The sequence below is a fragment of the Onychostoma macrolepis genome, chromosome 05, assembly GCF_012432095.1.
Source record: "Onychostoma macrolepis isolate SWU-2019 chromosome 05, ASM1243209v1, whole genome shotgun sequence".
NCBI classification, from domain to species: domain Eukaryota; kingdom Metazoa; phylum Chordata; class Actinopteri; order Cypriniformes; family Cyprinidae; genus Onychostoma; species Onychostoma macrolepis.
The window spans coordinates 20,598,710-20,842,502 of NC_081159.1; the positions used below are offsets into that span (position 1 = coordinate 20,598,710).

General features: G+C 37.1%; 14 protein-coding genes across 29 annotated transcripts in view; 4 read left to right on the forward strand and 10 right to left on the reverse strand.

The window, feature by feature from the left end:
- LOC131540336 (uncharacterized) overlaps positions 1 to 28,599 on the reverse strand; it is an 86,462-nt gene extending 57,863 nt beyond the window's left edge. For 2 of the 5 annotated variants that reach the window (XR_009271253.1, XR_009271249.1), the window contains exons 1-5: positions 28,392 to 28,599; positions 22,364 to 22,451; positions 21,620 to 21,645; positions 20,847 to 20,913; positions 10,541 to 10,586 (exon numbers count right to left, since the gene is read on the reverse strand). The gene's annotated coding sequence lies outside the window, so the exon portion shown is untranslated. The remainder of the gene's footprint in view (positions 1 to 10,540; positions 10,587 to 20,846; positions 20,914 to 21,619; positions 21,646 to 22,363; positions 22,452 to 28,391) is intronic. The other 3 variants (XR_009271251.1, XR_009271252.1, XR_009271250.1) reach the window with 3 other exon arrangements.
- A 352-nt stretch (positions 28,600 to 28,951) lies between these two features.
- On the reverse strand, positions 28,952 to 58,312 carry ubash3ba (ubiquitin associated and SH3 domain containing Ba). Its single transcript, XM_058776522.1, has 14 exons — positions 57,783 to 58,312; positions 39,691 to 39,744; positions 39,104 to 39,290; positions 36,588 to 36,786; positions 36,205 to 36,374; positions 35,566 to 35,774; positions 34,707 to 34,857; positions 34,491 to 34,608; positions 34,096 to 34,218; positions 33,647 to 33,739; positions 33,370 to 33,514; positions 33,085 to 33,191; positions 32,854 to 32,963; positions 28,952 to 32,399 (listed from the first exon to the last, which is right to left on the reverse strand). The coding sequence occupies exons 1-14, from the start codon at positions 57,908 to 57,910 to the stop codon at positions 32,262 to 32,264; spliced, it is 1,932 nt and encodes a 643-aa protein (XP_058632505.1). The 5' UTR covers positions 57,911 to 58,312; the 3' UTR covers positions 28,952 to 32,261.
- A 926-nt stretch (positions 58,313 to 59,238) lies between these two features.
- Positions 59,239 to 68,956, reverse strand: f11r.1 (F11 receptor, tandem duplicate 1). Its single transcript, XM_058777631.1, has 10 exons — positions 68,718 to 68,956; positions 65,713 to 65,775; positions 64,041 to 64,157; positions 63,770 to 63,916; positions 63,272 to 63,474; positions 62,563 to 62,665; positions 60,515 to 60,622; positions 60,375 to 60,387; positions 60,209 to 60,269; positions 59,239 to 60,043 (listed from the first exon to the last, which is right to left on the reverse strand). Exons 1-10 carry the CDS (start codon positions 68,758 to 68,760, stop codon positions 60,008 to 60,010), a joined length of 894 nt encoding a protein of 297 aa, XP_058633614.1. The 5' UTR covers positions 68,761 to 68,956; the 3' UTR covers positions 59,239 to 60,007.
- Positions 68,957 to 75,676: 6,720 nt separating this feature from the next.
- f11r.2 (F11 receptor, tandem duplicate 2) lies at positions 75,677 to 90,013 on the reverse strand. Its single transcript, XM_058774454.1, has 7 exons — positions 89,778 to 90,013; positions 86,381 to 86,443; positions 86,187 to 86,303; positions 85,907 to 86,047; positions 85,596 to 85,798; positions 80,325 to 80,427; positions 75,677 to 79,950 (listed from the first exon to the last, which is right to left on the reverse strand). The coding sequence occupies exons 1-7, from the start codon at positions 89,854 to 89,856 to the stop codon at positions 79,736 to 79,738; spliced, it is 921 nt and encodes a 306-aa protein (XP_058630437.1). The 5' UTR covers positions 89,857 to 90,013; the 3' UTR covers positions 75,677 to 79,735.
- A 2,553-nt stretch (positions 90,014 to 92,566) lies between these two features.
- usf1l (upstream transcription factor 1, like) lies at positions 92,567 to 97,397 on the reverse strand. The gene is made up of 11 exons (XM_058777358.1): positions 97,307 to 97,397; positions 96,753 to 96,810; positions 96,424 to 96,470; positions 95,587 to 95,705; positions 95,384 to 95,509; positions 95,130 to 95,277; positions 94,433 to 94,487; positions 94,280 to 94,338; positions 94,044 to 94,138; positions 93,664 to 93,792; positions 92,567 to 93,378 (listed from the first exon to the last, which is right to left on the reverse strand). Exons 2-11 carry the CDS (start codon positions 96,755 to 96,757, stop codon positions 93,292 to 93,294), a joined length of 870 nt encoding a protein of 289 aa, XP_058633341.1. The 5' UTR covers positions 96,758 to 96,810; positions 97,307 to 97,397; the 3' UTR covers positions 92,567 to 93,291.
- A 123-nt stretch (positions 97,398 to 97,520) lies between these two features.
- Positions 97,521 to 100,197, reverse strand: thy1 (Thy-1 cell surface antigen). Its single transcript, XM_058777359.1, has 4 exons — positions 99,614 to 100,197; positions 98,747 to 98,811; positions 98,171 to 98,494; positions 97,521 to 97,917 (listed from the first exon to the last, which is right to left on the reverse strand). Exons 1-4 carry the CDS (start codon positions 99,751 to 99,753, stop codon positions 97,817 to 97,819), a joined length of 630 nt encoding a protein of 209 aa, XP_058633342.1. The 5' UTR covers positions 99,754 to 100,197; the 3' UTR covers positions 97,521 to 97,816.
- Positions 100,198 to 114,993: 14,796 nt separating this feature from the next.
- On the reverse strand, positions 114,994 to 120,125 carry si:ch211-215c18.3 (uncharacterized). Of its 2 annotated transcripts, none has more exons than XM_058776845.1 (4): positions 119,645 to 120,125; positions 119,173 to 119,253; positions 117,224 to 117,643; positions 114,994 to 117,019 (listed from the first exon to the last, which is right to left on the reverse strand). In XM_058776845.1, exons 2-4 carry the CDS (start codon positions 119,210 to 119,212, stop codon positions 116,913 to 116,915), a joined length of 567 nt encoding a protein of 188 aa, XP_058632828.1. In that variant the 5' UTR covers positions 119,213 to 119,253; positions 119,645 to 120,125; the 3' UTR covers positions 114,994 to 116,912. The 2 variants fall into 2 exon arrangements, with proteins under 2 accessions (XP_058632828.1, XP_058632829.1); XM_058776846.1 differs by having other exon boundaries at positions 117,224 to 117,640; positions 119,645 to 120,122.
- Positions 120,126 to 121,811: 1,686 nt separating this feature from the next.
- Positions 121,812 to 141,814, forward strand: cfap77 (cilia and flagella associated protein 77). The gene is made up of 8 exons (XM_058774719.1): positions 121,812 to 121,837; positions 121,943 to 121,985; positions 122,155 to 122,235; positions 133,226 to 133,325; positions 134,621 to 134,849; positions 138,744 to 138,849; positions 138,944 to 139,045; positions 141,592 to 141,814. The coding sequence occupies exons 3-8, from the start codon at positions 122,173 to 122,175 to the stop codon at positions 141,712 to 141,714; spliced, it is 723 nt and encodes a 240-aa protein (XP_058630702.1). The 5' UTR covers positions 121,812 to 121,837; positions 121,943 to 121,985; positions 122,155 to 122,172; the 3' UTR covers positions 141,715 to 141,814.
- A 296-nt stretch (positions 141,815 to 142,110) lies between these two features.
- Positions 142,111 to 147,035, forward strand: barhl1a (BarH-like homeobox 1a). Its single transcript, XM_058776726.1, has 3 exons — positions 142,111 to 143,209; positions 144,117 to 144,339; positions 145,433 to 147,035. Exons 1-3 carry the CDS (start codon positions 142,813 to 142,815, stop codon positions 145,710 to 145,712), a joined length of 900 nt encoding a protein of 299 aa, XP_058632709.1. The 5' UTR covers positions 142,111 to 142,812; the 3' UTR covers positions 145,713 to 147,035.
- A 101-nt stretch (positions 147,036 to 147,136) lies between these two features.
- Positions 147,137 to 166,813, reverse strand: ddx31 (DEAD (Asp-Glu-Ala-Asp) box polypeptide 31). Its single transcript, XM_058776725.1, has 20 exons — positions 166,469 to 166,813; positions 166,027 to 166,343; positions 165,858 to 165,933; positions 165,721 to 165,764; positions 165,580 to 165,650; positions 165,347 to 165,411; positions 165,008 to 165,052; positions 164,845 to 164,886; positions 164,678 to 164,742; positions 163,324 to 163,443; positions 159,883 to 159,989; positions 159,289 to 159,503; positions 158,342 to 158,509; positions 156,579 to 156,638; positions 155,162 to 155,212; positions 154,878 to 155,017; positions 154,327 to 154,411; positions 153,688 to 153,799; positions 153,115 to 153,310; positions 147,137 to 147,662 (listed from the first exon to the last, which is right to left on the reverse strand). Exons 1-20 carry the CDS (start codon positions 166,568 to 166,570, stop codon positions 147,515 to 147,517), a joined length of 2,229 nt encoding a protein of 742 aa, XP_058632708.1. The 5' UTR covers positions 166,571 to 166,813; the 3' UTR covers positions 147,137 to 147,514.
- Positions 166,814 to 168,265: 1,452 nt separating this feature from the next.
- On the reverse strand, positions 168,266 to 198,886 carry ak8 (adenylate kinase 8). Of its 4 annotated transcripts, none has more exons than XM_058774733.1 (14): positions 198,787 to 198,886; positions 198,312 to 198,451; positions 198,155 to 198,236; positions 197,858 to 197,907; positions 197,360 to 197,470; positions 196,272 to 196,340; positions 192,427 to 192,508; positions 192,191 to 192,262; positions 191,561 to 191,764; positions 188,889 to 188,945; positions 188,416 to 188,505; positions 177,750 to 177,891; positions 169,427 to 169,507; positions 168,266 to 169,318 (listed from the first exon to the last, which is right to left on the reverse strand). In XM_058774733.1, exons 2-14 carry the CDS (start codon positions 198,393 to 198,395, stop codon positions 169,078 to 169,080), a joined length of 1,365 nt encoding a protein of 454 aa, XP_058630716.1. In that variant the 5' UTR covers positions 198,396 to 198,451; positions 198,787 to 198,886; the 3' UTR covers positions 168,266 to 169,077. The 4 variants fall into 4 exon arrangements, with proteins under 4 accessions (XP_058630716.1, XP_058630713.1, XP_058630715.1 ...); XM_058774730.1 differs by having other exon boundaries at positions 188,889 to 189,020; positions 198,787 to 198,882; XM_058774732.1 differs by having other exon boundaries at positions 188,889 to 189,020; positions 198,312 to 198,441; positions 198,787 to 198,837.
- On the forward strand, positions 198,878 to 200,553 carry spaca9 (sperm acrosome associated 9). The gene is made up of 4 exons (XM_058774734.1): positions 198,878 to 199,008; positions 199,139 to 199,301; positions 199,879 to 200,081; positions 200,244 to 200,553. Exons 2-4 carry the CDS (start codon positions 199,158 to 199,160, stop codon positions 200,539 to 200,541), a joined length of 645 nt encoding a protein of 214 aa, XP_058630717.1. The 5' UTR covers positions 198,878 to 199,008; positions 199,139 to 199,157; the 3' UTR covers positions 200,542 to 200,553.
- A 91-nt stretch (positions 200,554 to 200,644) lies between these two features.
- Positions 200,645 to 218,981, reverse strand: tsc1a (TSC complex subunit 1a). Of its 4 annotated transcripts, XM_058774723.1 has the most exons (23): positions 212,370 to 212,509; positions 210,886 to 211,083; positions 210,615 to 210,718; positions 210,333 to 210,485; positions 209,390 to 209,534; positions 209,089 to 209,243; positions 208,899 to 208,972; positions 208,650 to 208,810; positions 208,091 to 208,203; positions 207,604 to 207,766; positions 207,400 to 207,512; positions 207,235 to 207,292; positions 207,062 to 207,145; positions 206,738 to 206,959; positions 206,491 to 206,662; positions 205,752 to 205,822; positions 205,279 to 205,451; positions 204,689 to 204,871; positions 204,420 to 204,530; positions 204,151 to 204,273; positions 203,778 to 203,965; positions 203,026 to 203,190; positions 200,645 to 202,860 (listed from the first exon to the last, which is right to left on the reverse strand). In XM_058774723.1, exons 2-23 carry the CDS (start codon positions 210,992 to 210,994, stop codon positions 202,365 to 202,367), a joined length of 3,336 nt encoding a protein of 1,111 aa, XP_058630706.1. In that variant the 5' UTR covers positions 210,995 to 211,083; positions 212,370 to 212,509; the 3' UTR covers positions 200,645 to 202,364. The 4 variants fall into 4 exon arrangements, with proteins under 4 accessions (XP_058630706.1, XP_058630704.1, XP_058630705.1 ...); XM_058774721.1 differs by lacking the exon at positions 212,370 to 212,509 and adding an exon at positions 218,962 to 218,981 and having other exon boundaries at positions 206,491 to 206,959; XM_058774722.1 differs by having other exon boundaries at positions 205,779 to 205,822; positions 206,491 to 206,959.
- grin1b (glutamate receptor, ionotropic, N-methyl D-aspartate 1b) lies at positions 216,600 to 241,976 on the forward strand. 5 transcript variants are annotated; one of them, XM_058774728.1, is made up of 20 exons: positions 216,602 to 217,326; positions 220,860 to 220,994; positions 221,489 to 221,665; positions 224,154 to 224,251; positions 225,396 to 225,517; positions 226,244 to 226,418; positions 226,943 to 227,087; positions 227,583 to 227,669; positions 227,763 to 227,898; positions 227,985 to 228,112; positions 228,309 to 228,473; positions 229,100 to 229,218; positions 229,690 to 229,802; positions 229,938 to 230,086; positions 230,650 to 230,807; positions 231,860 to 232,021; positions 232,194 to 232,303; positions 232,676 to 232,821; positions 237,106 to 237,216; positions 239,743 to 241,976. In XM_058774728.1, exons 1-20 carry the CDS (start codon positions 217,078 to 217,080, stop codon positions 239,806 to 239,808), a joined length of 2,751 nt encoding a protein of 916 aa, XP_058630711.1. In that variant the 5' UTR covers positions 216,602 to 217,077; the 3' UTR covers positions 239,809 to 241,976. The 5 variants fall into 5 exon arrangements, with proteins under 5 accessions (XP_058630710.1, XP_058630709.1, XP_058630711.1 ...); XM_058774724.1 differs by lacking the exon at positions 237,106 to 237,216 and adding an exon at positions 223,339 to 223,401 and having other exon boundaries at positions 216,606 to 217,326; XM_058774725.1 differs by lacking the exon at positions 237,106 to 237,216 and having other exon boundaries at positions 216,607 to 217,326.
- Positions 241,977 to 243,793: the final 1,817 nt, after the last annotated feature.

The following is a 243,793-nucleotide window of genomic DNA, read 5'->3' on the forward strand; positions in this document are numbered from 1 at the left end:
CTATTTATGCATTATTGCATTATCGTAAATGTTATCCCTAACACTTTAATAAACACCAAAAGGACAAGGAAACACATTTTGGATATACATGATTGGGCATTTGAATATTATGCATGCGCACACACACACAGACACACAAAGAATGAGTCATGCAGTGATGAAAAGGCAGTCTTTTCAGCATGAACCCTCTGACCCATTCTTCATGTCCAGGAGCCCATTCTCTTTTATCAGGCTCTGACAGATTTCCTTTTCAATAAAACCCATTTAGACACCCAGCAATGGCCCAACGTCCACTATTACAATACAGCAAACTTCTTAAGCGAAACTGCCTCTTTTGCGATGATCCTAGACCAGATGCCTCAACGCAAAACTTAGCCTCAACCTTCAAGATAGGTATATAAAACAAAAAGCTTAAATAAAAAAGATTAAAGGGAAACAAAACAGTGAGAGGAGAGGCTACAAAAGAAGTTGCTGCAGCAACCATAACTTTAATGACAGAGTAATGCAAGCTCTTGTGGCCTGATTGATAAATGACAAGTTATGATTGACAAGCAGAGATGTTAGTCCCAAAACAAAATAGTCGACTGATTATGTGCATGTTTCGAAATGAATGGGCGCTTAAATGGAGAGAAAAGGGTTTCAGAGAAAAGCCAATCATTTCAATGCACCTCAAACCCCAGAATAGTAAACAAACTTTGACCCATTTCCAGAGAGTTTTCTCACTCGTGATCAACTGGCTGAAAGGACATGTGTGAAAATACTTCAGATCTATTTACAGCATCCAACAATGTAAATTAAATAATTTACACTTTGTTTTCCCTTTGGCAGTCCCAAACTCACAAACTGTATGTTACGGTCCCTGCCAGATATTGACAAATCTCTTTCAAATTTCTCTCCAGAAAAGGAAAAAAATAAAGAAAAGTACAAACGGAAATATGGAGTAAATGAATGGACAAATTGGAACATCTCCCAACATCTTAACAAACACCAGAACAAGAGGGACTGTTGAAGTGCTGGAGAAAATGACCAACGCTCTCAAACATCTTAAAGGAGTCTTTCATCCAAAATGAAAATTCTGTCATTATTTACTCATCCTCATGTCATTCCAAACCCATATGCTGTTTTTTCCATGGAGGATACAAAAGAAAAATTTGAGGGCAATTCATCAAGGCCACAATTGTCAAGGTTTAGCGAAAAAAATAAATAAAAAAACACAACAAATGCAACATACAATTTGCCTATGACTCATACACCATCTTTCTCAAGACATATGATAACATCATAGACAGATTAGACGAAATTTAGGCTACTGTTCGACCACTGATGGTCTTCCCCTTCACCAATGTTCTCAAATCTTGCGTTCAATAAAGGAAGCATTGATGCACTGCATGGACCACTTGTATACTTTCATGACGTTTGATTTACCTTTCTGGATCTTGACAAGCATTGTTACTGTGAATTGCTGTAGTATGGAAAGGAGCTATGTGAAGACTCTTTAAAAATTTTCCTTTGGTGTTCCACTGAAGAACAAATGTTAAAATGTTATTGTGGAATAACAGAATTGCCATTTTGGGGTGAACTATCCCTTTGAAGCAGCCCTTAACATTGGGCACTACTCACAAGTGAGAGGACTTTACATACTGAGAGGCTCTGCATTTACCACGGTACATGTTTTCGTGGCTGTAACTAAGAACAACTACGGAAAAGAACAAAACAGGATGACAAGCGAGTTTTGAAGTGACACTGTAGTGCACTACAAAGAGCTTCAGTGAAAATAGAGGTCAGTGACACACCATTTCCCAACACTTTGGAATACATTAAGAAACCTATATTTGTAAACACATTTAACATTTCTGGGACGGTGATTAAATCACCAGTGCGGTCAGTGTTTACAGCACCACTCTGAGATCTTAGAGAGTAGGGGTGTTGACCAGAGAGAAGAGTCAACCTTAGAGTGTGTTTACACAGGCTAAAGAGCTGTAATGTTTCAGCTGAGAGGGAGCAGAAGAGCCTGCCGTCCCCCTAACGGGCCTCAGAATAATATCAGACAGAAAGGGCCTAATTATGACAAGACCACGATCCCTCAGCAACAGAAGAGGAGAGGAAGAGAGACAAAGCGGGACAAGATAAAGGGAAAAAAGAACGAAAGAGAGAACAAAAAGAATGAAGGATCGAAAGAAACAAAGAAAGAAATGCTTCTGCTTTTCTTATTTTATGTAAAACTTTTAATTATCACTTTGTGTGAAACATGTTTTGCTATACAACAAACTTGACTTAAAACCTAAAAGTAGACAGAAAGAAAGACAGAAAGTTGGTTAGATGTCATGTATTCAAATAATCATTTCTGAAGTCACGATTTCAAAAATGTAAAAACTGAATAAAAGAGCACAAAATTACACACTGATGAAATAATAATAAAAAAGGCTCTTGGCTTCATTTTCGCTTTTGCATTGTATGGTACAGTCTGAAAAACTAATGAACTCCACTAGCTGATTTGATTTGGGGGTGTCACACCTTCCACAGTTTTTGCTGAATTCTCACTCTCTTCTTCCAGGTCTGGCACATTCACCAATTAAGTATGGAGGAGGGGTGACAGACTAAACAGCTGCACTAAATTGATTTACATTTTGGCAGCAAATCAACTTGAAGTGACAATAGACAAAATTAGTTGCAATTCATGAGCAATTTTACAGCATAAAACTGAGTCACCAAGGGTAATGTTCTCAAACAGGTTTCCTGAATGCTCCCCACCCCCCATCTTAAATTGGCTTGACAAACAGATAGTCCTGCCTAAAACTCAAGCCACTGGCTGAGCTGTGTTGAGTCGGTCAACAAAATCACACTGTTTATACTCTTCAGTGGAACCAACCCTCTGCATACTGTACTGTGAAAAGAAACAGTATGCTCCTCAGCTTTAATTAAAGGTTTCCACACTCTTTTACTAATGATTTTCCATGACTTTTCTAACCCTGGAAAGCGCAATTTTAAAATGCTCTGTTATTTTCATGACCATGGGGGAAAAAATAATCACCATCTTTGAAAGTATTAATAAATGTAGAAAAATCCAAGATCATTTAGAGAGAGACATTCCACCACTTCACAGATGGCCTGTGCTGTTTTAATCTTATCTTGGCATGAATCTCATGTTTAAAAGCCACTTTTGTTTCTGTTTTCAAGAGAAGTAGTCAAGAAATGTGGTAAGGTTTTACATTTTGGCACATTTTGGTACCTCCACAAAACACTAATCCAGCCAAGAGTACTATACTATTTAAACATTATCACACATTACTATAAGGATTTATATCACACCTGTTTAATGTCAGCTGCAGAATCCTTTTATATAACTGTCTGAACAATGTTAGTTTCCAAAAAAAAAGCAAATAATTAATTTAAAAAAAGCAAATGAACCCTTCATTACTGTACTTATTGACAGTAATACAGTAACATGTAAAATTCTTGGCCAAATCAGAAAATTTTGAACTCATGGGTTTGAAACCCAATAGCAAAAATATTCCTTTTTAATTAGTCTTTGAATAAATAGCAATCATATTCAATTTAAATATATAGTTACTCGCTTGATCTGTGTTTTTTTTTTTTTTTTAAAGGTAAAAATAAAACTGTTTACATAAATGAACAATCATATAAAAAAAAAAAAACACAGTGTACCAGCAGTTATGGATGTGTCAAATATTGACTAGTTAAATACAACTGCAATTTCAAGTCCATCTGTTCCCTCCACGTATTACACACAATTTTGGTTAATCTCTGCATATACAGTAACACAGAGAAGACAAGTGCATGCTAAAATCTGTGCGAGAATGGGAAGTACTTTTTTTTTTTTTATCAGCTCTTTTTTAATCTCTGAATAATGCTAATGTTATTTGCATTATATTTAAGCATTTGAATTGTCACACTTTGTGTGCACAATGAGGCAACGCAAACGTAAAATAAATTTGCAATCATGTCTGAATTTCGACAATATGCTAATACCTTTAGTCTTCAGACTCAGTGCTTGTTGACCATCTGAATTTCTCTGCGCATCTCATCTCACACATAGAGTCTCATCAACTGTAAATGCATGCTCTTTCTGGCAAGATATCACAAAATATGATTAAACCTAATATTAAATTAAATTTTGCATGCATGATTTTCCCCAAATTTCTGTTATCAGATATGTTTTCTATTTGGATGTTCAATCTCTTCTCTTGTGAGTGAAAATGCTCTTTTATGGCTACATTTTGGTACATATTTAAATTGTCAAGCCTGCCAAGTAGTTATTAAACAACATCGTCAGCTAATAGTTTACTGAAAACCCCTGCTTATCAGGGCTGGGTTTTGACACAAATGTCACGATTCGATTCAGATTCACAAGTTTGCGATTCGATATTGATTATTTTGGATATATATCAGGTACAGTACATGCCAAATTTTCTCATGGAAAAAATCTCTCTCAACTAATGCTGAATCATTACTATAATATTGAAGGTTAAAATTAAATGATTTGTATACAAACGCTTAAATAACACTCAGTTGTACTAAAGTTACAATTACATAATTATATTTCTAATCCAATTGGTTTTTTGAAATATAAACATTTAAATGGTGGCTGTCATAAACACTTTACAGATATATTCAAACATAAATTAAACACTCCAGAACAGCAAAAATTATAATGAATGCTTTATATGGTGCATTTTGCAAAATGCTCCTCTCAAGTTAATTTTTCTAGCTGACTAATGGAGTTTATCGTCACCGAATATGTTTTTTTTTTAGGCTAAATGTGACATTACGTGATTAAGCTGTTATACTGACGTCTTTGCTCGGTTGAAACACTGATTGAGCAATTACATAAGACAGGATATGGATTTTAGCAAGTTGTACTCTTTGTTTTAAAGGGGTCATGGACTTGACATATAAGAGGTCATTGTACTATCAAAAAATCCGGTAAGTTTCAGAGCTCAAAACTTTGTTGTTAATCTAAAAACAGCTTATATTTAAGGCAGTCTGCCAAAACGACAGCTTTTGGAATGTTCTACTCTATGATGTAATAGTGTTGATAGGCACCGCCTCCGCAGAAGAATATCGACATCGCTGCCCGTTTAGCCCCGCCCAACATTCGCGCATGTAGTGTTTATAAGAGAGGTGAACGCGCAGGTCTACGCAGAAACCAATAAAGATGGCTCTGAAGACAACAAGACACTGTTCAGTGCCAAGTTGCGGAAAAAAACAGTCCTTGTATTGCCTTCCTTCTGATCCCAACATTAGGAAAGATTGGATGAAGTTTATTTTTAACGAAGATCCAGACCACGTCAGTAAGAACTCGGTCCTTTGTTCACTTCATTTTACAGCGGATTCGTTTACAAACAAGGCACAATGACTCTAGATTTTCAAAAAGACTGAAACTAAAATACAATGCTGTGCCGACTATATTGGATCTGATAGTAATGTCGCAACACAAGTGTGAGTAACTGTTTTCATTACATGGTCACTATTGCTTTGTCTCTTCTTACAGATTGCATGATACAGTATGTATTGAGTTATTTATGCATTTTTATGCATATTTATGCGCCAATTCAAACAGAGAGTTCTGGTGAGGGGGGTTAAAAACATGACATAAAATAGCTTAATACTTCTAAATTATGAACAAAGCACAAAGTTTATTGCGATTTATTGAATGGGAGGTGCGCTACAATGTTCTGTTCATTAACTGAAAACAGCCTAGACTAATCGATTCTTGGAATTTAAGAATCAATATTGTTTCGTAAAAATGAGAACCGATTAAAATTGATTAAAAATACTGTTTATACACCTTGAGATCATTAAACTAAATTCAACTCAAGTTTACTTTAATGTGAATGAAATTTCATAGTCAGAATTATGTTATGAATATATTACCATCTAATACTGATGGAATAAAAGGGCTGTTTTAAATCATAATGAGATTTGGGTGAGGTCTCAGAGTTCACTGAAATAATTATATAAAACACTTCAGCACTGACCACAACACTAGGAAATGTATATATACAGCCAAAATGTTTTCATTAGTTTGTTACAACATTTTGCGTAAGTTACATATGAGTAGGTTTATGTTAGCATCTTTTGGGAATGAGTGGACATTAACTTCAAATAACTCATTTCACAGATGAAAGAAACCATTTAGAAAAACAAACAATCACGTTAGGCTTTTTCCCTCTGAATTATCTCATGTTTATAGCAAATTATCTCGCGTTCAGTGAATGACGGCCCTTGGGGTTATATTGTTTGCGTGTGTGTGTGTGTGGTTTCATCCTGCCTTTCTGTATGAGTCACAGAGCACTTTCACTGCTGGCTCAGACTACTGAACAATGCGATTACTCCAGTTGTCATTAGATCGAGCGATTTACACTGAACACCCAATGCATGTCTCCTGAGTCACATCCTCTATTCGAACCCGCACAAATACCTCATGCCTGCTCATATCCAACACTGAGTCATACCTGCAACGCACACATTTTTACAAGAACACACCCATACAATCTGAACCACACACACACATCGGTTAAAGAGTAATTCGCTATTCACTTACACACTTTTGCAGAATCATACCAACGGATCAAATCAGCACACACCTGTTCATCACTTAAATCTCCTATCTTCCCACTCACATATGCTTGGATTTACAGTACTGTCTCTTTCTCTCAATTTTAATCGCCACTTTTCCTTCGTATTCAGTGAAAAAGAGACGGCAGAAAGTCAGTCAGAGGGATATAGCTGGGTGGAGGGTGAGGGATGTACTGCATTCTTCAGCAGGCATTTTTCAGTGGGATAATGTGTTGGTATGAGCAGTATGTGGCGATCTGCCCGATCTTCCAGTGCTGCCTTAAAGAATCATAAAGTAATAATAAAAACGCTGATACAGATAAGAACAAAGACATGAGTATATAGACACTCAGAACTATCCAAACAAACACATATGTGCCTAGTCCAACAGTAAATACTGTGTGCTTTACTACTCTGAATTATTGTGCATCGCGTGATAACAGTAAAACAGTGCCTGGCATATAGAAGCATGACATTATGGTCATACAAGCGGAAACATTAAAATATCATCAAAGGCAGTGGTTCTCAACTTGAGTGCCTCAGCAAACTTCCACAGGATGACTTAAAATGTATTTTATTATTAAAAATGTATATACTACAGCAAAAAAATTGAGACGTAAACAAAATAACATCCTTGTTTTTTTCTTTTGAGGAAAATACAAAATCAGAATCTTTTATTTTAACAGAAACTTCAGGGGAATTATATTACATTTCTTCACATTTTAAGACCTTTTTTGTTACCTTAAGGCTGTAAATATGTAAACTATAAGTAGGTTATAGCTTTGCAAGCTACCATTTCAAGGTGGCATCCCAACAGATATAATGAGAGTTGCACTGAGCAAAACTAAATCAATCAATCAAATATTGAAAAACAGTTACTATCAAAAAAAATGGCATGTTCCTGGATGTGTATTTCTGCATGCTGCCAAGTACTTTTATTCCAACTCAGTCTAATGTAATGTAATGACCATGTACAGATCTTGTAACTACACTTGACTATTTAAAGTGGTACAAAATGGTAGGCAAACAAGAACTTTGAAAAGATTCAACATGTCATGAACTTTGACTGGAAGTTTCTGGATTTGCCAAAGTTCTTAAAACCCAGTAAAACATAACTTTGTTTCCTGGCAAGCCTAAAATAATTGGTGCATCACGATGGAAATAGCATGAGCAGAGTCAATCAAACTGGAATCTGTGAATGTATGAAAGCCTTTGCCACGAAGACGATGGTCACTAAAGACAGTCAAACAAATATTTTTAGTGTTTTATCACATGTCCATCTTGAGATCTTCTTTAACATAGACAAGATAAAAACTGCATATGTATTGCAAAGTGCACCAAAGTGCAACGCAATGAGAAATATCAAAGTCTATATACACAAAGGATATAATGCAATGACAGAAATTCGGGCAAGATTGGGTTTCTCAAGAGGACCCCAGAGTTGGCTGAAAAATATTAGGCACACTGTACCTTTAGGGGTGCAAAAGCTTGTCACTGGGATGATAACCTCAAAGGTTCTTTATCCACTTCTAAATGGTGCATATCAGTACCTTAAATTTTGCATATTACTAAGGTACCAATATGCACCAGGCATAGAAAAGAAACAAAGGTGTATCCTTGACAGTACAGCTCCAGAGACAAGCTAAAGGTGCAATTCTTAATCTGTGAAACACTAGTTTACCTGACCTTCTGCTTTGTGTAATGTTGCACCAATGGATGTTTGTACATTTTAAGTCTGTGTTCCTGAATGTGTTTTGTTTGTGTGGTGTCTGAGAGGACTCTTGAGAAGATAAAATAGTAGGCAGAGAATGCAAGGAGGACAGAAGCCGTCGTGAAGCAGAATGCAAAGCATTGCAGCTGAACTCATTCAATCACCCTTTCGCTTCCTCTATGGAAACAGACAGAAGGATAGATAGACTCTCAGTGTGTGTGGGAGCTCTAATCTCTGCCCATTCCTCCATCACCTCCGCTCTGCCAGGGTCATCCGTCTATTGATGGCTGGAAAAGGATGAGCGATATGAAACGGAGGAGTCGGTCTGCTACACTAACCAATTTCTCACTGGTGAGTGAACTTGGAGAATCTTGGCAGGAAGATGCATTGAGTGTGTCTGTCTCCTGCCCTGAGGTCCAGAAATCATAATGTAGGTGTTACTATTCAAAGAACAGTTACGATTGTTACAAAAATTGTATGTCTCCACAGCGTTTGAGTGAATCAGATAAACGCCTCTGTGATTGTGCCGGACAAACAGCGTTTGAGAGCGATCAATAAGTGCAGCAACAGTCAATACTCGTTGCTTCCTGTCCGACAAACTACATGTTCCTTTATCCTCTGTCTACCTCGATTTCTATTTTTCTCCCTCGTGCCAAGTCAATCCCGCTATCTTCCGTTTCTTTTGTCTTTTGCCTTGTCTCTCTCTTTTCCACCCCCCCACCTGCTTGCTCTACTGCAGTGTGCTCTGATTGGATGAAAGCTCGTCTCGAACCACTTTAACTTTGTCCGAGTTGGTTATACCATTGGCTATCTCAACCAGGCCTGGGCGAGAGAAAAAGGGAGGGCAGGGGGCATTCCCCTCGGTCCCGTACCCACTGCGGGGAGGGCGCAGTGGGCATGACTTCGCAAGCTAGGCCCAGGCAGACTGGCGGCCTGCCTGGATAGGACTGGATGGAGCCAGACCAGCCTGTTTGGCCTGGAGGCCTTTAGAGATTAAGGTTTATTTGATCGGGCACATCCATGGACAGCTATCCCACAACAAAGATGGGCCCTAAGAGGGTGCCAGGAGAATGCTGAGTCATGTTTTCTTTCTCTCGCTTCATGCACAGATGTGCCGAATCCTAACACGATTACTGTTGTTTCAGAAAGCAAATACTTTGGCAGGTTTATTAAACTCTCAATATTTTATATAAGCCTGTTTTCTCCTCAAAGTAAACTGAAACTTTATTCTCATAAGTGCAACTTTTTATTTCAAAATGTGCCTGCAAAATTTACTATTGACTTTTTTATCCCACTCTATTGCACAATTGTAAGTTTGTTTCTCGTAACAGCAACTTTATTTCTACCAAATTGCAATTTTACAGTTGTGACTTTGTGTCTTGTAATTGCAACTTTATTTTTCAAAATATTACTGAATACTTTGCAAATGCAACTTTATTTTTTTACCAAATTGTGACTTGATATCACAATATACTAAGTTGCATCTTGGTTTCCAATAATTGCAACTTTGCATTTCAAAATATATCTTTATTTCTACCAATTGTGACGTTATATCACATAATGTTGCAACTGCAACTTTCTAATAATTGCGACATTACATTTTGTAAAGTTTATAATTTGACCATATCTCACAATTTGCTATATCTTGCATTTCTCATTATCGCAACTTTATTGCAATGTGATTCTCCCAGTGTGATGTCATTTGACATAACTCACAATTGCGACTTTGAGAACTCAAGAGAAAAAGAAAGTCGGAGTTACAAGATATATTGTCATATTGTGACATTTTACGCTATCTTGCTATCTGACTATATCTTATTTTAAACTTTCTCACAATTATTTTTTTCTTTTTTGGAAACAAGCTTCCATAATATTTAGCTCATTTTTTGTACAGTAACTAAATGCGCTTCCATGCTGTCCACAGTAAGAGCTGGACAGCACACATAAAAGAAAGGCTATAGTATGTGGAAGGCTTTTCCAACTATAGAATCACACAGGACACTCAGAAATGAACAGCCGCTGTTCTTCTACCCAAATTATGATGATGATATCTGGTTGATTCATGGATTGTGACTACAGAGGGGCGGTGCCACCAACCACTCCCTTTTATAACACTGTTCTGCTGGGTCATGTTTTGAAGACTGTTGAACAGACAGCTACAGCAGGACGCTGGTGTGACAGTCTGCCACCTGCAGGTTCACTACAGTACTGCAACCATACATATGCATGGACATATCACATCACTCTTACCTCTATGTGCGAAATATTCAATTCAGTTTTGAACTTGCAGATTCATCTGTAAGGGAAATACAAAAACATACCTTAGTCAATATTACAGTCAAACCTTAAAAGAAATGTAAAAGAAGTAACGTTTTAAGCAGCTTGTCTCATGTCTGAATGCCTTCAGCTAATGTAAGCAAGTCATGATCTTTACTCTACCCCTTCCCCCCATCTCTTACTCTGCAATAATCTATCTCTATCCCTTCATTTATTTCTCTGTGTACTGTGGAATTATTCTTTTCTCTTGTTCTAAATCTACCTTAGTCCCTCCCCCTGCTTTTCTCCCTCCCACATTGTCCTCAGATGCCCCGGCCTGGCGCCCTGTTTAGCTCATGCTGGTGCTTTTCCTGTCTGTCTGTCTGTCTGTCTGTCTGACTGACTGTCTGTCTTTGTGTGTGTGTGTCTTAATGTTTCAATGTTTCATTAAGCTTCATTGAATGGCAAATATTTACACATTTTATAGAAAAAGAAAAAGTGGGTAAGGCAATCATTATTATTCCAGAAAACATATAAAAGATAGAAAATAATAAAGTAATATTTTTCCCTGCTTGTAAAATGAAGGAACAAGTTTTAGTTTAATTATGTTGGACTTCTTTTCACGTACTTCGTTCAACTTGTAGCAAACAGAAGAAATCCGGATTCGTCTCATTTCCGTTGTGTTTGCATTGTAGGCAAAATCTAACCTTTTATCTTGTAGAAGCCATGCTTTTCTCCCCCACTCTCCGGTTATTCCCTGCTTCCATTTTAATTAACGTTCTATCGCTCTCTCTCTCTATCTGATGAGGAAGGGGGTGGGAATTGGGGTGGATATCCGCATTGGTTGCCATGGCACCAGACAGCTCCATTTCTACCAATGCACATGAGTAAAGTGTGCGTGTGTGTGTGTGTGTGTGTGTGTGTGTGTTTGTGACTGTGAGACGCTGTGCAAATTGTGAATGTCTGTGTCTTAGTCTGTCATTCAGCTCAGCTGTACTGTGACTAATTCATGAGCTACATTTAGTTTTTTGTTTCCTAAAACAATCAAAAGTTCAGTGACAGACACAAAGAGGCAATCAAAAATGGCCTGTGCATTGCAAGTGTGCAGAAGAGGGTGGGGATGATCTCAATTTCGTGTTACTTTCCTGAAGATGGATTTAACCTATTTGGATTTCACTATTTTGGTTGGGTGCGTTTCACTTCCATTAGAGGCTATTATAAGAGCACATCTGTTGCAAAGCTTTCTATTCCTCTTAGAGCAGCGTCTCTGATCTGTTGCTGGCCTTTTCTGCTATTTTTTCTCCCCTCTCTTTCCAGAAGAGGGCAGTGTTGTTTCGCAGACTCCCCTCACCCAGAAATCTGAACTATGACCATGGATCTTGAGGTCTTCAGGTTCAGCGTTATTGATCATGTGGTTCGTGTCACTGCGAGCTGAGAGTGATTATTACAGTGAAAAATTAAAAGGGTTTTTGGTTACTGAAATGTGTGTTCAAGTCCTGTGCAAGAAAACAAGCAGAAATAGTTTTTCGGTCTTTTGGGAAGAAGCAAAAAACTACGAAAAACTCTTCATGGGATCCATATTTAGCATAAATTTAACATAAAGGTGGGCCATAAAACTGTGAAAAATACATTAGTCATGTTTCCATGCATTTTTGTAAATTTAGGGACACTACATAAAAAAAAAAAATTGTTTGGAAATACCAAAATGCACAAAGATTAATAAATATGCTTGCTTCATGGTTAAAGTATTTTTTCAGTGAGAAGATCAAATATGATTTCAAATATGATGAAAACACATGTACCAAAAACAAGTCCTAGAAGCGTCGCAAAAATCGCGTGTCTTTGTGTCAACAAATCTGTGTAACTGAATAATTTGCTCAGAGAACAAAAATAATTTATATCTGATCATATTTATATCTGGACCACTATCTGGTCATTCTGAAATGTTGGAGCCAATGGCTGTGTCAGAAAATGATTGCCAAAGAGTTCTGAAAGGAAGCAGCCAATTTCCACAGAAGTGATGACTTTTTTTTCTCTTGAACATGAGGGTGGACACGTCTTTTTTCCCACAAAATGTTTTTGCCACATTCCATTTTTCCGCCTAAATTAATTTCGCAACTTGCATGTAAACAGCTAATAACTGTAATAACTGAGCAGAGCCACTTCACTGCTTGCTGTTTCCTTGGAGTGTAGGCACTGAACAAACTTGCAGAGACACACAGTAACATTCACACACACACACACACACAGTCTCTTACAAGCACACACACTGACTACACCACAGTGTAAACCTACAGTACTGTTGAAGGCCTTCATTTTGAGGATGATCCTCTTCATTAAGTTAAACAAAAGGGCCTCTCCAGCAGTCTGTAAGACAAACACTCTTCCTAGAGAAAACACTGACACAGTTACACTGTAACCCATAATGCGTAAGAGGACGCCTGCGTATGCACACACACAGCAGTGCAAAGGCCCCACAGAGAGGTACAACTATGCGGATGTCTTGAGCCCAGTGCAAAATAAAGACAATAGAGCCTTTGACAGTTCAACTGTTTCTGTATTTCACTACAGTCAAAATTTTTCGACTGTAGTCCTTTGTTTTTCTCTTTGGTCTCAAATTTTCAAATTACTTATGTTTTATAAAAGTTATTTTATACTCCATCAATTTTCAGAAAAATATGCATTGTGTAATAATTAGATTTCAGTTCAAAAAGTTTCAAAAAGTCAAAAGGTTCAAAATCATTGGACATATTTATGAGTACCTGAGAATTTTATTGATCCATTTGTTCGATCCTTCCATTTTTGGCTTTAATATAGACAGGTTAGAACGTTTGCTACAGGCCGGTTTTAAGGTATATTCCGTGCTCGGTAGTTAAGCTCAATCAACAGAAATTATAGCATAATTGATTATCACACACACACAAAAAAAATCCACATTGAAATACTTTCAATAGTACAACCACAAAACATAAGCAATGGGTGTTATCATTTCAGTTTGAAAAAAAAAAATGTATCTTCCATCACAACATAAAAAACCTAAAAGGATAAGTAAAGCTCGAATAATACATGGTATCAACTAAAGAATTGCTTTTATCAAATTAAGCATCACCTTTTGTGCTTTTAAAATCTCAAAAATTGACCCCATTTACTTCTATTGTAAGTTTCTAAATGTAGAAGTGGAACAAAAAAAGTTGACTTTTTTTATGTGGAATTTAATTAATCATTGTTAGACAAACACTGTATTGAACCCAGAATATTCTTTTAACTGGCCGACACAAGGAATCAAACCGCACAAAACAGCCGCGGGTTGGTTTCCACCCTAAGAGGCCTCTCTGGGTAGGTGAGTGTGTTAATGTAGGTCTCTCTCAATGTATGTGCATGAGCACTGTAAACATACAGTGCCGCTCTGAAAACGCTGCACCCTGTGACCCTGGAAACTGCAGTGCAACAAGTTCGTTCATATACATGTGTACACACATACACTCAGCAGAGGCCTCTCTGGGAGGAAACACACATGCCTTCTCTATCTGACACCGCCAGCAAACACACACATGCACATGTTTGGCTCCTTCCTTTCTTTAGCGGCAGATAAATGCAGGGAAAACACTGACCCCCTGCTAATTATTGTGCTTGTAAACACATCATTTCTGTCCATTAGGATGAAGTCGCATGTCCATTAACACTGATCATGCTGTACATGGACTACATCTGAATTTAGAACAAACACACAAAATCATCTCAAAGCCATTAAGGAGCAGATCTAAATGAAAATGCATAAACAGTCCCAGACACTGTTTGTACTCAACAATATTCATTTGGTCAAATAAGAGACATTCTGTGGTTCTAGATGACCAGTGAACAGCAAAAAAGGAATGAAGAAAAATCCCCCTCAACGAGTTGCTCAATGAATCTGAGTTTGGACTGTGGCCAGAAGTTCTGAAACTGTATCAACATACATGTTGCCTGTCAAGCTACATTCCAGACCTGTTCTTTCTCTTTCTGGCTTGAGAACGGACACCTCAGTCATTAAGGGAACTCATAGCTCTTTCATTGTTACTGGTATTCTGGCTTCTCAGTTTCCACTGAAATGGATGTCATAAGGGGAGTTGGGTTTCCAGTCTCACATTTGTCTTATTTTCTGACAAAGATACAAGCCATTCCAAGATTTCTCTTTAACCAGATGCATTAAAGGTCTAAATCTGGACAGAATAGCATTTAAAGTCAATCGAAATGTATTCTATTTTGTGTTTTATTGCATGCTCATGGTCTTATGATCAGTTTATCAGCACGTTTTTCAAAAAAAAAAAAAAAATTGAACCAAAATACAGAACAACTTTCTTTCCTTCTAAAACAACTTTCCACAACTCCCTTTCCGCAGATGTCACTAAGGCCTAGCGGGTAATGTTAATAAACAACTTATGCAAGTTAACTTAGGCATTGTTTTAGCAAAATGAACTGACTTAACTTTGGTTTGTAACACCCACTTTTCATCATCCAATCAATTTCCAACAAACAAAAATGTCCACTCCACATTTTTCTGATTGAGTATTATGTGTTTCCTGAACTGTTAAAATAAACCTGAATTTGTATATCTCATAATAGAAGTAACATGTTGTGAACAGCACTTCATGTTGACTTTAACTGTTGAGTACAGTGTGTGTTTTGTGTGAGCACCGGCCCATGATTTAGCACATGCTTCTCTGGACTTCTACATAAGAATGTATAATAAACACAGCAGTCACTTAGCTTTCTTCAACTGCCCTGGCTGACTTTCATACACACAGTCTCATTCTGTCATTTGCAATGTACACAGAGAGGCACTCTCATGTTTTCCTAAGACATGCTGGAAGTCTAATGATGTGTTAGGAGACAATTCTGCTGGATAAAGTGAACAAACACAAGGTGACCGTTTCAGATCTGCAGCATAAGTCTGCATAACAAAGGGAGCACGAAAGACTTACACAAGAATGTTATAAACAGATGTTTCTGAAAAACATTAGACTGAGCTCTGACATTTAAGAGAGAGTTTAATTCACGGAAATGAATCTGTGAATTAACACTGGAATGTGATTTCTCTCTGCGGTTGGATTTACTACTCAAAAATGCATGGAACGTGTTCTGTGGCGCCTCCCTAAAGCAGTGCTGCAGGAAGCTGAAAGAAACCGGGAGTGTGCTATTTCCAATACGGTTTGCTGCTCTCATTTTGCGTTTTTAAGAAAAAATTAAATTAGATCTCTTTATTATGTACGTACACAGAACAGTGTATTATATACCAGTGTATGTACAATATTATATAGCAATATAACAGATGTTTCTATGAGACAGCAATGAGATTACATTTTGTTTGCTTAAGTTTTCTCTGATTTTACTCCTTTGAAAATACACTAGTAATCTCATATAAGTTTCAGAAAATAGTTACACACTGCAAATATTTGTCAAAACGCTAGGAGTCAGTCATTTCAGTGATTATGAACCATTCCCATGATATATTCCAAGGCCTAATTATCAAATTATCTTCAAAGGAATCTTTATTTTTCACGGAGAAATACACATGCACAGTGTAGTTCTTAAATGTAAAACATCAGATATTACAAATCTGTCCGATATGATAATAATCCTCGTTATGGACAATATTTTTTTTTTGTCTAAATAAATTAGAAACAAACTAAAAACTACAATCAATATTTTTGAATGCTACATGTTCATTTAGACATCAAAATATTATAATGCGAAGTCTAAAAAATTATATTAATTTTAAGATTTATATTTAATAGTGTTTTTAAGGACAACTTTAACTGTGTTATATGACAGCACAGCTAATGCTAATGTAAAAATATGGGAAACGAGCGTATATGATAAAATGATTTTTTTTTTAAAGTTAATAATTTACAATAGTACATATAGTACCAATTGTTGTGTCATTGAGTATTGAAAGGGGAAAAAAACCTACACATAATGGGGAACATTTTACAATACAAAATACTAATTTGCGTGACTGTCAGACTGTATTTTCATATGTGAGAATTTGCATCACTAACACTTATAAAGCAAAAGCAGTAGAGCAGAACTTTGTGTCCTTGTCACACCATTTGTCAAATGTCCCTCAAGAATCTGTGTGAACCAGTACAAGCTGCTCAGATTCTACTCCTCCAGTCTCTAGTCACACATACAGTTGACCCTGACTGACCCCTGCAACCGTGGAAACCCACTTCCTGTCATTCTTCGGACTATTCTGGGATGCACGTGGATGCACTACTCCAATCCCTTTTTGTGCAATCATAAACTAGAATAATTGTTGCAGGGGCACATCTTTTTGTCCTCCTAGCAGCCCTCCTCTCAATACCCATATAATCTAATAAAAAACCCAGCCAAACCTATAAGAACACTGTCAGGACTCTATAGCTTAATTTACAGCACACTACTTCTGATCTATTTCTGGATGGAGAATTGTGTCCCTGTTTTGGTTAGAGGCACAGGGAGATAAACAGTATCTTTAGTAGACGAGAGTGTGTGTGAGTGTATGAAGAAATAGATGGTATTTTTACACAGCTGGGTCAGACTTAGCCCTAGGCATCTCTGTCTCACTCTCTCTTTCTTCTTCTACCACACTGCTAACCGTGTCAGATTCGAATTCAGAGTCTCTCTCGCTGTTTATCTGTCCTGTTTTCTTCCGAATTCTCCTCTGATCTTACAGCCCTTACATCTGTCAGCTCCTTGCATCATTAATTTTAGTGTTTAGCCAGTTATAATGAGGTCTACTTCTGTTTAGTGCGTCAAATGCAAACAGAGTCTGGAGAAATCTTTCAAAATTTTCCATACTTATATTTAACATTACATTCTGATGGTATGTGGTACTTAATATACTGTGCCATTTTAGCTTTTGTTATAAGAATACTATCTTAGATTACCAGTGCTAATTTAAGATACGCTACCATTCAAAAGTTCAGAGGCAGTATGATTTTTTATATTTGCATGATTTCCATTTCATGCTGTTCTTTTGAACAGTTTCCACAAAAATCTTAAGCTTTCAGCTGATTTCAACACTCATAATAAGAAAAAAATGTTCATATTAGAATGATTTCTGAAGGATTATGTAACACAGAAGACCGGAGTAATGGCTGCTGAAAACTCTTTGCCATCACAGGAATAAAATACATTTTAAAAGATACTAAAAAGAAGTGTTATTTTAAATTGCAACAATATTTCACAATACTACGGTTATATTTTTTAATTAAATAAGTCACTTCTTCAACCCCAACTTTTGAATGGTAGTGTTTATACGAACATTTAGAAGCTGAACACATCTGAGATCATTCATATTGGCAAATCGAAAACCAGATAGTCCTCAATATATTTCCTGCATCGCTGCTGTTCTAGCCACCACACACTATATTTAAATACAGACTGTCAGACTTATTCTAGCTCAAACAATCTTATATGCTCCCTTGCATATATCAACAGAGAACTGAATTTTAATGCTTAGGACAGTCAACTTTACACATGCGGTTAGCTGAGCTTCAGTCGGCACATTCTTCTCTTCTGAATTTAGCATGCAAAATGCAAAGCACTTGCTAATTATGGATCGAGCAACTTGATGCTTGTTTTTCTTCATTAAAGAAAGTGCTTAAGCGCTGCTTAGTATTCTATTACTCACATAAAAGCAATTACGATAAGCAATTATAACATTTGCTACTGGTATTATCTAAATAATAATGTAGCCTAATTCTACTTTCATACTACTAAACAAGTTAAGAATACAGATCCTCAAGGGACTATATTAGTGAATGACAACATTAAATTGAGCTGACAATAACAAAAAACAATATGTATATTGTTTGTTTAATCAAAGCAATTACAACTGGGAATACATGTGCCCACACAAAAGAGCTTTGTCCACAGGTGCAATTCTTTTCTTTCTCTTCCTATGAACAACAGAAAAAAGCAGAAAAAGAGTAAGAGAATACGAGTAAGAGTGAGAGAGGGAGGTGGGAAAAGGCACTTTCGGTCAGTTCATATGAGGCATGACGGTTTTGGCAGTTGCTCTGGGCAACATGCCATTGTTTACATGTGGGAGGGATTATAGCAGTTCTGAGCGACGCCATTGGCCAAGGTCAAGTTACACTCTATCAACAATGATTTTGAAATCTTGTGGTGAACCCAGCAGTGCTTCCAATTCACCTCACAGAGCCTGCAATGTAAATTAAATAACTTTACTAAATGAACGCTAGGGCCATGAAATGACCAGAGTGTTGGAAAAAACATAAACAAGTTCATACACCTCATGTATCGCTATTAAGATAGCAGCAGTTCATATATGCACCTTAGATGATTTCTCATTAATTATACACAAACACTGTGGTTTAAATAATTTATTCTTTTCGAGGTGGAGTGTGAAAACTTCAGACATTGCGCAACAGCGCAGGAAGACAAAAGTGGAGCAAAGGTAAGAAGGGGAGGAGAATACTTACAAAAATCCCACGGACATTGACAACAAATAAAACACACTTTCTACAACATCTGCGAACACACATCACTTATTCATCAAAAACAAATTGCAGGACATTCACAGATCTGCAAGAAATACCCACAGTAATTCTAATCTAATCTGATGGGTTCTCCAGTTGTCATCTAATTCAGTTTACCCACCAAGAGCACAGCCTGCCCGTAATCTGAACTTTGACCTCTGAAAGACCAAAGTCCCTCATGACCTCATCGTCTCCTTTGACACACACAATGGGAGTCATCATGACCCCTCGCTCCTCGGTTTGAGCCAGCTGAGCCAGCAGAGCAAAGATGTGAGAACTAATCAGATTAAAAAGAGAAGGAAAGGGAGGAGATCAGACTGAATCAGACACAACAAGAAACACTTATTCATCGCAGATGCCTCCTCTTTGATTTTGGTCCATTTTTTCGCATTTTCTCTATGTGGAACCGAATGAAGCTATGGACTCTTTAAGTTGGTGGTTTCATCAAGTGCTGACAGACAGGTTTGTAAGTGACAAGTGTTGAAAGTCCACTATATGACCAGTGGTGTGTGTGTGTGTGTGTGTCATGAGCGGTCAGCATGAGGGGAGGATGATGACTGGATGACCTTCACATGTGCCTGTTGTTATTTTCCATAGGGGTCAGCCACTAAGAATTCACGGCATGCAAAGACCGCATGAGTCTATTTTCCTAGTAAGCCCTTTTCTCTCCCTCATTCTCAATCTATATCACCACCTCCCTTTTCTTTCCCTCGTTTATCAGTTTCTCTGCCACGGATTCTTTCATTCTCCATAACCACAAAACTTGTGATAAGAGACTGAAACCAAGTTCCAAAAGTGTGGCTATTTTAGTTGGTTTCCCCTCAGGATATCCTTTTGGACATGCTGTATATTTTCAAACTCTTGTGCAGATTACCACCCAACCACTGCCGAACCTGCGCACGCTTGTTCAGAAAGTTACCCGGCAACTTCTGCAGGCTGTGCACACATGACGCTAATGCAGCATGAGCATAAACAATTCAAAGCCCTTTAGCAAGTAACTGATGAGCGACTATATGGATTAGGAGCGAGAAGAACAAATCTTGCATCGCTTGGCTTATCAAGCAACCGGCAGCACATGCAGACAGCTGTGAGGAACTGCTTTGATGCCGTCTGAAACTGTCTCTCTGTGTGTGTGCCCCCTCAAAACACCAGGGAGAGAAAGAGAGAGAGAAAGTCTCTATTTCTGGATGCAGTAGATGTCTGGATGTCTGAACAAAGGAGACACAGACGAGACAGAGGAGAAACACAGCAGCTGAGTCCATCATACACTGCAGCAGTGAGCAGACCCTACGTCAGGATTAATACAAATCCACTAACACACATACGAACACTCCAGATGAGTATCCTGGCACACACGCACACATGCACACACACACACACACACACACACACACGCATGCACAGAATATTATACATTCAGATATTCGTACAAATATGTAGTAACACCACTGTAAATGGGACATTACAATTTTACAGCAGACATAATGTCAACAATACTTTTATCAAATATGTATGTGCAAATCGAACATAACTGCACAAACATGGTCCTCTAAACAGATTCTAAGCCCCGCAAAGTAGAATATTGTTACATTTTTCCAGATAAACGTTTAAATAACCATGTGTTTACATGAAGAAAACCTGTGTGCTAACTTTAGACCCTCCCATGTAGTGAAAAACTGTACTGAAAAAAAAACATGCTTATGGTACCCAAACTTAACCTCACAAACACACTCTCACACACACAGCATGCAGCCAGACTCCAGAAATCTACTTACCTACAACTCCACAACTTCATCTGTTCGTTCCATGCAGTGACCATTCTTTATATTCATACGGAGATATCTAAAAAAAACATATACAACACATGCTCTGCTATGGTACTCTATTCCACGTTACTTTCTTTCTTTAAGCGTCAGTTAAATCCAGTTTCAACCTCCACCCTAAGCAACAATGAGAGCGAGAGAGAAAGAGAGAGAGAGTGGTAAATGCTAGTGAACGCTCCAGACACGAACGCTCAGTGAAAAGACCACTGCCACTTTTCTGCATACTCTTCCACCCCCCACCCTCCTCTGCTCCGCTCCGCTCTCCTGCCCTCCCCTCTCAGAGACTCAGTCCTGTAGCAGAGCAGAAGCCATCTGGTACAGTCCAAAGTCCACTGCAACTCCAGCGAGTGTGCGAGTGTGAAACAGAGGAAGAAATAAAAGTTACTGTTTGCACTGTATTGAGTTTGCATCCCCGCAGTGTGTGGAGTTATGTGAGTATATGTCTGATATGTCTGTGTTTTTTTGAGAAAGGAATAATGGCGTCCTGGCGAGAAAATAAATTGGGGAAGAAGAAGAAATAAAACCCTTTTTAACAACTTAGTACTATATACAATATGAGTCAGTTCAGTGGTACAGCACAGCTTTCATTTAATGTGCATGGGGCATGATAATTCTGCATTTATTTGTTAATCTTCTTACATGTTACATTACGTACATATTACATGTTAATCTTCTTTTTAGGTACAACTGACAGTCATAAAGTATAAAAATAGCATGAAACTCACCATTCAAGCAAAGCACAGCATAAGATCTGAAAAAAGGGAAAATCTGAGCTTTATTCAAATGAGCTTTATTCCAGAAAGACAGTTTATTGGTTTATTCCACAAAAATAGATCATATACAGTATACATCAGTATACAGTATATAGTACATTATATACTTCAAAAGATCATAATCATGTTCTGACCATGCTCTGATTGAAAGGATTAGATTAAACTTTCATTTAAAACTCAAAAAAATCATTTGAATCTGATGATCTGAATCTGAGACTGAAATTTTTCAACTTTCATATATTCACAAGGAACACAGCGCCAATAAAGAGAACTTACCAACAAAATATTTTGAAAATTTCCTCTTGAACATTTTGGCCCATGCAGGTCACAAATGTAAATGTCACAAATGTCTCTGTGTTGCACTTTTTGCTATATGTACGTAAAGGTAAATGTGTCAAAACGCTTGCTTGTTTTTTTTTTTTGCTCTTATCAAAGAATTTCCCTTTTCAATACAGATTTCAGATCATTATTTTAAAGACTCAGTCAAGATAACAGTCAAACAGAACCTATGAACCTGAATATGAGTATGACAGAACCTATGAACCTGCATATGAGTATGACAGAACCTATGAACCTGCATATGAGTATGACAGAACCTATGAACCTGAATATGAGTATGACAGAACCTATGAACCTGAATATGAGTATGACAGAACCTATGAACCTGCATATTTAAGTGAGAGATTTCATACTCACCCCAATCAATCAGGGTCCATCTTTGTCTTCAAATAGCATTATCATCTTCCCATCACATCCTATCAGATCCAAATTATAATAGCTATGCCTAAAAAAGAAAAATAGTCAATAGTCTGTGTTGCTAAACTTCTAAATTAGTGAGACACACATGGCTGAATCTTCAACAACTTTTTTTTTCCACCTCAAAAAAAAAAAAAAAAAAGTCCAGAATATGTGGAAACTCCCTTGAATGCAGTGAAAAATGCATCCCAGGAGGTACCTCATGAAACTGGTTTAGTGAATGAATGTCCAGATTGCTCAAAACTTTAATTTATGCAAATTGTAGCTACTTTTAAGCAGCAAAATCATGAGATAGTTTTGATCTGTTCAACATTTTTGGTCACTACATAATTCCCATTCTTCATTTGTGTTATTTTAAAGTTTTGAAGACTATATTATTTTTCTAAAATGTAGAGCTAATCAGTAGCTATGTTTCTCTATCCATCTATTTTTATGCACATGTTGGAATATCGCAAAAAAAACAACAAAAAAAAACATGTGCTTAAATTCTAAAAATGGGCATAAAAAATGCACAAATAAGTAGGATAAACCTTTTATCCGATAAGAAAAAACATGCATGAACTATGATGGAAAAACATTTACCAAATAAATTCCACCTTGTGCGTCAAAAAAGTCATGTGACTTTGCACAATGGGACGGGATAGCTTGACCAATCAGCAGACCGATCTCGTTGCACAGCATCTGAAATGTGGTTTTGGTTGTTCTGAAATGCCTGAGCAAAGTCTGTCATCAAAGTAGTCAATTTCTGTATAACTTGAACTACTGCGTTCCCAAACAGCAGGAATCCACCTACGAAAGCATTAACCACATTTACTGTGTTTCGTCTGCTCGCAAGTAATTCATCATATATTAAATTTGTATATTAAGTGGCTTCTCCTACTTTTCTTAGTTATATATAGTGCCAGTTTATCAGGAAGTGATGATTTTGTTCTCGTTGACACACTGGATGGAAATGGTGCTCTACTCACAAATGTTTTATGCGATATTCCAGTTTTGCTCATAAGTTCAATTCGATTATTTGGATGGAAACATAGCTAGTGTGACTAACATTTTAACTAATACTGCATATTACTAAACTGCACCTGCACTATTGTCAGGACAAAGCATCATTACACAAGTGTGTTGCATATGGAGAATGAATGAGGACATCCTGAACTGTGTGTGTGTGTAGTTGAGGGCAATCTGAATGTTCTCTGGTGTCTGTCCTAGAAATCCCTCAATCTAATATATCCCACAGCACTGACACCAAGAGCGGATCTGTCTGCACATAATCTCCTCTTTTTTTCCTGACCCACATTTAAACATTTACATACTGTGCGAGTCTATATATACACATATATAGCATACAGGCTAACTATATGACAGCATATAAGGCACATAACATCCCACAGTCAAACACAGCAAACATGGTCACACCCAGAGCTTATGTCAAGACCATCTCTGAACACAGTGCTGCCATTCACCGTTCTTTTGATCTGATAGGGTCTTTCATCTGGGCTGAATGGGTCATGTTTGCTGCATGCATAAAGCATCAGAATCCAGCACACAATAGAAATATTACAGCAATCTAGGATCTAAGATTTCATGCATCCCAAGACTGGCCAGCACTTCTGTATTTATAGACATATACGGAGCCATCATAGCTTTCACACATGAATGTATAGGAGCCATGGCTCAGTGAGCCTCACTCAGAGAGGCACAGCTGTCCCCAGAGGCAGGCCGCCCTTAAAAACCTTGTATGTGTGTATGTGTGGCAGAAAGAAAACTACAGAGTGCTATCTGGAAATAGCTCCAGTAATCCAGCGAGCAGACAGAACATTCTGTCTGTGTTTTGTACTATGCTCTGCTGGCTTTGCTGATTCATAGCAATGAGCCGAACACTGAGGACAGCTGGATGACACTCCATGGGTAATGCTAAAATATGGTCTAAAATATAGTCGGCCGGACAAGCGGAGTCCAATGTGATGATCTGGGTATATAGAGATGATATATGGGTATGTATATGTCCATATGAACAGAATACACATTGCTGCTCAAACGTTTGGGGTCAGTAAGTTCAGTTCAAGTCTCTTAAGTTCAGCAAAGCATTTACATGATTAAAATACAGTAAAAACAGTAATATTGTATTATTACAATTTAAAATAACTGTTTTCTATTTATTTTACAAAGTCATTTATTCCTGTCATTTTTAAACAGCCATTACTCCAGTCTTCAGTGTCACATGATCCTTCAAATCATTCTATCACGCAGATTCGGAACTCAAGTAACAAATCATGATATTAGTAATGTTGAAAACAGTTGGAAAAAGTAATACATTTCTATTCAGTATTCTTTCAAAATAACAGCACTTTTTTGAAATAGAAATATTTAGTAACATTATGAATGCCTTTACTGTCACTTTCGATAAAATGAACGCATTAACGTTAAATTTCATTATATTGATCCAGAAATAAACATAATACTGCATCGCCATGTCCATGTTGATTCCCACCCTCAGACAGCAGAGCCCATTTATTTTATTTTCTCATACATAACGAGGGAATATGAGGTTCATATAAGTATAGTGAAGGAAAAAGAAATTCTGTCACTCTGGAAAGCACTTGCTTGCTGATGTTTGCAGCCAGACAAGGTCGGATAGATCCAGGTCAGTAAGATCCTCACTTGAGGATAGTCTGTCTGCAACGTAAACCGCAGCCCACGCAGTTCCAGCTCACTAAAATGTTACTTTAATTTAAATTACAGATACTTTCATTTCTTTCCCAACAAAACATTTCCTCAGTTGCTGAATTGTTCAGAATCGTGTTTCATTTTCAGACAACACAGGAAAAAGAAGATTAGTGTCAATAATTCTTTCAGAGAGTTTGCTATCTGTTCTTGCTATTTCTCTAGTACTTTGTCAGGGTTTGTGCTTGCGAATAAGAGACACACACAGTAGGGAACACCTCTTAGACCCCAATGGGCACCCGACTGATGCCTAAGGTCAAAGGTCATGAGAAACATACAGAACAAAAGAGCTCTTGTGCGCAGTATGAGAGAAGCGAGTGCTCTGAGTGTGTAAGTCTGTGTGTGTGGTACTAGAGATGGAGGATTGACAGAGTTTGTGCACACAGACATGGACTTAGACACGTTCCCTTCAGAAGAAAAGCTGAACTAATGAAAGGTGGCAAAGAAGGACTAAGGTAAGAAACTATTTTCTGAAGGTAACACTATCCTGCCTCCCTAAGGCCATTGACCTACAAAGAAATCACCATTTAATCATTTCCAACCCAAAAAGTGGCTGATGGAAAAAAAATGCTTGCGCTATATGAATAGAGATGGTCCTAGAAATTGGTCATTTCTGATTAAACATCAGGACGCATACATAGACTTTCGCAGCTGCAGTCAGAGTCCCCACACTTTTTCACCAATACATTTCCAAGAATCTTCCATGCATTTATGATTACTAACTGACAAATTGGTCTGAATGACCAATTATTTCATTAGCAAATGAATCTAAAGTTGAATGTATTTACTATTTACTATAGTTACTGAATTAATTATTAGCTAATCATTTAGAATTTTAATGATTTTTTCAATTCACTAATTAATAATTCAAGCTCATCTGTGAATCAGTTCAAAATGATTTTTTAAATTAATTTAAATTCAGATCGATATATGAATTATTAGACTGATTTGTGAATTATTTAAAAATCATTTAAATTTAAGACTCGAAAGATCAACTTTTTTATTCATTCAAAAATCAGACATCACATTTGACTTGCAAGCAAACTTTACAGTAACACTTTACAATAAGGTTCATTAGCTAATGTTAATTAATGCATTAACTAATATTAACTAACAATAAGCAATACATTTGTTACAGTATTTATTAATATTTGATGCTATTTAAATAAAAGTACAACTATTCATTGTTCATGTTAGCTCAGGTCCATTAATTAATATTAGTCAGATAAAACTTTGGATTTTAATATTGTATTAGCAAATGCTGAAATTAATATAAACCAAGATTAAATGAATAAATGTTAACAAATGGAACCTTATTGTAAAGTGTTACCAGCTTTACTATACACAGCAGCAATTTTAGCCAATTAAATATTTTAGAGCAAATAAAAACTAGAAAAACGCATATTCATAATAAAAATTCAATCATTTTCATTAGCTTTTAATAATCTCCATAATTCTTTGTGTCTGGAAAACACACATTTAAAATCTCCGGACATATCCGTATTTTGTAGAAACCCTGTGCAACAGAACAAAGCAGACAGTGTAGGTGTGGTGAACATGAAACCTACAAGACATACAGTATAATGAGTGAAGAAGACCAGAACAACAATAAAATGGACAGCCAAAGCATTTTCCTTCCAGTCGTATGATTCTACCACACATTCATACAGCTTGAGAACGGAGGCGTACTCTACAGCACTCTCAGCGCGGCATGTTGACCCTGAGATGTCTCGAGGCAGCGGGGCCACTTGAGCAATTGAGAGAAGTTCACCTTTGATTGCCTAAGCTACACATAAACACAGGCAACTGTCACTATGTCATTTACTCAGTGTTACCTGATGCGCTTGTATTGTTGAGATTTGTGTTAAGTACCTAAGTGAAAGGAATCAAGTACGTCAGCCCTCTGAACCACCCCATCACCTTCCCCAACTCTTATAAAGCTAACCATAAGAGCTTTTGTCCTATAGCTGACCTGTATTACAGAACAACTCAACTTCCTGATGATAAAACACAGAGTACATATACTATAAGCTATCAATGAGATGGTCCAGAACATCTGAAATATACATAAACGCACATGAACATGGACTAAAACAAGTTCTAGTAAATATAAATTTTATCAATACCTCTCTATATTGAATGGCTTATAAGTAGCTGAATTTTTCTAAATTTTTCTAGCTTTATCAATCATCTTGGATTTGTTTTAATGAGCTTGAATCAATGCATGGAATTACAGAATTAAACTGGGGTATTTTGTAGCATGCTAACTAATAAAAGATCATCACAGGGCTAAATTTCCATCTTTGCCACTGCTTTTTGAAAAAGTTTTTAATTAGAAAGTGTCTTAGAAAGGTGCTATATCAAATAAACTTCACCGGAAACTGTTATTACTAGAGACTTGTATCATATGAATATAATCTTATTGTAATCATAATTATTTAAAAAAAATTATGGAGTGCAATTTTGAACAAAACAAAAAAAACCTTGCAGAGGAAAACACATCTGACTGGTACATTCAGGCAGCACAGAAACCGGAGTCACAGCATGCCATCTAGTGGCTACTAGGAGTATTTCATGCATCTGCTGTTTATAAAACATAAATAGAAAATAGAAAATATCGCCAAAATATCTGCCATTCTTTAAAAACCTTTTATGTATTTATTCATGCATTTATATTCTATGTAAAACAAATAAAAATATTTAAAGAATTTTCACGCAGCTTGTTCGATACAACCGCGTGTGTCAAGGTGCAAAAACGACAAGAAAGCACCCACAAAAAACACACAAAAGTATAATAAAAGTACCGTTAGTCCATAAGACCCCTGTGTATGGCAAGATATTTAATTTTGGGTGAACTATACCTTTCAATGACCCTTGAAGCACATTAGTCCAAATTTTGAGAAATCTCACAGACATCCAACAACCCGCTGGCCGTTTTTCTTAGTTAAAGTACAAAAGTATGACTGACAGATAAAGTAGCACAGTTCAGCTCAGCCTCAGTGAAAATGACAAGGTGTACATACATAATGGGTGACGTTAGCAAGCAATATATTTCAACATTAATGCATTTCATATTCATAACAGCTTGCTTGCTTTATTCTGAAGCGGAACTGATATTGCTGATTGTATTATACAATTATGTTTTGTGCTTATATTTCTAAAGACTTGACACAACGGCATCATTCAATGGGTTCATTATATTTCTGTGTATATTGTAGCACATTATGTGAAAAGTAGGATTTACCTGTTTGATGGTAGAAATGAATATTCAGATGCTATCCGTGTGTCAGTCGATGGCAAAGCGAGAAAACGTTTCAACAATTTGCACTAATAAACTCCGAAATTGTCAGTGTTATGGATTACAGCGATGGACTCGTTTTAAAAGTTCACTTTCTTGTTATGTTTGGATTTCTTTGACAAATTTTGCATTGCAAGCGTTGCTGATTCCAGAGGCTAACATTGCGATTACTTCACAAATGCGCGCACGCACACAAACAGTTAACAGCCAATCGCGTGTTAGAGTGTTTGATTTTTTTTTTTCTGAAAATCAAAAAATCATTATGGGATAAAAATATGAAAAAATGTAAACAAATTTAAATATGAAAATATCATTTATTTTAAAAATCATATAAGCTTTAGATTCAAAATGACTATGCCTACAAAGGGTCCTACTCGCCCTTAAGAGCGAGCACCCTTTAAAGGGATAGTTCACCCAAAAAATGAAAATTTGATGTTTATCTGCTTACCCCACCTTACAATATTGCAGTGAAATGTAAAATGTAACACAAAGACAGAACTCCTTAATGCAGGATGACAAAATATTTATTTGCAAACATGCTTTACAAACATTGCGCATTAAAACAAGTCTTAAAATAAAAATCAACAATCAAACTTAAAAAGGTAGCTCTGTGGCAGAATGTCACACATGATTTTGGAATCTCGGTTCAAATTTTTGAGCACTGAACTATAACGTATGTTTTGTGCAGTCATTTCATGTACAACTGTTCACTATGGAGGTGTTGCATTTGCATTTTCTTCTTGGGCATGCAAGGATAATTTTTAAGTTGCTAAAACGCCCCCAAGGTAAAACTTGAATAACTTTAAATATATTAGATGACCTGAATGAAAGCATAAAGTCCTATATAAACTAAACATGACTCATTTCAGGGAGGACCAAACAACAATTAAAATAACAACAGCTAAAATAGCAATCTGTAATACACTTGTTTTATATTTCTTGCTATTTTGTTTTTAGATTTTGTATGTTTATTGATTTCCCCAGTCACTGATCAGAAGGGTATATAAAACATCTCATGAGTCTCAAGAGCATCAGGACAAACACAAAACCTCATCATGGCCAAAATGGTAACTGTTGGTCAGAATATGCTTAAAGTATACGCATTAAAAATGATTTATTCTGGCTCTGAAAAAAAAAAATCAATGAAGCACTTTGGCTCATATTCATTTTCAAACAATCCCCCTTCATTTTCAAACAATCAGAAGAAGTTGCACACATAGCATGCTTCTGAAAACATACAGTGACAATATTACCTCTCGGTGAATCAACCGCAGTTATGAATCAGCTTTTGTCAAGCTGTACTCATTCAACCCTCTGTGGTAATACACACTGATACACATGATGCTTGTGTGTTGCCATATTTGGAAGAACAAGGATCTATTCACGGTAGACATGTTGTAATAGCAGAAGAGGATGATTTAATAAGGTAATTATTTTTTATGGTAGAACAGAATTTTCATCTTCTAGCACATGAACAAACACTCGACCACACCCACACACACGTACACTAGCTCGGCTAATTAGAAATCTCCACAAAGTCATATGTGCGGTCTCGTTTAAATTCATGAGTAGGAAGCATATAGAAGGCTATATTACTGTTGAGCTGGAAAATGCCAAATTAATGAAGACAGATTTGTCTTTGACTCCCTGTAATCTGAAACGTTTGAAAGGGATAGTACACCCAAAACTGAAAATTGCTCACACCAATGTTGGTCCAAACCATGGAACGCAAAAGCAGAAAGCAATTATAATGAATAGTGACTTATAAAATAAGCTTGTGTATTATTTCAACATGATGGATTTGTGTGTTCCTTCCCTTTGTGTGGGCTGTTAACTATAAATGCAGCTGGATCTTTAAGTTGAGGTCATTTCTATGAACCTTTGTGATTTATTGAAACTATCTAAAAATAAAAAAAGTATAGTAGTCATACGCAGGCACACAAAGTTCTCATTTGCGTTCAGTATATATTGTGGCCTGAATATATACAAAATAGGTTTATACCATGGCTATGGATACAAAGCCTCATCAAAATTGTGAACTATGAACACACAACTTAACATGGCTAAACCAGCAAGAGAAAAATTCTCTTCTTTCACTATATTAGACTGAATAAAAAAAATGCAAAAAAATCTGACAACTGATCTGGTGTATCTGTTGCTTTACTTTTACTTATTTATTCATATTGATAGTTTCATTGTCTGTTTTTTCTATGTTTGAAATGCAATAAACAATTTTGGAAAATCATTTTGGGTAAAACTATCCCTTTCATCCCCTGACAGGAACCATTTAGGCAAGAGATCAACTCTTAAACTCAATAAAAAAGCAAAAAAGTAAAAACATAACATCTACGTTTATCTTTAAGTAAATGCACTACATGAGCACAGACTGAAAACTATAGCAAAAACAGACAGCCCATAAACCTCTTTTGCTTGTGCAGTGCATTGCACATCTCATTATGCATGCCTCCTCCTTATCATCATTAAATGTCAAACCATAGGTGGGCTAAAATAGTTATGAAGTTCAGGGAACACAGATGGCATATTACAGTAATCGTAACAGATATGCTTATGTAAGTGCAGGGAGTGGAGAGAAACACTGCATTATATAGTGATTTATATCATCATTTGCTATGGCTTGATTTCTCTATTCCAAAAACAGGAAATAACAAACAAAAAACAAACCTGAAGCACCAACATATTCTCTTTACAACTATCTTATGAATACATAAATAAATGCAATTATATTTTTTCCATTTAAAGGTGAAACACATCAAATGGATTTTACTATGTTACTTAGTATATACAGACACATTATGCATTAATGTACAATTCTTTACATTGTTGAAGCATTCTTTCCTGTTTGGTTCGATTTTTCAAGTGCTCAGAAAGTAAAGCTCGCCGTTCAGCGTAACAGCTGCACATAACATTATTTAAGCTGCTGCTTAAGAAGTTAAAACCATTTGTGGCACTGCCTTTGATGACGTCCTCACTGGGTTTATCATCTCCCTCTTTTAAAATTGACCCTACATGCGAAAAGCGTGACAGTACATCTTTAAATACCGTCTCCAAATAAGCCCTAACTAACAGTCCTCCCAAAGTGTCCTATAGTTGCAATGTGTTTAACAGTAGCAGCATGACAGCAAGGCACAGGACGAATGTGCTGTCCACCAAATCCATTTCTAAACTACTTTAAAGCTGCTTGGTCTCAGTCTATCTGATTGCCAGATTATATTCTTGTGCTTTCAGGAGGTTGGTGAGTGGGCTTGTAGCAGGTGTAATTGGGAAATCTTGATGCGATAGGTTGTGCATGTCTATTTGATTCACAGTGTAATAGGGAGAATCTCATTCCCCTACAGAGTCTAGGAAAATGGAGTTTACAAAGGGTTCAGAGACCCAGCTCGAGTCCAGCGGCATCCGTTTTGGAAGTGTTGGATGATGACTCATCAACTTTGCGCACTATTTCCTCCTCACTGAGGCAGGAAACCTGAGTTTATCGCTGTGCACGTGTGGCTTTGAAGCGCTCAGATTTTTAGTTTTTCCTGGGCTACAGTTGAATGCAAGGGTTCTGCTGCAGCTTGTCTATAGGCCGGAAAATGGTGTTTGAGCACGTTATGGAAATCTATCGCAAATATTACTGCTCTTATGCTTTATATATTAAGACAGGGTCAATGAGGTGTATTGCAGAAGTGCAAGAACGTGGCTATGGAAGCATGAGCCGTTTATAGTGCTATAATGCAGATCTGTGATGGTGTGACTGTAAGCACGTCTCTGTTGCCTTTGGAGGAAGAGCAGTGAGGGTAAAAGTTGCAGAACCTCTCAGTCTTGCAGCAGTGTTTCTCTCCAGTTAAAGCTGTGATTGGGCCCATGGGTGAGGGGTAGGATGGGTGGATCCACAAGCTGCCAAACGCCTGTCTCACCCATCTCCTCACAAGCACAAAAGCCTAAGTAAGGTATCTGTGGGAGAGACAGGAAAAAATGGTTCCAAAAAAGTTCCAAAATAAATACATCAGTGTCACATGATCATTCAGAAAGCATTCTAATATGCTGATTTGCTGCTCAAGAAAATGTCTTAATGTTGAAAAAGTTTGTGCTACTTGATATTTTGTTAGATTTGTGTTACATTTGACAAATAAAAATTTCAAAAGAACAGTACTTATTTGAAATAGACATCTTTTATAACAATGTAAACATTTTTTAATGATTATTTACAAATTTCATTTCTGTATAAATTAAATATCATTTGTAATTTACATACATACCTTTTTATAAGAATGTACAGTATATATGTACAGTATGTACATAGAGATTACATTAGTCAATATTCACATCCCAAACATATTAATAAAAAAAGAAAAATTTAAAAAGAGAGAGAAAAAAATATTTGGAAAAGATGCACAAGAGATCTGACCTTTCTGACCACTTGCACAAAGTCTTTAGAGTTCTGTGGGGTCAGTCCCTGTATCTGCCTCGTACAAGCCTCCAGAGAGGAAGCATGGGCCACAATCAGCACTGTATTTCCTGTTGGACACCACATGGAAAGATGGTAAACATAAAATGTCTTAAAGCATAAACCTTTGAATCAGAATTGATTTAGACCAAATATAAAAATAAAAATGTACCAGCACTCATGATGACCTACCCAGATTATTGCACTCTGACAGTATTTCACGCGTCACTTGGAAGCTGCGACTGATGTATGTTTCATAGGACTCGGACACGGCCAGTTTACTGACAGGAATATGAGGTCTAGAGGGGAACAAGATGACTTAATAATAATAATAATAATAATTCGTTTCACTGCAAGAAGACATTTGTGAAATCAAAAGGAAACATAATCAATAACATAAACAACAAATAATTCTAGCATTCAGCCAAAAAGTGCATCAAAAAGCATGTACAGTTCATTGAATGCCTAATAAAATACCTGTACGTTGTATCCACACTAAGGTTTGCAGCCGCCAGGTCTGCAGGAGGAATCCAGGCAGGTAATGAGGTTCCCGACACCCATTTAGTCCACTCAAACAAACCCGGCTCAACTCTGATCTTAGTCTTCCCATCCTTTTGAAGACCTGAGACATACAGAGAAAGAGACACAAGGAAGAAATTGATTTAGGGGTGTAAATGGGCATGGCTAATGCAGTAAAAACTAATTTGTGAATGAACGGAAGAAAGATGAAAGCGCAGAGGAGGTGCTGTTTTACCTTTGAGGATATTATGAGCTGTTTGCACGCAGCGCAGAGATGGAGAACAGTATACAAAGTCTACCACTGTATGACTTTCCAGGAGAGCCTCCCCTGTAAAACAAATTACACTTACAGTAAACACATGCTAGTGCCAATAGCAAAGCAGAAATGACACACTTCATATTAAATGTAATTAATATGTAAAACCAAGAGGAATTAATGTGATCTTGCTGTCAAAGGGATAGTTCTCCCAAAAATGAACCTTTAGTCGTCTTTTACTCACCCTCGAATTGACTTTCGTAGAATGGAAAAAAAATTACTAGGGAAGTCAATGGTTACCAACATTCTTCAAAATATCGTCTTTTGTGTTCCACAAATGATGAGTAAAATTAGTAAATGATGACAGAATTTTCATTTTTAGGTGAACTATCCCTTTAATGTGGATTTAACAGTGGTGAGGGACTGACCGACTAGACGAGCCTGTGTGGATCCGAACACAGTGATAGAACAGTCCTTATCATAGTCCCTGTACCCCCCACTCCTCGCTGGGAGACTCGTTGGCATATTCAGGTTTGACCGCACATACCGACCTGTTAAAGACAGAGCAAATATACACAAATGAACACACACCAGGAAATTAAACATCAACACAGTTCTCACACATTTGGGCCAATAAGTTCCCACGACTTTCTTTGATTTACTGGATACAGTTACTTCATTTTTGGATTTATAGCTGATGAAATATTTTAGAGCTTAATATAACAGTTCAATTTTGAAACTTGCTGATGAATCCAGATTTGTCCCGGTCATGGGAACAACTACAAAGAGGTTAAAGAACTGATTTGGAAAGTTGAGCTCAGACCTTTGGCATCAAAGCACTGAGTGATCCAGTGTTTCCCAAACACTACATCCATTCTCTCACCATGGCGACACACAAACAACGTTCTCTTAGGCAAATGAGACTGATTGGGTCGTAGGATCTAAAACAAATCATAAATATTTGAATGTTAAAAAATTATACATAAAAAGCTTTTACATTCTGTTACATCAACACAAGATTCCCTCTCTATAGTTTTACCTGCATAGGTTGACATAAAACGCTCAGACTGTGGGGATCCACTGGCATGGGGTCATCAAGGAGACGACCGTCCAAGTGTGGGTCAAGAAAAATCCCACCCATTGCACCCCTGATATTGGTTGGGGGGGTTCCATTAAGGAAAGAGAAAGACCTAGAATAAGAGGTAAAGAGATGAGGAGATCTAAATATGTTACTTACTGCTTTTAGTTCTAACATACTGTCACCACAGACACATAAGAGACTCCACACTACCATTAAAAATAAAAACAGTAATAGTGTGATAAATGATTACAATTTAAAATAACTGTTCTCTACGGCCAAGTATGGTGACCATACATACGGCCAAGTATGGTGACCCATACTCGGAATTTAACCCATCCAACGTGCACACACACAGCAGTGAACACACACAGCAGTGAACACACACCCGGAGCAGTGGGCAGCCATTTATGCTGCGGCGCCCGGGGAGCAGTTGGGGGTTCGGTGCCTTGCTCAAGGGCACCTCAGACTTCCCCCATGTGATGGCAAATCTAAATTACTTTGCAGCTATTCAGCAGCCATTACTCCAGTCTTCAGTGTCACATGGTCCTTCAGATAGCAATTTAATAAGCTGATTTGGTGTTTCACGAACATTTCTTGTTATTTCAATATTAAAAACTGCCATGCTGTGCAATATTTTTGTGGAAAGCGTGATAGATTATTCAGGATTTTTTGCTAAATAGAAATGTAAAAATAACAGTTTATTTGAACTGCTTACAAATGTCTCTTATTGTCACTTTTGATCAGTTTAATGCATCCTGAATAAAAGGATTAATTTCTTAAAAAATAGCAGCTTTATTCACTTCATGACCCATCTTACCCATGAAATACCCAAGTGTCACACTCGTCTGCCCTGTTGACGTAGTTTTCTGGCAGTAGCCCAGATAACCCTGTGCTCATCGAGGTCCCGTAGACCCAGCCCTCACTGGCAGTGGTCTGTTCTATAGACGACATGAAGATGAAGTCACTGGGCACCAGCTCCAGTTCATCATCATTCTGAGGCACATAAGGGTACATCACCCGCAGGGTCTTAAAACAGAGAGACAAAGTTAATAAGCCACCAAAGCCAAAAAGTCAGTATATAAGAAAACTTATTAGTAATCTTTCAGCATTACTGAAAAGGGCATTTTAATTAAATACATTCAGTGATCCATAGAAGATCCCATAGGTTAATACTTCTAAGTGTATTAATAAATTCTAAGTGTATCCATCTTAATTATAATCTTAATCATTTTAATAATTTGGAAATTATTGAAATTATTGTACAGATACAGATGAATCAATGTAGTGAAACATTGGTGTATTTTATTTAGACTTTAGATAGCAAATATTTGGTATCAGCAATGGTAAATTCTATACTAAATTATGATAAATTATATGAGAATAATTACTTAAAACAAAACATTATAATATTTAGGATGTTAGCTGAAGAACCAATTGATAACAACAATTTGACTACCTCATGATTGGCAAATCGGATGTCCCGTGACAAGAGTACAGCCTGCCAATCACAGCCCAGGGTTATGTCTACACCTTTGGCAAGTTTTTCTAATGATGCAAGATGATTGGTTTGGAAGTGGTAGGCCAGAGTTACATGAAGCTGCTTCTTATGGGGCTCCACATGAACATCTGGAGAGAGAGAGAAAAAAAAAAAATTATTTTACATTTAATGAGCCATTTTGGCAATACAAATGCCTGTTTTCTTCAATGCCAGTAGAGCACACTAAAATGTAATTGAAAGAGGTAGGAAGGCAGCTCCAAAGACAGAAAATTAGGACTATTGCTCCACTGTGTCATCATCAGGTATAGACAGGCATGTCAATAACAAACACACACACACACCTGCTTTGGAAGCTGCCTCAGTGGCAAAGTCTGCTGCAAAGCTCTTGATCACCTCAGCCACCTTCTCTTCCACAAAGAGGCCGATGAAGTTTGAGGAGGAGTAGAATTCTAGGGGGAGTGGGGAGGGGAAACGACCTCTCCACTGACCCACCACTGCTTGCAGAGCTTCACAGAGGGCATCTACCTTGCTATCTGCACACTACAGTGACAGAGCGAGAGATACAGTCTTACAGAGAGACAGTCCTATATACACAACCATTCAAAAATTCATAAACATTTCAAAAACGTTTTTTCTAAAAGATTCTTGAAAAAAAGTAGCACGATTTCCACAAAAACATTACGTAGAACAACTGTTTTTAACACTGTTAATAATAAGAAATGTTTTTATAGTGTGTACGGTGGCCCAGTAGTGCACAACACAACAAAATCGCCAAAACACAATGCATAAGACTAATTTCATTGTGTTGAGCTAATATCGCTGTGTTGCAACGTTTGCGTTGTGTTGTGGCTTGTTTCCGTTGTGTTGTGCTAATTTTGATGTGTTGCGGCTTGTTTCCGTTGTGTTGCAACTTGTTCCTGTTGTGTTGCGGCTTGTTTCCATTGTGTTGTGGCTTGTTTCCGTTGTGTTGCTGCTTGTTTCCGTTGTGTTATGGCTTGTTTCCATTGTGTTGTGGCTTGTTTCCGTTGTGTTGTGGCTTGTTTTCGTTGTTTCCGTTGTGTTGCAGCTTGTTTCCATTGTTTTGTGGCTTGTTTCCATTGTGTTGCAGCTTGTTTCCATTGTTTTGTGGCTTGTTTCCATTGTGTTGTGGCTTGTTTCCATTGTGTTGTGGCTTGTTTCCATTGTGTTGTGGCTTGCTTCCATTGTTTCCATTGTGTTGCAGCTTGTTTCCATTGTGTTGCAGCTTGTTTCCATTGTGTTGCAGCTTGTTTCCGTTGTGTTGCAGCTTGTTTCCATTGTGTTTGGCTTGTTTCCATTGTTTTGTGGCTTGTTTCCATTGTGTTGTGGCTTGCTTCCATTGTTTCCATTGTGTTGCAGCTTGTTTCCGTTGTGTTGCGGCTTGTTTCCGTTGTGTTGCGGCTTGTTTTCATTGTTTTGTGGCTTGTTTCCATTGTGTTGTGGCTTGTTTCCATTGTGTTGTGGCTTGTTTCCATTGTGTTGTGGCTTGCTTCCATTGTTTCCATTGTGTTGCAGCTTGTTTCCATTGTGTTGCAGCTTGTTTCCATTGTGTTGCAGCTTGTTTCCGTTGTGTTGCAGCTTGTTTCCATTGTGTTTGGCTTGTTTCCATTGTTTTGTGGCTTGTTTCCATTGTGTTGTGGCTTGCTTCCATTGTTTCCATTGTGTTGCAGCTTGTTTCCGTTGTGTTGCGGCTTGTTTCCGTTGTGTTGCGGCTTGTTTTCATTGTTTCCGTTGTGTTGCAGCTTGTTTCCATTGTGTTGTTTCCATTGTGTTGTGGCTTGTTTCCATTGTGTTGCGGCTTGTTTCCGTTGTGTTGCGGCTTGTTTCCATTGTTTTGTGGCTTGTTTCCATTGTGTTGTGGCTTGCTTCCATTGTGTTGCGGCTTGTTTCCGTTGTGTTTGGCTTGTTTCCATCGCGTTTGGCTCGTTTCCGTTGTGTTGCGGCTTGTTTCCATTGTGTTGCAGCTTGTTTCCGTTGTGTTATAGCTTGTTTCCGTTGTGTTATGGCTTGTTTCCGTTGTGTTATGGCTTGTTTCCGTTGTTTCTGTTGTGTTGCGGCTTGTTTCCATTGTGTTGCAGCTTGTTTCCGTTGTGTTATGGCTTGTTTCCGTTGTGTTATGGCTTGTTTCCGTTGTGTTATGGCTTGTTTCCGTTGTTTCTGTTGTGTTGCAGCTTGTTTCCGTTGTGTTGCGGCTTGTTTCTATTGTTTCCGTTGTGTTATGGCTTGTTTCCGTTGTTTCTGTTGTGTTGCGGCTTGTTTCCATTGTGTTGCAGCTTGTTTCCGTTGTGTTGCAGCTTGTTTCCGTTGTGTTGCAGCTTGTTTCCGTTGTGTTATGGCTTGTTTCCGTTGTTTCTGTTGTGTTGCAGCTTGTTTCCGTTGTGTTATGGCTGTTTACGTTTCTGTTGTGTTGCGGCTTGTTTTCGTTGTGTTGCGGCTTGTTTCTATTGTTTCCGTTGTGTTATGGCTTGTTTCCGTTGTTTCTGTTGTGTTGCGGTTTGTTTCCGTTGTGTTATGGTTTGTTGTGTTATGGTTTGTTTCCGTTGTTTCTGTTGTGTTGCAGCCCGTTTCCGTTGTGTTGTGGCTTGTTTTCGTTGTTTCTGTTGTGTTGCTGATTGTTTCTGTTCTGTTGCTGATTGTTTCTGTTGTGTTGCGTTGCTGATTGTTTTCGTTGTTTCTGTTGTGTTGCGGCTTGTTTCCGTTGTGTTCCGGCTTGTTTCTGTTGTGTTCCGGCTTGTTTGTGTTGTGTCGTGGATATTTTGTTGTGTTGTGTACTTCTGGGTCACCGTAACCATGTAAAAAACAAAAAACATTAAAGATATGATTGGATAAGTGCTCTAACCATGAAGAACTGGCAGAGGGTTACGTGAGGGAAGATGTTGTGGGCTTTGTTCTTGCCACATGTGATGCGACTCTGCTGCCAGAAGTTGGAAAGCTGGTTGAGGAGAGGACCGCTGGGTTTCAGGTACAACACATACTCCCTGGGTAAAGGATCATCCAGGAACGGGTCATCCACATGAGAGAACAACCTACAAAATAGATATTTGTGTCATGTTTGATAAGACATTATGAACAGGTGAGCAGTTTTCACACTTGTTTAGGATTGAAATTAAGGATAAGTTTAATTTAATTTTTTTTAAAAGTCAGAACATATCAATGATAAAATACTTCTGACTCCCTGCCAGCAGAGGGCAGCAGTAAACCATTACAGGTGAAGTGCACATGAAGCTGAGTTCACGATTATATATGAGCCCACCTGATGGTGTAATGTTTCTTTCAGTGTGTGTTTGCGCGTGAGTTAAAATGCAACATTATCATTTCAAAGCTTAAAGAGTGTCTGTGGCTCAGCACGGTTCAAATGAAATGAACGGCTGTCAAAAATGACATGGGTCATGGCGCATGTGTGTGGGTGTGGGTTTGCTCACTCACCAGTCACAGGCTGCTTGTACATTTCTGCCCCCAGTCGAAACCAGAGCTTTTAGCCTGTAACAGAAAGGACAGAGAGAGAGAGAGAGAGAGAGAGAGAGAGAGAGAGAGAGAGAGAGAGAGAGAGACACATCAGCTCAATTGCTTTACTGGTCACAAAATCAATGGCCTCCTTTCCGGAGGATGTTTATCAGTACATTAGCGCTGAGGAGTTTTCACAGAGATCTAGATTTGATATCACAAAGATGTTCCTATATTATTTCTATCTCTGCATGTGAAACATATCGTTTATCGTGCATGAAATCACACGCAGGCTAAACAAACTCAGTGATAACGCTCTAAAACCATGCCTTGTTCCCCAGAGCAACACTGGGTAAGCTGGATAATCACTTGTTTACTGACATTTATGAATATTGAGGAGGCTTAATTCTCCGGATTAGTTTAAAGAGGGTCATGTGTGCCAAAGCCACCTACAAGAAGTGCCGAAACACATGCAGTGAGGCACAAAAGACAACACAAAGAATTGAAGGTTCTGCACTATTTATAGGTCACTAATTAAATAAGCAAATTTGTGTCATTTATTATGTGACTTAATCTAAGATCCAATTTCACTAACTTGTGGAGTTCTAGAAGCAAGAGTGCTGCTCTCGTTAAAACAAATACTTTAAATATCAAATATTAATTAATATGACATTTTTTTCTCAAAATACAAAAGACAATTATACAGACATTCTTAACAGTGGTCTCAGACTTTTGGACCCGACTTTATCTATATGCAAATAATAACAAGTGATATATAATATACAATTAAGTGGAATACTTGATTCTAACCGGTCAAATATTTTTTGCATAAACACGAAACTATATAAGGTGTCATTTGTGTTTCTCCCATCACTCTGCAGTCTCTTTCTTCTCAGATACTAAAAATAATTTGTTAAATTGTTACATACAGGTTCATCTCAATAAATTAGAATGTCGTGGAAAAGTTCATTTATTTCAATAATTCAACTCAAATTGTGAAACTTGTGTATTAAATAAATTCAATGCACACAGACTGAAGTAGTTTAAGTCTTTGGTTCTTTTAATTGTGATGATTTTGGCTCACATTTAACAAAAACCCACCAATTCACTATCTCAACAAATTAGAGTATGGTGACATGCCAATCAGCTAATCAACTCAAAACACCTGCAAAGGTTTCCTGAGCCTTCAAAATGGTCTCTCAGTTTGGTTCACTAGGCTACACAATCATGGGGAAGACTGCTGATCTGACAGTTGTCCAGAAGACAATCACTGACACCCTTCACAAGGAGGGTAAGCCACAAACATTCATTGCCAAAGAAGCTGGCTGTTCACAGAGTGCTGTATCCAAGCATGTTAACAGAAAGTTGAGTGGAAGGAAAAAGTGTGGAAGAAAAAGATGCACAACCAACCGCAGCCTTATGAGGATTGTCAAGCAAAATGGATTCAAGAATTTGGGTGAACTTCACAAGGAATGGACTGAGGCTGGGGTCAAGGCATCAAGAGCCACCACACACAGATGTGTCAAGGAATTTGGCTACAGTTGTCGTATTCCTCTTGTTAAGCCACTCCTGAACCACAGACAACATCAGAGGCATCTTACCTGGGCTAAGGAGAAGAAGATCTGGACTGTTGCCCAGTGGTACCAAAGTCCTCTTTTCAGATGAGAGCAAGTTTTGTAGTTAATTTGGAAACCAAGGTCCTAGAGTCTGGAGGAAGGGTGGAGAAGCTCATAGCCCAAGTTACTTGAAGTCCAGTGTTAAGTTTCCACAGTCTGTGATGATTTGGGGTGCAATGTCATCTGCTGGTGTTGGTCCATTGTGTTTTTTGAAAACCAAAGTCACTGCACCCGTTTACCAAGAAATTTTGGAGCACTTCATGCTTCCTTCTGCTGACCAGCTTTTTAAAGATGCTGATTTCATTTTCCAGCAGGATTTGGCACCTGCCCACACTGCCAAAAGCACCAAAAGTTGGTTAAATGACCATGGTGTTGGTGTGCTTGACTGGCCAGCAAACTCACCAGACCTGAACCCCATAGAGAATGTATGGGGTATTGTCAAGAAGAAAATGAGAAACAAGGGACCAAAAAATGCAGATGAGCTGAAGGCCACTGTCAAAGAAACCTGGGCTTCCATACCACCTCAGCAGTGCCACAAACTGATCACCTCCATGCCACGCCGAATTGAGGCAGTAATAAAAGCAAAAGGAGCCCCTACCAAGTATTGAGTACATATACAGTAAATGAACATACTTTCCAGAAGGCCAACAATTCACTAAAAATGTTTTTTTTTTTTAATGGTCTTATGAAGTATTCTAATTTGTTGAGATAATGAATTGGTGGGTTTTTGTTAAATGTGAGCCAAAATCATCACAATTAAAAGAACCAAAGACTTAAACTACTTCAGTCTGTGTGCAATGAATTTAATACACGAGTTTCACAATTTGAGTTGAATTACCGAAATAAATGAACTTTTCCACGACATTCTAATTTATTGAGATGCACCTGTATATACATACACACACACATATATATATATATATATATATATGTGTGTGTGTGTGTGTGTGTAGTGTGTATATATATATTTTATATATGCATTCAATTGATGAAAAGTGACAGCAAAGAATTACATAGTTACAAAAATTCTAATTTATACTGTTATTTGAACCATCTATTCAAAGAATCCTGAAAAATGTATAATGATTTCCACAAACAAAATATATATATATTATGCAGGACTGTTTACAAGACTGTTTTCAACATTGACAATAAGAAATGTTTCTTGAGCAGCAAATCAGCATATTAAATTGATTTCTGAAGAATCATGTGACACTGAAGACTGGAGTAATGGCTGCTGAAATTTCCGCTTTTCCATCATAGAAATAATTTATATTTAGAAATATATTTAAAATGTTGTGATTAAAAAAATGCAGCTCCAAGGAAAACACTTCAAGTAAAACCTTTTTGTTTTTTTGTTTCTTCTTACAAACGGTAGTGCATATTTTTAAAGATTTGTTTTGCATGCATAAAGAGCAACCCCTGAATTTATCAACATGCTAAACATCTCACAAATGCGCTGTCTGACTCATTTAGCAGGTGTCTGGCTTAAAAAGATCATAGTGGAAAATAATATCACTTGGTCTGTGGTTTAAACAACTGTGATGAAAAAGGAAATGTGTGCTATCTCTCTGAGTTCATAAAACACTCGCCACAGCCTCCTCTCTGCCTCTAGTTCTCTTTTATTCTCGCTTTTTATCATATAGAACTAAAAGGTGTAATTATAAGCTATCTTACACTTGGTACAATAATTTAAGGTCATAGACCCACTTATTTGTACAAGGCCATTTCTAATACAGGCACACACATTCACAGTTAGAGCAAGTACATTACTTGGTACAGATAATTGCACATAATCTTCTCATGTGTAGGATGATATTTCCTCAGCTCGCATCTATACCATAAAACGACACATAATCCAATCTAAGGTCACGCTAAACTCACTATGTCATTTCCTCATGTGTCAGCTGACATCTCAAAGGCTTTTTTCCTGAGCCGATTAAATTATCTTCTAAATCTAATTAGTGTCTTTTTATAAAAGCTCTAAAAATCACACTCTGTCTAACTCTCAGGGGGGAAATGGGGTGTTGTACAGCGTGAATCTGTTTGAAACCTCAGAGTAAAACTGAAAACGCAGTCTGAGGTTTGAACAAAGCAGAAAGAAAAATTGACTAAAAGACAACAGAAAGGGCACAGACATTCTATTTTCCACTAACTTAGAATCAGTAAAAATTACTCAGCGAGGGATTCATGAAACGATACCAATAAACCAGAGCAAGTGTATAGAGACATGCTTCCCTTACACCTCACAAGAAAAACCATGACAAGACACAAGAACAGAGCAGTCACGCGTCACAGATGAGGGAAATTATGCAGATTATGCAGACTGTTCAAAGTGCAGGAAGCCTTTGGTGATCGGCTCTCCACAATGCATATCTAACAATGCGTATCAGCGCATTATAAGCAAACTAACAACAAACATTTATATTTATGTTCATTGCAGATGCAGCAAAGTAGAGATCCTCCACCATTTGCGACAACAAAGTATAAAGTAAAAACAATAATATCGTGAAATATTATTACAAATCAAAAGTTTTCTATTTGAATATATTTTAAGATTGAATTCATTCCTCTGAAGGCAAAGCTGAATTTATAAGCAGCCACTATGCCGGTTCCCAGTGTCAAATTATCCTTCAGAAATCATTTTAAATTGGTTGGCAAGCTGGTTCTCTCCAAAGCCCCATCACAAAAAAAATCACTCATTTGCTCCCTCATTTAAAAATACAATATTTGATGACTGGGTTGGAAAAGGAATTCATAATTTTATAGATACATTTATTGATAAAGTATTTCCATCATTTGAGCAGCTACAAAATAAACATAATATACCTCGGTCACATTTTTTAAAATATTTGCAGGTATGAAACTTTGTTAAACAAAATAATTCATTATATCCCAACTCTCCAATGATAATTTTGCATGACCCTAATGAGAAAGGAGGCGTTTCATTAATATATATACATACATATATGAAATGCTCTTCCAGCTGACAAATACATCAACTCTAGAACACTTAAAGTCTTCCTGGGAGGAAGATTTGGGTGTTGAAATTACAGACGAACAATGGGAGATTGCCCTTAAACAGATTCAAAGATCATCGATATGTGCAAGGCATGGCCTCATACAATTTAAAGTCATTCACCGTTTACACTGGTCTAAGCAAAAACTTAGTAAGATATTTCCAGATGTAGACCCTTCATGTGATCGTTGTAGGCAGGTACCGGCATCATTGGCTCATATTTTGGAGCTGCCCAAAATTATCATCCTATTGGAAAAATGTTTTTCTGACATTTTCAAGAATATTGCAAAGGCCTATAGATCTAGATCCCCTCATGGCAGTTCTAGGTATTGCCGATTTTGAGATAGTTAGAAGCAGTTCGGAACAAAACAGTTTCATTTGTCAGTCTACTAGCATGAAGATTAATATTATTAAACTGGAAACAGAAAGCTGCTCCTACATATATAAACCTAATGAGGGATGTAATGAAGCAATTGGAGCTAGAGAAAATCAGATTCTCTTTAAAAAAGTTCTATAAAATTTGGCAACCTTTCATAGATTATTTTAAGGAGATAAATTATACTGGAAATAGTTCAATTGAAGATGATTAGACTAATACTTGAGGTATTTATTAGTCTAATTCTGTTAGATTTGGAAATGTTTAAATATTCAGACCATAAGGTAAATTCAACCAGGAGTAAGTTCTTGAAGAAAAGACAGTGAAACAATTTTGAACACGGAAGGTTTACTTTAGGTTTTTTTTTTTTTAAATGTGCGTTATTGTTAGCTGTTGTGTAATTGTTTGTTGGACAATTATTTGTGAGTGAATGTGTTGAAAAAATCGAATAAATAAAGTTATAAAAAAAATAAATCATTTTAAATTGCTGATGTATGCAATGTTGAAAACTTTGATGAATGGACAGCTGAAAAGAACAGCATTTATTTGTAACAAAACTTATAACAATATAAATGTGCTGCCACATTTGATTAATGTAATTAGAAAAAATAATTTATAAATAACTTTTAAAATATTAAAAATGTTTATACACAAATATGTTTATTTGATGTATTTATTTTCCTCAGTTACATTTAAATTTAAAGATTATTATCACTAGTGTTTGCATTTTTTGTATGTGGTATTTGGTAATCTAATTCACAGTCTATGCACAGTGCTCAATTACTCTATATTTAGTTGGCTTCCCAGAGAAAATGGTCATCATGCCAACTAACCCTCAGGGCCCAAAACCACAATGCATGCTGGGATGGGGAAGCCCATGATGCACGGCCATATGTCCATTAGTGTATAAACATATATGCACAATTACTCCAAAAAACATTGCAAATATGTATGCATGTATACATTCCCCAGCTAAACACACATTAAGAAATGCAATCATGTATGTAGTGCCAAATTATTCAAAGTGTGCATATTCATAGACACACAAACAAACTCCGGACACGACACACTCACCATATGGCATGGTTTATGACATCCAAGCATGGTGAGACACATACTCAGACATGATCAAGTTCAGATGCCTGTTCAGTCACACATACACAAATGTGTCGTTATTGGTGAGCTATTCTGTCATGAATGGAAATAAAACAAAGACAGTTCCTTAAAAAGTAAAAAAAAAAACCTACCCAAGGACGAGTTTTACAGTTAATGACAAAAGCCCTGTTGTATAAAAATGCACAAGCGGGTGTCACTGTACAAGGTGTTTATTGTTGGAGCATAGAAATCCCTATCCGAATTGCAGAAGCACCACAATGAGACTTCAACCATCTGGTTTGTTTTGAAGTTAATATGTAAAAGAACTATAACAGAAGCTTTTGTAGCGAAAATATTTTCCCAAGCCACTCAACGTTGGCCTGAAGTTGCAGAATAGGGTGAACCAGCAGTCACATATAAACCTGCATTAATCAAAGGGATTTACAGAGGTTTCCAAGCAGCATTTGAACAAACTCCACAGTTGCACTTTGAAGACTTCTTCACACCCCAAATCTAACATTCCACCCACACACAAACTTTCATCACACATACATCCAAAAAAACACACATGTGAGGCCACACACACACACACACACACACACACACACACGACTCCTATAGAGCCTGTAAGTTAAACAACAGGGATATTTAGTCTACCTAATTCACATGTGAAATCAGAAGTGAAAATCATTCCGCATCCGGGATATCTCACACACACTCTTACTTTACTTGTTTGATTATCCATCAACTTCTATATATGTGTGTGTCTGTATTGTGTTACAGGCCATCTCCTCCTCCCTTCCCCTCTGGTCAGTGCTCCAGGCAGGAACTCAATGATTTATTTATAACCTGTATTTCCTGTGCAGCATTTGAGAGGGATGAAGAAGCTGGTCCAGGGAGTACATTTGTCTGGGTGTGCTTTTGTGTGTGGGTTTGGTTGAATATGACTATTCATACATGAAAAAATATGCACTCTCATCTAGTTTTTTTTTTGTATTTTTTTTATTTTTTATATCTTTCTGCCTGTTATTAATCAGCCCTTGTAACATTTTCTTGAGAGGTGGAGTTTAAAATGTTTAACATATGTACTGAGAATTCGTTCTAAGTCAGTGTTTGTGCATATTTGCACCATCTTTTTTTGCTGCTTTGGCCCAATCTCCAAACTCTATGGGGAAATAGTCACTTCCTGTTTACAGAGGAGTAAGTTAACATGTATTCACATTCACACAACGCAACACCCACCCACACATACACACACAAAAGCACAGATATAAAAGGGTGTCCTCAGTACAAATCAGCTTGTGAAACATCAGTGATATTAATAATGAGGGGATTTCATCAGACAATGATGCCCATTTCAGTTCCTGGACACTTCTGTGTTAAATTTCATCACATCACACAAACCAGTTGTGAAAGTTGTGAAAAACTGAAACACTTAAGGCAGCCCACTTAACATTACATAATAGTGATGTAAACTTTATTTGGTCTAACTTGTTTTTCAGTTTGTTTTGAATTATATAGTTATGTACCTGTAGAGTTACTATACACAAAAAAAACAAATTGTGCAGCATCGTCTTTTAGTTTAATCTTTCTGAAGATCCTGTGTCGAATTGTGCCTTGTTTGTAAACGAATCTGCGCCAAATGAAGTAAACAAAGGACAGCGTTCTTAATGACGCGGTCTGGAACTTCATTAAAAATAAAGTTCATCCACTCTTTCCCAACACTGTTTTTCCACAACTTGGCACAGCACAGCGTCTTGTTGTCTTTGGAGACATCTTTATCGTTTGGTTTCTGCGTAGACCTGCGCGTTCGCCTCTCTCATAAACACCACATGCGCGAATGGTGGGCGGGGCTAAACAGGCAGTGATGTTGATCTTCTTCTGCGGAGGCGGTGCTTATCTTCACTATTACATCATAGAGTAGAACATTCCACACGTAGTCGTTTTGGCAGAAGGTTTTGAGTTCTGAAACTTACAGGATGTTTTTATAGTACAATGACCTCTTACATGTGAAAAGATCGAGGGGATTTTGGTTTCTCAGTTCGTGACCCCTTTAAACAAGTTTAACAGCAAGAACTTACAATTTTAAGTTGCTCATACTAAATGGCCTATTACATTTTTAAGTAATGTCAATGTTTTCTACATTCGATTAAAACAGTTTGCCTGACAAAATGGAAGTTGCATTTGGTAGGGAGGTAAATTTTCCACTGAGGTAAAAGTTATACACATCACGTACTTAAATGCATCGATTTAAACCATGCATTTTATTACGGTTCCAAATTAGTTATCGGCCAACTGGCGAGCAACTCCATTTCACTTGCCAGAACCAATTTGTACTCACATTTGGCGCTTGAAGGGTGTTAATTTTGGATCTTACTATTACACCATCTCTCTTTCTCTTCCATTCTTTTTAGTTCTCCTCCATCCCACAAAGAGAAAATGAGAGGAAAGAATAACAAATGCAGCATGTGATGTCTCTAATTGTTCTGCTCTCTCCCTCCATGCACATATCCTCATGCACAATTGTTATCCTCTGACAATAAGCCCTTCTGCCTCTGTAAGTAACAGGGCTGGCTGGCCGTGAAGATCTTTTCACGCTCGTCTCGTGTTCTCAGCCTCGCTAGTTAACAGCTTATTATGTTAAAACTACAGGGAAGACACACAGCTTTTGTGAGTGTTCTCTCGCTTGGTTAGGGTGCAAGAGACGGGGCAGATGGTGACACTGTTCCTGTAGACAGACACAGAAAGGACCAACAGGGCATAAAAGGAGGAAGAATCACAAGATTCATAAAGTGGGAATGAAAAATTATATATGAATTATTCATGTAACTCAGGCAGTAACAAAAAACAGCTTCTTATATCAGTGAATTACTGTTGAACAAGTAAGCAAATCGAATTGACTGAAACCTATAAAACTGTAGTTGAGCCAGAAACCCTTTGAGATAAAGTGTGTGTCTATGGTGTTTAGGTGTGACCATGGGTTTGAACATGCGTGTGCATGACTAAAACATGATTCATTCTGACTGAACAATTAACACCAATTTCTGCCATTTAGAAATGTCACGACAGACAGAACGAGATGTGTGAAGGTCTAGATTCCACAGGCACAATCAGAATCACACTGCTGCTTCTTCCATTACAGCTCATCATCCGGAAACTTTGAGCTTGACCCTGTAGGGTTTCGGTCTCATATTCTCAGATTCAGTGTTCGGTTCGTATTAACTATAATCAGCACAAGGGTTTTACCAGAAGAGATGTAACTCTAACTATAAAAACAATTCAAAATGCTTATCTCTGTGCAGTGTGAAGGAAGACTGACACTGACCAAATAAAAAAAAAAAAAAAAAAAAAGTACTCTGGTAAGGTCATGGTACTGAATTACCATGCAAATTCTGTGGTATATTTATCAAGTACTAAATGTATCAAAGTACCATGGTATTCCTGTCTGATATATCATGACTCTACCATGGAACTTGTACAATATATTTTTTTGTAAGGGGTTCAATACAGAAACCACGCATTACACTGTAAAAAAATAAAAAAGACACACCTGTTAACTGCAAGTTACCTTACCATATATGATTAAAAACTGTAAATAGTTTAACATTGCATTATACATAATTTTCTGCCAAATGTTTTTGCAAATAAAATCTATAAATTACCTTCAAATTTACAGTGAAAAAATTAAAAAGGACATTCCCAGAAGCTCCAGTGTGATATATCACATATATTATATTTTATTTAAACAGTTTTTCTGTTTTTACTATCAGTAATGTACATTATTTATTGCATTATTTTAGAGTCAAATGTGTTACCCTGATGGGGTTTTGTCTAGATTTTGGTACTTCAAATAGATTGGTATATTACAAGTATATCGCTTAAAGAAATAGAAGTTGTTAAATACATCTTTTCTTCAGTCAATTTTACAGTGTAGTTACAGTTACACAGCACAAATTTCTGATAATTATGCAAAATTAACTACAGCTAATACACAAGTTAAAAGTAGTTATGGCAGCTCTGGTTTCTGCCAAAGTACCACAGTTACTTTTTCTATAACAGAACTGAATAAATACAGAGAGTTTTAGAAGCTACAGTACATTATGTCCCAAACATTTTTGATTATTCAAAATGATTTATTCATGTCTGCTCTGTGATTTATTCAGCATTAGTTTATTCATAGCCAGAAGAGACAGTGTAAATGAGAAGAGAAACATCTTTTCACAGAACTGAAAAAATGTAAATGTTAATTTTAACATTCACTAATACATCATTAAAATCAAAAATTGCATCTGTTAATATTATTTAATTGACCTGAGCTGACATGAACTAATAAGGAGCAGCCTATTTTTTTTAACTATTGTTAAATGTATAAATACTGTTGATGCATTAAATAATGGGACCGTATTGTCAAGTGTTTTCTGTAGCAACTATGGTATTTTGATGGAAAATCACAGTTAGCATGGTAAATTTAAATGTCTATTTAAGTTCACTATATGGAAATGAATTTGAATTGAAGAATAAATGCGAGGACAGAATATCAAGGCAATACAGAGATGTATTTTTGCCTGTTTGTTCTTTCAATGCACAGTACACCTTCAGTCCAATATATGGTTATACATACATCGGTTCATATTTGCTGCGACTACAAGAGGAGGCTGTGTACACATCTCTCACGTATCTCTTTTGATTAAGTTTCTGTGAACTTTTGCCATGGTATTTTAGAATATGCACATATGTCTATGCATGTACCTCAATACATTTGAAGCTTTGAGCGTGCATGTGTCTTTCCACCCCCACGTCTCTGTGTCTCAGCACATATGGGTTCCTTTATGTCCCAGCAGCCACGGCGCTCTCTAAAGGTCACAAACCACTTCCTGAAATGGGGCACTTCCTCTTAGCGGACAAACTTTTGCTTTGAGTTTTGTGAGTTTACAAGGAGTCTGCAAGCGTAGGAGTACTGTTCATAAACATGAAATTGTAATTTTGAAATCATCCTATGAATTGAAAATTAATTAAATTATTTAAAATACAACTTCAAAAACTCTACTTACAGTGAGAACTGAGTGTTTTTATTCAGCTAAATAGTAAAAAAGTAAGTCCATTTAACTAAATCAATAACAAAGTTACCAAGTAACCTTGGTAATCCTTCTAAAACCTGTGCTGAGGAAAGAGAGATCTGGAGCTGTGATTTCATGCCCAGGTGAAAAACAAGTACACTTCCATAATGTACTTAAATTGCTCTATTTTCGCCCACCAATTTTGTACTTAATATACTAAAAATTGTTCTTTAATACTTCTTAAGATAAACTTAAGATCATCTAAGTGTACTCAACTGTGATTTTTTTGAGACACCATGAATATGAACTAAAATGCACTTTTAACATACTATCTCTGCATTTAAAAAATGTATTTAGTTACCACTTGTAGCACACTTGAACCCATTTTTCATACACTAGTCCACTCAAGTGTACTACAAGTGGTAACTAAATACATTTTTTAAACGCAGAGATAGTATGTTAAAAGTGCAATTATTGTAGTACCGTGATACATTTTTTCATGATTTTTATGATATGTTCACTTTTCATTTCTGATTAATTGACACTTCATTCTGACACTTTTAATCAATTTTTACTAATAACAATAACAATTTCTTTCAAAAAATCTTTTGAACAGCATAGTCAGTATAGATATATATATAGAGACAGAGAAAGAGAGACTGATGATATAGATACAGACATAGATAAAGATTTAGCTATGCAAAAGAGGAACATCAAAGCGAAGCTAAAATACACACATACATACATATATACATAGACACACACACACAGACACACACACACACACAAGTCTGATAAGCAACAGACTTCAGAAAAAGATTCCATTTGCTCTTCATTTAATCTCACTGGTGTATAGGAAACTAATGAGAGTGACCTTGTTTGCGATTTTTCCGTTCTATAGTCAAGCACAAACATTAGCCTTCATGTAAAAAAGTCTGTACAGTTACAGACATCTTCATTCAGGTTTAGCAGACATAAATACTTTACATCAGTGATAAACAGACTGTATTTTTTAAGCCGAATAAAGCTAAACATTACTTTTTGAAACTTTTTTCTTTTTTGGACATCCAACTGCCAGTTGTGTGCAATAATTTGGTGGGACAGTAAAGGTTGACTGTTTTCTGTTGATCTCAAGCCTCTAGATACCGCACTGCCATGGCCATGCCATACTTCCCATATTTCCTCTGAAAGAAGCTCATCATGTGATGACTCCACACACACAAAGCAGAGGCTTTGTTGTCATTAAGAGACATTTAGTCATAGATTATTACTGAATATCCGAGAATGGACAAATATGATCATGTACTGCAATATAATGAAGATCAGACAGCTTTGTTGAGTCGACGCAACAGAATCAAAAAATGAGAGCAGATGCAAATCTACACACCCCACAGGTGATGGACAGCCAGAACACATGACTCACGTACAAATACGTGCACGCCAACACACGGCCAAACCCAGAACGTGTCTTACATTCTTCCACAAAACACAAAAGCAGAAATTCTCTTCATCATGTATTTACAAAGAAAGAACAATAAAACTTTAATCGCGCTCCATAAAAATGGTCCATTTGACATGTGTGCATTATTCCAAATCTTTTAAAGCCGTATGATAGTTTTGTTTGAGATACATAATCAGTATTGTTATCTACAAACATTTCAAAGTCAGGTCTCATTGGTGAGTTCATGAGAGGAGTAGTGATATTTGATTTGTAAATGATCTTTTTTTTTTAATCAGATCATTTCAATGAATCAGCTGATTTGTTTCACCAAAAAAGGTCTGAATGATTTGTTTGAGAATTTGACACATTTGCTTCTTGAGTGGGGCACAATCTTCACCAGAGGATCATCATCATATGGGTTTGGAATGACATGAAGTTGAGCAAATAGCCTAAAGACAGAATTTTCATTTTTGGGTAAACTGTCCTTTTAAACATGATTTTCTTAATCTTCAGTATCACCAACATTAAATACCACCATCTGCTTTTTGAAACCCTTGCCTGGCACAATAACTGAACTTTTTCAAATACAAAGCAGCTTTGAATTTGGTCACAATGCTGTGTTCTTTGAACTAAATGTTTCCACCTCAAGACAGACTCACACTCTCCTTTAAAAACTCATTGCATACCCCCGCTCTGTTCTCCTTCTGCCTTTCTCTAGCGGAAAATTTGTGCAACTCCTGCATCATCAGGCGAAACTGGAAAGAGTCCCTAAGCAGCCGGGACACAGAAACATCAGTGTTTCCACCCAATGTATGAGAGCTTCCCACTCTAACTGACCTTAACACACACACACACACACACACACACACACTGACAGCCTGCTGACAAGTTTGGCCTTCACAGACTCACACTGAAACCTCCAAAAAGAAAAAAAAACTTGTTTCAAAACTTGCACACATTTGGTTACAACACAGTTGTGGCAAAATACAAAAAGACCTAGATAGTAACATACAAATCTGCATCATTCTCACAGAAAACTGTATATTTCTGACTGGCAAAAAATACAGTCCAAATGTTTGAGATCACACTGAAAATGTGGGATTTTTTTGGAAACAAAAAGAAAATTACATACATATAATACATGTAAGCTAATAATTATTTTCAGTTTATTACGAATAATCTATAAACATTAGCATTCTATACTGTTGATAACATTTTAAAAAAAATGTAAAATCAAACAAAGTTAATGTAAACAGCGTTATAATGTGCAGTATGAAAACTGACATTTATTCTGAAATTTATTTCATTTAAAATGCAACAGTGTTATTCAATTTGAACTGTTTTAAAGAATAACTTTAAGTGAGTGTTAGATTATAAAAAAGTAATATAAATGTGAAAACAGTGGAAATGAGCATGGACAATTACGGTCCGATATAAATTCAATCTGCGTGTGTATATATGCTTTGGACCCCACTGTATTATATATGTATTATATTATATTATATATATATATAGAGAGAGAGAGAGAGAGAGAGAGAGAGATGAAATGTTAGAAGATTAAATTATCACATTTTTAAGTGTAGAAATGTAACAGGTCTTGCTCTAACTAAAGGTAAAACCAGTTACCCACAGAATCTTACCTTACTGTTTTAGCTGATGCTATAAAGAGTGTGAGCGGTGAGGGAGATGTCTTATTTCGTCTCAGAGCTTTAATTTACATGCTGGTGTCTTAACACATTTCATTTCACAGAAACCTCCAGCCCAATTGTTGCACATCACTGGACACTAAACATCAATGTCACATCCGAGTCTCTTGTCCGGAACAAATATTAAAATATAGAGCTAGTGCTTGTAAAACAACGCTTAAAGGGCTTCAAAGTACACTTCAAAGAGCACACTGCAGTACAATTTATATTCTTATGATCTGACAGATTATTCATATGATGTAAAATACAGAATACTCAGTGTTGAAACATCATGTAAAGGTAAAACTAACTAACTACTTATTTAGATAAAACAAATGTAACAAATGGAATGTAACAGCGACAGAAAAAATGTTCTAATAAAACAGCTATTCATTGAAACATTTCACTTATCTCCCCACTGAAAACAAAGTCTTCCGCCCATCTATCTCAATGACAATTCCAGCTGGTCTACTTATGTCCAGCAAGACTGATGGGGTCTCCTGGCATGTGTAGCCATGTTTAGGCTATTACGTATCAGAACAGGGAAAGTATGATGCAAATGTCAAATATCTGAATTCTCAGTTTGTCCTTTCAAGAGCCATCAATGCTGAAACTGTCATAATCTGTTATATTCGACCTACTCAAAATAAGAGGTCCCAGTTGACTTCGTTCTATTCAGAGACAAACTCAGTAATTGTTAAATCACTACCTTTACCAGATTACCGGTGTTAATACTTTTTCAATGTGGGTTACAATTACATGTGGGTCGGCAATTAAGCATAAAAAGTGAGAAACGGTGAAAAAAAAAGAAAAAAAGAAAAAGAAAAAACTAAACAAACAAGGCATGAATATCATATAAAGAACTGCTTTTTATATTATGATTTAATTTTGGCCCAACGGTTATATTGCATGGAAGATGATGTATAAAAATGTAAAAAGGACACAATTCCTGAAATAAATATAACACATATGCTAATGTATTCTTTTTTTCTTTTTCTTTTTTTGGTCTACAGAAATCAAACCTTTAATTGGTAATATTAATTAGTGTTTAACAAACTTAACTAAATTTCAACTATCTGAACTACAGAGCTTCTTTTTCCTTTGATCACCACATCATTTTCAAATCACAAATTTTTAACGTCAAAAACCATATTATTAATTTTGACGTCAGACTAAATGATTCTGCCACCCCAGAGGATACATCAGAATAATGCAGTTACAAATATGATATGCAAAAACAAAAAACAGAAATGCAATGAAATATCCTGACTAAAATAATAATGTCAACATTAAAAACAATACATGATTATCCAAATGTAAAGGAGAACCATTAAATGTGCTTGATTAAAGTACTATCGTATATGTATCATTCAATTTACAGCACATAAATAATACAAATTCTCTTTACTTTATTTACTTTCTCCTTCTCCTCTTAAAGCCATGGTTAACTGCTTTCCGTTTATCCAAATCTATACACTATGGCTAATCACTATCTATCTATTATATATATATATATATATATATAAATGACACTCATCACATTTAAAAGCATGTTATGCCAACCATCCATGTACATACTACTTGATATCTAACACTTAAGCAAACTCTTATACGCTGTCAGAAGCAGACGGACTAACCATAGGAGGCCAGAAAACTAGCATACCACTGCTTCCAATGTCAGCAAATGACAAATATTGCTAAATTTTTAGAGTTCTCATGTTAAGTGCAATGACCAGCTTAATCCACTGACCGCATACATTCACAATCATCATCAACAGTATCCACAGGGACAAAGATTTGGTCTGCATCGAAGCTGAGATTCATCCACAACACACAATAAAGACATCTTGTCCCATTCACCTTTGTTCCCTCTCCTTGGATTAAACATGATCGCAACATTTGGCCAGTACAATCCCAATCTCAATCTCGACACAAAACCGTAATAACACAGAGGCAAGGAGGATTCCGCACAGATTATGGAAACGGCAGGATTAAGCCCAAGCTAAAAGTAAATACATGAGTGAGGGACCAAGAGAGGACAGGAGAGAGAAAATGTCTGTGGTTAAAAGAGGAAGAGATGAACTGCAATTTTGATGAATGAGAACCTAGCTCCTCACTGACAGCAACCTAATGCAGCCTTCATGGTTGGTTGAAGATACTTTACTCCAACCATCCTCCTCAGTGTAATACAGTGATAGAAAGCACAGATGTTCGGCTTTGTCAACTTCCATATCAAGACACTCACTGTATCGAGAAGAGGTATGGTGCCACATGGTATGACATCACTTTTGTAAAGAGCTGAATTGTATTCATTGTATTGATCTCTTTCCGAACCACTTCCATTAACAAAATATTACTGGAGCACAATGACTTGCAAACAGTGCATTCTTATGCCAATAGTGTACTGAAATGCCAAAAATGTCTCTGTAAGTGTTTCCTGCATCACTATTCTGTGGCTCTGCAATGCCTACCATATCAACACAAACACAGCACAACAATTTCCCGAACAAATGACTGGTTCTTTTTACATTCACATATGAATCAGTCAGAGTGGTTACTGAATTGATTTGACTCAATTAAACTGAACCATGAACTGTTACTATTATGCTGTGTATAAAAGTTCATTCAGTTTGTTTTTCTGTTTACATGTAGGCAGCTTGTTCTTGAGCAGCTAATAAATAAATGTAGTAACACAAAGGTTCACTTAAGGTCCAATAAGGTTCCATTTGTGGTTAATTAACTATATTAGTTAACATGAACTAACAATGAAATTTTTTTTAAAGCACTTATTAAACTTAGTTCATTTCTACATTTACATATTTTAATTCCTTTATATGTAAAGCACTTTGAAATACACTTATGTATGAAATGTGCTATATAAATAAAATTGCCTAAAATTACTAATACGTGATTACAATGAAAAGTTGTATATTTTAATATTGTTTATTATACCTGAACTAACAATCAACAGCTGTATTTTTTTCTCTCTTTTTTTTTTTTAATAAAGTTTAATGTAACAAATTAATTGCTCATTGTTAGTTCATTTTAGTTGTTGACTAACGGGCCTTGTTGTAAAGTGTCACCATATGTTATTTTAAGTTTTGCTTGCTTAGAAATGTTATATAACAGTTAGGACCAATTATTAGATCGCATGTGTGCCAAACAAGAGCTCTGTGAAAAAGCAATTAAAAGTCTGTGCAAACACACCATCTGCTAGAACTGCACTACGTTTATTTCTGATTTGCTAAAGGGACTGAGAAATCGTTCATAGAATCGGAATTGTTAGATTCCTTGCGAATGCATGTTCAAGTGCCACGATGCCAGGAAAATAACGGTTTAAAAAAATAAATAAAAAAAGATAACAGGCAGCAATTATGGGTGCGCTGACACAACGCCAATACGACGGACAGCGGTGCTGTGACCTCAAGCTCTGCAAACCTCATCCTCTCGAGGAAGCGCTGGTAGCAGAACATGTCCTGTCTGGACAGATGCAGCCCAGAACATGCAAGACGAGTTTATAAGAACGGCTTAATGAGGCAACAGGAAAATAACTTTACGCTCAGTAACCCATTGGCGATTGAGCCCATTTCGTCATGTTAATCAATAGCACAACCAGACCGACGCCATTACAAAAGCAACTTGCACTACATGTTTTAAATATCTGCCGTATTTCCAAGGGGGTTGGCAGTGCTCTTATCACATGCGATTGCGCTCTTAACGTTTACTGCTGTGCTTGCAGCTGCGTGATGCCTGAGATCTGGGAGAGATGAAACTCTGGTACTTACGCCCTGGTTTTAGGGAAGCCCATTGACAGCAAAACATCCAGACTATTTCCATGTTTGACAGTTCCTGGCCGGTTCTGCCGCTGCATCCGCGGAGCGACTTTGGCATATAGGTCCTCTTTTGCTGCCATGGTTCAGCTTTCCATTTGGCTTCAGAACAGCGATTTGCTTACTTTTGATGCGTCCAAATGGACGGACACGACACACATTTAAAACATCGGATCGAGCGCTACAGTATCTGCGTTAAAGGCCGGTTCAAAAACGCTCCATTATTCCCCACAGTCGGACAGACACAAGTCTCGGCGGACGCGCTACAATGTTTCTAAACACAAAATGATTTGAGCTTCCTGCTGGAGCGCTCATGTCATTACAGTTTGAGAAAGGGGTCACCAGTCGGAAGTCAGTCACATTTGCTCCGCGTGTCGACAAACACCGCTGTCGCTGTCCGCCGCGGGAAGAAATATAATTCGCCGTATAGTTAGAAATGTTGTAGCGGGCGCGTCGCGAGTGAAATCTATCAATACTTGTTACATTGGTTCCTCCTAGACATGACTTATTTATGAATGGGGCTTGACTGAAAGCGGAAGCAGCCTATCAGCAGACGGAGTACGCCAGGCCCCGCCCCCTTCCCTTAAAGTCGCAGTTTTGAAAGGTGACGTTGAGCAGATGCGCTCTAATGGCAGAAGCATCATCATCGTCATTGACGTTTGCTCACATTCAGCCGAACGCTCTTATGTAACCGCGCGCAGGTACAACGCAGCATGTGGAGGATAAAAAGAGCAAAGTCAAATCTTGAAAAATCATATATTCTGTAAATTGGTGAATGAACTGTAATCAAAGCTGCCTTGTGCAAATAATGTATTAAGTAGCCTACAGCTGACATGCTCTTTAATTTCTGATAGTTACTGCATTATTTTACTGTATTAAACATTTTTCTGTATAATATTTTTGTTGCAATACTACTATCTTTCTATATTAATACTGGGACAAGTAATTTTGAGCCAAAGAGCATGTTTTTCCCGACCCAGTGGCACTGGAATTATACACTTCAAATGTAATTATTTAAATCTTTTATGGGGAAAAAATTAATAAATTCAACCTCTTAAAATCATCAATGGAATCAAAACAATTTATTTTCTTTTATGACAATTTCAAGTTGATTTCAACAATATTGAAAGCTGTGCTAAATGTATTGTCCTACACTGCCTCCTAGCGGTCGTATTCAGAACATTGTAGATCGCCTCAGATTATTTAGACAAATTTAGAAATAATGTGAAATAAATACAGTAATTCCAAATGTCATCCTACGTGATAGAGAATTGATATTTCCCAGAATCAGAGTCATATTGTTCAGCTGAGACAACCACAAATAACATTGCTTAATTTAACATTCACCGTCGGTTTTCTGCATGAAAGACAGAAAACCAGAGGAATGTCAACATCTTATATATTCCTTAAATCATATTCAGTAAATTTCATTTATTAGAAGAATGGGATCAAGACACATTAAAATTTCAATCAAACAAAAGGGAAAAAAGGGGTTAGTAATTTGTTCCCAGATGAATAATTCAGAGAGGTCAATGAAGCATGATTTCAAATCTTTAAAAAATCCAATAAAAAGACAGAAAGATCTATTTACATTTCAAAAACTATAAACGCATAACAACACACAAGGTACGCTATCATAAAAATGCCAGTGAAGTAAACAAACAACATATCAATGACAATAATGTACAGCAAATGTTTATATAAAAGAGAGGGGACATTATTTCCTGAATGGGGAACATTCATAGTACCTTCTTTTCCCCCAAGAAGTTTCCATCTCATAGTGCAGAGTCGTGTAAAAATAGCATTGGACATCTTAATGCACACATAACTAAACAACTACTTATAATCAGAGCAATTCTATTAATAGAGAACTGATCTTAAACCCTTTAGGTATGTGTTCCACTCACAGATTAATTATAGTTCAATAAATTATGTTTCTGTTCATTTCTACAAAACAGAGACCGGTTTAGAAATTACTAAATCTAAATCTGCAATCTGCACATTTACGATGGCTGCTTCAAAGCTTTTGGATATTTCGATGGACAACCAGCATGGTAAGCTAAGTAGGAAGGCATTTCTCATCACATACACACTGATCCTGATTTGTATGAACTTCTTAAACAGAAAAGAAAAATTGATCTAGGCACTGAATCTCCACGTTTCATGCAGAGTAGCACAGACTACACAACAAAAGATGATTTCTGTCTGAATTCCCCCTGAAACAGACACACAAAACGGTGTAAGTATAATTATTTTATTATTACAACTAGTCTGTTGGTAGAAAAGGGCACAATTAGAAAAGGACATTCAATATCAACTATTGAAAAGAGAAATCCTGATTAATATCATTTACACAACTGAGCAAGATATGTTGTACTTACATCCCCATCATCCATATCATCTGTTCTGGGCTGTGTATAAACAGCTTGTTGTTTTGACTTGCTGCAAGAGATCATTTATATATATTTATTACATTATAGAACATTTTTAATAGTACATATCAGAAATGAGGTTATATGTGCCACAAATAAGAAAAACAACTCTTACCTTTCTGCTTTTTCTGTGGGAAAAAAACACATTAGCAAACAAGTCAATCATTTTGAATTTCTAATTATTATAGTTAACCTATCTCTCTCTCTCTCGCTCTCTCTCTCTCAAACACACACACTTATGCAGTGAGAACTTACTTGGCAGATATCCCTTTTTACTGGCAAACCAGAGACCAAAGAGGAGCAATCCAACTGCCAGCAAAGCCACAATAACCCCCGCAACAATGCCACCAACATTTAGATCATCTATAACAAAGAAAAACATGCTTTTTGAATAATTGAGAATTTTCAAGACAAGCCAAAGAGAGGGATTTAAGGCTTGTTTGCGTCAAGTCTAAAGATAATTACATCAGCATTCATACAAGTGTACAATAATGTTGTTTATTGTAAGCAGCATGCACTGCAGTTATGTTGTCTGCTGCTTTAAATGCTTGAGTGATTTTTATTGGCTGTCAATGAGCTTATCGTTCCTCACCTGGAAAAAAAAATCTTGAAGTGATTTCTGTCATGTGTATTTTCATAGAATTAGAATGATTATTAAAACTTCATATAGTTTTTGTCCTTGGTGTGAACGCAGGGTATTCTGCAGGATTTTTAAAATCCAATTTTAGGCTTTTTCCAACCTTTTTTAAGACACCATATGAGTGAGATAGGGCACTATCTATGGTAACATATGTAACCAAACAATGACTGTAAAAATATGATTTACACTTCAAATACAGGTTTTCACAAAAACTAATAAAAAAAAAAAATGGGACGAGTCAAAAGTATCTATTATATTTAAAAGATGTAATTATATCTTACTGTCTTACTTGTTTAGATTTTTAAAAAGCCATGTTAGCTTGTTGTCAATCCACCGGTTCACATTTACAACTGAGTGACTGCTGCGTAAAAATATTGGTTGATTATTGCATTAGTCTAAACTAAAAGAGCAGATGGCTTTATTGAAAATGCAAATTCAGTAGGTGGCAATTTTGGAACGCAGAAATAAAGCACTTTCCCCTGTAACCGCTGCGCTCATGAACACTTTCAGGCATTACAGACAAGATTAAATTTAAAATGAAGACAGCAATCGGATCCCTTCATCCATCCATATCGTGATTCTTGTGCGTTCCTAAATTTAAGTCCTCTTGAAATTATGAGTAAGACTTTTATTCTACCATTTAAGACTTGTTATGGCCTTAAATTTGATGCAACTAAATTTAAGTCTTTTTAAGGTCCCGTGGAAACCCTGGAACAAGCCTTTATTTTAGCACCCTACTAATCAATAACTTATCATTTCCAAGAAAGAAAATAACTTGAGACCAAATCTACAGCATCAAGAATTATTCATTGAGTTTCTTGTGTGCTGTCAGACAGATTTCTACTGTATGGGATTACCATCTCTGCCTTGAGAAAGGTGAAGATAGCAACGTTACTGAATTTCAAAATCTAGTAAAAAAACTTCAAGGACTCCCCAAAACATGGGGGATTCCTCTATATAAACTTCTGTAAATAGGTCTGTTGACCTGCAAATAATTTTTATTTGTTAACTGAACTGTATTTTAAAAACTTGAGTAGGTACACCTGATCAAATGTGACAATGTCGAAGAAGCCTTGTAAAGTTTTATAATGCAGTGAACAAAGTACAGTTATTATTTGAAAGCAATGACAATGCTACATACCAGGGAAACATATTATCCATTTCAAAATTCCGCACCTTTCCAGACATCACTGTAGATTTTTCAGACCATATTTCATAATTAAAAACAAATTAAATTAAGGGTGTAATGATTAAAGGTTAAATTTATAATACTGAATTCACAATTTGATACTCTCACAATACTACAAACTTGTCAGAGTAACAAAATTTCAGTAATCGGTACCAACACCAGTAAAATTTCTTGGTTCTTAGTACCGTAGCGCTGAATAAAAACTCCAGAACTTCAAACAACATTGAGTGGATTCTCTCTAACTACACATCTGATTGGACACTGTGTTCACACACTCAACAGAGATGTCTGTGATTTGCTACAATGCTCAATGCTTCAAAAACATGTTGCAAACTGAAACTGTCAATGCCCTTCACAGAATATTTAAGACAGTAGAATAGGGGCAGTAGTCTGGTAACACAAACATTTTTCCATACTCTGTTTTCTTTTTCCCATACATATCAAATTGCATACTGTGTAAGAACCCTGACTTACGGACTTCCAAGCGCACTTCATCTCCACGCTGAGGGACTCCTTCTCCATTACTGGCCTCACAGAAATATGAACCGATATCCATCTTAGACACACTCGCGAACTCCTGATCACACAAAGACATAGATTTTACAAATATAATCTATAATCTTCCAAAACAATACCAAACTAATGACAAGTTCAAACTGACATTTAAATTCTAGAAATATATAGTTCTGAATTTTTGAAACGTTTCAGTCATTTGTTGTGAAAATATATTATGGAAGCCTGTTTCTACCACAGTATATAAAAATAAAAAAGGGTAATTGAGAATTTTCTCTGAATTGCGATATGAACTCAAAATTCAGAAATTTTTTTTTCCTATTTCGAGCTTTTTTTTTTCCAGTTCTGAGTCCATTGCTAAAGTCAGAATTCCAAGACAAAGTAAAAAAATTCAAGAATGTATTGACATTAATTCTCACAATTCCGATTTCGAATTCCAAGTTTATATCTTGTAATTGTGAGTTTATATCAGAATTTTGAGGGGGAAAAAAAGATATTTGTGAGATATAAATTCTGAAATGCAAGAAAAATGTCTGATTTGTGAGATAAATATTCTCATTTATCCTTTTTTATCCTTTGGCAAAAACAAACTTCCATAATTTATACACACACATTCATATTATATATGCTTGCTATTCTGTATTTTCTAATATTGTAGATGAACACTCACCAGGTTACCATTGAAAACGTTCATCTTGTAGGTGAGGTTCTTAAAATTGGGGAACTTGGTTGGATCCTCAGGGAGGGGAGTGTTGTCTTTGTACCACTTATAGGTGGATGGAGGGGAGCCATCTGCGTCGAAGCAGGTCAAGCGGACGTTACTGCCTGTTGTGACCGATGAAGGAATTCTGGATACAGGCTTGGAAGGAGGCACTGTAGTGGAGGGAATTACAGTGGCAATGACAAAGCTGTTTTATGTGTTACATTATTCATCAAAGCAATATTCTATGCTATCCATTGTTAAATATAAACAACGCCAAACCCCACTGACTTTCATAATATGTATCATTTTTTTCAAAAAATCTTGTGTTCCACAGAAAAATAAATGCATACAAGTTTGCAACAACATGAGGATGAGACAAGTTTTTGTTGTTTACAAGCTAGGGTTGTGATTTATGAAGACGTATATCAGTGACAGTTCTCATGTATATCACACAACATGATTTACCAAGGACTGTGAGTTTGATGGTGTTCTCGTTGTATCCACCATTGCCAGACACCTCACAGTCATAGTCTCCGGTATCTGCTCGTGTCACCTTGTTAAATCTTAAATTTTGTCCTCCATTATACACAGTGATACGGCCTGCATACTTACCTAATGAAAGAAAAAATAATGCACTATATATTTTTCTCCATTCACATTTCACACGTCAACAAATAAGAGAATGCTGCAAGGACATAACAATAAACTGGATTGTCAGTAAAGTTTTTATCCATACCAGTTGGCTGGCTATCAAAGTAGACCAATGTTTGAGAGCCCTTGAGATCCTTGAACTTCCATTCTATTCTGGGTGTTGGCCCAAAGTCAGCAGTGTAGGAACATTTCAAGTCAACTCCTAAAAAAAGTAATACTTTTAAGTAATAAAGTGCATAAATGTTTTTTACATCAAAAACTGAATGCTTAAAACAGGATCACCCAAAACTGGCAGACCTGTCCTTAGGCCATCCAGCAGAGAGAGGCTCCCCAGTAAATTGTAACACCTCACAAATTCTTCTTCTTCAATTACTATTCAAACCTATGTAGGCACTACATTTGATTTTCTTTATTATTTATATCTGGCTGCCTGCTGATTGAAATAATGGTTGCACTTTATTTTACAGTATGTGTACTTACATATACTTAAAATGTACCTACCTAAGAAAGTACTGGTAATATAAAGGTAACTACATGGGGTAGGGGTAGGGGTAGGTTCAGGGTAAGTACCTAGGTTTTACCTAGTTATTGTAATTGGGTCATTCTACAGAAACGTCCACTTTTCTGTCCCTAGACTTTAAAGAAACATTACAATTGAAATACACATTAGGGTTACATTTGTTTTATATTTTAAAATGAAACAATATGTTATTTGAACAATTACACCTTCCTGAGCCATCAATGTGGCATTATTTTTTTTAAATGAATTATATAGAATTCCAAGTACCACAAAACTGCTCATCCCCACAGCCATGTACAGCAGGAAAGTGCTTTATTTTGAGGTCAAAAACAGGATTTTCTACCATTTAAAATACAAAAGTCTATTCATAACTATCAAATATATGATATAAATGGCTTAAAACAAAATGGCAAAAACAATTATAAAATATATAATGAAAATAGTGGTCCCCTGGAGTTGTGTCACTGGTGTTACCACTTAACAAAAGTCTTTTATTTTGGAATACATTTTTTTTTTTTTAAATCACACTGATGACATCACTCGACTTCCACCTTCCTATTTTCTAAACATCTATGAAAAAAGGCCCATGTTTAGTCCACTGTTTCTTTTCAGTTATGATAAATTTTCTCATTTATCTCATGATTTCATATGAAGCTTTTAGTTGATGTCACTGGTGTGACCTATTTATTGTTAGGGAAATGTAAAAAAAACTATAATACAAATGGATTAAACTACTTAATTTAGTGAGTATACCAGTTACTGTGTTACTGTACTGTTTTTGTCTGTCACATTAAATAAATAAAACATCATTTCCTTATTTCTTGCATTTTCATTATTTTTCTGTAACTCTTGACTACATGTGCTGAAATTTTTTAAAAACTTTTAATATTGCTAAAGGTAACACCAGTGACAAAAAATTATACATGTGGTCTTGAAATAATTGCACAAAAAAGCTAAAAAAAATTTTTTTTATTAAGCTGTCATTTATATGTATTTATAAAGTCAAAAGGTACTCTAATAATGTGGTCTAAGTTTAAATGTAAAAATAAAAATAAAAATAAAATGTAAAAAAAATTAAAACATTTTTCCATACCAAAAGTGGACGTTTCTGTAGAATGGCCCAATTACTAAAATAAGAACATAGTATCTCTAGGAGTAATAGGACTGTAAAATAAAGTGCTAACGAAATAATTATAATTTAAAGACAAACAAACAGAAAAAGCAAAATGAAACTTACCCTCATTCTCTTTCACTTTTACTGAGGGATTATCAACAGTAACTGTAAAAGCGGCATGCAGGCCTGTAGACAGAAAGAATTCTTAAAGCCACATTAAACACATTATAAGTTGCATTAACAGCTGTATCCAGAGTGGAATGATGCTCAGACTTCATCTTCATCTCGGCCGGCCACTTATTTTTATATCTAACAGAAACATCAGGACAAAGACAGTCAAACCAATGCAACATGTGACCTAGAACCCTGTTCATTTAGAGAGCTCAGAAAAAGAAAAGTAATTCGCGAAACTATGCAAATGATGAAAATTTCAAAAGTAGGTTTACACACATCTCATGTAGGGGTGTGCGATATATATCGTCTGCGATAATATCGTAATTGTTGTTTTAACGATGTGCGATTTGACATTAGCGAGCATTTTGCAAAACCCATTCAAAACACACCCTCAGAGTGCACGAATAACGTTACATTTTGAAATCTAGACGTGCTCATACGCATTTAGAGTGCGTTCTTTCACTGCATGATTCAGTCTATTAAAATGCATTTAGAATGATCACAAATTCAAGACATGGGGGCAGAAAATGTATATATTTTTACCACTTCATATGGTTAATCAGTTTCACACGAAGAGTGCCGTTTTTCTCCATAAATTACCATGATTACAAATGTGATATTGATTTTTTACAGCATTTCAATAAACAAGAAGTTAATTAAGAGACTTATGTTTTAGACACCATATTTCCTGTTTTTCCTCTATTTCGACAACAAAAATCACTCCAAACACAGCCACAGCACTGTTTTGCGTCTCTGAGCAACATGACGGTGATTCGTTCCTGAATGAATCAACCGTTTAAATGATTCGGTTCAGTCGCAATGACTCACTTATTAACAGTGACTTACTGCCACCTACTGGTGGTTTTAATTTCACATTTAAAGTGTCTTTTATCATTTAAATAATTTCAAATATATCAGTATTGAACGTTTTATCTTTAATATATCAAAACATTATTTATGCATTTGTTATTGCAGGTTAAATGCATTCATGTCTTGTATTAAACAGTAGTGTGTAAATACATCTAAATGCCACTTCAGATGCAGCTTCTGTTTCCTCTGCATTGCAAAGATGAATTTTGTTGGTACTGATTTCATTTGTTTGGTAACAGCCCAAATGTCTTGTTATTACAATTCACTGATTTAAATGTAAGAATTTGACTCAAAAGATAATGGACACTTTTAGAGAAAATGGCTTTATAATGGTAAAAATGCCCATAAAATGTAAAAATCAGTTTAAACTTATTGGAAAAGATGAATTTCTATCAGTATGAACTGACCACCACACAGAATATGAAAAACTTCAGGAGTCCTTAAGGTACCAGCACAATAACACATCAACAAAATATCGTCATCGATAAAATCCCAGAAAATATCAAGATATTATTTTTTGTCAATATCACACACCCCTAATCAAATTGTTATCTTGTAATGTGTTCTATAGACCCATTGGACACCCTAGCCAGGTTGGCACAACTGTAAATGTTTCAGATTTATATCAAATGCGTTTTAGATCTTTTCAAACAAGAAAATGGTAAATGGTTCAAAATGTACCCCTTTCAAATAACTTTAGAACTTTCAAACATGTCAGCAAAGGACATGGGCCACCTAGACAAAGAAGAGAAACAATTATAGGTCTATTATAAAGGTCCATCCTCCATTTCAAAAAACCATCAGACTTGCTAAAACAATAACTGTGACACTGGCAAAATGTGCAAGGTTTCATCAAAAACGTGAACCCTTTTTTCTACCACAAATGTAGACATGCAACAGATGAAATACAGAAACGTTATGACATTAGGGCAGTTAGGGGGGGGTAAACTGGTCAACCATATGATAAACAACCAATATACCACGAATTCACATTCGTTGACAAACATTGCTTGTCGCTCTAACGATTACTTCAATCACCATTATTAAGTTTTACCAGACTATCTGCAATTCTGAAACAGTTTTTCCCGTGGGAAACGGCTATAAATAAACACGATACTCAAATACTCTGAATTCATGATGACAGTTTCTCTGTCTGCTCAATAATATGTTGTGTGTGTGTGTCCTGAGCAGCTGATGCTATCAACAACTAGCCTAGATCTTTCTGCATTACTGTTGACTACTATTAATAATATTCAACAATAAAAATATAACACTTTTAAAATATTAAAATACTGTGGCTTTACTGTTAATTGTTTCTTTCTTTCTTTTGGACACGCATCCTAGATTGCGTTTCAGCTGTCACAATTTCCTGGTTGTGGAGCTCGGGTTTCGGATGGGGGATGGGCAAGGTGGAAATACAGGTTCCCCAGGTGATACCGTCGAGCCATGAAAGGCCTTCTTTCACATTTAAACAGCAATACAATATTTAAAATGCTGTTTCTATTCGACCTAAATACAACATTTAAGTTACGATAATTAGGTACCGTAACAAAGCAGATATGCCCAATGTTGCTACGCATAAAGCGCTGTATCGAATCATATTTCGACCTGCTTTTAGTTGACTCGGTTCACTGATTCATTTGAGTCATTGCTTAAGAATGCGAATATGATCATACTAAAGTTAGAACCGGTTCGGCTTCAAGTGGTTACTCGGAAATGCCATTCATCTCAACAAGAACCGATTCAAAATAACGATTCAATAAGAAACTGGTTAAACAAGGCCACACTCGACAGATACACAGTAATGTTTTCTCTGTTTACAGACCCTATAGCCTACTAAATAAACTCTAATGTAAACACTAAATTCCACTTAAGCAAATAATAATGCATTTTTAATTTAACAAAATGAGAAATCACCGATTAAATGTTTTAGCAATATAGGCCTATCTATATATATATATATATTAAAAGTGTTCTATATGACAAGTTTAGATTGAATATTTCACAGAAGACATCAGTCAATGACAGGACGTAATAAAATGAAATGTAAACATGATTCAAACACCAAAAACATGGATTCCTACCTGTGACTGAGATAGAGAGGCACACAAAGACGAAGGTCAACATATCCACTCTGAAACGTTCCAAAGTCTTCCAAAATATTCCTTTTTTTTTTTTTTTTTTTTAAAGATAAAAAAAAAAAAACTGGTTTTATATTACGTTAGGAGAAGTTTTAGGGAGTTGAGTATTTGCTATGCCCTCGCAAAGCTCAGCTGAGTCAAGATAAACTAAAAGGTTGAAACCAAACGCCCTTCCGAGTGATACTGTGTTACCTGGACCGCGTGCGATTGGTTGTACACACCACATTAAGACACACCCACTGCGTGACGTCATGAAAGTAAATGCAGGTTCAGGAAAGACAAACTACTTCTCGGAATAAACCCGGTTTGGGAGTTCAAAACGTAGCTTACATATCCTTATTGTGAGTTCTATATGCATACTTAGTAAGATAGATGATAAGATCTTCAGGACCGAACCTGTCATGGGGAGAGTGAAGAGTTATGGGTCTTGTCAAAAAAGACTTATTTGGTAATGTGTGTAAAATAATTTAATAGTCAAAACCTAATACACTTTGTTGAAATGATATTCAATATCGCAAGTTAAAGGTCTCATTTGTACAAATTTGTGTCATGAACCATGGGGTTTTATGGCATTACAGTATATGAATAAAACCGATCTTGTCCCTGTGTTTAGCTGAGAAAAATTTAGCTGGAACTCATAAGGAACACATAAGAAATGTGCTAGGAATGGAAAATGAGATTATTTATCTGAGAGTCTTGCATGACATCTCTTGGGGAAATGAGTTAGTGAATGTTTAAATTATTTTTTTTTTAATTCACAGGTGCTGGAAGATGAAAGAAACGTATATTTGTTTGTTCTTTTTATTTTATTTTTTTAGATTTGCTTTTTTTTACAGACAGAAAAGCTACAAAAATTTCATAGCTGTGGAGCAGAACAACATGACACCAGCAGCACTCTTCTTCCTGACAAAAACCTAGTAACCACAGTAAATGTGGTTTAGCATTTCTGGTAGAGGTGGGCCTAGATATTATCAAATCAGCTGTGTGGAGACTGGTTGCCATTGTAACCAGACACAGTAGTTGTGTCTGTGATAGCAATGGGCTTCAGAAGTGTTTTTTTAACCCTAAAAACAGAGACATGCTTTCTTCTTTAAAATAAATTGAGTACATATTGTGAGCATTAATTTCAGCAACATCTTATACAAATGAATACACACAGATGTTTTGTTAATCACCATTGAGTTATTTTGCATAAATATATTTTATATTCAAAGCATATAGACAAACTTTATAACAAAAAAACCCTATACTTCTATGGAGGCCTACACTATGAAGATGTATGTGTAGGTGTTTTTATGGATATTGTAGATTGTCTTTAAAAAAAATTCAACATATTCTTCTGACACTTGACTTTCTTTACTTATTGAACAGTATAGGCTAATACAGAAATGGAGCCCATAATTTCTTTACTGCCATTGAGTCATTTTTCAACTCAAAATGTTAATTCACTGAAAGAACAATATTCATTCCATCCACCATGTGTTATAGGATGAACTTATTGTTAGTTATATGCCATCAAAACATAATAAAAGCTTCAGGTGTTTAGGAATAATAGTTTCTGTCTTACTTCCCCCTCCCTCGTGTAAACGTTGGTGTTCATATGTTTGATTTTCTGATTACAGACATCTAACCATTTTGGTATGAGCTGTTGTTGCAGGATAGTTTGTTTTTGAGCTGAGGAGGAAGTTTTTATTTATGATGTTTAAATAGTTTGTTGAACTTTTTTATTTCAAATTATCATAGAATATAATCCTGATTTATCCTGGAATATTCATTTATGTTTTACTGTATACTACTTATTTTAAATAGTGGCAATTATCTGAACATATGATGTCTATGGGAGAAGCCTTGGCGGCGGCAAATAAATCAAATCATTAAATCATTATTTAAAACTACAAAAAGGAGACAACAACGGAACAGGAGAAGATAGTTCTTTCAATCTCCACAAGGACGTGTACCACGGCAGATCAACATTGTTTGTCGCGGACAGTGATGTATAATGCTATGTAGTATAATAAATAATAAGACACTTGTTCTTTGCTTTGTTTTATTTTAAATAAGAAGGTGTAACATTAAACTATATTACAGTGCTCATAAACGCACACAAAACTCAAATGCAAATGGAGGGAGGGGTTCTAGCAGACCAATCACAGCGCTTGCGGTCCGCGTAGAATTAGGCTTGTTTGAGATGAGCAAAATCTGCGCAGAACCGATCACCGGTGATCACCGCGAGGTGCATGCCGGTTAGAAAAGTGTCCGAGTTACGTCCGCCTTTCTCTGATGTCATGCTGACGTGTGCCAAAAAACTCTCGTGAAGGCGAGGTGGCTGTGTCGGATTTATCAGTCTCGCGCAGTTGCTCTACACCGACTGCACTGATCGAAAGCATGATGGGAAACGACTGACTGACGACACAGCTTAATGCTCATTGGTTCAGACAACTGTGATGCTGCATTCTCTTCTAAAATGTTTTATTTTTTTAATCTGATTTCATGCTATTATGTATTTAAATTGTGCATGAATATTCACAAACACTATAGTGTGATCTCTGTGTGAGATAGTGATTGTTGTCATAGTGTCCATAAAAATCTAAAATGCATGTTTGAATTAAAATAAAAAATGTATGATAAATACGCCTTTCGTATGGAATTAAATAGCAAGCACTTTGAGAATCTTGTTCATCACATTTATATTCATATAAAAGCAACAGAACTGAAATTATATCATGTTTATCAGCAGCACAGCATATGAGTGAGAATAAGGCGATATCTGCCTTTGATCTCGTAGGTATCTGCTCCACTTCAAGAGCTCAGAACTGTCCACCTTGACTGCGCTTATTTCACTCCTCCCCTCACTGCAGCCGCCTACTCTCGCCTACATTTCAGGTGAGGCGAGGCGCGCGCATCTCAAACAAGCCTATTGACGCGCTGTTAGAGTGATGGGTGGTTCTTGAACGATTCGTTCATTTTGAACGAATCTTTAATGTGACTCGGGAAGAACGAGTCGTCTCAGGGAGTGATTCGTTCAGTCGCGCATGCGCAATATCCTATAGGTTCCATGAAAGTGGCTTGGCTTTTAGCTGCGTTCATTGCAATAGTAACTTACACGCCACAGCTAACCTTCTCCGGGGGCCTGTAACATGATGGTAGATGAACAAATTCAGAGTTACAGGATTAGTTTTGAGTTAACAAAACCAAACCACTCCAATCCGGCTTTGTTGGTCCCATGATGCTGATCATCAATTTTCTTTGTCAACTCAGGCTTTGATCCTGAGTTTGTGGAGTGCATGCACATGAATGTGTAACATCAGTGGCGAACAACCAATCACTAGCCTTGGTTAAAGGTTGAAGGTTTTGCTAAAGGTTAAGGGATTGAAGCAGGAGCGTTGCTAGACCTAAAGCTCTACTGGGGCACAGGCTCCCATTACTTTTTCTATAGCTGCATCCCAAATGACACACTATACACTATGCACTTATACACTATGTACTTATGCACTATGCACTCAACCATGTAGTGTATGAATTATATAAGGTTATTTTGTCATTAATAATCGGAGTTTGATAGCCCCACCCCCTTCGCGACGTATTTAAAGCTGTGACAGTTGAGTGCATTTTTTCGGTTATTTAAGTGCACCATCCGGGTATTTAAAGTGCACTTTTTCTTTTTGGAATTTTCAGTGTGAACGCACTACTCGCACTATTTATACTACAAAACGTCATAAATAGTGCATAAGTACGTGATTTGGGACGCAGCTTATCACTTTTTTCTTGAAAGCTTGCTGTGCGCAAGAAGTGTGCAACACAATGCACTGTACAAACTTCCATTGCTTAAACCACTATTCTTACAGTGCAACAATACTGAGGAAGGTAAACATGTATGTTTGAAAATGTTTAAGTATCTTTAACATACTTAACATGAACATTTACATTGTTTATGGCATAAATGGCATACACTGTATGGAAATAATAAAAGCAGAGATATTTTTTTCTTGCACATCTGCATTCTTCTACATTACACAATGATAACAATGAATAATTACATATTTTCATTAATTTACAATTACAATATTTCAAGAAACAAGTCATTTTATGGCTGCAACTAAAATAAAGAGCATATTTAATCTAGAAAAAAATAAAAAAACAAAGTCATTCCCTGGTTTCTCAGCCAAGTCCAAAGAAGGTTGATTAATTTTTTGAGCATTAAATTGCACTGCCTAATAGGACCAGTGGCGTTAGGGTGTTGGTGTGTGTGGCGTGCGGTGGTGCGGTGGTGTTTTAAAATGAGGAGGCAGTTATATACAGTATATATATAAATTCATGTCCCTGTTACACTTAATATTTTCGTATTTTATTAAAATGATTTTTATTTAATATTTTAAATAATAATTATACATTTCATAGTGTTTTTATGCATTTTTACATTTATTCCAAAATGATAATGAAAGGCAGTAACAATTTTAACAATATTTTGGAAAGACCTCATTAGTTAGGCTAACATTAGTTAACATGAACTAAGAATGAACAATACTTCTACAGCATTTATTAATCTTAATTAGATGCTATTTACACAGTGTAAATAACTATAAATTATATTTACACTATGTTAAAATAGCAGGATTTTCTGCTATTTATAGCAGAAAGGGGGTATCCATCTATTTATACTACTTATTTTAAATAGTGGCAATTATCTGAACATATGATGTCTATGGGAGAAGCCTTGGCGGCGGCAAATAAATCAAATCATTAAATCATTATTTAAAACTACAAAAAGGAGACAACAACGGAACAGGAGAATATAGTTCTTTCAATCTCCAAAAGGACGTGTACCACGGCAGATCAACATTGTTTGTCGCGGACAGTGATGTATAATGCTATGTAGTATAATAAATAATAAGACACTTGTTCTTTGCTTTGTTTTATTTTAAATAAGAAGGTGTAACATTAAACTATATTACAGTGCTCATAAACGCACACAAAACTCAAATGCAAATGGAGGGAGGGGTTCTAGCAGACCAATCACAGCGCTTGCGGTCCGCGTAGAATTAGGCTTGTTTGAGATGAGCAAAATCTGCGCAGAACCGATCACCGGTGATCACCGCGAGGTGCATGCCGGTTAGAAAAGTGTCCGAGTTACGTCCGCCTTTCTCTGATGTCATGCTGACGTGTGCCAAAAAACTCTCGTGAAGGCGAGGTGGCTGTGTCGGATTTATCAGTCGCGCGCAGTTGCTCTACACCGACTGCACTGATCGAAAGCATGATGGGAAACGACTGACTGACGACACAGCTTAATGCTCATTGGTTCAGACAACTGTGATGCTGCATTCTCTTCTAAAATGTTTTATTTTTTTAATCTGATTTCATGCTATTATGTATTTAAATTGTGCATGAATATTCACAAACACTATAGTGTGATCTCTGTGTGAGATAGTGATTGTTGTCATAGTGTCCATAAAAATCTAAAATGCATGTTTGAATTAAAATAAAAAATGTATGATAAATACGCCTTTCGTATGGAATTAAATAGCAAGCACTTTGAGAATCTTGTTCATCACATTTATATTCATATAAAAGCAACAGAACTGAAATTATATCATGTTTATCAGCAGCACAGCATATGAGTGAGAATAAGGCGATATCTGCCTTTGATCTCGTAGGTATCTGCTCCACTTCAAGAGCTCAGAACTGTCCACCTTGACTGCGCTTATTTCACTCCTCCCCTCACTGCAGCCGCCTACTCTCGCCTACATTTCAGGTGAGGCGAGGCGCGGCGCATCTCAAACAAGCCTATTGACGCGCTGTTAGAGTGATGGGTGGTTCTTGAACGATTCGTTCATTTTGAACGAATCTTTAATGTGACTCGGGAAGAACGAGTCGTCTCAGGGAGTGATTCGTTCAGTCGCGCATGCGCAATATCCTATAGGTTCTGTAATGGAATTAGTTCACCTGTTTCGAGTCTTCGGGTTTGAGTCGTTCGTTCATCACGTGACAGCCTCATACACTAACCTATGCAGTCAGAGCCGAAAAGAGAATTGATTCGTTCACCTCCCGAGTCCTGGGGTTTGAGTCGTTCGTTCTTTTGTCACGTGACGTGACAGCTTTGGGCAGAGAAATTAGTTAATTTACAACCTTCCTTACAAAGGGGTGCATAGTCATTATTATTATTATTATTATTATTATTTACTCGTACAGTTATGTGATGCATTTCTGGTCTCAAATTATTGCTTTTAATTTCTGTCACGATGGTTCTTTTCCATAATACTGAATGTAGTAATAAAGATAATAAAGAGTTGGTTATGTTTTAATTTAATTTAATTTTTTTTTTTTTTTTTGGAGTCTAGTCTTCATAAAATACAATACCTTGTTGTATTTATGTCTTTTGAGTTAACCCTTTAGATTAGACTATAGTGTTACTGACTATATTTTTGTAACATGTAACACTTTAGACATTAACACTGTGTTCACTCTCTTGAATTGTTTTTTTATTGTTTATTTTTGTGCCAGAAAAAGCTTTAGCAAAGAGGATAACTATTCCAAAATGAATTAAAACAATTTAAATAAAAAATACAAGAAAATTTAAATATACTAAAGCCACAGAGCCAGATCATAACCTTAATATTTTAAACTAACATTAATCATTCATATTCAAAATGTTATTTGCTTTCACTTTATGTCATTGTGTCTTTTTTTGACCAATCTTCTTATACAAATATTAGACCAATATGTCAAGTCTGCCTAGGAAAAACAATTATACCAGCAAAGTCAAAACTGGAGTAAAAATGAACAAACTATAAGTGCTTTGTAATTTTGCTTTGTGATTTTTTTTATTATATAGTTATATTATATGTTTATTGATAGACAAAGACAGTGAAAGGACAAATCAATCAATATTTTATTTATAACAGGGTTTTATTTATTTATAAAATAACGCAGATCCTCAAGAAACAGTAACAAAAACATATAGTGACAGAAATGAACAGACCATTTTTATTTCTAGGAAAATGCTTATTACACATATTTTGATAATTTTATGATAATTCTTAAATATGATCCAACATACAAAAAATACAGTTTTACTTTATAGTATTTTACTGATCCGGCAAGTGGTCACGTGACAAAAGAACGAACGACTCAAACCCGATGACTCGAAACAGGTGAACTAATCAATTCTCTTTCCGGCTCTGACTGCATAGGTTAGTGTATGAGGCTGTCACGTGATGAACGAACGACTCAAACCCGAAGACTCGGGAGGTGAACTAATCAATTCTCTTTCCGGCTCTGACTGCATTGGTTTAACTTATGGGGCTGTCACGTGATGAACGAACGACTCAAACCCGAAAACTTGTCAGATAAGAGGTGAGGTGAGCTAATCAAGACCCAGGTAAACGATGAATTAATCTTTTCTGTTTCTTATAGCATTATAGTTTGTATTGTTTGTAGTGTGATCAACGTTTGCATAAGTAGTAGATGTGTTAGGGAAGTAGCACGTAACATCTTAATTATATTTTGCTAAAATGAACGAAATGACTCGAAAAAAGATTCGTTCATTTTGCTGAACGAGACTCAAAGGTCCAAGTCAGTAAAATGATCCGAACTTCCCATCACTAGCTGTTAGGTTTTTGGAGAGGTGCACGTCAGGTACGGCGTAGGTTAAAGGTGATTGGCTGTTCGGCACTGATGTCGCACATTCATGTGCACACGCTCCACAAACTTAGGATCAAAGCCTGAGTTGACAAAGAAAATTGATGATCAGCATCATGGTACCAACAAAGCCGGATTGGAGTGGTTTGGTTTTGTCAACTCGAAACTAATCCTGTAACTCTGAATTTGTTCATCTACCATCATGGTACAGGCCCCTGGATGCTTTGTTTGACAAATGATTGATAAAAAAACATTGTAGTTAAATACTAAACACAGTGCTAAAAATACTAGACTATACTAGAATATTCTAGTTAACACTTACAGTATATACATTTAAATGAATTAAATTAAAAAAAAAGTCTTGGATTCAGAGCAGCGATGTTGAATGCAATTTGAAGTTCTTGTCCAAGTTTTCACAGCTCCAACTGTAACTTGGTTATTTCTAATTCTAGCACTTTTACCTCTAGTTTTATCTTCCTTGTTTCGCAGTGTTTTCATTTTCTCATTAAAACCATGCTTATATAGCCTCTGCCTGTTTTCCCCAGCTTCTCCTCAACATTACACAACAACTCACCGTTAGGATCTAGCAGGTATATGCAGCTTCTCCTCCTGCGCCAGGGTGAGCGTTCCTTTGAGGACCACACCCGTGAGTTTTTGGACTTGGCATACCATACTCACTTTCCGCACAGTTAAATCCTTACCTTCTTCCGTACTGGATTCAATGAAACATTTAAAATCACAACTAATCAGTTATGGTCCTCAAGGGACCTTCTGCGAGTTTGTGTAGCTCACTCTCCAACTAAGTGAATTCTCCTTTACTGTGGGGGAGGTGGAGGAGGATCCAACATGGCTACTCCCTAAACATTATTTAGGGGGAGCTATGCTCCTCAAGCTCAAACTCTTCTGCTCTGCTTGTGCCGCTGTGGTAATCTCCAGCTCTGCCTTTGCCACCGTGGAGGTCTTCTGCTCTGCCTACTCCTCCATGGCAGCCTGATCCACCAATTCCACCCAGGCCAGCTGATCTGCTAGCTCCACCCATGGTCATCAAATCCGCCATCTCCTCCCTGGTGTCCAGGTGAGGAGGGAGCTCTGTTTGCTGTGAAATGCACACAACTTGTTTGGATCTTTTTAACCAATATTTTTCACCATTGCCAGACACCTCACAGCCATAATATCTCTAGTGTCTGCTTGCGTCACCTCGGTAAACCTCAGTCCTCCATTACACAGTGATATGGCTTTCATATTGAACTGATGATAGAAAACAGTGCAATGCAGTGACATCCCCCAACATCACAATTAAATCATGTGGAATATGAATAACTACTTCACATACAGCACGCATGTTGTTTACAAGTTAATGTTGCCGAAATGTTACATTGATAAACTTGATAAACAATTAATAACAACAGTATAGTTTTAATCCATACCAGTTTAAGAAAAACATTTATCAAATGTTACCGAAAGTTGTTTTGGAGTACTTTGGAGACAGGTTGTGCAACATAATCTGTGCATGCATTGTTCTGCACCATATGGCAAGGTAAGAAATACAAACAATATGACTGTCATTTTCAATTCTAGAGACAGCTTCCATTCTCCAAATACTCAAATTTAAAAGAACCAGTTTCGGAATTCACAGGCAGAAGAAGAAAATAAATCTAAATGTCTGACAAATGGTTGTAAAAAAACAGTGTTTGACTAAAAGAGAAAATTGAAACAACAACTAATTTAAACATGTTATACAGGTGCATTTTTTTTTTTTCGGTAATTTCAAAAAGTGAAACTTTCAAATATTCTAGATTTATTACATGTAAAGTAAAACATTTCAACATTTCATTTGCTTTAACTTTGATTAGAGCTTACAGCTCATGAAAGTCAAAAATCCAGTATCTCAAAATATTAGAATATTTACATTTGAGTTTCGTTTAAATGGCCATCCCTACAGTATAAATTCTGGGTATCTCTTGTTCTTTGAAACCACAATAATGGGGAAGACTGCTGACTTGGCAATGGTCCAGTAGACAATCATTGACACCCTCCACAATGAGGGTAAGTCAAAGAAGGTCATTACTGAAAGGGGTGGCTGTTCACAGAGTGCTTTATCAAAGCATATTAAATGCAAAGTTGACTGGAAGGAAGAAATTGGGTAGGAAAAGGTGCATAAGCAACAGGGATGACCGCAAACTTGAGAATACTGTCAAACAAAGCCAATTCAAACACTTGGGAGAGCTTCACAAGGAGAGGACTGAAGCTGGAGTCAGTGCATCAAGAGTCGCCACGCTCAGACGTCTTCAGGAAAAGGGCTACCAAGCCACTTCTGAAACAGAAACAACGTCAGAAGCATCTTACCTGGGCTAAGGAGAAAAAGAACTGGACTGTTGCTCAGTGGTCCAAAGTCATCTTTTCAGATAAAAGTAAATTTTGCATTTCATTTGGAAATCAAGGTCTGGAGTCTGGAGGAAGACACAGAGGCACAGAATCCAAGCTGCTTGAAGTCCAGTGTGAAGTTTCTGAAATCAGTGATGATTAGGGGTGCCGTGACGTCTGCTGATTTTGGTCCATTGTGTTTTATCAAGTCAATGCAGCCGTCTACCAGGAGATTTTGGAGCACTTTATTCACAAGTTGCTGACAAGTTTTAAGGAGATGCCGATTTCCTTTTCCAGCAGGACTTTAGCACCTGCCCACAGTGCCAAAACCACTTCCAAGTGGTTTGCTGACCATGATATTACTGTGCTTGATTGGCCAGCCAACATGCCTGACCTGAACCCCATATGGAATCTATGGGATATGTTCAAGGGAAAGATGAGAAACAGTCGATCCAACAATCCAGACGAGCTGAAGGCTCAATAGTGCCTCAGCAGTGCCACAGGCTGATCGTTTCCATGCCACACCTCACTGATGCTGGAATTTGTGCTAAAGGAGCCCCGACCAAGTATTGAATGTATAAATTAAAGAACTTTAACTTTTCTGTTTTGCAGATCCTTTTTTGATTGATCTTAGGAAATATTATAATATTTTGAGACTGGATTTTTTACTTTCATGAGCTGTAAGCTCTAATTAAAATTAAAACAAAAAAACTTTTGAAATGTTTTACTTTACACGTTATAAATCTAGAATATATGAACATTTCACTTTTTAAAATGAGTTACCAAAAATAAATACATTTTCTCGGTATTCTAATTTTTTGAGATGCACCTGTGTATATATATATTGTGGAAAATATTAAACATGGTACTTTCAGTAATCAATTTAATTGATTAGCAAAACACATTTGAAATAATGACATGAAATAAAGTCCTGGATTCAGAGCAGCAATGTTGAATGGTATTTAAGGTTCTTGTCCAAGTTTTTGCAGCTCCAACTTTAACTTGGTTATTTCTAATTCTAGCTTTTGTATCTCTAGTTTTAGTTTCACCTCTTGCAACATGAATACACCATATTGTTTTTCCAGCATGTGGTTCATGGTAATCTTGCTTGGGACATTCTGGGTCTCTGTGCTCAAGCTGCCCTTCACAGCTGGTGCTTGACTGTTGTCCACATCACCTAAATAACCAAATCAAAGTTAGCTCAAAAGTAGCTAGAAAAACTAGTAGGAAAACAACACTCTACTCACAAGATAGAAGCAGAGCAATGGCATTAATTGACTGGCCTGCTCTCACTGACTCCAAGGATTCCAAACATTCTGCATACACTTCTATATCTTTCTTATCCACAAAAATGTATGTAAGAATATGGAAGTAGTTATTTAAAGTCCTGTAGTGCAGTGACAACTGAGTAGTATGATTTGAAAAATAAAATGTTATTATTTATAGATAATATGTTGATATTGAGAACACATCTTCTGGTGACTCTGGAAGTCCTATAACTGTGTGTAATATTTGCAGTCATTATTTGAAAGCAATGACAATGTTACTTACGGACTTCCATTAGCACTGCATCGCCACGCTGAGGAGTGTCTTCTCCGTTACTGGCCTCGCAAAAATATGAACCAGTATCCAGTTTAGACACAATCGGGAACTCCTGATCACACAAACAATCCAGTTTTACAAATATAATTTATCTTTCAATACAATGAGGAGGTACAGTCATGGCCAAAAGTATTGGCACCCTTGGTAAATATGATTAAAGAAGGCTGTGAAAATTTATCTGCATTTTTAATCCTTTTAATCTTTTATTTAAAAAAAAAAAAAATAACAAATCTAACCTTTCATTGGAGAATAAGAATTTTAAATGGGGGGAAATATCATTATGACATAAATGTTTTTCTCTAATACACATTGGCCACAATAAACGGTGCCCTTTTATTCAATACTTTTTCAAACCTCCATTTGCAAGTTTAACAGCTCTAAATTTTCTCCTATAATGCCTGATGAGGTTAAAAAACACGTCACGAGATCAGAGACCTTTTTTTTAAATCCAGAATCACTCCAGACCCTTTAGATTCCCAGCTCCATGACGGTGCTTCTCCTCTTCAGTTCACCCCACTCATTTTCTGCAGGGTTGAGGTCAGAGGACTGGAATGGCCATAGCCGAAGCTTGGTTTTGTGCCCAGTGACCCATTTTTGTGTTGATTTTGAGGTTTGTGTTTATTGTACAGTTGGAAGATCCAAACATGGCCCATTATAAGATTTCTAACAGAGTCAGTCACTTTTTGATTTTTTTATCTGTTGGTATTTGATAGAATCAGTGATGCTGTGTGTCTAAACAAGATGTCCAGGTCTCCAGCAAAAATATAAGCCCACAACATCAAAAATACAGCATTATACAGGTGGATCTCAATAAATTAGAATGTCGTGGAAAAGTTCATTTATTTCAGTAATTCAACTCAAATTGTGAAACTCGTGTATTAAATAAATTCAATGCACACAGACTGAAGTAGTTTAAGTCTTTGGTTCTTTTAATAGTGATGATTTTGGCTCACATTTAACAAAAACCCACCAATTCACTATCTCAACAAATTAGAATATGGTGACATGCCAATCAGCTAATCAACTCAAAACACCTGCAAAGGTTTCCTGAGCCTTCAAAATGGTCTCTCAGTTTGGTTCACTAGGCTACACAATCATGGGGAAGACTGCTGATCTGACAGTTGTCCAGAAGACAGTCATTGACACCCTTCACAAAGAGGGTAAACCACAAACATTCATTGCCAAAGAAGCTGGCTGTTCACAGAGTGCTGTATCCAAGCATGTTAACAGAAAGTTGAGTGGAAGGAAAAAGTGTGGAAGAAAAAGATGCACAACCAACCGAGAGAACCACAGCCTTATGAGGATTGTCAAGCAAAATCGATTCAAGAATTTGGGTGAACTTCACAAGGAATGGACTGAGGCCGGGGTCAAGGCATCAAGAGCCATCACACACAGACGTGTCAAGGAATTTGGCTTCAGTTGTCGTATTCCTCTTGTTAAGCCACTCCTGAACCACAGACAACGTCAGAGGCGTCTTACCTGGGCTAAGGAGAAGAAGAACTGGACTGTTGCCCAGTGGTCCAAAGTCCTCTTTTCAGATGAGAGCAAGTTTTGTATTTCATTTGGAAACCAAGGTCCTAGAGTCTGGAGGAAGGGTGGAGAAGCTCATAGCCTAAGTTGCTTGAAGTCCAGTGTTAAGTTTCCACAGTCTGTGATGATTTGGGGTGCAATGTCATCTGCTGGTGTTGGTCCATTGTGTTTTTTGAAAACCAAAGTCACTGCACCCGTTTACCAAGAAAGTTTGGAGCACTTCATGCTTCCTTCTGCTGACCAGCTTTTTGAAATATACTAATTTGTTGAGAATTGGTGGGTTTTTGTTAAATGTGAGCCAAAATCATCACAATTAAAAGAACCAAAGACTTAAACTACTTCAGTCTGTGTGCACTGAATTTATTTAATACACAAGTTTCACAATTTGAGTTGAATTGCTGAAATAAATTAACTTTTCCACGACATTCTAATTTATTGAGATGCACCTGTATTTCATTGTACACATAGGGTATTTTTTTTATCCCTGTGTGCACCAAACCCATCTTGAGTGTTTGAAAAAAGCTTGTTTTTTAGTTTCATCTGACCACAGAAGCCAGTCCCATTTGAAGTTCCAGTCGTGTCTGACAACTGAATATGCTGGAGTTTGTTTTTGGATAGGCTAGGAGAATTTTTCTTGAAACCCTCCCGAACAACATGTAGTGTCACGGTTGAGCTCTGTGGCAAACAAAGGAACACAGAGACGTGGATCAACTTAACATAAACAGTGTAGGAGCCATTTTTGGTATTTTAGAAATGTTGTTGTCCACTGTGTGGTGCTAAACCATAGTTTAATTAGAGCACCTGTGTAATGAGCCGGGTGGAGTTGGTAATGGGCAAGCACATGGTTTTTGACCGTGCTAAAGGGTAACCTGCAAGAACGTGGATTGTGCAGTATGTGGGTAGTGCTGTGTATAAGATATGAACTTTGTGTTTATGAGCCAGAAGGAAGGAGAGACAAAGATTGAAGCTTTGTTTATTCACTTGCACAAAATAAAGACATTCTGCTTAGATCTACGTCAGTATGCATGGACTGTTTTTGCACGCGTTAAATACGTGCTCACTCCTCTTATCAGCGACAACGGCTTAAAGGAAAGCCGTAATAAACAGTCTTTAATAAATCCAAACTCAAAACTGAAGGGGACACACGACAGGCAGAGACACACAGGAACACGACATCGACGTACAATAATGAGACATCAGACTCATGGAAACACAGGGTTTAAATAATCAAACTAAACGAGACAATTAACAAACACAGGTGGACACGGTGCAGGGAGCTCAGGAGGCCATGGTGGTGCAGGGAGCTGAGGAGGCCATGGCGGTGTGTCCTTGGGGAAACTTGTGGGGCAGCTGAACTCGGGAACAAGAGACCTCTTAGGGCTATCCACAGGAAAACGAGCCCTCTCAGGGCTAGGCTCGGAATCTGAGGTCCATTTAGGGCATGATGCGAGCACAACTGCACTCCTTGGGCTGGACGTGGAGTCAGGGGCCCTCTCAGGGGTGAACTCAGGAACTGCTTCCGTAGAGACATCCGGAGATGCAAGCAGCTTGGGAATGGCTTCTGAGGGACCCTCACAGACAAGACAAGACCGACAAGACAGACTAGAATAGTTCCTGTGGACACGATAAGACTTCCAAACATGGCTTCAGGGGACATGACTTGACTCTGGTCAGGGGCTTGAGCCGTCACTGGACTCTGGTCTGGGGCTGGAGTCATCTCACGACTCTGGACAAGGGCTAGAGCAGACACTGGAGCGCACTTTCGAGGAGCGGCCACTGGAGGGCGCCCTGTAAGGCGCTTTCGAGGAGCAGGCACTGGTTTCGGAGTGGCCGGCGGGCTTGGAAGAGCCGCAGCCGGCAGGCTAGAGTGAGCCACGGCTGACAGATTTGTCTTCATAGCAGCCGGCTGACTTGACTGACGAGCGGCCAGCGGGCTTGGGTTAGCTGCAGCAGGCGGGCTAGACAGATGAACGGCCAGCGAACTTGACTATTGCTCGGCCGGTGGGCTTGGGATAGGGACAAAACAAAAAGACTTCAAAAAACGGAAAACAAACGGAAAAAAGGCACTGCTCACTTTCAGTAATAGGTCTGGTATTCTGTCACAGTTGAGCTCTGTGGCAAACGAAGGAACGCAGAGACGTGGATCAACTTAACATAAAGAGTCTTTAATAAATCCAAACTCAAAACTCCAGGGGATACACGACAGGCAGAGACACACAGGAACATGACATCAACATACAATACCAGACATCAGACTCATGGAAACACAGGGTTTAAATAATCAAACTAAACGAGACGATTAACAAACACAGGTGGACACAAAGAGGTGTCCTCTTCCAGGCAGTTTCGTAACATTTTATGTTGACTGGAACTTCTTAATTATTGCCCTGATGGTGGAAATGAGAATTTTCACTGCTTTTTAAAGCCACTTCACTAATTTGTGAAGCTCAATTATCTTTTGCTGCACATTAGAACTATATTCTTTGGTTTAACTCATTTTGATGGATGAATAAGGGAATTTGGCCTTTGTTTTCCCTCCTATTTATGTTATGGCTGACAGATTTGACTTCATAGCAGCCGGCTGACTTGACTGACGAGCGGCCAGCGGGCTTGGGTTAGCTGCAGCCGGCGGGCTAGACAGATGAACGGCCAGCGAACTTGACTGATGCGCGGCCGGCGGGCTTGGGATACTTCAGAGATATTTTACTTATAAGAATTTCTAGGGGTACCAATAATTGTTCAACATGTATTTGAGAAAAACATTCATTTCATAATGAGATTTTCCCCCATTTTCAATTGTTTTAGTTCAATGAAAGGTTATATTTTTGTGATTTATTTATTTTTTTAAAATAAAAGATCAAAAGGATTAATAATGCAGGTTTATTTTCAGAGACTTCTTTGATCATATTTACCAAGGGTGCCAATACTTTTGGCCATGACTATATATATATATATATATATATACACTAATTAGTCACAGTATTGGTTCTAATGCTAAAATAAAGTTGTTGTTATCCATGAATTTTCAAATTTACTGTTTTACAAGAAAGGCAGAAAAAATAGTAAAGCACTTTATAATTTGTTTTATTCAGATGCATAATTACAGTCAATAACAACAGAGACTGTGGAAAAGTGCATAAAAACTAAGTCAGCAAGAATGCAAGTGTTACGTTTATGTTCTGTTTAGTTGTGAGTTTGTTTTCATTGTGTTTTCTGTTTTACCTGCCCTGACCTAGTTTTCCTTAGCCCCCCGATTATCATCACCTGTTCCTAGTTTAGTTACTTATTATTCCCTCGTTTGGTTAGTATGTATAGCCCTGCCTTTCCACTGTTTCTTTGTCCTGTCTTACGTTGAATGAAGAGGTTGTTTTTGCTTTGTTATTCGACTTCCTGGCTCCTTCATGCTCTATTTGAACTCCTCGCCTCGACAACCTGTAACAGCAAGCTGTTATCAAGGCCATAGTTTTTTGGTTATTATGTGTGAATAAAGACTATTTAGTTGTTTCAGTTTGTTATTCTACCATTTTTGTTTGTTACCATTAAAGAAACATAAAAATGATTTTTGTTATCACCAATACTGTTAGTTTAGGGCAGATGTGGCACAAACCTTACATCGGGTGGTGGTGGTCTAATAAATTTAAGCACTGCATATATATTATGTATTTTCTAATATTGTAGATGAACACTCACCAGGTTACCATTGAAAACATTCATCTTGTAGGTGAGGTTCTTAAAATTGGGGAACTTGGTTGGATCCTCAGGGAGGGGAGTGTTGTCTTTGTACCACTTATAGGTGGATGGAGGGGAGCCATCTGCGTCGAAGCAGGTCAAGCGGACGTTACTGCCTGTTGTGACCGATGAAGGAATTCTGGATACAGGCTTGGAAGGAGGAACTGTAGTGGAGGGAATTACAGTGGCAATGACAAGGCATTATGTGTTACATTATTCCATCAAAACAATAATCTTTGCAAAAATGACTTTTTTTTACTACTCAGATTTACCAAGGACCGTAAGCTTGATGGTCTTCTCGTCATATCCACCATTGCCAGAAACCTCACAGTCATAGTCTCCACTGTCTGCTCGCGTCACCTTGTTAAATCTCAGTCCTCCATTATACACAGTGATACGGCCCTCATATTCAGCTACAGAAAGAAAAAAGATGCATAATGCAATATCTTTTCTTTATGTTCATTACAATAAGATGCATGTCAACACACAATAAGGAAATGCTACTGCCAGGTTACAATGATGACACTGGATGACAACAATAAAGTCTTATACCAGTTATCATTCCAGCAAAGTAGATGAAAAACTGATAGCCCTTGAGATCCTTGAACTTCCATTCTATTCTGGGTGTTGCTCCAAAGTCAGCAGTGTAGGAACATTTCAAGTCAACTCCTGAAAAAAGTAATTATTCGTGCATAAATGTTTTTCACATCAAAAAACTGAATCAGAAAAAAGAAAATGAAACTTACCCTCATTCTCTTTGACTTTTACTGAGGGGCTACCAACAGTAACCGTAAAAGCAGCATGCAGGCCTGTAGACAGAAAGAGAGCTTTGCAAGCCTTAATTATATCAGTACGAAAGAATTCTTTGTCTAAGAAAGAACTGTCTTCATCTAGGCCAGCCACTTATTTCTCTACTTAATAGAAACATCAGGACAAGAAGAATCTTACAAAAGCAACATGCCTGTTAAACAGACTATATAATTCCTGAAACAATGCAAAAGATTATTTCAACACTTAAGTAAACATATTACGCTTCAACAGTGTTGAAACATTATTTAATCTACCAATTTCTTTTGAATAATTAATGCACACTCTTGCCAGGTGTTCAATGGCAAAAACAGCTATCGAATTTACAATGTAATTAGGTAACATTTGTGAACAGTGCAAAGTAATGATATTACGTTTTCGGTTATTGGAGACTTATATCATCCAAATAAACTCCAATTAAGACAATAAATTCTACTATGCATTTTTATCTTTTTTATTGAATTAATAATCATTTACTACGCATTAGTAAATTATTATTAATTCAATAATAAAAAAAAATGATAAAAACATCGATGGAAACTGTATAAACAACAACAGCAAAAAACCTTTAGGCTGAATAATTCACTACAGACAGAAGACAGCAGTCAATGATACGACGTTATTTTATATATATATATATATATATATATATATATATATATATATATATATATATACATATATACATATATATATATATATATATATATATATATATATATATAGGGGTGTCAACGATAATTTTTTTTGTCATTTTTTTTCCCACAAATTAATCCTTTGATAAGGTTTGACCCCAACTTCTTCCCGTCATCGCAGTACAGAAGGTTATCTATCAGTGACTACGTTTACATGGACATCAGTAATCTAATTATTTACCTTATTCTAAATAAAACAATATTATGATTAAGGTGTTTACATGAGTTGCTTTTAGAATAATCCTTTCATGTTCCCGTTTTACATGTTATAGTACATAGATCGATTAATGGTATGCGTCATTACGTCACCACGCGACGCTATCTGACGTCTCCTCCAGAATTTCACATATAAACATAGTTCGTCTTCGTGATGATGCCATATACAGTTTTGGGTGTTTCATTTTTAATTTTATGAAAGCTTCAAGTCCAGTTAATTATTTGTACGTGCATACAGACGACGGTGGTGTTCAAGCTCTTTTATTTGCCGTCAAACGGTTGATCGCTGCCGTGTGTGTATCCTGTCGCAAAATGCGGCGAAAAGTCCTGCACGACGGTAATAGTTTGATTAAGATGTTTACATGTCTGTACTGCACTTCAATAATGCGACTAAAATAGGAATACTACACATGTCTTAATTTTGTAGTAAAATGCTATATTTTACGAACGCATTGACATATCGTTACGAAACTTGGTATGGGTCATCAGTACGATGCCCTGAAGGAGCCTGAGAAGTTTCAAGTTAGCGCCACCTAGTGGTAAAATCAAATATTCACATGCTTATAACTTTAGGTGTGGTCGACTTATTTTCACGGGAGTCACCTTTTTAGACTCCTGAATCCTTGCCGAGTCCAGCGATACCAAACTTGCCAGGTTTCACCTTATGGTTTGTGCAGAGTTGCACTTTAGCGCTTAAAAAACAGCTGGCAATATCTTACAAACCGCTACTCCGATCGACTCGAAACCACCGTAGGAAATTCGAAATCATAGCGTGTTGAATATGCTTAAGTGCCCAATTGCCAAAATTTTGATAATAAGTTGTATAAAAATGCAAACAAAGTCGACAGTCGATCATTTTTTTCTCATCTCGTACATAAAAATGTCAATAACTCCAAAACAAAATGAGATATTTTCACCAAATTTGGTGGGATTGTGCATCTTGGTGGCGCTATAATTTAACAAAACATGAATTTTCCATTGACTACAATACAATATTATGATGTAAAATGCTATATTTTACGAATGCATTGGTGTACCATTACGAAACTTTGTATGTACCATCGAGATCGTGATCTGAAGGTACTCAAAAAGGTTTGAGACAGTGTCACCTTGTGGTCAAAAGTAATAATGAAATTTAAAATAAATGCTAATAGCTTTCTGTGCATTTTACATATTGTAATGAGACTGGTATTAATAGATTCCCTGGGTCATGCTGAGAACAGTGATAGTAATAGTGCAATAGTCAGCCAAACCATAGGAACAAACAATAGTCAGCTATAGGATATTTGTATGTGATTTTCTTGAGTTGAATGTGTACATCTGAAATGCTAATTTGTGCAGCGATATAAAAGGCTATAAATAGCATATTTTAACAACAGTAAACGACCAAATTCCACATGTGATCGTAAAAGGAAGTTATTACAAACACTCGATGGTGGTTTGAAGTGAGTTCTGAGTAAAAGTGTATTATTAATCTCATAAATTGTCTTATGAAGCATGATGCTAATGTCCAATTCTTCTTCATAATGCATTTTATCATAATACCTCACGTAAGGTCGCAAGAAATGTTTTCTTGTATTTATTTAGAAATAATTTTGATAATAGTTGGGTAAATGTATATTGGGATTGAAGCAATGTGGCTTGGTAAACATTTTATTGCCAGTTTAAAGGCTGATAATGTCTGAATAAAAACAAAATAATAATGATAAAAGAATAATAAGAATTATGTCTCATACCTGGCGGAAGTGTGAAAGGTTCTGTTTCCTTAAACTAGTTTGTCGTGCATTTCTTTATTTCAACACATTTACAGGTAAATCCTAGTATTTTAAAATTGCGATTAATCATGATTAATCACAGCCCATGACTGTGATTAATGCGATTAAAAAAAATTGACAGCACTAATATATAATATAATATATATGTGACCCTGGACCACAAAACCAGTCTTAAGTCGCTGTAGCAATAGCCAAAATTACATTGTATGGGTCAAAATTTTCAATTTTTCTTTTATGCCAAAAATAATTAGGATATTATGTAAAGATCATGTTCCATGAAGATATTTTGTAAATTTCTTTCCGTAAAAATATCAAAACTTAATTTTTGATTAGTAATATGCATTGCTAAGAACTTCATTTGGACAACTTTAAAGGCTATTTTCTCAATATTTAGATTTTTTTGCACCCTCAGATTCCATATTTTCAAACAGTTGTATCTCAGCCAAATATTGTCCTATCCTAACAAACCATACATCAATGGAAAGATTTATTCAGCTTTCAGATGATGTATAAATTTCAATTTCGAAAAACACTTAAGACTGGTTTTGTAGTCCAGGGTCACATATATATATATATATATATATATATATATATATATATATATATATATATATCGTGCAAACCAATACTGAAAACATGGAGTAACTTACCTGTAACTGAGATAGAGAGGCACACAAAAACGAGGGTCAACATATCCACTCTGAAATTATACAAAGTCTTCCAGAACATTTATCTTATTAAAATGATAACTTGTTTTAAATTATTTTAGCAGAACTTTATTACAGTTGTTTATTTGTTAGGCCCCTACAAAACTAGATAAGCTGAAAGGCTAATAGGTTACTGTGTTACCACAAGTTCTTTGCCTGTGTGTGATTGGCTGGAAACGCGACACTATGACGTTCCCGCTGCGTGATGCAATGAAAGTAAACACAAACAGATTCAAGGCTAGACAAATAATTGGAAATCGTTCTCAGAATGAACCCTGTTTAGGAGTCCAGACTGTTCTATATAGGTCTTTGTACTCTACATATACTGTACTTAGTAAATTACCTACATAAGATGTACAGAAATAAACATGTGAGGGAGAGTTAAAGCAAACAAGTTACAGACAAGTCTTGTAAAAACAAATAAACAAATCAAAAGTTTTGGATATTTATTATCCTCTCTTTCAGGTAATTTTGATCGTTAGGGCATGAGACTTTGTGACTTTTGACACATTTGTCAATTTCACCCGCACTGGAATGAATGGAATGTCCGAAAAAAACAGCATTTCTATTTATTTATGTATTTATGTAAAAAAATTTGTTCTGTGTGATTTATTAGCTTGTTTACCCGTGGGGACCTCAATTTAGGTCACACACACACACACACTCACACACTCACTCACGCACTCTCACTCATATAGAAACATATTATACCATGAATTATGTTAATTCTGAGAAATTACTGTCATCAAATTTTATACATATGTTTAGATTAAAATTAAATTTGAATTATAAATATATATATATATATATATATATATATATATATAGACACACACATATGTACGTGTGTGTGTTATAAAATATAGATTTTGTAATGTTTAAATACATATCTGAATCCTAAATAAGCAAATGGTGCAAGTTTTGGTGGTCCAAAACGTTGGTGCAAGTATAAGGATAAGGATCCTTTGCTCCATAGGCCCCTCTAGTGGAAGTAACCATAAAATGCATGTCATTTTTTCCCACCAGATGGCATCAGAGACACTCAGTGACCCAATTTATAATGCAATTTTTTTGTAGAGTATGCAAATGTAATCATTTGCATAAAACATCCAGAATTTAAGGTAAATAATATAAAAATCACTAAAACAAAATAATAATAAAAACCCTACATAAATAGTAAGAAAAGAATATAAAAAAATGTAGCAATATAAGCTTTCTAGACACAAAAAAAGAAAGAAAGAAAAAAAAAAGTGTAATTTTGACCCGGGAGGGAAGGATCTGTTATAGGAGGAGAGGATGAGGGTTAATAGCTGTGAAATCATTTAATAATCGAAACACTAAGACACTTTGCTGAAACAAGAAGTTATTATTCCATGTCATATTTTGAGAAGTTGTGGACCCAGACATCCATTTGTGTAAAATGTGATTCGAGCATGCGGTTAGAATGTTAACTAGTGCATAAAAGCCAAAGAAAAGTGTATGCTATTTTTTTATATGATTCTTTTTTTTTACTATTTCTCTTCAGCACTACATTACTAACAGATACTGCAAATAAAAGCTTAACATTTTTAATTGTTTAGCTTTGTTAGCGTTGGGTTTCAGACACTCTTTCTCGACTTCTTAAAAAAAAACTAACAGACTATAAACTCTTTTGATATGCGAGTAAATATTACTGACATTTTGTCAACATCTTACATAAATCATATGTGTTCTTTGTACTCAAAGGGTTATTTCATTGATAAAATGTATGAAACAAACATAAACATATATATTTGAGTATATACACATAAAATATACTGTATAACTTTTAAGACAAATTTTATAATAATAAAATGCAACCTGAATATTGTTGCAGACCACAAACAGCCCTTAAGGACAGTGGCGTTCCCTAATGCAGTGGTCTCAAACTCAATTCCTGGAGGGCCACAGCTCTGCACAGTTCAGCTCCAAATCACACCTGCTTGGAAGGGTTGGAACTAAACTGTGCAGAGCTGTGGCCCTCCAGGAATTGAGTTTGAGACCCAATGTCCTAATGGCAGTGGCCACACTGCAAAAAATATTTAATAATGGTTTGAGTAACATGACAGCATTCAAGGTGTTGCCTTGGCCTCCAAATCTGACTGAGAATGTATGATATGCTGAAGCAAAAAAAAAAAAATCCAGTCCATGGAGGTCCCATCTCACAACTTGCAAGACTTATAGGACCTGCTGCTCAAACCTTTTTGCAAGATACCACACGTTCAGAGGTTTTGTAGAGTCCATGCCTCGACGTATCAGATATTTTGGCACCACAAGAAGGACCTACATGATTTTAGGCAGGCTGTTTTAACTTTGTGGCTGATCGATGTATGTAGGCCTACAAGGATTTTAAAATGTGTATGTTAGAATGTAGATTGAAATTAAAGTATGACATTAACTTTGCAACTTCCAAAGCGTGCTGATTTTTAATGAAAATAAATTATGAACTATATAAGCCTTTGTATTTAACCCTGGATATTTTTGCTAGCATTATTGAAAATTAGTTTTGTTTTTTTTTGTGAAAATTAATTTTTCATTTATGTATGAATTTACATGCACACATACAAAACTTTGTATGTTACAAAATATCAGTCACATACACCAAAGGAGAACAATGTCCAGCCTGTAATATTTCATGTCTTCACCAGAAGCAAGTTTTCTCCAGCCAACCGTTTTACACTCTCTTGTTAATAATAGTATGTGAGAATCTGAGGTTCAAATTAGTACAACTGCTTTATTAGAAATTATTAATAATTTGCAATTGTTTGTTTTTGATATACAGTATTTAAATCCTGATCCAGTTTCCCCAAATCTGTGCACTTGTGCTTATTCACCAAACATTTGAATTAAATAAATCAACAAATCTACCAGCGTTTATACTTAAAACGTCATGAAATTCAATAAAGATTTGATCAAACAATATTGTGTAAAGACATTGTGTAAATTTACCGGGATGTGTAAATTTATATCTGCAATATAAATGACCAAACTTTTAAAGCTGGTGTTTTGGCCAAAGTTGATTGTCAAGGCATTGCGTTAGAAAGTTTCAACAACAACAAATTTGACTGAATAGACATAAAACAATAACATTTTGTTTAAAGAACGCAATGAAGGTCACCAAAATGTAAACACATTTCAATGCTTAAAGAAAACATCTGAAACACCACCACAGTAGTCAAGCAAAGTATTATCATTCTTTAGACACTACAAATATACAGGTCTGACAATTATACACAATCTCAGTGCTGATAAAATATCAGACCACTCTGGAAATAATCTGAAACAATCAAAGGCTGTGTGTGAAGGGAACAGTGAGGGAGACAAAGAGAAAAGTGTGATTGTCCACGGTAGGAATGACTTACATGTCATTTCAAACATGAATGAACAGAATTAATGACAAGACCACAGCAGGAGAAGCTTATAGTTGATCTGCAGTTCTTCACTGAGAGTCCATTGATGCTGCCACTATGCCGTGCTGTCTCAACTGGGCTCTGATCATCTGATTCTTTGAATTCCACTCTTCCATCTGTGTGTGTAGGTGGAGACAAGGCATAAGAGAGAGAAAGGCCGACTGTATGAGCAAATTAAAAAGTCTTGTCCATTTTCTTTAAAACATAAGGTGCAGAAGTGCTATTAGCAGCAGCAGTTGTTGTGGTTATAGTGGAAGCTGGTAGTCATCCTGGACCATTCATTAACACAGTATTTGATTCTGAAAATATGCTTACAATCAGTTTTAATAAATTAACAACTAAAATGTTCAGAACGCTCTATCATTTGAAGTGTGAAACTTCAGCTGTGGCAGCTGAAATACCTCTTGTTTGAGAAGCTGATTGTCCATCCTCAGTCTATCCACAGTATTAAGTTCCTCCTCCAGTCGTGCATTGCTCTGACGCAGCTCTTGGATATAGTCACATGCCTTGGACAAGATCCCACCTTTACTCTACACAGCAGAGCAGAACACAATCTGAGGCAACACTTCAAATTTTCATTTAGTTTAACTAAAAAATGTTAAAATACAAAAGTAAAACCCAAAAAGTGGAACTATAAAGACTTTAAACAAAAAATTAAATAAATAAAAATATAAGAAAAATGTATAGTATCCCCGTTATTCTACAATAACACTGTACATTAAACCTTTGAATAAAACGTTCAAACTGAACACTGCTGGTGGCTTGTGCTAACTAAGCTTACTTGACCATTTTTGGTTGCATCCACATTGCAGTCAGGAATTGTTTTGGAAAGCTGGACGATCCAGTTGTTGATCTTGTCCCTCCGTCTGCGTTCCACTGAAGGGAAAAAATGCTTGCATTCAGACAGAACTCCACGACACGTTTAAAGATAAATCTTTTTCAGTCTAATATGAAACAGAGCAGCAGGGATTGGATAATGAGGTGGAGCTGCCGATTTCAAACAAAACACAGAATAACCTTCATTGTGTTGAGCCCTCCGCTTGTCATCCCTGGAAGCACGCGGTGTTCCCGACTTACTGTGAAGAATATAGGATTCGTTGAAGACGTTGAGAAGAAACAGAATACTGTGATAGGACATGTGGCTATATGTATGTGATATGAGAGAACAACCTCTGCTGTGTCGTGGCTAGAACTTCCTGAGGTGACATCATTACATAGAGTTGACCTGCAAGAAAATGAAGGCAGGCAACTGAAAACGATATACTGTTGATATAATTACGTCATTAGACATAAAATACAATTAAAAGCATGTAACTTTCACTTTTTAGCTGTATATAATAATGATACCTTTGGCAGGGGAAATACTTTCATAGGAAAAAATCAATCACTGTTACAATATAGATCGTTTCTGCAACAAACTATCAGAATAACTAGAAACCACATCATGTACACTACCACTTTGGGTCGGTAAGATTGTTTTAATCATTTGAAAGAAGTATTCAAATAAAATATAATTCAAACAGTAAATATGTAAAATATTACTATTTAAAATAACTGTTTTCAATTTAAATATTTTTTAAAATGTCATTCATTTCTGTGATTTCAGCAGCCATTACTCCAGTCTTCAGTGTCACCTGATTCTGCAGAAATCATTCTAATATACTAATTTGGCTTCCAAGCAACATTTCTTATTATTATCAATGTTGAAAACAGTTATGCCACCTAATATTGAAACCATGACATTTATTTCCAGGATTCTATAGAAAGTTTAGAAGAATGACCTTTATTTGAAAGAAATGTCACAAACATATTGCGTAAATATAAGCTTCAGAATTTGAATGGTATTGTAAATGTTGTTTGGCATTACCTGCAGAGGCTGGCTGAGATAGTAATGAATCAGCTGTGTGGAGATTGGTGACCATGGTGCCGGCAGTTGTGTCAGAGATGGTGGCAGGATAGTAGTATTGAGTCTCAGATGTCTCTCCCTCTAGACTCTCAGACTGAGTGATTACAGCCTATAAATACATGCAGACAAGCACCTACTAAGACAACCACCTCTTTGATATAAAAAGGTTTCAGCAACAAGCTCAAATTTCTATTGCTGTTAAAAACAACTAATACCTGGGTTACAGGTGGTGCGGCTGCCTGAGTTACTGTGGGAAACCCAGTCACCACACTGACTGCTGCAGCCCCATCTGCCTGTCCTTCTACCTGCCCATCAGCCAAGTGGATCACCCGGTATGTTACCTGAAGGTCAAGGAGGTCAAGAGTTTAATCATCATTTCTCATGATCTGCATTTACTATGCATACATGTGCCACATACCTGCCCCCCTGTTCCTTCCGTTTTTAAAAGATGATACTTAATTTGCTGATCTGTGGAGAATGCAGCAGCTGACTGGATGGCTGTGATTGCCAGTGGGTCATCTACTGATTCAGCAACACCTGGTAAAGCAGCACATACAGGTTATTGTTTAACTCCTAAAAGAACTGGATACAAATGTATCATGTCAATTTCAACATGGAGGTTTTGCAAAGTAGAGAGGTCAGGTGTTTGATCAGCAACAATCTCACTGATGTTGAATGTAGAGGTGATCATCATCATCCTCGTTTTCCCAGGCATGTCCTGGATGGGATTTCTAAATTCCCCAAAATGTCAGGCTTTTGGCTTTTTTCCCTATTGACATGCTCTCTACAGTCCTCATACATTATGTGCATTTGCATTGCTTTGGCTATTTGTTGAAGATCCCACCCGCCACGATTGGTCGATTATGTACAATGCTTGCATGGTATTGGACTTTTCAGTCATAACCTTTAGCAAGTATGGAATTATTCCATTAGGAAAACAGAGCCAAAACCCATGCATTTCAGGCAATTTAGAAAAGAGGGCATATGGTCACCTTACTGAATCTACTGATGGGTTTTTTCATGCTTGAGAAAATGTGAAGTTTGTTTCTTGATGTGTGCAGGTACATGTACTGTATATACTTTGTTTAGCACTAGATGGTGCTATACAGGCGTTTATCTGAACTGTCACAACTAAACTGAAACTAAACTTAAGACTGTCTGTAACCCAAGCATTTTTATGTTGTGTATTTCCCTAAGCACACTACGACTCAGAATGACAAAGGAACTTATGGACAGCTAAATTTGAGCATCTCACCGTCTTGCAGTATGGGAGAATCTTCAGGATCGGGACTATTATGGTTTCTAAAAAAAGGAAACAAAAATGTATATATAATTATATTATATAATATAAGGAATGTATAACTATAATGCTAGATGTATGTTTATTAAGAAATGTTTATATTACAATATAGAAAAGCATAGGTGTTTAAAATAAGCATTACAAAGATTGTATAATATTTACATTGACGCCTTGCTTTTTCAGAGGATATAAATCACTTCAGATAACATTGTAGATGTGCAGATTTCAACAGTATGACGATGAGCATAAGGTGTGACAAGTATAATACTGAAGGTGAAACTCACTTCATATTTTTAAGCAAATTGGGGTCAGGGCTTCGGCGTCCTCAAACGTAAACATTCACTGCAAAAACAAAAGCCAGTAACCAACGGGAAAGCAAAGGAGCACATTTGATACCTAAACCTTGCACAACTGGACTACATCCTGCTCTTAAAAATGTCCAACAACTCATAGCAGGTGTGGCGTCGGCGGCGTTATGTATTTTACGCCGTTGCGTTAAAACTCCCATCACACCGATGTGTTAAGAAACCGCCCGGAAAGCTTTACATAGTTCACTTTAAGAACTGATTACTTATGTTGTTCAATATTCATTTTTACTAATAACCATGATATTCTTTAGGCTATATCACTAACATCGGAATTACTTCGACTAACTCGGCAAGAATCAAAACAAGAACTGACACAAAGCAGCATTTAGCATTTGAGCTAAGCAAAAAAAAAAAAAAAAAAGATGCGTGAAAACAATCCAGCTAAAACGTTTTTGTGTATGACTAATTACAATCCATATTATCGTATACCCCCTCCAAAAACATTCCCTAGTGACATTTAACAGAGTTACCTGTTTGTCGTTAGCAGCAAACGTTCAGTCGACATATCCTTTTCCTGCGCATGTGTAAGTTTTTCTAGATTTTAATGTTAGTAACTAGAGGGCGCCATACACGACAGCATCATCATTTTACTTCTCGTGTACCGAAAGAAGTTTATTAGGGCATGTTTGTAAGGCTGAACAAAAAAACATGCTAAATGGCATCTTTAATAACACCAACATATGATCCCATCCGAATACAACCTTTATTTTCCTTTAGAATTCATACTTGAAACAATGTCAAACAGTGGGTTCACTTAAACTTTATAAAACATAATTCCACATCCAAGGTACATCATTTTTCATGGTATTTAAAAGGACATGCATCACATGACAGTGTTTTTGACATCAGCATCATCTCAAAATTTCTGAGGGAGGAAACACACAGATTACTTTAATATTTTGATGTAGTAGCCTACAAGCTAGAGGATTTATAATTTTGGTTTTAGGGATTGGTGTTGTACCAAGAGATACATTCTAGACTCAGAGAAGCTCTGACAACAATGGGAAAGTGAGGAAAGCTAGCAGGAGCACTGCTCCACTGTGTTGCATGACACACCAGGCAGAACAAGTCTGAAGCTTACCTGGAAAAAACAAGAGAGCAACCTGATCAACATCTGTCAGTCACTGATTCATTACTATAAATGTCATAAGTTCGTGAATAAAAAATAAAACAAATGCACAAAAACAACTACAGTGTGCTTCCTTGTCAATTCAAAGCAATTAAGTTGCTAATTTACTAGTGCAGCTGCAAAATCTACTCAGTCAATAAATATGCAATGTATTTAAGGGAAAAGCAAGATGTAGCCTAATAAACGTTAAAGTTTTGTTGCTTACTCTTCTCCACGACTGCAGACATCGACACTGGTGTGGCAGTTTGTTTGACGAAACAGGTGTAGTTTTTGGGTTTGTCATCTGAGAAACCTTTCAAATTCAGCTTACACACATTTTCCACTAAAGAGACAGTTGCACGGTTTTTGAAGGTGTTGTCTGGGATGCTGCTGGTGTTGGTAGAGATAACCAGCTTATTCTCCGTCATGTAGTAGCAAGTTGTCTGGAGCTTGGGGTCTGAAGCTGGAGTGAACTTGCAATACATGTCCAAGTTTTGGTCCTTAGTCAAACAGGATGAAATCTTAAGGGAAGTCTGGGCAGAAGCAACACCTAGAAAATGATAACACCAACTTAGCCTTAAGTTTGAGTCGTTTAAAACTGGTACAATACTTGTATGGCATAATATACAGTAGATTAGACTGTGATATTTGTCCTGTGTATTTTCATAGGTTAACATTGTTAGTACATCATACTGAGATACACGACTTGTGTAATTGGTGAAGTAAAAAAGCAAGAAAAAGAGGAACAATTAATGTTCTTTTTCTTTTCTATGAGCATGTGATGATAAGAATGTAAATTTACCCAACAGGAAAAAGATAGCAAAGGCAGTATAGTACATCATCCTGACCACAGTATCTTGCTTATACCTGGAGAACAAACAAGACAAGTCACTTACAACACAATAAATTAGTACGGATTACCTCAGTAGTGTATACTATTTGTATCATGCCAAAAACCATGAACATTAATCACTTTGAAGAACTTTAAGTAAGTTTTCACCTGCGTACTATTACATTTATGCCCATGGGGCTTGAGAAAGAAAAAAAAAAAACTACTCCTGGCCATGTTTAAAAACAATAAACAAGCGCTCTGGTATAGCCACTGCAGCGAATTTCTCAATATGGGTGGGGTCATGACATATCTGAAAACATACAAATAAAGAAACAAACAAACGTAGAAACTATTATTGTAACAAATGCACACGGATACATGGACCCCAACTAAACCACACACAGCGTTCGGTCAGAAACCCCAATGACTAATACTGGTAGGCTATGTGACGAACTCCCTACAAGGCCCCGTGTGCATCTCTTTTATCTGAGGCAAGACTCGACTCGTGAAGATTCTTTTGAAATGACATGTCCCGTGGGACATTCTTTGGCAAGAATTCAGCTCGAACTTCAGCAATAAAAGTAGTTCCAATCTTTAAAAAAAAAATATATATATATATATTAAAGTGGCTTTACGTCATAATTTAAAAGGATAACGTGTTTTATTTCAACTTAATTTCACTTCAACGCGTCCTGAACAGAAGTCAAGGTAGCTAGCTCATTTTTTTTTAGGCTGGGTGGCGTTGTGAGTAATGAAGAGCAGACCGCTACACGCGCGAGTTGAGTTTCCTCTGGCGTCTTTGATATATAGACTTTCTGAGTTTGTTGCGGTTCTTACCTTGTCTTCTCTGCTTTCGGATGCTGGAACTGTCTGTCCGTTATTGAGGCAACTCCCTCAGTGATTACTCGAGGAAGACAGTAGGATGGAGAGATTAAGTAAGAGGATTCACGCCCATTGTCTACATCACGCTGTGTCATTAGAAAAAACTACGACCTGCCCATTACCACCAGCTAAAACGTGTGTGTACAAGTTGTTGTTCAAGAAAACAACAAGATAACGCTCGTGTAAATAAACTAGACAAAGTCAACATTGTGAAAAAAATGCATAGATACTTGCGCCACCATTTGAGGATGCCACACCCTTTAAAGGTGCCTCAGATATTTTATCGTGCAACCAAATTCAGAAATATAGATATATTAAGCTTTTCCTTTGAAACTGGATTACTAAAGGAGTCTTCAGAGTTCGGGAAGAAACTTTTGGGCTCCATCTTGTAAGAGAACTGGCCTTTTTGAAAAGGTGCCTAGTTTCCAGAGCGGGGTTAAGTTGGTTTTGTTTTCGATATTCGTGACACATTCAGCGATAAACGCCAATAACTTCAAAACGACTTGCCCTAAAAAAGTCTAAACGGCGTGACCGACAAAAGGGCAAAGCTGATCATGTTTCACAGCCTTCTTTTTCAGTATTTTCGCTCTATATAATAAGCACTGTCCCGCACAAGCCGCGCAATGTGCATTAAACCGGGAAAGCTCGCTCTCAGCGGAGCTTTCAGTAAGGGACCGTGGGGAAAGTGCACGTTTTCTTCGTTTTTTGCTATAGCTCAGTGGGCGCTGTTTTTGTAATAGCTTCGTAGTTAAAGGGCCTATAGACATGAGAACAGTGTCAATCAATAGAGGGGGACAGTGGACATCTTTCACAACCTTTCATTTTACCCCTAGTGGCTGATTACGGAATTGCATGTCCAAAATTAACCTTCTTTTTGTAATAACTTTAGTCAGCAGAAAGATAGTGACATGAGACCAGTGTCAATCAATAGAGGGGGACAGTGGACATCTTTCACAACCTTTCATTTTACCCCTAGTGGCTGATTAGGGAATTGCATGTCCAAAATTAACATTCTTTTTGTAATAACTTTTTACATCAGGGAGACAGAGACATGAGGCCAGTGTCAATCAATAGAGGGGGACAGTGGACATTTTTCACAACCTTCCATTTTACCCCTAGTGGCTGATTAGAGAATTGCATGTCAAAATTAACATTCTTTTTGTAATAACTTGGTCAGCAGGAAGATAGAGAAATGAGAATAGTGTCAATCAATAGAGGGGGACAGTGGACATCTTTCACAACCTTTCATTTTACCCCTAGTGGCTGATTACGGAATTGCATGTCAAAATTAACATTCTTTTTGTAATAACTTTCGTCAGCAGGAAGATAGAGACATGAGAACAGTGTCAATCAATAGAGGGGGACAGTGGACATCTTTCACAACCTTTCATTTTACCCCTAGTGGCTGATTACGGAATTGCATGTCCAAAATTAACCTTCTTTTTGTAATAACTTTAGTCAGCAGAAAGATAGTGACATGAGAACAGTGTCAATCAATAGAGGGGGACAGTGGACATCTTTCACAACCTTTCATTTTACCCCTAGTGGCTGATTAGGGAATTGCATGTCCAAAATTAACATTCTTTTTGTAATAACTTTGGTCAGCAGGAAGATAGAGACATGAGAACAGTGTCAATCAATAGACGGGGACAGCAAAAGACAGACCAAAATATTAATCATTTTGAAAACATAAATACATGCAATAAACTGCCATTATACTACAGGGCTGTTACATCTTGAATCTGACTGGTTGATGAACATTGTAAGGTGTACAAGTTATCATCTTTACTGCATTACATATCCATTAGACTACGCCAAATGATTTCAGTATTTCAGGTCCTTAGGCTACATAAAACAAGTCAGCTATAAATTTTGTTACATTAAATGGAATGAGATGATGCAACATTACAAATCAAAATGACAACATGCAAGAGATTTTCTTTTGTTAAATTTAAACTGACATTTCGTTTTCCAGTTGTAAAGGTTAAAAAAAGCTTAAAATGACAAACAGTATTGTTTGGTTGGATTTGAGTCCGACTTGGCCAATTTTTTACTCTGACTTGAGTGGTGAAATACTCTGATTCGACTCCGCTTGTCTACCTAGTCATCATCAATATTGTCACCAGATATGTACAATACCACTGGGATCTACTGAACAAAAATGAAAATACTATTTTGAAATAAGGTCTTACGTGTAAGTCGATTTTAACACACACGGTATTATGGGGATATTCATAGGTATACATTCCAAGCTGTATATTATGCCCCACTACATTACATTAACCCTACCTTTCTACCCAAATATACAATTTTCAGAAAATATAAATCTGTATGATTAATATGCTTGTTTCCTAATAGGGACAAAAAAATTCAAAAAGTAAAATTGTAATATCTGTTGGGACATTTCGACCCCATAACTAGGGGAATACCAGTATAACACATTACACACACTGTAACTGGACAAACAAGATGAGAGACGTGCAGATCCATTTGCAAGTTTTATTAGAGGGAGATGTGGTCAAAAACACAGGCCGGGTCTAAACATAAGCAAGCAGGTATAGCATATGCGAGACACAAGAATAATCCAAACCAAGCATGAGTCAGTAGACAGTGAACGTTATTCTGAGGGCTTGACAAGAGGGGTAATCCAAGAAAACAAGCAATAATCCAGGCGAGGAACGGCAAATCAATTGTTAATTCAAAACAGGCACAGGAATTTATACACAGGCAGGAATCAGGAAACGGGCAATAAGAAGACTAGACTAAATTAAGAACTGAGACTAGGAACTAAGACAGGGAAAACTAGAAAGGGCTTCGTAAAAAACAGGGAAAACTAGAAAGGACTCCGTAAAACAGCTATCACTTGGTGAACTATAAACGCAGAACAATACTGGAGATTAAACAGAAACACAGAATGGCTCAGTAAGGCAGCTAACACTAGGAGAGCGCTATACGCAGAACAATACTCGGCAGTTTGAAAGAGGAAGTCCAATGATTATAAAGCATGTCTGATTGATTGTAGTGTGTGTGTGTGTGTGTGTGTAATTGGTGCGTGGTGTGATTATTGAAATGGCTGCTGGGAAATGTAGTCCAGGGTATAGTGTGTAGTGTGAGAGTCTGTGTCTGGGATTATGACCTCTGGTGGTAAATTCATGACACACACACACAATTATTTTAATAACAATAATAATAACATTATATAATAATAATAATAATAATCACTTTTCCCTCCAAATCATGTCCTGCCGCACTTTAACCTTGTTGAACTACAGAATTTTTTTCTGGTAAAGGATTCAAGGCCCTTACTGCTTGTTAGCAAATTTAACAAAGAATATGGCAGCACATCCCAGTACACACTTATTAAAATCTGTTCATGCATTTGCTGTTAAGCTGCTTTGAAATAATATTTATTGTGAAAAGAGCTATAAAAATAAATGGGAATTAATCCACACAGAGCTGGGAGTAATGAAGTTTCTATTTAGAACCTATGCATCCCGGGGAACACTTTTATGCTGAAATGGTTCTTTTATTACCGGAACTTTTTCCTCAAATCCTTAACTGTCAAATAACATCATTACTGCTTTTATGGCGATAGCAATCCAACTACACAGAGTCTGAACACATTCCCTGCAGGTAAATGATTTTATTCGTAATTTTAAATACAGGTTTAACTTTGAAATTGTAAATGTTTTCTAAACAAATGTGTTCTGTCCTATTTTTAGGTTTTTGATTACATTTTGTTCACAGTGTGAGCAGCTCTGACAAGCTGAGTATACTTCGCTCCTCTTCTCCATTAAGTAGCTAATTAATATTGTAAGCCCTTGAACACAAGATTTGGTGAGATTGTATTAATTATGTTTTATTAATTCTCAAACAGTACAATATGAAGTACGATTCTTAACATCGTAGGTGATAGTTTAGTGACATATTGACCAATTGTAAATGCAAGAATATTCAATTCTCACATATGTTTAGACAATACTTCAAGATGCGACAGATAGTTCATAATAAAACAGACTGGGTGGATGTGAAATGGACAACAGGTGTCTTGACCCACAACATACAGAAAGATGGTTACAGCTGTGGCATTTATGTCATGCAGGTAACTACAATTTAATGTAGCCTTGGAACAACACTCATTTTTGCATAACCTCAATAGTGTAATATATCAATTTCCTATTCTGCTATGTCTAATTCATTTTGCAAGTTTATTTTATTACATTCATGTAACCAACAGATGGCTAAGGAGACAGTGGAGGCTTTTCCAATGATACCATCTGAAATCATCATACCTTCCAATAAGCACCTCCTGTCAGAGCTGCGTAAGGAGATGGCTGTAACAATCCTAGAATCATCAGGTATGTATTGTATGCACACAATCAATAATACTCTAGCACTGATCTTTTACTGTGGGTGTTCTTTTACTACATATATGGGCGTAAAACGCCAAGCCTCCTTCAAATCGATCAATAGATATTTTAATGTGTGTATAGTTTAATTTTCATTATTATGAAGGCTTTAGAATGGTACTAAGAAGACACTGTTTACATATTTATTCTTCTTATTATGGGTCAAAGCACTAGAACCATATCATATTTGCAGAGATCCTTTGTCAAGACATCAGACACCATAACCATAAACGTTTTCTCAAAGTTGATGAAAAGGATCTAAATTAACCCCATTGCTCAGGCACTCAATCAGACACTTTTCAGAACTGTAGTAGATATATTTGGTTTTTCAGTTTATACCTCTGTAATCATAATGGCTTGAATCAAAATTATTTTCAAATGAATACTTCATTCAAGGTCCAAAAACATTTTTCAAATTTTTATTTTTTATTTACTTCTGGAAATTCTGTTTCACAAACCTACACTATAGGGACAAAAATATTTGGGATACCATTTTCTAATGAATAGGTTTTACTACTTCTGAAATTTCCATGTGTACAAATGTTACTGATAAAGCATATAATGATATTCCACATAAGTATTACAGCAATAGATTGTTCCCTTTTCTATTCTAACATGACAATGCCTCTGTGTATAAGGCAAGGTTCCAAAGAAATGATTGATTCAGTCAATTTGGAAGAACTTGACTGGTCCGCAGAAAGCCACATCATAAATCAGCTGAACACCTCTGGTTTGACTCTAAACGCAGACATTGAAACAGACTCATCACTAAACACCAATGACTTGTACATACACTATATGGACAAAAAGTATTGGGACACCACTTCTTTAGAACAGAAATTTTGGCAACAAAGATGAAAACGAAATCTATGTATTTAATAATTGTATTTCCATCTCTGTTGCAGCAGTTTTAAATTGTCTAAAATGACTGTACCCGTATGTACAAGTCATTGTTGTTCATTGATGATTTTTTGGGTCAAGGTTTGCATTTAAAGTCACTCCAGAGGTGTTCAGCTGGGACTGGGATGTGGCTTTCTGCAGACTACTCAAGTTGTTCTGCACTGACTGAATCAATCATTACTTTTGAGAAATGATTCATGTTAGAATAGAAAAGGGTCCAGTCCAAACTATTTCTATTAAATTAAAAAAACAAAATACTCTACATTAAAATTATATGCTTTACCATTCACATTTGTACTCATGGAAATGACTGAAATAGTAAATCATGTTCATTAGAAGGGTGTGTCCCGATACTTTTGTCGAAATTGTGTATCAAGTTCTTCTGAAGACCATTTAAAATACACACATTTCTTTTGATTGTTTAACATGAAATTAGAAAAGATGAAAATTTTGTTAGATTTCTTTTTTCTCTATGTTGTCCACTAAAGTGACACAACAATGTCTATGCAACAATCAGGAAGTGTGAATGGCAGATTAACGTAACTTGTCATGCATGTAAATGCATTTGTAGGATGGTACTTCTTCAAAAAATGTATTCTTATTTTATATAATTGTTTTGCTAATACAGTCCAGAATGCTTGTAGTTCATGAAATATTAGCTTCTTTTTGATAATAGAGTTTAACGTAGATGTTGTTAATATATTAAGAAGAGAATTTATACATACATAATCATATCATTTCATGTCACTGTAATTATCAAAATTATTTGGTAACACTTTACAAAAGGGAACACTTGTTCACTATTAACTAAGACTTTTCCCTCAATAAATTTCAAATTTTCTGCTTAATAGTTAGTAAGGTAGTTGTTAAGTTTAGGTAGGCTATTGGGTAGAATTAGGGATGTAGAATAAGGTCATGTAGAATAATTCATTAATATGTGCTTACTTACTACTAATAAATGGGTAATATTCTAGTAACATGCATGCTTATAAGCAACTAGTTGATAGACCCTGAAATATAGTGTTAACAGTTATTTTAATTAATTACATTTAATTTGCATGAGTGAATAGATTGTGGTTTGGTTACTACGTATTACTCATAAAGTGTTTTCACTTCAAACATGGTGATGGTAGGTCTTAAGATCTGAAACCTTTAAAGAACATTATATTTAGTAGTTTCACACTGAAGCTAGGTTGTAGAAAAAGGTGCACATAGGGGGAGATTCAGAAGGTATTTATTCCACATGACACAGAAAAAAAAGGTATTCACAGATGAGAATGAGGTTGAAACATTAACCGACAAAGTCAAACTGAAAGGACAAGAACGTAACTAGACAGAACAAATGAAATAATTAGCAACACCACAGGTGAACTAATGTAATCAAAATGTGAGACAAAATATAGGTCAAATGACAAAGCATGACAGACAAACTAAGTCCAAACTAACAAAATTATGATAAGTAGAGTTAAGTGTTCATTAAGCTTATAAAAACATGAAGCATAGACATAAACCATACATTGTTGACACAATTACAGGAGTATTTTGTAAATATACAAAGTATATGCCGTGTGCATGTGGATGGGATAAATGCACAACTCCACAAATTCCAAGTATGGGTTATTATTATACTTCACCATCATGTCGCTTTACTTCACTTCACTGCATATAACACAATCCTTGTCAAGAATGTCTGGTTTTATGTCTATGCAATTACAAATAAAGGTACCTGGAAAAAGGAAAAAAAAAATATATATATATATATATATATATATATATATTAATATATCTATTTAATGTAGGTATACAGGTGCTGGTCATATAATTAGAATATCATCAAAAAGTTTATTTATTTAACTAATTCCATTCAAAAAGTGAAACTTGTATATTATATTCATTCATTCATTATACACAGACTGATATATTTCAAATGTTTATTTCTTTTCATTTTGATGATTAGAGCTTACAGCTCATGAAAGTCAAAAATCAGTATCTCAAAATATTAGAATATTTATATTTGAGTTTGAATAAATGACCATCCCTACAGTATAAATTCTGGGTATCTCTTGTTCTTTGAAGCCACAATAATGGGGAAGACTGCCGACTTGGCAATGATCCAGAAGACGAACATTGACACCCTCCACAAAGAGGGTAAGTCACAGAGGGTCATTACTGAAAGGTGTGGCTTTTTACAGAGTGCTGTATCAAAGCATATTAAATGCAAAGTTGACTGGAAGGAAGAATTTGGGTAGGAAAAGGTACACAAGCAACAGGGATGACCGCAAGCTTGAGAATACAGTCAAGCAAAGCCGATTCAAACACTTGGGAGGGCTTCACAAGGAGTGGACTGAAGCTGGAGTCAGTGCATCAAGAGTCACCACGCTCAGATATCTTCAGGAAAAGGGCTACCAAGCCACTTCTGAACCAGAGACAACGTCAGAAGCATCTTAACTGGACTGTGGAGAAAAAAAACTGGACTGTTGCTCAGTGGTCCAAAGTCCTCTTTTCAGATGAAAGTAAATTTTACATTTCATTTGGAAATCAAGGTCCCAGAGTCTGAAGGAAGAGTGGAGAGGCACAGAATCCATGTTGCTTGAAGTCCAGTGTGAAGTTTCCACAGTCTGTGATGATTTGGGCTGCCATGTCATCTGCTGGTGTTGGTCCACTGTGTTTTCTGATGTCCACAGTCAACGCAGCCATCTACCAGGAAATTTTAGAGCACTTCATGCTTCCTTCTGTTGACAAGCTTTATGGAGATGCTGATTTCATTTTCCAGCAGGACTTGGCACCTGCCCACACTGCCAAAGGTACCAAAAGCTGGTTCAATGACCATAGTGTTACTGTGCTTGATTGGCCGGCAAACTCACCAGACCTGAACCCCAGAGAGAATCTATGGGGTATTGTGAAGAGGAAGATGAGAGACACACCAGACCCAACAATGCAGATGAGCTGAAGGCCACTATCAGAGCAACCTGGGCTCTCATAACACCTGAGCAGTGCCACAGACTGATCGACTCCATGCCGCTCCGCATTGCTGCAGTAATTCAGGCAAAAGGAGCCCCAACTAAGTATTGAGTGCTGTACATGCTCATACTTTTCATTTTCATACTTTTTAGTTGGCCAAGATTTCTAAAAATCCTTTCTTTGTATTGGTCTTAAGTAATATTCTAATATTTTGAGATACTGATTTTAGACTTTCATGAGCTGTAAGCTCTAATCATCAAAATGAAAAGAAATAAACATTTGAAATATATCAGTCTGTGGGTAATGAATGAATATAATATACAACTTTTTGAATGGAATTAGTGAAATAAATCTTTTTGATGATATTCTAATTATATGAACAGCACCTGTATATGCAATTTATTTAATGTATTAACAATTTAAAGACTACAATATATAAAGTACTACTTAACCATAAACTAACTTAGATCATGCTGTATGTCAAGATATATCATTTAAAAAATATATATATATTAACTATAAGTAATTTTTATAGTTCTCCATGACCTAATGTACAGAGAAATGTGTATTTATAAAAGTTGTTAAAGTACAAAAATCATTGTCTTTGTCTTTACATATCACCTAATTGAACTATTTTGATTGCTGCACTATTTGTATATAGACTTTTAATATATTAACAGTTAAGATACTAACATACATAAATCATAAATTAAGTGTTGCAATTGATTTGGAATCATTTTATTACTGTATAGTCTTATTAAAAATTGTAACACAATTTTTATTCCTCGGTACTGGGTACAAAATGTAAGACATAAAGTAGCTTATTGTTGATATTATTTTGATCATGATATGACAATCTTTCTATTCTTGTCATTAAAGGCCATTTCAGTTTGATTAAAAGATGCATTCATGCAGACACAATTGCAAACTTAATGGATCATATTCAAGCAGAATTATAGTGATTTATTTATTTATTTATTTTTCAGCACTCCCTTTTTGCAGAACTTTGGTGTTTTTGGTGTATGTTTTGTTAAGCCTGGATTTTGCATTCCACACATATAGGTCAACTTGCCATCCCGCATGGCCATTTAATTAACTAGTATCTTCCTGATGCTTAAAATTCTAAATTGTTTTAATAACTATTGTATCATGACAGAATAACGAATGAAAGGTCTATAAGAACTTTAAAAAAAAAATGAAATTGTCTAAGATTAAAGATTTATTTGGTACCTGATTGTCTGTGCACATTTATGTATTAATTATGGTCTTCCTGCTAGTAAATCTATCCATCTACCTCTCTTACTCTAACCATACGCTCATCTATACAGTGGTGAAATAAATTATTAGAACACTATAATTTTCAGAAGCTTTAAATTGTCAGTTATCATTAAAGTCAGTTATCTATATCTTTATCTGTAGCTGTCAGTATAAAATTTCAGCGTACATTTCCACACTTTCATTTAGCAATTACTTTTAATAATGCAGTCAGAATTTTGTGCTCCACACAGTGATCTGATCTCATCATCATCCAGTCTGTCTGAAATGACATGAAGAAACTGAACAAACTGAGACAGAATAAATCCAGAAGAACTGTAGCAACATCTCCAAGACGCTTCAAGAAAGCTACCTGCAAAGCTCCTGAGAAACTATGCGCAAGTGCACCGAGGTCATAAGCTGAGTTAAACACAAAGTATGGTCACACCAAATGTTGATTTACTTTAGTTAACAGAAGTTAATTGATAAATAAATTATATTTATGACAATTTTTGACAGCATCTTCATTTTACTGTGTTTTTACACAAGTTCACGAGGGTTATTTAAACATCTTGGAGAAATTGCCACAGTTCTTCAGGATTTATTCTGTCTCAATTAATCTTAATGTCATTTCAGACAGACTCAATGATTATCGAGTAAATCAGATGTCTGTGTGGAGCACTGGTTGTTGCCAGACAAACATTTCACTGATTTGTTAAAATTAATGGCAAAATATATGTTTGGAAATGTAAACTGATATTTCGTACTGACACACTACTCCAATGAATAGAAATAACAGAATTAAAATCATTTTTAGCCAATAACATTGGTCACCACTTTGTGGCTGTCTGTCCATCTGTCCAGCTATTTATACATCTGTCTGTCTGTCCATCCATTTAATCATCTATATGTATGTCTCTATGTCTCATCCATCCGTCCATCTACCTATATGTCTGTCTGTCTGTCTGTCTGTCTGTCTGTTTGTTGATACACTGGTCTGTCTGACCAAACGGTTAAAATAAAACTTTGATTTGCAATATTGTATTTTCAGTATTCAACCCCAAACAGCATTGCTCCCTGTGTGGAAAAGAGTCCCCAGTTGGAAGCGTGGGTCTGAACACATGGGTTTGTGTCCTTTTCAATGAGAAATTAGTAATTAGATGAGCTATTATACAATCTGTAGATCTCAAATGTTAAATTATTAACGAAATAGATAATTATTATGCAGATAATTAGTATGCAGTTAATCTAGAAATGACATTACATCAAATATTAAGTAGTATTTTGTTTTAGGTAAATACAGATCAAAAAGTTTTATTATTTTTACTGTATGTTCAATTGTGTACATTTTAATTTGATGTTTTTATGCTGACATTACTATTACTTTCTTATTAATGGAGTATTAAAAGAATGTAGTACAGTTTATTTTTAACATAATATGTTCAATATAATTAAAAATTAAGTTTACTTGTGACAATTTTTATTTCCACTAGATTCAGTGCAGCAACTGTGAAAGATGGTACCACTCTGTCTGTCTCGGCATGACGAAAAAAGAGGTACACAAATGGAAGACAAGAAAGTGGTTGTGTGTTTTCTGTAAGTAAAAAGTACTGTACAAGTGTAGGTGTTAAAATATATTGTTTACTCTTGTATGTTTTTTTGTTGTTGTTTTTTGTTTTGATCAGTTCCTTATAAATGTTAAAATCATTAAATTGCATCATTGTAAGGATGTAAATAAGGTACGATTTGTAAATGCAACTACCTTGTGCAACAGTAAGGATTAAATGTGAGGTTGTGTAAGTTGACCACTGTCCCCCTCTATTAACTGGCACTGCTTTCATATCTCCCTGGTGGAAAATGCCATTACTAAATTAAAGTAAAACAGAAGGTTGTGAAAAAGGCCCACTGTCCCCTTCTGTTGATTGACACTATTCTCATGTCTCTATCTTCCTGCTGGCGAAAGTTATTACAAAAAGAATGTTAATTTTGGACATGCAATTCTCTTTTCTGCCAGTAGGGGTAAAACAGAAGGTTGTGAAAAAGGCCTACTGTCCCCCTCTATTGATTGACACTATTCTCATGTCTCTATCTTCCTGCTGACCAAAGTTATTACAAAAAGAATGTTAATTTTGGACATGCAATTCTCTTTTCTACCAGTAGGGGTAAAATGGAAGGTTGTGAAAGATGTCCACTGTCCCCCTCTATTGATTGACACTATTCTCATGTCTCTATCTTCCTGCTGGCGAAAGTTATTACAAAAAGAATGTTAATTTTGGACATGCAATTCCCTCTTCTACCAGTAGGGGTAAAACAGAAGGTTGTGAAAAAGGCCTACTGTCCCCCTCTATTGATTGACACTATTCTCATGTCTCTATCTTCCTGCTGGCGAAAGTTATTACAAAAAGAATGTTAATTTTGGACATGCAATTCCCTCTTCTACCAGTAGGGGTAAAACAGAAGGTTGTGAAAAATGTCCACTGTCCCCGTCTATTGATTGACACTGTTCTCATGTCTCTATCTTCCTGCTGACCAAAGTTATTACAAAAAGAATGTTAATTTTGGACATGCAATTCCTTCTTCTACCACTAGGGGTAAAATGGAAGCTTGTGAAAGATGTCCACTGTCCCCCTCTATTGATTGACACTGGCCTCATGTCTCTGTCTCCCTGATGTAAAAAGTTATTACAAAAAGAATGTTAATTTTGGACATGCAATTCTCTTTTCTACCAGTAGGGGTAAAATGGAAGGTTGTGAAAGATGTCCACTGTGCCCCTCTATTGATTGACACTATTCGCATGTCTCTATCTTCCTGCTGACCAAATTTATTACAAAAAGAATGTTAATTTTGGACATGCAATTCTCTCTTCTGCCAGTAGGGGTAAAACAGAAGGTTGTGAAAAAGGCCCACTGTCCCCCTCTATTGATTGATACTGGCCTCATGTCTCTGTCTCCCTGATGTAAAAAGTTATTACAAAAAGAATGTTAATTTTGGACATGCAATTCTCTTTTCTGCCAGTAGGAGTAAAACAGAAGGTTGTGAAAAATGTCCACTGTCCCCGTCTATTGATTGACACTGTTCTCATGTCTCTATCTTCCTGCTGACCAAAGTTATTACAAAAAGAATGTTAATTTTGGACATGCAATTCCCTAATCAGCCACTAGGGGTAAAATGAAAGGTTGTGAAAGATGTCCACTGTCCCCCTCTATTGATTGACACTGTTCTCATGTCTCTATCTTCCTGCTGACGAAAGTTATTACAAAAAGAATGTTAATTTTGACATGCAATTCCCTTTTCTACCAGTAGGGGTAAAACAGAAGGTTGTGAAAAAGGCCACTGTCCCCCTCTATTGATTGACACTATTCTCATGTCTCTATCTTCCTGCTGACCAAAGTTATTACAAAAAGAATGTTAATTTTGGACATGCAATTCTCTTTTCTACCAGTAGGGGTAAAATGGAAGGTTGTGAAAGATGTCCACTGTCCCCCTCTATTGATTGACACTATTCTCATGTCTCTATCTTCCTGCTGACCAAATTTATTACAAAAAGAATGTTAATTTTGGACATGCAATTCTCTTTTCTGCCAGTAGGGGTAAAACAGAAGGTTGTGAAAGATGTCCACTGTCCCCCTCTATTGATTGACACTGGTCTCATGTCACTATCTTTCTGCTGACTAAAGTTATTACAAAAAGAGTTAATTTTGGACATGCAATTCCCTAATCAGCCACTAGGGGTAAAATGGAAGGTTGTGAAAAATGTCCACTGTCCCCTTCTGTTGATTGACACTATTCTCATGTCTCTGTCTCCCTGATGTAAAAAGTTATTACAAAAAGAATGTTAATTTTGACATGCAATTCCCTTTTCTACCAGTAGGGGTAAAACAGAAGGTTGTGAAAAAGGCCCACTGTCCCCCTCTGTTGATTGACACTATTCTCATGTCTCTATCTTCCTGCTGACCAAATTTATTACAAAAAGAATGTTAATTTTGGACATGCAATTCCCTTTTCTACCAGTAGGGGTAAAATGGAAGGTTGTGAAAGATGTCCACTGTCCCCCTCTGTTGATTGACACTATTCTCATGTCTCTATCTTCCTGATGTAAAAAGTTATTGCAAAAGAATGTTAATTTTGGACATGCAATTCCTTTTCTACCAGTAGGGGTAAAACAGAAGGTTGTGAAAGATGTCCACTGTCCCCCTCTATTGATTGACACTATTCTCATGTCTCTATCTTCCTGCTGACCAAATTTATTACAAAAAGAATGTTAATTTTGGACATGCAATTCCCTTTTCTACCAGTAGGGGTAAAACAGAAGGTTGTGAAAGATGTCCACTGTCCCCCTCTGTTGATTGACTCTATTCTCATGTCTCTATCTTCCTGATGTAAAAAGTTATTGCAAAAAGAATGTTAATTTTGGACATGCAATTCCCTTTTCTACCAGTAGGGGTAAAACAGAAGGTTGTGAAAGATGTCCACTGTCCCCCTCTGTTGATTGACACTATTCTCATGTCTCTGTCTTTATTCTGACCAAAGATATTACAAAAAGAATGTTAATTTTGACATGCAATTCCCTAATCAGCCACTAGGGATAAAATGGACGGTTGTGAAAAATGTCCACTGTCCCCCTCTGTTGATTGACACTGTTCTCATGTCTATAGGCCCTTTTAACTACGAAGCTATTACAAAAACAGCGCCCACTGAGCTATAGCAAAAAACGAAGAAAATGTGCACTTTCCCCACGGTCCCTTACTGAAAGCTCCGCTGAGAGCGAGCTTTCCCGGCTTAATGCACATTGCGCGGCTTGTGCGGGACAGTGCTTATTATATAGAGCGAAAATACTGAAAAAGAAGGCTGTGAAACATGCTCAGCTTTGCCCTTTTGTCGGTCACGCCGTTTAGACTTTTTTAGGGCAAGTCGTTTTGAAGTTATTGGCGTTTATCGCTGAATGTGTCACGAATATCGAAAACAAAACCAACTTAACCCCGCTAGTTTCCAGAGGGTTCTGCCAGTGTGGCAGTCTAAACTGCTGCCTCAAGTATCTGTTCATGTTTATAGTAAAAACTCAATGCAACCTAATTGAAATAAAAACTGTAACGATGTTTCTTTGCGCACCTTACAGACAAAACGTCATCAGTTTGATACGTTATTAAAATTTAATGGCGGATCATAAGGCTTTATTGGATAATATGCATCTTATGAATATTTCATTATATATATATATATGCAGAGAGAGAGAGAGAGAGAGAGAGAGAATTGTAATAATATTTCATATAATTTGGTGTGGTGTGTCTCCACTGCTGGTTATGGTCCTACACTATTTCCAGCAAAGCTGTTTTGTTATATTTATGATGATACTGTACAATGCTATACAAATATTTAAATTGAATAGTAAATGTTTCTTTTATATTCTACTATTGCATATGGAAAAGGCAAATATAGCCTAACTGTTTATTTTGGCTTCAGTACAAGAACAAATAAACCCCTATTATTTAATTTTGGAAACAATATTGGAAACATATTTTTAACTGTTTTTATTTAATAGTTAATATTTATTTAACTATATTCAACTATTTTTAGGAAGGTGGTCCCTCTAAAGGGGATCATAATATTTTGGAGTCCAAAATTAAAAAACAAACTCTTGGTCTAAAATGGGTTTCTGACATAACAGAATCTGTTTTTTCAAAAAATATTGTTAAATCTCTGACAAAGCTAACTAAGAATAATTGTAATAATTCATAACAAATTACAGCACTTTTTCATTCTCAAATGTGTGTTGATGTAAGTAAAAAGATCTGCTCAGGTTACACTCTGCATTCCTTTATTGTTTTCTGTGACATTTCTCAGTATAGATCCTTCAAAAAATAAGACAATGCAATGGAAAGAGTGAAAGAAGGGAAGACAAAGGTTTTCCCCACAAATATAAGTGCGTGAAATGTGTGTGCTGGCGCTTGAAATGTTGCTATGCAGTATTTGTGAGTCATTAAAATGAAACAGACAAAGCACTACATTTCTAAAGCTCAGATTATACCTTAAAGCCAACCTAAGGCACTTAAGGTTAGTGCAAGGAAGCATGTGTGAAAAGCAGCTAAACGTGCGGAAGCAACACAGTGCAATTAAGCATGTGCATACAAGTGCAATGGACGACACATAGAAACACATGTAAGAGTACATTTAAATACTTAATCATCATGTAACTTAATAGACTCATGCTTATGCAGTTGTGTTCTGTTCCAGGCCTGTATCATTATTTCCCCTAAACATAACTGAACAGAAAGTCCTTGAATTTTTGTCCACAGGATATTTAGTTGCATCATGTGTGAGTGCTGCAATATAATATGTCAGCAGTGGTGATGTCCTTCAGACAGAGCTGTCCTTTTTCAAGTGATAAACAGAAGCGCTAAGACAATGATAAACTTATATAATGCATTTTGCACTGGACAAATTGCAAGGATCGATAAACCAGCCATCCGATAAATGAGATTACAGATTACTCTTACAATGATTTCACTCAATTATTTCTATAAATATTACAAAAATGTCAGCAATAAAAAGTATAATATCTTTTTGAGCTACTATATGACTTGATTTGAGGGAAGCACATAACTGATACTGTATAAATGTCCTATGCCATGTATCAAAACAATAACATATATTTCTTACAACAGAGAATATTTTAGGTGACCAATATTTGGGATGCCTGATCATCTCAAGCTTCTGCATATACTTTTTTGTGCCGTCCTTCATCTGAATTCAATGCAAATGACAAACATGCTGCGTTCAGTTCAACACTAATCTTACTGTAAATTCAAGAATAAATTCATTGTATAGATTGTGTTAAGCAGCTGCAACATTTGCTGTTACAAACTTGTTGTTTGTAAATGTTCAGATTGAAATATTTTAAATCAACATACACTACTGTTCAAAAATTTGGAGTACGATTTTTTTTAATGCTTTTAAAAGAAATCTCTTAAGCTCACCAAGGCTGCATTTATTTGATTCAAAACACAATAAAACAGTTATATGTTTTAAAATAACCATTTTCTATTTGAAAATAATTCATTTCTGTGATGGCAAAGCTGTCCAGACTTTAGTGCCACATGATCCTTTAGAAATCATTCTGATATGCTGATTTGATGCTTGAGAAACTCATTTTATTATCAATATCGAAAACACTTGTGCTTACTTTTTTGAAAACTGTACTAACTGTTTTTCAGGATTCTTTAATGTTTTCTAACATTTTAAATGTCTTTACTGTCACTTTTGATCAATTTAATGCATCCTTGATGAATAAATGTATTCATTTCTTTCCAAAACTCTTACTGACCTCAAACTTTTGAACAGTAGTGTAGTACAACTGTAGTATTTCGCTATAAGCCTACCTTCAAACACCTGTTAGTTGGACGTCTTTACGTGATAAGAACATGTTCACCATCCTAATTTGCATTGTATACTAATGTTCTTTCATGTTTAATATCGAAAGGCATTTTGGACATATATACTTGAGTGGGTCACATGCATCATGTCTAGTTTGTTTTTTGTTTTCACTGTGAATCCTGAAGATGTAATAATGATGATATCCACAGAAACTTTAGAACTGTAAAAAAACAACAACATAAAAGTCAACATAACCATGTAAGATGTAAAAATAACTGAATATAAATCTAATTTAAAATGCGAAAGGCAGTTGAATGTGAGAATGGCTTTGAGTGTAAGCCTGTTCGATGTTGGTCTGGTCATGCTGACAGAAGCCCAAGGGAAACAGGAAGTGATATCACAACTGCAAGCATCCATGGTCCAGTGTGAAAGAATATGCTTAATGCAGAGCACACCAGAAGATTTCCTGTTTGAAACAGAGAGACAAATAATCAACAGCAGAGCAATGACTTGAGAGCAGACAGATTGAGAAAGCCCACAGATTTTGAAAGAAGAAAATGTCACAACACCTTCAGTTTAAATGAGAACAGGCATTGCGTAAATCCTAGGTAATATTTATTGTCTTTAAGCATATGTTAAGGAGGTCTTGCTGAGGCATGTCCAAACTCACTTTGGTGGAATGCCATGCTATTCTCCTTCCAGGTGCTGCCCTGATAAACCCTGCAGGTGTAGGTGTACGCGCGGTCGTCGGACATGGGCATCCAGGTGAGGCGACAAATGTTAGGTGACACCAGGGTCACATTGGCTCGGCGTCGGGTCTCAATAGGTGGGATCATGTGGACCGGGTTGTTTGGGTAGGTGGATCCCATGAGTCGCCCATCCTGTTTGAACTCACAGAATGGCCCTGGGATCTTGTGGGTCTCTGGGAATTCACAGTCAACCCGGAGGTTCTTCTCAATGTAAGTAATGCAGGAGTACATCTGTGGCCCTCGAGGGGTGTTCCAGAACCAAGAGTTAAAATCCAAGAAGCTGGGTTTCTGGTATGGATTTGTTGCAGTGATCACACTCACCATACATGACAGACATGCTACTGGGAAAAAAGCACAAGCACTTTAATATATGAAATATGATGTTGGGGTTTGCCAATGCTTATGGAGCAGTTAATATGTTCAGGAATGAGATGAGCATTTTGTTGTTTTTAAGGAATAATTATGTGCCTCTCTACATATACTGTATATTTCCGATATGTAGCCTATTATAAAAGCATTTTTACTATAAACAGACATGGAGTGTTATGAGCACAACTCAGAGCAGTTGACGTCAAAGTAGTCACATGCTTTAAAAAGACTAAATACAATAGAATAAATAAAAACTATTTTTGAGAAGCAGATGTAAGGAAGGGGAATTTAACTTCATTCGTGGCCAGTACTGTTCTGTACTCTCTATCCTTGTGATGTTTAGATCAGCTGTCTCTACTTCCTGCTGCACGTTGGTTGTTCTTACTGCTATAGTGTTATTTGTGTGTTTCCATGCTTGAGAAAATAAAATCATGATGACAATACTGCATAATAGTACTTTTGATTGAATTTTGACACATGATATGAAAACATGCTTTAACACTCTTCTGTTGTTTGGTCATTTAAAAAAAAAAAAAAAAAAAGGTTTTGTTTTTGTTTAATTTTTTTACATCATCAGAATGGTATAAAACGTGGTATAGGTTTTTCCACTTGCTATGTGAACACACACACAAACACACAAAAAAATGATGGACATAATTTGAAAAAGGAATAAAAAAAATAGCGACACTTGTATTGTTCGTGGTCATAAATAGCCACATTGGAAATTAATTTGGGGAGTGAATTTTATCTAGTGGAAACGTTTGGTACTGTGACAAAACAAAATCTTACTGAAATTTAGATTTGTGGCTTTGATTCTCTTCCCATTTTAAAATAGTATTTTAGTGCATTTTTCATAATAATCAACTTTTTTGTTTCACTTTTAACACTTCAGCAATATTCTGCAAAGGGACCAAATTAAGTCTGCGCTCCAAAGCATTCAAATTTACAACAGCTTAAGTTCTATTCTTAAAAAGTGGATAACAGGTAATAATTGGATCATAACCATTCCATTAATATTATTTAGTACCATATAAAGATTAAGTTATGCTATTATAAATTAAAATAATGAAGTACAAAAAAAAGATCAATAAAAAATAAGATCAATAACATGCATTTAGAAAATAGGGTTAATTTTCACTCCATCATGATAAATTAGGAATTTACTTAAATATAAATTGCCCTGCAGTGTGTCAAAAGGTTTTTAAATAATATTCCTTGTGGATAAATTCAATTATAATGAGCTCATAATAACTAAAGAATTGTTTTATAATGAAGCATATGTTGGCCAATGTTTAACATTTCAGTTAGCAAATGACACATGCAGCCCTCAAACCATCTCACAACATATAAATAAACTGAACTTTCTGCATTAATGTTATTTTAAGTAGTCTCAGGAAGAAGAATGGTCTTTTCACCTGCATTTTTTTTTTTTTGCATTCATTACTTCATTTTCTCTTTACAATTAAAATGTTAAAGGACATTACTAAAGGACGTTACTTACACAACAAAAAACAAGCTGCTCGTGAAGGATAACACTTCATTGCCTCTTCTGTATAGGGTCCAAATTTTCTTCTTTAAACAACTGTAGAGAAAAATGTTAAACATACTGGACGTATGCCTACATAAAAAACACGCATGAGCTCCGAGACATTAAATATAGAACCTGGGAAGGTCATTATGTGGCCCACCATTTTATAGATGACAGCCTGATATCTCACTATCAGACATATCTCCCAAACACATTTCAAACAGACTAGCTGTATTCAAAACAGAGGTAGCCTATACAAGTAGCCTAGCAAATTCCATCGGGCACTAAATTACCGCATACCGCAGACCGACCCATCCCATATCTGTTCAAGGATAGTGCAGCTCAGTGAATTTACATTGTTCTCTTATTGAAACAAACGCTTTGGCCTCTGAAAACACATGCAAATACAGACTGCGACATAGCTAAAGGACAATGTTTGTGTTACCTTCAAGCCGATATATTCGGCCGTTTCCTCTTCTGCTCGTCGGGGTGCTCTAGTTCCAGAAAAGATGCGAGTCGATGGAGATGATGCTGATGCTGAGGAAGCCGCAGCTCGAGCATAGACTGCAGCCGCCGGGTCCTGCATGCACGAGTGTCAACTCTCCTTACGGCGACAACCCTGTCTCTGACTAATCTTGAATGTCTTGTTATATATTTTCCACTATATTAAAATAAGTGGGCACCTTTTACAGACTGACTGATGCTTTATTATATACATTACGCTTATACAGACTGACTGAGCTTGTTACTGTAAATGTAAACCGATTTGAGACATTATAAAGGATGTGGTAGGCCTAACTTCTAAAAGACTCCATAGGACCAGATGGGCTATATTTGGTGATCGCAAATAATGACGCGCCAGATTTTAGAAATTGCGCTTGTCAGTGTTAAGATATCCACCAGCAGAGGTCGCGTTACACTAGAAATTAGAGGTTCAGTTATACTTTTTACATGCAATGGAGGTGAACGAAGAGTCTTCGCCGCATCAAATTTTCAATTGCTTGTTTCTTAAAAAAAAATAGTCAACTTCTCGGAAAATAAACAGATGTAAGTGTAGGCCTATGTACATTTTCTTCGCAGGAGGAGTTCGTGCTGAGTTCCCTTTAAAGGTGTAGCCTATGTGGTTCCCAACCAGATTCTTGGAGCCCAGAACCCCAACACTGCACATTTTGCATCTGTCCTTTGTCTGAGACACCCATTTCAGCTTTTGGAGTCTCGACTAATGAGCCGATGATCTGAATCAGATGTGTTTGATTATGGAGACATGGAAAACATGCAGTGTTGGGGCGACTCCAGTAATGTGGTTGGGAAACTACCTTGTAAATACAAAACACTAACTAGTTTTGTATTCACAATGCAGGTTATAAGTAAACTACATCTAGCTATTAGAAAAAAAATAAATAAAAAATAAACAAACAGAATAGCTTAAGTTTAGCTACTCTTTGATCTAATTACAAATGGCTATAATGTGTGCTATTAACTTATTAATTCAATAACCCAATACCCATCAATAAGCTATTTTAATTGAATTGAAAACTTGAAAATCAAATGAAATTTACACAAGTGGTTTTATATACATTATTTAACTTTTGAAAAAAAATAAAAAATAATATGTCAAAATATGGGTGAAATAATGTGCCTTCGTTATCCAGAGTAACAGATATATAGTCTTTATTTAAGTAAAAATAAAGTGGCCATAGCCCACATTCATATACATATCAGCCAATATAGGCCTAAAGTTACTATTTGGTTTATTTGAAACAGAACAATAAAAAAAACGAAAATTATATTTTACTTTGTTTTCAAAATCCATATTTTTGATGAACAGATTTACATTATTAATCTGTTATTTATCTTAGCAAAGCTTTATATTCAGAAGTCAAAAATAATTCAAAAGAAACCATATATATTACCTTTTGTAACAATGATCTTAAAATATATTTGGAAACCCTTTCTAATATAAGAGCACAAACTTCTCTCTTGGCTTGTCCAGGAAGCTCCTACAGTTGCTGCTGTCTCATCACCAGTTTAGGCTAATAAAAACAATAACAATTCTAAAGCTTTTGTTATATTATGTTATATGCCACTTATATGGCACTTTTTATCCTGGCATTTTTTATTTTATTTTATTTTATTTTATATATATTATTTTATTATTATTATTATTATTATTATTATTATTATACGACATTACTCTATATAGTTTTGGAATAAATCTGTGGATGGTAAAACTGGGTAAAACACATGAGTCACTGAGGCTGGGACAATAGGTACATTTTGTACACTGTTAACAAGTAACAATTAAAACAGAATATTCATATTTTAGTTTATTCTATGTGCTCTTTCTCTTCTGTTGCATCTCGTCTCTCAGTCTTTGCATCTGTTGTACAATGCTTCCCTCTATCGTGCTGGAGTGACGATCATGACCAGTCAACACCGAACAGGTGACTTTTAAATGTTGAATATGATTATTATTATTATTTTTTTTTTACTTTTAAAATACAGTATATCTCACTATAACTTTAAGTATTAAATGAATAAATTTAAAAAGAATCATACGCTTCAATAATAACATCGCAATACTCGTGCTTACGGAAGCGTCCCATCTCCATGACAACGCAAGACAACCAGAAACAAGGTTTGGCACGGCCTGTGAAATCACTTAAATATATTGTGTATTTCAGTGCTTTTGAACTGCAGTTACCACATTAAGATTCACCAAGATTTGTTTATCCACAAAAAGCACCCGGAGACCGTGCTTTTCAAGCTGTCATCTCGCCCTACAGGTTGGAAATCCTCTTTCAAAAAATAACTCTAAAATATGCCAAAAAATTTCATAGTTGATTCGACGATATTGTTTTCGACAATGTGTAATTGACATGTAGTAATTGTTATTTTGACTTTTTCAAATCATCATATCGTTTAATCATGTATAATACTTTTATTTTACACTAGGGACTCAAGGAGTTAGAAATGGAAAGTCCTCGCGTTGGTGTGGTGAGAGAGTCCATGCTGCATCGTCCTTTATTAATTAAGGTCAGGACCGATATTAATGATGGCTTTGACTAGTAGCCTACTAGGAAAGTTAACTTTGTAAACGTATTTATCTGCATAGCACCATGTATGAATGCTTTATTCTCGCATATATAATAAACAAACAAATCATTTGCTTTTATGTATAAACTCCTGCTGTGTTTCACAAACAAATGGTGAAATTTTCACCTTTTTGTTTGGAAAAGCACAACAAAATAACGTCATAACTAAGATGAGCACTAGATGGCAGAGTTAGTCTCTGAATAAATCTGACCGTGACTGATGCTTGTGTGATCTAGTCCAGCGTTTCTCAGCACTGCTCCTGGAATACCACAGCAGGACGACACATGTCGCATGTCTGCTTTATGTCACACACATCGTTCAAGTCACGTAACACTAGTATTAAAAAGCTGAAGCGTAAAACAAGAGTTTTATTTATTTATTTATTTATTTTTTAAAGATACACACCCAGAATTAGCAACCCACCCTGGTTTAGTCCGTTTATTTTTAAAAGTCCATACTTTTATTGTAAACACATTAAGTTATCCTCAGAACACTGTTAATGGTCTGTGAATTCTCGCCTTTTTGTTAAGTATGTGTATTGAATACAACCCAAATTACTGAAATGTGGCAGGACGTTTTTTAAATTTGAATAAAAGGAAAACTAATAGACTTTCAAATCACATGACATGAGCTAATATTTTATTCACAATAGAATATAGATAACATAACAAATGTTTAAACTGAGATATTTTGCAATTTTATGCACAAAATAAGCTCATTTCACACTGCAAAAAATGCTTTTCTTAGATTTTTTGTCTTGTTTCCAGCCAAAATATCTAGAAATTCTTAAAATCAAGCAGGATTTTCTAGATAAGTAAAAAATTATTGTCTTGGTTTCTGTTTGAAATAAGATTACTTTGCTTACCCCATTGGCAGATTATTTTGCTAATTGAGTGTGCATCGATCTGCACTTCGAATTCTAACCGGAAGTAGTAGACCATCCGGGAATCTTTGGCATACTTTTTTAAACATACTATGATTTGGGACATACTAATTCTATTTTCGAATACTATTTAGGACAGATAGTATGCGAATTGGGACGCAGCATCTGTCTCTCTAAGACATCTATGGAAGCAGAATAATGACAATAATGACGATAGTTTTTGAAACATAAAGCATACTGAATTCCACAAATTGAAAAAAAGATGCATTGCAATTAACAGTGCTTGCATTTTAATGCCTTGTACTTCCAGGGCTTGCATTTTTAGGTCCTGAAATTTAACACAGCTGTTTATTTAAGCTGTGAATATTTCAATTCAAAATATTTCACACACATTTTCATAATTAAAAATTCAACAATTCATATTCACCTTCCAGAATTCAATTCCAAAATATTCAATCTGTTTAAAAATACGATGTATAATATTTGACAGGCAAATTTCAGTGACTTTATTTCACTTTCCAAATTCGCTGCCACAAATTCAGTGGTTAAAATTCGGCAGAAAATTCAGCGGTGCACATCCGGGAACCGCAGGAATAGCAGTAGAGCACCGATGCATGATCTCCAGCTGCTGTCAGCCGCTCACCAGCAGGTGGCGCAAGTGGCTGTTGATGAAGGCCATATGTGGATCAAGTCATTCATTTACAAAAACTGATTTACAGAAATGGAGCAAGCGTAGAAGTTTTGATTATGGGTGCCAGTATAAACATGTGGAAACGCTGATTGTGTGTATGTTTAATTCAACATCTTCGCTGTTTCCCATAGCCTACATGCAAGCAGCTTTCTCTAACACAAAGGAGATTATAATGCTCTTTTACCCAATGCTGAAGTACAGAACTAACATTACATCTGAGGAAGACATATATTGCTTTCGGTTGTTTAGTTTCTAGACGCGTAAAGCACCTCAGTGCACTAATACAGTGATATAAGACCTCAGATCTCAGAATACACTTTATTGATGATTATGCGAACTATATCGACAGTTAAGCAGATGTAGAATATGAACGAACGCGCAAGGTTTCACGCTGTTTCCCTCAGAAATCAGTTAAAGAAAACACATTACACGGCTCAGTAGTGCACTAACACAATAACAGCTATTAGACTTGTTTGAGATGCGCCTCGCCTAAAATGTAGGTGGCTGCAGTGAGAGGAGGAGTGAAATAAGCGCAGTCAAGACGGACAGTTCTGCCCTCTAGAAGTAGAACAGATACCAACGAGATCAAAGGCAGATATCGCGTTATTCTCACTCATGTGCTGTGCTGCTAATAAATGTGATATAATTTCAGTTCTGTTGCTTTTATATAAATATAAATATGATGAACAAGACATCCAAAGTGCTTGCTATTTAATACGAAAGGCATATTTATCATCCATTTCTACTTTAATATAAACATGTATTTTAGATTTTTATAGAAATATGACAACAATCACATATCTCACACGGAGATCGCATAGTGTCATAGTGTTTGGGAATATTCAAGCATAATTTAAATACACAATCACATGAAATCAGATTGGCATCAGGAAATCAGGCATGCATCTCGCGGTGATCGGTTCTGCGCAGATTTTGCTCATCTCCAACAAGCCTATTAAAAGACCAAACTCAGATCTTACTGATGATGTAAACAGATATGAACGCAAGTTAAGGAATGCGCACGTTAAACATTTCCCATAAAGAAAACACTTAACGTGGTTTGTTGCCTCAGTGATAATAAATTATTAAATTCAGCATCTAATTAATAAAATTTATTACTGTATATTATGTACATTTAAGCAGATGAGCCCAGAATATGAGCCCACAACCAACAAATTTTACCAAACCATTTTTTCTCCCATAGAAAACCAAGCGGTATAGTTTTAGGTTTGCTATTCGCCTAGGCTGCTTTAGGGACCGTCTGCAAATTTACCTCACAGTACAAAACGAAGTAATAATTTATTAAATTATTTAAATTTAATTATTAAATTCCAATAATTTATTCAAATTAATGTTTACAGTAAATGAATAATTTACTCAAACTGACTAAATATATATTGCCAATAACTCGCCTTAGACAATAATTTCTCTAAGTATGCACACTACACAAATATTTTTTAAGAAAAAAATTACAGTAATTCACCAAAATGTTACTAGTGACCAGACTGACTTACTACAGTTGAAATTTTGCCAACATCTTCCTCACTGTACATACAGTATATAATTATTCTTAAGAAATTACTATAATTCTCACAGTGTTTTTTTTTTTTAAATAAATGAAGACAAACACGTTCATTTTCTGGTTGTCATACACTCATTAAGTTACAATTTTCATATGCTCAAGCAGAACGTTAATGTTATCTTGTGCTTTAGCAAGGTATCTCTGGCTAAAACTAACTAACGTAAACCCTCCTTCGAGTTACCCACCGTATTTATTTTTAAATATTTTATAAATCCCTCCATTAAATATTTAATTCCCATTTGGTGGCCTTTTGTGTCCAAAATTGTGCAAAAACATTGTGGGACATGGTTTTCACACTGTAGCTGTCATTGTAAGAAGTGAGCAACAGTAACTAAGGGGGGCGGGGCTTACCGATAGGTCAATTGTGAATTGTACATACAGTAAGGGAGATACTGGCAAAATTTCACAACTTACTACAACCTGTGGAACATGAAAAACCCTTTTGGTGAATTACTGTAGTTTAAAAAATATATATTTGTGTACTGTACATACCGTAAGGGAGATATTGGCAAAATCTAACCTGTAGTAAGTCAGTTTTGTATCTAGCAACGTACTACAACCGTTGGAACATGAAAAAAAACCTTTCCAGGGACCTTTTATAAGTAAATAATTGTGTACTGTACATATATATATAAAGGGAGGTATTGTCAAAATCTCATCTGTAGTAAATCACTATGAGCAATACAAACTTTACAATTTGACAGTGTGTTATTTTAAATGTTAAAAGTAATTTTAATTTAAATACATTGGACGGTTTAACCCAGTCGGTGGAATTGTCAGACGGCCCCTTGGGTGCGATAGCGCGTCAATGCTTTCTCCGGTTTTCATTTGCAGCAACAATACACCTAGGTGGTTTTGAACTCATTTTTTATGTCAATATAAAGTGGTTGCTTACTGTTAAAACTAATCGTGGTATTGAAATCTTTGTAGCACTGTCGACTCTATAGATCAGTGGTAAGGGAAAACAACTGCTGGTGAGCGGCTGACAGCAGCTGGAGATCAGGCATCGGTGCTCTACTGCTATTCCTGAATTTTCTGCAGAATTTTAACCACTGAATTTGTGGCAGCGAATTTGGAAAGTGAAATAAAATGACCGAAATTTGCCTGTCAAATATTATACATCGTATTTTTAAACAAACTGAGTATTTTGGAAGTGAATTCTGGAAGGTGAATATGAATTATTGAATTTTTCATTATGAAAATGTGTTTTGAATTGAAATATTCACAGCTTAAATAAACAACTATGTTAAATTTCAGGACCTAAAAATGCAAGCCCTGGAAATACAAGGCATTAAAATGCAAGCACTGTTAATTGCAATGCATCTTTTTTTTCGATTTGTGGAATTCAGTATGCTTTATGTTTCAAAAACTATTGTCATTATTCTGCTTCCATAGACATCCCTTTTAGAGCTAATCGTGTTACAGACCTGATGTCAATTAACTTAATTAGTTACTAGATGTTCTCCCAGCTGATTCTTTTCAAAATTTCTTGCTTTTTCAGTCCTTTGTTGCCCCTGTGCCAACTTTTTTGAGACCTGTAGCAGACATCAAATTTGAAACGAGCTCATTTAGTGGATAAAAGTGTAAAATTTCTCCATTTAAACATTTGTTATGTTCTCTATGTTCTATTGTCAATAAAATATTGGCTTGTGATTTGATAGTCTTTTAGTTTTCATTTTATTCAAATAAAAAAAAACATCCCATTTCCGGAATTCGGGTTGTATTAAACTTGAATGTTTTTTTCATTAATTCTATCAAAAAAACAACAACAAAAACAATAACAACTGTGAAAAAGATTATAGTGTCTCCATGGGATTCAATGTTCCAATTAATATGTTTTTGTAGCCAACAAATTATTTCTTCTGAATGTTTGAATAAAGGAATTGTGCATGTTAATAGCATCAAACTGTAAAGGTTCCAAAAGGGTGTTTTCACAATGATGCCATAGGAGAACTTTCAGTGAATAATTTTTATTAGTTTTTCCACTACAAAGAACTTTTTGTGCAGTTGAAAGTTTCTATGGATGTTAGGGGTTCTTCTTAGAACCGCAGATTGCAACAAAGTAGGCCTACTTTTATTTTTATGAGAGTGCGGTACTGAGATTTGTTTGGTGCCGATCACATTTTTTTCTCTGCCTTCTTGTAGTTAACCCTCTTTGTGAAACCCAGCGCAAGTCTTGAATCTCTAAGTACTTCCGGCATATCTTTCATCTAATTCTGCTTCATTTCAACTTCATCAAGTCTTCCATTGGAGCAGAAGAAAGAATGAAATGAACCTGCACAATCCTCAATGTTTCTGCTTTTCCTTCGCTCCCCATGGCCTTTCTCTCTTTTCACACTCATCCAATCATCCTGTCCATCCCTGGTGGGATAAGATGCCTCCGTTAGACCTTTGCTTGCTCTCGCCCCTCCTTTCTTTCTAATGTTCTCTAGGGTTATTTGATATGCCCCTTTTGACTGATGCAGAAAATAGGATTACTGTATTTAAATGACTATGATAATGAACTGCGTGCATGTTCCCATAGTCCCATGAGATCAAGGATTTCTCATTCTTTTTCATTGTGAGCAGTCATAGCTACAGGTTTTGGCAATGCGCTGGAACAATGACAGAGTCATCTGTGAGGATTTAAGCTTTTGTTCTTGTGGCGTTGCCTGATGTTGCTCTATTTCTTCCCTATCGCGCGTCTAGTTTTGAGAGCTGTAGGTTCGAATGTTCAACCTTCTTCAATCAGCGGAGTCTGTCTTTGCTCGCTTGCAATGTAAAGGGAGACCTGTGAAAGGCTCATATTCATTAAGAAATAGGCCAACTGCAGTGCTGAGCGTCTCTTGTCGGCCTGCGCAGCAGTTCATCATCGCCAAAGTTTTCTCTGCTTACGCAGGGCTGATGTATGGCTGTCCCGTGGGGAAAGGGGACATATATCTTAGTAATGTGAAAAGGAGATGAATTAGTCTGCATCTTAAAGGGAGTTTTCTCTGTTTCTGACCAAAAAGTTGATAGTGAGAGAAGTACAAAAAGGCCTCTCCTCTCCTTTCCTCTCCTCTTGTTAATTCCTTTTTGATGAGGCATGGCCAATAAATCCTGTTTTCATGCCTGTATTCCCTGATGACCAGTAAATTAGAGATCAGGGGAGCAGATTTGGGGCTTTTGTTGTTCTCTGGTGTCTGAGAGAGCCCTGCTGTGCAGCAGGCTGGCCGGGCCCCATTCACAGTCCCCTCTTCCCACTCATTACCATTCGCTTCATTCAGCCTGTGTAGCTAATGTTAGACACACGGCAATCTGCGGTTCATTCTTAAGCAAATCTGTACTGTAGCCGATACTTGCCTGCAGCACAAATTTATTGTGGTCTGGCCTAAAGCTGTTTTTGCCTGAATTTAACTTAAGTATGTGAAAATAAAAAAGCTATCTTTTGAAGGCTCTGGGTGCTTTAAAAAGCAATATCAGAGTTTGAAAGTTGGCACATTAAGCTAAAATTTCATACAGTTGCCTGGTGACTTTAATTGGATTCTGGAATTTATTTGAATTGCAAAAGAACTGGCCCCGACCTTGACCTTCACCCACCTCAGTTGTACATAGGCATCTACAGTTAGGCCCACGCATACAGTGCCTCGCTATCACTTCTGCAAGGTGCTTTAGCTTCCACACAGTCTCTGTAGCAACACAGGGCCTTATTATTAATGGGATCCAGCTGGAACTGCTGTAGACACAAGCACAGAGAGACAGATACATAAGCATGAACCCAATACATAACTGTAAACTGCTTGCATAATAGATACATGTAAATGAGATAAGTAAAGAGACCTTTGGCGTATGTAGTCTGTCATAACAAGGGCCGTATGCGTTCATTTATGGATTAAGAGAATGAAAACACATATATCATTGTTGTCCGTGTTCAGTTGTAGTGCTAACTATTTATGTAGTCTGAGGGGCCACTATAAGCTGTGAAATGTCGTTACAATTTAAAATAAAAATTATAATAGTATTTTATTTCTGTCATGGTAAAGCTGAATTTTCAGTAGGTAGATCTGGTGCTCAAGAAACATTTCATGTTGAGAACAGCTGCTTAAATTTTTTGTGGAAACCGTGATACGTTTCTTACAGGATTCTTTAATGAATAGAAAGCTGAAAAGAACAGCATTTATTTGATATAGAAATCTTTTTAACATTATTAATGTCTTTTCGATTAATTGAATGCATCCATGCTGAATAAAGGTATTAATTTCTTTAAAAAAAAAAAAAAAAAAAAAAAAATTTCTGATGGCTAACTTTTGAACTATGGTGCATTTTTGCACCCTTGAACATGTCTACTTTCTGTACCGCTTATTAACTTGGTTTAAACGCAGCTTGTGATCCAAATTGTGGGACCGTTTTTTTATTAAAGACACCCACACATACATACTTAAGCATACATACATCTTAAGCAGTAGGATAACACTCATCTGTATTGAAGAAGGGTAGCGCAAGCTTGCCCAGACACATGCTCCCAATTAGCTGACCCTCTTTATGGAAATGCCTCATCAATTATACCCAAAGCTTCAGGATTTGCCACACATAAAGAGAGTTAGCATCTTAATAACCAGCCAGACTATAGAGGAGATGAGATGAATGTGCGTGTATGTTTGTATTGCACATATGCGCGCATTGACATTCTGGGGATTTTAGAAGTGGTCTGATATTAATTTAGAGTTGACAGATTTAGCTAGAGAAGAGAAAAGCTGTGATCTGATGAGAAAGTTAGGGTTATGATTCCACTTTCTCTCCCCTCAGCATTTTTGACTTAATCCTTATTAATAAATTTATTTTTTTAGCTGACTTAAACATGTTGGCTTTTTCTGGATTGCCTTCTAGTGCATACAGCTGTGAGGTCGAAATTATGAGTATGGAGCATGTTTTCCTCTTCTGCTTCTTTATAACAGTGTACATATTTGAATTCTCTCTCCATGAATTGTATCAGATCACACTGTGACAAAGATACAGATTCTTTTTTGTGCTTCCCTACTTCCACTTTCTCTCCGCCATTCATTCCCTCCATTTAGCTTAGTTGAGATGAAGAGATTAATTTTAAGCCAATGTGCCTGCTGTCCTGTAATCAGGCACCAGATGGCGCTGAACCGAGTTGGAAGAGCGGGATAATAATTAGTGGAGACAGTTCGGTGAGCATTACTGCCATTATCCTCTAATCATCATCATGGGCACATTTATTTGTAAGTCTGACGGAGAAACTCATGGCAAAGCTGTCTGTCAGCACTGATGAGATGAGATGATCAGGCCTGGCTCACAGTTCTCCATGCCACTGCCTGATAAGATTAAACCGGTTCCACAGGGACCGAATAAACCTACTAGGTCTTGGACAGGAGGAGCAGACCAGTCTTATCCAGAAGCTTCCTCTCCAAAATGTGTGTAAACCTAGTAGCAAGGCTGACGGGAACGATGTCTGGGTGAGATCAAGGGGAAAAAAAGACAAATACCACATGGTATTCGCAACATCTGAGAAAAAAAAACAAAAAAAACTTGTGCAAGTGTTCAAACAGGACCGGTGACGGGACTGAAAAGTGCAGTGATGGACTCACAGGGTCAGTGCTAAGCTAATCTCAGTAGCTCAAGCGAAATCCTAAAAGCACACATGAGCAAGAGAACACAAAAGGATGGTGAAATTAAAGCACGGGGACCTGAATAGACTGAAGGGGTCTCCTTAGTAAGAGATGATTATGTCCCCCTGTTCTCTGTCTCTTTTAGCCTGTGCGAATAATCTGCTCCCGCTGACCCTCGTGTAGCCTCTCCTGAAGCGGCCCTATTCTCATGCCGGCCTCTGGCTCATTCAGCAGGTCCATGCCTGGTTAATGAAAACACAATATAGAGACAGATCACCAGTAAATGACAATATAAAAGGAGCTTTTGCTTAACATAATCCTTCGCCCGACTTGCCTTTTCTGTTGTCCTCTTCTCTTTCAGCCCTTTTATAGCGAATGAAAGGCCCAATAATGTTTTGAGGGGTCTGATTAGCCGTTTTACGCCAGCGGTCAACACGTTCCGTCAGGCATCTCTAAGTGATCTCCTCAAAACAATCTGCAGATTAAAATTGCGAAGGGGATTAAAGGGCTGGCCGAGAAGCCTGGTGGCACTTGCTCAAAAGATTGGCGCTTTTAAGAAGCGTTTGATATGTTTCAGCAGACATGTTAACTAGAGGTTGAGTGTCTGCGAGTTAAAAAGGCCAAGAAAGATTTAGATTATCTCAATTTGGCCGTGCTTAGGAATTCGTCATAAAAAATGGGCCAAGTTTGGCAGCCGAGCTTGGTTTTTGGAGGGCTTTACTTGCCCAGCATGATTGGTGGGGGTCCAGTGACAAATATCTTTCAAATCCATTTTTCAATGTAGACTATTCGAAGCTCAGAATAATGAAGGATTGAGGGTTTTTAACCAAGAATTAAGTCTTTAGAGCACAGCAAACACACAGAGATCTCCAGAGATGACGACAGACTCACTGCGTTGATTCTTTTCTCCCTCCAAAAATCGCATACGGCAGCGTGAGGAGAACCGCCAACATGAATGTGACTCTGTGACTGACACATGAGCACACCTCCCTCATGTTCCATCAAACATCAAAGATCTGTGCTTCTGGAGTGCTCAGGCACCATATTCCACAGATCACTTTTGATACATCCGGTTGTCACCTTTGCCGTGGTTTGATTCTCAATTTTCCACCTTTTCGCAGCTAAGCTGCTCTTAAAACAAGGCTTTGAGCTGTTTAACAGAGCTCAGAGAAAAATAGTGGGCTTTTCTTTTGCCCCATGAGAGCTTCTCTCTGAGTAGATGATGATAGGGGGTAAATACCCCCATCCACAACAACCCCCCTACACACATGGTAGGATAAGTGTTGCCTTTTTCAACTCTTTAGCTGTCAATCATCTTACAGTTATGACTCTGGAGACATAAATCATACTCTACATGAACTGACTGGACTACATTGTGCTAGTGATACAGACTGAGTCCTGACTGAAGAAATCAGCCATCAAGATCACTCACATCAACGTTCAATAGGAATTCGTTTACTGTGCTGCCAGACACCACAGTCATGTGGGCCTTTTTTGCGACATTTTTTATGGTAATAAGTTTGTGCATAATTATGATTTTATTAATAGACACAATCAGATGCTTTTGTGTGCCAGGGTTTGAAGGTGTAGGTCGGAAAACTGCCTGTCAATCAAGAAATCAGCCGCCACTCTAGAGGTCCATAAAACTTTGACATTGTGATGCATGCATTGTCTTGCGCCGTTAAATGCTTCAGTTTAACAGCGCCTTTATTGTGGTGATGTAATTGAGGATGATTGACAGTTTGATTGACAGTTTACAGGTTCAGAAAAAAAGGTCTTGAAAAACAAGAGCTATTGTTCTGTCAGAAAATAGACATAAAACGGCCTTTGGAGAGAAAATTAGATAAATATTTAGATAAAAACAATTACTAAAATAATTATTATTTAGAAATATATACATATTTAGTAACAAACAATTATTCAAATGTACTTAAAATAAAAAAATGAAATTTAAATTTAAATTTAGAATTTTAAGTCTGTCTACATCTGCATGATAGATAGATTGATTGATTTTTTTTTTTTTTTCATATTGCACAAGTGGGGAAAACTTGAACATATTTTTACTGTTCATGAGGTAAAGCCTGGGGAAAGATTTTTCTTATTTAAATGTATTTTAAAAATGTAATAAATACAAATATTTCATGAAATAGTGTCCTTATAATCTCATTGTTATGTTTTCTCTATAGCCAGCTCTTGGAAAGACCAAGTCAAGAGGTTTGTCCTATCCGGGGCCTGACTTTGTTTTTGGGACAGCAACCACAGTTCAGGATGGAGGAGTGCCAGAGGGTAAGTGGCAAAACAATTTTGTAAAACTGACACTGTATTTGCCTTTGAAACTGTACCACTGTTGGCTTTACATTCGAAACCTCATCATTATGATTCAGTCATTATAAAGCTCCGTCTACACTAACTCAAAGCCTTTTGTTTATGAGACACTACTCCCGTTCCCCCTCAACTCTTGTCACAGAATGATGTCACAGTGCGTTTTCTTGAGTAAGTGTCCCCTCAGGCGCTTAGGCTGTGCTGTCAGTACGCTCCTGTTAGCATACTAAACTGTGCCTGGCTTCTGCACTGGCTCCCCGTCTCACACTTTAATTATGCACTTCCAACGGACGACAGGCAGTGACTGCAAGTGTCAAGCCCTTATACAGTCCCATAACCTATGATGCAGTTCTAGGCTGAGGCTACCCTGCCATGCTTATCTAAGCTTACTCATCACAAATCCTTATGTAACTATTATTGCAGAAAACACCCAAAACTGATCTCTACTTGGTTCTGAACATGTCAGCCAGGGCCATACAGGAGCCCATGCCCATGCCTGCTTTTATTTAGCCGGTGTCATAAAGGAGAGCTGCCAGTCACCAAAACCATTGAACAGTTTTGCGTTTTCTCTGCCTCGAACTGCTGATCTGTCTGTGGCTGTATCTAATAGTTTGAGTACTGCTAATATTTCTAACTTAAGCGTTCAGAACAAGGTAGAAGTATATGTCATTTATTTGAAAAAATTAAATTTTTTGTTACCAATTGAAGTACTTTTAAGTTAATTTAACTTTTAACAGTATAGTGATATTTGTTTATAGAGTGTTATTTGTCTAAGAAGTCTCCTGAAGTCTTTTAGTACAAAAAAGGATGACTTATTTAAACCTATAAAACCAGTGTGTATTGCATCCTCAGTGTCCAAAGCTGCCACATTGCAGGAAAAATAGTATTTTTAAGTGAAAATAACCTTTTAACAAGATAAATATACTTTAAAAGCAAAATGATGTATGATTTCAGAGAATATTTCCTGAATTAAGTTTTCTAACTGTTGGCAAATTGTTTTTCTTGTTTTACGCATACATTTAATTGCATTCAGTTTCAGATATATCATCTGAAAGCAAGTCTTTGTATATTCTGCAGTTTTGCTTCTCAAGTAAATTGATCTTCTTTTGATATTTTTAAGGAAAAACATGACGAAAATACTGATTAGAAAAACTTGCAGCGCCTTGTAATCCTTCTCATCAAAGGAATTTTGTGTGCTGAATTAAGTCTTCCTTGATGTCATAGTATATTTCTGCTGTGATTCCTTTTTTTTTTTTTAGCTATCTCCAGCTGGCACACTCACACTGTGTCTACCAGAAACAGGGAGGCTGAGAGGGATTTTATGGCCCTTAACCGAGAAGGGGTCAAGTCAGGCTTGGTTACTGCTAAAGAGCTGCACCAGTACCGCGCCACCCACGACATTCGGCGCCAGCCGTTGACCAGAGAGGGGTTTCGCAGGTCTGCCCCAGCTCGCATACCAGCAGATACTTCGTTTGGAATTACTAACAGGTGAGTGTATAGGTGTGTTCACCATTATAGTCTCAGTCTAATCTCAATCAAAGCTTGCTGAGAGGAATCAGAAGGAAGCAAATCATTATTTTTAGTGAAAACAATAATTTACATTTTCAAAGAAAGTATGAATACTAATATTCCTATTAATAAGGCTGTTACTACATTATTTAAAAACTCCCTAATACATTTTTATAAAGAGGAAGAAACCATTTGTAAATCTCTACATACTGATATGCATTTTAATGATACCCCAACTCTGCCTCGGCTTTGTCTCTTTCCCACTATCTGTTTACATCTCCCACCCACATATACACACCCTCACGTCAGATATAGGCGGTGAATCAAAAAATTCAAAAACACTTGGCACTGCACAGGAAGAATTTTATAGTCTGCCACAAAGCTTTGTCTAAAAGAAAATGTCAATAAAAGTTTTCATAAACGTATTCAGTGGCACTGCAGGGATTATATACCGTTATATTTTATATATTTAACAATAACATTTCTTAAATTAACAATACAAATTTTGGGGGAATTATTTTGAAAATAATCATTATATTTTAAGAATTTTGTTTTGCTTGGCTGCAAATTATAGCCACTTGCCAGCCATGTAAATAAGCATCTGAAGAAGCATCCGTCAATTGGTTGTATCAGTATTAGATTTAATAAATCCTAATATGGCCAGCACCTATTTACCAGCCTTTCAGCAAATGATATAGGACTTCTGGGTGAATATTATTTCTGTAATTAATATTCATGAGCCAGTAATCAGTTCTGTACTGTAAAAAAGGAATTGTTACGCAAATTGATGCATACAGATTTTTTGGTTCTCTCACCTATCGTCTTAATTCAGACTACTTTTTGTCATTTTGCATTTGTTCATTTACTACATGCAAAATGTGTCATTCAGCCAATAAATTAATTGAGGCAACCACAGATTTCTTGTTCAGCAAATGCTCATTTAGTAGTACAATAAATTATTGATCTTGCATTTTGTATTTGCTGATTTGCAAGTGATTTGGGTGTTTTGTTTTTATGGATGAGGCAAATGGCAAGAGCAGGAAAGTGATAGAGGTACAGAATTGTGTATCTATAAGAATCAGAGAGAAAGCGGCAGAAGGAAGAGAGAGAGCACTCATCTTTGAGCTCTGTGCCCACTGAGATATGACACGAGCACTCTGCTGAGAGCACAGGTAAGATTATTACAGCGGTCCGCAGCGCCACAAGCTCCCTTCACTCCTTCCTTCTGCCTTCCACCTGCTTTCTTTTTTGTTCTCGTCCTCTTGGGCCTTGATACTGTTGAAATGGAGCTGAATTATTTAACTGAAAACACAGCTTTGTGTCCAGACTTTCTCTCTTTCGCGCACACAGACACACACACACACACACACACACTTGATGTTGATACATCCAGTGTGAGAAGTGCTAGGTGAGAGTGTGTTTCAAGAGCCAGTCAGGAGGAAGGAGGTCTGAAGCAATGAGAGGTAAGATCAGGGGTCCACAGGGACTTGTTTGGCCCTGCACTATATCCATCAAATGCTGTTTGCCAATGCCACGGTCAGCTCTAATGAGGGTGTGCTAGGATCCTTGCACAAAATGTCACCAACCCCATACACACACACAATAAATACAGCACACACATGAACACAAGAGATCTGGAGATATCTATTTGAGATATAAGAATGTTTTGTTTTCACAACTTTACACCTGGCGGTCCAAGATCAAATGCCAGTGAAAGGGAAGTGCTCGGCATTCCATTGCACTACCCAGAACCTCATCCAGTGTTAAGATGATTGGATTGGGAGGCTCCCTTTGCTGCCTATTTAAACTCATTAGGATGTTGAGCCATTGATCACAACGCCCAGATAGAATATGCATAACGGCATAGGGTACATACTGGTGATTATCAGTTTGATATATCACTGGCCTACTATACTGAACGTTATTATATAAACAGCAGCAGAATATGGTTATCAGTCCCAGTGTTGGGCAGTAACTAGTTACTAGTAATAATATTACTTTTTGCAGAGACTAGTAGTGTAACTAATTTCTAATAAGGTTTCAGTAATAATATTACAGTTACCATCCATAAAAACAGTAACTAGTTATTAGTAACTAGTTACAGTAATATTACTTTTTTCAGAAACTAGTAGTGTAACTAATTTCTAATAAGATTTCAGTAATAATATTACACTAGTTACAGTAATAATATTACTTTTTGCAGTAACTAGTAGTGTAACTAATTTCTAATAAGATTTCAGTAATAATATTACAGTTACCATCCATAAAACAGCTCGTTACGTAGTTAATTTTGATGCCTCAACCCCTACTGATTTGAAATCCAACAATCCAGTAATTCCTAGATTTATTTTCTGAATTTTCATAACTTGCACAGGCACATGAAGTCACCAGTGCAGCAGGCAAGCTTGGAATATGGAAAAGTATTGCCATTACATTCATTTTGTCAGGAGAAAAAATGATCTGAACACTGATGTGTAAGTTTTGGCATTATCTTATTCTGGCATTACATGGCTTGCCCACCCACGTCCCTCTGATCCCGATATAAATTGTATTACTAGAATTAAAAACTTTTTAGAAAACTTATTTTCTTATGAACTTTTGTGATTTCTTTTGATAAAATACATCATGAAAAAGAATTGTATATGGGTAACAGATATTATTAGCAACAATTAGCTTCAAACTACACAATTAATAAGAATAATACAACACATTTACTTAAACGTTATTATCAATCACCATTGAGTGTTTGTAATAACTTCTGACTGCGATCCAATGTGAATTTTGATGCAATGATGAGGCAGAAATATATTGTTAGTAAAAATTTTAGAAGAATTTTATGGCGAAGATATGCAATTACTACAACTGTGGGTGAAAGAAAAGTAACGTAACGTAACTAGTAGTGTAACTAAGCCAGAAAGTAATAAGTAATGTAGCCTATTATTAGCTATTACTTTTGAAATGAGTAACTAGTAATGAGTAATAAATTACATTTTTGGAGTAACTGGCCCACTGGTCAGTCCTGTATTAGAAAGATAGCCTAATGTTTCTTTACGAGAGTGACAACCGAAGGCTATTCTGTAGCCGAACTTAAACACGTTCTGGACTCACAAACCATTTTCGGCCAACCGCTGCTGTGTGAATGGAACAGTATAATGTGTTGTTGTGTTTTCGTGTTTGTTTTCACGAACTTACAGAGACGGAGATGTATGCCATCTGAAGGTTTTAGATTGAGTCACCGTCTTCCATCCACGCTAATCTCGTCAGTTTTGTGGTCCGTACCGACTCAGATAATTAAGATTTGACAGATGAACTCGGCCTCGATAGTAGGCTACTCGTTTCGCGTCAACTACGATGCCAGTGTTATGAACATCCCCATCTCTTTGATACACCGTTTTATCACTGTCATTACGGTTACACATGATATTCACGGCTAGCGCAACAACAAAAAAGGAGCGTCACATCGATTATTCGTTCATGCAGTAGCGACTCGAATAGCCTACTGCATGTAATGTGTGAACGTTTGAGAGTCACACCCGTTATTAAATGCGACTGTCAATGCCAAGCACTGAACATGACTTAAAAGAAATATCCGCTTGCAGAAATCTGAATTTGAAAATATTGTATTAAACATTAAAGGCATAATTCACCCAAAAGTTAACAATTTTGTGATGTTTTACTCACCCTAGTGTCGTTCCAAACCTGCATGACTTACTTTCTTCTGTACAACACAAAATAACTTTTAAAGAATGTTGGAAACCGAACAGTTTTGGTTACCACTGACTTCCATTAGGCCTATATGGAAAAGAAAAAAATATTATTTTATCTACCAAAACAAGGTGGGCTACCTGAGAAAACTGTTTTGTTCAATTTTAGACCATCCACCCCAATCTCAGAGCTGATGGAGTATAAGTATGCTCAAAAATGGCTGGAAGAGCAGCAGGCCAAGGACAAAATCCTGCAGGCCCATCGGCATAAGAAGGTCTGTTGAAGATATCACAGAATGACTTTAGTATTAACCTCCGCTTCTATGAGAAAAGTGATTAAGCTGTAAGTGTCTATTGAATCTTTCACAGGCTCAGCTTGGACGTATACAGGATACACGAACAACCATGCTCCGCAAGAGTCGCCCCTTGCCTGAGGCCCCATCCATGTGGAAAATGCCTCGTTTCCAGCAGGTGAAAATTCCCCTAGTGCCTACGATTTCATTTTCAATCTGTAGTCTCCATGCTAATTTTTCTTCCACACCTAATTAGTCTACATAATTATATTTGTGGCAACTATATGCATTTTGTTTTATATATTTTTTTTTTCATTCAGTGGTTTAGTTGACTCCCACTGGAAGGATAGATAGGATCAGTGCACTGTATCTGTATGTGTGTGTGTGTGTGCGCGTGCATATGAGAGAGAGAGAGGGAGAGAGAGAGTGTGCGTGTGTTGTGACAGCATGAAGTATGTGGATGCCTTGCTGAAAAATCTACGCTGAAAGTAACAATATATGCCTCAAGCCCTTACGATTGTTCACATGTACACTAACCCCTTCAGTTTTGGTCCCTCTGCTAGCCTTAATGCAAAAGCACCAAGTAAATCAAAAGTGCTTTGTTTTTATTGGTCTTTTGCGTTGACAAGCAGACTACCAGCCTGACAGCTCTACCTGTCAGCGGAGCATGAAAACTCTCTATTGACAATCCCCAATGCTTCCAATTATGAAGGAATCAGACTCCTGCTGAGCTAATGATGGCCCTTACACACATCCAAACACACCTTTACAAGCACTGACGGAACACCACAATACATATGTACTAGCCACAGTATTTATTTACACAGGGCTCTGGACCATGAGTAAACATTTTTGCAAATGCAAAATCATTTTAAAAATGATTTAAAACCCAGTTGAAGTTTTGTCCATATGTGACATCATCTTGTTCTAGTGTGCACACAACAACAAACACAGTGAGACCACAACCCTTTGTGTCTGATTCATGAAAAATGATTTCATTTTAATAATTCAGACAAAACGATTCACGAAATGGCTACATTGGGTCAGATCTGAAATTAACTGGAGGTAACTTTAACTTTAGATTCATGACACTTTTTATTGACGTTAATTTGACAATGTATTGAAATATAAATATATTCATAAAACATCCAAATTAATTTTGTTGTATTATTGGTTATTGAGAATGATATTTGTTGTAAAACATCAAATAGGAACAAATGTATACAGTATTTAAGCCATCATATTACACAGAAGTGACTGTTGTAAAAAGATCAATTTAAAAGCTTTGAGAATTTAAGATTTTAGCAAAATTATATATATATATATATATATATAAAAAATAATTTCGCTCCTAAATATTTCATTTTAGGATCCAGTGGGTACCTCACCTTTTTTTTTCGTATCACACAAATATAGGAACATAAAAAAGCATAACCACAACAACATGGAGATATATTTATTTGCATGACACGTGCACATGGTTAAACATGAATATTATTGTTGTACGGTGCATATAAGCTCTCTCACACACACAATAATATCCCATACTGCTATTTTTTTTTCCTTTTAACTCTTTCCATGCACTCCTCCACCATCCTATTTTTCCTCTGCAAATTACAACCCCCTCCCCAACCACACACACACACACACACACACACCCGTGGCTGCCTGTCCTGTCGTCCACCCTCAGTCGGCTCTAATGAGGGAGGGAGAGTGTTATTTTGGTTGCACGCCTGTGCTAAATTCTCTCTTGTATGACAGCTGATGGAGAGAGAGAGGAGCGTTAACCTTATAAAAGATTTACCTCTGCTCATTACAGCCTGTCAAGTAGCTGTCCTGATAGCACCAGGTTCGACATTTGCATCCTTGACTCTCTTCTTCATTCTACACTCATTTTCTTCATTCCTGTTGTTTGTTTGTTTGTATTGTCACCTTCCCTTACATCTCTTTCATTCCACCATTCTTGAGACGTGTGTTCCTCCTATTAATTCAAAAAGGTTTGGAGGTGTCAAAAGTGTTTGTGGGAGGCAACAGATTTTTTAGAATAGAAAAAGGAAAAAAGATAAACAAATAAATATATTTAAAACATGATGTGACACACCGGTAAAGTTTCAACGTGTTTTTGCTGTTCAGAATCATGCCATAAACATGGTAAACATATAAAATAGAAATTTTCATACATATTTTTCTTACATATCTGCCTGTTTTGAGCCATTGTTCAAATTATAAATGTGCTGTGCCAACAAGTTCTATTATTTAATAGCTGTCAGTATACATTTTTATGTACCAGCTTAGATGTTACAGAAGTAAAACATGGGCAAAGCGTCTCTGCTGCCTTTTACAGGGTTATGTTTTTTAATGTTCGACTATTCTGACTGCACTTTTGTGTATCAAAACATAAAGTCTTCCATGTTCCAACAGTGCCATCCATGTTACTTTCCTCTGTCATTCATATCTTTTTGTTTTTGGTGTTGAACTGCAATAAGCCTATATCTGTTTTCCTATTCTAGGACAATTTATCAGATCCAGTAAGATTGCACACTCTTTTCCCCCACATATTATATTTCATTTCTTCAATATATATATATATATTTTTTTTTTTTTTTTTTTTTAATTATATATAATAACCAAATGTACACTTATATTTCTTCTTACCCAGACAGCATCCCAGTCTGCTGAAAGTCAGTGTAAGATTTATGGGACACTCTGTTTTGTATTCTGTAGGTGGGACCAGCACTGGACACCTTTCGAGATCCTGAAGCCCGGAAGAAAGCCATGAGCGCCCACCACTCAGAGTCTGCAAGCAGGAGAGGGATTCTGGGTCAAGGCACTTACATGGTGGATTAACAGAGCTAAAATTATTACATCTCGGCACCTCTGTGAATCAGGCTTCATCTTCAAGTATTAATCTCTCAATAAACAAATGTGATGTAATTTGTTCTTCTGTTTGTTTGTTTTTTATTATTATTTTGTCTACACAACTATAATATAATATAACATTTCTGACAATTTGAATTTAAATCTAATAAAAACCTAAGTGTTATCAATGAAAATCTATCATTTTATATTGGTCCCTGGGATATCTAAGGGTTGGAGTGGGGGTCTTTGGGTCTGTGCAAGTTTAAAATCCTTGGTTTAGGTGTTGGGATAAGAGGAAAAAATGAAACAGTGGTAAAGTGGTGAATGTAAAATCTAGCACCTTGTGCAGGATCCACATGTCACGTATTACGCGTCTGCGATTTATTTAGAAGAAAAGAGGGAGGGTTGACTATCTTTCTCCCCCACCCACAACACATACGTGATCATCACCCCCCAAAAACACCCTTTAACCAATAACGACGTGGCGCTCGGGACAAACGCGGAATGGACACCTTTAAAAGCTTGTTCCTCCTCCGGTATTGGCTGTTTCCTTGAGGGTGTCATTTTCAGGTCGTGGAGATCACTGCCTGTGTTTATACTCTGTTACACAGGTTTAGTCCTCGCAGACCTGGACTAGAACTTTACACATCAGCTTCGGGTTTAGGTCAGAGGATTTGGGGCTTAGCAGGGTTGTAATTGTGTCTCTAGAAAGCCAGATAAGTTTCCAAGCTAATGAATAGTTTTATAATGAGTGCTGATGGTGCTGTTCTTATGTAGTTGTACCTGTCCTTGGTGCTGAAACTGACCGGTGCACTTCACGGATTTGCTTTTGAGGGACTGTACGACAACAGATTCAACAAAACTGACCTGCAGTCAACAACAGAAGAAGGATCTGGTAAAAACAACTTTAAAAAATATAGGACCTGTTTTTCCCCTGGGAAAAGATCTAAAGGAGTTTGTCGGACTTAAAAAAAATGGCCAGAATAATAATCTAAATTTACCGTTGTAAATCTACCAGTTTTCGCTGTACCAACAAAACCAGTGTCAGAAAGGACAAATGCACATTTGATATCGATTTGTCTCGCGATGGAGGTATCAAACGGGTCGAGCTTTGGGATCGAGTCTATACTTTCTCACAGACCGACCAGTCCGTGTGTGTCAAAGGGGGAGTGCAGGTCTCCAGTGGAGTTGAGCCCGCGGTCGGATCTGGACAGCGGCTGTTCGTCGCCTCCCTCCCCGAGACGGACCTCGGTGGAAGACGCGGTGCAAAGACACGCTCGCGCCCTCGGACTGGACTCTCCTTTACAAATATCTCAGCAGCCACGAACAGTCACGTCCTCGTTCTTGATCAGAGACATACTAGCGGACTGCAAACCCCTGGCAGCCTGTGCTCCTTATTCCAGCACTGGACAGTCAGCACAAGATAATGAAGACTGCATGGACAAACTTCACAGCAATTCGTCCTCAGACAGTGAATACAGGGGTGAGACACACTAAGCTTGTTTTTGTTTTTTTTATTAAGCAAAATATATACTCAAAAGATTTCCAATGCAAACACTGTTTTACATTTTATTTTTAGATTAAATTAAAATTTATATATGGTCACACGCCGTTTTGCATTTTTACATTCCTAAGAAATTAGGTAAAACTTACTAGTCAAGATAAATATGTAAAAGTATTTTTTTAATGTTTAAAATCGAGATCTAAAATAAGAAATCAGTCCGAAAACGGAGGTTTTTCTAAGAGATCATAAAATAAGTACAAATAGCCTACATAGGCAGCATGGCTGACCTCCGTCAAGAAAAAAATAATCGAATTATTTATAGTTTTATGATAAAATTTTCGTTTTCTTTTCTATTCCTTCCTATTACGCAGTTCAATTAATCTTTAAATTTATTTGCAATCGAAACATATGGTATTTAAATAAAAAAACATCCCTGTTTTGGAGGTCATTTTAGCCAAAATGTATAGGCTAATGGTTTCAAACCCAAATCAAATGTCCTGATACAGGTTTAATCAACTGAGAGAGGCTCTTTGCTCACAATTAAGCTCAAAAACTAACTGGCAATAAATGGGTTTCATTAAATAATTTTGGCTCTGAATTTGTCCATCTGATGATCAGATGTGTAACATCATGTCAAGCCGCTTTTGAGAGTCTTTAGTTCTCACTGCAGCTGTTTAAATTCTTTAATTCAAAATTACTATCAAGAAGTGTTTCGTGCTGTTTAAACGCATGTCTAAACCACAGGCATTTTAAATAATGGAAATAACTGAATTTACTAATGGGAAATGCAATATAACAAACGTTAATGAGCTCTAGTAAGAATGCTAAATGCTTATGGTATATATATGTGTGGTTTATGGTATAAATATGTGCATGGCGTTTTCAGTGAAGGACGAAGCTGATCGAGAAATCTCCAGCAGTAGAGACAGCCCCAGCTCCCGGCTGAAGAAGCCTCGGAAAGCGCGCACTGCGTTCACTGATCACCAGCTGGCGCAGCTAGAGCGCAGCTTCGAGCGTCAGAAGTACCTCAGCGTGCAGGACAGGATGGAGCTGGCAGCGTCCCTCAACCTCACCGACACACAGGTCAAAACATGGTACCAAAACCGCAGGTGAATACAAACATCATATACTTTTGCACACCGTCAAAGATGCAACTGACTAGCAGCTATTATGCGGGCCGAACCACTTTAAAGGCGTTTTAAAATACAAAATCACTATGTAAGGTTTTATATTTCTCAAATAGGCCCATTATAATATCAGTAGCCTATTACTTTGTAAAAGAATCGGTTGTTGTGTGTTTTTCTTTCATGCTGTCAAAAAATTAAAGCACAACGGGAAAAAGTTGTGCATATACAACCACGCACACCACGACTCCAACACATTTAGTCATAAATAATAAATTACCGCATCGCGTATCAATAATTTAGCTTCCGAGTAGTAATTAAACAATTGCCAAAATTATCAATTATTTATCTGAAATGGCTCTTTGCTGAGTGACAATTTGACGGATGAGTGTTCTACAGGATATTACACGGATTCATCCTCGACGAACAAAAACTTTTCATGAAGCGCCAAATAGCCTATTTGTTTGTAGTTTATTATTATTATTTTTTCAAAAATATTCATAGCTCTGACTGCATTTAGGCGCTGCTGGAAAAAGCAAATATTTGTAATTTTATTCATGTTGTTTAAAGGCATTTTTGAGAAGAATGCCCCTTTCCAGAAGAAGAAGAAGAAAAGAAAAAAAGTAGCCTAGGCCTACTAAAAATTCACCTTGAATTTTAAAAACATTTTTGAATCACGAGGTTTTCTTAGGGTTACATTATTTGACCGGAGTAAATCATTCCTTTTCATAAAAATGTCAAATTATGCGAAAAAAATAAAATCAAAATAAATCAAAAGCCTAAAAATTTTAAGACGTCGACACACCTAAAGGGGTCGTCTTTGTTTTACGGGTTAATGTCACATGACAACAAAATGGCTTCCTGCATGTTAGTTACGCCACACTTTGATTTGATGGACAAGATTATTAAAAAAATATATGTATATAAAAAACAACAACAGTAATAATAAATAAATAAATAAAACATTCTAGACTCTGAGACCATTTCCAACAATTTCAGTCATTTAATAAGAAAATGTATTTATAAAGAAAACATGAACATTATATTGCAAATTAATGAGGCTGTTTGTTTCAAACAGAACGAAGTGGAAAAGGCAGACAGCAGTTGGACTGGAGCTCCTCGCGGAAGCAGGGAATTACTCAGCTCTACAAAGAATGTTCCCATCGCCCTATTTTTACCCTCAAAGTTTGGTGTCTAACCTCGACCCGGGACCAGGGTTGTATCTGTACAGAGGGCCGTCCGCGCCTCCTCCACCGGTCCAGCGGCCTCTGGTCCCGAGGATCCTCCTGCACGGTCTTCAGGGCGGCGGAGAGCCAGCGTCTCTCCCTGGAATCATACCGCGACATACGCCGCGATGAACTGATCCAACCTGACAAAAAAACACTCCAACCTCAGGAACGACTGGGATGCGCTTGGACAATACCCATGTATAACGAACATATAAACGCGCAATAATAGACTTTTCAAATGACTCTGACCAAAAGGTGAATGCTAACTATTTATTAAACTTTAACGCGCGGAAGCAGTTATCAGAAAATTATTTGACGAGGTTCCATCACCTCATGAACCTCCTGACTGTTTTCTGAAAGAAGTTGCTTTTCCCCTAAGAAATGGCGTGGTTTATTTGCACAAAATTATGACGCAAACAAACCAAAATAAACACAGCTATCTTTAAAAAAAAACAATTCAACTGAACCATATGCAACACAATTGTGAATTTTTGATAAAAATGCATTGTAAGAACAAAAATAATAAAATTAAAACAACACTAATAACTAACATGTAATTGTAACAAATGTGATTTATCACCGATTAATGTGATGGTGGTGGTAGTTTTACAAAACAGTTTTTCTAATGAAATGCACTGATCAGCGCAAAAATTAGCCTACTGATGGCACTACAACCTGTTCAGAGAATGAATCCGTTTTTGTGGAAATTGTGTTGTGTTCATGGGTAGTTTACAACCCAGTTCAACAGACGCCAAAATACTTTTCTAAATAAAGATTGTGAATTTGTCACATAAGACAGAAGTACTTTATTCTTCGATATTCTCTTGGTCAAACAGTTTTTGTATATTAGCTGTGAATACATGGTGCATATGATGAGCTTTAAAATAAGCAAAAATGTCATTTTTATAACTGGCCATCAAACCAACAGCCCGTGAACGCAGTTACGCAATAAAAACAAAATCTTTTCCGTGTTTCCTGCGCTCATATTGTGACTTGTTCTCCCATCTCTCTGTATTTACATAAATATTTACGTTTTTAATTAACATAAGCATATGCATTACTGCCAAAGGAAACCTTTTGTGAGCTCTCTTCACAAGAGCTTCGCACAGAGAAGCACACTCGCATCGAAACCAGCGTATCTGGGTAAGTGGTTTGTTGTGTGGGTTTAATTGACCAATCATAATAGGCGTTTCATTATTACAGACCAATCAAATTTTTACAAGCGGCTTTTACGCTAATAAAGCGACCATGAAACGTAATATTCCGGTCAAATTTCTTTTAACGCTCGCAGCGAAGACTCGGCCAAAAGACAGCAGCTGGTGACCGGGCGAGTCAGACTCAACGCTTGGACAGCTGGTCAGCGTAAGCCTCCATACATATCCACTCCTATTTACCTGACCAAGCCAGGGAAATGAGCTAAAAAGCTTTTAACAAAGGCTATTTTTGTGCGGTGTTCTCATAACCTTGTGTACAACATGAAAGGCGCGCCAAAAACGTTTGGATTCAATCCTGTGGAGAGTCCAAAATCTGACTAAAATAAACAAACACACGTATTAAATACAATTCACTTTTATATAAGATTCAGTGACTGTATTACAACATTCTGTAAATCACATTGCTGAAATGGTCATATTTATGGCACCACATTTATAATAAATTCATAGGTGAACTGACTGTGTGCAATAAAACATTTCTATGCACTTCACTCTGTTAAGCCTATTTTACGATTTGCATCAAAGCTTTTTTTTTGACGCAGATGGTAAAAGCAGGTTTTCAGACCACGCTGCTGACCGTTCGTGCTTTGTTACAGGTAAAAAAATGTCACTCTGTATAAAAAACACCTGTGCGTTCAACCCTGAGAATCCACCTGGCTGCAAGGACTCCAACCTCAGCATTAAAAGAGCCTCGGATCTCTCCGAAAGTCTTCCGCTTTATGCTGCGGTAGATTGCTCTTCCTCTGCTTGACCTTTCTTCTTTTTCCTCTTCTTCTTAGACTTGGATTCTCCATCTATCCCACTGTGATACTCTGAGCGCATTAGGTTTGACACTCGCTCCTTCGCCGTGAGTTTCTTGGGAGGCCTGAAAAACATTTCAATGAACTTATCACTCTTATGTGCATTTAAAAAGCCTTTCCTCCTAAAACCAATACAGAATAAAGGAAAAAAAGGGTGGAATTAAACATCTTAACCACAATGATAAAAAAGAACCGTGTGAATTGCTCTGAATGTTTAAAGCATCCTGAGATTTACCCTGTACAGGCTGGCTTGAGACCGGCTGAACGAATTTCCCACTGTCGTCAATAAAAGGCTCGTAGACAGCAGCAGGGGCCTGATGTAAAACTAGTGACTGTTTATCTAATCAATAACTCTGGAGAATGAAGCGGCGCTTTGGCCCCATGGGGCTGCTTAAGGATCCAATACACGCACCTACCTCATGGTGACACACGACACACTCTACCCCCGGGGCTTAGAGTGGCTATGAGACGGCAGTTATTGTTCTTTTGGTCCCTGAGCACTCTACAGGGACCCCTACAGGGGATATGAAGCATGTATACAGATATACATGAAGGTGGTATATTATATACAGTATAGAATGTCACTATATTTACACATACTGACAGACATGTCAAACATGCTTCAGCAGTAGTGATGCATCCACTAAGTAAGCGTTAATCTATCGAAGTTCTCCTTGGACGTAAAGAATGTGCAGAGGGAGACCTTCAAGCAGAGCTACAAAATGGAATGAGATTAAGCAAAATAAAACAATGGCATGTCCACAACTAACGCACTTAAAACTATTTAGCTTTAACACTCAGACAAGAAAGACGGACCAAAGAACGACAAAACGAACATCCTGCAGGAAGTCCAAATCTAGACACAGGGTGTCTCACCAATAAATCTCTGCAATTTGTCCATGAGTTTTCCAGTCATTTGTAATGACTAGATAAAAAAAAAACATTTTACCGTTCAATAGTTTGGGGACAGTTTTTTTTTTTTAATGAATAGTTTTATTGAGCAAGGGTGCATTAAATTGGCCAAAAGTGATAGTAAAGACATTTATGTTATAAAAAAATCTATTTCAAATAAACGGTTCATTTTATGAACTTTCTATCCAAAAAAAAAAAATGCATCACTGTTTCTACAAAATATTAAGCAGTACAGCTGTTTTCAACATTGATAAGAAATGCTTATTGAGCACCAAATATATCAGCATATTAGAATGATTTCTAAAGGATCATGAGACACTGAAGTTTGCTAAAAATTCAGCTTTGTCATCACAAGAATAAATTACATCTTAAAATAGAAAACAGTTGTTATAAATTATATTTCACAATACTAGACTTGATCAAATATTGATCACACTTGATCACTATATTCTCCATATTATATAAATTATCATCATCAAATAAAATATATTGGCTATAAAATAATACAACATCCTCCAAAAATAAGAAATAGAATTAAACTCTCAGAGGGATTGGTGTGTGTGTGTGTGTGTGTGTGTGTATTTTTGGTTGCCTGTGATGGCCTCTCTTCCGTGTACCAGAGGTCTTTGTTGTTGCGTCGCGTGTCCATAAGTGTGTGTGTATGTTTATATTGGTGTGATCTGCTCATTAGAGAAATCTTGTCTGGACATGGACAGTATACACCACATTCGGCTGTAATGAAGTCTCTCCTGACAGGACGGCAAGACTCGACTGAGACCATAAGACAGCACAGCACAACACAGCGATGTCACACACACACAATTAGGCTGGGAATGGTAAATGTTAATAGGGCCAAAGCACTGACCAGTTAAGTGGTATCGCCATAGTGCGGCATGAATATTCTATACTGAGCGATGGCTGGTAAATATAGATGTCAGCTGTCAGCTATGACGGCTGATAAGTTCATTACGGCTGTTGTCTGTTGTCTGGGCAGTGGAGGGAGAGTGAGAGTGCGTTATGGCTGCTCTGGGGCAGCTCCTCGGGGACTGACCTATTGTCCCGCTCCATGGGTTTCATTCACAGGTTCTGCTGCAGGTCACCCTGCCAATTACTAGTGGTTAGACACATGCTTCTCCCTATAGTGTCTGAGCCAGCATGTGGCACTAGTCAAAACTCAGTAGTACCATAAAGAAGTGTACATGTACAAACAAAGCCACAAAACTATTTAATACACAATTCTGAAATGGCTGAAATGAGCAGGGCTTCAAACAAACAAAAAAAAAAAAAAAGGAAAATAAATTTGAGGGAGCCGCTGGCTCCCAATTTAAACCAAATTCCTTTTTTTTTTTTCTTTCAAAGCTGACAAATTACAAAATCATTCGATAAAGATGGTTACAGTCACTGTTGTTCAGTGTGATAAGATGATTTAGTATATAGACTACAAAGATTTAAGCCATTCAAAAATAGGTAGATTTTGCAGTTGAACATAGTATCAACTTGTGTCATGTGTTTGGATCTCGTATGTTAAACAATAACCAATAATATTTGTTTGTTACAAATATTTAAATATCATAAACTATATTTGCCACAGTCTATATACTATAAAATATATTTATGCATTTAAAAAAAAAAAACTGTTTAAGAATATTATTACTTATTCATTATATAGTATCAGTTTTAAATTAAAAGCAACTTTAAAATTCAGATATATTGTGTATAAATGAATAATGGTATATTTAAAACAAATATAAAAATTATTGGGTGCATGTATCCTTATTTACACAATGCCATATGAACAATCAGTAAACAGACTGTTGTAACGATGTCAAGTAAATCACAAAGAAGTTTTTTTTAAGCAGACCTTCACAAAAATGACTAGTGGTTCAGTTGTGAAGTCAGTAACCACTCTCAATGATTCACTGACACTAATGGAATGAGTCATATTCAAACCATGAGCAAGTTTGCGGTCGTTTTGTGAATCTATTTGATGGATTCATAAAAGTAATTTCTTCATCATTCAGACTTTGCAACTTTGCTCTAATAAAAACAGAAAACTTTCATGAAATGCTTCCCTGACTGACTAAATTTTCAATTACTGTCGCACATTTCTTTATTTTTAGCCAGATTTTTAATTTAAAGCTGTGATAGGACTTTATCCTAATAGTTTTATATGTAAAGCTTTCTATAATGAAAGTGGCTACATACAGCGCCTTCGACAATGGAATAAGATCTTGTGTAAAAGAACGACTACCGGGAGTCTGTTTTCCACTCTGAAATGAAACGATGCAACTCAGTTAAATTTAATGTGTCACTAACCTTGAGTAAAGCAACTTTAACATCAGATTTTACCAAACTGTACCTGACACCCCCTTTACAGCACAGAGACAGCACACAGGGGCTTTTGAGCCTTTATCTCAAAAGGCGCACTAAAGAAGGTGGGATGAAAGAGAGGGAAGTAAAATACAGCAGAATACACTCACAATAACAGAAATTTTCAAAATGACAGTTCTGGTCTAACAAGAGAGCTGTGATCACTGCATGTGCGGGTCAGCTATGAAACACGTGCTGAACACTAGAGGAGAGGCCCATATGTCAAAATTCTTTATTTAAACACGCGTGGATACAGATAAAGCTCCTCACTATGTGACAGTAATGACGTTCAGGAAGGTTTTTGGCTCTGGCTCGGTTTAATTAAGTGTCCTGTGGAGAATCTGACCACACAAAGGAAGGCCTACACCAACACATCCAAGCGTGAGGGCTAGTCTGGACATGGCCTTTGCTAACCAGAGCCCACGCTTGCAGCGCCACGTTCAATCCTGTGGGAAATGACCACTAATAACCCTGCAGTGTCAAGCACTGGCCAAACCTCATAGTTAATGGCCTAACAACCATACTGCGATGTACTGGCCATATCATCAGCACATAATCAATCATCACCATCCTCGTCTGCAGTCCAAAATTACACTGCCAAAGACTGCTATCAGATTAAGTAAACCAGTTTTTGGGACAAGAGTATAGTCTGTATAGAAAGCAGCGATAACAGCTCTTTATAAAGGACGTCATACTGATATACTTTGGGAATAACGCTGCTACTGCATCTCACAAGGGAAAACAAGAGGGGTGAGTGCGTCAAAGGTGAAAGGTAAAACTTGCAGCTGGTAAAGGCAGGACTTGACTGGTCCTTTTTGACCCTGAAGAGCTCTGCTACAGTGAAAGACTCACAGCTGCCAAGAGTGTGTGTGAGCTGTGGGCTTTTCTCCAGCTCAGCCGCGCTGGCAATTTTCGGGGCAGCCGTGACAGTACATTTACACTAATTCAACATCCTACAAAAGGGCTCGAAGGCATTTCTCTTTCCTCTTCTTCAAGAAGTGACACTACATAAGTGGATGCATCTTACAAATGCAATAAAGGATTTTGGTGGTTGCTAAACACCAGATTTATTGTCTTGCTTAGAAATGTCAAAAGCACTGGTACTTCAGTACCTAGTTGATGCTGAAATAAAAAATTAAACAATTTCTATTCTACTACAGCACATGTAGTACTGAGCCTACTGACTCAATCTGGTTTTGCAGTTGCTGTTTGAAACATCTTGATCTGAGAGAAGCAGATCAAGCATTTGTTTCTTTTTTTGGTTTATTAAACAGGTTTAAATTACTTGTAATGTTTGCTTAATAGAATATTCTTGAAGACTAAAAATGTTTTAATTAAATCGTATTAGTACTTAATAGTATAATTTGTTAAAACTCACAGAGAATCTATATGTATCGATTGCTTAAAGTCAAATAATGAGCTGCATTCCCAATTCTGTGTACAATAATGCACTTCTGTTTTGAAACAGGATGCGCTACTGTTCAAAAGCTTGGGGTTGGTAAGATTTTGTTAATGATTTTAAAAGAAGTCTAATGCTCAACAAAATGGCATTTATTTGATAAAAAATACAGGAAAAAATATTAACACTAAAATACTACTACAATTTAAAATAACGGTTTTCTATTTTAATGTATTTAAAATGTAATTGATTCCTGTGATGTCACATTCTAATCATTCTAATATGCTGATTTGAAGCTCAAGAAACATTTCTTAATATCGACGTTGACAACAGTTGTGCGGTTTTATGTTTTTCTGGAAACAAATACATATTTAGCCAGGATTCAGTAAATAAAGTTAAAAAGAATAGGATTTATTTGAAACAGAAGTCTTTTATAATATTATAAACATCTTTACTGTAACTTTTGATCAATTTAATGCATCCTTGCTGAAAAAGGTAATAACTACTTTCTTTAAAAAAAAAAAAAAATGCACTGACCCCAAACAAATGAATGGTGGTTTATGACATTGAGCCGATCAGAACACTAATTACGATCAAAGAAAAATGTAAACAAAACAATGAAAAAATAAAGAAAGAAATGTTTAAAAGAGCTCACAATTTCAAACCTTATGTGGAAAAAAACCCTAAAGATGTTACAGAAGCCACAAAGGAAAATGTACAATCAAACAGAACATGGCTTAATTTATCTAAAAGCAGAACTAGATCATACTATCTGGCAGCGCAAACTGTTTGACAGATTCATAAATTACTGTCCAATTGCTGAAAACTTGCAGTACCTCTTGGCTTTGTCTTTGGCCTTCTTGGAGTCTTTGCTGTTGGCAGGATTAGTGGTTATGGAGCTGCCCAGGCCCTGGGGTGCGTCCCTCAGGCCAAAGCTCTTAGCAGCGTGGCCCAGGTGCAGGTTGCGAATGTGGAAGATGTGTTTCAGACTGGAGGGGTACGTGGTGTACGCTCTCAGGAAAGACTGCAGTGCTACAGGACCAAAAAAAATTTGTTTTTGAATTTTTCCAAGCACTTTCACTGGCAATAAAGGATTTTAAACGCTATTTGAATGTTAATAATATTGCTTTATTTTAATTAATTGATTTTACATTATTAGAATATTTTACACAACACTTTATTGTTGTTGTATTTATTAAAATATTTTATTGAATACAAATAATCACAATTGCAATACCAAGCGAAATAACAATTATGGTTTAGAGGTTAAATGGATGTAAAAAAATAAAAAAATAAAAAGATAGCTAAATTTCTTCTATGTAATGAAAATGTAGCTGGGCTGCAAAACTGTGAAACAAAATATTAATTTAAGACAGTAACCCTACATGATAATTAGTTTTTTGGCTTACCGCTCTTCGCTGTTTGCAGAGACTCGTTATTGGCATGAACATAATTCTCAAAGTCAGTCTGTAAAACAGTGGCTCTCTCTCGTACCTCCTGCTCAAAAGCAGCAGCTGATCTCTGCACAGTCATGTACAAAGAGACACAAAGATAAACAAAAATCTGAGTAAAATGAATACATATCGCATTCCAACAATTAAAAAAACATGTTATTATAATAAAAGCCAATAAAAACCAACAGCATCACATAAACTTTATTGGTTACACACACTAATGACACCTCCCCTCCCCATCAATGACCTCTGACCCTCAAATGAGGCTGCTAACAAGGGGGGTGGCACGGGTGAGGATTACAACCAGCCGATTGGTGCTGGGAGGGAAAAGGACATTAAATCAGGATTAGGACTGACTGAGCGCTGGCAGAAACATTCGCTCATTGTTGTCAGACGGCTCTCATTGTTGAGAGAGGGGTGGGGGGGAAAGAGATAAAGAGAAAGCCATTCTTCTCCCACAGCTGTTCTCTAGATCTGCATTTTTAAACCACATGCGATCTTCAACCAAGATAGAAAAGTTATAACATTATGCACAGTCCAACAAGTCAGCACTGAATCTTTGACTGTTTTTAAGGCTTAGATGTCAGAAGTTACCTTACTGTCCCATTTCCCTCTGCCTTTGAATCGCTCGTCCTTCTTCAGATTGGCCAAGATGTCCTCCATCTTCATCTCGGACAAACTGAGGGTGTAGATGGATATTGTACATAAATATATTAAACAATGGGAAATAAATAAATAAACTGCACCAAACATTTTCCTGATTGTGAGTTGTCTGGTTTAGATAGTTTAGCTCAACGTGTCGAGCCCTGCTAACCCTACCAAACTCCTTTTGATCATCCTTTAGTCCTGTAAACTGTAACTTGAGCCAAATATAGTCCTTGTGCCAGCAGAACAGATTCATTCTGCTCTCATGCAGAGAGACTGAGAGTGTGTGTTTTCTCTCGGCACTGAGATCAGCACCGAGTCATCAGTCCAGCTTTTGACTGTTATATTGTGAGCTTTGGAACAGAGACCATCTTTAAATCACAGTGTCAGGGACTGGACTTCATCCACACATCAGACAGGACCTGCCCTACAGTCCCCTACTGCTGTGTTCATCGAAATGATAAGTAAATGTGATATAGATGAGACGCCAGGCAGCACACCTGATGTTGTGATTGGCCAGCACATCCACAAAAGCCGTCTCAGAGGGGGTGAGGAAGAGCAGGCTGCTGCCCTGAGCTCCAATTCGTGCTGTGCGGCCCACACGATGAACGTACTCCACGGCGGAAACAGGAGGGTTATACTGAAACAGAAAGATGATATAAATTTTTTTTTTTTAAGTAGTACTGGAAATTTGAGGAGTTCAGTAATAGTAACAAAACTGGCTAAATTGTTCATTGAACTAGCGATGTGCAATTATGAGATTTTACAAATGAAGGAATCTAACCTGAACAATCCACGTAACCTGAGGCAGATCCAATCCACGTGCAGCCACATCCTAAGGAGAAAATTAACAACAAAAATATTTAAATATTAATTTAAACAGACTTCATGAACTAAAAAAATCAAAAATCTAAAAATCTAATCAATTATTTGTTGGTCTGACAAGTGCAAACAATGTCCTAGATCGACCTGATTCACTCTACTGAATTTACTATATTGCCTTATTTTACAAATCTATTGCCACACTATGCTATTATGATTTTGGAGCAAGACTGATATTTACAGCTCCCTCCTTCTGTGACTCAATCTGCTTCCTTATGGTTACCAGCACTGAGCTTTAACCACTATGCCACACTATTTGTTTTTTTTGGACAATTTTCAAACTTAACTCTAGCTCTCAAGCTCAACTAGCCTAAAATCTCAATTGAGGTGTCTGGAGCTGGTACAGATGGAGACCAACACAATGCCATGCCAGGCTGTCAACAGGAATAGAAGCACTCATTTACTCCAGGAGCCCTTCTGCAGAGTGACAAGATGGAAGAAGAGGAGGTGGAGGAAAGGGATGCACACACCTGTCCATAATTTTTTAAATCAACTAACTGTTATGTAACTTGAGCTACATCATTAGAATAATGTATTAATGAGTCATTTAACAAATGTTTATTTTAAAAGAACCCTTATATTTTAAAGAGTTTCCTCAAAGTTCATGAAAAGCTAATAATTAATTATATCCAATATAAAATTTAAATAAATGAATGGGATTGCATCAACTCAAAGACTGCAATATAACTAAATAACTTTATAGACTTATGTGTTTTGGAGTGAAGCACAGGCAGCTGGTGATCCAGTGTGTGTCAGTGTCTCCGAGTGACTCGGTTCACAGTAAATACTGCAATCTCAATCTCTGCATGTTACTGCGAGCTTAATGTGCATTTGGGAACGCAACGTGCACTAGGTTTACTTTAATACAGCATTACACCAGTATTCCACTAAAATAAAAGCTTGAGGATCTGAAACGCTAAATAGCTTGAGAGTTTGAACTACTGAAAATGAAGAACATAAGACGTAAATATTAGTATTGTAATTTGCACTGCAACTACTATAATTATCAAATATTAATTTATTTCGCAGTACAGTTGTAATTTAAAACTAATATTTCTGTCTTAATTTTATAATTAGATGTAAATTTTGTATAAATTATTATTATTACTATTATTATTCCTCACACCAAATGACAACACTTTTTCCATATAACATTAACAATGAGTTAATTAAAAATGTGTTTATAATATTTTAACCTTTTGAAAACTGCATATTTTCTATTTTAATTGACTTAATAAACCTGACTGGGAATCACTGCTCTAGACTGCAGACATGGTCAGAGAGTTATCATACAAACTGCGCCTTTTCAAATTACTTACCGTGCACAGCAGAATGCCGGTTTTACACTCAGAGAAATCCTGGAAGACTTCAGTGCGCTCCTGAAGGGAGAGAAACAGGAAAGTGCATTGCCATTTTGTTTCTAAAGTGGTCAAACACTGTACAAAAGAGAAACACTTGAGCTTAATCTTTAATTACAAAGTTATGCGAAACAATATTTCAGCAAAGGAACTAGCTGCATTTATATCAGAACAAAAGGTGAGGCAGAAACACGGATGAGAGCCCATCTGAAGATGGGATATCCGACAGCTCCTCTCTCTTTTTCTGCATGGAGCACAATCTGTTGTGTGCTGGAACAGCTGCCCGTCTCCTGCAGCTCTCCTCATCGGAGGAGACGCCCAGAGCTCAGCCTGTGCTGTCCCATTACCAAACCCATCCATAACACTACAGGCCAGCACCACACCCAGACCTTCTCTCTCATACATCTGACCAAGAGACTTCAGAGTCCCTTGCCCTTCCAGTGCCATATGGGCGAAACACGGCAGCTCCATTTATGCGGGGGTGAGGGTGCAGGCTGGACAGTGGCAGGATGCAGTTCCCCTGACACTGCCACAGGGCACCGACTGCTGCTGTTGCCTGAACGCCAGCTGGCTGAGGGCCGGCAGACCCCACCAGTCAACCAGACCATGATGGTCTAACCTAGTGTATTATGTTGCTAGTGATTCTGGATGCTTTTAAGAGACATGGTCATTTTAGCAGAATAGAAGCATGGGCTCCATTAATGTGTTGTTGTAGTCTTACTTTTGCTCAGATTTCTGCATCAAAGTATGATGGTCAGGATTTTTTTACCTTCAGACTATGACTCCATCCAGTTGGAGGATATCAACCATGTTTGATATTTTGATTCAATTTTAGAACGCACATTGTGTTCATTTGCCACACATCTAGCAATAAGGTACGTGTTTCTGCGTGATTTTGTTGTATTTGGAATGACTTGAAAGACTAGTAGTATGTGATCCTCAGCCGTGTATGATGCCCATTTTTTCTCTGTTACATTTTATAAACTTGGCAAGTGCATGATGCCCACTGTTTTAAAAATCTGTTCCTATTCAAGTGTTGCGTAGTGTATTCCAGCCTTAAGGTAAAATCTGAATGTTTAATTGCTGACTGAATAACAAATGTGTGGCTATATAGGACAGACACATACTATCTTGCCGTGAATATAAATACAAAATAATGTTTTGAATTTATATACATTAAATATCAAACTTTTATAACTATGTTTTTATTTGTTGAAGTCTTTTCAGAAATTAAAAAATATATATATATCATGGTTTTCACAATAAATATTTAGCAAAACAGTTTTCAACATTGATAATATTAAGAAATGTTTCTTGAGCACCAAATCAGCATATTGGAATGATTTCTAAAAGGGTCATGTGACACTGAAGACTGGAATAATTGAAACTGAAAATCTAGCTTTGCAATCACAGGAATAAAATTTCAAAATATATTAAAATAGAAAATAATTAATTATTTTAAATCTTTGCAATATTGCACAATATTAATTACCAATATATACAATCATTCTTTATTGTTACTATTTTTCACATTATAGAATAATAGTAAAGTCTTCAAAACTATAAAATGCCTGAAATGGAAGAATGGGAATTATGTAGGGATCAAAGAACAAACAATTAAATCCTGTGTCCTGTGAGGGAGTGGTTGGTCTAATAAAGTTAAACTGCATTCTGTGAACAAAACCTTGACAATCATTATAACTGGACTTGACACAATGTCTGACCTCTTGTCTCATGTTGCCATGAAGCCTGTAGAAGTTCAGGGATGTTGAGGTGTGTTTGGTTGATGTGTTGCTGGGCTTCTCACAGAGGACTGCAGTGAAGAGAGTAAGCAGAAACTCCACAGCCTCACAGCTCGATATGAAAATGATCAGCTTCTGCCGCTGCTCAAACTATGCGTAAAAACAAAATAAAATACTGAAGTCCAGTGACAGCTAGTGTGCATGTAACACGAGCAAATTACTTTCTTTGTTACAGTAAGCTCTAGCAGTAATAACATTGATGGTTATCAGTTATAATATTTTGGTAATTGGGTCACACTTGTTTTTAAGGTCCAATGCTCACTATTAACTATGACTTTTGCCTCAAACTCCTAATTTGCTGCTTATTAATTAGTTAGTAAGGTAGTTGTTAAGTTTATGTATTGGGTTAAGAATGTAGAATAAGGTCATGCAGAATATGTGCTTTATAAGGACTAATAAACAGCCAATATGTTAAAAACAGGCATACTGATAAGCAACTAGTTAACAGTGAAAATTGGTCCTTATACTAAAGTGTTACTGGTAATTGTACAACAGTTCAAACATTCGGGGTCAGTAAGATTTTACTAAAAGAAATTAATACTTTTCCTCAACAAGGATGCATGAAATTGATCAAAAGTGACAGTGAAGACATTCATTATGTTTCTTGAGCACCACATCAGCATATTAAAATGATTTCTGAAGGATCACATGACACTGAAGACTTGAGAAATGGCTGCTGAAAACATCACTGGAATAAAATACATTTTAAAACAGAAAACTTTCCAGCTTACTTCTTCCAATATTTAGAAGATTACAAAAATGCTTAAATAATTCACCAGGCCAAACTGAAATGACTTGAAGTGATTTACAGCGTAACAACAATACCACTGAGCGTTTATAACTGGGCTTTAACATATGGTGTCCCGTACCTTGCATTTGGCCAGTATAAAGGCAGCCAAAGAGACCAGGTGGAGTTTGCTGGGCACCACCACAACGTGCTGCTGCAGCTTCTCAGGCACCGCATAGCTGTCTGACAGAGCCTGAGGGCCCGCCTGGGGACACGCTTCAACTGTCTCCTCACTCCCCTCTGACACATGGATACTCACGGGCTCCTTCATACTGATACTGGCTAATCGGGACAGTCCTGGACGTGAAGAGAACAGAATCAGCATAAACGGTTGCACACCTATGTAGATTGTCACCAAAATGCTTTTGTGATCAAAATGTTGTGAAAGTAATACGTTTTTGGGACTCAGCACTATCGCAAACAGGAACGAGCTATAAGAGGCAAAAAAATTCAGTTTTCAATGGGATAAAAGCCTGTTCTGTCATGCAAAGAAAAGAAAGACTGGACTTGAGAGACAAAAACTCCTGTCAGCTCATCCTGTAGTCTCCTAGTCTGTTTCCACTAGAATAAAGCCAGTAAGGTACCTCCCATAGTCTAAAGTGAGCGCTTGTGCCACTGTCTCACTTTACATCCAGACACACTCTGAACTGTGGTAGTGAGTGGACGATAAGCTTACCCTCCGTGAGTGTAGCTGAAAGCAGCACATTCTGCCTGGCAAGTCCAGTCGCATTCAGAGCATTCAGAATCACAGTCAGATCTTTCTCAAAACCCAAATCCAGAGTCCTTCAAAACAGCACGGATGAACTAATAGTAAATACACATGATACTGATACGGTTTAAAATTATGGCAGCAAGAACTAATAAAGTAAAACCGAAATGATCAACACCAAATTTCTTCATCAATTATTCAGGTACTTCACACTGTGAACTGATGAATTACACTTTAAACTAGTAAAAAAAAAAAAAATTATATATATATATATATATATACATATACACACAGTGGGGCAAAAAAGTATGTAGTCAGCCACCAATTGTGCAAGTTCTCCCACTTAAAAAGATGAGAGAGGCCTGTAATTTTCATCATAGGTACACCTCAACTATGAGAGACAAAATGAGAAAAAAAATCCAGAAAATCACATTGTAGGATTTTGAAAGAATTTATTTGCAAATTATGGTGGAAAATAAGTATTTGGTCAATAACAAAATTTCATCTCAATACTTTGTTATATACCCTTTGTTGGCAATGACAGAGGTCAAACGTTTTCTGTAAGTCTTCAGAAGGTTTTCACACACTGTTGCTGGTATTTTGGCCCATTCCTCCATGCAGATCTCCTCTAGAGCAGTAATGTTTTGGGGCTGTCGCTGGGCAACACGGACTCCAAAGATTTTAGATGGGGTTGAGATCTGGAGACTGGCTAGGCCACTCCAGGACCTTGAAATGCTTCTTCTGAAGCCACTCCTTCGTTGCCAGGCGGTGTGTTTGGGATCATTGTCATGCTGAAAGACCCAGCCACGTTTCATCTTCAAAGCCCTTGCTGATGGAAGGAGGTTTTCACTCAAAATCTCACGATACATGGCCCCATTCATTCTTTCGTTTACGGATCAGTCGTCCTGGTCCCTTTGCAGAAAAACAGCCCCAAAGCATGATGTTTCCACCCCATGCTTCACAGTAGGTATGGTGTTCTTTGGATGCAACTCAGCATTCTTTCTCCTCCAAACACGACAAGTTGAGTTTTTACCAAAAAGTTCTATTTTGGTTTCATCTGACCATATGACATTCTCCCAATCCTCTTCTGGATCATCCAAATGCTCTCTAGCAAACTTCAGATGGGCCCGGACATGTACTGGCTTAAGCAGGGGGACACTGCAGGATTTGAGTCCCTGGTGGCGCAGTGTGTTACTGATGGTAGCCTTTGTTACTTTGGTCCCAGCTCTCTGCAGGTCATTCACTAGGTCCCCCCGTGTGGTTCTGGGATTTTTGCTCACAGTTCTTGTGATCATTTTGACCCCACGGGGTGAGATCTTGCGTGGAGCCCCAGATCAAGGGAGATTATCAGTGGTCTTGTATGTCTTCCATTTTCTAATAATTGCTCCCACAGTTGATTTCTTCACACCAAGCTGCTTACCTATTGCAGATTCAGTCTTCCCAGCCTGGTGCAGGTCTACAATTTTGTTTCTGGTGTCCTTTGACAGCTCTTTGGTCTTGGCCATGGTGGAGTTTGGAGTTGGACTGTTTGAGGTTGTGGACAGGTGTCTTTTATACTGATAACAAGTTCAAACAGATGCCATTAATACAAGTAACGAGTGGAGGACAGAGGAGCCTCTTAAAGAAGAAGTTACAGGTCTGTGAGAGCCACAAATCTTGCTTGTTTGTAGGTGACCAAATACTTATTTTACCGAGGAATTTACCAATTAATTCTTTAAAAATCCTACAATGTGATTTTCTGGATTTTTTTTTCTCTCATTTTGTCTCTCATAGTTGTGATGAAAATTACAGGGCTCTCTCATCTTTTTAAGTGGGAGAACTTGCACAATTGGTGGCTGACTAAATACTTTTTTGCCCCACTGTGTGTATATATATTAATTAGGGCTGGGTATCGATTCAAATGTTCCGATTCAATTCGATTTCGATTCGCAAGCTCTCGATTCGATTCTCTATTTTTTTATTACATTCAGTGAATATAGTTTTAATACAAAAGCTATTGATATTTCTAACAAAATGAACAGTAAACATCAGTTTACAAATAGTGAATTAATAAAAAGAAATTAAGAACCACAGGCCTGTATTTTAAACCTATTCTTTTTTGTATAGGGTCCTTTCTTAAACAATAATAGGGTCCTATAAAATTTTCTTAATTTTTCTGGTAATCAGATGAAGGCATAAAAAAATAATTTAATTTATCCTAATCAAATGAAAATTAAACCCTTTTATTTTTGGCAAACAAAGTGCTGCACAACAGAGGTTTACTGTTAAAATTAAAAAGAAAACAATTGGGATTATTCCTTTAAAAATAAAGATTTATTAATATGTATTAGTAGTAGTAGCATTAAGGTCTTAACATTAAACTAAACTTTTATTTTGACAGGTTGCCGTGAGGAACTTGCAGCTGCTGTGTATCAAGTGATACGATGGTAGTTTTCTCAAATTAAACCGTAAAATGCTAATGCAATGACTCTGAGGAGCAGTGTGTTAATATCATCATATAGTGAGACGGCAGAAGATGAAAACACCGCGAGCGTCGTCTGCGCTTTAGTATGCGTGTAGTAAACAAAAGAGTGCGTCGCGCCATCCGCCATTCATTCATTGCGGAAATCATGGCGCCTTACGCGTGATATCAAATGCTTCCACAGATTTATAGTATTACTATAGCGTTTCACCTGAGCATTACGAATCACGCGTATGGCTTTGTTCTTGGTTCTCATCAATAGTATCTCCGCCATGATAAGCACTGAATGAATGACAGGCTTTCTGTTGTAACATCGCGCATCGGTAAATAAGGGTGACATCTAGTGGAGAAGACTAATGATAAGAATCACATTAATCAGATCTTGTTTTAAATGTGTGCTGAAATAAATACCAGAAAAGATCGATTCGCGGCTTTTGAGAATCGACGTCATAAAAAAAACAAAACAAAAAAACGTTTAATCGAAAAATCAATTTTTTTTTTTTGCCCAGCCCTAATTTTAATGATTAAGAAATCATTTTTAGTTGAATTTTACTTTGAGTAGTAGAATAGTAGTATAATATCCAATTAATAAGATATTAATAAAATAAACAATTAGCAGATTAAAGGTTAACAAATTTGTTGTTAGCTACAGCCCTAATGCAAATTCTCAGTTCAAATCAGCAAATAATATTTATTTGTTTATTTAATGCCATATCAGCAACAAAGTCTATATTCATGGCAACATTACCAGTATCATTTTAATACATCATTAACAATAATATAATATTTTCTTAAGCAGCAATCACTATACAAAAAAACATACAAATAACAACAATAGTACTGATAAAAATCATATAGAATCTTTCATTTTAATCAATGATAAAAATTCTCAAATTTTTCCAGGAGAGACCTTTTTAAAAATGTCTCAAATCAGCAAACAAACTGACCTGTCGGCTTCATCCAGAATGAGCCAGCGCACAGCGCTGAAAGCAATACTTAGAGTGTTCTTTATGTGGTCCACCAGTCGGCCTGGAGTCGAGATCAGAACATTAATGCCCTTCCTCAGTCTGAATTCAAGATAAAGACAAGCAAAAACATATGGAAACACAGCAAGACATAGCACAGACTGAAATAATATTGCAGAATGAACTATACACTACTGTTAAAGTGTTGAGTCGGTAAGATTTTAATGTTTCTGACAGAAGTCTCTTACACTCAAGGCTGCATTTATTTGATCAAAAATACAGTAAAGCATTAATGGGGATTAATGTTCAGCAGCCATTACTCCAGATCCTTCCGAAATCATTAGATAGTGATTTGCTGCTCAAGAAACATTTCTTATTATCAATGTTGAGAACAGCTGTGCTGTGTAGCTCAAATAGTAGAGCATGGCGCTAGCAACGCCAAGATCATGGGTTCGATTCCCAGGGAAAGCAAGAGCTGATAAAATGTAAAAACTGTAACTTGAATGCAATGTAAGTCGCTTTGGATAAAAGCATCTGCTAAATGCATAAATGTAAATGTAAATGCTCAGTGATTTTGTAGAAAATGACATTTGTTTTTAGGGTTCTTTGATGAATCTAAATTTTAAAGAACAATATTTATTTGAAATAGAAGCGTTTTGTAAAATGCTAAATGTCTTTGCTGTCACTTTTGATCAATTTAAAGGTGCTGTATGTAGGATTGACATACAGCGGTTGAACTAGGTACTGCAGTCCAAATTCAAAATATTGGAGACGTTTTTTTTCACCCGGCCCCTCCCCCTCAGACGACACATGCAGGTTGCCAGATTAACTACACCAACAGGAACGAGCGCACATGACGATGAATGAAATTAAATACGCTGTGTTTTCCGCCAACTGGCAACCCGCGGTGCCGAAATACAATTGGGTAAACTGGCAGTGGGCGGGTTTCACAAACCATAACAAACACAGACATTCCGGGCCGGAATGTGCATTTTCATAGGAGAATAACTGACTGTAGAATTGTTTTTCAGATAAACAAGTATATTAACTTAGCATGTTTCTTAAATATCTGCAAACATATTATGGTATTTTTATGCTTTAGTAGAGTCAAAATCCTACATACAGCACCTTTGCTGAATAAATTTCTTTAAAAAAAAAATAATCTTACTGACTCCAAGCTGTTAAACTATAAAGTATTTGCAGTGATTCTGTAATTATTTGAAATGGATATGTAATGCAAGATACAATACTTTAACATTTGAATAATCACCAGAAATCTAATTCAGACCCGTTGCAGTAGTTGTATGTATTTTGTGTGGCTGTGTGTGCTGTTAACCTGGCTTTTTCTGCTTTTCTTTTCTCTCCTCCCATCAGAACTCCAGGCACAATCCAAGTGAAAGGCTGAAAAGAATAATTACAGTGAGTGACTTTTAAAGACTGAAAATGTAGTGGTTCAATTGTGTCAATACAGAACAATAATTTAGCAAAAGTGAAAATCCTCACTTTTAGGAGCTTCTGAAACATCTGAAAGCTCTGCAGGGCAAGCTGAAGGACAACCAGAAACAGATCCATGTTGGAAGGAAATAAAAAAAGGGTACATATAAGTGGAATATTCTATAAGATAAATCAGAAAATGATGATGGTTTTGTATCATTTAATACAATACCTCTCTGGTTGGAACAATCACAACAGCCAAAGGCCCGTCTGATCTCTGAAAAAAATATTACACTTAATTTAAGACATCAAAACTTGATGCACATAATGGTGCGTTAGCTATTTTATGGAAAATACTCAAGACTCATTTTTACTCAAAATTCATTTTTATCAATTTATTTGAATGTTTATTATAATACATTATTATAACCAGTGTTGGAATAACTGACTGCTAATGACCCCAATTTCTCCACACATAATCAATAAATGACAACCATTTCACAAAAAAAAATAAAAAATTTACTACTTTAAGCCAACTATAATTGAGTAAAACATAAAACGCCTGACTTGCCTTCACTTTAGGCTGCATCGCTTGTAAGAACTGAACCACTGGAATTCCATAAGCCAATGTTTTTCCTGGAGTAAAAATGTAAGAAAAAATATGAATAATCACATCTTTTAAAGTTTTTTTTCCTGTATTTAACAGATTAGAGTTACTACTACATAAGGATTTTTTGTAAACAATATAAATAACAATCTGAACATTCAATATTTTATTTACATGAAACATTGCAGGAACCCCACCTGATCCAGTCTGTGAGCGCACGACAGCATCTTTACCAGACATCAACACTGGTATGGTTTTCTTCTGGACACTAAAAATACAGATGAACATGAGAAAATGCAAAGAGGCGGACAATAAAAGGTAAGACGAAGCTACAGTACCTAGTCATGCTGGTCACATTCAACACCTTATGGAGCGTTGCCACCTGTAAAATAGTTTAATGAGGAGCGAAAAGTATAAGACAGCAGAAGTGTTTTGGTTGAGAGATTTGTTAAGCGATACTGAGGTTTGTTCGTACCAGATGAGGATGTAGATCGAGTTCTTCAAACATGTTGCTGGTGAAGACTTTCTCCTTTACTTGATTTACAGCAGGACTGGGAGAAAAGACGACAAGTAAATTGCATGCAAAGGTCAATTTTGAGAAAGACCCCAGTCCATTCACACAAGCTCAAATGTGTTGCATCTACCTGAGGACATCAGGGATCTCTGGGTTGTTTCTGAACAGAGACGATGTCTTGATAAATGGTCTGCCATGGTCTCCATGCTCTTCGGGAGCTTTCTTTGGAAATATTTTCACCTTTGATGGGGACTTTGCGGCAGAGTTTTCTCCCTGGTCCGCGTTCTCCTCTGTGTCTCTATTATTACTCCTCTGAGAGGGGCTTCTGGGGGTTTGCAGCTTTTGCTTATGTGTGTGCTGTTGACCAGTTTGATTAATCTTCCTCTGTTTGGAAGCGCTGCTCTCATGGGACTCAAAGACAGCCTTCCTCTTTGATTCTCGCTTTTTCTTTAACATCAACACAAAACGTACAGCACTTTAGAATCAGGCTGAAAGAAACTTGTGTGTAAACCAGAGTACATCAGTGTGTAATTAAAATGACAGCAACTACATAGCGAGCAGGACTGACTCACCTGTGCCCATTTCTCTGCTGTTGACAGAGGTCTTCGATTCGTCTTTTTGTGAAACTTTACAGGATCTGAGGAGATGTTGAGCATCAGCACGTCCTCAGCCATGATGGTAAGCAGGCTACAAACGCCTATTAAGTAACGTTAGTAGCTAAATAACTACACGTCAGACTACAAACAAGATGATAAATGGCTCATTATCCTTCGTTTGACTGAAATGTATGTTTACAAATGATATTCACTTTAAAACAGTAAAAACACAACACAGACAGCTGTACACATATGAAGTGAATCACACGTGTTTTTCTTCCGTCCACCACAACGTGAGGAAATTTCCGGGTAAGACGTTAACAAAATAAAAGTCCCGCTGCTTTTCTTTCTTTTTTTTTTTTGGCGGCTCGAAGGACATTTAACGCGTCTCATTGGAGATATAGTATATATAGTAATCTGCTGCTAAGAACAATTAAAATATAGTATTATAAGATACACATTGCATTTTAAAGCATAACCCTAATCAAATTATGTTTTTTATTAAAATTAAAATTTTATTAAAAATATTAAAATTTTATTAAAAATATTGTTTTCTCTTATCTCTTTTCTTCTAAGCTTTCTCTTAATTAATACAGAGTATTAGGACAATATTCCTGCATTTAGATTTAGATTTTAGTGGATTAAGAACTCCATGTCATCTGCAAAAGACCATTTTTGTTATATTGTATACATTTTATGGTATAAAGATGTTGTGAGGCCTTTTAAAAGGATAGTCCACCCAAAAATGAAAATTCTGTCATCATTTATTCATATCATTCCAAACCTGTATTACTGACTTTCTGTGGAACACAAATAAGATATTTTGAAGAACGCTGGTAACCAAACAGTTTTGGGCCCCATTTACATCCATTGTATTTTTGTCCATACAATGGAAGTCAACAGGAAACAAAACTGTTTGGTTACCAACATTCTGCATTCCAGAGAAGAGACAAAGTCATACAGGTTTTGAATGACATGAACGTGAGCAAAGGATGACAAGCTTTTCATTCCTGGGAGAACTATCAGTTTAAGCACCTTTTCTCTCACATTGTATAAAGCTTAAATATGAATCTTTCTAACATTATAAAAATCGCATCACATTTTTTTTTTCTATGTAGTACAGATTTGAAATAAAATCTTAGTTGAAAATCAGTCTTTCTTCAGAGTATAAACAGATTAGGGTGAACCAGAACCAGAACCAGGGGGAGCTCAGGGAATACTTCCTCATTCAGACGCATTTCATTTTTGCAGCCCCCTCTCCCTTTGGATATACACTGGCCCTCATGTTTACATATTCAGAGGAGATGCATATTCTGGACTTCATCTGCAGTAATTAAGTCAGTGTCCGCCTGTCATAGCACACTATCTGAGGGGAATTTAAAAATCAGCCTGTTAACATGTTCCTCTAACCAGTGTACTTAACTTCTTTCCCCCCAGTGGGAGTCATCCAGTGACCTCAAAGAAAGGAAGAGAGAAGGAAAGAAAATTTAATAATCAAAGCAGCATCGACTGGTTTCCTTAGCATAAGACCACTGAAGTGGGACTAATACTGCCCACCACAAAGGGTCTGGCCAGTCTGCTTTTTCTCACTACGTTAATTAAACATACGTTGAATTAGCAGGTGCCATGCACTCCCATGAGTTCACACACGGTCAGATGGCAAGAATGACTACATTGGTTGGGTAATGTGTTTTTACCATGCAGAATTTGGAGACATAGCAGCATTAATTAAAATATAAGATAAAAAATATGACACAAGAAAAGATAACCAAGTCAAATTTATAAGCAATTTATTAAGTAGCTTATCAGACATACGAAGTATAAAAGATGAAATGAAAAATAAAACTACAATTTACTCCACCCAAAAAAATGTTTTCATGCCATCTCAGAAATTTATGGCTTTCTCTCTTTTGTGAAACACAAATGGTGATTTCTGGAAAAACAATCCATCTCTGTATATTCATATAATGTAAGTGGATGGGACCATCAAAGTTGGTGCAAATACATGAAACGAACACATACAACACCAGCGGATGAATCAATGTCTTCTGAAGCAAAACGATAGGTGTGTGTGTGAGAAAATACTAATATTTTAAACTTTTATATAAACATTAAACTATAAACTATTGCTCCCAGCCAGCTGTCTTACATCACCTCTTGCATGAGTTTCACAATGGGCTTATGTCTTGCTTCACAGCGTGCTGAAGTTTACATCAAGAATAAACTCATGAACCTGCGTTTGACAGTTGTCTAAAGTTGCTTATAGTGTAAGAAGTTGAAAATATTACTATTCTTCTTACACACACTTTTCATTTCATTTCAGAAGACACTGATTCATTCACAGGGGTCATATTGGATTACTGTCATGTTAATTTTGTGTGGATTTTGAAGCTTCAGCTTTGAGGGTGCTGTTCACTTGCATTATATGGACTCAGAGAGATGCATTATTTTTCTAAAAATCAAATTTTTGTTTACCAGAACAAAGAAAGTCATACACCTGGGATGGCATGAGAGTGAGTAAATGAAGAGACAAAATGTTTTTGGGTGGAGTATCCCAATAACAGTGTTTAGTGCTCAAATGTTTCTCAGTAAGACAGGACTTTAGGTAGTCGGCCCACTAGCCTACTCTCCAGTGATTCAAACACAGTGTGTGGGTCCTGGTCAGCGTTGATGTACACTGCCTGTGGATAGAAGGCCTGCAGGTCCGCTGCATGGTTCCAGTACTCCTTAAGCCTCTTTAGCAGCTGTGCCTCTGAATGCCGCGGGTTAAATCGAAGCCGGGACTGCACTTCCGGACCAGGAGCAGGTTTATATATGCTGTGATACCTGCAGAGTTTAAACACAACATTCAGAATGCAGATATGTGTTTAGTGGAACCTAAAGGAATGGATTCTTTACACAAATTTACAATGTGCTAAGCAGATTCTTTCTCACCATTCTCCAGTCACAGGATCCACACCCCTAAGTGTTACCCTCTCGATAGCAATGTCATCAGTCATCTCCAGGAAGAAGACCCTAGAGGGGAGTGAAGCAGAGATCATGTGGAAATCTGTTATGATACCTGTGATTCCCTTTAAAATCAACCTGAGTAAAAAAAAAGTTGCTTGGTAAAGGTTTTAAATGCCAGAGACATAGGCCAATAAAAAGAAGACTGCAGTAATGGCTGTTGAAAATTCAGCTTTGCCATCACAGGAATAATTACATTTTAAAATACAATAATAAAAAAAAAAGTTATTTAAAATTGTAATGATATTTTGCAATATTACTGTCATTACTGTATTTTTGGTCAAATAGATGCAGCCTTGTGGAGCATAAGAGACTTCTTTAGAAAAACATGAAAAAATCTTACTGACTCCAAACTTTTGGACTGTGGTGTACCTTTTGCGGAACCAGAATTGTAGCAGGAACTGTAACCATTAAATTCTTTACAGTTCCCAAATTCAATTGTAAAAATGCCTGCAAAAATCACATCATGTCAAGCGAAAACCATATCAATCCATTATTCCATTATATGAAGACTTCATCTAGCATTCAGAGAGGAATAATCATAATGCGCTGGTATTGGAGCTAAATAAATAATGTAGAAAATAATGGAAAACAGGGACACTTTCCTGGACTACGAGAGGACTTCAACAGAGGAATGTTGGGGTCTCTACCCAGGGGTCATTTTGCTTTGACATTGTCCAGACACAAAGTGGGCCTAATGGTGTGGTCAGGTGGGGGTGTTTACATGCCATTCTTGTCCCAAATGATTTCATCCAGGCCTCCGGAGGATGGGAACCTCACAGACTGTTCCACATTATTTTATTTTTAGCCACCTAAACATTTTACACAGACTGAGATTGTTGTGAAATGTAATTCTGGACCAATTCAGCTATAGATAAAGACCAATAGGAATATTACATCATGAGGCCTTTTCCACAAAAAGGGGTGAGAATAGTAAGGAAAATAGAAGAGATCTAAGTTGGTGCTTTTGATAAAATATTTAAATGTCTTTGTGTTCCTGGCTCTCAGTACCACTGTGAACCACTGGGCCCTCTGAAATGGACAAAGGAGACATGGTGCTTTAACTGACTATTAGTCTGGACTGAAAATTCAAGATATTTGATGTGTTTAAGAGCCATGATAATGTGTGTGTGTATATGTGTGTCTGTGTGTGTAGGTTTAATTATTTCAGAAAAAGGCTTCTCTCAATTTTTAATGAATATTTGTCTTAAAAAAGAAATAATAACTACTCTGCAAAGCTATTAGAATTAATATTTATGCTTCCTCATGAAATATTTATAAATGTGGAGGAGCAAAAGGATGGTGCGTTGTGTCTGAGGCTGGAGGATGGGAGGGTGGGGGCTTGTGTTCGTCTTTCTTCTCATTCTCCCACTTTTTATGTGGGGGGAGCTGTACAAGATGAATTGATTTACATTAGATGTTTCTTACATGACAGCTGGAAATCCTCTAACAAATGACTGACTAAAACAAGGCAGATAACAAGAGCCTGCCAGTCCTCAGCTGCTACAAATAATCACAAACCGTGCAAGCATATTCTGCCTTCAGTATACAGTATATACGTGTGTGTGCATTTCTATTCTTCCACTGGTATACATTAAGTAGATGGTAACCTTTGACCCTTTTGTTCTTCAGTTTACTCGCTGAGCTGATGTGATCCAAGAAGGTCTCGGTCCATCCGATCTCTCTGAGCATTGCTGCTCCCGTCAGCCCCTCTGCCTCGATCTCTCCAAATTAAGAAATTAATGAGGGAAAGATTCTTTACAGGTGGCCACGGCAATGTTTACCACTGATTAAATTGTAATGCTGCCCCTGCTGTATAATTGATAAGCCAATCAGAGGAAGTGTTGCTTGATTTGATGGGGAGCAGACACATGAAATACATTTAAGTAATAGAGAGCAAGAGCGCAGTGCAGGTGGAAAGAGAGAGAGAGAGAGAGAGAGAGAGCAAGGCAGGGACGAGAGCAGGTAATTGGGCCAGACTCTAAGATTACATGGCTAATTGCTCTTCTTTATCTACCTGTCACAGGTAGCCATGCATATTTCAAAGCTCCCAAAGACTCTGATTGTTTGCAAGCGTGTCAAGGCTGTAAGAGGCTGATGACTAGCCAAACTGGAGAGTAGTTAAAGACTGGTAGGAGGGGTGGGAGTGAGATCAGCGAAACTGAAGTAGTAACAGTGACCTGCTGTACAGTCCAAGAATGATCGTGCAAGAGGGGTTTGGATATGGGTCTTTAGAGAAGCTTATTTATTTTTATGAAACCATTCATTTAATATTCATTTAAAAGGGATAGTTCACTTCAAAATGAAAATTCTGTCATTACCAATGTGTTCATCTAAACTTCTATGATTTACTTTATTCGTTGGAACGCAAGAGATGAATTTTTGAAGAATATCATGGCCACTGTTTTCCATATAATGAAAATGAATGAGAGCTGTCAAACTATAAAATTACAAAGAAAGCACCATAAAAGTGGTCTATATGACTTGTGATATATATTTCAAGTCTTTTGAAGTCAAACAATAGAGAGAACTCGAGAACTGGATCAGTATGATTCATGAATGAATCATTGAAACCTGTTCATGAACCAGGGCACACGTTAAGATTTACAAAAGATTACAAATTTCTGTACCTTCTGTTTCACAAATTTATTGCACAGCTTCAGAAGTTTTGGAATATAGACCACAAGCTGTAAGAATTTTTATAATACTTTCATAGTACGTTTTTGTAATTTCACAATTATCATAAGGAAAAGAGCAGCCAGAATATTCACCTAAAAATTTCGAGAATTTTAATTACAACCCGAATTCCGGAAATGTTTTTAAAATTTGAATAAAATGAAAACTAATAGAATTTCAAATCACACGAGCCAATATCTTATTCACAATAGAACATAGATAACATAACAAATGTTTAAACTGAGAAATTTGACAAGTTTATGCACAAAATGAGCTCATTTCAAATTTGATGCCGGCTACAGGTCTCAAAATAGTTGGGATGGGGGCATGTTTACCATGTTGTAGCATCTCCTCTTCTTTTCAAAACAGTTTGAAGACGTCTGGGCATCGAGGTTATGAGTTTCTGGAGTTTTGGTTTTGGAATTTGGTCCCATTCTTGCCTGATATAGGTTTCCAGCTGCTGAAGAGTTCGTGGTCGTCTTTGACGTATTTTTCGTATAATGATGCGCCAAATGTTCTCTATAGGTGAAAGATCTGGACTGCAGGCAGGCCAATTCAGCACCCGGACTCTTCTACTACAAAGCCATGCTGTTGTAATAGCTGCAGTATGTGGTTTTGTATTGTCCTGCTGAAATACACAAGGCCTTCCCTGAAATAGACATCATCTGGAGGGGAGCATATGTTGCTCTAAATCCTTTATATACCTTTCAGCATTCATAGTGCCTTCCAAAACATGCAAGCTGCCCATACCGTATGCACTTATGCACCCCCATACCATCAGAGATGCTGGCTTTTGAACTGAACGTTGATAACATGCTGGAAGTTCTCCCTCCTCTTTAGCCCAGAGGACACGGCGTCAGTGATTTCCAACAAGAATGTCAAATTTGGACTCGTCTGACCATAGAACACTTTTTCACTTCGAAACAGTCCATTTTAAATGAGCCTTGGCCCACAAGACACAACAGTGCTTCTGGACCATGTTCACATATGGCTTCCTTTTTGCATGACAGAGCTTTAGTTGGCATCTGCAGATGGCACGGTGGATTGTGTTTACCGACAGTGGTTTCTGGAAGTATTCCTGGGCCTTGTCCCTTACGCACAGATATTTCTCCAGTTTCTCTGAATCTTTTGATGATGTTATGCACTGTAGATGATGAGATTTGCAATATGACGTTGAGGAACGTTGTTTTTAAAGTATTCCACAATCTTTTTATGCACTCTTTCACAGATTGGAGAGCCTCTGCCCATCTTTACTTCTGAGAGACTCTGCCTCTCTAAAGGCTGGAATACACTACGCGACTTTTAAAATCTGACCAGATTTTTAAAACACTAGGCATCATACACTTACCAACTTTGTAAATAGTGACAAAGGAAAACTGGGCATCATACACTACGCGACTGAAGATCATACACTACCAGACTTTATAGTTGTTCCAATCACAACAAACTCACGCAGAAATGTGCGCCTTGTTGCTAGGAGACGGATGACAAATGAAAACATACTTGTTCTAAAATCAGCTGAAAATATCAAACATGTTTGATATCCTCCGACTAGATAGAATCAAAGTCTGGAGCTAAAAAATCGGAGTCTGTGACCATCATACACTACGCGATTTTCTGTGGAATCTGTCAGCTGTAATCTGCAGACTGGCTCCGACTTTCCTCAACTAGCATCAACTTGTTCAGACTGTAAAATCGGGGGAAAATTGGGGCAAAAATCACGTAGTGTATTCCAGGCTTAAGACATCCCTTTTATAGCTAATCATATTACAGACCTGATGTCAATTAACTTAATTATTTGCTAGATGTTCTCCCAGCTGAATCTTTTCGAAATTTCTTGTTTTTTCAGCCCTTTGTTGCCCCCGTGCCAACTTTTTTGAGATCTGTAGCAGGCATCAAATTTTGAAATGAGCTCATTTAGTGGATAAAAGTGTAAAATTTCTCTGTTTAAACATTTGTTATGTTCTCAATCTTCTATTGTGAATAAAATATTGGCTCATGTGATTTGAAAGTCTTTTAGTTTTCATTTTATTCAAATTTAAAAAACGTACCAACATTTCCGAAATTCGGGTTGTAAAATTAAAATATGTAAATAAAATATATAAAATTAAAATATGCTAAAACATCAAATAATAAAAAGAATCTTGTTTTAATTCCCCACTCAATAACTTTTTAGTTTTTAAAAAGTTGCCTAATTTTAAAAGAGTAATTTCGAGACCTTATAACTTTAATAATGAATATACATTTTTATAGGTATGTGTCACGAATCCTGTCCGTGGCCTTCCATCCACTTGCCACCAGAGATCGCCCTTCGATTACATTGACTTTCACGCCACAACTGTTACACATCACCCTGGACTACATTTCCCATGTTCCACTGCACTGATTGGATTCATCTGCACTCAAATACACACACATAGCTGTAACCAATCAGACACGCTTTATAAGCCTTGGACTTCCTCGTTCTGATCGCCGAGTATTGTTTAGCGTTTATCACTGTGATAGCTGATAGCTACTTTACGGAGCCTACTCTAGTTTTCATAGTCTAGTCATAGTCTTGCCTTGCCTGTTTTCCTGGTTCCTGATTCTTGCCACATATCTTGGATTAACCCTTTGCTTGCTGTTTCGGACTGTGTTTTCTCCTCGCCTGGACTTTTGCTCACGTTTACAGATTACCCCTCTTGTCAAACCCTCTGGATTACGTTTGCTGTCGTCTGACTCAAGCCCGTTTAGGATTGCTCTTTTATCTTGCCTGTGCCATACCTGTTTGCTGTTGTTAGACTCTGCCTGTGTTTTTGACCATGTCTATTAATAAAAGCTTGCACATGGATCCGCACGCCTCTCATCTCGTTGGCTCCATTACAGTATGTAAAGATCAAAAAAACATTTTATTATAAAAAAGTTGGAGTTGAAAATCCTTTTCCAATAAATTACTAATGGCTGGAAAATCATGGGGCCTTCAAATAATGTTGTGGTCAATGTGGGGCCTTACATGTTGCTTTGGGGTTCATATTGTGCATAACATTAGATAATTCCTTTAGACTTCCTTCTAAATTGAAAGTGCCAACTGTGACTGATCAGCTTAGGAAAGAGGATCAGATGATTGCACCATCAGAAACCAGAGAAAAGGCATCCTCATTTATCTGATGAGGGAACTTCATTAGTGAGCATCCTTTTTCCTTTTCTTCCTCTTTCGTCTTTCATGGATCAGGTAACTTGCTTTACATGACAAAAGACGGAGCTCTAACTGGAACAGACAGCCACTACTTGAACCACCAGCCACAACAAAATATTCAGCAAGGCAAATAGGTCATTATTGTAAGTATATTTGAACAACTCAAAGCCAAAGTACACTCTCAGAAAAAAGGTACAAAAGCTGCCATGGGGTCGTACCTTTTCAAAAGTTGCACCTTTGTACCTAAAGGGTCCATAATGGTACCTTAAGGATATTAGTACCTAATGTGTACATTTTAGTACTTAAAGGGTACAAATGTGTACCTTTAGAAAAACGGTCACCCCAGTGACAGCTTTTGTACCTTTTGTCTATAAATGTACAATAAATATGTGCCTACAAAAAAAAAACAAGATTTAAAAAAAATAAGAATGTTATTATAATTAAAAAAATAAAATAAAATAAAGCTCTAAAAATAAGACTAACCACTGGGTTTTAATCCACTTTACCATATAATTAACTACACAAAGTTTGTCAATACAAGCTAAAGACTCTGGTGCCACATGAACAACATCATCTTGGCACTTATTGCAGGCAATGACTCTTTGTTAATGGAGCCCTTTCAGGAAATGGGTAAAAAGATCCCTCCAATCTAACCAGTATGCCAACACTGCTGCACTCTGTCCCCTCTCCCTTCTGCCAGTGACACCTATTAAATGCTCATGCCCTGGCACAGCTCCAGGAGGAGCTGACTTATTCATCCTCACTAAAGCCTGGTAACCAGAGAGCTGTTAATTAATAAAGCTGTCAGGTACAGCGCCGCCATCGGGCCATCATCGGCCCATCGGAAACATTATCTCCCCATTGTTTCAGGGCCAGGCTAACCGTGGGCCTTCGAATCAATTACGCTAATGCTATGTAAATGAGGTCTCTTGCCATTAGCCCAAACAACATGGGGTGTTAATGGAGGAAATAAGGTCTTGCTACACAGAAGCTGTGAGGGAAGCAGACACCGCGGCTGCTTGCTGATCTCTGGGATCCAATCTTAATTCCAGAGAGCACATAAAATGGGGAATATGATGAAAAATCATAATGAGTAACAACAGAATACAAAACAGGCCCTATGGTGATCATGTACATTTTCCTAATGTTATTGCACAGATTTGTGCTCCTGCTCTTGTTTCTGTGTCAAAGGAGACAGAATTGGGACACGGTTATTTTCACTGATGACCTAACCTAAGTGAGCTCTCTGATGAGGGGACACACACAGAGGACAGGTTGTATAATCTAAGTGCCATCAGATCCTCCAGGGCAGCTGAGTTAAGAGTAATCTGAGAGGGCAATCTGAGCCGTGTGGTTGCACTCACTATTTAGGATAATCGAGGAGACATGAAAATCACAAATAATAATCTGAAAGATTCACATAGTGCAGTTCATTATCTCCTTTGCTGTTTTGTTTTTGTTTTTTAAACACCTACTCTATGTTTACATCTCTGTTCGTTACTGTGAAGGTCCTAGAGCCTTTAAATGAATGGGAACACAATGGATAGATAATCCATAGTTTGAAATCGATACAGGACAGAATTAAATGTAAACCAGTGGTTCTCAAAGTGTGGCGAACCCACCACTCTCATATATAGTGCACTTCCTTACATGCCATTGCACCGTGCTTGCATAGTTGCATAATTCCTTGCTCATTGTAACATTTTTTGAAAGAAATTTATGTTTTATTGTTATTTTTAAATTCTAAAATATTTTGTTCTTTTCAACTTTCTTTTCATCAAATTATCCTAAAAATATATCACGGGTTCCACAAAAATATTAAGCAGCACAACTGTTTTCAACAGTGTTAAACTGAAGACTGGATTAATGGCTGTTGAAAATTCAGCTTTGACACAATAGGAATAAATTAAAATTTAAAATGTATTCAAATGAAAAACTTAAAATTTATTTTAAATTGTAATAATATTCCACAATGTTACTATTTTTGCTGTATTTTTGATCAAATGCAGCATAAGAGATTTGAAAAAAAAAAAAAAAAGATATTTAATGTGTCACAAAAATGATAATTTTTTCAAAATATCTTCTTTTGGAACAACATCAGGATTAGTAATTATAATCAGGATTATCACTCAAATCACAGAACTGGGTAATCTATCCCATTATGCCAAAAATGCTAATAGTCAATCGGATTATGGTGGTGGCAGTGAAGATGTTTTTTTCTAGTTTCAGAGGGAGAAGGGAATGAGAAACAAACTGAGAACCATTGTTACAAATCACTGTGATAATAGTTTAGTTTACAGTTATGTATAACTCCATAACTGTCTTCAACAGTTATGGAGTTATACATGCTAAATTTCAACATTTACAGCTATTTAAATCAGTTTATAGTGACTGATATACCTGTTTGGTATGAAATTAGACTCTTGAAGTTCCTCTGCCTGCTCCACATCATGAGGAATGCCATGGAGCACCCAGCCTCGTGTGGTACAGTCCATCCTGCTCAGTCTCTCTGTAAGGATCCGCAGGACTATACTGGATGGCACTGTATGGATTAAATCACAAATACAGCGAAAATATGGTTATCACCTACTTATACCTTCTTCCTAATTACATGACAGAAGTACAACAATACAAGAGTAGAAGAAATCAAATTAAGGCAAACAAAAACCTCAAAAATGTTGACGCAAGAGGTTCAGACTCCTGAGAATCAACTTGCTGTGTCCTTTGAATGACACTCGTCCTATATACAGTAAACATGGTGTTCAGAGGGGGTTTACCCCATGAGATGCACACACAAGCACACCTGCTTAGCATTTGTTTGAAATACTGTATACGTTCCTCCCTGTAGGACGTCAGATCACAGCGTTACAGATCTAACGGACGTGAGAAAGGCCTTTCATTTGTTTACTTCTTCCAGGTACTGGAAGAAGACTTTATGGAAAGAAAAAAAGTAACAGTATGATAACTTTTTGAAGTATGAAAGATATAGGATGCAGTTTTAAGACTTTAAAGTACCAAATAAACAGTTCATTGAAGCTGATTTGAAAACACATGGGCACAAGCGGACAGAAACCTAAATTAATGTTTCACTTAAACTGAGGTGCAGGGCATCTAGAAAGCTGGAGTGCCCCATTAAGAGGATTAAATTAAGGAGATGGTCTGAGGAAAATGAACCATCATCATCTCCATGCCAAGCATCAGTGATCTCATCATCAAGCGGTATTGTCAAGGACGTGCCTTTTGTTTGTATCCGTATCAAATCAAGGCGGTTTATTCAGATGTGAGGTGATAAATAATTAGCAGACACGGTGTCATCTAAATTCATGTATGTACATTTTGTCTTTTGAAGATATTTCACGGGTCCCTCTCAGACTACAAAAGCAGTCAACGGCTGGCTGACAGGCAACATAAGCGAATTGTTTAAGGGGATGATGGCACCTCTTAAAACCGACGGAAAGCGCAGTCGAGGAGGGTGACGCTCATAATGCTGCGGGAAAATTAACGAGAGCGGCAGAGGACAAACAAATAATGAGGGTGAAGAGAAAATAGAACAGCATTCTTTAAGGAATGCAAGCTGGCACCCAGGGGGGTCCCCGCAGCTGGTGAAAAATTAAAGTCGACGGTTTCAAACTGTCCAATTTCCACATCAAACGCGCACAGCCTCTTGCCTATCTCTACAGCCCTGCTTCAAACATCAGGCAGCCTGGAGAGGCTTCCTCTTCTTTCTTTCTTTCTTTCCTCTCCTTCTTCACTTTTGCTAAGATTATTTTTTGGTTTGCTTAATAATCCGGCTTCTCAAATCCCAGAAGCACTGTACTGGTTACACTAGCCACCAGATCCATCGCCTAATTATACCCCTGTGAGGCCATTAATCAACTTGTAAATTATTTAGGCAAGCTCCCTGCCTCAAATCCTCACTGTCACAGGAAAAGGGGGAGAGAGGCAAAGGAGAGAGAGAGAGAGAAGGCACAAAAATCCCCCTCTCCCAGGATACTGCAGCCCTGTTCAACAAGGCAATGGAATACGAGCTAACAAAACATTTACATAGCATTTCTTATGCACACATTGCTACTTCAACAAACACGCAACATGAATTTATGAACATATGTTGCACGTGACAGATACTGCTAGCGCTGAAAAGATACTTAACACGCTCTGACAGATCCGACAATCATATTGGGTGTTCAAGTGTACTCATCAGAGATCATAAATAAACATAAATAAAATAAACCTAGTCCACTCTCAAGAATTCTGCATGAGCCGTAATAGATTTTATTCCTACAGTATTCCATATAGTAAAATAAATATGATTCGATAGCACTTTATAATAACTTTCATTAATAAATCACAAACATTGCAACATACTTCACAGAGAGTTCATGTACAAATATGAATATTTCAGATATGTGTATCAAAGTTTCATGATATGTAAATATTTCAATGTACAAGAATTAATAATCTGTTGTAATGTTATCCGAAAACTTCAAAAAGTGTGATATAATATGATAATACTATAATATATAATAATTATACATCAGTTTACAGTTTATATAGTTTTTTCCTGTTTAAACCTGCTTTGAAAAAATCTGCATTGTATAAAGCGCTATGCAAATGAATGTGATATTATATGTTAATGAAAGTTATCACACAATGTTAAAACAATAAAAGTGATCACAGAGTGTTAACCCATTTGTGCCCAAATTTTTCTGAATAGTTTCATGCATGTAGTTGTGTTAAAAGTGTCTTATGTGAACATGTTCTGCATTTATTTTCCCCAGGTTTTTTTTTTTTTTCTTGAAAATTGTATTTGAATGTGCGGCAACTATAGTTGCTGGTGGGCAAATATGTTGTATGCACCCCTCAATGTCAAATTTGAATAGGAGGAGAACATTTGGAATCTAACTCAAAATAACTGCTTTCAAAAGACCGATCTTTATTCATAAACAACTCATAAACAAATATATTATGTATTAAGTCATAGAACATTCGATGCAAACCCAAAAAAGCTGCATCTAGCTTATAGTCAGTGGGGTAAAACGCCCCTACGGGGCAATGGGTTATTACTGTAGTTATTCTGTTCTGAACATCAAATCCTTCGTTTTTCCATCAAATGTATTCTAACTTGTTGGTTGAATAAAAATATTTGGATTTTATATTTAAAAATTACCTCAGGTTAGCATCAGGTAGCTAGTTAGCTAGCCATTTAGCATCAGCTAACAAAATGTTTCAAATAGGCTATTATAATTTTATAATTCATAATTATGGATTATATTCTTTTTAATTTTAAGCTAAAACTGCCTATACTCTGATTTTGCTGTAGGCTAAATGTTTAAAGCAAATTGCTTTGTCAGACTGGGGTCAAATTGTGAAACTCGTGTATTAAATAAATTCAGTGCACACAGACTGAAGTAGTTTAAGTCTTTGGTTCTTTTAATTGTAATGATTTTGGCTCACATTTAACAAAAACCCACCAATTTACTATCTCAACAAATTAAAATATGGTGACATGCCAATCAGCTAATCAACACAAAACACCTGCAAAGGTTTCCTGAGCCTTCAAAATGGTCTCTCAGTTTGGTTCACTAGGTTACACAATCATGAGGAAGACTGCTGATCTGACAGTTGTCCAGAAGACAATCACTGACACCCTTCACAAGGAGGGTAAGCCACAAACATCCACTGCCAAAGAAGCTGGCTGTTCACAGAGTGCTCGGATTTGAGTTGCATGTTAACAGAAAGTTGAGTGGAAGGAAAAAGTGTGGAAGAAAAAGATGTGCAACCAACCGAGAGAACCGCAGCCTTATGAGGATTGTCAAGCAAAATTGATTCAAGAATTTGGGTGAACTTCACAAGGAATGGACTGAGGCTTGGGTCAAGGCATCAAGAGCCACCACACTAGGCATGGAACGATAACTGGTTTCAAGGTATACCGCGGTTTGGAAAATTGACGGTTTCAAAACCACTAAAATTTTCCTTTACACCGTTCCTGCGTTATAACTCCCTCAGTTGTGAGCAGTGAAGGGCGTAACGAGTCACACGACTCCTCCCCCTCCGGACAGCGGTCAGTGAGAGTCACCTGTGTGTAGGATGATGGCCGAATGAGGTGAATCCCTGGAACTTTTTCCCCCCTCGAAAAACACGAAGTCTGCCGTATGGGAATTTCTCGGGTAACGTACACAACGATGTTCCGTACAGATGACGTTTTGGCGCTGAACGCTAAATAAATGTTTCCAGGTCGTACACAAACGATATATCTGTGTCGTCTTCATTTCTCCCTTTTTCACCCTCAATCAAGACAGAGACCCATTCGCAGGTTGTTTCAGTGTTGAAATAAATACTATTTGGCTTGCTACCAAGGCAGATAACATGCCTAATTAACTAGCTAACGTCAACTAGTTTCCTCCCTCACGTTACTTCACAGAGCGGGGAATAGCAGACTAAAGTACTACATTTCTGCGATTTAGTACAATAAATTTAGCTGGTATCACGTCTATAATTTTAAGCCTCCTGCCATTGTTTACATCTGTTCAAAATCACGTCATTTAAAAAAGAAACAAACTGCTGGCTCTCAGGTGTCTTTGCCACTGTTTGAGTGTTATACGGAGAGAGACCGTGTGTGTGAGAGAGACACAATCGCGCGCTCTCCTTATGTGTATGCGCACACATCTTTGTACCTCACCGCTCATAACTTGGACTGAAAGATGAATGTGTAGAAAATGAATGTGTATCTCCAAAAACCTCGTTGAGCTGCAGGTTTAATGACTGCATTTTTTATTTTTTACAGAAATTGTTTTGATTTTTTTTTTTTATTATTGAGCTGTAGGTTTAGGGTAAGTGACTGCATTATTTATTTATTATTATTTTTTTTTTCATAAGGATTTTTTTTTTTTTATGTTCTGATTATTGTTGAGCTGCAGGTTTAGGCTCACTTAAGTGACTGCACGTAATTTAATTAACAAGAATTCAATTATTTAGCTTGACATGTTTACCGTTCCAAAATGTTCTATATGTTTCTTAAAAATAAAATGTATTGTGTTCAGTGGAAAAAACTTTGTTTTTTACCCAGACATTTAAAAATAACATTTTAGAGCTGTAATCACAATACCGTGAAACCGTGATATTTTTATCTAAGGTTATCATACCGTCAGAATCTTGTACCGGCCCATGCCTACACAACACACGGATGTGTCAAGGAATTTGGCTACAGTTGCCGTATTCCTCTTGTTAAGCCACTCCTGAACCACAGACAACGTCAGAGGCGTCTTACCAGGGCTAAGGAGAAGAACTGGACTGTTGCCCAGTGGTCCAAAGTCCTCTTTTCAGATGAGAGCAAGTTTTGTATTTCATTTGGAAACCAAGGTCCCAGAGTCTGGAGGAAGGGTGGAGAAGCTCATAGCCCAAGTTACTTGAAGTCCAGTGTTAAGTTTCCACAGTCTGTGATGATTTGGGGTGCAATGTCATCTGCTGGTGTTGGTCCATTGTGTTTTTTGAAAACCAAAGTCACTGCACCCGTTTACCAAGAAATTTTGGAGCACTTCATGCTTCCTTCTGCTGACCAGATTTTTAAAGATGCTGATTTCATTTTCCAGCAGGATTTGGCACCTGCCCACACTGCCAAAAGCACCAAAAGTTGGTTAAATGACCATGGTGTTGGTGTGCTTGACTGGCCAGCAAACTCACCAGACCTGAACCAAGAGGAAAATGAGAAACAAGAGACCAAAAAATGCAGAAGAGCTGAAGGCCACTATCAGAGCAACCTGGGCTCTCATAACACCTGAGCAGTGCCACAGACTGATCGACTCCATGCCACGCCGCATTGCTGCAGTAATTCAGGCAAAAGGAGCCCCTACCAAGTATTGAGTACATATAAAGTAAATTAACAACTAAGCCCCAACTAAGTATTGAGTGCTGTACATGCTCATACTTTTCATGTTCATACTTTTCAGTTGGCCAAGATTTCTAAAAAAAAATTCTTTGTATTGGTCTTAAGTAATATTCTAATTTTCTGAGATACTGAATTTGGGATTTTCCTTTAGTTGTCAGTTATAATCATCAAAATTAAAAGAAATAAACATTTGAAATATATCAGTCTGTGTGTAATGAATGAATATAATATACAAGTTTCACTTTTTGAATGGAATTAGTGAAATAAATAAACTTTTCTATGATATGTAGCACCTGTATACTGTATATACAGTGGTCGAATTGTAGAAAAGTTTTAGGGGGGATGGTATGGTCAGGTTCAATTTGTACAATCTTGTACCTAATTTTACATACAGTAATTACAAAATTTGTCTAATTTTTAAAAAGGTTTTTATTTAATGAAAAATTAGCCTTATTAAATTAACTATTATTTATAAGTTTTTTCTCCCCCTTCTGTGGCCTGAAATGGAGGAATTTTGGTCAATATTGATAATTAAACAATATTTTGCTGAATGTGTATTTGTGCTGGCACTTTGGCTGGTTTAGGCCTGTCATGGATAAATAATGATGATCAGGGCCTAAAATTAACACTCGCCAAGCTCCAAATGCGAGTAAAAATCTGCGTTGGCGAGTACATGTAACAGTGTCAGTCGCCAGTTAGCAGGTACAACTTTTACAAAATATTACAATGCAATGTAGTGAAAACAACAGCCAGTTTTAAAGTGGCCGAGAGAGCTCAACGCTCTGCAACTTCAGAAAACGCATAGAAAAAGCACCAGCAAATCAAGAAAACATCTTCTTCAATTTGACAGCAGGTGGTGCAAATGCTCACAACACAAACAAATAAAGAATTTTATTTGCAGTGCGTTTCTTTATTTGGCTGTGTTGTGAGCATTTGAAGCGCGTGTGTTGTAAAATTGACAAAGTTGTTTTCTTAATTTGCAGGTGTTTTTTTCCTATTTGCAGCACGTTGAGCTCTCTAGGCCACCGTAGGGATTTGCTGTTTCTGACATACGCGAATAAAATAATCTTTTCCTAAGACAAGGTCAACCTGATTAGCTGTTCTGTCATAAGCGACAAGAGCGAATCAAATAACAGGATACAAACGGGCTGATAAGGTCAGAGCAATGTGATGGCCAGCTTGTCCCTAGACACGATTCCAATAACTTTTACCTGAGAAGATTTTGCTGCTTCATTTCGGAAGATTACCTTTTCTTTATTCTTCATAAACCGACACATAGCGACACATAGGAAACGGTGCAGTGCAGTATATACAGGTGCTGGTCATATAATTAGAATATCATCAAAAAGTTGATTTATTTCACTAATTCCATTCAAAAAGTGAAACTTGTATATTATATTAATTCATTACACACAGACTGATATATTTCAAATGTTTATTTCTTTTAATTTTGATGATTAGAGCTTACAGCTCATGAAAGTCAAAAATCAGTATCTCAAAATATTAGAATATTACTTAAGACCAATACAAAGAAAGGATTTTTAGAAATCTTGGCCAACTGAAAAGTATGAAAATTAAAAGTATGAGCATGTACAGCACTCAATACTTAGTTGGGGCTCCTTTTGCCTGAATTACTGCAGCAATGTGGCGTGGCATGGAGTCGATCAGTCTGTGGCACTGCTCAGGTGTTATGAGAGCCCAGGTTGCTCTGATAGTGGCCTTCAGCAGTGTGGGCAGGTGCCAAGTCCTGCTGGAAAATGAAATCAGCATCTCCATAAAGCTTGTCAGCAGAAGGAAGCATGAAGTGCTCTAAAATTTCCTGGTAGATGGCTGCGTTGACTGTGGACATCAGAAAACACAGTGGACCAACACCAGCAGATGACATGGCAGCCCAAATCATCACTGACTGTGGAAACTTCACACTGGACTTCAAGCAACATGGATTCTGTGCCTCTCCACTCTTCCTTCAGACTCTGGGACCTTGATTTCCAAATGAAATGTAAAATTCACTTTCATCTGAAAAGAGGACTTTGGACCACTGAGCAACAGTCCAGTTCTTTTTCTCCACAGCCCAGTTAAGATGCCCTTTTCCTGAAGACGTCTGAGCGTGGTGACTCTTGATGCACTGAATCCAGCTTCAGTTCTCTCCTTGTGAAGCTCTCCCAAGTGTTTGAATCGGCTTTGCTTGACTGTATTCTCAAGCTTGCGTTCATCCCTGTTGCTTGTGCACCTTTTCCTACCCAAATTCTTCCTTCCAGTCAACTTTGCATTTAATATGCTTTGATACAGCACTCTGTAAACAGTCACACCTTTCAGTAATGACCTTCTGTGACTTACCCTCTTTGTGGAGGGTGTCAATGTCCGTCTTCTGGATCATTGCCAAGTCAGCAGTCTTCCCCATTATTGTGGTTTCAAAGAACAAGAGATACCCAGAATTTATACTGTAGGGATGGTCATTTATTCAAACTCAAATGTAAATATTCTAATATTTTGAGATACTGATTTTTGACTTTCATGAGCTGTAAGCTCTAATCATCAAAATTAAAAGAAATAAACATTTGAATTATATCAGTCTGTGTGTAATGAATGAATATAATATACAAGTTTCACTTTTTGAATGGAATTAGTGAAATAAATCAACTTTTTGATGATATTCTAATTATATGACCAGCACCTGTAGTTTGAAAGGCTGTGCGTTCGGCTGTATGCATACGCAGAGCCACTTCAGACAGCGCCATAGCGCTTCAACTGACGAAAACACACACAATTATGTCAAAATGACATAAACCTCATAAACATAGTCTTAAATCAGTTATAAAGTCTTAAATGACCGTAGATTATGGAGAAAATAGAATATGTGTCAGATCCGCGTCATGTGCATCAGGTTTTAAAGAGACAGCACTGATTTAAAGTGAAACCTGCTGAAGTCTGTCATTGATGTAAATCAAAGAACAAAAGAAAAGGAGAAATCATTGGACTGTTCTAGTCGCTGATTAACTTTTGTAGCTTGAATAAAGATTAATCTGTATAGTTTATGCATATACTATTTATAGTTTATGTGAAGATTGTTTTAAAATCACTTAAATTAAAAGTTGTGGTTTCACTTTATTTTGATGGTCCCTTTAACACATTCTATAAGTAAGTAAAAACTATAAGTAATGTTGCACCAACATTTCTACTAACTCTCATTAGAGTGTTAGTAGTGTATTAGTTGACTGGTAGGGTTAGGGTTAGATTAAGTTGACACGTTCTTGCAAAGTTACTTATAGTCAGTAGAATATCTGTCGGGAGACCAACACAATAAGGAGTTAGTAGATATGAAGCAGACAGTCTACTAATACTCTTATGAGAGTTTGTTGACATGTAGTTGCAACATTACTTAGTGTCAACAGAATGTTCAAGTAGGTGGCAGCAAGTCCTTGTTTTAATGAATGATTTATTGAATCATTCAAATCAAACGATTCGTTCAAAATGGCTGATTCGATTAGAAACAAAACAATTAAGTCCATCTGAATGGTCTGTTGAATCACTGGCTCATTCGATTCAATCAAAAACTGATTCATTCAAGGAACGAAATGCCGTGTTGCTCTGCACTGTTGTAGAAAATTAATAGCACATTTGTGCTCGCGCACATGTGCTGATATTTATAAAAGTACATGGCTTGTGCAATGAATATAAAAAATAAATAAATAAATAAAATACATGGGTATTTTTTTCTTTCATTGCTTGAACTATAAGGGTATTCTAACTGCATTCTAATAGGCTTCATCGCGCAGTGAATGCTTTTGGACGCTCAAGACGTGTTTTTGTTTGGTTTTTGCTAAGTCAATGACTGGATAATATCAGCTCTCCTATCGTCTCTCAGTCCCTTACAGTCACACACATACAGCACAATAACATGTCAGTGGAATGTCTTTAAATTCTAATCAAGGAAAAATCATACCTTCAGTTGTCTTCAACTTCAAAAGTTGCGCTTGAACCATTTTGCGCGAAAAATGACGAAAACTTGCTTCCGCTTGTGTGCAGCTTGTTACAGTACCGAGTTCTGATTGGCTAATCGTCATTATTTAATTCGTGAATTATTATACATACAGAATTTTAACATTTAATTTGCATGATAACTAAGTTTTACATAATACACATTATTAATCTAAAGAGGATGGTGGTTTTACAGAGGGGATGCTTTTTTTTTCTTTTTTTCAATTCGAGCCCTGTGTATATACTTACTCTTTATACTATGACAAAACAAAAGAGAAAATAGTTTTAAATAGTTTTTTTCTTACTATAAAGTCTAATGTTGTTTCACCCCTCTGACTTACTAAATATCTCCTTTTGTGTTACATAGAAGAAAGAAGTTCAGGTTTGGACACGAGCATAGGGTGAGGAAACTACTGATTTACAGCTAAGAATGTGAATTGTAAAACAATGAGATGACATGTAGCTCTTTTAAGCGATGCAAGTTTGAATCTGGCTTGCATCGTTCCTCCTCTTCTCCCCATTTTTTGTCTTCCCTTTACTATTTTATCAATGAAAGCATCAAAAAGGCGAAAAGTAAAAACATACATGCTTATATTCTGTGATTTGCATCCCATGAGAATCTTTATTAAATTAATGAAAACTTGCTCAAGGCGAGTGGCCCAGGCCAGAGCTGTAATAAAGGCAGTGATTGGCAGTCCCAGCGGCTGAATGCATTCTCTGAGGGGTGGGACTATAGATATATATTTACTTATGGTCTCTGAGGGATTTAGAACAGAAAGGTGTTGGGCAGACACAGAGGGTGTGAGATGGGAAGGGAATAACAATGATGAGGATGAATGAAAGGTCACAGATAGTCAAGACATCTAGACCATTATGGTGTGTTCAATATATAAAAGTACTGGCTGTCTAGAGTAAAAAGAGCCCAGCAAGCACTGTGATTTTGATTAAAAGTAACAAAACAGTCTGCAGAATTATATACTGCAAATTACATGATAATCATTTAGAATGCAGCTACCATAAACTAATGTCATATATGTGAATACAGCACAACATGTTCACCCACCAGACTGTTCTGGCTGTAAGGGGTCCAATTATCTGGTCAAAAGCAGGAAACAGAACTCTGCAGCTTACAGACTGGGGTTTCACTTGTTCTGTATGATTGACCCATTTGGCAGTAGGTATAGAGGAGGTGAGGAGGCATACCTTGCTGTTCTGACTCCAGGTAGGGTTTAATGAGCTCCCCCATATGGCTCTCATCAGCAGACACAGCCTTCAGAAGCTCACCACAACAAACTACAGCGACAGAGTTATAAGAAAGAACAGAAGAAAGTTTAAAATAAGCAACACAGAACTATGGATGCTGTACAATGGTTTATTCATTGGTTATTATTTACTCTTTCTTATGCTGTTCCTTTGCATGATTTTTTTGTGTTCACCTGATCACACAACAGTCGCTGTATGGCGAGAGCTACGTAATGAATATTTAAAAATGTCTACTTTTGTGTTCCACATAAAAAAATAACAGCATAGTTGTCTGAAACTAAACTACATAAGGGTGAGTAATTAATGAGAGAATTTGACATTTTAGCTAAACTACCCTTTTAACAATGTTGAATCTTGGAGATAAGAAAGAGTACAGATGGAAAAGTGACAGCAGAAGTTGAGGAGGAGCTTACTGTTGACAATGCCATATTTCTGAGCAATCAGTTTTGCCTGAAGACTCTTTCCTGAACCTGGGGGTCCAAACAGTAGGATTCTGGGAGTGAAGGGTGAGGCAGAATGACGTGGAGTACAGACATAACTCAGCACTGCAATATATAAAACAATCAAATGAATGCGACATGATACGTAACAGTGCAAAATAAATGGGTGGCCAAAATGTTTAAATAAATACACTTTCAGTGAATGAAAAACAACATGTCAAGCAAATAAATGAGAATAAACACGAAACATCTATTATTATCAGTGCCACTACAAATGCATTAAAGGTACACTAACGTTCATCACTGCTCTATTTATGCAGTCAGCTCTATTAATACAGTAAAAACAGTAATATTGTGAAATATTATTACATTTTCAAATAGCTGTACTCTAATAATATATTTTAAAATGTAATTTATTCCAGTGATGGCAAAACATTTTTTTATTTCTGCAGCTATTAAACCAGTCTTACATAATCATTCAGAAATAATATGCTGATTTTGTGCTCAGGAAACATTTTTTATTATTTAAAATGTTGAACACAGTTGTGCTGCTTAATATTTTTGTGGGATTTTTTTTCAGGATTCTTTGACGAAGAGAAGATTAAAAAGAACAGCATTTACTTGAAATGACCCCAAACTTTTGATCAGTACACATTACAAAACATGTTTGTTCAACCAAACACAGATTAAATATATATTTTTCTCTAACCCTGTGGTGATTGTTTAGTACCGTATCATACTTTAATACAAAACAACAGAATGCAGGCACAGATAGATTCTATTGAATGTTTAATGGACTAAGATAATAGAGCACATTTGTGAGGCTGGTGACAGCCCATTCGCTCAGATCATAAACAGAGATTGCCACTAAACTGAATATAAAGCCACTTGATTAATTAATCATTAGAGTCTTCCTTTCATGTCCATGGGGGCATTTGCTTGTAGTGTGACATCCACGTCGAAGCCATCTGTTTGCAGTTGGTTTTCACTCACAACAATGCTGTTTGTCTGGAACCTGCGCTGAGCCGCCATTCTAATATGCGATGATTAACAACAGTCTAATCATAACTAATGAGTCTCTCTCATCCAGCCCTTTATGCTGCTAATTGTTATACAACAACATGATAAATGCTTAATATGCAAAACATGTTAATGCGCTAAAAGGCTAAGTCAGGGGGAAACTAGCAACATTACAATCAAACCGCATGCTGAATTAGCACTAATCAAGATTTAAGATGACAGCCTTATTGCTGTTTGCTCCTCAGTATGGGTTTATGAATGTTTTATAGCAGAGTTTATCTCAAATATTTATTTAATGTCCTCCATTTAGACGTATCAAGAAAATCAGGTGCAGTTAAGTCAAGATTAAGGCATAATGGCACACTGTCCTAAATCTACAATTTACAAACCAGCGGCTGGAGGGCCGCTTCCTTGATAGGTACTCAATGGAGCATTTTGGATTTAATACTAATGTGCCATGAGACTAAATGAGCCTTTATTTCCCCCCAGATAAGCCTAACTTCTATGAGAAAGAGAGAAAGCAAGAGAAACCAGTCCAAAATTGGATTTGAATTTCTCCCAGCTCATGTTTATGTAGCTTGAGCTGGCAAAATATTGTGAAAGTGATAGACAGACATTGATTTATGACAAATCTCTCTAAAAGTGCAGCCCTTAATATAGAATGACTGGCTATCAATTCCACGCATACTCATTCGTATGATAAATATGCATCTTTATTATTGAAAAACTGTGGTATGAATTTCACAAAATGCTGCTAACCTGCCTAATGCTACAGTCAAAGTGATGTATGCAAAGAATGGTTTAAATATTCACCGCCTGGCTCTACCTCACAACTAAAGGATGGGAAGTGACAAAATTATTTTGTCAAGTTGAGCGATATAATATTTAGACAGGTTGTATTCAGATGGTTTTAATGTAATTGGCGAGGACCGCTCATCCCTGCCCAGGTTCTCATGGGATAGTCTGTGCCTGCAGAGCTGCCTGAGGCAACCTCCTCGACTGGCAGAGTGCCTGACAAGCAGGTCAATCACTGCCTCTGAATGCAGCCGCTGCGATACTGACCTCCGACCAATAGGGGCGGTAGATCTCGGTTCATCACAGTAGGTGATATTAGTAGAAATTTTTAAAAAGCTCTAAATGGAACTCAGTGACCTACCTAAACCTAATCTGGAGACATTTTTAGAGATACAGTCTATGTTTTGAATTCAAATGACTTGATTGAATTAGAAACCAATGGAAAATTCCACCTAATATGAATTTCTTACCTCAAAGTCAGTGATAACGGGTAGCTTGACAAGAAGATCTGTAAACACTAATTTAAAGCGATAGCCAAAATGTTGCCAAAAATGAAAATTTGGTCACCATTTACTCACCTATATATCATTCCAAACCTGTATGACCTTATTTAGAACACAAAAGAAGTTTTTTTTTTTGTTGTTGTTTTTTTGCCCATACAATATAGTTACTGTACCAGTAATATCTTCTTTTGTGTTCAGCGAAAGAAAGTCATTTAGTTTTGTAACAACATGAGGGTGAGTAAATGATGATCGATTTTTTCATTTTTGGGAGAAGTAATGCAGATGAATGGTACTGGTACCAGACCAGGTGAAGCTGATGACGTTTACCCTGTGATAAGACGTCTACATGGGGCTGGTCAGCATTGATGGTCTTCAGGCAGCTGTGGTATGTGCGCTTCAGAGCATGAGCTTCTGTGTGGAACTTCTGCAGCTTTTTGGCTATAAGATCAGCTGGCATCAGTGTACTGGGTGTTTCTAAACGCTGTGCGACCTCTTCAGTTTCAGGCCACATGAAGGTGACGTGATATACATCTGAAACATAGAAAGGAAACATGTGGGTAAGGTCATGTTTTATACACCAGGGTATATGTGCTGAGGTTTAAGTCTTGTGTGTAAAATACAAACATTTTTATCATAGCATTTATTTTGACAGTGACTCTCCTAAAAAAGATTCATAAACAGAGATCATAAACAAACAAAAGGGAAAATGGCAATTACGTGGAACTGGTGCATTCGCACCATCACAAATCTGCAGGGAGCTCTGGCTTTTGTTCATTACAGCTCGGCTTTCCAAAACCCCGAGGACACACAGGGCCCGTTTGGGATTCAGCAAACAGGTTGAGCGCTGTCAAGGTCCACAGATAATGATATGCATTCTAACAAGGGTGCATGTTGGCTGCCTGTCTCGCAGTCCCACTCTCTGAACTAAGAAAAGTGTAATGATCATACAGACATTACCTCCTGTGACAGGGTCTATCCTCTTGCCCGAGCTCCTTTCAATCAGGACGACATCAGGAGCTTCCAGCATCACTGTGAGGAAAGAGTTAAAAGAAAACGCTAGAGTTTGACATATCCTCTGGGGAGTGATAGTGAGTCCGAGAGGGATATTTGGCCGGTCTCATTATCGAGTCCTGATTCAAACCTCTTGTTTTTCAGTTGGGAACAACAAAGTGTTTGGACAACATGCCACTAACCAACATGATCTGGGCTGATGCCTGCTTCTTGTAGACATAGTGCCTCTTCTTGCGTCTTGGGAATGGCTTCCAAAACCCAGCCCTGGAAATACAATTCATGTTATGCACATACTTCTCTTGAGAAGGAACAAATAATTTGCTTTAAACAATAACCCAACTCTCTGGTGACAGAGTCCAACTCTGCTGTTGACACAGACGATGCTGACGCCTTCTGCTATTAACACAGCTGAAACCTTGCATTTTGTCTTAAACACACACACACGCACACAATTTTTCTGTTTACATTTCTATAAATGCACTTGCTTTTCCCCATGGTCAGCTACTGTGCTTAAATTGTTGTTTAAAATTGTTTTCATATGAGCAAAACAATATCCTGCCTGGAAAAATACTTTAAAAAAACAGTAATAGGCTTTGAATGAATAATTTTATATGAATAATTCATATAAATTGCTGCCCTGTACCAGTCTAAATAATGAATGTATAAATTGTTGTATGAATAAGGAGTAAAACTGGCCCATATGGGGTCTCATGCAGGGAGGCAAATGGAGGGTTAAATCCATAAAAACCTTGAAAATGTGCCTAATTCTCCAGCTCTTTTTCACAGTTCTCACTTAGCAATAAAAATAACATAAGAAGAAAGGAAACCGTATGCATATCATTCATTAGCTCCAAATCCATAAAAAAAAAAAAAATCCTCCTCTCTAATAGTCTCCTAAATCCCAAGGCTTGCTGTGCAATGGTGCGGTAAAATAAAGAACAGTCAAAGAACCATCTCCCAAAAGTGCTTGTTAGGGGCCAACTTATTACTGCAGCGAATAATCTTAAAATAAATAAATATATGCAACAAACATTTATAGATCTAAGTATTATCAGAGGAGCTGTGGGTTTTTGCTGCCGAGTTTCGAGTGTCTGTTTGATATCAGCCTTTGTTTTTTCAGGCTTTGATCTTTAACGGCAAACCTATCCTTTGCTTCACCTGATCTCAGCGCGCAAGTTTCCTCCCACTTACTTTCCCATTAAGCATTTGATTGCCTCTGTGGTTGGGAAGCCCATGAGCAGGGCCTGACTCACAAATTGCTTGAAAGGCCTCTAGCCTACACAATCTAACTGTCATGAATATAGGAAAAATACAGGGTGGATGTTGAGCAAACCACAGCCTCTTGAATTACAAATGTCAGTACACTCTTAAAAGTAAAGGTTCTTTATATTGGCATCTTTTGTTCTATGAAGAACCTTAAATGTCAGCATTTCTAAAAGAACATGGTGAAATAATATTTATTACAGAACACACAGACATCAGTTGAGGATTATATACAAATATGCAACTGTAGGCATTCAGAGGTTTGACAAGGAGACCGACAGGTAGAGTCCAAACTTGCTTCAGTAAAACTTCTGTACACACATACACGCTCTATGCAAACATTAACTCCAATACACACATACATCTGAACACCGAGCCCCACTGCGACTTGTTTCATTCCGTTTCATCCCCACATCAAAAGAGGCCGTGGTGCTGTAGCAGTGGGCTCAGACAGAGACCCCAGGACTGGAACATCTGCAGTGAGGCCAGCTATCACAGGAGGGACATGCATGGAGCAGATGTCACCAGCCAGCCCAACAGCAGGCAAGGCAGGGGAGCAGAAGCGGCGCCCTGACATGTCACTCACAGACCCCGACACGCAGCTCCCCCACACAGTAGACCGACAATATGGCAGCATGAGTGGCTGCAAAACACTCCACTTGACTTTTACAATTAGATCTCAATTAGTTGTTCACTTAGCTGTTAACCACTGATTATGTGGTTAATTTATATTTTGCGCTTGTTTTTAAAAAAAATAAAAAATTAAATGAAGTTTCATGAGTTCAAGGTCTCATGAGTTTTTAAAAAAAATATTTCTTTTAATTTGATATGGCTTCTCAAATGCAGTACGCAGTGGAAAACACTGGAAAAACAATGAGACACATCAGTTATGGCTTCAGTAACTTCAGCTTTGCCATCACAGTAATAAATTGCATATTAAAATATATACATATTAAAATGTATTAAAATAGAAAACAGCCATTTAAAATTGTAATAATATTTCTCAATATTATGTTTATATTTGTTTTGATCAAATAAACACAGCCTTAGTGAGCATAAGACATTTTTTTTTTAAATCTTACCAACCCCAAACTTTAGAAATTGCCTGAATTCTTTTATTGTTGTTCAATTAAATCAGATTATTATATATATATCTATATATAGATATATATATCTATATCTATATATAGAGATATATATATATAAAACAGTCAGGTAAAGCATATCCGTAAAGCATTATCTGCATTGTGTGTTCTCAAAAAGTTTCAATATCATTCATTTCATTCGCAAAGTTTCCTTTAGATTCCTCCTTTCTCCCTCAAAATAGAATTACAGACGCTATGCAAATTCAAACAGCATAACTTTATTTGGAGGCCTCATTAGGGATCCAGATGACTGTGACATGCGCCCCATGATCTTTCTTTCTTTCCTTCCTTACTTCTTATTTTTCTAATTTACTTCACGGTCCATCTTTTTTTTTTTCCAGGACTGAAAGGCACTCATTAAATTGACATTTTACTTTAAATCACTATTCATTACCTATGCTCCCTCTCTCCATTTTCCACAAGTCTAAAGTTTTACAAACAGCAGCCTCATGAGAGAACGAGAGAGTGAGGGAGAAAGAATTAAGACAGCTTGAGAAGCAGTGACAGGCAGAGATGAACTAGATGACCTAGATTAGGCATGATTAACATTCATTGTTGCTTAATTTGGAAAAACAGGTAGACAAGCACACACACACGTAGGCATCCGAGGCAGAGCAATTAAGCTTAGCTGTCTAGGCTCCAGTGGTGATGTGACATGTCAATCATTCCATTCTTTGGCCCATTTAAGTGTGTGCGAAGCAAGAGACCATGAGATGAAGGCTCCTCATGGTGAGGCAGAGATGCTTTGTCAGGTGTCTAAATCTACAGAGGAAAAACTCTACCTCAATCCTCCGCTCATATGCAGATCAGTCGGGAAGAAAAATAATTAAATAACCTGATAAATACTATCAGACAGTTTGCCTGAAGGGATAAACATCCATTACTAGATTCAAAGCAGTCGCTAATCACAAACTACTGAGATTAAAAGGTGAAAGTTAAAGGATGCCAAGCGAAAAAACTTTCGCGATGGGATTCTTGGCTGAGTAAAGCCATTTGCGGAGTTTAGTGAGGAATAAAAGGAGATGCTGTTTGGAGTCGGACGATTTACATATTCCTCCGTGCGGCCGCACAGAAGAAACTGACACTTCAGAGAAAGACACGATCAGGGAGACCGTGATTGATTGTGTGATTTGATGGAGAGATGAAAGGAGGAATCAAAAGGGTGTGAGATCTGAGTGTGTACGTGAACGGACACCTCAGCGGTGAGGCTCTTAAGTGGCATTAGTACTGAGATCACATGTAACTGGCAGCCGGTGAGGGGCCCGCTGGTGATGAAAGGTTTCCTCAGAGAACTCTCACCAGCAGTCTTGCATTCCCCGAGACCCATCCCAGCAGTCCTCAAGGGAGGCGGAGAAACACACGTCTAATTATTTATCATAGAAGGTTGAGTGTAAATAAAGAAAAAATACGACAAATTATTTGGGCATCACGCTTGTAAAAATATACGCAGTTCAAAACGTGGAGGTTACGTGCAAGTTCACGATGGAAATATGTTTCTCTCACTTTCTTTTTTTTCCACATTTTAGACAATTTGAGTCAAACGCTCAGTGTTAATTTTTCTAAATTAATTACAAAAGAAATAAGAGTAAATAAATGAAAAAAAAAAAAAAAGTCCTTACCCGTCGAACACAGTCTTGTTTTGACAGGCGTTGCTGAATCAACTGTCTCCAGTGGTCTTTGGGGATCTTCTATCAGACCAACATTAACGAAAAAACGTGAGTAAATGTTTTATTCAAATTCAGTTATTAAGATTTTTTTTAAATAATTTGTCTAAATCAGATTCTATATATTAATATAATATTACATTCAGACATTTAGCAGATGCTTTTATCCAAAGCGACTTACAAATGAGGACAATATTAATAATATTATTATATTATTAATATTAATATAATGTTAGACCAACAAATCAGTACAGTCAGAGAGTAAATATTAAAAATGTTGAAATTTAATAATTAATAACACTTGTCAGAGTCAAACAGAAATATAAACCAACTGACCTGTCATTTGTGTGCTTCTAACACTACCTAATATACCCACCTGAGATATATCTGTTCTATGGTAAACGACTGTCAGTGTCCACCAAAACAATACAATTATTATTAAACAAATACATTCAAATATGCTGTTGAATCTCTAATTATTTATGACATCCTCTGCTGCTTTCATCTCACTCTCCTTTGTGAATTTTGTGAAAATGATAATAATTGGAATCTTTTGGATCGTTCTATTTTAAACTCAAGGCCACGGCGAGTTTAAGTGAGAGGATAATTAGAATAATTAAACCATTGGGAGGCACTTTTCCTAAGCACATCTCTCTCTTTTCTTCTAATTCTATTCAACTCTGCTGATTTATCGACTAACTAGCCTGCATTGCATTTGCATGATCAGACTTCAGACAAAATCAGTTCTATGTCTTTACAATACCACCGAGACAGCAATTACTGGCATCCAGAGAGTGTAGCAAATGCTGACAACATTACCTTTCCTACTTATACATCTACAGTGAATATCATGATCAAGGCATTCCAGACTACTTTTCCTTGAAAATAGTTTGCCATTAAGCAGTAACATGTTGTACACACAAGCTTACAAACAGATCTTCTAGGCCTCCTAAAAAGGCAATTCATAACAGTCTATGGTAAACCTTATAGAAGTATATGTGTTTTCAAGAGAAAGGACAAAGACTGAGAAAGAGAGACCCCACCTGTTTTTTGTCTTGGTACTGCCGTGCAGCTCTGGTTAAGTCACTGTCATCCTTTAAGATATCGCTAAAAGTTACGTGAATAGCCTGTGTGTGCTCACACAACTTTTTAGCCTGCAACAAGACAAAAGAGGACAATCTGTAGCACTGTATAAAATGACAGAAATGAAAATACTCGGAACAGATAACGCTGTACAGATGACTGAAGCAGTATTGGGATCACTAAGGCCTGATGCAGTCACTATGGTGAATATCAGATTGAAATATAAGTCTGATTGATATGACAGGTGTATTTATAAATAAATTTCAAAACTGAAGGAAATTTGCACAAAAGAAACAAATATAATGCATGCCGAGTTATTTACAGGGAGAATAGCATTAGCAATGCTGGATGACACTTTAAAAGACATACATGAGAAAAATATACACTAGAACAGTTCAACTGTAACAAAGTTTAAATTGCAGAAATTAATTGAATTACTACTCAAATGATGCACTTACTATGGTTCTTTTCCCGGACGCTGGAGGACCTAACAATATGATTCTTGGCACTGGAACAAATATATTTGTTGAAATTAATGAACTGTCCACAAAACATTACTGATGCCGTAATGAGTTGGAAATTTACAGATCCTTTAACTTTACGTTACGGTTTTTATTTGATATTCTGTACGACTGCGCCATCTTGTGGTAAAGGATGTATTATTATAAGAATGCATTGCCTTCATACTACCTAACTTAAATAATAAGGATTTATCAACAGTGCAAATAAAAAAAAAAAAAAAAAAAATACCTTACCAACACTGTCCCTTTTCAAGAAGTTAATCAGATGTTGAATGGGGTCCTCTGGTTTGTCCACCATCAAATTTCTCACTAGTGTCTGCAAAAGAATCATTTATTTGATTCAAATTTCCTTCATAAACTTGTTAAACATTGTCTAGTTAAATGTCTATACCTGGACCAGGTGAAATATGTCATGTTTCTCTGCATAAATGGCCATTTCAGGAGGGATTCTGAGGGGCCGTACCGTCGCATCCATCACTGAAGACCACACGACACAGAGAGCTCACCAAAGACTTGGAAATCTGTAAATAACTGTAAAAATGTGAATTAGTTCGCCTTCAACGTAATAAAACACATAAAGTAGTCTTTTATGAGACTAAACGTGTACAAAGCGGGAAAACACTCTTAAACTTATGTAAACTGAAGGAGAAGGTTTCTGAGGATGATGAGACGTGTATTTTTTTTCTTCAGTCAGTAACTTAACGTACAAAATACCAGTAAACAAACGAAGTTTTCGGATTTACCTTTCAAACAGAACAAATGACGGAAATTATGGTACATAGGGGAAATCTGATGAATGTAACAGGAACCGCTTAGCTACTTGATTAAAAAGGAGAATTAAAATGAATAAACATATTTAATGTTACCTTGGCTTGAACCGTAGTAGTTGTTGCTAGTTAGCTGTGCGCATGCGTTTGTTACACTTCGTTGCCATTGGTAACTTGGTCTACCAATTACCACCAACAGAGGGAGCACGAGTATCATACTCTTGTTACTGAGCAACACAAATTCACTTAACTTACACAGAAACAGTAACGTTAGCGACTGTGCGGAAATTTGATATGCCGTTATAATACCTACTGATACAGGTAAGTTCTAATACATGTCATGAATACTATTTCTTTTTACATTATGTTAAAATCGCTCATCTTTATAATAAAATTCTGCACTGCACAAGTTCTTATTCTGCACTTAAACACTGCATCCATTTTTAAACAGGTTAACTACTAAAATTGAGATGACTGACGTCAGAGAGCAGCTACTTTCCATTGAGCAGAAGTATAAACTTTTCAAACAACAGCAGTTTATATTTATAACGGCTCTTGAGCGCTCGAGGGAGCACGCCAGGGACAAAACTGAGCCTGTCTCCACCGTGACACAGGTGATGATTTATTCACACTTTACGGTGTTATGGTCAAAGATTCTTATAATTACTTAAAATTACACAATAAGTGCACTATCGTTCTAAAGTTTGGGACGGTAAGATTTTTTAACATTTTGGAAAAATGTCTAATGCTCAACAAGGCTGCTTTTATTTATTTAACGTTATTTATTTATTTAATTCAGAAAAACATTAATGGAATATTATTAAAATTTAAAGCAATTTTGGTACATTTTAAATGTTTTTTTTTTGTTTTTTTTCCTGTGATGGCAGGCTGTTTAAAGTGTCACAAAATTCCTCAGTAAGCTTTTTAACATGCTAAATTGGTGCTCAAAAACATTTCCTATAATTAATAATGTAGAAAGCAGCTATGTGGCTAAATACAAGTATTAATTAATTAATTAAAAAATAAAAAATAAAAACACCTTCCTGATCCCAAACTTTCAAACAGCAGCGTTTGTATACTTAAAAGTTCCACATAATATTATTGCACTAAGTACATACTAATGTAATTACACGGACTGTACCACTGATCTCAAGTTTGACCTTTTTAGTAAATAATGAAGTTCCTTTAAAGGTCCAAAGGTACATGAATCACCACTGCACCAATTCAACAGACAGACGCATCTTCTTGCTCTTTTTGGAAATTATTTCTGATCTTGAAGGAGTTTTAAAACATCTGGAGTCCTCACTGTCAAGCAGAAACACTTTTAGTGAGGGCCTGAACACTTGCAGGGAGATCCTGAGCCCCAGCAGCAACATCAGTCAGCTAAGAGCACAGTTAAGTGACAGGAAAAAAAAATAAAAAATTTCACACTAGTTATTTAAATTTATATTTAAATTATCCAGCATAAGGATGCTATAGTCTATTTTGGACACTGATTGAAATCACATGGTGACAAACCTCAGGAGTTTTTTTTTTTTTTTTTTTCTCCTTCACAGCTACCCACACAACGAGATCAACCGGCTAAGCTGTGATGAAGCAAGAAATTTCTATGGTGGGATTGTGAGTGTGATTCCACTGGCTCTAGACCTCCTCAACAACTACAGCAGAGGAGGTGCTCAGCATGTCACTCCAACAGCTACAGAAACATCTCAACAAACACTTGCAAAAAATGCAGAGATGGTTGAAGACCTTGATAAAGACACCAGTAACAAACTGAGTAGATATAAAAAAGGTGCAGGTGGCTGGCATGCTGGAAAACCAGCCTGGAAGCCACCAGGAAATACAAGGAGATAAAACACTTCTTCAACACTTACGCATGTATTACAGTGAGCTGTCACACAAAGTATTATTAAATCTACAATTACCATTTTAAAAATCGACGACTATGACACAAATATGCAAAACATATATTTTATTTTTATTTTTTTGATCATAGCAAGTAGGACAACACAAATCTGTTTTCTCAAATTCAAAATAGTCTCTGGTTACCTGTTACACCCGTCACCGTCTGGTTGTACCATAGTTCAGATAACTTTCAACAAACGACTTAAGGTGATGAACAGACTTCCTACTTTTTTCAGTAAGGCATTTTGTGAAACAACAAAATGTTTGAGAGGGCTTATGGTATAAAAACAAAGTAAAGTCTAAGTGACAGGGAAACACAGCACAAGCTGTAAGACCACACTCGTAGTGAACTGTGATAAGAACAGTCTAAACAGAAAGAAAAACAGCAGTGATTTCCATAGATTTCAATTCTCATTGTAAACTCTGAGCCATTTCCCCAGCTGGCAGGCCGAAGCCAGCATTTTATTTTCTTTGCACTTCACATATTCCAATTATATCCTGCTCTGAAAACAAATCCTTGGGGCAAGTTTTTTTAGAAAGAGATAAGTATATTGCTCTCCTATGGTTCAGCAATCTTAAGAAGGCCTGAATTAAAAAAAGAAGTGCTTTTACATCAGCCAGCTGCAGCCCATTATATGAAGCCTTTCCTTCGTAGAGGGGGTATGACCTGTGCAAGACAGAAATGAAAGAACATAATAGAGGGACATAAGCCTTCTGGCTTATAGTGAGCAGCTTCCTTTCAGAGTTTAGTGTGTGAAAGTATTGCAGTGGCCGTATTTTGTACAATATTGACATGAGCATTCACCCATCAGACACATCTAAGACCAAAAAGTTATTCTCGTTTCACAACAGGTCTCAACTGGACAAATGCACCTACAGCAGCCTGGCCTGTGTTCTATAAGGCTCTGACGGTCCTGCAAAGCAGCAATCTAAATCTTTATTTTTCCCATCACCACTCATACCTTCGAGCTGGCATGAAGTGTTAGCTAATAAGTATTGCACTGGTGACTGGGCACTACAATCCCAGCGGAGAACTTAATGCATAAAAATAAAATCTATTACTAGAAACACAACACAAGACTTGCTTATTCTTTATAGGCGAAGCCCACTGCTACGGCATATACACACGGCTCACCTCAGCAACGAAATGTGATTTCTTATTCTAATTCACACAGCTTCTTTTTTTGTTTTTCACATTTTTATCGAACTGATTGGTTGGTTGGCATGATCTATTTACAGTGCTGCATTTGCAATGATCACACTCAGTACATGTGCAATTTCTGAGTCATATCAGCGGAAATTAACAATGCTCATCTCGCAGCGATTCAAGGGGGTATTTCGTGTGGACAAATTAAGGTGCATTGCAAACCGAACGGTACTATTACAAGAGCAAATACAGTGATTAAGTCAATACATTTGCTGAAAAGTACAGTGAGGCCCGAATAACATCCAACCACCACGCAATATAATCACCACGGTTGCTCACTAAATGAGATGATTAAAAAAAAAAAAAAAACTGAATTACACTGAATTCATATTAGACAAAAGATAAGTGAAGCTTTTGTGAGGACAAGATATTCTCTTGCCAATGTGGTGACTACATGGCAAATGCCAAGTGACAACCTTTTTCTTTTTTGGCGTTTTGTAGTACAAGAGCTTTTAAAATGAACTAAAACTTTGCAAACCACTCTAACAAAAAGAGCAGCGCATTCTAATACTGGGTCCACAATTATCCTCTTCTAACTGCGGGCAATCATGTCAGCAGTGTACAATCAATGCTCATGGTGGGTCTCGTTGTAGTCCATGATTCTCAGATCCTGCTGCCTCCTCCGCTGAATATTATATGCCCGGGGTCTGTCCATGGGCTGCAGGTCAGCCTGGTCAGTAGCCTCTTCAAGCTCCACGCTCTCTGTAGGGTCTGTGATTGCCTCAACCTTAAGATCCTTAGAGAGGCTGGTGAAGGTGGCCGGCTCACCGTCGTAGTGGCTCTCGCTCTTATTTCGAAACATCTCTCTGGCTCTCTTACCCAAAAAGCTTCCGGTACTGGGGTAAGAGCCAACTGCCAGCGGGGAGTCGCAGGGGAGGGCGGGAAATGAACGGGTAAGGGCGGAAAGATCTTCTTCCTGACTGCCATTAATGAGTGCTCTGGGTGTCTGAGGAGACCCGGCAGATATTTCACCACTGACACACACGTGCATGCCTTCCTCTTTTTTCACGGGGTCGGCTGATAGAGATGAAGCAGATGAGCCTGTACTGTTGCTACTTGGCCTGAAACACAAATAGAAATAGAATTCTGCTACACTTCCAACAACCCATCATCTTTCTATCTTATATTTTGCCCTGTAAAGTCTATAATATATTACAGAACACGCCATTTGTATTTGTAAATCAGTCTGTGGAGGAGAAACATGTGCATTATAATACTGAACATACCTCTGGTCGGGAGGACTGCTGGGCTCAGAAGTGGGCTCTGCTGGTGATTTAGTGTTCAGGTTTTTGAGCTCTATCTGGCAATAGAGCTCGAGTAGCTCAGATTGTAATGCCTGATTGATGTGCTTCTGGGCCAGATACCTGTTCTCTGAAGCCTGCCGCTGCTCCCTACAGGAAACAAAAAACAAGTGCAGACAAGGATTGAATTAGTAAATCTTAGAGCAAGATTCTGTTGAAGAGATGAACAGAACCTGATTATCCATATTGTATAGATCAATACAGCACCACTTTATTAGATCTATCATTTGCATCATTAGCTAATATTTCATACCTAAAAAATACATTTTAAAAAAACAGGGTTCAAGTGGAAAACAGGAGGTTCACTAGTTGTTAAATATAACAATTAAATCATAAATGTAAAATTAAAATGAGTATTTACCTATTTTAATTATTTAAAAATAAAATAAAAATTTTAATTATTTGTTTGCCTGCATTTGATGATCAGAGAACCACGAACATACAAATGTATTAAATTATTTAAATATTAACATAAAATATCAAGGGGTACATCAAGGAAATATTTTAAGTCTAAGGTGTTCAGCTGGCAAATCAGTTCTGAAAACCCTATAATATAATATATAATGTAATGTAATATAATACCCTGTTTAAGAAGAATTAAGATTTCGAATCAAACCAATATCAGAAAATGAATCTGAACTTTTAACAGGACAGTAAAAGTGGAGGTCAACTCATACATGGCCTGGCTTTTGACATTTTCCAGCAGTTTCTTTTGCTCTCGGATGACTTGCTCTTTCTTGGTGAGTTGGGTCTCCAGGTCTGTGATGCGCTGTTGGGCGGCTTCAAGTCTCTGACTCTGCTGAAGAGAGCTCTGCCTCAAACGCTCAACCTCACGTAGTGAAGATGCCTGCAGCATATTCAGCTCCTAACAGTCACAAGAGATCGAGTCAACAATCAGCATATTGTTCAGGTATAAGAATGAATCGGATTAGTCACTATTTTATAGAGTGCTGTTAAAAATAGAACGGTCACAAACTAGAGATCCACTGGTTTATGCAATGATGCAAGTCATAAGTCAAGATGAATCAGTAGTTAATAATCATTGCTTACCTTGCTAACCTCAGGCCCCAAGCGGTCGATTTTCTCCACACATAACTTGTTGGCTTCACCCAAAAGCAGCAGCTGCTTGTTCAGGAAAGCCATCTGCTGCTCCATGTTTTCACTATTGTTCAGCTGTGGTTGGATAAACCAGGAACACAAATCAAAATTAAGCAATCAATAAATAAGGCCCATCTTTTTTGCTTTTACAATTTTGCTTTCAAATTATTGCAGTGTGATAGTGTTTTATGTAGAATATCTTGGTCATAAACAAGTCTTACCTTGATGGACATCTGGCTGAGCACGTGTCCCATATTATACACTTTGTTATTGGCTTTCTGGAGCTCTGCCTCCATTTCTCCGACCTTCTTCTGATTTTCTTGCAAATCACTCTGTAAATGATGCCACATAAAACATTAATATTGAACACAGTGCACACATGCTCTTCTATATTCCAGTAATGAAATGGCAAATGCTGACCATTTTTGTGTGCTGTATTGTGAACAAGATTAACTATGTAACTTTTCTTGTCCTACAGCCCTATGATCACCTTTAACTCCTGCATCTTTGAGTAGTAGTCATTTCGCTCCTTCTGTAGCTGCTGGATTTGAGTCTGCAGTTGGTTCACAAGAGCATCTCTGTCTTTCTGTATATGCCTGGAGCACCTCTGTTCCTCTTTCAGGCTTACCTGCACAGCCTTCATCTCAACGTCCTGAAGCTTGAGTTGGGTTTTCTGCCACACACACACACAAAAAAAATAAAAATCACATCACTGGAAAATCACTTACAAGAAACAACAACTTAAGAGGGCTTTTGTTTCAAGCCTGACAAGACTTTGAGGGGTTTTAACAGGGCAACGTCACCAGTCACGCCAAGACCTGAACACTCACATTTTCTGCACTGATTATAGAGGAATATTTACAAAATTCTGAATGGATTTATTAAAACATGATAAATGGAGCTAAAAGTACTATTGCTTATTGGCTGGTAAAGTGAAACTAAACTAAATCAAACTAAAATATTTAATGAAATGAATATGCAAAGAATGGGGCATGTGTAGAACATAATGACTGACAAGCCTTTCAACTATATGCAGAATTTTGCACAGGCCTGGGTAATTCTTCTAGTTTTGTTAATTACCATGGAGTTGTTTTGCTCTTCCAGTGCAGTAGCATTGACGATACGTCCAAACAGACGGCGGTTACGAAGTGCATGTTGCTCTCTCTTGTGTCTCTCATACAACAGCTGGTTATGCAGCAACAGCAGCTGACTGCGCAACATCCCCAGCTCATCTGACGCTGCTGACACAGGACCTGGAAAATACACTGAAGTCAATACAAATACACAAGAATAGCAATGTAGTTTAAATGTAAAAACAAACAAAAAAAATTATATTATATAAAATTCTGGCTATTCAGCTGATCATAACCAACAGTGCTGTTTGATTGATTTTATGAAGAATGACACAGAAAACAGTAAAAGAATCTGAAAGAAAGTATTTAGAGGAAAGTGACAGGAAAATGGAAACGGACACAGGAAAGGTGTAGGAGAAAGACTGGAGGACAGGTATCTTGAGCACGGAGAGCCTATGAATTAGTAAAATTACTAAATACCTTTTCCTTTATTGCTATGCTGTTTACCTCCAGAGTGTGGGTCTGCTGATTGGCTTTGAGAGGACAGAGTTCTGCAAGAAAGCAAACGGACACTCTTCTGTCACATTTCCTCTAAAACACTTTCTGTAGTCATTAGTAATGGCGCTTTTCCACTGCATGATACAGCACAGTATGGTTCAGTACGGCTCACTTTTGGGGGGTTTTCCACTGGGTACAGTACCTGGCACTTTTTTTAGTACCACCTCGACCGAGGTTCCAAGCGAACCGTACCGTTACCAAAACGTGATGTGAAAACTCTGCTGATCACTGATTGGCAGGGAGAAAAACGTCACTGCCTTCGTCATTGAACTTGCGGCACGAGATACAACAGACCCGCTAGATTTAAATCAGCACAGCCAGCGAAGGATCGAACGCAACTGTTTTGAATGAGTGCACCTTTCTTTTAACAACCAAAACATGGCCGTTTCGTTGTCTGTTGAGGAAGTACAGACTCTTGTTGATAGCCGAGGAGCGGATCCAGCGAGAGCGTGATGAAGCGATGCGGAATTAAAAAGTTTTTCAGGAGTCACAGCAGTAGAGGCAGCGCAACTATAACGACACGTGAATAATCCTGCCTACTCTAAAGTGGTACTTATCTGCAGTGGAAACGCAAATCGAACCGTGCCGTGCCGTTCTGAACCGTGCCAAGCCGAGTCGTACCACGCAGTGGAAAAGCACCATAAGAGGAACAGAAGCGTACCTCTTCAGCATTTTCTCATGGGTGTCTTGGCCCTGCTGAATAACACGGTCCAACACCTCCAGAGGGGATGTGGCAGAAAGATCCTCCCCTTCTAGCTCCTCTCGGTGCTGGCTTTCTTCTTCAGCCCTTCGGATGGCCTCTGTGGTCTTCCGCTCCAAAAACAGAGATGCCACTTTAGGCAGGGCGAGGTCAAACAGTGGCTCATAAGGCATGGACCCCTTCGTTAGATCAGACAGAGAATAGTTACTTTTTCCGTACTCGATGGGGGTGAGAGTGGGCCAGAAGGACCAGGGTTGCTGCTCTCCTCCTTTGGCAGAAAATTCAACCCTGTTGGGTGTGGATGCTAAATTCTGCTCATGGCGGGGGTGAGATGAGAGAAGGGTGTCCAAGGACCCTGAATCCAGGCCTGGCCTCGTTCCAAAGTCCAGTCTCCCGAGAGTCAGACTCAAAATATCCTCATTGATGGTATCTTGAAAGAAAACATTGGAGAAGCTCACTGAAAATGAACCCATGATTAAACACACTTTTAATGTATGGGACTCATTGTTTTGCATGATGTCACTGCTCTCACCATCCTCTCTCTCCCTATCTGTCCTTTTGACAATGTCAGAGCGCTGTGCCAATGACACCGGAATCTTGGCATCACTTGCACCTCCTAAAAGTAGCAAAAGTAAAGCATATTAATTTGTGTGTGTCAGTTACTAAATGGAATGAGACACTATAAATCTCAGCAGATATTCTCACCTTTGTTATTAATACTCCTAGGTGTGACTTTCCTAAGCTCTTTGCCCGTCTGAATAACCTGATTAGTTTTACACAGAAAAGCATTTTTATGAAAACACACTCACAGAATATTTCTCAGAATGTGTTTAATAAATAATAAAGCAAATGCTTTATGCATCCATGTACCTTAGCCTGAGTACTGCTGGTGTTTTGGGCAGGCTGCCCTATTTCCTCTGAGAGTGATGGGAGAGGAGATGACCCTGAGGGCGTGGATGGAGATAGGGTCCATTTTCCATCCCCTGTAACAAAAATAACCCCTGAAGCCATGCAAGAGATCAAACAAACAAGCAGAACCTTTTTGCTTTCTAGACTAGAATGCATTTGGCTGACCTGAAGTGCTGGGGATCTGTCCTGAGAGGTGGGAGGCACTATGTGAGACATCAGAAACTGTGGTGGGGGACATTCCTCGAGAGCTGGGAGGGGTGGTCAGCCCACACACTGAGGAAGGGCTCCATATCTCCTCCTCCATCCCTGAGGAGTTCATCCCATCACTCTATTGATGGACCAATCATAAAGTCATTCAGTTAGGGACACGGACGTGCTAATTTACATTTAGACGCTTGTTCTGACTTTCGGAACAATATAGATAACTACATACTTGGGTTAGGCTATTAACCAGTAGACATGACAAATCTTTTGCCATTTTGTTTGATTGTCATATTGCTTGTATTTACAATCTTTCCTCATTTTATTACTGATGGTTTACTTGTCTTCAGTGGGCTGGAGAACTTAACTTGTTACAGTACAAACACTATCAGGAAATGAAATTACTCAAAAAATGTTGGTCATTTCACCTACGTCTTTGGAGGTTTCTTACCTGATGGTCGGGGGTCTGTGCGCTGGAACCGGAGTCTTGGGTTACAGTAAGATAAGATAGTGACAGAGAAAGAGACTGACGAACAGCAGCCGTTGGTGTGAAAGATGTGATTTCTGTTAGCAGAAAAAGTAGTTAAGATTCACAATCAGTAATCTCATAAGATAATTTAAAAAATAATAATTATTATTAATACACACAAAAAAAAGTCAAAGTCTTTCTTTATTATATGTAGATTTCATAAATTGGTCTCCTTTAGACATGAGTTGGTATTTGGTAAGTTTCTACTATAGTGGTTTTGTACGTATTTGTGTGTTGTATATATGTATTTGTGTTTTGATAACTGCTTCTTAATTAGTAGATGGCATTATCTTGTTTTATAGGGTGCAACTTATGATTGTTTTTTTTTAATAAATAATTTGTGATGAAGACCTGTGTATGCAAATGCCTTAGTTAAAATTTTCAAAATAAAACTTTTGTGGCTGGATTTACAGACAATAATTACACAGGACATCACTGAATTAATATTTAGTAAATATAAACCATAAATAAATCATTTTACCATGGATGCTGAGCTCTGACCATGATCGGCTATGGTCTACAGAGCGTCGTGGTATGTGATCCGACAGAGAGGAGTTTCCTTCTTCAGATGATGCCTCCTTAGAATCCAGCGAAATTTTGGCACATTCAATCACAATATCATGAGGCTCAAATCTCTTCCATCTACACACAGTTAAAAACAGTAAAGCATGAAAAATCATGTTCACTGGATCATGTTATGATATCAGAAATCATATTTCATTTTACGTACCTAATTGGATCAACCTCATAGTCTTTGGTTCCGGTGATGAGCTCAGGATGTATCCGTACATACTCTAACATGGGCTGTTATAAGAGGAGGAGGAAATTTTAGGCCAGGTGTTGGAATAGTAATAATAGTTTTGCCACTTATATGAAGTGACCATTCTTAAAATTGTGTGGAACGAAAGATAAAACCTTACCTTCACCACTTCCTCAAATGTGTCAACATTTTCTTTCATACTGTAGTGGGCACGCAAGTAAGAAATGAAATTACAGGGATACATGCCATATAAACGATGAAAAAGCGAGTATATGCTGGCATGTAGATGGACTGCAAACACTCCGTGAGGATGACCTACAGGACACATTCATAGAATGAGTACTTTTAGACCAAGTTATGTTTAAACTATCTAGAAACATAGCACTTCCAAGAACTGAAGCTTAATAAACACCATTTCATTTACAAAAGAAAGATTTTTTGCAGTGTTTCTGCCTGGGTACCTGGGTGACGTCGGTTCCAGGCAGCAAGCCTTCCAAAGATATCAAAGTACTCGCAAAGAAGCTGTTTACTGGTTTGAGGAATCATGGGAAGTAGAGCGATCAACACCAGCACACCAGTTATGAGAACTACAACATCAGAGTCAGCCTGGAAGTAAAAGTTAAAAAATAAAAATCTAATTGAATTACTATTACTACCATTCAAATGTTAAGGTTCGGTGAGACGTAAAAAAACAACAACAAAACAATACTTTTCTTCAGCAAGGATGGATTAAATGTATTAAGTGGAATAAATATTCCAATAGGGTCATTCCGTGTCAATTTAACCAAAGGTCCCTGGATACAATTTTTGATTTTGTTTATATTTTTTTTCTGAAGAAAGATAAACATGTATAGCAATGAAAGCCAAAATATTTAAATGTCACGGATGTATATTTACCGAGTAATCCACTATTTTGTAGAGGGGGGTCAAAATGACCATTTTTACCTGAGATTCAGAGCCAAATTAGCTAATACATGTATATCCTTCTTCAGAAAAAAAACTACTGACAAAATCAAAAATTAGAGCCTGGGAATGACCCAATAGAAAACAGTTGTTTTAAATTGTAATAATATTCCCTAATATTCCCGTTTTAAAATATATTTGATCATAAGAGACTTAAATCCATTTAAATATGTAAAGACTGAACCAACATTTTTGAACAGTAGTTTAAATAGATGTACATATATGTGCACACATATGTATGTATAGAAGACAATTTAGGGACAACAAGAGGGTGAAAACAATCTTCATTTTTGGATGAAATATCCCATTAAAACCATTTCCACTGTAGAATTCAATTTCTCAGTTTTCTCATGTCAGAACAACCCCCATGCAAGTCATTATCCAAGTTCAAGGTCCCATTTGTAATCCTATCGCACTTGACTGGCTTCGAATTTTTGGTACCTTGAGGCATTTGAGCAGCGAGGCAAGCAGAGGGAAGCGAGCAATCTTGTGGATCCATGGTGGCTGCTTGCGAACAATATGGCCGAGGAGGGTGATGGTGGAGACGCGGCAGCTCTGCTTGCCCATGCATTCATTCATCTTATCTAAAAGATACTACAAAGAAATATATCTAGATGAGGCTGTTATTCATTAATCAGTGATGTTCTGAAACCCATGATGAATCATTAATTCACCAAAGTGTACAGTATACTGAAGACTACTGAAGATGAGTCTTCCCTTCACCTTATCATGGGGCTCCCTGACAGAAGACAGGATGTCCACAGCTTGAGATGAGCTTGTCTCCAGGAAATAGTCAACAAGGCCGTTCAGCAACATGGTCCCTTTATCTGTCAAAAAATTTAAAAAAATAAAAAATTCCTACATGTATCCATTTACATTAACAAGCATATTAAGTAGTGAAAGTTCAAACACCAGTTGGACACACGTTATGGTACAATTTTCTCAACTTGACTCGTGCACTTGAGAAGTTGTGAGAACACAAGAGCTGACTAACCTGCGCTGAGTGTTTCCTGCAGCAGGTTTTTGACCTGCTCCAGCTCATGTAGGTCAGTGGACCCCAGAAGAGGGATGAGGTCAAACACATTTGGCTGGTCTTTGGCCATAGCTGTGCAGGACAGTGGGCAGGACTGATGCCTTTGTCACAGCATAAACCGATGCCCTGTGGTGTCAGCATGGGGTGTGTATGCATGAACTAGTGACAAAAAAATTACAACACACAATCAGAAAAAAAGAGAACGAACAATAATGCGAGTGATGTCAACGTGCTAATAAAAAAAAAAACTGGCTGTGTCTTTAAATCTAGCAATGTGCCAACATAGACAGTGTTTTGGACAGGTGTGCTTTGAGTGTGCAACTGAGAGCTTAGAACTACAACTAAAATACTGCATTAACAAAAAGTACTGAAGTGTACCAGTTCTACATATGTACTATGGATATACTGTGTTTTAGGACAAGAGCCACAGCAATTTAATTTTTTCGACCCATACTACAGCAATTGTTTTTTGACATGCACCACGGATTTGGACATGGGTTACGGCAATACCAGGTTTTTATGGAAATGAGCCATGCCAATACCATGTTTTCTGACATTTACTGTGCTATAACGTTGCCAAGTCCTTTTTTTTTTAGCACATTTACCATGATCGTACAATTAGTTGATTGTATAATTGGACATGCATACATACACACATATTTATGGGGGTCAGTGTGTCAGTATGGTATACATAAATACCATGATACATGAACATGGTATTCACTCAGCACCATGGTATAAGATAACCATCTGATACCATTACTCCATACCAAACCAGTAATATGTTGCAGCTCGCAAGGGTGTAATCTCAGCAATTCACTCGTCTATGATACCCAAAAAATGCTGTCTAGGTAGTCAGCTCACTAGGTGTTGAAACGCAGTCATTATGAAAATCAAATGTTGACAGTCATGCTGGATTCAGACTGTATAGCAAAGAAAGTTGAACTGCACGCGTTTAAAGACTGAAGGCAAATTAAAAGCAGTTGGATTCTTGACTTCACGAATACTTAAACCAAATATTAATCTAAAGACCTTTAATTGTTTTCCTCAGTTTCATTGTAAGTGTTAAACTCAATCAATAAAGCAAAACAGTTCTTGTAATAGGCATGTGTTCCGTGACAGCAGCGCATTCATCACTGCTGATAAGAGAGCTTTAACTCTGCCTCGCGTCTATGACACCTTTTGCCATCTGTTTTTACTAAAACCCGACTTTCTCTACGACAAATATAGCACATTAAACATGCACCAGGCGCCTCAAAAACAATTTATTACCGTACAGAGAGTGCGAACTTCAAACAGTCGCCATCTTGAACACCTCACGACCTTTTACACTGCTGAGCTGTTTGCGCAAATGAAAAACTTAATATACGTAACGAACCAAGCGAAAGTGCAATCCAAAGCTGAGGGTTTATGGGCTGATGTTTAATTATAGAAAGGATACTGACCGACTCTTCTGTCTCGCTGTCACAAGATCACGGCATGAGTGACAGAAAGGTGTGAAGTGCTGCTGTGCAATGAGAGCTAGCTAAGCATGTAGCGGCTTCAGCGTGACAGAAGCTTACAGCGCATGCGCAGAGTTTTAAAGGACAAACGTTTATTTGCAAGTAGCGCACAGACTTGAGTTTTAAACATTGATTGGCCTATAACTAACAAATATAATTCTAAAACGTATTTCAACATACATTGACGGTGCACGTGGCAAAAATGTACACTCTGGTAATAAAATCATCATCACCATAAAATAATACCATAATAATAATAGTTTATTGTTACTGGTAGCCTAAATAGTGTTAGTTAAATATTAACATAATTAGATAATAATCATAAATACAGTACAAAATATTCATGTGCCAAATTAACGAAAGTACCTGATGTGACCAACTAAGGATATAACAGAGAAAGGAACACATCTATAGAATTACTATAATTATTATAATTTATTTTTTTCAATTTCTCTTTCATTATGTAGGCTACAAACAAAGCAGCCTGTATTTCACTGAGCTCCTCCTTTAGTAATGTGTGGTTTAATTATAGCCTGTTAAGAGGCATTAATTAATGTTGTGAGATTGCCAATGCATATCTGATTTATCAGTTGTTCAAGAGAGAATATTAGAGAGCTATTAGCAAAAATGTCCAGAAAGGACAGCAATCAGATAAGACCTTTACAGCAACAATGAGCACTGGGGACCTGATCCTGAGCAAAGGACCAATCAGAAAAAAAAAACAGGTGCAAACCCAGACAACACCCCAGCTTCATGCTGATATGCTTAATATACTGACAAGGTATAAGTGCCGTGAAGCCAGCAGTTATATCTACAATGAGCTAAATTTAATTCGGTTTTGATCCCACTTATTCATCATATACTCTCACCTCTCCCTTGGCACAATGCAGTAGTGGTCTGGCAAGCCCCTCTATTTATCAAAGAATCCTGACAATATGTTTCACCGTTTCCACAGAGATATTAAGTAGCAAAACTGTTTTCAGCACTGATAATAAGAAATGTTTCTTGAGCACCAAATCAGCATGAATGATTTCTGAAGGATCATGACACACTGAAGACTGGAGTAATGGAAGACTGCTTTGCCATCACTGGAATAAATTACATATTAAAATAAATTCAAATATAAAACCATTATTTTTGTAATATTTCTAAATATTTTTTGTGATTTTGTGTAATGTGCATATCATACATTCTATTTATTAAACAATGTTTTATAAAGAGAAAAATCCTTTAACTCTAACTGTTAAAAAAGAAAATAGAAAACAATTTTAAAAAATGTATAGATAAAATATTATATTACTTTCATAAGGCTGAAAACTCAACCATGAGCTAAATATGCACTCCTGAGACTTCAGATAGCATTACAAATTTCTCGGATGGTTGCCTTGCATTCTCAAGAAAGACCTGAACGTCTATTATTACACCATTAGGTGGAGCTATTTTCCTTCCACACAGCTTTGCATTCCTGTTACTCTTCCAGTACACAACACCAGATTTTATTGCATCAACATTAGTGTGTAGGTGAAAATACCGTATCAATGTAGTAAATAATATTGATTAGGAGAACAAATTTTCTTTATTCCAGCTTCTTAAAAATCTTGCTTCTGCAATTTTCCTGCAAGCTTTCTCCGAATTAAAACATAGCTGAACCCAAACCATTACCCATTGTGTTGTAAATGCCTCTGCCCTGAAGCTCTGCTAAATTCTGAGTGGAAGAGAAAAACACAAGGTTTTAAATGTTGCATGCAGATGCGATGTGTTTCCCGCCCTGCACGGCGCTTACACTTCATGATTTAATTCCAAGCAACCTCCTTTAGATTTATCAAAATGTGTGTATGTCAGAAGAGATAAAAACATTCAGCTGAATCCTATTCCCTCTGCACTAATAGCACCATTACAAAGCTGTGTCTGTTTTTGTTGTACTGGATAATTATGTGCAAAAGCCTCTTCATTAGGCACGGTTGAGAATAATTAAACAGACATTTTGGATAGGTCTTTTTTGCGTGTGGTTGAAAGATTTTATTGTATGCAAAGAACCATGTTCCCAAAAAGTTGATAAAGCATACAGCCAATGAGATATGGCTGAAACATTACTGGTTTTAGAAACATATTAAATTTCCAGGAGTCTCACTTCAACCCAAAAGGAAACTGCAGTTTAAAAATCGAAATATGCTCAAATATCAAATAGTGTAGCAAGGCTGCACAGTGACTTATATTTCCAATTCATGTGCATATATGCATGGTACGGTTTGCATTCAATTTTGTGTAGAAGATAGATATCAGGGTTCCACCCAAGTGAAATCACGCTAACAAGCAGTGCAGCATGTATTATACAGTGTCTCACCACTGCATGATCCAAACTGACACTTTGGGAGCTGAGAGCCAGTTTGAGACTAACTCTGCTGGTATCATTTATTGAGAGCCTGAAGCATCTCAGTAGCAGTTCAGCTGCCATCTCCTCTCATCCACATTCCCTTGTCTCGCAGAGATCCACATTTCAGTGCTCTGTGTATCACTGTCTAATGATTCCCGTCATTTTAATGAGTCCACGGATCACATTACTTCATTGTGCGGTGAAACTAGTCTAAGGTAACAGATCATTAAAAAAAAAAAAAAAAAGAGTAGGCTTGTCCTGAAAAGAGGGTGATGATTATTTGATCGGTGTGTTTCCTGCCCTGCTGTTGTTTGCACCTGCACTCAAGTGATGTCATGTTTTAATCCCCCTCTGCATGTGTTTGTGGGTGTGCAAAGCGCAGTATGCATACTATATGTGCATGTGATGAAGCTGGCATTTATACTTTTGGAGCATACAATCAATGACTCATTGTGATTGTGAACTAATTTAGTCACTGTTTACACTTTTAAAAAAAACGGCATATAGGATTTACAATTTTGAACAATTTTCACTCAGGAATTGCTATTAGATTTCACAATTAATTACAAAAAAGCAGCAAGTAACATTGAATTAAATGTGAAATTTTGAAGTAGAAAAACTAAAATAGTATTTGCTCATAAAACATGCTCCAATAATCTTTGTTTTATTTACGACAGCACTTTGAAAAATCATATTTTGCAATGAGTCATATCTCAGGCAGTGGTTGGGTTTGAGACAACATCAAAGCACTTGCCAGCAGCAAACTTGATAAATAATAACCTACAGGTACAAGGCTGGTACTTGCTGTACCCAAAAAAGACCTTTATAATCAAAATTCCATCCATGTCTGACTAAAGTTGCAGTTTTCCTATCCCTGATAATGAGTGATGTCCTCCCAGGCACCAGTAATGATGTAATCTAAATGCAACATCAAAATGAGGCATTTCTTTTTCATCACACAAAAATACATATATTATGTCTGTGCTTGATTTAATTTTTCTTACAGACTTTTTTTTAGGAGAAGAAGAAGCCTTCATATGTTCGATTGCTCTTATAAAACGCAGTTTTCATAATTGTAAGTTACTGTGTCTGGAAAAACAACACTTGCACCTCAAGCCGGAGATGCTTGTTTCCTTGGTAACGGGGGTCTCGTTGAATTTCTCCATTGCACTTGAACGCGCCTGTTCTGGAGCTATCTACGGGTGATAGATGGAGACAAGCTCCCATTGATTATTTTTTATGAGAGAAAGCATCTCTCTCTGTTTTAAATGAAGGGAAAACAAGTCTATCGACAGTTCGGCGAGTAAACGATGATCATAATGAATGTATAGGAATGACACAGATTTATCAGTTTGCCATAAACGGATTTTTCCAAAGACGCAAGCAGAGCTACATTAACTTGTAATGTGTCATATTAAAGGAAACGAACGATATACACATTTAAATGTCACCAAAAGATTAATGCGAAAGCATAAATGATACGATTCCATAGTGAACCAGTTTGTCTGTGTATTTAAAATAGCCTACTGGTTGCCTCCTTTTTTTGAGAAAATTCTGAAAGTGATGAACAAAAATACATGATATGAAGAAACGATCATCTTCCAGTCTCTGTTTTTTTTTTTTTATTATATGCCAATTGCACAACAATTTACACAAAACTAATAGCCTATGTAAATCTTACTGGTTTCGTGTGACTTACACATTAATGTTAGAAAATCCGTCCAATTAGTTCAATCACACGGTACTGTGATGACCTGAGATGTTCCACGTATTAACGCAAATGTTTTGAAGTCAATTCGACCGTGACAGCTCCACGATATCAGGCGTAATCTGCGAGTGCGCGCGCATCAGTGTGCGAGCACAGTTCTCAGCACCAAGGACAGCGTCTCTCACAGAGCATCAGGTCACCCTTGACAAAAACCTTGACTACGATTCAATCACGCCAAGAGCGGGACAAGTGAGCGCAGATGACTACAACATTACTGCAAAACTGATTTTTCCACCTTCTCCCGAGAGAGAGAGTGCATATGTGAGGCGACTATCAACAGGAGCGAGCATCATTCACCACAAAGGCGTGTTAACATGGTTCTTGAATATGAACGGGTTTCATGAGCGGACTCAATGAGTGAAGCCTATTCCTCTGTGGAGTAGACTGAGGCGATCGCATTCCAGTGCTGCTGGAGAGGACGCAGTGAGAGCGGATCAGTCTAATCAACGGTCATCGACACGCATCCTCCACGGGGCACCCAGCTTGACTCCTCTGCCATCCAGGGCAAAATGCGACTGGTTCTGTTCGCCTTCCTCATCTCGTGCTCCTGTGCGAGAGGAGGATGCGAACCCAAGACTGTGAATATCGGGGCTGTCCTGAGCCAGAAGAGATATGAACAAGTGTTCAAAGACGCTGTCACCCAAGCCAACAATATATACGGCAAAGATAAGTTCAAGATGAACGCTATTTCAGTCACCCATAAGTCAAACGCCATCCAGATGGCACTCTCCGTGTGTGAGGATCTCATCTCTAACCAGGTAACGCTCGCAAACCAGTCTCTTCAACTCATACGAATACTCAGAATACTCATTTTGAAAAAACAAAAACGTTATAATAAAATCTTTAATAAATAGCCTATATAAAGATATTTTGAAGTGCAATGTCACACAATGCTTTCAACGTCTGATTTTTTTTTTTTAAATGTTTCTTTATAGAAACATTTATCCTTATTTCTTTCTATCTATCGTAATGACTATATTATATTTTATTATATTGTTAATATTTTAAAAAACTCAATTTCTATTGACTTATTTTGAAATGCAAAGTAACCAAGTCTCTGAATTTTTTATAGTATTTTAATTGGTTCTTGCAAAGAGAAATCTATCTATCTATCTATCTATCTATCTATCTATCTATCTATCATATCAGGTTACCGTTTCAGATGACTCTCTTGTTAATTTAAATTTTATATATCATTTTTTTTTAGTATCAGTAGCCTATTTTAAATATCTTTTGTCAGATATACTTAAATCAAGCTGTCATTTTAATTAATTCATTTTGACATTTTTATTTAAAAATGAAAAAACAAAATCTTTTTATAGACTATATTTGTTTTGTTTGTACGAAGTGTTTCTGGTAAACGCTAAGAAATACAAAATCTCAGAATCATAAACGTGCATTCTTTCAAGAAAAGGTATTTTCAGCCAAATTTAGTTACTTTGTATTCTGCAAAGGCAAACGCTGCTGCGAGTCTAGACTTTAGAGCACATTGCACAAAAGAAAACATTCAACAGGATCCGGGGTCCATTTTGACCTTACCGATGAGTGAGCATTGCTGTGATAGGAAGGCTGTAAGGCTGTGCTTAGAGGTTACATGCACTGAAGCCTGAAATAATGCAAAGTACATAGGATATGTGACAACCTGTGATTCATGTGGAGACATATAAATACAAATTCAAGAATAGCTAAGTAAAACGTTTAAGGTAACATCACTGACAACTCCACGAGGCGCCATGGCATCAGTTGGCCCACCGCCTTTATTTTAATGAAAAACGTAAAACGAGGCCAACATGGCGCCAGTCTCGTAGATAACAGCTGCTTTGTTCTGCGAGGAAAGCTCTAGCAAATTATTACACGGCGGTGGAGGCAGAGATTATGGACTTCAACGCTGTAACACGGATTACCATCCAAGTCACACCCGTCTAACATACACACGCACAGACCCAAGCGCGTGCTGTTCACGACAACCAACACCAAACTGTTCCTGTCAGCTCCTCCAGCAAGGTTAAAGAATTGCTTAACGTTGTAGAAATGCGCCAGAATATAGGTTACAAACTAAAACAGCTATGTGTTGTGTATAACCCTCAACATTGGGAAAATGTTGGTCATTTTATTGGAAAAACACTACAAATACATTAAAAACCCTGACATTAACTGCAAGGTTCCTTAACTTTTAAGGCAAAACAATTTATATACATTTAACAGGACAGGACATATTGTAAAACTACTGTAACATTTATTTAAATATTTGTTTCTTATATTTTTTGCTATCAGTTACCAACATATTAGTGATAATCTAGTCAGACAATTCAAACAATAAATACCGTTTTGTGGCTCTTTAATGTGTCACACAGTTGCCCAAGCATGTGAATCGATTGTCTTTTGATATTTACCTAAAGCATGGAATGAACATCAGAACGTATTTCATTTCAACCGCGGAAAGTCAATACACAATATTTTTCAAGTTTATATCCACTAAAATTAATCTCTCCTGTCTGATTTGTTTGTCGGGCAAGATGGCGGATTCAGCGTTATGATTGGTCAGATCGCCTGTCAATCAAACCAGCTGATTGTACCTTATCCCGCCTATAATACGGCGACACATCAAATAAATATATACGTCGCAAGAAATTTTGATTTGAATTTCGTAATTTTTCCTGTATATAGTCTTAAAGCTTCCGCTAAGAACATTTCGCTGATTTTCTCTGAGGTCCTTTCCGCGCCACTATGAAACGAGAGAGCGAGTGATCCTAGCTTCTTGCTAGTGGTTTTTTTTTCTTTTTTTTTTTTTCTTCAGTTACCCGGATGAGCGACTGCGTCCATGAACACAATGGTGCCCTGCGAAGTGGACTAAACTCCACTTTACATTAACTTCACATATTAAATGAGATTACAATTTGCAGAAGCATATATTTTTAGCTCAGGCCCTGCACACTGTATAAGGAAGAACATGCTTACATCGCTTCACAAAAAGCAAAGAAGGAAATTTACCAACATTTCATCACAACTGGAGTTTCATCTGTGCTCGATGACTGTTTTCCGAACGTATTTAAATCAAGTCAAGCGAACTTCGACAGATGCCCTGCTTAGCAAGCTTTGCAGTAACACTGAATTTGCAAAGCAGTCTATGAAATAGGCTATCTAAAAGTCCAAACGCCACAAATGACCAATTAGAATCTAATTAGTCATTTAATATAGTGAGTAAACCTATATTTCATGTTATTTTGTGAATGTTCATGGTGTTATTTTTTTTTGTCATATTTGTTGGCTTAGTGGTATTTGTTTGGCAACAATTCCCATTTGAATAATATGGTCTTCTAGTTTACTGCATTCATGTGCTATCGGAATTATCCCCAGACAGCAAGCAGTGTTGGCCCAGATCCGGCCCGCGTGGATTTCACGGGGGCCAGCTGTGGGCCGGATCTGGGCCAACACTATGTTGCTGTCTGGGTTGTAAATACGAGTTTTCTAGTCGGAAACTGGCCAGGCAAGGCAGTTCATGTCCAATTTCCGACTGGGAAGCTCGTATTTAAGATAATTCCGATAGCACGTGAATGCAGCATTAGTCTTCTAATTAAAAGAGTTATGCTGCCTTCACGTGCTATCGGAAATTTCCTATTTCCCACTTATGAAGTCGTGATTACGAGCTTGTCGTATTCAAGTGCTTTAATGTCGGAAAGAATAAAATGTAGCATCCCATTGGTTGACAATCATATAAAATTCACCGCGCTATACATGCAGTTCGCTGACAATTCTGGAATTTCGGTCAAATACATGTTTATTTCACTGCTTATAAAACATTCAATATGCTTCGCATGATCGTTCATATCTAGCCTATAAATACACTACTTTAGCGACAAGACAAAGGGATGTAGTTGTTGTGAGAACAGCATTGACAGTAGCAATGGTTGTTCCCTCCACCATGTTTAAAGTTTATGACCCGCCCAACTCGGAAACTCGGGTATCAAAATTATTTCGTAATAATCGTAGTAAATACGATTTGAGAGGCCGTTCACGTCCAATTTCCGATTAGGAAACCCGTATTTACGATAATACCGATAGGATGTGAAGGCAAGCAATATGGTTATCAATAATTTTTTATTACTGATTTAAGTACATCAGGTAGGTTTGTATAGCTGTACATTGTATCATTCATTCATTCATTCAGTATTTGTATTGATTAATTGATTGATTAGAGGCCTTTCACAGTGTAGTTTAGAAGGGACAAAATCAAAACATGGGACAAAACTTTGTCAGATTTCTCTCCTCAATATGATCCTCATGTCCTCAGGTGTATGCGATCTTGGTGAGCCACCCACCCCAGTCCAACGATCATCTGACTCCCACTCCGGTGTCCTACACAGCTGGTTTTTACCGTATCCCTGTAGTGGGCCTCACCACCCGCATGTCCATCTACTCTGATAAGGTGAGTGTGGGAGATCACTAGCAGATGGTTTATGACTCAGTATATTTCAGACAGAAATTCCACTTGCGTTTCACTGCAGATGTCATCTGTTCTTTTCTTTAGTCACCTTTTTTAATATGGTTTGCTTGGAGTTTTGAAGTGTGAAAACCTTTTTGCAGGACATAGCAAAGCGCTGAAGATATATTTTTGCCTGACGGTCCATCTCCAGGATGGTTTTCTATTCCTCCTCCAGTGTTTACTAATTTTTAGTTCTAGTGTGGTCATTTTTTAGACCTTTAATTAAAAACTCTCATAAATACTGCATATAGCGTTATGATCGATTGACTCTTTTAGGTTCACTTATACTCTTTGCCTTATGGCATCTTGGTACGCTAAGAAGTGATGTTTGGATCCGTCTCTAAATTAATTACAGTTAAAGTGATTAAATTCTAATTAACTGAAATTGCTTCGGGCCTTTGAGATTCACTAGTTCTTTCCCCCAACCGTCCATCTAGAGCATCCACCTCTCCTTCCTGCGCACGGTGCCGCCCTATTCCCACCAAGCCCAAGTGTGGTTTGACATGATGCGTGAGTTCCAGTGGAATCACATCATTCTGATTGTGAGTGATGACCACGAGGGCAGAGCGGCACAGAAAAGACTGGAAACCCTGCTGGAGGAAAGGGAGACGAAGGTGAGATGTGTGGGCTGTCGACTCACATGGCCCAGCGTGTAAATGAGCACGCGCGCTTGCGCGTGTGTGTGTGTGTGTGTAAGTCAGCATGTGTTCCTGTAATCAGTATCTCAGAGGTCCTCTATATATGTTAAATGTTTCCTTTTTTCTGTTATGTAAACACATTTCTTTCCATTGGCTAACATTATTTATGCCAGAGGCATCAGCAGCGTCTTAAGTGGTTTATCTGCAAAACTTTGTACTTTTCTACTCATCTCACATTGCTTTTTACCATAGTCAGATTCTTCTATTTGTCTATCCACAACAGGAGCAAAATGAGGGACTTAGCCTGGGGCTGTGCAAAAAATCAACGGCAAGGTGATTTGGTTGTTTTGCTTTCCTGTGATTCTATGAGAATTTCTTCGCAGCAACAGACTGTGACTGATTTATTGAGTGTTCTCTGTGTGCAGCTTTGTGCTGTTCAATATTTCACATTATGTAAGAAAGTATTTTGCAATAAATTTGAAGCTGAAGGTAGTTATATACCATGTGAGCATTAAACCTCATCAACTTTTGCATTTGTACACATACGTATGCCTGTAATGAAAGGTTATGCAGTGTCTAAATTAGAGCAAAATAATGATTTGTAATTCAGTAAAAAGAGCCATTTCATTTGGATCTGAATCCATTAGCATGGCACTGTATTTTTAGGACACCCGCAATGTCGTTGCAATGTCATTTTCAGTAATGGCAGCCCCAAGGCCAGCTGTTTTTATATGCACATTCTCAGACTGTTTTGGAAATCAGTAGAAGGGCTTATGAAAGTCTTTCGCTTGTGTCAGTTATTACAGTAAAACTTTGCCTGCACATTATCCTCACGGTTGGATGGCTGTATATTGAAGCTGCAAATTAAAGCTATTATGATAGATCTCAGTCCGTTGTGAGTTTAGGGAGCAAACAGGCTTTTTTTTATACAGTCAAATCTGAAAACTACAAATATGTATTAAATGCATAAAAAACAATCTCAAATAATCCATGTCCGTCCATTTAATACAGCAGAGTTTTACTCATTTTACTTGGGCATTCCAAAAGCAACAGATGCTTGACAGACAAACAGAAAAATATAGGTAATCCATATTCTGTGGCTCTGAAAAATTTCAACATTTATTTCAGACCAAATGTCTGGACAGACATGTCTTGTGGCAGCAACTTGCTGTGCTTCATGGACTGTAGCTGATGTTCTATTTTACGGTAGATTGACAAAGAAATTTAAATTGATGGATGGAATTAGGTTGCGCTTGAATGTACTGCACAATTAACAAACAGCAATGCATTATAACGAAACAGAGACATTGGCGCTTATTATTAATTGTGCTAAAGCAAGGAGCGCACTCAGGGCAAGTGTTTTAATTAAATGCAAGTGAAAAGGTTAAATTAAAATGAAATATTATGAAAAGAATTAAAGGAGGAGAAGTCATGGATATAATCGCGTGCCGGTTCTGGCCATATGCAAGGATAGATAAGGTTGTCTGCTCCATGTAGTCTTTGTTGATGTTTTTGCAAGCCCCAGGATTAGAGTTTCCCAATTTGAAGCAGAAAAGTGGAGATTTGTTGGAATGCTTTACTGCGCACCATTTATAACTGTTTATAATATTCTGTGTCTGCATATTTTCTCTGTGCACATTATTCATCAGAGTAAAAACAGGAACTATGAAAACCTCGACCAACTGTCCTTTGACAACAAGCGAGGACCCAAGGTATATTTGCATGGTCAATGCACGCCGCCCAAAAGTTATCTGAAAGTAGCCACTAGAAAGCAGTCAAACAATCAACAAACCGATTCCAGAGATCCTTATCCTGCCAGCACGTCTATTTATTTGTTTGGATTCTTTTTATGATTTCAATCGAGAATGGGTTATTTTTTCTGTTAAAGCGTATACAAAAACTCGCTCCCCCACCTCTCACTTTTTTATTTTTGTGTAAAGGAATGCATGTATTGAAGCCAGCAAGATTGCAAGTCTATTCTTTTGACACAGTGCGTGGAGATCTGGTCGTGTGGGACAGGCACTATCCAGATGTTACTCCCACCTTTCTGCAGCATTTCTTCCTTTTTGTTGTTTTTTTGTTTTTGGTTGGGAAAGAAGCCACCACCACCACCACCTTCCTTCACCTGTTTTTTGCTTTCCGGTTGCATCAATCTTCTTCTCCCTCTTCCTCTAACATGCACGTTTTTCCTTGGAATCTTGATTCCCTTGAGTTTGCATGTGAAAATGCAGAACTTTTTTACCTGCTCCAGGCTTACTTAAGTTTTCTTCATTTAAGCAGATTATCTCAGAAACTTTTTTTTACTTTTTTTAATTTTTTTTTTTTCAAACCCCCTCCCCCCCTCCAAAAAAAAAAAAAAAAAAAAAGAAAAAAAAAACCAAACAAAAAAACGCAAGCGCTCAAAGAGCATGGTTCATGGTGGGGATGAGTCAACTACTTGACTAATGTTGTGTCCTAATCCCAGGCAGAGAAAGTGCTCCTGTTCAGCCAAGACACAAATCTGACGGCTCTGCTCCAGGAAGCCAAAGAGCTAGAGGCCCGAGTTATCATCCTGTCTGCAAGGTGAGTTCATCTCCACTGTTTAACCCATCACCACTAATCACTATTGTTACTGAATAATACATTCGGCCAGCCAAGAGACTGACTTAGTGCAGGCAAAAATGGCGACGCTTGGGTTGGAGAATTCTGAAAAGATATTTGTGCTACTGTTTAGTTCAGGTGGAATTTTAAATTGAATTGGTCTCATCTCACAGGAATTTGACACCGGTTTTGAATTAAAATTGATTGGAATGATAGGACTATGATTGGACTGATTTACTAATTTGCAAGCCAAAGAAATTCAGGTAGTGCATTCTGGGAAATAAAGTGTTCTATCCTGGGGCTGTGTTACAGAAACATCCTAACTTAGAATCCTGTCCTATCTGTTTAGTAACATAGTAATTTCACTTAGGAAATCAAACTTTTTCACATCAAGTCAAAAATAAATATAGGAAGTTTCTGTTATACAGCCCCTGGTCCACAAAAGTTAATTTGTTAAATAAATGATAATATAATATTTTATGATATAATATAAACTCTTGTTTTGGCAAATGTAACTTTTCTAGTAAATTGCAGTTTTAAAAAACAAATTACAATTGATTTTCTTTTTTTTTTAATATACTTCCTTACATTCAGAATCCAAAATCATGTTCGGTTCAAAGTTCAGTTTAGATTAACGAATTGAATCAGAATTTAAAGGACATTCTCAGTGCACTGCATATATTTGAACCATTTCAGTGAGTTGATGCATTAAAATATAAAAAAAATGATTGCAAATAAAGCTAAAATGTCCAGCCTCAGTACAAACACTTCATAAGGTGTTTTCTGATTAAATGAGCCAACATCTAATTTGTTAACAAGAGATTACCTCAAAATGTCAGACAGTTTCTCTGCCCTTCATGAGTCACTCATAATCAGGCCCACACAGAATGTACAGACAGACTTGGGGGAAATCTGAGGCATTCTGCGTAATGATTTAACATGGCAAAATGTTTTTGTACATTCTACAAATATATTTAACACAGAATAAGCTAAGAAATGTGTAGTATAGCTGATTCTCTGATTTCTGCACTCACAGATTCCATTTGGACCCGCTCATAACATTAAATTTGGAGGTGTTTAGTCCAATTAATACAGTCTATTACTACCAATCTTTGTCCAATCACAGTGAAGACGAAGCTGCAGCCATTTACAAAGCAGCGCGCCAGCTCAATATGACAGGCTCTGGTTATGTGTGGCTGGTTGGAGAAAGGGAGATGTCTGGTAAAGCACTGAGTGAAGCCCCAGATGGTATGTACTTTTCATCCTCTCCATTTTCATCTGCTCTTTCTATCTCTCTCTCTCTGTCTCTGTCTCTCTCTCTCTCGCTCTCCCAGGCTTCTTAACAAACTGAACATGTTTGCCTTTTAAGCTTTTTATACGATTACAATTTGCAATCCCCACCGACGAATCAGTGTCTGTGCTGTACTTGCGTGTTTAAACGTTTAAACATCTCCATGTTTAAAGGTTTTAAACACAGTGATTCTTTACTCATTGTACTGTGCTTTATGTCTAATGTTTAATTTGTTTCATTTTTGAGTGTTTGTCCTTTCTTTCAGTAGACAACAAATGATGCAATAGAGAGTTGTGGTAATCCATATTGGTTTGAATGTGCATACGTTTTTAAGGTTTGGCTGTCATGAGTTTATTTATAAGTGGTGCTTTTCTACCTCCACATTGAGGTGTGGATACGATGGTAAGCGACAACCGCATTTCTTTGTTCCCGGCTTCTTTATATACACATCCGTGTTCAACTTCACGCCATTCTGCTCAGTGCTGACCCTGTCCTGACCCCCCATGACTTTCACAGTCCTTCTGTCTGTCTTGAGACTATTTGTCGCTCATATGCAATGCACGTTTGTTTCTCTCTCTGGCAATGTGTGCATTTCTTTATTGAGTATGCCTTGACGTGTTCTTGAAGTGAGAGTCGTGTTGTGAGGCATTGGCCAACACCATGTAATGTTGTCAACTGGGCAGGCTTGCTCGGCCTTCAGCTTATCAATGGCAAGAACGAGTCTGCGCACATCTACGATGCCGTGGCTGTGGTGGCCCAGTCCATTCAGGAGCTCTTTGAGAAGGAGAATATCACAGAGCCTCCTCGAGGCTGTGTTGGCAATACAAACATCTGGAAGACTGGCCCACTCTTCAAACGGTGAGGCCAGGGATGAGCGCTGGCTAGCATTTGCTAGCTTTCCAACCAACCATCCATTTGCTGTCATGCATTATCATACATTACCACTGGTCTGGCACTGACAAGAGTGGAAGCATTCACACCACAAATATTGAAACCGCTAGCTTTTGGCATCTAAAACCACGCCTAGTAATAATCGAGTGCAAGGACACATCAAGCCTGTTAAGTTGTTGCTTACATTGGCCTTGTGAAATCTGGTGGTACCAATTTGCATTTGAGACCCAATTTGAGACCCTTACAGGTGTCATTTCTGTTTGCCTATGTCTGTGCCTGCACATTATACGTGCCATCTGACTCCACCCCACTCCACATGACACCCCCTAACTCTTCCCTAGTTATCGTCATGTCTTCTTCAAAGACATACTTGCATCTCCATCTCTGAATTTCTGGTAAACTTTCATTACTTCCAGTCATCATCAATGTCTGTCTTTGTGTTTAAATGAGCATTTTGTGCCTTTTCTAAAAAACCCCCTCTGGTGTACTAGAGTGCTGATGTCATCCAAGTATCCAGATGGCCTGACAGGCCGCGTGGAGTTTAATGATGACGGAGACAGGAGGTTCGCCCACTACAGCATTCTGAACTACCAGAAAACCCGGCTGGTGCAAGTGGGCGTCTACAATGGCTCGCAAGTATGAAATCGGTTCAGTCTTTTTAATAAGCTGTCCTTCTGCTCAGTGCAAACATTTGCTATTTTAACAGTTTGGACAGTAGCACTCTGTAATTTTATTGTAACACTTTACAGTAAGTGTACAGTATTAAGTTTCATGAACCATCGATGAACAGTTTTTTACAAAAATTTTTATTTAGGAAAATGTTATACTATAGTTCATCATTAATTTGAAGTACAGTAGCTGTTAATTTAGCTATACAAATTGTCAATGTATATGTATGAATTGACGTTTAACTAAGATTAATGTTCTGAAAGTGATTGACTTATACTAAAAATGTTGAATAATGCAAAAACAACATTTACATATTTTATTTCAGCTGATGCTTACAAATGAACAAAAACAAGCCTACATATACAGTGAAAAACATTAGTTGTCAGCATTTTCTTTCAACTTCAGCTATATGCAGTATAAATATAAATTGACGGTTATTGACAGGAAAATATTATGTTTCAGGTTGTAATGAACACTCAGAGGAAGATTATTTGGCCAGGAGGAGAGACTGAAAAGCCAAAAGGGTATCAGATGTCAACAAGATTAAAGGTACTTTATTGCAGGGCTTTATATGTATACTTTAAAATAAATAAATAAATTGAATACCATGCATTGACATTCAGTTCTCTTGTTGTTTGGTAGATTGTCACCATTCATCAAGAGCCCTTTGTCTACGTGAAACCAACGCAACGAGATGGCACATGTAAGGAAGAGTACACTGTAAATGGAGTCCTGATCAAAAAAGTGATCTGCACTGGCCCCAATGAGACTATTCCAGGTAGACATTATATATTATATTATATACAGTTTGTTGAAGTAAAGCTGTGCTTTGTCCAGATCTGACTGTCTTTTGTAACTCTATAGGTCGTCCCATAGTGCCTCAGTGCTGCTATGGGTTCTGCATTGACCTTTTGATCAAACTTGCAATGACAATGAACTTCACCTATGAAGTGCATCTAGTGGCTGATGGCAAATTTGGCACTCAGGAGCGTGTGAGTAATACGATAACTTTATTGATTCTTCACCAGTCTGAAGCTTTGTATATCTTCTCCAAGGTCATGCAACTAAGCTTGTCTGCACATTTCCAAATCTTTCTTCACAGATGCTGTTAAGAATCTGCTAAAATATACATAAAGTAAAGTGCATTTAGGCATGACAAATTGCTTAATGTTATCTCCATGATACCAGGTAAATAACAGCAACAAGAAGGAGTGGAATGGCATGATGGGAGAGCTCCTGAGTGGCTTGGCAGACATGATCGTGGCTCCACTTACAATCAACAATGAACGAGCCCAGTATATAGAGTTCTCGAAACCGTTCAAGTACCAGGGGCTCACAATACTTGTCAAAAAGGTGAGCCTCGGGTTGACCTACAGATCATCATTTGGCTTTTAGAGGGACAGTATTCATTCAAAAATGAACATTTGAAATTGAATCAATGGCATCCAGTGTTGTTCTGGGACCCACTGACTTTCACTGTATAAGTTCTTCAGAATATCTTGTTTTCTGTTCCATACAAGAAAAAGTCATACAGGTTTGCAATAATATGAAGTTGAATAAATGATAAGAGAGTTTTCTTTTTTGGATGAACTCTCCCTTGGAAACTGCACTATTCCATGAGACCAGTGAGGAAAAAAAAAAAAGGAAGATCTGGTGTCAGTTTCATTTTAGTTTTTAACTTCAAGTTCCAAATAAAGTATCTGAAATGTAATTAATTTTTGGAAAAATCCTCTGAGAACATGATTTTCTGGGACAGAAATAGTAGTACAGTTTCTAGATTTAATTAAATTCCCTAAAGTGGACTTATCTCTGTACTGAGTAAATGCTGTGATAAATCAATTGACTCTGGAGTACAGTGAAATCTATTAATACACCTCTGACCATTGAAGATGTAGACTCCATTTGATGCTCCATATGGTGATGCATGTGGCAATGTGGGTGGTGTTTGTTGGGTTGGATAAAGCTGTGTTGTTTTGCAGGAAATACCACGCAGTACACTGGACTCGTTCATGCAGCCTTTTCAGAGCACTCTGTGGTTACTGGTGGGTCTATCGGTCCATGTTGTGGCGGTGATGCTCTACCTATTAGACCGTTTCAGGTAAAGGACAATATTTGTTACATGCATAACACCTTAATGGGGTAGTTTATCCAGAAATGTAAATTCTGTCATCATTTACTCACCCTCATGTCATTCTAAAACTGTATGATGTTTTTTTCTTTGGAACACCAAAGAAGATATTTTGTCTATACAATAAAAAAAAAAAATACAATAAATAGTCAACATTTTTCACAATATCTTCTGTGTTCTGAAGAAGAAAGAAAATCATGAAGAAAATGAAATGAAGGTGACAGGACTTTCATTTTTGGGTGAACTATCCCTTTAAAACTCATCCTTGGATTGATGTAGGTATGACTGAACACACAGATGTGAGAATGTAGATTGATATTAAGAAAGTTTGCAGAAGATCTCAAAAGTGTGGCTGAAGGTTTTTTGGATTTTTTTCAACAACATTTTTGGGATGCAGTTTAAAAGCATCTGTCTCTGACTGATATGCACTTTGCTGTGCAGCCCGTTTGGAAGGTTTAAAGTAAATAGTGAAGAGGAAGAAGAAGATGCCCTCACCTTATCCTCTGCTATGTGGTTCTCCTGGGGTGTACTTCTGAACTCCGGCATTGGAGAAGGTAGGCATCAGCAATAAGATTATTATTCGGTCTGTTGGTGCTGCGAGGTGGAAATATTGCTGACTCTGTGTTTGATTGATTTTGCAGTAAGCATAATTTTCTTTATCGCTCTCACCTCTCCGCTTACATTCACAGGTGCCCCTCGGAGCTTTTCAGCAAGGATTTTAGGTATGGTGTGGGCTGGTTTTGCTATGATTATAGTTGCATCTTATACTGCCAATTTGGCAGCCTTCCTAGTGCTGGATCGGCCTGAGGAGCGCATTACCGGCATCAACGACCCTAGGGTGAGCGCTAAATATGAAGCAGCTTTGCATGTTATACAACAGAATATTAAATAAGAATCTAAATTACCATGCACCGAGATTTCACACGCTATAAATCACCACATATAATTAAGCACGGCGAGGACACATAATTACGGGTCATTCGTTCGCAAAGGTTATTTTTATTTGCCTTGTTTCATCATAACAATCATGTTAGTTCTGTCATGTGGGCTGAACATTTACAAAGGACTCGATATAAGCATTTAAAAAAAGATTTTGAAAAAATATTTAATGAAATTTTCTAATATAAAATGAGATTTATTGATAAATTTACAATTGTGTTATTACAGTTGTAGGTGCACAGAGACTTCAGTGAACATTTTTAGGTCACGCTTACCTTGGTTTACCTCTATTCCCACAGACATTTTCCTTTCAGAAATATTTCATGTAATTGCGGAGACAAAGTCCGTGTTTACTTTACCAGTTTGCTTTAATTATTCATCATGTTTTGAATACATTTATTTTGCGTAGCACCCATTTATCACAGTTCATCCAGACCGTTCCACTGTTATCTTGTATTCCAGCTGCGAAACCCATCAGACAAGTTCATCTACGCCACAGTGAAACAGAGCTCTGTGGACATTTACTTCCGGCGCCAAGTTGAGCTAAGCACCATGTACCGCCACATGGAAAAGCACAACTACGAGAGCGCCGCTGAAGCCATCCAGGCCGTGCGAGACAAGTCAGTCAACAATCAAGAGTTTCCACTAATAATACTATTTTTGTTATGTCAGGACAGGTTTATTGGAAGCTGTTGTTTTAAATCTTTAAAAGCACAATATTCAAACAGGGGCTGGGCATAGATATGGATGCCAGGAATTAAATTACCAGTCAGTATAAAGGGTGAGACATCCTCCTCTCCCCTCAGTGAGCGTGCAGAGAGCAGAGAGAGGCTAAAGCCCTGTTAGAGTGATTCAGTATAGTATTGATGCTGAATACAAAGCAGGGTAGGGAGTTGTATTTTAAAGAAGGACCTTCACTACAAGGCTAAGACGGGAACAGATGGCAGACTGCCAGTTTGTTTAATACATTTTCCCTACTGATTTTTAACATCTGGAGTTCTATAATCTCCAGGAATTAGTTCCACTTATCTCCATTTAGAAGATGCCAGTTCTCAGGTGTTGGTATAAAAAGTAGTAGAGGTGAAGGTGTTTTTTTTTTTTTTTAAATCCAGATGTCTGAGACAGTGATAAACTGGGATTTAATTTGATCTCATTTAAACCTGCAAATAAATAAAGTTTGGGATTTTGAAAAATGTTTAACAAAGAAACATTGTGACATGAAATGAAGAATAAATACTTAAGATTCTGAATTATTTCTAGGTCACTAATGAAATAAGTTAATTTGTGTCATTTATCGTGTGACTCTTTGTACAGACAGATCTTCTTGCTTCCACTTGAAGCACAAGATGTTCTTTGGATCATTCTCAAATCATGCTGCATCAAATGAATCATCAGGTTTCACACAAACTTGTGGAGTTAATGCAGCTTGTTTGCTGCTGTCATTAAAGCAAAAGGAGGACAACATACTTTTTGAAATTGATGTTTGATTGATCATAAGTAGCAGTAAAGTACTTTACATTGTTACAAAGAAAAATCTTTTTGAACTTCCATCAAAAAATATTAGTCTTGATAAGCATTATAGACATATTTAAAAATCTATGAATGGTATTGCAAATAGGGAAAGAAAAAGAAGAAAAGTTTTTTTTTATGTATACTTTCTTCATACCCATAGCAAACTCCACGCGTTTATATGGGATTCAGCAGTGTTGGAGTTTGAGGCCTCGCAGAAATGTGACCTGGTCACCACAGGCGAGCTGTTCTTCCGCTCTGGATTCGGTATCGGGATGCGTAAAGATAGCCCGTGGAAGCAAAATGTCTCACTGGCCATCCTCAGGTAATCTCAATCAAGACTAATCATCCACAGTGCGCAGCTATATTTTTGTTTTTCTCTTTTTTTTTTTTCTGTTCCTTTCAGCTAATCCCTAGGCTTACTGCAATCTGTCAACTGTTTCTATTTCTGGAATAATGGATTGTTTGACTGATGTGTTGGGTCTCTGAACTAATAGTTCCCATGAGAACGGCTTCATGGAGGACCTGGATAAAACCTGGGTCCGTTATCAGGAGTGTGACTCCAGAAGCAATGCACCAGCCACACTCACTTTCGAGAATATGGCAGGTATGATCCACCTCTCACAGGATCCCTTTTGCTTTCTGAAGGGCTGTTGACACTGACACTGATCAAATCCCTCAAGGTCGTTGAGTCTCTGTGCTGTTGGTTGCTAGACGGGGTTTCTACTTGACTGTAGCATCCAGCTGTATCAGGCAGCAGATCAGTAGTCGCCACATCATGTCTCATTTGCATTAAATTAAAACCAACTATCACCAATTGCCATATCACAAATTGTCAATGAAGCTCATGTTGCCAAAAATTGAAAATGAATCTCTGTCAATGTGAATAGGCCTTGTTAACGGCCTCTGTCTGTTGCCCTCTTTGTCACATTGAAGACTGTCTGGAAATGATGAAATTGATTTGTTTTTCATCACATAGGCGTGTTTATGTTGGTGGCTGGTGGCATCGTCGCCGGGATCTTCCTCATCTTCATTGAGATTGCATACAAACGACACAAGGATGCACGCAGGAAGCAAATGCAGTTGGCTTTTGCAGCAGTTAATGTCTGGAGGAAGAACTTACAGGTACAGCTGTCTCCCATCCCCTCCAAACTCTTACTGGAAAACATTAGAGCCAAAAAACAGCCCAGTGGTTTCTGCCACAGAACAAAGAAGTCTCACAGATTTCTTCTAGTCATGCGTTCATGATGCGACTTAAAGGTCATGATGAGACACAAATTAACACATCACCAAAGGAGCAAACTCAACGAAAAAAAAACAGCCATATAAAAGGCAGTCAAACTGAGCAGCGAATTGTGCAAAGAAACAAAGGCGTTTGTCAATATATTAATGCATGCTGAACACTTTTAATTAATCTCTATTATACAAGGGATAAGGGATAAAAATATTACAATGAGCTTTCTTTTAGATATAATTTTTTTTTTACTTTCTGATGCCAAGAACCCCCAAATATGATGATGCATATAAAATCAATTGTGAATCTGACTATGAAAAGATGAAGAGATTTTAACAGTTTGGAAAAATGTTTATACACTACTGAAGTCTCTTATGCTTATCAAGGCAGGATTTAATATTTTTTACAATAATATTGTGAAATATTACAATTTAAAATAACTGTTTTCTATTTTAAAATGTGATTTATTCTTGTGATGGAAAAACTGAATTTTCATCAGCCATTACTCCAGTCTTCAGTGTCACACGATCCTTTGGAAATCAATCAATCAATCAATCAATCAATCAAACAGACAGTTACATTAAATACTAAGTGCTGATAATATTTTTTTGTGGAAACTGTCCTACATTTTCTTTCAGGACTCTTTGATGAATAAAAAGTTCAAAATAACAGCTTTTATTTAAAATTGATTTTTTTCTTTTCACTTTTGATCAATTTAATGCATCTTTGCTCTATAAAAGTATTAATGTCTTTAAAAAATCTTACTGCCACAAACTTTAGAACCATAACGTGTATTAATATTAAATAGTAAGAAATATAAAGTGTTATATTATTAAGAAAACATGTTGTTTGCAAAATAAAATAATTTACTTTTATTTTGACATTTTATTAAAGCCAAAGGTGTCATTAGATCTAGAAAATATTTTTGTATTATGTTGACAGGGTGTTTGTTTTTCTTTCTTTCTACATTTAGAGTACTTTTAGATTTATAAACGTGAAGAGAAACCTTTTCTAAAATTTGTTTTGTAATTGCCAAAAGCAGAAGATATAACAATGTCAAGTGAAATTAACACAAAGTAAATGTACTACAGCCAAAGCAAATTACAAAAATATTATCTGGAAAACAAGGAGAAAATAAAAGCCAATAATTTATTTTAGGAAACAATGTGTTGTCTTAAAAATATCATGCATAGTAATTTTCTCACATAGTATAAAAGGGTCTTTGGCATCAAAAACTTTAAATTCCTGCTTAATATCATACCAATAATAAAGCACTAATACTCTTAAGAAAACGAAGTATAATTCACAGTTATGTTCTGTTGATAATACAGTACTGTGTTATTGTGAATATCTGCTAAATGAACACAACGTCACAGTAGTACAAAAATGCCTCGAGGTTAAAAAAAAAAATAACAGGCTTATACATTAAATTGGACATTTGACCATGCAACAGCAGACAAGTGTCCAAAATAATCATAATAATAATGAGTGTTTTGCTGCAGATCCATGCAAAGACATATCTCCTACCATCCAATCGAACTGCTCAGCATGATAAAGCAGCTCCTGCAGCCTCACTACTGCCAGTGGCATTGCTTTTATTGAGCAGCTTGACAAATACACACACACACACACATTAAAGGAGCCTGTAATGCTGCTGTGGAGTCAGGAAGATGCATGCTGAGCAGGATGGCTGAATGGCCCTCCTGGGGTCTAGCAGGGATCAAAGCGTCCTCATGCCCTATACAGATCAGTGTCTGTCCGCTGCTGGCCTCCAGCTGTATCCATACACAATGGGTCACAGGCCAACATGATGCCCGGATGTTGGCAGAAAGTAACAAGGTCAGCCTGTTTGAGACTTGAAACCTGGCTGGCTTGCACAACACATGACTACAGCTCTGAACTGCTGTGAAAGTTAGTGCATTGTTGAAGCGAGATTACTTTTCCTAATGGGATGCAAGTTGTTAAGCGTGGCCTTGTTACTTTAGACCCATTATTACCAGGCACATATTTCACCACAAGGCAAACCCGACTAAATCTAACAAATGGAATAAGTGTCAGTGTGGTATCAAAGCCGACAGCTATCGGATTGACTTCACACATCAGAGATTCATGTTATAGAGAGTTAAGTGTTTTAACCTTCGGGCTTTACTGCCTACTTGAGTCACAAGACAATGTTGCATGGATAATACGCCCACATGTGCCGCCCACTTCAAGTCAGAGGTCCAGCATTGTTGAAGGCTCATAATTTGAGATGAACAAAAAAACCACGGACGAGGCCTTTTGATGGATTTTCCTCCTACTGTTTTATCGAGTAAAAGAAAAATAATGCTTATATAATTTAATTGCAAATGAGTCTCCATGTAATCCCCATCAGAGCGGGCAAACATGGATGTGTGGCGACCGAGTGCGCCGATGAATAATTCCTCCCTGAAAGCTGAAATTAATTATTCCTCACAAAACCCGGCACGCTTACTACAGGTGCACGTGCAACGTATGCAAAAGCCGTACACACAACTGCTTCCCAAATGCATGAACAGACAGATCTGCCCTGGATGCATTTGCATTTCAAACCAGAGCGAGCCAGGAGCAGATCAGGAGCCCATGTGATGTGGGCTAGCTGCCCACTCCAGAGGCACTACCTCATCACAGGGCTTTGAAATGCAATGGATGAAAGCACTGACGGTTAAAGGAGCTCGTACGGTCACCCTTTCTACAGAATCCAGAGTGCATTATGTGAACACAGATGAAAATCTTATTGTGGCCATTTTTGTGTCTTGTTTCTTTTACAATGTCGTTTGAAAGAACCAGACAGCGACTAATGATTCACAAATGCATTTACAAAAAAACAGTTTAATGCACTTTACTTTACAGAAGCATTTTGGTTGGCTTTGGATTAAAGTCCATTTTTGGAGAAAAATTCTTAAAGAAGACCTTGAATCATTTTTGCATAATTGTCTATTTTTATTTTTTAGAATCCCCCCGCCCCCCAATATAGAATTTTTGCTTCTGATTATTTTTATTCAAAAATATTTGTCCACAAAATCCAAGTAATGTGATCCAACCAACGTGCAGAAAAAACAGGAACTGCGTTTCATGATCAACAAGTCTCTTAAATATCAGATAATTTGACCTTTTTATGACAAGGCAAGTTCAGGTTGTTAAATGTCATGTGGTGTTACTCTCCAAAAAACCTGATATTTAACCTATTTTTGGTTCTGTGCTTGATGGCTACACAACATGACATTTTCGAGTCATCAAATTGAAACTTTTCTTAAATATGGTATAAAAGTTTTAAAAACCTTTAAAAAATAATTTTAAAGAATTATACATATTATGCGTCACTCTTATAACCTCTTTGTGGTAAAATGATTCATACAATTGCTGTAAAGTAAAGTGCAGTTGCAAATGGTCACATTTTGAGTCGCTCACTGTAGGGGATCAGAAACATGGTCCAAATGTGCTAGTCAATGAGGGAGTGACGGTGCCAGCCAAGGTCAACTGTCATGTCATTCATTTTGCATTCCCTTTTTGGTTCCATGTATTGCATGTTTTCTGGTTGAATTCATCAACCCCCTTCCAGACTCTCTCGTCTCCTCTTATGAGCCCCCACATCCCTTCCTCCTACCTTCATATGCCCATTATACCCTCACTGGGGTATAATGCCAAGGAACTATGTTAAGTTTCGACTGTTTATTGATGAGTTGTTCATTTTCCCTGAAAACACTTCTCCCTCTCAAAGCAGAGCCTGTTTTTTTTCCATCAGATTATATGTTCATTTTGCTTTTTCCTTTGCTAATGCTTTGGCTTTCCATTTACGGAGTTGCAAAACTGTGGATGAGTGTGGTCTGATCACACGATCCACGGCAGTCCTCCTCCTCCCCTCTCTAGAGTGTCAGGATTGTAAAAGATTGGAAGTAAGACTTTATGTACATATTCTTACCCAGTCTATATGCCAGTGTCCTCTTTCCTTGTAGAGCACTGTTCTGACTCACAGCCAAGATGGAGATGGAGAGTGGACAGGAGACGCCATGTTAATTGTGATAAGCGCTAAAATTAGCAGGGTAGTACCATTCAGTAGCTTTAGTAGTCAAGGTGGGTGGTGATGGTTGGAAACCAAACGCGCTCTTCCAGAGAGCACGAATAATTGTTCTACATATACTGTATATTTATTTTAGGATAGGAAAAGTGGTAGAGCAGAGCCCGACCCCAAAAAGAAAGCCTCTTTTAGGTCCATCAGTTCCAACCTGGCCTCCAACATCAAGAGACGTAGGTCGTCCAAAGACACGGTAAGAAGATTAAGAAAATGACGCCCTGCCTGTACTTCTATCTTCTCGCTCTCTTCCTCTTCCTCCTCCTCCTCCTCGGCCTGCCCTGTTTCTTTCACTCTCTTCCTTTCTCCTGTCATCTCATCTCTCCTCTCCAAAACAAACGTCTCATCTCAGACTCTCTTCACCCTCACACATGGAGTTACAGTCATGGCCACATGTCTGTCAGTCAGCCATCTATACTCCATCCAGACATCTGTTGGGAAAGCCCAATCAGGGATCTAGCTGCCAGGGAAAGTGTGGAGAGGGAACCGAGGAGCAGATTTTTGGGGGGCTTGTGGGTTTGACCTTGCAGGAGGGGGCGAGGTAGCTTCTCCTTCTTAGCGCCTGTGCTGGTCTTTCTCCCGTGCCTAACCTGGATGTGACTTTACTTTATGCTCTTTTCTTTTTCCCTTTCTTTATGTGTATTCGTGTGTCTCTCCTCTCACTGCTCGGTCCTGTAACGGTTACTTCCATGTACCTCATCCTTCTTTTATTGTCCCATTTTATGTGGTTGCTGTCACAAAGTCACTCTGTATGCCTCCCCGCGATGCACGGTATCGCCATTAACAGCCAAAGACGAGCGACGCTAAAATAACCTGGGCTGTTCCCCTGGCAGGCCTGCACTACCAAGATCCTTTTTATTTTTAACCATCCAATGTTTTCTTTGCAGTTCTATGGAAAAAAAAAAAACAACACTTTTCATTTTCAGGAAACGCTGCTCAGATGGTTTTTGGGTTACGTTTACAGTGTATTTAACTCTCAGAGAGTTAGATTCCCAAATGAGTTCCTTCACACAAACGCCTCCGCACTGTTTCTTCGGTCCCACAGGTTTAATAAGACGTAGCTCTCAAACCAAACAGCTACTCTGAGGAATCAATACAAACAAATGTGCAAGCACAAACAGACTATTTCATTGCATTACTTTAATTGGTTTAAACTGAATTTTAATTCAATTGCACGCTAGGCATTTTCTGGGTATGGCAATGATTGACCTGGGGCTTTGTTGCATGCATCCTCAACTTGAGAGATTATTCTGATTGGCTGCTCGTTTGGTTGATGGTTTACAAAAAATATCCAAATCCATGTAGCTCACAATTCAGTTGGTTTCTCCTTCAGTAGGATGGTTTGAATCATTTACAGAGGTGAGGGTGCAAAATGTGTTTTTTAACCTGATATGATTTCAAAATACATTTTCCAAAGATGAAGGCAGAATAGGAGCAGATTAAAGACACAAACTCTACTAGCTACACAGTGCCAAAATGTCTTTTTGAACTGATCTTTACCCATCACAGTCCTAATCATCCTTTTCTTTTCTATCAGTGTTTTTTATAAATGGATTTGAATGGTGTTTTGAATGTCGGTGTCCACACCACATGCCACACTGCCTCTCTCTTCCTCTACCAGCATGATCCTTCTGGTTGTTGTAGAATAGAGCTCTAAAGCTGTTCCCCTGTTTGTAGGCAGGGGGCGCTGTGGTTATGACTCCGAATTGACTTGGAACACCATAAACAATGTTATGACTGAGGGTATCACAACACCCACTAAAGCCACTTCTTTTGATATATATCCAAAACTATATCCCATAAACATGATTGTAGATAAATCGTTTTAGCGAATAAAAGGGACAGTTCACCCAAAAATGTAAATCTTATCATTTACTCAGTAACCTTTACTCGTAACCTGTATGCTTTTATTTAAAATCTGCTGAACACATGCTTAGATATTTTGAACAATGTTTTAGCCCATTCATTGAAAGTCAGTTGGGTCCGAAACAACACTCAATTGACTTTCATTGTGTGGGGGGGAAAAACCACTGGGACATTCTTTAAAATATCTTCTTTCGTGTTCCACAGAACAAATAAAATTATCCAGGGTTGGAATGACGATATGGATGAGTGTAATATTTTCCTAAGTGGAGAGTATCACAATAAATAAACCTTTCAGTATAATAATACTATAGAATCAGAGAAACTGAGAGCTATTGAGGGTGAAACCTGTGTCGAACTGGAATGAACTGCACCTTGTGCTGCATATCAGGTCCGGCTGTCATATTTCATTAGGACAGTTACTATGGAGACAATACTTCTAGGTCAGGTAAATTATTAGCTGTGGGCTGGGAGACAGAGCGCTGTCGTTTGTGCCATTTCGGGCTTCTTATGCAGACATTTTTGCATGTGATATACGGTGCCCGTTTAAGGAAGCATATTCATTTAGGACTGTAAGCGTGAGCAATGATCCTTTAAGGAAGCAATTGTGCAGTAATGAATCTGTGACCTTGTTCACTCTCTTTATCTTACAACGCAGTCCCAGGAGGCCTGTCTGTTTTTAAATCGCAGACAAATTATTGTAGATGACAGATAAACATGGCTTGCAGTGGGTGGAGAGATCGCCTCGGTCATAACAACGTGAACTAAATACCGGTCACGGGAGGTACAGTGCATATTTAGGATTATGCAAATATATATGCTCTTACTTTGCCTTTTTCTGTTTCCTCCTTTTCTATAGCCATATCCTACAGACATTACCGGCCAGCTCAACCTGTCAGACCCCTCTGTGAGCACAGTGGTGTGAAAGTGGAGAGAGAAAGAGAATTTGACAGGCAGAAAGAAAGAGAGAGACTGGAAAAGCGGTGGGCTCTGAAACAGACCGCTTGAGACAACACCTTCAGCACCGTCATTTGAGCAAAATCCACCCCGTCTCAGCATATGCACACTGGATATGAAACTTTTATGGACACACTGTGCCAAATTCAACCACACTGGAGCAAATTCACACTGCCACACAGTTCACACTAGACCAACACATTCACACACTCACACATACACACACACACACACAAAGTGCTTCACTTTTTACAATTTTTTGCACATATCTAAAGAGTTTTTTGTGAAATATGTAAATATATATTCAGATTTCCGTTTCTCCACATTAGGTCATCATTCGGGCTTAACAACAACAACAACAAAAAAATAATAATAATACCGAATAGTTTTTCACTTTTATGATTCAGGCATAATTATGTTTCATACACTACATATATTGTATAATACGTATTTCTACCTCCACCTAAGATATATGTAGCTTATCTCAACACTTTGGTAGTGTTTTGATGTTTTCCCATTTGAAAAGAGCAAACACAGAACTTATCTTTGACTTCTTTGTATTTGAAAAAGTAGGTTAGGGTAGAAATTGTGTTGCTAAAAATACTACTGTAGGTGAAAGTTTGGCGCATTTTGATCATCGTTGCACTTTGCTGTACACTTTGTTTCTTAATATGCGATTCTCTCCCTTCACTGCCGTTTTCAGAACACTCTCCTGAAGTTGTCCAGGTTGCTTTGGACACATACTGTGGATCTTTTTTCGCTACTTTATTTATTTGTTTATGTTTTTAATCTTTTGTACAAATATATTGATTTTTTTGGATGAGAATTATCTGAATATCAGCATATTATACGGGGTCTATCCAGCCAGGGGCTAAATGTAGCAGATCCGACCTTGTTCATCATAAAAGTTTAAAGACAAAACTTCAAACGAACGAAAGGAACCAGCTTATGATAAAGAGTGGCGTAGATGTAATGAAGCAGATATTATTACAGGATCTTTTGAGCTTAATGTTGAACCTTGCTTGAAATTCCCTGTAATAATTTCTGCATCATTGTGTGAGCTGGTAGCTAGCATCTTTCAGCTACCACACTGGGGACCTTTCCTCACATTATATATATATATTTCATCATGTCATTATAAAATATGAGCAGTAATATTTTGTCTGTGTGAAATAATAACACTAGATGCTATTTCCATCGTTTGTTGTCAAGCTTTTGCTCTGTGGACTAGTTAAATGGTTACCGGCAAAAGTGGTAAGTTATAATACGAGTCAGTCCTCTTTTTCTGTGAGCTTTTAAAAGTATACTGACCAATAATAGGCATATTAGATCACTGTATAGATCATTTGTCTCAAACAATCAATCTGAGGGCTTTGCTAACTATTGTGAGAAGTTTAGAATGTGAACTATGCGTACTGTAACAGTAAGTTATGAAACTGTTTTATAAGATGAACACAATATGAGAAAAATATATGTTTTAGATTAAAATTGAGAGTTTTTATAGAGAAACATTAGATTCATAGTTCAGGGTTTGGTGGTCTTTGCTTGAAAATATTATGCTGGGTTGGGTTCAGCAAGTGTCTGAAGTCCAGTTTTACTGTGAACATGACCGTGAACTGCTTTGTGAAATTCGTTGAAGCGTGTAACACGTTAAGCAGATACACAAATTCTCTGTAGATTCATAATCAATCCTACATAGAAAAATATATGCTGCCATATGCACTGCTGTGTCCATCAAGCTAATATTTGATTGTATAATTGGAATCTGTGTGGTGGAAACCCACGATGGTGGCAGGGAATAAATTAAAGTGTGCAGCCTGAAGTTCTTATGAGCACATCTTTGACAAACAAAGCAATGTAACCCATTCACTGTTGTATGCAAACATGCATTATTTCTAAAGCTTTAAAATATTGCAAGGCCATTCAAATCTGCTTTCACCATATTTCTCAACCACCAAATGTGCTTTTGATGACTATTCCAATACTGTTTGTGTAAAAAATAAACAACTCTGAATTGAATTCAAACAAAGATATATGTTAAAAATGTATAACTGATATACTCCAGTGTGCCAATAAAATATATATCAAATGAAAAAATGAAACCTGGATTGAATAAATTTATGCTCACTGTTCTCCCTCTACCCTACTTTTGTTAGAAAGATTAAAGTTTCAGAAAATCAGTATCTTCATAATTATTTAATAAAAGAGCACTAGAAGTGGTAGGCGAGTGTTTGAGAAACAGAAAATCAGATATGAGGATTCACTACAAGATTAAGAGCAAAGGTCAGCTGGCTCTCTTCTGTAATTAACTGTGAAATTTCACACTGAATGCCCTATAAATTTTTTTTCTTTGTGAGTGCAATACTGAATATTTGGTTAAATACCAAGCGCATATTGTATTTACATTACTATTTTTGATGTGAATATTTTCTGTGTGTTGTACGTGTTATGTATTACATATAATATTTAATGGGTTTACCCCCGTGAACAAAATTCATCATTCAGAATTCAGTACATTCATTATTCAAAAAGATATGAAATATGCCACAGTAATGTTTATCATCAGTATCTTGGCACCATTTTGCTCTCATGGGGATATTGCTCAGCATGAGAGCACGCACAGCCATTTGTTTCACTGTCACGATCAAGGCAAAAAACAACTGACTAAATCTATTTTAATCTTCCAGGGCTTTCTGAAATACGTGGACGCAGTTGTGAGTTTTCTTACAGTAGGTACAAATAATCTACTGTGGGGAATATTCATTCATATCTGTCTGATGCATGGAAAGTAGAATTATTTAGAAAATGAATTATCATTGCACAATCCGCCTCTCACATTAAACAGACATGGTCACAATCTGGTGTGGAGAAGGTGTTGTGCCAAGACCGGAGAGGAGGAGCTGTTCTGAATCTGTTTGTTTTGACATTTTGAGCAGAAGTAATCCAAACAGGAGTACAGGTCAGTGAATGGACAAACCCTGGGGCATCTTGCAACCTGATGCTTGTTTGTCTTCGTAAGCTAGCAGTCCTACAGCTTCTACATCAACTGGAAAGGTAGGCTTTTATTGATGTTTATATTGCATTTGTGCTGTTTTATCGCTGCCATGATAGGCGAACCAGCGTATTTATCTCTCACCGGTATCTATGTAGTTAATTTGTTGGTTAAAAACTTGATCAAAATATGTTGGTTTATAAGGATTGGATTTAGCACCCAGTCAATATAAGATATTTGCATTTCAATGTTTGAAAATGTTGAAAGTAAAGCCTGTCAAGCTACAAGTGAATCATAATTTGAAACAGATAAACTACAGTCAAGCTACTGTTTCGAAACAGTAGTTAGCTACACTACAAGCTACAAACAAAAAGTAGCGAACTACATTAAAGATACCAAGGGGAATATTTTATAAATAAAAAAAAAATACAATGATATGTAGGCCTGTAATTTAATCAGAGCCATAAAGACATTCCTTTTTAGAATGATAATAATAAATTTGAGCAGGTAAATTCATACTGAATAACTGCAACAAAAACACCCGAATTTATATAACCAATTGGTAATTATAGTAATAGTACAGGGATCTGTACAAACTGATTAATTTAAAGGGTTATTTCACCCAAAAATGAAAATTCTGACATTAATTACTCACCCTCATGTCGTTCCAAACCCGTAAGACTTTCGTTCATCTTCAGAACACAAATTAAGATATTTTTGATGAAATCTGAGAGCTTTCTGATCAGCAAGGATACTACCACGATCAAGGCACAGAAACATAGCAAGGACATCAGTAAAATAGTCCATGTGACATCAGGGGTTCAACCGTATGTTCACAAAGCAGTGAGAATACTTTTTGTGTGCAAAGAAAACAATAACAACATAATTTATTCAACAATTCTTCTCCCCGAGTTACTTTCTTCCGCCATTTTCCGCCAGGGGTAGCCGACCCCTGAACATA

Bases quoted from the DNA above. Each gene is read 5' to 3' on its own strand.
- ubash3ba (XM_058776522.1), bottom strand. From the start codon at position 57,910: ATGGCAGCAAAAGAGGACCTATATGCCAAAGTCGCTCCGCGGATGCAG. The intron at 39,291-39,690 runs GTGAGTGAGCAA...TCTATTTTGTAG, and splicing joins GTACAAGCAGCCTGTGACTG to GTTGTTCTCTCATGTGGATG. The intron at 33,515-33,646 runs GTAAAACAGCAC...TGTATGTCTCAG, and splicing joins AGCTCATAATATCCTCAAAG to GTCTTCAAAAGGATGGGAAG.
- f11r.1 (XM_058777631.1), bottom strand. From the start codon at position 68,760: ATGTTGACCTTCGTCTTTGTGTGCCTCTCTATCTCAGTCACAG. The intron at 65,776-68,717 runs GTAGGAATCCAT...TTCTGTCTACAG, and splicing joins CCTCTCTATCTCAGTCACAG to GCCTGCATGCCGCTTTTACA. The intron at 60,044-60,208 runs GTAAGTACAACA...TGTCTGTTTCAG, and splicing joins ATGATATGGATGATGGGGAT to GGGGAATTCAGACAGAAATC.
- f11r.2 (XM_058774454.1), bottom strand. From the start codon at position 89,856: ATGTTCTGGAAGACTTTGTATAATTTCAGAGTGGATATGTTGACCCTC. The intron at 86,048-86,186 runs GTATAAGACTTT...TTCTTTCTGTAG, and splicing joins CTTTGCTGGAATGATAACTG to CTGAATATGAGGGCCGTATC. The intron at 85,799-85,906 runs GTAAATCTGAGT...CCTCCACTACAG, and splicing joins CATCAAGCTTACGGTCCTTG to TTCCTCCTTCCAAGCCTGTA.
- usf1l (XM_058777358.1), bottom strand. The intron at 95,278-95,383 runs GTATTAGTTGTT...ATGTATTTATAG, and splicing joins CCGCACCACCTGTAACCCAG to GCTGTAATCACTCAGTCTGA. The intron at 94,488-95,129 runs GTAATGCCAAAC...ATTTTCTTGCAG, and splicing joins ATCTCAGCCAGCCTCTGCAG to GTCAACTCTATGTAATGATG.
- thy1 (XM_058777359.1), bottom strand. From the start codon at position 99,753: ATGACACAGCGTGATGTAGACAATGGGCGTGAATCCTCTTACTTAATC. The intron at 98,812-99,613 runs GTAAGAACCGCA...TTTGTTCTCCAG, and splicing joins CCGAAAGCAGAGAAGACAAG to GTATAAGCAAGATACTGTGG. The intron at 97,918-98,170 runs GTAAGCAACAAA...TGTTTTTTCCAG, and splicing joins GTCTGCAGTCGTGGAGAAGA to GTAAGCTTCAGACTTGTTCT.
- si:ch211-215c18.3 (XM_058776845.1), bottom strand. From the start codon at position 119,212: ATGAAGTGTTATCCTTCACGAGCAGCTTGTTTTTTGTTGT. The intron at 117,644-119,172 runs GTAAGTAACGTC...CTTTTTTCCCAG, and splicing joins AGCAGCTTGTTTTTTGTTGT to TAGCATGTCTGTCATGTATG. The intron at 117,020-117,223 runs GTGAGTTTGGAC...TGTTTCAAACAG, and splicing joins TAGCATGGCATTCCACCAAA to GAAATCTTCTGGTGTGCTCT.
- cfap77 (XM_058774719.1), top strand. From the start codon at position 122,173: ATGGAAAGTCCTCGCGTTGGTGTGGTGAGAGAGTCCATGCTGCATCGT. The intron at 133,326-134,620 runs GTAAGTGGCAAA...TTTTTTTTTTAG, and splicing joins GGATGGAGGAGTGCCAGAGG to CTATCTCCAGCTGGCACACT. The intron at 134,850-138,743 runs GTGAGTGTATAG...GTTCAATTTTAG, and splicing joins TCGTTTGGAATTACTAACAG to ACCATCCACCCCAATCTCAG.
- barhl1a (XM_058776726.1), top strand. From the start codon at position 142,813: ATGGAGGTATCAAACGGGTCGAGCTTTGGGATCGAGTCTATACTTTCT. The intron at 143,210-144,116 runs GTGAGACACACT...TGGCGTTTTCAG, and splicing joins CTCAGACAGTGAATACAGGG to TGAAGGACGAAGCTGATCGA. The intron at 144,340-145,432 runs GTGAATACAAAC...TGTTTCAAACAG, and splicing joins ACATGGTACCAAAACCGCAG to AACGAAGTGGAAAAGGCAGA.
- ddx31 (XM_058776725.1), bottom strand. From the start codon at position 166,570: ATGGCTGAGGACGTGCTGATGCTCAACATCTCCTCAGATCCTGTAAAG. The intron at 159,990-163,323 runs GTCAGTTTGTTT...GCTGTTTTGAAG, and splicing joins ATTCTGGATGAAGCCGACAG to GACTCTGGATTTGGGTTTTG. The intron at 147,663-153,114 runs GTACTGCAAGTT...AATGTTTTTCAG, and splicing joins GCCAAAGACAAAGCCAAGAG to GCCTCCCAAGAAACTCACGG.
- ak8 (XM_058774730.1), bottom strand. From the start codon at position 198,395: ATGGATGCGACGGTACGGCCCCTCAGAATCCCTCCTGAAATGGCCATT. The intron at 196,341-197,359 runs GTGGGGTCTCTC...TTGGTCTGATAG, and splicing joins AGTACCAAGACAAAAAACAG to AAGATCCCCAAAGACCACTG. The intron at 169,508-177,749 runs GTATATCAGTCA...ACTCCCCTCTAG, and splicing joins TCTAATTTCATACCAAACAG to GGTCTTCTTCCTGGAGATGA.
- spaca9 (XM_058774734.1), top strand. From the start codon at position 199,158: ATGACTGACGTCAGAGAGCAGCTACTTTCCATTGAGCAGAAGTATAAA. The intron at 199,302-199,878 runs GTGATGATTTAT...GTTCCTTTAAAG, and splicing joins CTGTCTCCACCGTGACACAG to GTCCAAAGGTACATGAATCA. The intron at 200,082-200,243 runs GTTAAGTGACAG...TCTCCTTCACAG, and splicing joins ATCAGTCAGCTAAGAGCACA to CTACCCACACAACGAGATCA.
- tsc1a (XM_058774721.1), bottom strand. From the start codon at position 210,994: ATGGCCAAAGACCAGCCAAATGTGTTTGACCTCATCCCTCTTCTGGGG. The intron at 208,811-208,898 runs GTACGTAAAATG...AACTGTGTGTAG, and splicing joins TATGAGGTTGATCCAATTAG to ATGGAAGAGATTTGAGCCTC. The intron at 204,531-204,688 runs GTGATCATAGGG...CATCATTTACAG, and splicing joins CAAAGATGCAGGAGTTAAAG to AGTGATTTGCAAGAAAATCA.
- grin1b (XM_058774728.1), top strand. From the start codon at position 217,078: ATGCGACTGGTTCTGTTCGCCTTCCTCATCTCGTGCTCCTGTGCGAGA. The intron at 230,087-230,649 runs GTGAGCGCTAAA...CTTGTATTCCAG, and splicing joins CCGGCATCAACGACCCTAGG to CTGCGAAACCCATCAGACAA. The intron at 232,304-232,675 runs GTATGATCCACC...TTCATCACATAG, and splicing joins CACTTTCGAGAATATGGCAG to GCGTGTTTATGTTGGTGGCT.